The sequence below is a fragment of the Drosophila innubila genome (genome assembly GCF_004354385.1).
Source record: "Drosophila innubila isolate TH190305 chromosome 3R unlocalized genomic scaffold, UK_Dinn_1.0 2_E_3R, whole genome shotgun sequence".
NCBI classification, from domain to species: domain Eukaryota; kingdom Metazoa; phylum Arthropoda; class Insecta; order Diptera; family Drosophilidae; genus Drosophila; species Drosophila innubila.
In genome coordinates, this window is record NW_022995380.1 from 25,931,259 (window position 1) to 26,205,821 (window position 274,563).

General features: G+C 36.7%; 32 protein-coding genes and 1 long non-coding RNA gene across 57 annotated transcripts; 16 read left to right on the forward strand and 17 right to left on the reverse strand.

Moving 5' to 3' along the window:
* Positions 1–5,212: 5,212 nt before the first annotated feature.
* Positions 5,213–7,383, reverse strand: LOC117792375 (serine/arginine-rich splicing factor 1). 2 transcript variants are annotated; one of them, XM_034632495.1, is made up of 5 exons: positions 7,128–7,383; positions 6,642–7,011; positions 6,463–6,563; positions 6,270–6,353; positions 5,213–6,199 (listed from the first exon to the last, which is right to left on the reverse strand). In XM_034632495.1, the coding sequence occupies exons 1-5, from the start codon at positions 7,289–7,291 to the stop codon at positions 6,190–6,192; spliced, it is 729 nt and encodes a 242-aa protein (XP_034488386.1). In that variant the 5' UTR covers positions 7,292–7,383; the 3' UTR covers positions 5,213–6,189. The 2 variants fall into 2 exon arrangements, with proteins under 2 accessions (XP_034488386.1, XP_034488385.1); XM_034632494.1 differs by having other exon boundaries at positions 5,217–6,353; positions 7,128–7,380.
* Positions 7,384–7,876: 493 nt separating this feature from the next.
* Positions 7,877–12,540, forward strand: LOC117792374 (alpha-protein kinase 1). Its single transcript, XM_034632493.1, has 6 exons — positions 7,877–8,366; positions 8,435–8,832; positions 8,891–9,614; positions 10,035–11,377; positions 11,497–11,674; positions 11,740–12,540. Exons 1-6 carry the CDS (start codon positions 8,226–8,228, stop codon positions 11,995–11,997), a joined length of 3,042 nt encoding a protein of 1,013 aa, XP_034488384.1. The 5' UTR covers positions 7,877–8,225; the 3' UTR covers positions 11,998–12,540.
* Positions 12,534–15,925, reverse strand: LOC117792376. 5 transcript variants are annotated; one of them, XM_034632500.1, is made up of 4 exons: positions 15,386–15,923; positions 13,740–13,894; positions 13,448–13,661; positions 12,534–12,787 (listed from the first exon to the last, which is right to left on the reverse strand). In XM_034632500.1, the coding sequence occupies exons 1-3, from the start codon at positions 15,490–15,492 to the stop codon at positions 13,474–13,476; spliced, it is 450 nt and encodes a 149-aa protein (XP_034488391.1). In that variant the 5' UTR covers positions 15,493–15,923; the 3' UTR covers positions 12,534–12,787; positions 13,448–13,473. The 5 variants fall into 5 exon arrangements, with proteins under 5 accessions (XP_034488391.1, XP_034488390.1, XP_034488389.1 ...); XM_034632499.1 differs by having other exon boundaries at positions 12,534–12,672; positions 13,448–13,894; positions 15,386–15,925; XM_034632498.1 differs by having other exon boundaries at positions 12,534–12,696; positions 13,448–13,894; positions 15,386–15,925.
* LOC117792380 lies at positions 14,458–15,369 on the reverse strand. Its single transcript, XR_004618168.1, has 2 exons — positions 14,851–15,369; positions 14,458–14,795 (listed from the first exon to the last, which is right to left on the reverse strand). It is a non-coding gene; the product is annotated as an uncharacterized LOC117792380 (long non-coding RNA).
* Positions 15,926–16,921: 996 nt separating the features above from the next.
* LOC117792378 (mesencephalic astrocyte-derived neurotrophic factor homolog) lies at positions 16,922–17,940 on the forward strand. The gene is made up of 4 exons (XM_034632501.1): positions 16,922–17,094; positions 17,184–17,308; positions 17,376–17,517; positions 17,594–17,940. The coding sequence occupies exons 1-4, from the start codon at positions 17,007–17,009 to the stop codon at positions 17,758–17,760; spliced, it is 522 nt and encodes a 173-aa protein (XP_034488392.1). The 5' UTR covers positions 16,922–17,006; the 3' UTR covers positions 17,761–17,940.
* On the reverse strand, positions 17,868–26,231 carry LOC117792379. The gene is made up of 4 exons (XM_034632503.1): positions 26,047–26,231; positions 19,360–19,631; positions 19,135–19,288; positions 17,868–18,410 (listed from the first exon to the last, which is right to left on the reverse strand). Exons 2-4 carry the CDS (start codon positions 19,600–19,602, stop codon positions 18,310–18,312), a joined length of 498 nt encoding a protein of 165 aa, XP_034488394.1. The 5' UTR covers positions 19,603–19,631; positions 26,047–26,231; the 3' UTR covers positions 17,868–18,309.
* A 1,307-nt stretch (positions 26,232–27,538) lies between these two features.
* LOC117790582 (snRNA-activating protein complex subunit 1) lies at positions 27,539–29,055 on the reverse strand. The gene has a single exon (XM_034630064.1). It carries the CDS (start codon positions 29,026–29,028, stop codon positions 28,036–28,038), a length of 993 nt encoding a protein of 330 aa, XP_034485955.1. The 5' UTR covers positions 29,029–29,055; the 3' UTR covers positions 27,539–28,035.
* Positions 29,056–29,908: 853 nt separating this feature from the next.
* LOC117791367 (putative SERF-like protein) lies at positions 29,909–31,280 on the reverse strand. Its single transcript, XM_034631096.1, has 3 exons — positions 31,117–31,280; positions 30,453–30,558; positions 29,909–30,387 (listed from the first exon to the last, which is right to left on the reverse strand). The coding sequence occupies exons 1-3, from the start codon at positions 31,121–31,123 to the stop codon at positions 30,309–30,311; spliced, it is 192 nt and encodes a 63-aa protein (XP_034486987.1). The 5' UTR covers positions 31,124–31,280; the 3' UTR covers positions 29,909–30,308.
* A 569-nt stretch (positions 31,281–31,849) lies between these two features.
* On the forward strand, positions 31,850–37,540 carry LOC117792256 (probable ATP-dependent RNA helicase spindle-E). Its single transcript, XM_034632315.1, has 11 exons — positions 31,850–32,143; positions 32,221–32,472; positions 32,683–33,410; positions 33,471–34,123; positions 34,190–34,314; positions 34,380–34,969; positions 35,023–35,170; positions 35,438–36,571; positions 36,648–36,769; positions 36,829–37,041; positions 37,099–37,540. Exons 1-11 carry the CDS (start codon positions 31,946–31,948, stop codon positions 37,229–37,231), a joined length of 4,296 nt encoding a protein of 1,431 aa, XP_034488206.1. The 5' UTR covers positions 31,850–31,945; the 3' UTR covers positions 37,232–37,540.
* Positions 37,541–38,029: 489 nt separating this feature from the next.
* On the reverse strand, positions 38,030–49,645 carry LOC117792255. Its single transcript, XM_034632314.1, has 16 exons — positions 49,324–49,645; positions 48,731–48,930; positions 46,187–46,414; positions 45,808–46,118; positions 45,092–45,753; positions 44,647–45,034; positions 44,173–44,392; positions 43,881–44,115; positions 43,313–43,812; positions 43,138–43,253; positions 42,954–43,080; positions 42,673–42,891; positions 39,369–39,512; positions 39,131–39,310; positions 38,475–39,076; positions 38,030–38,417 (listed from the first exon to the last, which is right to left on the reverse strand). Exons 1-16 carry the CDS (start codon positions 49,352–49,354, stop codon positions 38,138–38,140), a joined length of 4,443 nt encoding a protein of 1,480 aa, XP_034488205.1. The 5' UTR covers positions 49,355–49,645; the 3' UTR covers positions 38,030–38,137.
* LOC117792258 (arginine kinase) lies at positions 40,757–42,606 on the forward strand. The gene is made up of 3 exons (XM_034632319.1): positions 40,757–40,975; positions 41,034–41,284; positions 41,343–42,606. Exons 1-3 carry the CDS (start codon positions 40,967–40,969, stop codon positions 42,451–42,453), a joined length of 1,371 nt encoding a protein of 456 aa, XP_034488210.1. The 5' UTR covers positions 40,757–40,966; the 3' UTR covers positions 42,454–42,606.
* A 263-nt stretch (positions 49,646–49,908) lies between the features above and the next one.
* On the reverse strand, positions 49,909–53,722 carry LOC117792257 (ATP-binding cassette sub-family B member 6, mitochondrial). Of its 2 annotated transcripts, XM_034632316.1 has the most exons (7): positions 53,646–53,722; positions 52,791–53,097; positions 52,531–52,730; positions 51,893–52,218; positions 51,424–51,828; positions 50,629–51,354; positions 49,909–50,559 (listed from the first exon to the last, which is right to left on the reverse strand). In XM_034632316.1, exons 2-7 carry the CDS (start codon positions 53,085–53,087, stop codon positions 49,922–49,924), a joined length of 2,592 nt encoding a protein of 863 aa, XP_034488207.1. In that variant the 5' UTR covers positions 53,088–53,097; positions 53,646–53,722; the 3' UTR covers positions 49,909–49,921. The 2 variants fall into 2 exon arrangements, with proteins under 2 accessions (XP_034488207.1, XP_034488209.1); XM_034632318.1 differs by lacking the exon at positions 53,646–53,722 and having other exon boundaries at positions 52,791–53,099.
* Positions 53,723–55,009: 1,287 nt separating this feature from the next.
* On the reverse strand, positions 55,010–104,242 carry LOC117792169 (atrial natriuretic peptide receptor 1-like). Of its 4 annotated transcripts, XM_034632189.1 has the most exons (12): positions 104,232–104,242; positions 100,041–100,046; positions 91,920–92,605; positions 91,678–91,861; positions 91,413–91,615; positions 65,383–65,497; positions 63,328–63,472; positions 59,772–60,198; positions 58,990–59,718; positions 58,760–58,924; positions 57,059–57,245; positions 55,010–56,885 (listed from the first exon to the last, which is right to left on the reverse strand). In XM_034632189.1, the coding sequence occupies exons 3-12, from the start codon at positions 92,509–92,511 to the stop codon at positions 55,160–55,162; spliced, it is 4,473 nt and encodes a 1,490-aa protein (XP_034488080.1). In that variant the 5' UTR covers positions 92,512–92,605; positions 100,041–100,046; positions 104,232–104,242; the 3' UTR covers positions 55,010–55,159. The 4 variants fall into 4 exon arrangements, with proteins under 4 accessions (XP_034488080.1, XP_034488081.1, XP_034488079.1 ...); XM_034632190.1 differs by lacking the exons at positions 100,041–100,046; positions 104,232–104,242 and adding an exon at positions 99,112–99,294; XM_034632188.1 differs by lacking the exons at positions 100,041–100,046; positions 104,232–104,242 and adding an exon at positions 98,865–99,294.
* On the forward strand, positions 57,306–58,170 carry LOC117792174. Its single transcript, XM_034632198.1, has 2 exons — positions 57,306–57,705; positions 57,767–58,170. Exons 1-2 carry the CDS (start codon positions 57,453–57,455, stop codon positions 58,096–58,098), a joined length of 585 nt encoding a protein of 194 aa, XP_034488089.1. The 5' UTR covers positions 57,306–57,452; the 3' UTR covers positions 58,099–58,170.
* On the reverse strand, positions 100,680–106,657 carry LOC117792176 (globin CTT-VI). 2 transcript variants are annotated; one of them, XM_034632200.1, is made up of 4 exons: positions 106,528–106,657; positions 101,383–101,617; positions 101,159–101,320; positions 100,680–101,083 (listed from the first exon to the last, which is right to left on the reverse strand). In XM_034632200.1, the coding sequence occupies exons 2-4, from the start codon at positions 101,539–101,541 to the stop codon at positions 100,943–100,945; spliced, it is 462 nt and encodes a 153-aa protein (XP_034488091.1). In that variant the 5' UTR covers positions 101,542–101,617; positions 106,528–106,657; the 3' UTR covers positions 100,680–100,942. The 2 variants fall into 2 exon arrangements, with proteins under 2 accessions (XP_034488091.1, XP_034488092.1); XM_034632201.1 differs by lacking the exon at positions 106,528–106,657 and adding an exon at positions 105,110–105,190.
* Positions 106,658–108,191: 1,534 nt separating this feature from the next.
* LOC117792173 (poly(U)-specific endoribonuclease homolog) lies at positions 108,192–110,041 on the forward strand. Its single transcript, XM_034632196.1, has 5 exons — positions 108,192–108,558; positions 108,629–108,788; positions 108,865–109,070; positions 109,495–109,727; positions 109,791–110,041. Exons 1-5 carry the CDS (start codon positions 108,420–108,422, stop codon positions 110,031–110,033), a joined length of 981 nt encoding a protein of 326 aa, XP_034488087.1. The 5' UTR covers positions 108,192–108,419; the 3' UTR covers positions 110,034–110,041.
* A 1,156-nt stretch (positions 110,042–111,197) lies between these two features.
* Positions 111,198–121,117, reverse strand: LOC117792170 (M protein, serotype 49). 2 transcript variants are annotated; one of them, XM_034632192.1, is made up of 9 exons: positions 120,858–121,117; positions 119,136–119,346; positions 118,208–119,065; positions 116,517–117,044; positions 116,369–116,453; positions 115,892–116,009; positions 113,096–113,220; positions 111,956–112,857; positions 111,198–111,897 (listed from the first exon to the last, which is right to left on the reverse strand). In XM_034632192.1, exons 1-9 carry the CDS (start codon positions 121,115–121,117, stop codon positions 111,382–111,384), a joined length of 3,603 nt encoding a protein of 1,200 aa, XP_034488083.1. In that variant the 3' UTR covers positions 111,198–111,381. The 2 variants fall into 2 exon arrangements, with proteins under 2 accessions (XP_034488083.1, XP_034488084.1); XM_034632193.1 differs by lacking the exons at positions 111,198–111,897; positions 111,956–112,857; positions 115,892–116,009; positions 120,858–121,117 and having other exon boundaries at positions 113,091–113,220; positions 119,136–119,336.
* Positions 121,118–127,836: 6,719 nt separating this feature from the next.
* LOC117792172 (F-box/LRR-repeat protein 7) lies at positions 127,837–143,953 on the forward strand. 2 transcript variants are annotated; one of them, XM_034632194.1, is made up of 5 exons: positions 127,837–127,974; positions 139,593–140,477; positions 142,076–142,891; positions 142,958–143,137; positions 143,200–143,735. In XM_034632194.1, exons 2-5 carry the CDS (start codon positions 139,649–139,651, stop codon positions 143,733–143,735), a joined length of 2,361 nt encoding a protein of 786 aa, XP_034488085.1. In that variant the 5' UTR covers positions 127,837–127,974; positions 139,593–139,648. The 2 variants fall into 2 exon arrangements, with proteins under 2 accessions (XP_034488085.1, XP_034488086.1); XM_034632195.1 differs by lacking the exon at positions 127,837–127,974 and having other exon boundaries at positions 139,649–140,477; positions 143,200–143,953.
* LOC117792177 (kappaPI-actitoxin-Avd3c) lies at positions 133,612–134,022 on the forward strand. Its single transcript, XM_034632202.1, has 2 exons — positions 133,612–133,720; positions 133,779–134,022. The coding sequence occupies exons 1-2, from the start codon at positions 133,654–133,656 to the stop codon at positions 133,946–133,948; spliced, it is 237 nt and encodes a 78-aa protein (XP_034488093.1). The 5' UTR covers positions 133,612–133,653; the 3' UTR covers positions 133,949–134,022.
* Positions 143,919–144,543, reverse strand: LOC117792175. The gene has a single exon (XM_034632199.1). It carries the CDS (start codon positions 144,531–144,533, stop codon positions 143,964–143,966), a length of 570 nt encoding a protein of 189 aa, XP_034488090.1. The 5' UTR covers positions 144,534–144,543; the 3' UTR covers positions 143,919–143,963.
* A 312-nt stretch (positions 144,544–144,855) lies between these two features.
* Positions 144,856–145,627, forward strand: LOC117789843 (mitochondrial import inner membrane translocase subunit Tim16). The gene is made up of 2 exons (XM_034628993.1): positions 144,856–145,147; positions 145,198–145,627. The coding sequence occupies exons 1-2, from the start codon at positions 144,985–144,987 to the stop codon at positions 145,458–145,460; spliced, it is 426 nt and encodes a 141-aa protein (XP_034484884.1). The 5' UTR covers positions 144,856–144,984; the 3' UTR covers positions 145,461–145,627.
* Positions 145,628–146,017: 390 nt separating this feature from the next.
* Positions 146,018–176,110, forward strand: LOC117789665 (synapse-associated protein of 47 kDa). Of its 4 annotated transcripts, none has more exons than XM_034628739.1 (11): positions 146,018–146,509; positions 146,752–147,472; positions 158,570–158,617; positions 166,996–167,229; positions 169,396–169,493; positions 169,872–169,972; positions 170,048–170,322; positions 170,394–170,512; positions 171,401–171,706; positions 175,310–175,508; positions 175,709–176,110. In XM_034628739.1, exons 2-11 carry the CDS (start codon positions 147,243–147,245, stop codon positions 175,749–175,751), a joined length of 1,653 nt encoding a protein of 550 aa, XP_034484630.1. In that variant the 5' UTR covers positions 146,018–146,509; positions 146,752–147,242; the 3' UTR covers positions 175,752–176,110. The 4 variants fall into 4 exon arrangements, with proteins under 4 accessions (XP_034484630.1, XP_034484631.1, XP_034484633.1 ...); XM_034628740.1 differs by having other exon boundaries at positions 169,396–169,472; XM_034628742.1 differs by having other exon boundaries at positions 175,310–176,110.
* LOC117789666 (tripartite motif-containing protein 40) lies at positions 165,706–166,066 on the reverse strand. Its single transcript, XM_034628744.1, has 2 exons — positions 165,863–166,066; positions 165,706–165,804 (listed from the first exon to the last, which is right to left on the reverse strand). Exons 1-2 carry the CDS (start codon positions 166,025–166,027, stop codon positions 165,763–165,765), a joined length of 207 nt encoding a protein of 68 aa, XP_034484635.1. The 5' UTR covers positions 166,028–166,066; the 3' UTR covers positions 165,706–165,762.
* A 2,081-nt stretch (positions 176,111–178,191) lies between the features above and the next one.
* LOC117790981 lies at positions 178,192–179,951 on the reverse strand. Of its 2 annotated transcripts, none has more exons than XM_034630609.1 (2): positions 179,696–179,951; positions 178,192–179,634 (listed from the first exon to the last, which is right to left on the reverse strand). In XM_034630609.1, the coding sequence occupies exon 2, from the start codon at positions 179,617–179,619 to the stop codon at positions 178,558–178,560; it is 1,062 nt and encodes a 353-aa protein (XP_034486500.1). In that variant the 5' UTR covers positions 179,620–179,634; positions 179,696–179,951; the 3' UTR covers positions 178,192–178,557. The 2 variants fall into 2 exon arrangements, with proteins under 2 accessions (XP_034486500.1, XP_034486499.1); XM_034630608.1 differs by having other exon boundaries at positions 179,690–179,951.
* Positions 179,952–180,410: 459 nt separating this feature from the next.
* LOC117790982 (zinc finger CCHC domain-containing protein 10) lies at positions 180,411–181,237 on the forward strand. Its single transcript, XM_034630610.1, has 2 exons — positions 180,411–180,571; positions 180,637–181,237. Exons 1-2 carry the CDS (start codon positions 180,525–180,527, stop codon positions 181,187–181,189), a joined length of 600 nt encoding a protein of 199 aa, XP_034486501.1. The 5' UTR covers positions 180,411–180,524; the 3' UTR covers positions 181,190–181,237.
* Positions 181,238–181,327: 90 nt separating this feature from the next.
* LOC117790983 lies at positions 181,328–181,830 on the reverse strand. The gene is made up of 2 exons (XM_034630611.1): positions 181,668–181,830; positions 181,328–181,612 (listed from the first exon to the last, which is right to left on the reverse strand). The coding sequence occupies exons 1-2, from the start codon at positions 181,776–181,778 to the stop codon at positions 181,412–181,414; spliced, it is 312 nt and encodes a 103-aa protein (XP_034486502.1). The 5' UTR covers positions 181,779–181,830; the 3' UTR covers positions 181,328–181,411.
* Positions 181,831–182,747: 917 nt separating this feature from the next.
* Positions 182,748–185,659, forward strand: LOC117789968 (retinoblastoma family protein). The gene is made up of 2 exons (XM_034629189.1): positions 182,748–182,857; positions 182,920–185,659. Exon 2 carries the CDS (start codon positions 182,927–182,929, stop codon positions 185,306–185,308), a length of 2,382 nt encoding a protein of 793 aa, XP_034485080.1. The 5' UTR covers positions 182,748–182,857; positions 182,920–182,926; the 3' UTR covers positions 185,309–185,659.
* Positions 185,648–191,855, reverse strand: LOC117789967 (SWI/SNF complex subunit SMARCC1). 2 transcript variants are annotated; one of them, XM_034629187.1, is made up of 8 exons: positions 191,620–191,855; positions 191,396–191,521; positions 190,212–191,139; positions 189,822–190,152; positions 188,914–189,688; positions 188,635–188,851; positions 186,128–187,171; positions 185,648–186,061 (listed from the first exon to the last, which is right to left on the reverse strand). In XM_034629187.1, the coding sequence occupies exons 1-8, from the start codon at positions 191,734–191,736 to the stop codon at positions 185,925–185,927; spliced, it is 3,675 nt and encodes a 1,224-aa protein (XP_034485078.1). In that variant the 5' UTR covers positions 191,737–191,855; the 3' UTR covers positions 185,648–185,924. The 2 variants fall into 2 exon arrangements, with proteins under 2 accessions (XP_034485078.1, XP_034485077.1); XM_034629186.1 differs by having other exon boundaries at positions 186,128–187,177.
* A 533-nt stretch (positions 191,856–192,388) lies between these two features.
* LOC117790571 (TATA-binding protein-associated factor 172) lies at positions 192,389–205,005 on the forward strand. The gene is made up of 7 exons (XM_034630053.1): positions 192,389–192,993; positions 197,929–198,010; positions 198,099–199,063; positions 199,662–201,808; positions 201,863–203,916; positions 203,975–204,215; positions 204,286–205,005. Exons 2-7 carry the CDS (start codon positions 198,000–198,002, stop codon positions 204,736–204,738), a joined length of 5,871 nt encoding a protein of 1,956 aa, XP_034485944.1. The 5' UTR covers positions 192,389–192,993; positions 197,929–197,999; the 3' UTR covers positions 204,739–205,005.
* Positions 205,006–206,665: 1,660 nt separating this feature from the next.
* LOC117792273 lies at positions 206,666–207,602 on the forward strand. Its single transcript, XM_034632333.1, has 3 exons — positions 206,666–206,842; positions 206,919–207,291; positions 207,350–207,602. The coding sequence occupies exons 1-3, from the start codon at positions 206,678–206,680 to the stop codon at positions 207,511–207,513; spliced, it is 702 nt and encodes a 233-aa protein (XP_034488224.1). The 5' UTR covers positions 206,666–206,677; the 3' UTR covers positions 207,514–207,602.
* Positions 207,603–211,480: 3,878 nt separating this feature from the next.
* LOC117792272 lies at positions 211,481–212,416 on the forward strand. Its single transcript, XM_034632332.1, has 3 exons — positions 211,481–211,656; positions 211,723–212,095; positions 212,158–212,416. The coding sequence occupies exons 1-3, from the start codon at positions 211,492–211,494 to the stop codon at positions 212,331–212,333; spliced, it is 714 nt and encodes a 237-aa protein (XP_034488223.1). The 5' UTR covers positions 211,481–211,491; the 3' UTR covers positions 212,334–212,416.
* A 3,090-nt stretch (positions 212,417–215,506) lies between these two features.
* LOC117792115 lies at positions 215,507–216,436 on the forward strand. Its single transcript, XM_034632105.1, has 3 exons — positions 215,507–215,689; positions 215,752–216,121; positions 216,184–216,436. Exons 1-3 carry the CDS (start codon positions 215,510–215,512, stop codon positions 216,357–216,359), a joined length of 726 nt encoding a protein of 241 aa, XP_034487996.1. The 5' UTR covers positions 215,507–215,509; the 3' UTR covers positions 216,360–216,436.
* A 3,458-nt stretch (positions 216,437–219,894) lies between these two features.
* LOC117792686 (putative transcription factor capicua) lies at positions 219,895–273,146 on the reverse strand. Of its 8 annotated transcripts, XM_034632915.1 has the most exons (19): positions 272,823–273,146; positions 271,757–272,004; positions 236,327–237,772; positions 235,147–235,284; positions 234,428–235,086; positions 233,186–233,395; positions 232,947–233,071; positions 229,757–230,593; positions 227,607–228,988; positions 227,332–227,542; positions 226,915–227,241; positions 224,126–224,277; positions 222,740–223,169; positions 222,338–222,686; positions 221,423–221,586; positions 221,252–221,344; positions 221,004–221,188; positions 220,758–220,935; positions 219,895–220,362 (listed from the first exon to the last, which is right to left on the reverse strand). In XM_034632915.1, exons 3-19 carry the CDS (start codon positions 237,554–237,556, stop codon positions 220,208–220,210), a joined length of 6,825 nt encoding a protein of 2,274 aa, XP_034488806.1. In that variant the 5' UTR covers positions 237,557–237,772; positions 271,757–272,004; positions 272,823–273,146; the 3' UTR covers positions 219,895–220,207. The 8 variants fall into 8 exon arrangements, with proteins under 8 accessions (XP_034488806.1, XP_034488805.1, XP_034488802.1 ...); XM_034632914.1 differs by having other exon boundaries at positions 219,895–220,335; positions 221,004–221,344; XM_034632911.1 differs by having other exon boundaries at positions 221,004–221,344.
* Between the last annotated feature and the right edge of the window lie 1,417 nt (positions 273,147–274,563).

A 274,563-nucleotide genomic window follows, 5' to 3' on the forward strand; every position in this document is an offset into this window, starting at 1 on the left:
TCATCATGCAGCTGGAATCCGCATCCGAATCCGCAGACTATGCACCTCAGCCTGAATCTCAGTCTTATTCTAAGCCTATATACTCGCAATCCGCTGCAGCTGGTGCGGTCATTCAGGTTAATGCCGCCTTTATTCACATTTCTAAGCGCATTATGCTGGTTGGTCTGCTCAAAATATTAGCAAAAATTATGTTAATCCCCCGTTGGCAACTAATCTTCCCTCCCCCATGATGGCGCGCCGGCGCAGACCCATTACCGCGACGAGTTGAATTATTTTAATAGCCACTGCAATTACGAGTATTTATATACATATATAATTATATACCAACCCCATCTCTGCACCACACACCACCAACCTCGCTCACTGCTGGACCTATTGTCCCTATTGTGCCGCGCGTAATCTTCATTAATGTGTTGCGCGATTTTTTGCCGCGTTTTAAAACGCGCCTACTGCCGTTGGGATAGCCAACAAAATTGCATGCAAAAAAGTGGGCTACAATTTGTTTCTTGGGGCACACGTCGATGGTATTGTTGCCATTATTACTGAGAACAATTTAAATGCTATTACTTAAGTGCACCATTTGTTAACTATACTTGCATTATTTACGATATATATAAGAACTTACAATCGATTTAAGCAGAGATCCGCTTTCATGAAATAAGGTTCAGCTAGGCATAAACAAAGTATTTAAATAAATTTCATTGTTGTGTTTGAATATGTTACTATTTATACATGTATGTGGGTGAAGAAGGCATCTCCGAGCCTATAAAGTATATATAATCTTAATCAGCAGCAACAGCCGAGTCGATATAACCATGTCTTTCAGTCCGTCTGTGTTAGCGCCTAGATATAGATCTTTAAATGTGATAAATACACTCCTCAGAGAAAATCAGCAAAGACTGTTACTTAAGAAGTTTCCACAATGTTGACATTAGGATCATAGGGTAAAAGTCCAACAGTGCCAAGCAATTTAAATATAACCAGATAGCGGTTGCCTTATCAAATGTGCGACAGACTGCGCAAAAATGGACGAGAACGAGTAAAATTGAAATTGATTTGAAGCTAATTAGTGGCTGTCAAGTCAAGCATCTAAAGTGTGTGTAAATATATGCAAGCATACATATGTTAATTAACACTTGCAATAAAAATATATAACAAGCTGGCTTCAATTAAATATTCATTCACAAAGTGTCACACAATACGAGTATTTTTGCAACCGGTTAAAGTCGCTCCAGAAACGCGCGCTGGTCGTGCAATTAAGCGGCGCCCAGAACGCGTCTTTTATGAGTGTATTTAAATGTCAGCAAGTCTGCATAATAAAACTCATATGAGTATTAGCTGTTATTGCTTAATGATTGCAGTTTAGTCAAACTGGGGATTGGCCAATAGGAAATGCAAATGTGAGGCGTCTGCTACGCTTGTTAGCCAATTAAGAGTTGGTTAAGGTGTGTGCAGTTTGAGTTTTGATGGATTGCCAGCTCAAACAGATTGTAGAAATCTTTTGTCGATAGTCGCATTCGTATTCACTCATCCATTAGCTTATTCAATCAGTTCTCGAAAGCTGATTGTGGTAAAAGTTCGAACGGTAGTAGGCCCCTAAATGTGAGACAGTCAGACAGTGTTACTCGCAGCTGGCCAAATTCTCAATTTCAGACAGAGTATGTTGAAGAAAAAAAAACCAGTTACAACGTTTTCAGGCACACCTCGTCTACCACGATAAGCACTATCCAAAAAAGGCCTAGAGAAATTTCTCCAGTCAAAACAATTAGACAGCCTGGCGGGTCTCTTACAACTTGTTGCCATTGCGACAGGCCGCAGACTAGCCGGAAAAGCTGTTGCCAGGCTCCTCTATGGGTCGGGCCTCGGTCTGGGTATGGGTATGGGTATGGCTTAGAGTCTGACTTCCCGACCACGGTTGAGTTACTTGCAGCGTGAAAAGTAAAAAGTGTGTAATTAAATACGTTGGTATTTACCCCTAAGGAAATGCGAGAGCGTAACAAAATTATATAAATAGTAATAAAGAAACCTAGCCGAAGTTTCTATGCGCTACAATTATATTAATAACTATACCTTTAATTCAATTAATAATAGCCTTATGAAATAAAGAACAAATATTCAAATTCTAAGGTAATAGAGATAGAATACAAATGTATTAAATTTCAAAAAAAGCTTTTAATAAGTTAGATAACAAAGTTTAGTCTTAACTAGTGCTTAAATGTACATTTATGCATTTGCAACGAACTTTGTAATAGTGCCAATGTACCCCGACTAGCTAAATGGTTAGTACAGAAGAGCAATTAACATAAATTGCGTACGCGCTGCGCTTCATTGCCTTCTAAAGGGGTTCTGCGGTCCGGGTCCGGGTTCGCATTTAGGACAGCTGCCCGTCAATCATTCGCACAAATGAACTCTGACATTTCAATGAACGAAGAGAGAGAGAAGAAGGGGAAGGGGGAGTAGGAGGAGGCAGCTCAGAGTAAGAGTCAAGGCGAAGCATTGCCGCATTGGCACAAAAGTTGTGTTATTTGGCCGAGGCCGAGGCAGAGACAGAGAGACGCACCTGTCGCAATGACAAACAGTTTAGCTGAGCTGGTAGAGACCTACAGCATGGGCGCGATAAGCATCTCATAACAACAAAAGATTAACACGCCGGAAAAGCACGGATCGCAGATGGACAAGTTAGATAAGGGACGGAACGGAGAAAGACGAGGCTACGAAAATGGCCACACACACAAATCGAAGCAGTAAAAGAGCAACACAGTGAGACAAAACGGAAGAGAGAGAGAGAGAGAGAGAGAGAGGGAGAAAGGGATCAGGTAAAATAAAGGCACTTGGTAGGTAGACATGCCGGCGATTGTGTTGATCTTGCAACAAGGATGCAACAACCGCATCCACAAGTCTCCCATATCGAGTTACAACCACACTCAAGACACCCAAGTGTCATTCTTAGAGTATTATTAATCGGTAGCCGCTAACAGATCTGACAGACAATTGTGAACCTAAAAAAAAAACAATACTCACTTTTTTTATCTTGCTTCCCAGTTGCTTTATTTCGGCCTTGTTGTATTTAAGTAAGTATTTGTTTTCATTCAGTTAGAGTGAATAACTCGTCTTCTTTGTGTTATTCACTGTGTCTTTAAAGACCACTTTTATTGATTTCTTAGAGTTTATTTATCTTAAAGCCTGAAATGTTAATGGAAATCATAAACTCAATTAACCCGTTGAATGGAGTAATAAAATACACGATCGAGCCATAAATCATTCAATCAATGAGCGAGTTTATAAAACAACAATGCCGCCTATGTTGATAAGGTCGGCAGCCAAAAAGGCAAATCAAACGATGATTCCCAAAGCGAAGATTCCACCTCCACTTCCAGTTTCAATCCCACTGCTCATCCGTTTCGAGTTGCCGGCCGCCCACACGCCGCGTCGCACCAATGCACTTTACGTTATTAATAACAAGTGGAATTTGAAAAGCCCGCGGCAATTGTGAATGCATTTATTTGGATAGCAAACGAGCATTGACAATTGTCAGTGGCCTGTTGTCCGCGTGGGCAAAATGACGGGCAATTTGTTAACCGATTTGCACACTAATCACTCGTATTTCTGTGTTTTGGCGCACTTTCTGCTACCTTATAGCACTCGTTGTTGTTGTTTTATGACCGCGGGAAGAAAACGTATTTATGTTTGGGCTCAACACGTTGCAAATGCCCGCGTCACAACCGCTATGTCCGATGTTTTGCTTTCGACTGCCCGCAATAAACACACACAGCAAAACAACAAAGGTATCTAACATTTTTCTGTTAATAACAGTGAGAACTACATTATTAACAACATAACATTAATTTAAATACGACAATTTTAAATATAATATTATTTTGAAATAATATGAATAACAATTCGATTTATTAAAGTTTATCAGCGACTATTGCTTAGATTTTATTTAATTAAATTGTCTTTTTTAAATGATAACAGAGCCATACGAGTATAACAGAATCCACTGTTTTAGCACTGTAATGTAGCTTGCAACTTTTGGGTACGTTTATTCACGGGGTTACAAACGAGTCCGCAGCGTTTTATCAAACTTTGCACTAATTGTGGTGCTTATCGCGTGCTAGTTAATATATTGAAAACATTTGGACTTTCGCGCCATTATTATCGATATATGCCCATGTTCTTAATTATATCGATAGCATCGATATCTTATGCATTCTGTTAACAGAGTACAAACTCTGTTAAGCATTTCTTTTCAAATTTGAATTAGTCGAACAAAATATAAATCTTATAGTCCGCAAGATTCTCTGCAAATTTTGTTTTATAAAGTTCTTGCATTCGAGGCCTGGTAGTTTTTTCCATTATCTTTATTGGCTTCAAAAGGCCTACAGAAGAATTTCCACCTCAAGAGTTAAAACAACATAACGCATTGTAGTTTTTGTGATTTATTAAGTTTCAAAAATATATGAATTTAAAACTATGAATGTGTATTTTATAGTTAGTTAAGGTATAAAATGTGAGCAAAGAGAACTTAGCATTTGTATCGAATTGATTTCACGGGCTCTTAATTTGTTTATGCCTTGTTCTCTGCGCTGATTATTTGAGAGTATACTATTTACTTTTATGTTTGGATAAAAATAAACCTCATGCAAAATGTTAAGGCTATATTTTGGGCTTGTGTTTCTAGTCAAAACATGGGCAAAATCAAACAAATACACATATGGCATATGGCAACAGTTTTCTGGCATTATCGTATATATAATACATACTTAAGTATATATATATAAAGCATGTGCCTAAATTAGTCGCCATAAGCAACACCAATTAAGACGACAAGTGTTAAATTTTCAAATATTTGGCTTATGTAAAACGTAAACTGGTAAATAAACTCAAAACAGTTGCTAGATCGCATAAATCGAACATACCACAAGGAGAGATAGAGGAAGATCACAAGGACCGGGCACTATCCAGCGTTGGGCGCAAGACAACGTTGGATGATGCGGAAATTCCATAGATATGGGCGCGAAGGCCACGAAATATGATGAGTTAATGTTATCCGAAGGGTAGTGAAATGCGAATTTAGTTCCTAATCCGATGTGAAACGAATGCTGAAGTGAAGCGCGAAGGGTTGTGTTTCCAAAAATCCTTGCAAATCCTGTCCAAGTGCACACGTTCATCATCCTCCACATTATCATCATTCACGATCTTTTTTTTATATTTTACCCACAAAATGACTTTAATCCGAATCGAAAACACACAAACCCAAAAGATGTAACGAAGCACCGAAGGGGTTCCGAATAGTAAGAGCAAAGGAGATTAGAATCAGAATCATGTCCTCCTCCGAGTGCCATGGGGAAACTGCATCCCACGTTGTCCTAGCGTTTAACATTTCATTCATGTAAAGATGAATGAAACTTCCTAATATCCAAATCCTTTTATGATTCCTAATATCCAAATCCTTTTGATTCCTGATAAGTTTTTTTTTTTTAAGACAATTATGCTTTGCAAATATCCTGCTACCACACTAATTTACTGCAAATCCACATAACACTCCACTTCACCATCATTATCAAAATTATCCTTCCTCTTCCTCCTCATCCTCATCCTTATCCTTCCTCCTTCTCCAACAATCCTCATTATACTCCAAACATAAACGCGCAAAAATGGGGAAGAGAAGAAAAATAAAATGAAATATTAATAATTTGTATAAATGTTCTTCACAGAAAATTGTGTTCATTTTTGTTTTTGTTTACATTTACATATATTTATTCTTAATAAATGTGGGTTTCTCTTGTTGTTAAGCTTGCAGGTATGTGAGATAAATTCTGATAAATTATGCTTTCTGAATGCAACCAAATGTTTAAAATAAGGAATGGCTAAGCAACCTTTCCTACCATTATAATTATATCGTTAAAAATTAATTTGTCAAATGTGTATTTGTATTTGTTTTTGAATGCATTAAATAATAATTTAAAAGAATATCTCTGCACTGAGAGTAAAGCAAGTGTTTGTTGTTGGTTTCTCTAATTTTTTGATTCGCATTTGGATTTCTCCAGTCTGGATTTAAAGTTTTCTTGATATTTCACTGATCGAGCGATCTTCTCACAATCAGTTTGTATGATTAAACAAACGGTAAGTATAAGTATTTTTTTAAATGGGGGCGGGGTTGTGTCTTGATAGTTTAGCTTGCTTTTCCTAATTTGTCCTGCTCGTAAGAAATATTAAGATTAATGGATAATGATTGTGTAATTTAGTAATTAGAGCGTGAGCGAGACCTGGAATAGGATTGACGACGCACCGGGGAATATGTTGGTGTGCCGCGGCGACGAGGTCGCGATGAGAACGACCTTGAACGTGACCTGTAAACAATAAGTTTGATTACTGATAATACAACATCTCAACTAAATATCTTTTATAATTAATTCAAAGGAAAGATAATGCTCCCTAATTGAAAGGACTTCGTCTTACCTATCGCGATAATCACGACTGCCACCGCCGCCGCCTCCTCCTCCACCTCCGCGTTCATTATCGCCGCTATCCTCACGCACCCGTATGTAGGCGACCTCGCCCTGAAAAAAAAAAACAGTAGACAAGGTTCAGTCATTGTTCTGAAAGCATTAATCATTCCATATCTCGGTAATACTGACCTCATGTGAACGGAAACGCGAGTCATCCAACTTCTTGATGGCATACTTCATGTCCTCGTGACGCAAGAACTCCACTACGCCAGAGCCATCCTTGTAAGTGTCAGCAAAGCACACATCGCCTGCCTCGCGCATGTGATCCTTAAGGTCCTGCCACGATCCGGATCCGGGTAAGCCCGTTACCATGACGCGGTACTGTGAGCGCTTAGCTGGTGGTCCACGGCCACCCATGCGTCCGCCGCCGTCGCGACTGCGATCGTTGCGATTGTTGCCGCGGTAGCTGCCCGGACCGCCACCTCGTGGAAACTCGACGCGAAGGCGATAACCGTCATAGTCGTAGCCATCACGAGCCTTAACCGCATCATCCGCATCGCTACATGCCGCCAATAATAAACTGTTTATTATCTTTGCTCCAAATGCGAGTGTATTGATGGGGGTGCTTTGTGTATACATGTATGTATGTGTACATTACAAGTTTTTATTACTCACCGCGCGTCTTCGAATTCGACAAATGCAAATGGCGGACCACGCCGATTCTTCAAATCGACAAATGTGACTTTGCCAAACTTGTGAAACAGATCCTGGATATCTTTGGTGCGAATATCTGGGGGTAAGTTTCCAACATAAATGCGACATTCGTTGCGAGAGCCCATCTTTTAATATTTCTAGCGCTTAAAATCAGAAATTAAAAATAATTTTATTTTTTTCAGAACTTCTGCCGTCACGCAATTACGCACACAAATGAACTACACATATACATAAATGTCTACCAGTGCTGCCAATTTCTTAGAAGTTGCCACCCAGTAAAAATTGTCAATATGTTTTCTTACCTAAAAAAATAGGTACATTACTGAATAAATGTACATTGAATAAATGTACCTTTCTTAAATTTTCTTAATTTTGAAGCTAGTTTTTTTAAAGCTTTTGCGGAGTGTTTGTTAGAATTTTCTCAAATTTTTTAAATTATTTTTAGAATTAAATTTCTTTTCCTGGGGTGGCAGCCCTTGAACCGTGTAGCAGCCTTTGGGCCACACCAGTGCTGCCAAGATTTTAGAGGGAGCAAAAGCTGTTTCTGGCGGGAAAGCATTTAAATTTGTTGTCGTGGGCACTTTTGCACAGTTTCATCAAAATTATTGATAACAAAAGTATATTTAAAATAGCTAGATTTCCAAATAATAGCAATTTTGAAATTTTTATAACTAGCGATTTCTGAAAACCGCCAGAACTAGCTATAAAATAGCTAAGTTGGCAACAGTGCTCATGGTACTGCGGCGTCTGATTTTACAAAACAACTTTTTGTTGCAAAATAAAAATGAAAATGTGCAAAGTTTTAGCTGGAGATAAGCGAAAAAGTTAACACAACAAGTGTGAAATTATGGACGTGATTAAAACTGTGCAATAGTTATTTAGGCGGGAGCTTCTAAAGTTTGTTGATTCTTTCAGCTAGCAGACAACAGCCTTGAACATTTGTGTGTGTTTGTTTGTGTGAGTCTTGTGTGTGTGTATATAAACAAAGTGCGAACGCGGGAATTGCAACTGTTAACAATTTTGTAAGTGAACTAAATTTATGCCCAGTGCTTGTCCAAAATGTCCAATGTGCGCTGCATTAACTTTTGGGATCTGTGCCGCATCTGCACGGCTAGCAGTGAGCAGAAGATTAACATTTATTCACCCGATGGTCGCGCCAAAAATCTCAGTCATAAAATTTCGGAGTGTCTTCCAGTGCAAGTGAGTATTGATTGCTAATTTCAATGCAATTATAAACCAAATTACCTACTTACATTGTAATTTCACAGATTGATGAGAAGGACCGTCTGCCCAAGGTAGTCTGTGCCCAGTGTGCCCACCAAGTGGAACAAATGTACGAGATGCGAAATATTTCGAAAAACTCGCAGACAATACTTAGCAATTGGCTCAATCATCGCACACTGCAGACCGAGGATAAAGTGTTCATCAAAGATGCGATCAATGACGCTGGCAAGAGTCTTAACGTGGTAGGCACTGCCACCCAAAGCAGCAACCAGCCCAACGATCTGCTGAGCAGCATCATCCAGGCAGTTGGCATGCAGGTTCAGCAGCAGCCTCTCCAGCAACAGCAGCAATACACAATTACTGTTGACAGTCACGTGCAGGCTCATCCGCAGCTTCCTCCCCCTCCACCTCCCCAGCAGGAAGTCAAGAGTGAGAAACAAAAGTAAGTGTTGCTCTTAATTTAATAAGTTTATTTACAAGTGTGAATTATCACTTTGCAGCACCCTGGAGGAGTTTATACGTCTCAAGCCCGACATAAAAATCACGCCGCTGGGGAAGAAGGACAACGTAAACAGCTCACCTGGTACGAGTTCTGTGACCAACGGCAAACAGCAGCAGCAACATCATCAACAGCAGCAGCAACAGCATCAGCCACAACAACAGCAACAGTTGTCGGCGCAAACATTAACAGCAGTGTCCGCTCCCGCAGCACAAATACAGTTGCAACCGCAACAGCTTAATGAGCTCAATGTATTGCTACAACAACAGGCGCTCTTGCAGCAGCTTCAACAGCTGCAGGCTCAGTCGCAGTCGCAGTTTACTAGTTGTGCCGATGACGGCATGGGATCCGCTGACAAGAAACCTAAACTGAACTTTGTGCTGTCGTCACCTGCGGCAGCTCCACAATTTGCTGGTAGTTTGCAACAGTTTGGCGGCATCAGTGGAGCACAGCCCCAAATTCAATTGCAACTTCTGCCTGGTGGTAGTGGAACTGCCAGTAATGCAACAGCTGTCCAGCAACCACAGCAGTTTAATGCTGCAGCTTTACTCTCCAGCCTGACTGGCACTCAGGTTGTCGGTGGCAATGGTGCATCCAATATGCTCTCGCCTAACAAATGCTTCTTACCAATTACCATTCGTGATGAGAACTCTGACCAGCAGATTGTGGCGCATATAGACACCAAGAATCTGGTACTGCCCACCACGTACCAAGTGCAAATGAAGGTGAGACTCAGTTATAATATATATTTAATTTTCAATATGTTAATAAGGATCTAGCAATGTAGATTGTGATACTCAAGAAAATAATTTATGATCTTGTCCATTTTATTTACGCTTTTGACTGTTAAAATTATAAATATTTGTATTATTATTTGTATTTGTATTATTATATCCTATAAGTTTGTTTGGTTTTGTTTTATTCATTTTAAAAGTCTAAATCAAATAATAAATAGTGACATGTAAGCTAACTTTATATATTTTAAAGTGCTCTTAATAAATTGTTGCAACTTTAAAACTCTTTTGGAATGCATACAATTTAAATATTGTTCAAACTTAACTAATAATTTATTATATCACAAAATATATTATATACTTGTTCATTTTTTTTTAACGATTCTCTTCTCATTTTTACACAATTTGCAGCTGCAGCCCCAATTAGCCACTGCGGATGGTCAGCCTATTATGCAACTAACGCCGACTTCCATTCCAGCTACTTTGCAGTTGACGCCACAGACTCTCGGCAATGCGACATCCTTTCAATCAGCGTCGACAATGCAACAAAATCAATTCCTTGTTCCACAGTCACAACTACAACAACAGCAGCAACCGCAACAACATCAACCACAACAACAGCAACATCAATCACCACAACAACAGCAACATCAATCACAACAACAGCAGCAACATCAACCACAACAGCAGCAACATCAGCAACATCAACCGCAACAATTGCCGCCTACTACAGCACAAGTGACTTCACAGCAAATCATTAGATCTCCGCGCTCAAATCCGATTAATTCCCAGTTGATCATTAGAAACGTTAGCTCCGAGCCGAGCACACCAACGAGCAGCAGCACAGATGCTTCGGTCAAGTTCAAGACACCTTCGCCGCGGCAGCAACCTCAGCAGCAGGTTAAATTTAAAGCCACACCGCCAAATGTTACTTCAATCGGTGCAGTAGCTGCTACTGCTGCTGCTTCCAATAACAATGCCAACACGGAGTACAACAAGCGAGTGGGGCTGGTGAAGCAGCCAACGGCAGCGTCAAACAATGTGGCTGCACTGCAACGGCTTTCATCCAACACAACTATCACTAAGCTGACCAAGCCACAGCAGTCTGGGACGAGCAATAAATTGCCGGTATTAAATAAACAAAATATTACCATCAGTCGCATCTCAGCGCAAGCACCGCCCAAACCGGAGCCTAAACCGCCACAAGTTGCAGCTCCTGCACAAATTCCATCAGCACCTAAGCCACAACCTCCACCACCGCCAGCTCTGGCAATGCAACAGCTGCCACAGCCAGTGGCAACGAATGTAGTCACAAGTATTGCAAACCAAAGAAAAATTAATCGCAAGCCGCCAGAGCAACCAGTGAATCAGAGATTAAAGACCGCACGTCCGCAGCAACAGATTCTGCCTGTGCCCTCGCAACAAACGACGACAACGCCTCAACAGCAGCAGCAGCTGCAACAACAGGAGACTAGCACTTTGGCCAGTGACACGCCCGCAGCGACACCAGCTAGTGCACTTACCTGTCCCACCTGCCGACGCGAGTTCAAGAAGAAGGAGCATCTCACACAACATGTGAAACTCCACGCAGGTCTCCGTCCCTTTAAATGTTCAGAAGAAGGCTGTGATAAGGCTTTCAGTCGCAAGGAGCACCTGTCTCGTCATCTGGTCTCTCACTCTGGCCAGAAAATGTTCACCTGCGAGGATTGCAAGAAGCCCTTTTCGCGCAAGGATAATCTCAACAAGCATAAACGGTAAGTGGAAATTATATGGATTCTTCCTGTTTCCGTTTCGCTTGCGGTACAGTTTATAAGTCTACGTTTTTATCAAGCCGAAACAAACTTTAATTTACAAACATTACTTCTTTTCTCAGCACACATAGCGCACAGCCTGGCGAGACTCGACTGCACAGCTGTGAAATTTGCAATAAAAACTTTGCATCCAAGCAGCATTATGAGAAGCATCGCGAGATGCACAAGAAATCACGTCTTGATAATGGAGCACCAACCACACAGCCAGCAGGAGGAAGTCATCAAACTGCCAAGGCACAAGTAATTTCAAACAAATTTATTTTTTAACTCGAACGACTTACATTTATTCTCTTTGTAATTTTTAGGATATATATGAGGTGAAGTCAGCAGAAACTGCAACTCCTCAAACTCAAACACAGCCTGCGCAGACACAAATGCAAATTCAACAACAACATCAGCCTCAAATAATGCACGTGGATCTGGATGGGAGCACCATAACAATTACTCAAGCATCCGATTCTACTATGCAATCATCTCTAGCAAACTTTGTTCAACTGGGTTTTTCACAATTTCAAAACTCCAGCGGTCCTGCAAACCAAATAGTTTGTAAACTTGAAAAGTAGACACTAAAATTAAGTTGAACTTAAAGCTCGAATCCTTTTCTAGTCTTTTTTTAGTTTCATTTTGATTCTCGTCCTTGCCAGTTTTGTTACAAACTCTCGTATTTTAATTAAATGTGTCTCAAAGACATAGAATTATTTCCTTTTTATGTTTTTGATATTTTTAATTATTAGTTGATTCACTTTCGTGTTTCAATTAGTTGCAATATTCGGTGTTCAATTTTAATTGGCTATTATACATACACAATTTATTTTATTCTTTAAAATTCTGTATTCCAAATCAATCTCCTTTTAATCGTCCATTTTCTGTTAATTCAACATGTATTAAATGTATCGCCAATATTAAAAGTATATATACTATATACTAAGCATGTACACCGATTAAGATTTGTATTTTATTAGCATACTTTATTGTAAATATTTATATAGAAGAACAATAGTTGTAAACGCATTTGTATTACAAAATAACGACCTGTTGGGATCGAATTGAAAAATTAAACCAAAAAATTAAATTTAAAATAAATGCGAGTGCGATGGTATAATTTATAGAATTGTACATTTATTTGTTTCGAGTGCTCAGTTTGTTACGATGTACAACAGATGGCAGGCAGGCCCCAATGTTTATCCAAAGTTTCGTGAGGCAACTATAAAGTGGTCGAGAAGAAAAACAGTTTGTTGCTATCCTTTTATTATTTTCTTTTCCTAGAATTATATCGAATGCATTAACATGTATACTTAGTATAGCAGCGATGCAATTTAAGCACGTTTCTCGGGAAAACGTATGCAAAACAATCTGAAAATTTTAATGAAACAAATTTGAGAGAAATTTGGCAATATAAATAACATTTAATGGAATTCGTATAGGATTGTAACATAAGCCGATGAATGCAGTTTCTGTATGCTTTTACTTAATACTTCAAATGGGATGTGGGATGTCAACATGTGGAAATTAAATGCTAATTTTTTTTTAACTAGTTCAGCAATGGGAAACAAAAATTAAAAATTCTTTGGCTTAACTTAACAAAATAAAAGTACATACATACATTAACTTAATACTATTAGTAACTATATTATTAAATACTACTTCAAGGCACCGGAAACGGTTTAATGATGCACATGCTTAACAGGAAAATTTTCGTCGACGAGTGCAAAAAAGCGTAGCATACGGTCAGGTCGATTTATACTTCAAAGTAAGCTGCAAACTGAATGATCGTGAAATTGAAGTTTTATTGAGGATCGTGAATCGTGCCAAGTAACTTAGTGCGAATACATTGTTAGATGAAGAGCAGAACAAATATAAATTAAAAAACAACGAATCTAAACCAAACCAAGCCAAACAGAACATGACAAATCGAACCAATCAACCAACCAAAAACCAATAAATCTACTTCTATAAAGAATAAAAAAACACCAGAAAGAAGAAACTTGCAGTGGAAAAGTAAGTAAGGCTAACCTTAAAACTGATTTTTGTATATCCAATCAATCGTAACTCAGGGAGAACTGGTTAATTTTCTTGACATCACCCCATACTTGAATCGACTGAATCTCTGAAAGGGAAAACAGGGTCTCATATTTGGTAACAAAGTTGTGACCATTTCCCCGCACTTGATATACGTCAATGGTTGAATTAGCGCGGTCTAATTGAAACATAAGTGAAAACGCCGTTTCTGTGGACGAATAGTTAAGTACGGCATCAATACCGTTTTTAATACTAGGGGTATCTGATATTTTTTTATCGGTATTACCATCGAATATATTCAAATATTTCTCTTGATGCGATGCGCTCCACTCGCCGTCGCTCTTGTAATTCTCGACAATCATTTGCTCGGGAATCTTGACTTTGAAATGATATGTTATATTGTCCGTGCAACTGGGACTGTTCACAAAATTAATGGAGAATCTGCAATAAAATGAATAAACAATTAATTAATAGCAATAAACATCAATAAAATGTTTATTCGAGTATTTTATGCGTGCAACGTTTAGGAGCAGGTGTGAAATATATTTTAAACTGCCGAGTCACTGGGAAGCTGGCACATGTCTGACCAAACCATTAATCGTGGGTGTGATAAGCGTGCAAACTTATATATTGTTTCTAACCGGTATTTATAATTTTCGAACGTGATTCATTGCTCAAACATTTGTGCTAATTGGTATTCAACGTTAGGAGTTGATCAATTGTTTCCGAAATATCTAAATTTAGCTTTTTTCATCTACGTGATCTTTGTAAGGGATATCCCCACAAGTCTATTAAGTTTACAATTACCACCGTAGATAATAAATTAAGTAGATGTACTAAGGAGAAATTGTTAACTAAATTCTTGGTAAAAATTGTGACTGCAATTGAATCTAAGATCCTCCAACTTGAAGTGGACAACAAAGTGCTGATAAAAAAAAATTTCTATAATTTTCAAATGAATCAGATGGACCTTTAGCTTTATCTTTTCCCGCGAATAATGTCTATTTGCTTACAATGTAAGTTATGTGGAAGATTGTTATCTATGGCAGTAGTTTAAGTAGATTGTTTGCAAATGTTAGTCATATATCTGAAGACCTTATCAATCCAACTGCATTGATACTCAACAATGGACTTTTCGCATGAGCTATTAATGTCTTGTTATTATCATGAAACGATAACGATATCAGTTTGGTCTTGTAAATAAATAAATTGAACGTGAAGTCTTACAGCACGAAGCCGGATCCGAATAATAGAAAATACACAAGCTTTGACCATTATTAAATTACCTAAGAAACTGAAAGAATTGTGATTTATTGACATCATTTGTTCAGTGACCATCCAGCTGAAGAATGGGCGAGATTAATTCTTGCTTATTTATTTACGACCTGTTGATTTACCATCTGTTCTGTTCGCATACTTTTCTCTTTTTATTTCTGTTTTGCATTTTTTTCTGTTTTTGTTATTGTCTCTCGGCGTCGCACTTGTCGGCAATTTAGCGGCATCTTCAACGCGTGTCTGTTGCTTTAATTTTGAGTTGATGATGTCATTGATGAAGGAAACTGATCTGATATAGAAATGCCAAAAGTGATTTTAAGTGTCTACGTTTCACCTGATTGCGATATCTTAATTGAATCCCAAATAAAACTGGCTGATAAGCCCAATTAAATTTTAAAATGCTACACTTATGATAAGGAAAACTTATACATATTCTTAAATTCTTAGTTTTTCCACTAAAAATTTTCAAGGCACACCCAGTTGTGTCTCATAATTCGTTTTCGCATAATTTTTTTTAAAAGCTTCTAAAAATTGTTGCACGCAAAATTCGTGTAAATAGCTTTCGTTTTCTAAGAAGCAAAGTAGCTGACATAGGGGCTTTAATGGCACATCATCGATTTTCTTAAACGTTTTTTATTCTTATGTTAGTTAACTTACTGCTGGGGCTCCTGAAGCAAGCTTCCATGTATCAGAAATTTCGTCATCCTGTCTGCATCGGCCTCAGGGTTTGTTGGAACCACCACCAGGAATTTTAAACCAGACATTTTATATTTTCGCTTCGAATATGTTTAAAAATAGACTGGCGAACACGTTTTAGCAGTTAGACCGACACAAATTTAAATAACACAAAATTCTTGCAATAAATTGCAAATTTCATTGAACAAATTGTAAACAATATTTTGCTTTGCTTTGGTTTCTCGATGTTCTTGTTGATGGGTTGCCCACGGTTACAATCTCCGAGCGGCAAATACCTTGAGAGAGTTCTTTACAGTTTGCTTGCGTGAATAATACTGTTCAATTGTAATCAAAATCCGACGTTCTTACTGTAAATTTCGTGTCAAAGATCACACAACTACGTCACGGATAAGGTACTTTGCGCTGGCAACGAAGTGCATACTCGTATTCGCGAATTGCTCTACGTACATGTATTTGTATAACCTGAATAAGGCGGCGAGACACAACCGAGCGCGTTGTTTCCGACAGTCTGAGTGACTCAATACTGGCGAGAACTTTTTCGGCTGTTCCCAAAGCAGCGCAGAAAGTCAAAACCATCAGCAGGCCGAATAATGCCTACTCTCTTTCCATGTACGCATTTACTTTTGAAACACATTGACCTTCTGCAAAAGTTTTTATTTTTCATTCAACATTTATTTTGAATTCTGCTCTTATTGACCCGACTGAATTTTTCTGCGTTTTCCTTAACCCTTATAAATCAAATAAAATGTTTTCAATAGTCATATCCCAGTCATATCCCCTTTTATTAACCTCAATTTACAATTATATATTTTTGAATTTAATGGTTGACTTTAAAATATATTACATTATTTAAAAAACGAATAGGTCAAAAAGTAAAATAAAGTTTAAATAATGAATTTCGCAGGGATCATTAACATTTGGTTAGCTTTTCGGGAAAGCTGTTTAAACATTTAAATTAAGCAAACATTATAATGTTGTCGAGAATTGCTTACCGAATATGAAATTTTTGGCGAAGCCCATAATTCAAATAACGTCTTTCAAAATTTGCTAAAAATTACAATTTTTCATCAATAAGTTTTCAGTTTTCAAAGTAGACCGGTAACCAGGATAGTATACATAAAATCTGTATGATAAAACAATTCAACAATTTTCTTTAATTTTGTAGTATACTTTCTGGCTCGTTAAAAAAATATTGATCAATCTTTGCAAATTTTTTTATGAATGCTGGGAGTTTGTTGTGTCTCAGGGGCCAAGCTGTGTAACTAAGTTAAATTTAATTAAATACGAAAAACTCTGCAAAAGTTTTCAAAATACTGCAAAATTTTTTCAACTCTGGATTTAAAATAATAGAAGTTGCTTGCAAGCCGTTTTTTTTTTTGCGACATGGCTATTAAAACAGGTTGGTAGCACTGCTACTACATTTGTAAATACAAAAAATCGAGCCAGATCGGGAAATTTTGCAGGGTGGCAACCTTTGGACCGGGTGGCAATCTGGTAGTTAACAAGTTGGCAAGCTACAAAACGTAGGCATTTTAAATAAAAAGTAAATTATTGAATTGAATTATATACAAAACTTGCAAGTATGAACACGTCATATATAGTACTCCTGGCCTGTATTATAGTCGGAGTGGCGCAGTCGGCGCTGGCGCTCAAAGAGGACGATTGCGAAGGTATGTAAAATTGGTATTAAAGTGCGCCGCTTGATGGCCACGTAAGTATAAAATGTTCTACAAGAAATTTACACTGAATGTAATTATAGTTTGTGTGAAGACTGTGAGGCGTTTTGGCGACTCACTGGACGATGCAACAAAGAAGGACTATAGGCTGATTGAGACGGCGTTTAAGAAGTTCTGCAAGACACAGAAAAACAAGGAACACAGATTTGTAAGTTATTCAAGGCCGTTTTGCCGGCAAATCAATGACAAACACATGTATTTCATTTTCCACGTAGTGCTACTACCTGGGCGGTCTTGAGGAGTCTGCCACAGGTATATTGAATGAATTAAGCAAGCCTATGAGTTGGTCAATGCCAGCGGAAAAAGTATGTGAGAAACTGAAGAAGAAGGACGCGCAAATTTGCGATCTACGATATGGTATGTCCTTTTACAACTAACGATTGAATATATTTCTATTATTCTAACTTGATGACGTGTATTTTCAACTTTGTAGAGAAACAAATAGATTTGAACAATGTGGATCTGAAAAAACTGAAGGTTCGCGACCTGAAAAAGATTCTTAACGACTGGGATGAGAGCTGTGACGGCTGCCTGGAGAAATCAGACTTCATAAAGCGTATCGAGGAGCTCAAGCCGAAATATTCTCGCAGTGAACTGTAAACAAATTATCTAGTAAATAAATAGCTATTTACGAGAAATATACATACACATACGCCCACTCACAAAAACGAAAACGCCCACATACATATATTATAGTTAATTTACAATTTTGATAGACTTTGAGAGAATAAATATCTATTTTGAAATAAATAATGTGAAAGAGCACACACAATAAACCCGTAATGACCTCGTACACTTTAGGCATTTAAAATTTGTTTTATTTTTTACGTGTTAGATATATTGTTATTTTTCATACAAAAATTACATTACAAATTACAACAAACATTTTGGACCGTGATAAATATTTAAATGTTAAAGTAATTCGATTGCACGATTGTCCTTATAAACATCATATACATATACTTAAATGTATGCACTTGAATATGCTAAACTGGTGACGCATTATTAAATAATTAAATTAAAATTATTAGTTAAACATATGAGCTAATTACGAACATAGCATTTTTAGTATTATCAACTAACATATACGAAGTGTACGGAGTATGATGATGTGATTGGATCATTGGGATCATCGGGGTCCCCATCTGATTAACGGCGATAAGGCTGCTTGTTGTAGCGTCCACGTTCACTCTCCTCGGCCAGATTTGCATACTCGCTGTAGACGACGCACCAACAATATGTGAGAACAGCTGAATGAAGATAAGCAAACATATTTATTGTTGATAGAATTTAAAGTTTCTGTAGTATTAATGGGCATGTGATATTTTTTTTCCTTCTTTTTTTTTTTAGATATTTAATTCAAATCTCATTAGCTTGGACTTCTTATAGAATCTAGATTCATTACTGACTTAACAGATTTATCATGAATCTTTAATATTTAATTCAATGCTTTAGTTATATATAAATGAATATATATTTACATCACTATACATTTTTAGTCAAAGTCGTTGCTCTTCGGAATTTTTGGAAATCAGTATTCGGAAGTTAAATTTTGAATAATTTAACTTTCTTATATAAAGTGTTAAGTTTAATATTTATTATATAGTTAGGCGTTAGTTAAGAATTTAACACAGTATCGTCGTTTTATAAGTTGTTCTTCATGAATTGCGAATTAGAATTGCCACTCATAATGTGCCTGATTTCCATTTGCGAGTGTTCACTGTTTTGTCTCACATGGCCATTTATTATTTTTGCCATTAGGCAGCGAAACTAATTGTGGGGCAAGCACTTCGCGCCTCATTTGTCCGTCGAGTGAGCTCCCCCGGGCACCATGCCGTCTCTAGCTTTCAGCATGCAGGTAATGACCGATCATAATTGACGCATGATAAATGCGTCGATATAGTATAAACGCCATCCGGTGCTAAAAACCGCACAAGGAGAAGCCACAATTACCCGGCGCCGGTTTTTACTTACCACTACAGATCAGACCGAAGATCAGCCATAGAACGCCCGTCAGCCAAAAGCCATCGATGAAAAAGACGACGCCGGTATAGATTACAGAAATCAGCAGTCCGATGGCAATCATAATTCCGAGAACCACCCAAGGTACCATACAATAATGATTGCGCTGTAAAACATATGTATACATATTCGCTCATGAGATTGATATCCTAATTTAAGTATAGAATATATACGCACCTTGAGGACGCCAACGATCATGAGCAGGGATATTAGAATAGTCATGCATAGATTTATCACGAGAATGATTTTTACCACATCATTTGACAGAAAGTCAAAGAAAATAGTTTTGAAATGCACACGTGTTGTGAATATTACAATTATTGAGATTATGGATAACACAATAGCCAAAATTCCGGATATAACAGAACCATTCCGTGTCGTTTGACACAAACAGCAGGAGTTTACGAGAGGTTTCGGCATTTTGGATGAGTTTTAGAGACGGCTTCCAACTAAAAGATAAAAAAGTAAAATTTAAGATAGTACGAATTATTAATTTTATTAAATGAAAAATATATTTGAAAAAATTCTTTTATTCCAACAAATAAATTTAAAATGTTCACACTTAATCATTTTATTGTTAACAGATTTTTAATCGTTGTTATATTAATGTTGATAACAAAACTCGCTTAACTGATTGCCAGAACCGTTCAAGCAATGAGGTAGTGTTGCAATTCTCAGATGCATTATAAATTTGTATTTTTAGGTAAGACTATCTAATCTGTTATACAAAAAAATAAGATAATAAATTATGACGATTGCTTGGTTATTCTTGATTCACATTGATTCCCCATGCTGACGAATTGTAGGAAATGGAGGGAGCTAGAAATTAATAACCTGTATCAAGTTTAATTTAGAAGTCTTTAAAACTGAGAGAGTGGGTATTAGTAATAATATTGAGTCAATGCTCCTCTCTTCGAGCAGCAATCTTCAAAGCTGACCTGGAATGACTGAGTTATCTCACAAGTACTCCGAGAACTCGCACATTCGCTGACGGAAGTATTTATGACGAGATCATTGTGGATACACCTTTACTTCTACCAAAGAGAAAAAAGCCAGAAACAAATATTGTTATGACGTCAAGCAACACTTTAACACTTTACTTTGCCAGCTACCCATTGGGCAGCGCAAGATTGTTTATAAAACAAATTTCATTTAAAATTAGAAACGGCACAATAACAAAAGAGCTTGAAATAATCAAATGTTGTTCCACCAAAAACACAATATACTATATATTCGTTTAAAATTTAAATATAGCAATGAAATAAATCAACGAATCATCGCTGAGAAGCGCTTTTAATATTTTCGTTGAAACTCGTTATGAATTGTTTACTAAATCAATTGCTGAGCGGCTATTTTGTTGGCAGGAGCTTAAAGAGCTGATATCATCCATCCAACCGTATGGGGCAAGTATAAGTTATGCCTCATCGAATGCAGCCTACGGGCATTGTCATTAAATTAATCAAACGCTTAACATGCAACGCCGACAACAGCAGCTCCAATTTGATGTTGGCACATGCAAATTCAACCCGTTATGTATTTGTATCTATTGGATGCATACGACTCGAATGTGCTGTCTAACAAGTTTTAGGCCTGCGGCCATATGACGCTGATGAGATAATCACAAGACAAAATCTCTTGTCGTACATGGAAACACTTTACAACAGTTTTCAATCGAAATTTGTTTACCTCAATTGGCAGTTGGCAGAGCAGCAGTTAAAGATACAAGTATCTTTTGTGGGGTCGTTGCATCGTAAAAATGAGAATTACCGCTGTGCTCATCACACAATTTAAAATTGTACAAATAAATGAAGAACAAATAGAAAAAGTTAAAGTCGGCAGACTTAAAGATACACTGTAATTAATTTAAGACTAAAAATAAAAAAAAAAACCCTTAAATTTTACAAATAATTATCTATTAATTAAATGCTTAGGGAATTAATTTAATTTACAAACATTTTTTACATTTCCATTTCTGAGATGTAGGCATATTTTTTGAGATACACTGCAATAATCGCATGCGATAAACGCTGACAAAGCAAACAGCTAAAAAGTTTACCCAAAGATGTGAGAAAATCTTAAAAGAGAGAAATAGAATGGCAACAAACACGCTAAGCAAATTACGCAATTAAAACGAGAAGGAAGGCAACAATAGACAGAATAGAATTAGAGAGCAGATCTCAAGCACGTTGAGCTATAGTTGGACATAGATATACTATACTACTCGTAAGGTCGGTGAGCTTGTTTGAATTAACCAGACATATGGCGCGTTAGTGACGCGTTTTCGCCGCGATTCGTACGCGTCTTTCAGCCTATACGTTTTGTTGTGTAAATAATGAATACATTTAAAATGTTGGGAACTAAATGCGCAGTTGCCACAGAATAGCTAGGGCTTCCATCTCCAGTTACACAACGCATAAGTTGCCTCTGTTTATTGTCATTAGATACAACTGATACAATGTGTGGCAAGAGTTTGGTCTGAGTCTGTGCTAGATACAAGATACTAGATACTTGACTGGAGCACTTAAAGCTCTTGATGGGGCCAATTAGCCGGACTGTGAGGCAACCCACATTTATTGCAGTGGAGGCATGTCAAGTACAATGTGCCATGTAGATATACTAAAGAGTGTAGGTGACTAAGTGCCCTCCAAAGATACACACAGACAATGCTCCAGCTATCAGTTGAGCAATGTAAGCCACATTGACCGGTTTTAGCCCAATGCGAATGTCATCTGTTAATAGCCAAAGTAATAATCATATTAATATATTATATTTAATGGTGACGCTAACTTCCGCTTGCAAACAGTTTAACTGTATGTAGTCATAAACAGCTCACAAACCTCACAGAGTCAAGTTCAAGCGAAATCGTGGGCGGACGAAAACGCGCGCGACACCAGCGCGGTTTTTCTAGCGTCTTTTCTCAAGAATTTCTGAGGCGACTGATGCTGAGGCTGCCGCTGTTGTCATTGTCAATGAATGTGTGGGTTTAAGCTGGAAAGTGCTTGACAAGTGCAACTTGCCACGTTTGTCATTGCAACGTGCTGTCTTGCTGCATTTCTGTTTGTGTGTGGGCTGCAAAGAAAACCTCGTTTAATTTCGAAAAATGTGAAAGGTTTCCAGATAAGAGTCTTGAATAAGTAATTGGATGCAAGTAGGGAAAAGTTTGTGGATTTAAAGATTATGTAGCTACCGAAATATTTAAGAAAATGAGAAGTCTTTAACAAATTATAGTTAAATTGATGCATTAATCAGTAATATTCTGTAACAGCTGAAATTATATATGATTAACATTTCACATTATCAGAATAGAGGCTTTGAAATTTGTAAATTTGGTTTAGCGTATATTTGTTTAAAGTTCAAAGAAAACGATTTTTTTAGAATTGATGAAATAATAAGGCCTCGAAAATAACACATAGTTTCACAGCAAAAACATTTTAGAAATACGATTAGATTATAATCATAGTCTCGCAAGACCACTTTGTAAACAAAACCCATTATGTCAAAGAAATAAAATGGAAATATTTTCATTATAAATCATTTCAATTGGACTGATTTTAAAATTCAGCGGGCATGAAAAACAACAAAAGCCAATTGCGAAGGCGTCGATATGGGTTAATCAAGTTCCTCTATTCGAATCCACATCCCCCATACTCCACTCCCCCTCCAGCATACAACTAACACAATTTGTGTGTGTAGTGAACGCGTGTCGAGCTTTTGTATCTTGCAGATACATGCTTGTATTTGCCATTTATCATTTAATCATTTATCGAGTGCCGCCAGCAAAGCGGGCGCCAATTATTTGTAGCTATTTGTTGTTGATTTTAACAATTCCGAACTTTTCGATGGCCCCAGGTCCGTTCATATAATTTGTTTGCGGTTCGACGCGTAATTAAGTTTGACATTTTTTGTGCTACTTTTTACGCGATACACACACAGATACAAAAGCATATTGTATCTGCAATTGAAGTGAGTTTCATTCTCTCTTTCAATTGCTCAATCTCTGGCTAGTGGGAGCAGACGATGACGTTGTGCCCTGCCAAACCGGTCAAAAATAGTTCTACCAAATATGACAAGTTAAAAGCACGCGTTGTTGTTTTGTTTTGTTTTTTTTTTTAGCCAAACTCAATTTTAAACTTGTCTTTAGGCAATGAAAAACTCTATGAATTGTTTGTTGGTCTTTCCGCATATTGGTATTGTTTTTGCCATGGCTTTCAATCACATGATTGGCAAATGCCACAAGTATAAATCAATTAAAGTTTTTGCAGCTGCAATACGAGTACTCGTACTCAATTGCCGCCTTTGAAGCTGCAGAGTGAACCGATGTTTTTATTTCCTTTCAATTAATAGTTTCGCATCGGTATTTTTTTCTTTAGCATGCGGTGCACTTGTATCTACGAGATACAATTTGTGCGCTGCATGTTTTTTTACTCTCTTCTAAATAGTCGCAGTCTGTTGTCAACATCGTCATGGTGATGAACAGACATTGAACGCGTTCAACAACTAACTTTAACATATAATCCTCTAAGATTTTGCTTTCGCATTGCGCTGTAGCGAAAGTGAGAAGAAAACATATAAAATTGCCGTAAAAATGATTCATTTTTGAAACAAGCTAAACACAAATACAAAGCGAATTATAAATAGTCCACAAGGTCTCGAGTGTTCTGCTCTCGGATCTAAAAATCTATATATTTTATGAAAAATAAAATGCTTTTAGTCGGCCTCAGTTCATTCAGGCTGACCGCCAGACCAGATGTGTAATTAATGGAAATTATTATACACAATGTGGCTTATTATTATTATTTAGCAATAGCTGTTACAAAAAAATAATCAAATTTTGGTAGATTATAGAACTTTGAATCGAATCTTCGACTACTTTATTTCCGTTACAAGACTTTTGTGTGCCACTGTGCCAAAGTCAACGCCTACATTAACGTAGGTGTGCTGCCTGCCTCATTTATGGCATTAGAACACTTTTCTAGAAATAGTCTACTGAATGTTTTCCATTTAGAATTCTGCTATTTTATCTTAATGTTTGCTTGATTGCCTTGTAAATTTTAACCTTCACGTTTTGTTGCTCTTTCTTTTTGGCATTTCGACAGGCATACCCTGTTCGTATAATGAATGAAATGGGTATATTCGTTTTCAAGCAAACTATCCATAAGATAAATGGAATAACGATGATAATATTCTTTGAGTAAATTTTGAATTTATTTTAATAAACTTAATATTTTGTAAGTACAAACAATAGAAATTTATTTATTTTTTTTGGAATTTATCATTTCAAAGCTATTAACAAGAGCGTATAAAGTGTTCAGACAAATTTGGTACTTTGGAGATATATTTTTTTTAATTTTGTTCATTTTTAGTGGTTGTGCGTCATTGAACTTTGCGAGGAGTCCGTTGAAGAGTTATAACTGCTGCACGATCTTTGACTTTTTAATTATATATACTGACTTGTTAGAAAAAAAAACGAGCTGGTAAGTTATTTATCTGAGTGTTTGTTTGACAAGTAACAGGTGTATGAAGGAATATTGTTGAAACAAAAATGATCGCAACATTATTCAAAGCTTGTCACTTCATTTCCAGCTTGAATGTGATTTTTATTGGACATAGCTGACTGGCATGCCTAAAAAGTAGCTCAACCCGTTGCCTCTATCATGTTTTTTTTGACAAAAAAAAATAACAAAATTTTGCAAATATAACGTATACGCCCACGCACACAAAAAAGCTTTGAGAGCAATTGGACGATTTCTGAAAGACAGAATATGTTTGCTTGGGTTTGTTTTGATAATTGGAATATTTTTTAATGCATTTGTTCCTTTCGCAAGTGCTTTCTTCACTTGGACATTTCGAGGTTGGCAACTTGGATGCCCAAAAATAAATTAAAGCATTACAGGTTGTCGTTGACTTTATTTTCAATGTCAACACGTTCTCATTGTGCCAGTGGGAGATGAGACTGACATCATACATACATATATGCGAATGGTAATGCAAGGAAATACATATCATGCATAATACTCGTATTTTTTTTAGATATATAAACATATTCGGGCAAAAGCCTGTCTATATAAAGCGTAGTTGCAAAACCAAAAATGAAAACAAACAAACTGTTTTGTTTTGCTCGTCATTTTTCATCAATGCCGTCAACAAATTGGGTCAACAGAATGCACGTCCGATCAGATCCCCAAACGGGAGTCAAAACAAACAGAAGCTGTTATAAGTTAAATATTTAGTCGGTTTTTTTTCCTTCAATATTTTCTTGCGTTTTGTTTAGCGTATTAATCATAATTTATCGGGTTGTTGTTGCAGGCGCTCAGAAAAAGCAGAGCTTTGAAATGCGATCGTTTCGAGTATGTGACGAAGTCAAAGTCAAGTGATCATGATCATTTGAATATTGAAATTGCTGGCGACGACTTCGACGACAGCGACAGCTAAATGAAATTGAATATAATTTGTATAAATAATAAAAATAACAAAAAACAACACACACACTCGACTGTGACTTCGACTCGCGACTGTCTACGGCAGACGATCGCCTCAGACTTTATTGGTTGGGTACGGGAGGAGGAGAGGCCTCCGGCAACTGGGCACTGGGGACGCGGTTAGCTGCTCCTCTGTCAACTAAATGCTGCACGCCTGTTATTTCAATTTCGTAGCGATCGTTTATCACTTGATTTGCATTTGGCGATCAATCGATCGATCGTTTGATGCCCAGGCGCATTCAAACATTGACTGCAATTTAAAATTCAGTTGCATTCGCTTGCCAACTGCCTGCTGATAATGTCAGACACTTGGCATTTGCATTAGCATTTCGATCAGTGATCAAATAAGTGCCAAAAATGTCGCCAAAGCGACAATTTCACTTACACTTTCTAATTTTGCCCAAATTCAACACTTTGGTAATGGGCTAACAATTAATAAATAGTAATAAATATATTTGTTTTTAGAATTTTTAATCGGTTCAATTTTGACGCGACTTTTGGCACGGTATTTGCGCGAGATTCCGTTGTGTTTGCGGCGAGTTTCACGTTGCGACTGAAATCGCGCGCAACGCTTGTGAGAGTCGCATAGAGAGGCGATCGCCAACAAACGGCAAACGCTCTCAACGTTGGGCTGCTGCGACGGTGACAGCGCCAGCGACAGCGACAGAGACGTCGACGTCAGCTACGTTTAAGTTGATTGAGTTTTTAGTGCGGCATACAAACGTTCTGAAACCTAAAGGTTGTTTTTAGCTATTGAAGCTTTCGTTGGGGAGCTTTCTCTGCTGTGGGTGCTAGTGAATCTTACAAACCTGTTCTTCCTATTGTCTTCTGTTATTTCCTCGACTCTTGCTTTTGCAGCATAGACTTATCAAACATGCAAACTTGACTAACAATGGGCCTTTGTTAGTTCTGCGATATCAGTTACAACGTTTTGCACTAGAAGACCAAACAAATCATTAAAAGCCGCTCATTACTTGGCCAGCAGCTCGTTGTTGTTGTCGTTACATTTCCAGGAACTCTGCTCCAAGCTGAGCGTCTTGCACGCGACTCCACTCACTTCAGACTCCAGATGTTGCAGTCTCTGTCTCAATCCTAGCTTTGGCATCCGTATCCCATGGAATGGCGACTGGTTATATAAGATACGCGCCATAGATATGATGCCAACACGCTTTGCTGTCGCCCATTTTTGGTTAGTGGTCGGCTTGCCGGTTAGTTGTTTCTACTTCTTATGTTTTTTTGTTTTTGGGCATTTCACCCATGCTCAAATGGTATATACAAGATTCTACTTATTGGCAGTTGGGTTCCTTTGGCTTTGGCGAGAGTTTGTGTCCAGTTTGCTACTTTCGTATTTATTCAATAATTTGTGTCGTTGATATCTCAAATTCAATGATCACATTATATCTTTTGTCTTTGGGTTAAAATAGTTATAATAGCTTTGATCTAACTAATATATCACTTAGGGGGTATCTAGAACTCTAGGAGCCATGTTAGATGCATCACTTTTATATGTACTGTATATTAAATTATAATTTTTTTTTTATTGTAATTTTCCAAAAGTCTTTTTGTGGGCTTAAAATATCGTAAGTTGAATATTTAATCCAAAGGCTATTTAAGAATATGAAACCATATGGCAAATCATATCAATTTGGAAAAATAGGGTATTTTTGTAGCAATCAGCATTTCCTGCTAGTACATAGTTTGACCTAAATATGATCCATTGTATGCAAATTTCTACTAAAGGTCGCAAAGCCACATCTCTTAGGAAGTTCACTGGGGAGCGCCGATCCTGAAATTTTTTTGTGTAAAAGGCATTTATAATTTTGACGTTAAATGGAAACATTATTGAACATTTATGACAAAATAATAATAATACCGGATTGCAAATTTACTTTTTTTTATTCCAAATAAATTTTATTACTTATCAAAAATAACGTTTGGTTGGTGATCACCATCTGGAATCACCATAAGAATGGTCTCGCGTGTGCTCTATTAAAGAGTTCTCTGCGAAATAACGATTCAATTGATCTTGTATGCCTTGTATGTATATTTGTTAAGCCTTCTGGACTTGCACTCTAATCTAATCTAATTCAAGGAACTCTTTAATTAGATCTTCCAGAAGATCATCCTAAAATTCCATAAGTATTCTGATTCCAAGCAAAACCTCAACAACATGTAGTTTTACCTTTATGATGGCTCAGTTGCTGATAGTTTGGATAAAATGCCAAAATATAATCTGTTGAGTCTTTCCATCCGCCCAATCCCTCTTGGAGTAGGCTTACGCTTAATTGCGAGGCATTCTTCTACTTCATTCTTACAACTTCGTGAGCGTCTGTTTAATTCCTTAGATATATCCATAGAAACCTAAAAAGTCCTATTAAGATTGCAAATTTTTCAGTACATCCTCTGGCAGTTTGGCTTCAAATACCGTCGCTGAGGACATGCGACGCTCGTGCAGAGTGATAGGTTTGGGCGACGGCTGCTCTGATTCCTCGTCGTCTGTGGACATTGCTTCAATGGCTTCTCCAAACATCGCTTTTTGCCGAACGCGTTTTCTCACATCCAGTTGATCATTTGCTTCACTGGTCGTGGCTGGTGGCTTGTTTCCCATCAGTTTATCGTTGGCTTCAGAGAATACATCCTGCAACTGACTGAAGATCTGCGTGGCAGCAAACGAGGAACGGTGGCGTACCATTTGCTTGTTGTACGCCTCCTGCAGCTGGCAGAGCGGCTTGGAAATGGAGGCCAGATCCGATAGACCATTCAGCTCCTCGTTAAGATAGACCTTGCTTGGTTTTAACTGCTGTTTTAATAGAGCGGAAGTGTGGTTATTCTGATGCTTTGCAATCGCAATGCTTTCCAAGTGGTCATAGGCGGCGAGTGCATCCAGTGCCTGGCAATAGTCCAGTGCCGTGTAGAGGAAGGCATTCTCTTGGACTAGTTTCCAAAAGATGTAACTGACTTGCTGCGTATCACGTCTTTCGCCGGTCTGAAGACGCAGCTGCTCTACGTAGCTGGTAAGTGACTCCCAAGTACGCGGTGAAACCTCAATTTTAACAAAGTGCTTCGTTGGCTGCTTATTATAGATGGCATAGAGCAAGTAGATGCCACCAATGCGTTGAGCACGCTTTGCCTCAAACATATCACCGTTTGTTTTGCGACCACATGCAACTCTTTTAGCTACGTGCAGTGCCGCCATCGTGGTCTCCATTACCTCGACGTGGTTGGTTTGCGCTGAGTAAATGTGTTGCATCTGCATCTCAAGCCAGCATTGGGAGAACAGCTCGAAATTTGCATCCTGCGACTCGTCGGCAGCACGTCCAAAACGCTGAATCAGCTGCCAACAGTCTACATACACACTTGGCTCCATGCAACCACTTTAAGTTTGTTATTGTTGATATTTTTAAGTTTTGCACTTCACCAATGTTGCCAACTTAGCTATTTTATAGCTGAAAACACTGCTTTGCGACTAAGGGCAGTGCTGTGAAAATATCTATCGATGTTACACTTTCAATTTATGTTGCACTAATTTGTCGCTAGATGCCGCATCATATTTGGAAGTCGAGAATTTTACCAATTTTTGCCGTGGCGCACAATTCAAGTGTGAACTTATTTTCAGTTCACTTACCAAATTATTGCAATAAATTAATAATTTGATAAACATTTTTTATTTGAAATTAGTTAAAATAAAGGAGATTAGTTTTATGAAGGTTGGAAGTTCGTCACCCGCTGCTACCCCCGCTATACAATTTAATTCTAAAAAATATCCGAATTTCGACAAAATACTTACAAAAAATCTGGAAAAATGTCAAACTTTGATATCGATGAAAAATAAGTTAAATTAGGAAGAATAATTAAAGTATCTCACACAGCTTTATCAATGTTAGAGCCAAAAGATTGCTTTTAAATTAATATTTAGCTTGCAAATTCAACGCTCTTATATTTCCGACTAAATTTCTCATTATCAGTTAATCAATCTTATTAACAGCCTTTAAGTCATGTATTAACGTTTATCTGTCTCCGACTGCAAAAGTGCCTAAATTGAAGACCAACAAAAAGTCGACCTAACATGCAAAAACAAAGCTAGAAATAAATTCGAATGGTTTATTAAGTGCGCACATTCGATCTATATATCTTCTTGTGACAGTGGACAATATAATTATAATCTTTTAATAGCTATTTTCTTATTAATAAATACATTTTGGTAAATAAAAAAATAATACATAATATGTAGCAAATATAACGTTTGGTTGTTTTGGCTGTATATTATGTTTTATTTGAAAATTTATATATTTTACAGTAAATAATTTAGTCAGGTATATAGAGAAAAATTATAATTGTTCAGCACTGATGCGTAACATTAAAGAAATTGAGCCTTTTGCCGAGTGTTTCTGCCTTGGGATACGTAGTTATTGCTAATTGATGGGTTTGTAGCTTATTAATTCACGATTGATGCGCAATTTAACCAATGAACTATCCTGGGGGATTAATTGCTGGCGCTGATCAAAGCTTCTGAATCGTGACTGTTTCTCTTGCTTTGCTTTGTTCTCTTGTTTCTGTTGATGCCTAATGAAGATTTTCGGACCTACGACGACGACAAGACTAAACAGCGCGCTGTTCCGGCTGAAACTGTATCTGTATTAACGTTATCTATTTGCTCTTGCCAGCAGCAGCGGCAGCCGCCTCCTCTTCCTTCCGCTTTTGTTTATCTCGCATAAGTTCAGCGTCCCTACATGTTGAATAAAGATTTTTAATTGCTGTACAGTCTATGTTATCACTTCACCCATCATTTACCTAGCTTTACGTTGCTCCACAGTCAAGCAATCAGTCCGTTTGCCTTTCGTCTGCTCAGCCTGCTTCTTCGCGTTCTTGGCGCGCGCCAGGTCTCGTTGGTTGCCGCCTGTATTATGCATAAAAATGTTGTTTTTGGTTTTTTATCAACTTAACATACTTCTTATGAGGGTATTCTTCATGATTGGGTTTTCTTTAGTCCCACATGCCAAGTCCTACCATAGGCAATATACATACATAGAGGTTAGAAGCATACACGGCAAGCGTGTGCTCACGTACAGTTAGTCAAGTTATTGTTCTGACATAGTTAAACCCAACGCTCTACATTATTTCTACTTTCAACTATTATTATTGGCAACAATAATAAATAGGAAAAAATATATGTATTTATTTGCAGACTCGAACGAACGTATTTTTATTTTGTCAAAACAATTAATCAACTAACTGTACATACTATATATACTCACACAAGTAGCAGTCGCTATTATATTTAATCGATTTTGCATTGGCAAAATGTGCAAATCCAAATTAACTGTTAGTGCATGCTTGTTGACTATTTTTATTTGTTTTTCATTTTGCATTTTTCATTGCGACCAATAAATCTTTTGCACAAGCCAGACTGGACAACAATAGAACGGCAACAGAAATTCTCGATTTGTCCACTTACGTGTCATTTTTTGTGCTACTTTTGGGCAGCTCCCTTTGCTGAACAATTTTGATCCAAGTGTTTTATGTAGCTATACTTTTGACTTGAAAAATTTATTACTTGCTTATTTTTTAATGTCAAATAAAATAAGAGCTCTGAATCGAACTGTCACGTTCACTGAATTTTTATGTTATGTTGTGGTTGACATCCAACACCTTAACATTATTCGGAACTGTTATTAACAGCATATGTTATATTCTATGCAAACGGACTATGTCATTTTATTTTTATTTTATATAATGATGCAATTTTGTAAACAATTAATTTCAAAATTATGCGACTGTTAGTCTAAAAATACAAAGCTCGTAGACTTCGAATTACATATAGAAATTCGGTCTACATTGTGGTTAAAGTTAAACTCAACAGCTGTTAACTGGCTTTTAATAACAGAGACAAGATTTTAATAACAGCATGGCAGTAACAGAGCCCGCTGATTTTATCGATTGCTGTGTGCGATATTTTTAATATTGTTGCTGTATTTAAATTTTGCAGGAGAATCAATTATTATTATTAGCACCAATATGTATTAGTATTTTCGTATATCCTGCCCAACTGTTTATTTGTAACTTTGTTGTGGTTGTTCACAAAAAAATTGTAAGGTGTTGGCTAATTAAAATTGCGATCGTCCTTAACATATATTAATATATCGATATAATTTGTATAATCTGAGCCTTAGATCAAATTTTTCATTTACCGTTCAACAGCTCAAGTGCGCACATCGTTTTCAGAAAGCAGTCGGCGAGAGGAATTTCTGAGAAGTGCTAGTCTTGCACTTTTTTGTTTTTACAACATGGATGGATCCGATTTGATGGACTTTTTCGACTTTTCGAAAGATTTTAAGCGTGGTCCAGTAGTTAAAGGCTGCATAACTGGCGATCCAAATATACTCGCTTTGGAAACTCAAGATTCCAAGCCCATTAAACGCGAGATTGTCGGTACAGATTATGTTAATGAAATCGTCGAAAAAGAGAAGGAACTTATGAACAAAGTAAGCATGCTAATGGGTCGCTATTTAATAAGTATGCTTTAAATTGGAGTTGCATGTTGTTTTTGTTATCTTAACAGCTAAGCAGCGATGGACCAAGTTCTAAGCGCAACAAAACACTCGATGATATTGAGAGCGACGATGACGACGATGAAATTGAGGAATTGCCCCGCGTACGCTCAGATGAAGAGTACTATGCAAAGTATCGTTTTGATTTGAATCGCAACAAGAATCTGCCAATTTATGCACAGCGCGAAGAGATTGTGGCAGCCATCAACGATAATCCCGTTGTTATATTGAAAGGAGAGACTGGCTGCGGCAAGACAACTCAGGTTTGCATTATTTATCACATTTTGTTTCTATTCGACTATTCTTATCTGTGAAATAGTACACATTTGGCTTCCAGTTAATTTTTGTTGTTGGCGCCATTTATTTCTTCTACCTTTGCTAAGAGCAGGGTTGTCATTTGAAATATGTGGCTATTTTATATATCGAAATAATAATTCACTTTATCGATTTTAATTGCACTTTTTTGCCGCTAGGTGCCGCAATATATTTTGGATGAAGCCTTCAAACGGCGCGAATTTTGTAATATAGTTGTAACACAGCCCCGTCGTATTGCTGCCATCTCGATTTGTAAGCGTGTTTGCCAAGAACGGCAATGGCAACCGGGAACTGTGTGCAACTATCAGGTTGGCCTGCATCGTTCGTCCAATTTGGAAGACACTCGACTGTTGTATTGCACCACAGGTGTATTATTGAACACTCTCATACACCAGAAGACACTCACCCATTACACTCACATTATTCTGGATGAGGTGCACGAACGAGATCAGGATATGGATTTTTTGCTGATTGTTGTACGTCGCCTGCTGGCGCTCAATTCCCGACATGTTAAAGTCATCCTGATGTCCGCCACAATTGATACGCGCGAGTTCTCAAAATATTTTGCTACCAGTACATCGTTTCCGCCCGTGGTAACCGCAAGTCACGGCCGAAAGTATCCGCTGGTGAAATTCTATCGCGATCAACTCCAAAATATTCATTGGATGGATGAACCGCCACAGAGAGAGCCCGGCATAACAGACGACGGCTATGATGATGCCGTTAAAATGCTCCTGATCATTGATAATATGGAACGCAAGGCGGCTGAAACATCACAGCAGTCCTATGAGGAGGCAATGCGCATTGGAGCAGTGCTCATATTTCTGCCTGGCATTCATGAGATTGATACCATGACAGATCATATTAACGCCGTCGTAGACAGAAAGTAAGTAAACAGTGACATAGTAAGTCTTTATTGTTTACTAATAATTAAAATCCCACACAGTCCCAGCATGAAAGTGACCATTGTGCGCTGTCACTCCTTGATGTCGCCAGATTCTCAGGAAGAAGTTTTCCAACCGCCACCAACTGGTCATCGCAAGATAATACTGACTACAAATATTTCCGAGAGCTCTATAACCGTACCAGATGTGTCCTATGTGATTGACTTTTGCTTGACGAAAGTTCTTTACACCGATTCGGCTACCAATTTCAGCAGCCTGCGCTTGGAATGGGCCTCTAAAGTAAACTGCCGCCAACGTGCTGGACGCGTTGGACGCCTACGAAGTGGACGTGTTTATCGCATGGTAACCAAAGATTTTTATATTAACGAAATGAAAGAATTTGGTGTGCCCGAAATGCTTCGTTCGCCTCTTCAAGCTTCCGTACTCAAAGCTAAGGAACTCGAAATGGGCATGCCAACGGAAATTTTAGCCTTGGCAATGTCGCCACCAAATCTATCGGACATACACAACACAGTGCTGATGTTAAAGGAAGTTGGAGCCCTTTACACTACAGTGGATGGCGTTTACGAGGATCTCGACGGCGATCTTACCTATTGGGGTACAATTATGTCCAAGCTACCTCTTGATGTGCATTTGAGTCGACTCATCATACTTGGCTATATCTTTAATTGCCTGGACGAGGTCATAATCATCGGTAAGAGAGACAATTCAATACAAAATGTTGCAAAAAACATATATATAATACTTGTTCCATTTGAAGCTGCTGGTATGAATGTACGGGGTTTGTTTCGATCCGGCAAACACTTGAATGATGCATTTTGGATGCATTACATATTTGCCGATGGTTCAGGCTCGGACTTAGTTGCCATTTATCGTGTGTATAGGGTGAGCAAGAGCAAAATAAAGCATTTAAGATTTTCCCTATAGTAAGTTCTGTTCATTTTTTGTAGATCTATCTGAGCATGTGTCAGGATCGAATGCTCACAGAGTCGGCACGGCAATGGGCTCGTCGATTTAATGTTAACCTACGCTCGCTCAAGGAGATGCATTTAATGGTACAGGAACTGCGCCAACGCTGCGTGCGTCTTAATCTACAGTCTATGCCCTTTGAAGCCTGCCAGCCGTGGAATGATCGCGAAAAGGCGATAGTCTTGAAGGTGATCATTGCCGGCGCATTCTATCCCAATTATTTTATGCGCACTAACAAAGTTAATGAGGATTACGATCGCGACATATACCACGCTATTTGTGGCAAGGATCCGTGTCGCACAGTCTTCTTTACAAATTTTGATCAACGCTACTTGGGTGAACTTTACACGCGTCGCATCAAGGAACTCTTTGCAGAGACAAAAATTAAACCGGACAAAATTGATGTCACTTTTCAACATGGATCGGAAAAGATATTTGTGACTTTCAAACAGGACGAAGATGAGAGTGAAACCGCAAATACAATTCAAGTACCAGGTCGTGTTATGACTGAGGTCTACAAAGCAGTTCGCATGCGTTTTCAAAATGTTAATCGTCGACTGCTTGTAATGGAGTGAGTTAATTAACATTAGTAATAGGCTTTAGTAATATCATTTCGATTTGCAGACAAGACTATGCCCTTAATTATGTGCGGCAACGTCAGATTGGTGTAGTCAATCACTGTGTCTGGGTTCCACCATCAAAGGAATGGAATGTGGAGCTCCTTACCTTGCCTTCTGTCTTTGATAAGACTCTCACAGGCAACATTTCGCATGTGAGTGTTCATATTTATCATATTTTTTCAGGCCATGTACTATCAAAAGTAAAGGCATGAGGTATTTACTATACAAGATTCAAATGTTTCTTGAGATATCTAAAGAACTAGTTTGGCTATAATCGGACTATTATTGCTGTCATTGAAATGATCAGTCGAAATTTGAATACAGGGTTCTGCAAGGGTATCAATTCTTCGACGTGACAAAGATAACCTTTCCGTCTTGTTAAATTTGCACAGAATAAGTAACAAATTTTCTTTTCGTAGATTGTGAACTGCGGAAAATTTTACTTCCAGCCATGTGTGATGACTGAGCGTATTAGAAGTATGACGGAGATATTTAATGACCCACAACATCTAAAATGTCTCGTGAAGAGAGCGAGCGTCATTACCAAAGGTCTAATGTTGCTGGGACAACGGGAGCACGTATTTCAGCGTGCAGTGGTAGTAAAAGTGGAGACTCAGACAAGAGAGGATCCGAAATTTCGTGTGCGTTTTATTGATTATGGCGATACTGCATTTTTATCCATGAATCAGCTACGTTTAATGCCAAATGAGCTAGAACATGAATTTCAGCAACTGCCACCACGAATGTTTGAATGCCGGCTCGCTTTGGTGCAGCCATCGTCGGTGTCAAGCGTCTATAATCGTTGGCCGGAGAAGGCTGATGAAATGTTACGCTCTCTGTCCAAATGCGGCTCCATCGAGTTGGAGATTTACTCATTGGTTGACAACGTGGCCGCTGTCATAATACATATGCGCGACGGCATTCTTAACGAGAAACTGGTGGAGCGTCAACTGGCTCGACGTGCTGACGAGGACTATATGTCTCGAAAGGATCACGATTTTCGTACACGCAAACAGGAAAGCAAGCGGTTTGTGACCTTTACAGAACAGCGGAACATTAATGAGCATTATTTGCGCTTCGCTCAACAACCAGTGGATGTGGACTTGGAACCACCGCCTCTGAATAAATGCAACCGAAATATATGCATTAAAGGTCCATTCAGTCCATTAGAGACAAGCTTAAGCTCCATGATACGCATTGGCATGTATAAGTCAGTCTCAATTGATCGAGATTCGGTTAATGCCGTGCTTTTGGATTCCGACCCACAAGACCGTCACGATCAGATTGTGGTGGCTGCTTCGGTGGCCGAGAGTGGTGGTGAACATTTGATTGCCCGGGGCACAACGTTGATGCCAAATATCCATGGCTTTGGTGCACTAATGACAATGCTTTTTTGCCCCACCATGCAAATCAAATGCAATAAAGAGCACTCGAAGTACGTTTGTCTGTTGGCCGGACTGGGGTACAATCCAAAAACTATGGAGCCATACTATGAAGAGCATGACATGATAGTCAATTTGGATGTCTGTATACTCAAGGATGACATTCGTATTGTAAGTATTTATTTGCGAAAAGATTCCAGACGTTGTAGCTTGAAAATTAATATATTTTTTAATCTTTTACATTTAGATAAACCAAATGCGTTATACTATGGATGGTTTTCTGTTTAACTATGATGCTAATGAATTGCCCTCAGCAGGAGTTCAAAATCGAGTTGTCTTCTTTAATAATCTGCGCTCTTTGCTTACAAGGTTAGTATAAAAGAACTAACAGAACAGTCAGTCACTTCTCATCATTTTTGTTTTTGCAGACTACTCAGCAAGGATCGAAGTTTTATTGAACGTCATGTATCGAGTTCTGAATACGTTTGGGAGAATATGGATGATATGGAGCCTCCCTCAGAACCATTTGGTAAGCGTGCCATTTTTCCGTTGCATTGCTCCCACTATCTGGGGAACGAAGACATGAGCAACTTGATGGCTTTAAAAGCAAATTGCAAGGAGCTTTATGATTGGCGACACTTGTAAGTATACAACGACCTTAAATGTTCATTTTATATACAATACTGACTTTATTTCAGTGATGGCACTATGACAACCAAGACTTGCAGATTGTGCAACCAAACTCTAGAGAGCGTCGACCAGTTGCGTTTACATTTGCTAACCCAGCTGCATCGCGATCGTGAGAAGCAAATTGGCTGGAAGGAGCAGTAAAATATCTATACATATATTCAGTTAATTTCCCTTTGAAGCCCAACATTACAATGAGCTTCACATTTAATCTTTTTTGAAATGGATTTCTTTAGTTTATGTGCTAGAATTTTCAAAAAATTAACTTAAACAAATCAAAGGACAAACAACGAAGAGAGAGACATTAAGTTATCTATTTTGAAAGTGATTTCTATAGTTTACATATTATGCCTTAATCGCAAAAATGTATATATAGTTGACATTGAATTAAGTTGAACAATTATTATTTATGCCAAAAATTTACTTGAAAATGCAAAGTACAAACAAACTAGATGCTTGACATTCTATTTTGCAATGATTTCTTAGAGAACTAAGGCTAGGAGTGCCAAAAAATATACTTAACCAAAGCAAAGGACGTAGAACGACGAACTTTTAATTTTATAATCTATGTTAAGAGAAATATCTTTCATTTAATTTTTACTTTTGCCAAACAACTTGGCATTGATTAATATATGATAATTTTGATTTCATTAGCTATATAATTATTATATATGGATAGTCCTGCCAAAAAAAGTACATGAATTATTGTTATTCTTTATTATTATTGTTATTTTTATTTGCAGTTAACTTTGAAAGAATATTTGGACTTTTTACATAATTTCTCTTAAATGGATTAAATAAACAAATGTATAAATAATTTCGCAAAATTTTGTATAAGAGTTTAATTGAATGAAACCCATAAGTATGCTACAAATATAAAAGTTTATCAGTTGAGTTTAAAAACGTAGATTGTCTTGGATTATTAGTATAATTAACTTATTGTTTTCGTTATTAATAATGATCGCTGAATTTGACATATATTTTAACTATGTTTTCGAGCTATTTTCGCTACAGCGTTCTCTTTACTTTAGTTACACGTTAATATCATTCTTATATTACAACTATTTCAGATACGTTATCCACAGTTGTCGTCGTTGTTGTCGTCGTCGTCACTGGCATTGGCGTCGTTGTCGTCGTAGTTGATCTTGTATCCAACTCACAGAGCGTGTAGTTCTGCATGCGGTTTAAGGGTTTGCTACACAATCCACACATTTGATGCTTGTAGACGCCAAAGATCTCGAAATTCAAGATATTGTACATGTCAAACTGAATGGTGGCACTTAGCTTGGTGCACTCGATGATCAACAGGTTTTGCTCGTTTAGCTCAACGCTAAAGCAGGAGAAGAGGATTATTTATGTGTTGAGCTGTAATTGTGAACGAACTTACCGGAATACATAGTCACTGTCATCAACCGGCCATTGGTATGGCTTTTGTCGTACATCATGTGGCGTCTGTGCCTGATTCAGATAGATAAATACAGGTGACTCATCCACCTGGCTGCTGTTGCCGGCGCGTGAATGAAAATTGAAGTAATTCTGCCCAATGTGCACACGTAGTCCATAGTTGCTGGCCAGGCTTCCGGCTTTGGGCGAGGGCGTAAGGAACACAGCCATTTTGGGAGCCGGCGAACAATCCGCTACAAGCAGAGTCAGACAATCCGGCTGGGTGACAAAATCGCCCAGATTAATCAGATAATCATCGAATGAATTGATCATGCCATTGATGACCGAGCAGGATCGCTTTAATCCTGAATCGAAGGCCAACTCGTGCGATGTATCGAACTTGGAGTCCAGCTTATACAGGAACGGTATATGATAGATACGCCAATTGACACCATTTACATCCACAGTCAGCCAGAAGTGATCGTGCGGCCTGTGCATCGTTATGTTAATATGTTGACTCATATGCAAGCTGTCCACCTTATGGTCAGACAGAGCGGACACCAAATGATCCAAACGCGTCGACCACAACTCAAACCAGGCGGGCATCTAAAACGAACGAAATTAATACCATATTCTTCGATCTTGCTAAGCTTTACACACATTATTAAATTTCAGATCCATATCATACTGCGCTATCGATGTGAAACTCTCAAAATTACTGCGTTTGCAGTACTTCGATGTGGGTATGGGTGAAAACTTGAGCACCTCCTTGGGACAGAAATCGGTGTCCGTTAGCGAGATTTTATCCGAGCGCAGAAAGGCTCGGGCATGCTCCGAGGGCTGCAATAAATATGATATACTCGCATTACTTGGTTAAGTCCCATATACAAATACTTACGCCTGCGCGTGCCGCGAATTGCACTTTGGATTCGCTCTCCGGGCATTCGCCGTCCTCGGCGGCCAGGCCAAAGACCACATATCCGTTGAGTGTGTGTGGACGTTTGGTGAAGACAAGCGGTTCATAGGTCAACTTGGAGCAGGCCTACAACAAAGAGAGAGCGAGAGAGAGAGAGAGAGAAAGAGAGCTTGGAAGTCAACAATGAATTCAAGTGGTGGCCTCTGCCACACGCGTCAAGTGCTCTTATCAGCCAACCAGCACCCTGTATATACTTGAGGCATGTACAATGCGAAGCACATAATTAGAAACACTATTTAAAAAATAGTAAACTTGATTTCTTGTTCACATACAGACTCTGTATAAAGTGTGCTAATTTATTTATTTATTATTTATTTATTTATTTATTTAAGTTGTTCACTATACCAAGGTTGCTATTTTTAATTTAAAATATTGATCAAAATTTTGATGTTTTTGATTGTTTTAAGTTTTCACAGTATAGTATAGAATAGTAATCAGTTAAAAAACATATATGTGAAAATCTATCTTTGAATTCTGAACGTTTAAAAGTTTTTATTCAGATGTTTTCTTAAAGAAATGCTTCTTTTATACACGAAAAAGTTTATGTAAATTTTATCTCATATTCAAAAATTTTTTTTTTTAATTGAAGTGTTTAAGAATGAAACAAATGTGAAAAATAATGTAGAACGTTATATCAACTGCATGGGAGAATAGAGGTTATTAAAATGTAATTATCAGTAAAGCTTGACCTTAATTAAGATTATTTAATTTATCAGTCTTAAATAGTTTACTTGTGTGGAAAAAGACTAAAAAAAATCAAATATCTATATTTATAGTAAACGGTAGTGCGATATAAAATCAAGAAAACATTTAGATTAGCATGATAATAATTTGTAATTTGAAACTATTTATATTCCAATATGCGTGAGTGTGTGTAATGTAGTTGCAGGTGAATTGTTTTCGGGTGGTTTGAGGGTTGCGAGGGTGGCTTAAATTACCATGACGAAACGTCAAGCACAACGACAACGGCAACCACAACAACTGCGGCAACGATTAGCCTACACATATCCTGGGTGGCTGTCGTCGGGTCTGTTACACTGTTACCCAGGCCAGGTTGTCTGTCTTCCGTCTGCGTGCCACTTTATTACACAAGAGGCAGGCATTGTGTGGCGCAGAAGGAGGAGGAATACCAGCAGGAGGAGCGGAAGAGCACCACTCACCCGCTCGCTGGTAGACACCACAATTGTTGTCCCACATTCGCATACACATTTGGTTTCGTTTGGTTTCGTTTCGGGTTTGGTGAACTGAGATGGCTTTGTGCTTCACGTCGTCAGTTTGATCAATATGTTTCGGTCATGTTACGGGATTAGAAGGCAGTCAGCTACGATTCGTTTCAGACGCATTTCTCCCATTGGAAATTCAGTAGAAAATTCATTTTTTAAAGCAAGTGTGTGAAAAATCTGATAGCACTAGTGTGTCAACCGTGTCACTTTAGGAATCTATCTGAGCATTACTTTAGTTTTTTTCTGTTATTAAATTAAATTTTGGTTTTTTCAATTTTGCATTAGCCGATTGAAAACATGACTTCGGTAAGTGGAAATCAACTGCTTTCCACAGATAGATAGTGAATCTATACTTTCGATTTAGATTGAATCCAAACGCGTGCAATATCGCAAGTACCTGGAACGTGCTGGAGTCATCGATGCACTTAGCAAGGCTCTAATTAAGCTCTACGAGGAACAGAACAAGCCCGAAGATGCCATACGATTTGTACGTAAATTCATGTGTGAAAGCTGCCCGGATGATGCCCAGTATGATGTGATGAAGAACGATCTGGATGAGGCCAAGACGACTATATCGCGCTTGGAGCAGGAACTGGAGCGTCTCCGTGGACAAATGTATATGCTGGTCTAGTATTATCCGAAAACCTATTTAATTGTCTTCTTTGCTTTGCAGCAAGAAATCACCAGAAGAGTACCAGGAGCTTACTATGGCTGGCTACAAATCCCTCATTGATGACGAGGAGAATGTCAGTTCTCTATTGCGTAAATACCTCACACCTGAACTGTTGGAGGAATACATGTTGGTAACGACGTCGCCCCCTGTGGAAGCTTATCTGTATGATTGTGCCGTTTCTGGTTTTGAGCATCATGACTCCCATGTGGGCATCTATGCGGCCGATCCTGAAAGTTATGACGTCTTCACAAAGCTTTTTGATCCGATCATCAAGGAGTACCATGGTCAGGAGGAGAACGAAAGCGATGTTCTCCAAAAGGACATCGACTGGGGCAATGTGGATGAAATTGAGAATCTTGATGCGGAACGCAAGTATATACTCTCCGCCCGTATTCGCATTGCCCGCAACATTGAGGGTTATCCCTTCTTCCCGAAACTGACCGAGAAGCAGCTGATCGAGGTGGAGGATAAGGTGCGTGCCGCCACAGAGACCATGGATGGGGAGCTAATTGGCACCTATCTGACATTGGCTGACATTGATACGGAGACCCAGCAGGAGATGGTCAAGCGTCACATACTCTTCCAGCGAGGAGATCGTTATCTGCAGACCGCTGGTTGCTTCCGCTTCTGGCCCACTGGTCGCGGTGTCTATCATAATCCTGCCGAGACATTTTTAATTTGGGTCAACGAGGAGGATCATCTGCGCATCATATCGATGGCGCAGTGCGGTGATTTGGGTGATGTCTATCAGCGTCTGGTCAACGGCATTACGGAGCTGGAGAAGAATCTAACCTTTGGTCGCCATCAAAGCTATGGCAATCTGAGTGCGTGTCCCACCAATTTGGGCACCACACTCCGTGCCTCGGTCCACATTCGCCTGCCGCTGTTGAGCAAGGACGAGGAGCGACTGAAGGCCATGGCAGAGGAACTGTCTCTGCAGATCCGAGGCACTGGAGGCGAGCACACAGCCATTGAGGATGGCGTCATGGACATCTCGAACAAGCGCCGTCTGGGCTTCACAGAGTTCGAGTTGGTGAAGTCCTTGCAGGATGGTATTGTGGCCCTAATCAACGCCGAGGAGGAGCTCGAGATAGCTGGACAGGAGGGCTAAAATCTCTGGTGGATTCCACCAGGAAACGCAAATGTGAATGGAAACTGAATGTGCGAGTGCTGAACGTGGATCTGGACAAGTCTAAACCAATTAAGATATAGTTAAAATTACACGAATATTTGATTAAATAAATTTGAGACCTCTTCAATAGTTTACACCAGGGATTAATAACCATTTGGAAACTAAAAAAAAAAACTGGGAAAACTTTTTACCACTTACCTTCCAGTCTTCCTCATCGTCCTTTGAGTTGCGCTGCACTTTTCCGGTTACCTTGAACCAACTTGACTTGGTTGAGGTCTGGACATCCAGGATGACATTCCATTTGTGCAAGGACTCCACATTCTGTGTCTCATCCGCATGCTCCAATGTGAAATCAATTTTCTTGCCCTTCAGCTCTGAAGTATTGAGCACATCTTCAACGCAGATGTTGCCGTCAATCTGGAGGCGGATTAAAGGAAATAGTAACTAATAATCATGAGGATGACTGATGACTGTCTCACCCGAGTTGCGTTCTCATTGTACATCAGCAGCGAGAAGTTTCGATCATGGCCCAGATGTATGGAGCTGAGTTGCGTGAAGCCGAAGACGTACATCAGTACACTTACGACCATGCTGCGAGAGAAGCCACTGCAAGGAGGGTTACAAATGAGTAAGGCAGTCGTAAAGGATCATCGATCGATCTACTTGTCTATTAACTCCGACTTGAACAGCATGCCACGGAATTTGATCAGCTCGTTGACATTCATATTGACCCTCAGTTTGACACCCAAGTCTGGGAGAGCATAGCTAAATGGCTGGAACTGTGGGAATTTTTGAATTGAAGAGTTACAATGTGTGAAACTTGAACTCAACTGCTTACCACTTCGATGCCCCGTTCCGGATACATGATCTCCTCGAACGGCGCAGCGGCTGTCTTGGTCACCTGTCCACGGGTGGAGGTCACCGCTCGAGATTTGAAGGACAGTCCACTGGTCAGGTTCTGTGGCCGTGTGAAGGAATAACGGGCACAACTGCCGCTCTCGTTAAAGATTAATTCACTGCTGAATGGGATGTAGATGAGGAAGCCCTGCTCCCGATTGATCTCATGGTCCAGATTGAGAAAGGGATTATAGCTTCGACTGCGCACTGAGGCGTACGACGAATAGCGAGCATCGATCTCCAGCGTATGCTTGGATCCAGGAGGTGTCCGATGCTCTGTGATATTGCCGCGCAGCGAGGTGAGAACTGTTGTCTGCAGGAGCACGTCCGAGGAAGTTCCCAACACCGTGGGCACCGAGTACTTATTCATAAATGGCCAACGCACCGTCTGCATGTTAATGTGGCTATCCGTGCGGATCAGCATTTGCAGGCGATCCAGAACTAACAAAAGAATATGCGAAAGATTAAGATGATGATAAAATTCCAGGTCAAAGACTGATCACACTCACTGTTGTCATAGGTCAGTTGCTGGAACATGCGCTGATTTAGATAATAGGAGAGCACAGTCTTTCCCTCCATTTGCAGAATGAACTCAAGGTGCAGGTTCTTTGATATGACAATAGGAGCCTTAAGCATGGTCAGCAATGTCTTGATGCTCCTCACGTTGAACGTATCGCTGCTATTCGACTTGGACTGCATTGTCTGCCATATGGTGTCGGGCAAACCTCTCGCCTTGATATAAAGCTGAGAATGAGAGTATGATTATGTTGGGAACATGACCAAATTTATTGAATTACACACCGCCAGTTGACCCGTGAATTTGCCCAGTGCTTCAGTGTCAAACTTAAAATAGGCCACCACAGGCATGTCCGACTTGGGATCGCCGACTAGGAAGGTTTGCAGCATGGCGCCAATGCCAAATTTGGAGTCACGATAGTCGAATATATAATTGCCAGTCACCCAATAACGTGGCTCCGGTTTTTGTGGCAAATGACGATGCATATAGGAGAGCAGACGACGACTTTAAAGAAATTGGATAAGATATCATTAAATTAAACAAGTCACTGATCACCGATCATAGAATATGGATCATGACTAACAAATTAAATATCATAGAAATCAGTCTATAAATCACAGACAAACTATCACATATTAGAGATCATTTATAACAGATCAGAGATCATAAACTATAACTCACAAATAAAACTTTATATAACAAAGATCATAGAGCAACGATCAATGATACAAAGGACACTGATTAGGAAGGATACTTACAGATGCTGATAGCAGGGATATGTTGTCTCCGATATGCTAGTGACGGTGGTGCGATAATAATTGATCAGATGTGGATCTGTTTCACTTTGTATAATGCGATGTATACTGATCAGTCGAGCCGCCGTTGGATTTGAGATCAACAGCAAAGTGACAGCAGCTACTCGAAGTTCCAGGCTGGCGTTACGTGACTCAAAGATGGGCCAATAAATCTCGTAGATGCGTTCAGCACGCTTATCGGCCAGCGCCAGGGTTGTCCAGGCAGCCATAAATCGAAGATCTTCATTGCCGGCATCGAGCACGATCGGCTCCAAATAACTGGCGACATTGCCAAGCTGCAAGTTACTCAATCCCTGAAGGTATAACATCTTCTGCTCATAGTCACGATCGTCTGGAAAAATAAAGGGGTTACCACCTTATGATATAGATCAGTTGTTTGGAAACTTACTCAAATAGAGATTAAAATACTTTTGAACATATTCCTCAAACTGATCCTTGTCAATGCCATGTGCCACGTAAACATTGTAGACCAGGGTGGCAAAGCTGAGAATTGCCGCTTGCCTCACATCGGGACGATCGGGTCCAATGGTTAGAAAGACCTCGCATTCCTTTACCAGCTCCGCGGACAGTTCGAATATGTGAAAAGGCATTGGAATGAGCAGTTGTACAGCAATGGGTGATTTGATTGACTTCTCCACGACCAGATGGCGAGTTAGAAATACTGAGGCTTTGGTGCCAATGCGAGGTATGATCTCGTGAAAGATGTTCCTTATGGTTTCCTGTCGATACGATGTACCAATGTCCACTTCCGTATACAGTTTTTTCAAAGACTCAAAATCCATTTCACTGAGCAGCTTTATCACATCCGACAATGTCGAATCGTAGGGCTCACTGAACTTGAAATCAGTGCTCTCCAGCGCTTCGGCCAGATTGTCCAGGAGTCCACCTGCAGCAGAGATGAGAGTCTCCTGTTGCTGAGGATTACGTCCGCCAGTGGGATCGTTTATTTCCAGTGGTTGCAGTTGTAAATTCGAAATCTCTGCCGCCATGGATGTTTCAATATCAATTGGATTATCGATCGGGGTTTCATTTTGAAAGTTCAGCAAGAGTCTAAAAAGAGAGACTGTTTAGTATCTGATCTTTCAAGAGAGTTTTGCAACTTACTCTGAGTTAATGAATTGAGCTTCACCCGTCGACTCAAAGGTGTGGATCAGCGTGGTTCCCTTTGCATGGGCCATGCTCAGGAAGTAGCCCGTTTCATTGTGCGGCATTAAGCCATAGATGGCCTCGTTGCCAATGATTACGCTCTTCTGGTGATCAAACTCACAGGTATTTGGTGGCACATTGCTGCGGGTGACATGCACCGCCTCCGAGTAGGGAACACAGGTCATCAGCTCGGGAGTTTTACGTATGGATATGTAGTTGGTTTTATTGGACACAAAGTACTCGGTCTGGCATTTTCCATGTATGCCCGTCTGAAATAAATTCGCTACAGCAGTGAAGATCATTTGGAAACTGCTGTATTCCGGCAAGGATCACTCACCTCATTCACAACAAAGGCTCCGCTGGATTTCATCTGGAATTGCAATGTGCTGGCAATGGCACGCTTGAAATTCATCGACCATATGGGATCACCCTCCTTGAACACCACATGGGATATTGTGCCCTCGTTGGTTAGCACAATTCTAAAGGGTTTATATGGCGGATACATTTCCTTGTTCTGAAGAAACTTCTCGCCCGAATTGTTCAACGTTACATCGTCAATGACAAGCTGAATTGCGAAAGAGATGAAGAGAATTGATAAGCGAGTACTCGCACTTTCATGTGTCGGGAAATCCCCTAACGCTGTAATCTTTAATCTTCAATCCTCTCACACATGCATTGAGACAGATCAGCTGTCTGAGCTGATAGACTCGCTTGAGTTTATCGTAAAGCAAATAATTAGTCAGGCCTCTGATCGCGGCAATAATAGAAATACATATTTACATATGTATATTATACATACGAGTACTAGCGTTACATATGGCAAACATATGTCGTCTATGTCTCTTGATAAGAATAGCGCCGCATTCAAATCCCTCATTCATTCCCGCAGTCAAAACAATCTAAACTGATTACGACGCGAATGTATGTATGTACATATGATTGTATTGTATATATGTACATACATACTTATTTTATATGCACATACAGTGAGCCACAAAAGGGTTTTGACAAACAAAAATTTTTTAAAATAATTAAATATTATTTTTTGGTTTTTTAACTTGGGTAAATATCTATTATACGGTTCTCATCTCAAAAAAAAAAAAAAAAACCACAAATAGGGGGTGATTTATGATGAATTTATCAGTAAAAATTAGATTGGGGACTCACTTGGTTTATTTTTAAAAAATCATTGAAATTTTAATACAAAATTAAATTTTGCATGGTTGTATTGTGCAATTTGTCACTACTTTGCCCGTTTACCAGCACTACTTTTGTAGGCGAATTTGGGTAAGTACCTAATTTTGACTCGCCCGATTTCTAGCCGTTTTCCAACACTATATATAACGGAATCGTGCAGAAAGCTTTAATTTTTATAAAATGTCGTGCACAGGTTGTGATGTTACTGCGAGACAGTTTCTTAGACTCATTAAAAGTGAGTTGTTAGACTTCTTGCGGAGTCACAACGTAATACTCAGTGAAAAGTTGAAGTTTAAACATGTCACGGATAGGATCCATGAGGGGTTTATGGCCATTGGAAGGCTTTACAACCCTTCCAAAGAGGTGGTCATAGATGAATATGTCCATTTAGATGAGCTGAGTTGATAAGGTGAGAAAAAAGCGCCGCAGGCAAAAATTTTTTTAAAAAAAATCGCGCGATTTTTTTTAAAAAAATTTTTGCTTACGGCCCATATATTTCACATCCTCATGGGAAAACGATGATGACGCTGATGACGCAGAAGCTGCAGATGGTCTATTTTAAAAAGAAATATGCGGTTAACTAATTAAATATTTTATTAATTTAAAGTTACGGCAACATTTAAACACCAGTTCGAAGTAGTGTTGGTAAACGGTTATAAATCGTGCGCGTCAAAATTAGTAACTTAACCAGATTTGGTTACAAAAGTAGTGTTGGTAAACGGACAAAGTAGTGACAAAATGCACAAAACAGCCATGCAAAATTTAATTTTGTATGAAAACTTCAAAGATTTTTTAAAAATAAACCAAGTGAGTCCCCAATCTAATTTTTACTGATAAATTCATCATAAATCACCCCCTATTTGTGGTTTTTTTTTTTTTTTTTGAGATGAGAACCGTATAATAGATAATTACCTTAACTTGTTCTAAAAAGCCAAAAATAATAACGTAAGTATTAAAATAGATATTTATAAAATATTTATAATTATTTTGTTCGTTTTGAAAGAGGAAATGTGTAAATTATTTGATTTTGTCAACACAATTTCTTGACTAGCTGTATGTATGTATGTGCACACTGGTAGCATCATATTATCTGTTGCGCTTTCAATGAAAGAAGTTCACAGCCGAGTTCAGTTCGTTGTGCACTGAGACTGTGAAAGGTTAAATTGTTTTTAATTCATCTGCGAATTCTTTTGCAGAGTCTCTGCAAAAAAAAAACTCTAACTGGGAGACTTCTCAGCATTTCTGGAAATAAACTGGGTCTCTTTGACAGCCTCACAGACAATGCTAACTTTCTTTATTAAATTGCTCAAATTGATCATGAAATCAATCAATGGTTTTCAATTGATTATTAATAAATGTGTATACATACATATAAAGTATGTACATTTTTCACGATGATGCAAACATAGTAAATAAGTTCATATTTACTATTTATTATGAAATAATTAATTTGGTGCCTTATCATATTAACATTTATTGTGTATTAAGAAATTAAAATATGTGTACGTGAGTATTTTTTAAGATGGTTTAAAAAATAGAGTTATAAAAATATTTATCTATACAGTTTTTTGATAATTAGGTAAATTCTGTAAAAAACATTTTTGACCCTTTTTGCACTAAATCAAACTATTTTAATTTTAGCAAGTCCCCTTTTTTTTTTTAAATTTCTAATTTGTTGACTCACCGCAGCGGCCATGATCAGTTCACTTTGTCGCTGAAGAGTTAATTTTCCGCGGACGATCCAACCAGTTGTTGGAGGTGATGGACGTCCTTCGTCCTGGGACTTGGAACCGACGAGAACATTGCCCACATATTCGTACAGCATTTGCTTATTAATGCCAATAAAGTTGAATGAATGGCCGACATCGATTATTAAAAATAAAACTGAAAATTTAAAATTATGTTCAGCGGTTGCATACAACAAGAACAAGAAGAAATGGAAGAAGTTGTGTGCGATGAAAGCCGAGGGCAACAGCATTTAAAAAACTTTATCAATTAAATAATTGTCCATATAAATACATGTACATATTTTTACTTATATACGTAGATTATTAATGTGGTCATCACAAAGCGAAAAACTTTTTAATCAATATTATTAAATAAATATATTTATGAATGTACATATTGCTTGTGGTTTTTTTGCTTTCTTTTTTATATTTATTTATTTTTTATTTTCATTTAATGTTATTCAATGAAACATTACGTCATGTTCTTGAATAAATGCTTGATATGGGTCCTTGGGTTTATCAATTAGGTTATTTTTTACTTTCTACGTACACACAAACACGGAACACTTCAGTCGCCGCATGATTTTCTGAATTATTAATCGTTTTAATAGCGATTTATTAACGATTTACACGCTAGATTCCGATCGCATGGAGTATATGTATATACTATATGTCTATACTGTGTATATACTACTATATACATAAATGTATATGTAATTGGAAAATTTTTGTCAAAGTAAACGCCGCTTTTCTTTATCACCAACGTGTACTGCAGAACACTTTTTGAATTCCACGTCTGCTTAGCTCGCGATCCGCTTTCGAACTGAAGCTGGCTCTGGAATGAAGCCGATGCTCTGGCCTTGCTGGAGGTTCTGACTGATAAGCAACGGTCTCAGCAAAGAGCATCTTGACTCTCTTGAGACAGTTGCTCTTACAATTAATAATTAAAAAGAGCTTTCGAAATAAAGAGCGTTAGACATGAACAATTTATAAAAATTAGAATTATATGTTTATTATTACAATAATATAGACAATAACTAGGACTCTGATAAGCTGCTCATGTACAAGAAGTACCATAAATCACACGTAACAAATATAATCGAAATAAGGCTTAAATATCTAAGTCTTTTTTTTATTTTTGCAATCCCTTAGCGTGCACCTCCGTGCGCATGACCCGCTCTAAACACTGCTCCACTAGCCGCTGTCGAGGGCCGTTCCCCTTTTCCATTTGCAGTTCCACCACCAGATGTAGACGCAGTTGATTCTCCGCCCTCAGATGGGCTCTGTTCAGCGTCTAGATTCTTAAGCTGCTGCTGCCACATGTCTGCATAGATGCTGTCTTCGCGCTGAACAAGTTGATCGTGTCTACCACGCTCCACAATGCTGCCCTCCTTTAGCACCAAAATCTCATCTGCGTGTATAACCGTGGACAGGCGATGTGCAACAATAATTGTGGTTCGATTGGCACAGACACGGGCCAATGCTGCTTGAATATTGCGCTCCGTATGCGTGTCCAGCGCAGAGGTAGCCTCGTCCAGCAGTACAATAATGGGTGACTTCAGAAGAGTTCTCGCGATAGCCACACGTTGTTTTTCACCGCCACTCAAACGCAATCCTCTCTCACCCACCTTAGTCTCATAGCTATCGGGGAATCCCAAGATTCTGTCGTGTATATCCGCTGAGCGCGCAGCCTCGTAAACGGCATCAGCTGTTGATCCTATTTTGGCATATTCAATATTATAGTAAATGGTGTTGTTGAATAGTACCGTGTCCTGAGGTACAACACCTGCAAAATTTTAAAAATATTTAATTTGTTAGACGTTGTCACAATTGAAACTGAATTTTTCTTTTTTACCAATTGCCTTTCGCAGACTTTGCTGTTGAACCAACTTGATGTTCTGTCCATCTATTGATATGGCTCCCATTTGCACGTCGTAGAAACGGAAGAGCAATCGCATAATCGTACTCTTGCCAGCGCCAGAGGGTCCCACAATGGCAACAGTCTTTCCTGCCGGTACCGAAAAACTGATATTGCGCAATACCGCCTTCTCTGGCGAATAACCAAATGTAACATTGGAGAATTCTATGCCACCGCCAGCTGTAAGCAACGGTGCACTGCCTGGCGCATCCACAATTTCCTCGTCCTCACGCAGCAATTCAAACATATTTTCCATGTCTACGAAATTCTTTTGTATAGCACGATAGTATGTGCCAAACCAATTCAACGGCATGTATAGATCCATGAGATACGTGGAAAAGAGCACAAAGTCACCGACAGTTAAGGTCTGATGATGCACCACCAAATAGACGCAGAGTAATGATCCCGCTAATAAACCCAGACAGAGAATAATATTCTGTGCCGTGTTTAGCAAGTTCAATGTGAGCATTGACAGAAACTCCTCCTTTTGGTACTTGAGTATAGCCTCCCTGTAACAATCAACTTCGTAGCCTTCGGCGCCATAGTATTTGACCGTCTCAAAGTTAAGCAACGAGTCTACACTTCGAGCACGCTGCTCATTATCCGCAAGATTCATTCGTCTTTGGTACTTTGTGCGCCATTCTGTTATGGCAATGGTGGATGCTGTGAATGAGATTGAGAAGAAATTACAATAATATAAGATAACCAAAAATATTCAGCTAGTTGACTTACCTATATACAAGAACATGGTTAAGAACACGATTAAACCGAACCACCAGTTAAAAGCGTAGATAAAGAAGACAACAGCCACAAGGAGATCGAGTATAGTTGGAGTTATTGAGAAGACAATATAGTTGAGAAGATTGTTTATAGAATCTGTGCCTCGATCCATGATACGCAGCACCTCGCCCGTCTTGCGTTGCAAATGCCAACGCAAAGACAACTGATGCAAATGTCGGAATAGATCAATCTCAATCTCCCGGGTTGTATACTGTTGTACGCGAATCCATAGGAAAGTACGCAGATTGTTAAACAGACCCATGGTGCCCGTACCGCCGCCTTGGAGAAACGATAACGCAACATAAATAAGCACAAAGTCCCAACGGAATTCGACTGGCTCAATGGTAAGGCTGTCCACTGCGGGGAAACGGGAGATAACATTATTAAGTTGCCTTTTCATTATTACGATAACATGACCTACCCAACAACTTGCGATAAATGGGCAGAAACAATTTAATGACGCGCCCGGCAATGAGTAGAATTATGCAAACGACAACAGCAAATTGTAGCATTGTATCCTTTTTGGGCCACAGATATGGAAATAGTGTTCGCAACTTGCGCCAACCATTTCGAAATGCAGACCCAGTTGGCACATCGCCCGTTAAGTTTTCTGATGACTCATTATCCATACGCTGATGCGGATTATAGGGCGCCATTATGCCTGGTGCCTTCAGTCCGAGTACAAATATGAGCAGCGAGCATAGAAAACGAGTGATAAACATGCCCATTTCAATTTCATCTTTGTTGCTGTATTGTAGAAATATATTATAATTAAAAAAAAATAATTACTTAATCAGAGAAATATAGGAATAAGTAAAAATAGGACCACTTCTGTACATGTTTCTGATTTTCCTTTGGAGCTTAATACATCAATGTAAAGGGTTTAAAAAAGTACTGATAATATTGATGATACGCCCCTAAATCAAAAACATGTCTCGAATATGATTACTGTTAAGTAAATCTCCTATAACATTGAAATTTCTCTACCTGCACAGTGTCACATTAAGAATTCCAAATAACGTAATATTAGTGAAACGCAAAAAGAGAAGGTAAACATACTTTTTTAAATGGAACCACCAGTCTTCATGGTCTAAGTTCACGATTGCCAGCGCTTCATTGATCAGTGCCAAAGTCCAAAAGAGCAACAAAATGAGGCCATGCCCGCGTGTTGGAACCGAAGGCAGTTGATAATGTCGCTCCTTGACTATGAGACAGATGCAAAATGGATACGAGAAACACACAACACATGTGTAAAATATCTGCCAATGGTAGTAAGAGTTAATCAAAGTTCTCAAAGTTAATTTAATTAACATACTCACCATATAACCATAGACCGCACTGTCCGTATAGATGCGAGCGTTTAGAAAGAATCGCAGTAGCGCCAGCACAGATACAAAAAGGAGCAGAAACATTTGCAGAGCATACAGACGGGATTTGGAGATCTGTGTAGGATCCTTGGGTGTGGCATATTTGCGATAAATCAAGAGTTGTATGCCGCCAAAGAGGAGTAGAAAACCACCACATACAGCTGGTCCCACTGTGTCCATAAAACAGTGTGAGATTCCATGATTGGTCCAAATCTCGCTCAACGTCACATTTGGCGGGCAGTACAACATTTTGAGTGCCCTGCAGTTGGTGAAATGCTCAAATTAGTTAAGTACATATCAGCTTATTGAGACCTTAAATGCCTTCCTCGAATTTGACATAAGATACGTGCGCAAAATGTGATAATTATATTTATTATATTACGATAACAGCTGCGTCGGGTGCAGACCGACAGTGTGATGAACTATATTTGTGTTGTGAGCAAAATGACTGACTACTTGTTTTCAAGATAAAATTCTATTAAATTATGTATAATTGTTAATATTTAACTACATAGTTATATAGTTTATAAGTAATTGCGACTCGTTTTCCGGCAACTTCACAATTTCAATTTAATGAACCACTATCAAAAATTAATGAAGTTATCAGCATAAATTAATTGATACCGAATATAATTTTGACTGTGTTTAAAAAGATTGTGTCCACTAAGTAAAAAAAACAAAACTTGCAAATCATTCAAAGTATTGTTATTGTGTTGCATTTATATTGTTATTATGCAATTACATTTCCATTGTTTTTGTTAATAAATAATCATGACTTATACACAATCCATTTTTGTTTCCTTTTACCTTTTCTTACGCTAAGCGTAATTTATTAGTAATATTGTGTAAAAGACACTTATCTTCAATTTAATGCAATTGTTTAAGAACGAGTTGTATCAAATCGTTCGGATTCTATTGAACTAAACCCTGAACTGAACGAACGAACTAACTCACTGATTGTAGGTCATTTAGTTCAGTGAATAGATCGCAAAACAGTTTGTTCAGGAACAATCCCAATCATTTCGTTGGTTGATTTGAATTTCCAACACATCTCGCCAGATTAATTATTAAAATTTAAATAAAAAACAAAACAATTTTCGTTTGATAAATATGAAATTCATAATTTTATCAAAAGTCAGTAAAATTATTGATAACAGATATAAAAATTAAAGCCTAAGCTAAATTCTGTTTCGTTCATCAAAAATTGAACCGCTACAATTGAACTACAGTTTGGTTCTAGAGTTGCCAGCTTTACCCTAGATTTAAATTTAGCAAAATAATTTATTACAAAAATCTAATCAAATATACTAAACAAATTTTATAAAATTCAAACTCGATACTTCGATTTTTACGAATCGCCACTTTTGTACTCCCTTTGCCACTGTTAAACTCAAAATGGCCCTGTAAACGTATACATATCGGAAAAGAATCGATAGATAATTATTTATTTGATTCGTTCAAATTTTCTTCTGCTTTTCCAAACTTTAACGGCTTTCTTTATTCAGAATGTAATTTTAGTCCAATTTCAATATGCAATATATTTTAAAATTCAAATAAGCAGTATTAAATTTCCTTTAATTGCATTAATCGTAAAGAATTTAATACTTGGAAAGTCTACATATATTTTGTAAATAAATATTTATTCTTGAAAGTAACAAAGTTCGTTTTTTGTTGATGTTTTTAATACTTCAAATAACATATTTATATTTTTAACTATCTTAAGTCAAAACTAAATTAAAAATCAGTTAAACGAGTTTCTGAGTTTTGTTGTTGTTGAATATTCTAAGTGCCAGGAACAATTCTATTGGAGTCAAAAACTACATTTGAACAACTCTTTAAAATCTTCAAACGATTATTATACAATCTTATTTACAATATATGAGGTTTAACCAGCCAGCTAAACAATTAATTACTTAAATTAGGAGTTTTAAAAACTACAAGCGCTATAATTTCAACTAATATACAATTTTCGAATTTGAATATTTCTCATTATCTATGGGTGCTGTTCCAGGTCTCAAAGTTATATTGATTTCTGAAGAAATCTCATTTTGAGAAAGAAATTTTGACACGCAAAATGAATTGTGGTAGATTCAAACAGTCGGAACCGTACATAGGTGTTTTATATGTACTATATACAAGCCACATATACATACATATAAATTTCAATTGGTTATATACTAAATTGTTCAACTTGGATTTAAATTATTATCACAAACAAGTACATTTAATATGCATCATTACGAGTAGGTACTAGAGGATGGTCATTGGACCGGAAATCTTAAGGTTGCCGTGCTGGGGCAATGAGTCTTAAATATTTACAGCTATGAATTAATTTTGGCCAACAGCGGCTGCGTCACGGCACTGTTTCCTGCCCCACGCGCCGAAACCGTTGGACGTGGACAATCTTCGGTTAATGAAAGGTCATGTCCGTGTCCGTGTCCATGGCCATGGCTATTCGAGACGGGTGCATTCTTGGACAACAGCTGCTTATAGTTCTTGACTAGATAGCCATAGGGGTTATCACTGCTGAGGCTTGGAATGTTTTGATTACTGCAACTGCTTCCGCTGCGCTCGAGACCAAGAGTTGTCACAGCTGTGGGCAACGCCGGTGCCTTGTTGTTAATCAGGGGAGTCTCATCACAGTCGGCAAACTTAATCCGTTGACCGCTGCCCATGCTGCCAGTTTCGGTGCCGGCGGCATTGCTGCGACTTGTCTTCAGCAGCGTTGAGATCGTGGGCGATGGCTTTAAGCGACTCCTTGTCTGCGGTGCTGGCTGCAAAATGCCACTCAGATTGGAATTGGAATTGGAGTTGGATTGTGTGTGATGGGCATGGGTAATGCTACTGGTGTGATTCTTGAGTGTGCCGCTGAGTGGCAGGCGAAAGTGGGCCAACTCCCAGCTATCATTAGCAGTTCCATCCACACCACTACCTTCTGTCTCTGCTTCGACGCTGCGGAGCGAGCGACTGCCATAGATATCACATGGATGCTGCGGCTGTCCAGCTTCCAAATGGTAACTATTGGCCTCAGTCTTTTGTTGCACATTGTGGTCAAAGCAGTTGCCATTCAACTTTGGCGAACTGGAGCTAATCTTGCGCTTAACTCGTAGATTGGGAGAGGTCTCCTTGTCCACTCCTGGCAGCGTTATCGCTGGCACTGGTGGTGCCAATGTGGCCACCACACCTAGCTCTGAGTATTGTTTGTAGAACATGTGCGGCTGACGTTGGGGTTGCTTGAGCGAGGAGCGTCTCGTTAGCATCAGCTTGCTGGGAGACATCAAAGCATCGGGCTTGGGCACCTCACCCTCTAGCCAGTATGTTAACATTTCCCCCTTGCCCTTCATGGGCACCAGTCCACGACGTGTCGTCACAAAGCTGCCAAATTCATCCAGGGCCAACTTGGTGGTCTCGCTAATGTGAATCTTGAGTGCCTCCCCATTGGATTCCATGCGAGAAGCTGTGTTCACAGTGTCCCCAAAGAGGCAGTATCGTGGCATCTTCTGGCCAACAACACCAGCCACACAGGGACCCGTGTGCAGGCCAATCCGAAGCTTCAGGCGATCATTGGGTCGGTGGTGTATCCTAAAATTGTGAACCGCCTCGAGCAGGGCAAGAGCAAGTCGTGCAATCTCCCGTGCATGATAATTCTCATTGCGAATTGGCAGTCCGGAGACTACCATGTAGGCATCTCCAATGGTCTCCACCTTATACACATCAAAGTTCTCCACAATCGAGTCGAAACAGGTATACAAATCGTTGAGGAACTGAACCACCTGCATGGGTGTGCTCTCCGCTGAGATCGCTGTGAATCCGACAATATCACTGAAGTATATGGTCACCTGATCAAAGGTCTCTGCCACAACCGGTTGTCCGCTGATCAGTTGAGCGGCAACGCTTTGGGGCAGCAATTGGTAGAGCAGTTTCTCGCATTTCTTCTTCTCCTCGAGATAATCTTGGGTGCGCTCCTCGACAAGTTCTTCCAGATTATTGGCATACATTTCCATGCGTTTCAGTAGATTGTCAACAATGTTTCCAGTCTCATTATCTCTATGGAAATAAACACATACAAATTATTATAAATATCGCATATAATTTAGTTAATTATCGTATTGAAAAAATTGAAATGACACAAAAACAATTTTATGTCTATGATTTAAGTTAAAAATTCAACTGAAGATAAACTATTATGAAAGCGAATTTAAATGGAAAAATTATCTTACTTGTTGAACTTGCGTATCATGGACTTTAAGGTATTAAAGTCGGGTCTTTCCAGAGGATCCTCAGCCCAACAGCGTCTAATGATGCCAATTACATCCGCCTTGGTATCACCGTACGGTTCCAGTTCTGGACGGAAGGGTTTACTCAACAATGCCTGCGGTTGATAGTTTTTAACCAACTCGATGATCTCTGAAAGTGAAGTAAATAGCTCTGCTTTAGTTTTCAATTCAATTGTGTGTGTTTGAAAAATTAGTAGTGAAATATTGTGTGCCTGTATGTTTTAATATTGCATCAAAATCAAAGTCCAAGGTCCAATGGATAACACTGAATACCATTTCTAATCGCATACACGCACAACACATTCATTCGCATTCAGTTACAGTTACAGCTACAATTATGTGCTCCAAGGAACATTATATGAAGTTCCTTTGGCCCTATCTGCTGCCCGAGAAACCGATCAAGCAATCGCTGATCGGTAAATCTTGTAATAGCGATACTGGCATCTGGTTCCATGATGTCAACAAATGTCTCCTGCTCACCTTTTATAATAATCGCGAGGCACAAGCCGAAATCAAGATTCTAAATTTGTTGATGCATCGCAGTCCGCGTGAAACTGGAGGCATTGAGACATTTACGTATCCACGAAAAGGTCAGTAATTGTTTATTATTGTCATAAATTGCATAATTTGCTGATCTTTGAGCATTGTTAGAGCCTACTGATGCTGAGATTGTATTTGGCAATTGCGATTGCGAAAAGCTGTTTTGCAATCGACGACCATTCAAAACCGGCTGGGATAAATCTCGCATCGATTGGCTGTGGGATTTGGAGCACTTAGAAACACAGCATCAATTGCATTATATTTTACGAGAGGACGACGGCCGCAAGAGGTTTTCAAAAAGAACATCATATATCCAACTGCTGAGACCTGTAGTGCAAGTGCAACCAAAGAAAATCGGATGCTGGAGTTGGTTACGACATAGTTGTGGCTATGTCTCTGATAGCGAAAGCATAGATGTTGACAAGAGCGCAATAAGTTTATGATTTGTGATTTTGAGTATTTGAACACTTTTCGAAAAAAAAACCACTTAAATAGAACTTCCTGTCTCAGCAGCACTCCCAACTGAAAACCGCATTCCAATTTCAAACCGCAATGTTTTTGGCCTAAATAGTGTACATATATAAGATATTCCTTAACAATTCTGCAACTCCCAGCTGACAGCTGGCAAAGAGGCAGTAGACAGTCAAGGAGTTAAATCAACTCGACGTATAATTTGATGAACTTGTCAAGTGGCTTGAAAGAGCTGCAATGACTTGGAAACTTGCGGACCAACTTTTCAAAAATTTAACTTCACTTTTATGAGCAAATCTCATTCTAGTTATTTTTATGAATGCTTTTGTACAAGTGCAGGAGCTTAAAAATAAAATCAGTGCATGCTTAATATACATACGCTAGGGAATGTTTAAACTATATAGAAATGAAAGGAAATTAAGATGAATTAAATATTTATGTCAGTTTTAACAAGTTATTCTCTTAGGACTCTGAGGTACGTTTGCTATTCTCTTTTTATTAAATAATAAATTGTAAATCGCACTTTAAATTTGACTAAATTAAAGTAATTATTTGAGCACTGACGAAAGAATCTCAAACTCAACCTGTGCAAAAATGAATTAAGTTCAAATGATGGAATTTTGTGTTGCATACCTTGGGGCGTCTTTTCGTGTACACATTTGCCCAAATAGAAGGGTCCTTGTCTTGTGGTTATCTCGTGCACGATGATGCCAAATGAATAGACATCACCCTTCTGGGTGCCCTCTGGAGCACGTTGATTTTCCATTCTCAAAAGTTCTGGGGCTGTCCACAAAAGTTCTGGTGCAAAATGAATGGGAATGGAAATGGAAATAAGGCAAATGTGAAAATTTGAGCCCACTTACTTTTCCAATACGCGTGACTGTTGCAATTCTCAATGTCACTTTCAATGTCGTGATTAGCTCTTCGCAGGCTGTGCAGCCCGAAGTCTGTAATCTTTAGAACGAATCGTGAATCCACAACGCAATTGGAGGACTTGAGATTGCCATGGGAGCGTATGTCGGAGCTGTGGAGAAACTGCATGCCACGGACAATGTCATGCATCAAGGACAGCTTGAACATCCAGTCCAGTTGGAACTGCTCGTTCTCTAGAATATCCTGCAGCGATCCCTTTGGACAGTATTCAGTGAGTAGGAAGCTTCGACGTTGATCCAGGCAGGCGCCATAGAACTTCACTAAATGATCATGCTGCAGATCCTTCATCCGCTTCAATTCCAGCATCAGGCTGCGTGACAGCACAGTATTCACATTGTCCAACTCTATGGACTTGATGGCCACCTTGCTCTTCTTGTACATGCCGACCGGTATGAAGATCTGGCGATCGCCATTGATGGACACCATGTCCTCCGACATGAGTGTAAGTTGGGAGCTCTGCTTGACCAGTGAGTGAAAGGAACCGCGCATGAAATGATCTGCGGCATCTCGGAACATCACATCCTCCAATGAGACTTTCCAGCTCATGGAATTGATCTCAGCCTCGGCTATATAATGGCGATATCCACAGAAAAAGCATACTGCCATTATGATTATCATAGTGCCCAGAACAATGGAAAGGATCGCATAACCAGGCAGTGCTATAAAGTTGGAATCATTAATAACTATTTTCTTCCCTATCAAATGTACTTACAATTGTCCGGACAGAGAGATCCATCGTATCCACAGATCGGACGATCAGGCGGCGCTTGATCTCGTCCACCTGCCCAATGGATTTCCTTTTCCGATTCAAATTCCAATCGATTATGCAGGAAATGTGCCACAATCTCAAAGCGACCCGTGCTGGGATTCATGTCCAGCAGGGAATAGGCCGAGATGCGATCACCATTCGAGTCGATTGTCACATTCCCCGTGATGCCAGTGAAGCTGCGATTCCACATGCGTCTCACAATGTCCGTACCATTGATCGGTCGAGTCAACATACTCGGATCCTCCCGGATGCTCTCATTGAGGGCATTCGCATAGAGCAGGACGCCATCGAAGAATGAGGTAACAAATGCGGAAATTGGCTCATTCTCGCTAAATGTGTAGTTGTATTTGGCCGATGCGATGTCTTTAATCTGCGAATGGTTTTAACCAAACATAAGTCAGTGACAGTGCTGCCAAATTTTCATACAAAAAAAGCCGTTTTTGACTGGAAGAACAGGCAAAAATAAGCTAAAGAAGTTAAGAAAAAAGCTTAAAATGAAGCGGTACTTATGGGCTCACAAATTTAATGTTTTTATGCCCTGTGCCCATTAAAAATGGGTCAAAAAGGGTATAATGTGTTTGGCATGGAATGTATCTAACAGGCAGAAGAAGGCAGGACAGACCCCATAAAGTATATATGTTCTTGATAAGGATCAAATCATGTATTAGTATTTTATTACTTTTTTGTTCTTTAAGATATTTTAAGCAATTCGATAGAATATGAACTTACTATAATTTGCTCCTAACAGTAGATTGTCTGGGCACAGCGAGCATGGGGCAAATATCGATACAAATAATAATGAAGCTGCACTTTTTCATACTTTACATGTCACATTTGGCTGCCGAAAAAAAGCCAAATACATTTCTAAAAAAACCAGAATTACCGCTTCCCACAATTTCCAATATTTTCATTTCAAAATAAGCCAGATTTGACGGGAAAATAGCGGTTTTGGCAGCACTGGTCGCTGACCACAACCTCCTTCAATTTCTGATATCTAAAACCCCATCTCCTGCTAAGAGTATCTGTGAAATTTGCGACTTAATTGCTTTGGCACCCGTGAAATTGAATTACAACGACGCAAGTTGCAAATCTCATCGACATCAACTTCAACAGCGGATACACGGCAACAGCAATGGCAACAGCAATGGCAACAGCAATGGCCATGTCAACGACGATTTGTGGCCAGAATCCGTGCTGAAGTTATTGCATGCCGCACATAGCCAGGTTTTGCGCGGACTGTCGAGTCTTGTCTGAAGTCTCAGCCCTAAGGGGCTTACGTGGGCAGTACTCCATCTGACGGTTCCTTTGACAGTCTGCGGCAGCACAGTTGCATTTGCAATGGCTGAGTGAATGTCAATGGGGTTTTTGAGAACGAAACCGCCGTTGGAAATATTCTCAACCGCAGCTATTCGCATAAATCATGGACAAGACAATACTTAAGTTAAGAGCCTTAGCCATGTCACATCAATACAAGATTTCGCTGACTTAAATAACATATTTTCATTTTAACAATCAATAAGTAATGTTTACTATAGATTCACTTTAACAACGACAAAAACTACCCTTTCCTTGGGTGATTAGTTTCTGATTTTATGGTGGTCCAACATATTTATTTTAAAAATATATATGCGAATTATAACGACTAGAGCTTACCATAGTTTGGATTAAATGTTTCTATGGTCAATTATTTGTAAATATTAAAGATTTAATGTAGCATAAGAAAGTGTTACTATCTTGTTCAATATTTAAAAGAATATCAAATATCTAAAAATAAAAGATTTTAGCTTTAATTTAATAAACTGTCTTCATTCTTTTGTGACTTCATTAGCGAATTTCTTGAATAACAACAACTGTCATAACTTGGTCAAATCTCAAGCAATTTCCTTGCGGAATGTCAATTTTATCATTATTTGGTCTCTAATTTAATGCTGCATCAAAATTAAAAAATTAATTTTTTTTTCTTCACTGTCCATTTTTTTTTTCCCATATTTTTTTCCCCCTCACAGTTTTTGATTGATCGACAACTTGATACTCTTGAACAACAACAATTACACTTCTGGTAATGAGTTTTTGATGTCCTGTCAAGTTCAAGTTTCAAGTTTCTACACTTATTGGCAATGCAGCTCTTGAGAGGCACAAAGTGTTAAGTGTCATTAGTTGCAGTCTGGACCCGGTCTACTTGCTTATCAGACCAGAAGCAGCTCAAACAAAAGACAAAGAACAACACAAACCATTACAGAAATCTCTTGCTTGTGTTGCCCGAGTCTTTCCAAGTTCAGGCTCTACAGAGTTGGCTAACAAATGCTTTTAGCTGGACTTATTTGCCTCGTTGTTTGCCATAGTTGCTGTTGTTGTTTGTCGTAAAATATATTTACGATTTCAGCGACACTGCATACATATATGTATGTACAATGTACTTACATACATTCATACGTACATTGTACATACATACATATGCAAAACAGGCTGGCCGTCGAGCACGTGCGCCAGCATTGAGTATGCATGAGAGCAGAAAAAAAACACGGTAGAGAGCTATCGTGAAGTGTGCTCGACTTCGAGATACCCAGCAACCAAATATGAATACCCTTCAATATCGCGATTCCCAAGCCGTAAAATTCCCTGCTCGAGGATTCCCTAACGAAAGTATGCAGATTACTTCATTCCTCGCCTCATAGAACATTACAGTAATACACTGATAAAAAAAAATGTTCTAAAATTAAGATTTTTTTTCAAAACTAAGAATTTTGGTCAAAAACATGCGTTGAAAACATAAAATTCTTAAAGTAAGAAAACATATATTGGTTTTAATAACATTTCAAATAAGACCAAGTTCTTGTTATAAGAATAAATATTTAAAAAAAAAAAGATTTTTAAATGCATAATTTTTGAATTTCTTTTAATATATATGCAACCATTTTATTCGTATTTGGTAAATTTTTTAAATGTTATTTTATTATTTTACTGTGCTTTTTTCCTCATTATGAGTAAGATTCGAACCCGTGCCGCGTCTCTAACCGGAGCGCTACGGTACCACTATAGTCTAATTATAAAATATGACATAAGGAATGAATAATCCTTAAAAATTTTAAATTTTTTGTCTTGCATTAAGAAATTCCAATTTTTAGAATAATATTTATAGAATTAGTAATAAGGTCTTCAAATTTTCTTATTTTAGGAATAAAATATTTAATATGAATGTGCCTGATATTACAAGTTGATCTTTTTTTAGTGTAGTTTCCTCGATTAGGGTTAAATCGACTGCTCATTTTACTTAAGGAAGAGAAAAGCTTTTTTTTGCGCATGTTGCATACATTTTCACTAAGCAAAAATACTCTATTTTGTGCATTTATTATAGCGCAGGGCTTATAAAGAAAGTAAGAAAGGCCACTACAGAAACTGGCCCAAAAAAGAGTCGTGAAGGAAATTGGAATTCCCGGCCACTTCAATTCCATTAGCATGCAAATTTGGAATGTCGCTTCCTTGCGGCACTGAAACTCACCTCATTGGATACCTTTGTGTAAGCATCGTCATTTGGCTGCTTCGGTGTGACTGTCAACATAGCTGTGTAGGCTTTTTTGGCGCGTTCATTATTGAAATCCGTATCATTCTTATCATACCAGGGCAGCGACGTCATATATGGCACACTGCAATCACATAATGGTTTACAAAGTTATTGATGTGGGAGTACGAGTATTCGTATATAGGAATGTACTCAATTCGAGTATCTTATCAATCAGCATCTTGCAATTGCAGTTTGTACTAGTCTTATCAATGCCGTTGCCGTTGTCGTTGCCTTTAATTTTTGCTTTAGCGCATTACATCTTTTATAAATAGAAAATGTAAATTGCAAAATAAAAATACTATTCCTAGCTTCATCTCTCTTTACCCCACTCGTTCCATCTGGGTATCTCTATGAAATTGACTTCCACCTTCCTGACGAGTCAATAGACGAAAGTATATGATACTGTTGATGTGAATGTAAAGCTATTTATTTTTAATCTTTTATTACACACTGTGTAAGTGCATGTACTTGTTATCAGCCAAAGTTTGTTTGTGTTATCAACTCAATGTCAGCTATTCTGTGCTAAATCAGCAATTGACATTACCCGCAAGTCGTATATGGATGGTGAACAGATTACTTTACCTCTGGGTAAGCAAAAATCAAATAACATAGTTCAGCATAGGATTGTGGAACAGGTAGGATTTAGAGCTTCTCTATCACTTATACTCTCTAAGTTTTAAGTTGAATTGAGTGCAATTTCAAGTTCAATTCTCTGAAGAAAGGTTTTGCATTTAAACATAACAAAAATTAGAAAAAAAAACTATTTATTTAACTTTAAAAAATATTTATTATGTACTTAGAAAATGTTCATTGATAACCAAATCAAATAGTTATCCTTGATAAAATATCTTCTTCTTTAAAATTTGGTTACAACTTTGTTCACATTAATAAATATATAAATAAATATAAGTTTTCTAATAATTCTACTTAAAAATGAATTTATATACCTTAAGCAAGTAAGAGTACAGCGCTCATTTATCGATCTTATCATTGTAATGGGGCTTTGCCTAACCATCAATTAAATGTAATGTTGAAAATTAAGTAGAGTTTTGAATTTATATCAGGAAATTCATTTGTTAATGCATTACAGACACTCGTATTCGAGTAGGTATAGCAAATTTCTTTATTCATTCGCATTAATTTACATTGATTACAAGGTTCATGTAGGTTATGCGATTAGAGAGCATTTACGAGCAATGCACATGCAAATAATTATTCGATTATTCACTCGCTCGCATATCGAGAAGAGAACAAACTTCAATCATCTTTTAATTGTAATTATTTGGATATATATTTATATCCAAAAATCTTTTTATTGATTAAAGTAATTAAATGCGTCAATATTATGAAATAGTAGCATTATGTTCTGTTTTATATTTAAACGATGAACCCAACAGCAGGATTAAAGGGCCCTATTAAATTTTAGTGTCGATAGATTGAGGTATAAGAAATCAGTCATATTCGATAGCATAAATCAATCTGTTGGCCTTGTGAAGGCGGCAAAGTTAATACAAAGGTAAGTACCCAAGCAAGTGTGGGTGTGAGGAAGCAATGACTCAGCTAATTTAGGGGCACCGTAGTGTCCATAATTACACAGCAGCTAAATGTCTACAATGGGATAGAAGAGTATCCGAGTGTCTCTATTTTTTTTGTTTGCCATTAGAGTTAATGATGGTCAAGTCAGACAAGTGTCGAAAATCGGAATTTCCTCGATTTATAAATAGATATTAATTGTTGACTGCGTCTACGTCGTCGTCTTGAAGTAGCTTTTAGCTATTTTTGTTGATAAATTTCATAATTTTAATAACCTTGGCTAATATGTGTTATGCGCACTTTGTAAAGAATATTCAAAGTGCGCGTGTTTGGCAAAGTGAAAGGCCACAAAGTGTAGCGATTGCTATAAATGATCAGTTTCTGTCTTTGTTGTTTTAATTGTATTTGTTGTGGCTTGCTGAGTAATTTATATATTTAATTTTTTGTACTTGTACTCACCGTGAAAATAATTCAATATTGATGAAAACATATTCACCGCTATCGATCATATTCAACTCTTCGGCTGTCAGCATAATTTGACGTATGGACTGCGGATCGGCGCACATAATGACAACTGTAAAATAAACAAAATAGTAAATAAATAATGATTATTGTGAAAAAATAGTACAGTGAATTGCGAATTTCAGTAAGCAGTTTCAGATACATAACTTTTTGAAGCTACTTTTGGTCCATTCTCAGGTCAGGCTTACAGTTTTTTGTTTACATATAAAAATAGAAGCAGTCATCTAGCTTTAAGCTTCTGAGCTCTTGTCATTAAAAATGTATTAATTTATTTTAGACTTGTACACTTTGTTAACGAAACAACAAAGGTGTCAGTTTTCTTGACGTCAGCAGATAATTTTGAAATGTTTCGTGTATTTCATCTGACTTAAGACGCTTCAGATTATGAAGTAGTTTATAAAGAACTGTGTCTTTTTTGACAGCAGCACTTGAAACTGTTTTGGATATGCCCTGATGGGTAAGTACACATTCAATTTCAATAGTTTATTAATTGAATAAACATAATAGAAGTTAATAAAAGGAACTGAATTTTTCATGTTTAGAAATTTAGTCAATATCATAAAATTTTCGAAAAAAAATAATAAATAAATAAATTTAACAAGGACTGGGTGCCAATTCCCTGCACACAAGCAGAACCACAAATGCCACAATTTGCAAATGTGTAAATAAAATCATGTTAATTATTTACATGTTCAATTAATTAGTGCGAAAATTGACACATGTGTTAATCCTTTTGCTAAGTTTCTTGTTTAATTTGGTACTAAAATGCGGGTGCAAATACTAAATTAAATCATGGTCTTTTATGCAGGCTTAAACTATTATTACATCACTTGAACACTTAAGCTGTCTTACTGTAATAAGCGAAATTTAATAAATATCTTTTTTTTTTTTTTAAATCTTTTGCTATTAATTATATTTTCCTAAAACTCAATTCCATAGTTGTTCATTAGAAACTTATTAATTTTTGTTCTACAAATTCTATTCCAACAATAGCTTTCGGACAATTCTTAGAAAATTGTCAAATGCATTTTCAGACTGAGACATCCACCCTTTTTTGTATATAATTGAAAACAGTAATTACTAAATAATCTTTGACAATTTACTTAATGCTATACCGTCCATGCCTCACGATGTCAGTGTTTGTATTTCCTTTTGGTGCCTTGAGACTGAGTAGAATCATTTAAAGGCCAGTAAATTTTGCATAGAATAGACAACAAATTAATTAAGAAAATGCAAATATGTAGCTGTTTGTACCCTGTCATAAAGTCTACGAATTGAAAAGGTATGGAAGTTAGATGAGATATGTATAGGAAAGGCATAGGATATAAACAACTTTTAAATGCAAGGTTTGATATAACGCTTGAATTTCTCACAAAAAAAACGATATATTTTTTTTTTGGGTGTAAATTTGTCAGCCAGCGAATTCCAAAATATCAGAGAATAGCACCGTAACCGGTATCGGAACCGTTAACCGAAACCAACAATTTCATTTTTCGTACCGGAACTGAAACCGTAACCGAAATGAATTCACTAAACTAAAACACTTGTACGGCTGCAGTAAAGTTGCTAAGAGTTGACACCCTTCAGACTGTCATAACTTGTAGAAAACTGACCCGATTTTCAATCCGAATACCATTTTGATCATGATTCGGTCTCTTAATTCATACTGCATTTAAATTTTTGGAATTTAGAAAATATTATTATTTTCGACCATCACAGTCATGGTTCCAAGGGGTCCCCCCTTTGAAATTTTGAAAATTCAAAATTTTAAATCTCAAGTTTTTACTTTAAATCAACTCCTTATATCATAATTAGTATAAAACGACACTTTAAACTTGATTCTGAGGACTTTCATTTTTTTTAAAAAAATCATGTCAAAATTAAGAAATATTTTGACTTGTAAAGTTGCTAGTTCAGAGGCTTGAGCACCTTCGAACTGTCATAATTTTGGCAAAACTTTACGGATTTTCAAGCGGAATGTCATTTTGAACATGTTTTGGCATCTTTAATTATTCTGCATTCAAAATAAATCAAATTATAAATAATTAAATTTGTTCAATTAAATTTATTCCTCTGGATCTAGATATTTACTTCGATGTCAGAATTATTTTAAAACGACACTTTATCATTTTAAAATCATTCAAAATTGATTTGGTGTACCGTTTTACCGAAATTGATGATTTGAAACGTACCGGAACCGAAACCGTAAACGTTATTGTTTTCGGTTTGGTTCCTTGCAAAATATGTATACCCATAGTATACCATTAGTGTACCAAGAAGAATATTATTATGAACGTATGAAATATGGTTTGTAAATAAATAAGGAGCATCTGCTAGTCGAGATCGCAAACATTCTCATGCTGTCAATGTCAATGTCAAGTTCAGTGCAAGCCTTTGACTTAATTATGCCAAAATCCGAAAATTAAATTCAAATGCAACGCACATATTATATATTTAAACGAGTCAGCGTGGAATACTTATAATTTTTACATGAACGAGTGCAGAAAAATTGTTCTCATGTTTGTTATTGTGGAAGATGTAAGCTGTAAATTAAGTCATATGTATATGCGATATCATATCTGTGTATTTGAAATTAAAGTGTCAAAATATTCGCATAAGTCAGTTATCAATAAAAAATGAAACTTTCTTATGTTAACAATTAATATTTGTTTTAATACCAAATGAGGTTCGTTGACTTTTAAACAATAAAAACGTCAAAATATCTTTATTTACAGCTTCTTGTTCAGTATTGTGAGAATTTATTTTTAAAAAGTATTAAATTAATTGCCACCTCAGTAATATTAATCAAACTGTATACAAATATATTAAAATCTTTTTTTTACCACTTTGGAGTTATACAAAATTTGCAATTGCTCATGTCAATTAAAAGTTCAAGTTCGAGGTCAAATCAAAAAATAAAGATGTTCTTAAGGTTAAGTAATTAAATGCATATGTTTGATCCGGTTCCTTATCAATTTAATAAAAAGGATTGAAATATAAGCTCGTAATTGACAAGTTAATACAATGTAAAATTTTTGAGCTTAAATCAACTATATAGTATTTCTACTAAGATAATTCTGTTTCCTTAAATCTGGGAAAAAGTTGGCTCATCGAATAAAGGACCGTTTGGTTATTATTTTATAATCTCTTTACTTAACTTATTTACTTGAATACCCGTCTGACCAGTCGACTGCCCTTGAACTTGATTCTATTATTAGGTTCTTTCCGACTGTTCAAAATATTTGTTTGTCATCAGTCGAATTTGCCGCCCGACCAATTTGAGATTCAAGTAAATTTGATTTCTATTGCACACAAAGCCTTTATTGTATTCTAATTAATACATTTAAATGCAAAAAAAATTTTAATTGCAGGTTAAAAATAGCTGTAATACGAGTATATGATGAAATATATTTATATGGATATACTTTTTAAATTGATATACTTTATATATAAAAATCATAAATATATATTCTTTATGCGATTGTGAAGCCATCACAAGTCATGAATATTAATTTCACATATTAAAAATCGATTAGCATACGTCGGTTTTTGTCTGTCTCAAATAGGCATAGGTTCTGGTTTTCAAAAATAATTTTATTTGTTGTTATTAATTGTCGATAAAAACAATTAAAAGCGATGTAATTAAGCGTTATGGGGCAATAGACCGCAGTTATATGATATCCATACCAAAAAATTATTTCAGTCATTGGCTTATTAATTTTTCATATTTAATCGGAAGCTGATTTGCACAGTTTAAAATCTTCTATTTTCATTAACGTGGAAAATATGAAAAATGTACTATCAAAATGCATGCAATTTAAGGCCATACTGTGCACGGGGTCATAGAGTTCAGGGTATTCTCGATGCGATGAAATCGCAAGTGTATGAAATAAATAGACAAAGTTATTTAAATAGTTTTCACTGCATTGAATAATGAGTAAATTTAATAATGAAAATAAGTAAGAGCAGAAATATTATGGATTCTCTTTAGTGTAAGTAGATTATTGACAATATTATGATATATTTTTTTTTGTAGTATAATTGGACTTATGCCAATATTATGACTTATTTCAGATATCCTATACCAAAGGGTTCCCCCTCAAACCACATTTAACACTTACTTCTTGTGCGCATGGCGACATTACGAAGCAGCCGTATTATATAAGCCTTGGTCCAGTGTGCAGTATCGAAACCTAGCTGATAAACCGATTCCTTCTCGATGGTGTCATGAATGGCTGCTAGGCAGAGGAAGCACACCGAATTGCCCTTGATTTTGGCATTCTCATTTTGATAGATTAATGCGGTGCGAGTCCAATTGTATGTGTTGAGAATAGCGCGTACAATGTTGCCAAGATTATTGACTTGGGCGCCTTTAAGGCGTGTCAGTGTTGAGTAACTCTCCGTCTTTTTGCTGAACTCTCCGGCATTTCCGCCAGTTGTAAGCAGGGGAATCTGCCAGACATCCGCATAGCGTGAAATGGGCGCCAAGACATATTCACAGGGCAATCCAAAGATGGCGTTCATTTCCGGCCACTGTGTGAAGATCTCGAAGAATCCAAGTGGCCCATAGGTGGAGGAGCAGAATGTGTCACGTGAGATCAGCGTTATATCAATCTGGACGCCTCCCACGAATCCTAGCCGTTGCACATGCGCAATGCCAAGCTCCAGCACTGGCAACACCTTGGGCATAATGCAGTCGTTCTTGTTGTCCGATTCAACTGATGGCAGCAGCGCCACAAACACCAGCTGACGTCGCACCAAATGGGAGCCATGTCGGTGGATGTTATGGCTGACGGTGCTGGGAAAGTATTGAACCAGCTGGGTTCGAGCCGATTTCTGGGAATTCCTTGTGTCGGGCACTTTGAAGCTGTGCACATCCGATATGGAACTGATGCTGGCCACACCCACATCACCGTCCACATTGTAGAACCAGGCGGAAGATGGCGCTGGTCCAGCTCTTTGAGTCGGCACCAGAACGAGCAGAAGCAACAGCAGCAGCTCTTGAAGTTGTTGTCGTTGTTTTGGTTTTTGTTTTTGTGGCTGCCGCACAATGTTGTTGGGCATTCTGCGACAGCTCGGTCGGATAACTTGCCTCGGACTTGTATTTGTTGGAGTATTCTTTTCACTTAATTGCAATTTTCTTTTATTTTCATTTATATTTGCTTTAATTTGTTTGTGGGTTGCGTGTTTCGTATTCATGCGTCTTACAAACGTTGCACTAATTCACTTTTTTCATGTCGATCTCATTATAATTATTTATGAACTTTTGTTGAATTTTGCATATTTACTCGTATTTTCGTTTAACGTGTTTCATATTTGCGACGCTGCCTGCAAAACAATAAGGCACATTTAGCACACAGTTCTTAATTAAAACCTGTGTAAATTTCAGTTATATTTAATTGTTGTTTTGTTTGACTTTTCGCTTTGCCTAGTCAGTAATTTTTAAATATTTATTGTAATTTGATATATTATTGAAAACATTTTATTGAGGTATGATTTTTATTAGGTTTAATTGAACTTAATAAAATTATTGCACTAAAAAAAGCGGTTTATTCGATTTATACTTTGTGTTATTATTTCTTAAAGATTTTTCTATTTTCGTCAGTATAGGATTTATAGCATGTCATATAAATATTTTAACCCTCTCGTTAGGGTATAAAATTGTGACATAATTCTTATACATAAAATTATGTGCAATGATCAACCTAATATAGCCACAGTTGTCGTTTTAAAAGACAAAAAAAATTTCAAAAATATTGATATAATGATTTTTTAAAAATAGATGTTAAATATAAAAACATCTGTCTTTAATAAAGAAAGCAATATTGAACTTATTTTTAGAAACAAAAATGTTTCTAAAACCGGCTTATCTTACAAATTTATTTCTTGAAATTAATTGAATTAAACCAATTGCCTATAAAAGTTAGACCAATAAACTTAAAATACAATCGTAACCATTAAAGAAAGAAAGCACAAAAGCAAAAATAATAATATGCGGGTTGAATTTGAGAAACTCAAAACAAAACGGCTAAAAATAATCATTTCTCGGTATTTATAATTCTATCGACCTTCACTTTTATTTTGTTGCTATCAAGTACAGACATTTATTTAATCGGCATAAAAATAAATTAAGCGGGGATATTTAATTCTCCTACTCATGCCAAAATTGATGAAATTCGGGGATTTTTTTCTTAATTTAAGTAAATTCGTTACGAATTTAATGGCAATTACCCAAGTCCATAAATGTGCAGAATTACAAGAAGAAAAGAAAATAAAATAAATTGGCAGTAAGCTTCTGTAGCGAAGCACTTGATAGACCACAAATTGACAGTAAAGAATAGCACTGTGTAGGTTTTTAGGTTAGGTTAGACCGGTTCTTAAAGACTCATAAATCGAACGGAGTAGTGAAGCTATAAGGTGACGTACTAGGTATTTAAAGATGTTGAAAAGAAGCCAATTTCTTAAATTATAATGACTTATAATTATAATTTACAATAAAATCATAAAAAAGCCATTGCTTATAATAACCGCACTCCAAAAAGCCTCAGGGCATTCAGGCTGACCACAATAGAAATAATACAATAAATACACGTATAAGGAAAAAGTTGCAACAAAAGATTGGCATCGAGATTTTAGATGATGCCTTTCGGCATTGAAGTTCATAAGTATATTCGGTGCTAACTAAAAAAAAAAAAAAAAAAAAAAAACAAAGAAAACTGTTTTTAAAAAGATTTTTTGCACAATTGCCCGGTCACAAGGGGTTATTGCTCGCGACCTCAACAGATGAACTATTTTTGGAATTTTTGGTAGTCCCAGAAATGTAAAATAATAACAAAAGTGAATATAGTATCAGGAAAGTATATTCTAGTGGACCTAAAGAGAGTTAAGAGTATCGATTATTCTGTATAGTTGTCAGTTGTTTAGCTACCAATTGGTAACCCAGATTCGTCTATTTTTAAATGGCAAAACACAAAATATGGGCCAAATCACTTGAGCCATTCCCAAACTTCAAATGAGCACATGCCATGCATTATGAGGAATGACAAAGTACAGCTAATGCTTTGTTGCCAATTTTTGTTGTTGTTCTTTTTTTTTCATGCCTATTTTCTGTGGTTATTGTTCAATTTCATACGGTCTCAGACTTTCTGAGTTTGGCTATTTTTTTTGCTCCATGGACCGCGGGAGATGTTAAGAGTTTACACGTGCCGTGGATTAACAGATCGATCGCCTGCCAACTTCACAGCGGGTGGACAACACAGGCAACGGCCAACAGCCAACATACAGCAGTTAACAAGACAACAAGACAACAGTCAACAGCCAACATTCAACAGTCACTAGCCAAGAGTCATTGGTGTTGGCTTGTTTGTGTGCCGTTAAATTTGCAGATAGTTATTGACAGCCGAGCTGCGTTATAATTGTTGTTCGCGCAAAGATTATTGTTATTATTTTTTTTCACAATTTTTTTTGGCTTTTGTGATCGTTTTGCTTTTGAATTGTGTACTTTAAACATATGATTCCCACCTGTCTATCCATCAACATTTAAATATGTGTACACGTAATTATTCATATTTTTAGACCATTTGTTTTCCTTTCTGTCTGACTAATGAAGTTCACACATTGTTTATCGCTTGCGTATTTTGTACTGACATTAACTGATTTTTCGCTCTAATTATGGACAAGCCCCCTTTTGTGACGAAATAGTCAATAAAAGTTGAATAGGTTTTGACTCATAAATGTGCAGCTGTTTTGTAAATTACACGGAGGTGTTAAGCTATCTTAAAGCTAGAGATCTTTAATCTCAGAGTAAATAAAAACAGTCGATAATTGCCCAAAGCCACTCGAAAACAAAACAAACTTGGCATGTCTATTAATATAAAACCCAGTTATTTCTAGCTCTTAGCTACTGATATATGATTTATGGATTCCGTTTTCACTAATTACAAATCTTAATTTCGAAGTCTTTACTGTTATTTGACTATGAGATGTTTTGAAATGAGGTTCTCATCTATTTATTTATTCTTCCATGACTAATGGACATTCGGATCGTATATTCTTTCAGTTACAGGGTAATAGCAAGTCGTTCACATTGTCACTCGTTTTATTTTTTTTAACAGTCATTACTATTGTCATTATTTGAGGCTAATATTATTGTTTTGGCTGGGTTTGCTGCTTAAGCAAATTGTTGCCGTTGTTGTTGTACTTTTCAACGAAATATACGCGTTTCATGTTTATTTTTTTTAAATTTTTTTTGAAGTAGTTGAAAATATTGTCGAGTGCAGCAATACGCGCAGTTAAGTAATCGAAGCAACAAATCAAAAGATCGATGGAATTTTATAGAATACTACGAAAATGTATTCCATAATAACACCTTCAAAAAGGCTTTAACTATACATTACTAGAAGAGATTTTGATATCTGAGTTGATTTTCCTACTCGTATGACTAAAGCAATTTGATACATAGATTACGAGATACGAAGTTCAATGACCATATAATACATATGAATGCCAATATAACATCAGAAGCTAATTTTTTTAATTCCCATCACATTTAACAGCAGCTCAAAATGCATTGCATGTTGACATTAAGTAATGCTTGTAGCTAATCGATATCCCAAAGAAAATAAAACCGGTATGGGAATTAAAATAAACGAAAATTAGGCTTAGCTAAATTAATACAAGCGTTTAAATATACTTGTAGTATAAATATAGTTGCAATAACTTATGAAGTGTCAGTAAATGGAAAACAATCCATTCAAAATTGACACAACGGAAAGTAAAATGATTAATTTCAGTATAAATATCATTAAAATTCGTTAAAGTTGATTAATAAACTATCATTGCATTTTATAAGTTTTTATTTTTAAACTAAGTTACGGATTTTGAAAATATTTATAATTTTTCCATTTTACTCATAAACTGATTTAGAATGATTTGAAAGATAAGGTGTAAAGAATATGACTTAAATAAACTTAGAAAATTAACAGTAAAGCATTATTTAAACAGACCAAAAGTTGCCACTTAATACATTTTATTATTTTTATACTCCTGTTAATTTATCACCCAATTAAGTTTACGGCTCAATTTAGAGCATCTAATTGATGTCTTCGAATAATAACAAATGTTAACGGGATGTTGACTAAATTCAAATTCAAAGTGAACGACTGAGAACTTCTTATAATTAATTTCTACTATTGCATTACAAAACATTTTGCTTGCTATTGGCAATCTTGTTTGTTTGAAATAAGTTTAATTGCAAAGTGTGCAATAAATTAAATTGAATCCGGAAAATCTGGGTAGCAGCTACAAAAAGCAACAACGAAATATTTGTGCTGTGAAGTCTAAAATGAAACTCAATTCAAGTTCGACCCGTCTGATTTTGCCGTAGAGACAAAGCGGCGCCCGTTAGCTGACTTGGGTCAGAGTTGTTCTCTTCTGACTTCCCCCCCTTACACTGACTAAACATAAAACACTTATTGAAATATACATTCAAAACAATTAAACGCAACCGATACGAAATTTAAATGGCTTAAAATGAGTAATAATAAAAAACGTTAGTAATTCCAAAGCAACTTGTTACTTTATCACTTTCTGTTTAAGAATTTCACTGAAAACTTTTTAATTTATTAATTTTTGAAATAAAGTCTAAATAAACTGTCCAAACTCCAAAAGATTATTTCTGTCTGCTGAATAAATTAACTTTATGAACAATTTATCAAGCAATTTATCATAAATGCACAGAAGCTGAACTTTATGTAAATCATTATTTAATATGCATTTGATTTAGGCCACACACAGCACAGTTATTGTTTGCACTTGAACAATTGTGGTATACTGAGTATATGTATATTGGAACTGCAGTAAATTGAGCAAATTGTATGTTGATCAAAATAATATTTGGTCTATTGGTCCAGAGAGGGGAAAAAGAAGGGGGACATAAATCAAGTTCACATTATAATCAATAACTTGAGTTTGTCGCCTGCAAAAAATACCAGGTGTTAATTGTATTAAAAAGCAGATCATAATGGGTTAATTTTACAGCAAACAAATAGATTTTGTAGAATTACACAGCTAATGATAAAAATATCTGGCAAATTGAACAAACTGTCTTCTAAGAAGATAAAAAATATGTGTATGTATAATGTACATATATAAGTTAAAATGTCAAGTACGCTCAACGCGATAAGAACCCAAACGCACTTGGGAATTTGAATTTATATTTAAATTTTATTGTAATTTCACTTTCTAGTTGGCACAAGTCAATGGCTATTTATAAATTACACTTAAAGATGTTTTTGTTACACTTTTTCCGATGTGTTTGTTTCATTTGTACTTAAAGTAATTTATTATTTTATGTGTGCACCGTTATCTTAGCACTGTCTGCGGCGTTTTGTAAACAATTAATATTGAATGTGTAGATATATTATGTGATCATAATTAAGTTGTTGTTTGGTTACATTCACTGTGCTCGGGCATTCCAAAGCCGTCGCATTTTTCAAATATTTATTTGTCGATGAGTTGAAAAACCCGCGTTTTGTTCGCCGTTGCGTCGAGTCTCGAGTCGAAAACCGAACTGAACGCACGAACCTTCCCACACCCGGCCAGACGCACCGACGCGTCGCCATCGACGACGCCATCGACGACGAAGCTGCAACGTAATAGTAAACGTAACGTAACGTAAACGTAAACGTTGGCAGCAGCGAGAGCAGCGACATGATCCGCGTTAAACGGAGAGCAGAACGCACAGGCAAAACGCAAACGTAAAACGTAAATGTAAAATGTAAAATGCAAAGTTAAGCAAACACAAACATGTAAATACACACACACATACGTACTCTTGATTTTTCAACTAACTATGGTGATTGTCACAAATCTTCGTGATTTTGTGGTTGGCGGTTTATTTCAACCAAACTTGGTTAACTAATCAGTGGACGGAATAATATCTTTGCAGCTACTTTTTTTGTGAGAGACACAATATACTTCTATTTATAGATTTGGATGTCGGATTCTTATGACCCAAAAGAACAATCTCTGACAAATGCGAATCCATTTCAAAATCAGTCAGTTATTAGGCCTTGTATTTTTGTTAAACAATATTCAATAATAGCTTATAGTTGTTGAAATATATTTATATTTAAATACTTTATCATCCGAACAGGAATAGTAATCTAATCTACTACTCGAACTTTCGAATGAATACCCTAGTCATTTCGATTGTAGTTTATAAAACAAAACTAATTATAAAATCTAAATTTAAATTTAATTAATTTAACGTCCCCGATGTCATCAGGATAACAAATCAGTAAACTTGAACTTGTTGGATCATTTGCACTTAACTACAGAATTTGTAATTGTGTTTTGTTGTTGTTGTTGTTGATGTTGGTACCATCTGTTTTGTACTGTGAAGTTGCTATTTGAATTTCAACTATGCAGACGATGTATGCTCGTTGGGAATCGTCGCAATGCTGCCTGGCGTTCATTTGCTTAGATTACTCAAAACACACAGATGCAGATATTACGCATACGCAGTGTATGGTAAGCATAAACCGTTGTGGTAGCATGTGTGTGCTTGCGTGAGCAAGTGTGAGTATAGCTGGCACAGGCTGGTGATTTAATTCCGTGCCTTTCACTTCCGACATGCACTCATTTTTCTTTTTTTTGTCTTGCACGACTCAGTTTAACTTAATAAATCATATGGATGAGATGCACATCGGCATGGGGTCTCATCTGGCACGTGCATTTTGTGTCTAAGTCGCACTTGTTGCCCATCACAATTCTCTCACTCATCCGTGGCCCGTTATATTCTACAGAATATGTCTCACTTTCGTTTGGGTGTTCGCTATGATGCGATAGAGTTTTGGTAATTGTTTGCCATCCATTTGAGCTGCGTTGGCAGCTTATGATTTTTTCGTTTTATTGCATTTTCACACTCACACACACACACACACACGCCGCCTGGGGCATGAAAATCAACAATTATTTGCTTGTGTGTGTTGCGATTTTGCTTGCTGATGATTGGGAACCAAACGAATAGACCATAAATTAGTTTTTTCCCGCTATTTGTTGGCTGCCTCGCATGAATTCAATGGCACCATTTTCCAATTTCCTGACACAAAACCGAATCATTGGGGTCCACAAACAGTGCCTGCCAACGTAGATGCGGATAACAGGTAGAACAGCTTCTAGAAATGAACAGCTTTCAATCAAACGGCAAAGAATATCTATCCATATTGATTGGGAAGTAGAAGACTGCATGTCAGATGTGAGCTGCAGCTCTTTATATTGATAGACTATTGTATTGTAACTATACAAATCGGAGTATAAATTACATTCAAGCACATTTTCTCAGAATGGTGGTTGAATCTGATTCGTTTAGTCAACTTCTTATTTATGTGAAAAGTAATTTGCCGTATTAAATTCCTAGATATTCTCTCTCTATTCATTCATCCGAATATTTAATATTCACAAGACCATTAGCATTAACGTTCCCTATTATGGGGCTATTACCACTTTGCACCCTTGCTGCAATTTATGCAGCCCAAATGAATTGTCAATAGGGCACAAATGAGTCAAATGCTTTGGCAAACAAATTGAATGTTCAAGCTAAAAATGTAAAGTAGTAAAGTTTTCTATCTCCTTCGTCCTTAACTTGATGGCTGGCTGACAAATGAAAATGGCGACAAATCGCTAAACACGACGACAAAACAAAAGCAAAAATGTCCCAGCTATGGAAAGGCGAATTAACCAATGGAAAGTGTACGACCTCGATAACAATTTGCTTTATACCTGGAGCACTTATCTAATTTATCATGTATTGACCCCTAGCAGGAAATGAATTCAATGAACTCTACAAGTTTGTTACTTATTCAAGTGCTATATGTTAACTGGGACCCCAAATGTACACTATCGTATATAAAAGGCACTTTAACTCGTAGACTGATTAGGAAATAATCATTCATGTCTTTTGGGGTTTTTCCCAGCATACACTAGTGGGCATGAGTATTTTGACAAAAGTATGAGAAAAATTTACTCATAATATGTACTTACTTAACTTACTAGGGCTTAAACCAAAAATGTTTTGATGCTAAAAGTTTCTCCAAGCATTTCTAATAGTGACTGCCAAAATTTGTTTTCAAAAATCTTTTCGCTTATATATTTTATAATTTTTTGAAAATTGCTCCTTTTAAATCATCCGAAATCCTCCCATGTTAGAATTGTTTGGAAAAGCTTTTTGCATCAAAACAAAGTCAAAAAAGGACTCTTTCACAAAAATTCTTAATTTTCAATGGGTACTTAATAGATTAAGAAAAGTTTTGTATCATTCAAACTTAATTTAAATGACCTTTCCATTAATGCCAAAATGTACATGAAGTAAGTTTAACTAATGGGTAAATTTTCCTCATACTTTTGTCAATATACTTATGCCCACTAGTGCAGTATATATACACATGTGATTAAAAAGTACGTGTGCTCTGGCCTTTGTCTTTGGTCTGAGAATGCTAGCTCGAAGCATATATCACTTAAAGATGTGTGTGCCATCCTTTAATCTGCATCCATTAAATGTTCGTTAAAATTTACTTCGAGTGCAGATAAAACTTTGAATGATAACAAAGAAGGTGAAACAAGTTTTTCTTGTTTGAAATTTGTCGGATGTTGGCATTTTAACAAGTGCTTAAATTCCAAATACCCAGCAATTAGAACATATACCATAAGAGTTGCTTTCTCTCCTTCGTCTTGTACACAGTTGCATCATGCTAATCCACCCAACAGTCAATGGAAGCTGGGTATAAATAGTAATTAAAGTGCTTGCACTTCAGAACTTTTAAATTTTGTCCACAGAGGTTACAATTGGATAACAGAATTTGTAAGGAAAGTTAAGTCAAAAAACATCTCTCGTATTAAAAATTTAATTATCCTCGCATACTTATTTAATGGCAACTATGAAATTTTAATTAAATGTGGCTACAATATTGGGCGAAAAAAAGTGTTGGTAAATTTGGCACAGCGTGGCAAATGAAAAGTTTAACTACCAGCCAGCTGGTGACGTAAATCTGCTGGACTAGCTGCTAAAATTGGCTTAGTTCCTGTACGCACTGTGGTCGCCTTGTGTTCAACCTTTGAATTTGCGGGTGTCAGTATAAGTAGCATGTATGTGTGAGAGTGTGAAAGTGTATGTGTGTGTTAGTGTGAGTGTGTGGGTATATGTTGACCGCTGCTTTGTGTCAGCTGCAAACCAATCCCAATTTGAGTATACCACCTGCCAAAATGAACTCGGCCAACGTATTAAAATACTCTGTCGATTTAGATTTTCAGTTCAAAGAAAATCGAGTTGCATGTGAGCTTTGAATTGATTTCAAACTAAAACAAATTACGGCAGTTTCAATATGTTTTTCATAAAATGAGGAAAATAATATATGCAAAGTCTGGATGTATTTAAAGATGACTAAAACTAAGTGAAATATTCTTGATAAATTAAAAAATGTCAATAATAATAAATGCATTTACTTGAATGTTAACTAAATTGTATCAAAATACTATTATTTCTTAAATATTTTTTAAATTAAAACCAATAAAGTTTTATTAATTTATTTATATTTACGGGAGAATTGTGTCACCTGTAATATATGAAAATGATAATTTATTTTACTCTACAAGATATTTTTTTTTAATTAAAGGTATATATATTGAATCAAAATTTTTACATTTTCTAACAATATAGTGATCTAGTTTATGGTACAATTATTTTTAATTTTGATAAAATTCAAATATGAGTACACCCAACCATTTGGAAGGGTATTTGACCTACAACATTCTCCAAGCTGAGTTGGTTCCATATTATTGAGTGAAAGGGGAATAAGTGATGGTCGTAGCTGTCACCGGAAATCTTATCGGATGCACAGTCAGATGCACAGTCAGATTGGTGGAATCGTTGACCACGTTTTGGTTGGCCACATGTCCGACAGGTTGATTGCCGATTTAAGGAGTGCTCTTTGGCTTATAGCACTTTAAGCAAATACGATGACTGGCAGGAATGCAACAATATAATTAAAAGGTATTTCTCGACTTTTCAGATAATTACTTTTGCAATGCAGATGCCACAAGATTTATCGATTGCGTCATGCAACTGTCCATTTTGGGCGTCGAATTGCCATTTATAAAGAAAATTTATCGATTTCAGCCTGACAGCAAAAATTTCCTTTAAAGCTTTGTCTGATTTGTTTAAGTAGAGCGAAAAATTACAATTTTGAGCGCCAATACATGACGTTGCCAAACCAATTTGCCAAAACGTATGCTATAGTTTTTCCTCTTTTTGCTGGCACTTGCACAAGGTACTATGTGGTAAAAAAAACTTTTTCTGAATAAATAATAAATAATATTTTCTTGTTCAAATGGTTCCGAAGCCCATCTGATGTTGAGCCAATCTAAAGCAATGATTAAAAACGATAATTCTATCCCCTGAAATATCTTCAGTCTAGTTTAACTTGTAATTTTTCATAATTTTAAGTTTTAATTTTTCTTTTAATTTGCCTGATTTCATTTTTAATTGCAAATTGGCCACATTGCCGTTCTGTAAGCGATGCACAAGTGTAACTTTTCCAATTGTTTCATGTTGTACTATTGTGTTAACATCCAATTATAAAATGTATTTGCCTTATTTGTTTTGCATTTGCAAATTGCTCAGTAAACGATGCACGAATTCAACCTGCAATTTGAACATTTGAATAAAGCAACGAAATTTTCTTTGAAAGGGTTATCAGCTGTAAAATTAAATAATTATTTCAAACATTTCAAAGTATATTTAAATATGCTTATTAAAAGAGTTGCCTTGTGTTTATGACTTATTAATTTATTTTCTAGTTAAAGTGTCTGTAATTAAAAATGCAGCCCTGCTGTTTGTATTGTAAATATATATTGTGACAATGAACTGTCCCTAAGTTCGTGGCACCATATTGATGGATTGCCAGCTGTTGTTGGTGCAATAGGTACATTGCACTACGAGGTGGCAATTGCATTTATTATATTTAATTGCATCAATTATTTCTTCATAGTTAATTTTGACAAGCTAACAAGATAGGGGATCCATGAGAAAGCGACATCGACGTTAACAACTGTTATTAAAGTATCCTATAATTGATATCTGGCCCAAAGCACAAAACCAGGGAATCAAATCGAAACAACTATTTAGAAATAGGTTATTTGTCCTTTCGCTATAAATTGAAGCTTATTATAATTTGTTCCTAAATGCCACAAGAGGTCAAAATCTATCTGAATTCTAAGAAACAAAGATATTCTTGTGTTAACATCTGATTAATTACACTAGACACATGTGCATTTACAAATATGATTACGAAAAATAAATTATCATATTAATTGGTCAAGCAGCGCAAAGAGGTCAAGCACAATACTGCATTTATCGTTTTTGACATTAATATCATTGTAAGCAGTGAATAACTCACACACACATGACACTTACACATCTCATTGCATAAATTCATGCTTAATGAATGTGTAAAATATCAATTCTATTGCATACACACAGGGACAATGCCCAAGTGACACATTTAGCTAAATTTCAGTAAACAGTGCACACTAAAGCTATACTATAGAGTGAACATTAGATTGGTAAATTCACATGCTGGCTTTTGTAGTTGATCTAAATTGCTTTTCATCCATACAATGGAATTTAGTCGTAATCCTTTTTTGTTAGAGCCAACATTTCACAGGGGAGGTGTAAATTGAGCAACATCAACAATGAACTCTCCTAGCTCCCAATGACCAGTTTTAGCTCATTGTTCCAGATATTTTATGACTTCATTTAAACTTTCCTCAAATTATCAAATTATCATCATACGGATGCAAGTAACATACAAACTAGCCCCTCAGTTCATATAGACAGAATATACTGATTTTATCTCTATTGTCGCTCCTATTGTTCTATTGTTATTTAAAATGACTGTGCGGATGGAATATGTGATCATGTTTAGGGCCGCTTTGTCACCCATTTGTCAAATCAAAATATTTAATTTAATTAATATTAAAATACACAAACACACTAACATGATATTGTCTCTTGAATGGAGGAGCTCATAAAAGTTTATTGTTATTGTACGCTAGAAAAATATTTTTATTTTGTGTACGTGCAATTATTATAGAAAGTCCACAAATTAATGAAAATACTTATACTTATTAAAAGATAATATGTGGAAGTTTATTTAAATTGCTATTTAAATAGTCAGCATTATTAAATTTCTTAAATTATTTTATACTTGTTTAGTCGAGTTCGAAATATAAAGACTTATTTAAGCAAATTTTATATATCTTCTACAAAGACAATAGAGCTACTCTAATGTATATGTAATATAGGTAGAAGCTTTGCACTTTTTAAATAATTTGAATCAGCTAACACCTATTGTTTGCAGCTATTCATTGAAATTTAGCCAATTAAATGAAACGGGATTTTCAGTATCGATGGCACAGTTAATCAGAGACGAACACAGTTTTCCCCTCAGCAAATATATTTGCATGAAAAACTTTTTACAATTTGGCGCTGTTGTGTGTGTCCCCAAGCGACCCTCAATACCTTTATTTTTGTTTATTATAAGAAATCAATAGAATAATAAGTTTTTCGCATTTTTGGCTTTGTGTTCTTTTGAGGAAATACAATTACAGAAAATATGTTCTCATTTAACGAGAGAATATGACACTGAGAAAAATTCTAAAAAGTATGTTTCCAATTAGTCTGTCTTTAAGATAAGCTATTCTTGCAGTAAATTCTTTTGATTTCTAACAATGGTAAATTAAATTAAGTTTAACTTGGAACTTGGTTTACAAGCATACTTTTTATTTTATTCCACAGAATACGTTTTGAAATAAGTTATCCTTTAAGCTAAATAATTGATTCGCCATTTGATGGCAACCGACAGGGGAAAAGTGTGCAAGAAAAACAAAACAGTGAGTAAAGCAAAAATTGTCATGCTAAATTGGAAACTCATCAACAAAACTGTCGCTTCATTTGAACAATGCTGAGAACAAATCTGAAAAGTTGACGACAGCATTGCAATTAGTTCTGCAGCAGCTGTGACTCTTGAGCTTTTTAACTGACTTCAATTAAAATTGTACGTTGTTTAATTGAGAAATGAAGCTTCTTTAAAACAGACGAGCATAAGCGGTAGAAGCTTAAATTGTCTAACAAAATAGGAGACATCAAATTTACAAATAATTGCATGCTAGTAAGAAATAGACAGTTAAGTTAACATAAGCAAATACTTAAAAACATTGTTGATAAAAGAAATTAAGAGTTAGTATGAGTTAGCAACAACAATTGGCTGCCAAATTCCAGATTCAACAGCAGACGCAAAGTAATAAATAACGTTCAACGCATTCTATTGCATACCCCCAGGCGCATTGTATTGCGTGTGTGTGTGTGTTTGTAGGCCAAGTCAAGAGCAACAGCAACTAAGGAAGCAGAAAAAGAACAACAAAAATATGAACAGATGCGGAAATATCGCTGGGACAAAAGCACATTTCGGGGCAGTTGAACTGAAAAATGCATTTAAGTGGCACATAAATTTCACACATTCCTCGCAAGAAGCAAACAAAAATAAATATGATAAAAGACACTGGCGCCAGAGACCAATGAAGGGCGCTGATAAGTGCAGTGTAATTTATATATAGTCGTAATTTAATAGCTAATAAAATATTAGAGTGGGTCTGCTCTAGAGAAGCACTGAACATGTCTTCCATGTTAATTAAGCTTGCTCGGCGAAGTAAATAGAAAGTACGGAACATGATAAAGTGGTTGTTGGACTGTTGGGCTTCTTTGTCCAGCAAAATTGCATAATGAAAACTGAAAAGTGGTAGCTGGAAAAGCAATTAAAAAAGAATTTGCATTCTTTAATATTAACAGGAAACTATGTTTTTGTATGTAACACTGTTGAATGTATTTCACAATATTTGTCGTCCTTAATTCTCACTTTGCAATTGTAAATAGGCCAATAGTAAACATTTGCATTTTAATTCGTAAGAATTTGAAACTGAAAATCTTTACTAAAGAATAATATGTTATTCGTTTCTATGGGAATTTTCCTATGATATGGTTTAAACTACTACTTTGAGAAGCAAAAAATAAATTTAGCTAATTAGCTTTATTGAAAAACTTTACGAAGAGACAATTTAAACCTGCCAGTCTATAAACGCCGCAATTTCATATACTAAATAAAAATAGAGTCAGCAAAATGATATATTTTTGTTTGTCCCATTTACTTCACTTTTATTTTTTCCTTTAATTTATATTTTTCTTTATAATTTTACATTTTTAATTTGAACTATATTTTTTTTTTTTAATTTCAGTTTTCATTTTTACTTTAAAGATATTTTCATAGTTTTAGTTTAACATAAGTCAACTGTTCTTAGTTGACACTTTAAACTGTTGCAAAATATGGGTTCAACAGAAATTTACTTTAATTGATTATTTGACTTTACGGACACTAGAAGGTTACATGGTGTTTAATCAAAAATGTTAAAAATGCTTAGATCAACTAAATATTTTGCTAGGTAGAGAGCCCAACAAAGGTGAATTTGTTATGCATCGCGGCTTGTGAGCCCATATTTTATGCATGAGGCTCTCCACAGTCTTCCTTCTTCCCATTCTTTGAAGAAGGCTGAGACAGAATGTGGCCTGGATAAAGGGTAGGTTGCTTTGTGCAATAGCCTGATTCAACCGGCAGGCAAAATGCTAACGACAGAGCTGCAAAGAGTTTAAATTTGTATACCATATAGCAAGAACAAACATTAACATGGGAAATACACATGGAATCATGTGGATAAACAACACGACCAGTGGTGGTAAACAAAATGGGGGAAATGGTGGAAAAAGCATACACCCACAATGCGTACGCTTCAGACAAAACGGGAACGGAAAGTAAACTTGAAGTCGAAAGCTTGTCGTCGCACTGTAATTGTTATATTTATCTAGCAAAAACTGTTAAAAGTGGTCTAATGCTTTAGACGGAAATTCGAAATGAAATGTTTAGTAAATAAAACTCAGTCACGTAACGAGTCAATGGACCCACAATGTAACGTTTGCTTTGTGCTATTGATTTAGTTTCGCCTCATTGGCGTATAATTAACGTTTTAGGGAGTTTAAGCTCAAAATTTTTTTCAAATTCTTACTGATTGGCTGATAAGTGACTGATTCTGGACAAATCGAAATCGAATCATTTGCCAAATTGAAACTCAATTGAAAATTACATTTGCTTCGGGCAACTTGGCGTATGCGTAATCCGCTGAACAACATTGCCAGTACTAATAAATTATACGGCAAACAGTTTGAGCTTCGTAACTTGTGCACATATATGTACTCAATGTATGACACACACACATACACACACACACACACACCATACATATGTACTACGCGATTTTCGTCGCGCAATATTGGTGATTTACTGTTGGTTTCACTTTTTATTTGTCAAAAATATGTATTTTCCCATTTTACTCGGTCATTACGCTTTTTTTGTGGCAGATATAACATACATAAATTACGCATACGCCATGTTATGGATACTTTTCAGACAGACTTGATTTATTCAGTTATTGCAGTATTCATTTTTAATTGTCGCTCTTTTAGCAATTTATAATCATTTAAATCCCAGTTGTATTTATTAAAGTTAAAAACCCACACTTAATATGTAAACACTTCTGTATACAAATAGAGATAAGGATGGTTATCATAAGCTACACACAGAACAGGTATCCATTTCAAAAGGGCCGACGTCACGCTCTTGTCGACACAAAATTCTTATGGGACCTAATTTGAATACAAAAGGCGTTAAGACCAAAACGAAACATGGCAAGGTACCTCAAGGTCAGTTTTAACAACAAAATGGCCAACGCAAATGGAAGAGGCAGCTGAATAATTGTGTTGGAAGCAAACAGCTTTCATCTTTGTGGCAACTTTAATTTATGTTTTTATGGTTACAATAAAATGCTTCAACAAAAAAAAAAAATTACATTCAATTAATTGTTATATGGGCAATATTTTATTAAAGTGTAAATATGTATTTGTAAGACACTAAAACAAGTTGTAGTTTCAAAGATTTATTTATTCAGTACATATTTTCAGCTTATGAGAAAATTCAAGCTGACTTATTTGTATAAAAAAATCATTTAATTCGTGCCAATTGAATTTGAATGTTTGCCAAAGATGAAAAAATGCTGCGCTTGTATTTTGAATTTTGTTGTAGCTTTCCTTAAAAGTTTCCTTTCACTTCTTCAGCCTGGCGTGGATTTATTGATGCCCAAATAGAAAACGCAGCCCAAATAGAAGCGGCATTTTACAGCAAACTGAAAACATTTACTAAACGGATTTTCCCTGAGCTTCCGATTGATATATAGTCGAATTACTACATACAAATTCTCCTGTCAGAATACATAAAATATTCTGTTTGATTGTCTGCATTTGAAGTAAAAACTTTTGTCCAACCGAATTAAAAACAACTTGAAGGATAAAAAAAAGGATACGTAAAATTTTCTGCAAACGTAGCAGATTGTCAAAATATCGTGCTATAACATTTTGGTTGCATCATTTCAGATTAGATCTGTGTTATGTCTATCGCGTGCTGACTATTGAAAATATCAGCTCAAATATGTACCTCTTAACAAAAAACTTTTTGATTTAAAAAATATATAGTTATATATTCACTTAAAAATATACTCTTTTAAATCAAAGAAAGTAGTTAATATAAATTTTTTTTAAATCTCATATCTATAACGATTCTGATGATACTGTTGCAAAGATATTAATAAGCTTTAAAATGTATTGGCTTAAAGTTATGGATCTGAAATGAGCCTGAAATCAAAATTAAGTAAGTAAACAATACAACTTAAAAAAAAATAGCTGGTAGACTTGCAAATTATTTTAACCCCACCAAGATACATAAATATTAGTTTATAGTTTAAGAGCTCCTTTTTGTTTTTTCATGATGAAAATCTTAACTTCTTGCTAGCAAAGAATTTTAATTGTGTACATTTTGGCTTAAGTGCGCTGTTAAGTAGGCAAAACAGTTTAGATCCAGTGCCCAAAAGATACAAGGGGATAATAAGTTTGTGGAAATGTATGAAAAGTAGAAAAAGGCATATTTAAGACTATAAAGAATATGGATAGTTAATCACAATCAAAATACGCGAACTGCGTTTCTATCAATTGAGTAAATTTTATTGAATCACTAATGAATAATATATGTGGAAATGATTATAGTAATTAAATACGAATGTTATAAATTTCGAATTGAGGTTGTCATATGGAATCTGATTTAACTATCTACAGATTGTCAGGTAAAATTAACAATGGTTCTGAGCAATATCAAAAGCAATTAGATGATCGCATGTGATTTAAAATTGGCGTGTTAGGTATAAAAACGTTTCGAAATTTTGATCTACCAACATTTATCTGGGTTCTCTTCTATCAGTATAATGAATTCACTATTGATTGCCTCGGGAATACTATTAAACCTTTGTGGGTTATGTACTGGATGGGTAAGTTGACTCAAACAGTATATCACATATTAATAATTATCCTTCAAATAGCGAACTTGGAACTATGAACTTCTTTTCGCGAGCGGTTCAACGTCGGATGAAAATTTAGCAAATGTCAGTGTGACACTTGAACGCGGGGAATTGGGGAAGCAAAAGTTTTCGGCAGTATTGGATTGGAAATTCGATGTTGATGAGAACACTATGGTGAGTAAGATACTCTTCAGAGAATTTTAATGTTTAATTTTGTAATTGAAAACAGACTAAAATAAAAATGTGGTCCAGCTATAACGGTAGGAAAGAGGACTATCATCCTATACCATATGGAATTCCAAAAATGCCATTTTACGATTTCGTCGATATATATTACATGAAATTTCTATATGCCGAATTCGCAAACTGCTCGAATTTGCAAGCAATCGATGTTCCATTTGTTCCACCGTGGAAAAAGACAACCTATATTTTTCATCAATGCTTTCCTTCGGCAGATGCTTATCCAGAACTTCTGCCACAAGGATACTATATAGTGTCATATCAAATTCTTGGCCAGGCTGAAATAACTATTAATATAACCCTAAAATTGTCGCCAAGATTTGTGTGACATGAATATCTTAAAAATTTGTGTTATTTGATATGAAAATATATCAATTATAAAGGAAAAATAAATAAAACATACAAGATTGTCAAAAATCTAGTCCTGTGTACGATACCCGCTTAAAAAGTTTTCGTACTTCTAATTTAATTTGCAATATTATTATTTTCATTTACAATTCATTTACTAACCCGTTTATATTGATGTCTTTTTTTGTTACGATTCAATCAAAAGGATGCAAAGATATGGGTACTGGGTTTCTAGTAGTCGAGCACATTAAACTGTAACGTTCTAACTTTTTTAATCCTATTAACACGTACTCAACTTGTAATTGGCTTTTATTTTATTAAAAATTTAAGCAAGTAATGGGTTTTTTTAGTTTCCTATGAACCTCTTGAAACTTTTAATTGAAAATACTTGCATCGCGGCAACAGCGAATAACAATAAAGAATATCGTAAATCTGCATTTAAATATAATTGTTGGCATCTTTAAAAAGTAAAATGGAGTGCTGAGAGTTGAATTTTGTCTTTCAAATTTTGTGACAACGATAGCAAGGCCCGAGTAGTAGTTTGTTTTTGGCTTAGTTTGCTAATTGTTTTGTTTGTTTTTTTTTTTGTTGTTAAATTTTGACTTGTCAGCAGAAAAACGTGCAGCGGCAATAACTTTTTGGCCATTTGCATTTAGCAGACTTTGTCTTCAGGGTCCTCTCGTAATTAAATCACTTTGAAAGTATTCTGGAAAACGTTTTCAGCAACAGAAAAGTTGGGAGCATGAAATACAAATTTGTAGAAGACATTTTAGAAGCTTCAAAAAAGGATGTGGCCGTAGGATAAAAGACAGTATATGTCGTACATTGAATACTTTTACCTTTGAACTCGAACTTGCCTTACATAACTGTCATTTGCAGCATGTTGAAAATATTTGTAATTATTTCAGATGTCTCAGGTATTCTCAGGATATCTGTGATCTTGATTCAATAAATGTTATTATGCGTATTATTATTATTTCTGTACAGTTGACCAGGTAAACAGTCTGGCTATTGATTATCCGAAATGTAATTTACATCAACATTTACAACAATTTTTTTAAACGGGTGTTAAGATTTTTACAAAGGAATTCAAAGACAAAAGACGACCTTCTGTATTAGAATTCAACTTAAAATTTTCATTCAAGATTAAGTAATAAACCATATGGTTCTTTGAAGAAGGCATACAATATATAATTAGTACACTGTCCCACTCAATACAGATTTACGAAAGTCGACTGCGATTTTGTTTCTTGCTTCTGTTGAATGCTTTAGACCTAACGGCTTTTATAATTCAAACCCTGTGTAAAAGTTTTTCGACAGAAATTTGAATAGAAAGTCCTTGTCCTTCCAACTTTTAATTGTAATTTTCTATTAAATTGTGAGCAGAAAAAGAAACTAAACCTATTAATTGGTTCTCTAGTAATGTATTTTAAATGATCACCTTTAATGCCGAAAAATTAATGGGAACATAATAGAAGAAAAAGATTACAACTTTTTCTAGTTTTCTTTCAAAAATAATTCTCAACAGATTATTATTGAACATTAAATAATATAAAATAAAAAATAAATAAAATATTTTTCACAAATGTATTTTGTATTTAATTTTATTAAGATTTTTGCAACAAGAGAAATGCGCTCGTTAATTTTTAAACATATTTTAAAGAGTTGATTCTTAAAGTAAAAGTTGTGTAAAATGGCAGTTAAATTGGAGACGATCAATGTGCTTAAAAAAAAATGTGAATGTGGTTGTCATTTCAGCAAAATACCGAAATCCGTGGACAAAATACGAATAATTCTCAAATGTGTCTGCATTTAACTAAATGCAAAGTGCATATAAGTGACAAAGCACAATAGCAAAAGAGAATAACAAACAAATACGAGGACAATATGGCTGCCGTCACCCGTTATTATTCTTTTTTTTTGTTTGTTGTTTATGTTTTCTTGTTGCAGTTGCTGTTGTTGACACGTCCGCATCATTTATCAGTTTGCAGCTTTATCCAGTGACAGTTGGTAACAGAGTTAAATGCACGAGCAATTTCCCGAATTGAATTTTAATTTACACTTTTTATTGTGATTAATTTATTTGATTTATCAAATAATTAAAATATTTAATCTCAATTATTGGATTAACTAATTTCCGTTGCAACTTCTCGTTAAATTTTGAATTGAAGCAACTTTGTGTTCCGGTTGCAATGGTCTGCACTGAACAGTTTATCACCGGTTTCTGGCGGCTCTAACAGCAAGCAGCTCCCACTGCGATGCCTTTTCGATATCGAAACTGATTGTGTATGCATGTGTGGGTGTGTGTGTGCGCGCGAATACGCAGCCGGCATTTTGCAAGTTGCATTGGTATTTGTAAACAGCTGCTTGATGCTCTTTTCGAAAAAGCATTGCATTTGCAGGTTCGTGTGGGTGGAAATTGGGTGGGCTTTGTTTATGTTTCTTTTACAGAAGGTCACACAATTTTAATCCTTCTTTATTTACTAGTGTACGAACTAGAGTTTTGAATAGCTGAGCTATAACTAATAGCATGAAAAGTTTAGAGTAAGCCAAGTATTATTCCCTGTTTTCATAACAAACTTTAAATTATGACTAATATAATTATGTATTGGGTTCAAGTAAACGTCAACGCTCAAAGTCACACAAAGTCCGATTTTGACACTTATATTTTGTTATCAGCTGAAGCGCTTTAAAAGCACATAAAGTGCAATTGGTTGTTGTCATGGCTAAATCAAAGGTGTTGTTGAAAATGTTATTAACAGTGCGCTGTTATTTGTAGAATTTTCGCAGTCTGTTAGTTGTTCACTTGTACTTACTTGAATGTTTATTGCCAATTTCACGGCGCATTTCTTCTGATCGGTTTGTGGTATTTGACTCAAGCGGATATTGGGCAAAAGTCATGTTCTCGTTGCGCATTTGCTTGCCGAGGGATTTCATCATAAGGAAACAGGTGTGTAAACCTGCCACACTCCGCTGACCATCGCGTTCATAGTAGAATATGGAATGCGTCCAGTTGTGCCTGGAATTTAAAGAAACTACAATGATTACGGAGTTATTAGAATTGGTACAATTTTTACATACTGTTTCATCACATTGATGGTTAACTCGGATATAGACTCAAAGCTTAACATTCCCGTGCGTAGTAGCATATAAAATTCATCGGCACAATCCGTTTTCTTCTGCTCAAAGTCATAGGTGGAGCCACCCACCGTGATAAGCGGTGTTCCCTGGCTATTGAAGTACTTGGTTATGCGACTGACAGCAGCTGAAAGTGTAGAATAATAATCAAATGCTTACACTGCTCGAAAAACTCGCACACTTACCTAGCGAATAGTCGCAGACAGGTCCAAAAATGACCTGGGCACATTGCTTGATGATGCCGTCCATGGCTCGGATCACTCCCAGCGAGGCATCGCACTTGGTGTCATGGGCCAGCCAGTGAAAGTCAATGTAGGATGGTATCAGGGCCGTGGCCCGTATCTGCTGTTCTGCCACCTTTAGAATGGGTAGAACACGCTGCAAAGATGCCTCGTATCCGTCATCATTGGGAAGCAGCACCAGAGCCCGTATGGAACAGTTTCCCCCAATTGCATCGCAAATAGCCTCACAATCACGCGCCGGCTCCTCACGACACTTGGCCTGACAGCTCGCCAGACAGAGCAGGCACAACACTAAAGATATTTGCCACCTCATGTCTGCATTATTTACACCTGGATAATGCCATGGCCATTCTCTGTGGTGCACTGTTTCAGCCGCAATAATTTCAAGAGATTGACAGATTTGCACTTGAGTAGCTGCTGCGTCATTTCCTAATTCCTTTTGCCTCTCTACTTTGACATGTTTCGTTTTCGTCCTTTTAATCCACGGCTTGAGCCCGACTCTTCTCCTGATTGGCCTTATGTTAGCCACTTTCATTTGTATTTGTGCAAAGCAGGCAACGACTAATTAAATTGCGTTGATTGCTCGGTTAATACTTGAAAACGTTAACAAGTTTGTTTGCATGATGTCCCTGAAAGCACAAACAGAAAGTCATTAGTGATTTGTGAAGTATAGAAGATCAAGCTGTAGACCATAAAGCATTTTGTTACCTTAAATACCTGTAAAAAAATCATAAGAATTTCACTTTCTATTAAAACACGCCTGTTTCAATAAATTATTGTCTTCTACAACTATTGCTGAAGTGAAGACAGTGCTATCTTTATAACCCAGCTTAATGTGTTATTACTTTTATTGTTTCTATAGTAAAAACAGCATGGCGACTTTAAAATAATACTAATTTAATACACGAAACTTATCGTTTGTTGAACCATAACGTAAATTGAAAAACATTGCATTAATATAAAAATACCTGTTGCTATTTTGATGTATTATTACCTTAACTAAAATTGCAAGTTATCAAAAATTTCGCCTCCATAAATTAAACGTTTAATATTGTTATTGTCAGTGGGCCACTTCATTTACCATTTACGATTGTCCATATTTCCTAGTTTTTCTATAAAAACATACTTATACTCATATGGCTGCATACATTCATTTATTGCTTACGTGACGTATATGATTTTATGGCCCTTTATTAATGTGAAAGATGATTCACGCTGGAAATGTTGTGTCAAAAAAGAACAACCACAATTTGATATGCTTTGTTGCATTTGCTGTGAAGTTCCCATAATCAACGATAAGAAAAATCCAATTGTTTACACAAATTTCGATGGAATTGTTTATATAGAATATTTATTGATAAGGTACCCGTGGAATCGAATATTTTCCATAAAAATGTAGTGAAGTTTTCGCTTATTTAAATGTGATCTAAAAATAAAAATACCCATTCGAAAGTATTTAAATACCCTTTAATTGCAATTAAAACAAGCTTACTAATTAATTAACTTCTTTTGTATTAAGTTTTTTTTTGGATACAAAAAAGTAAGCAATTTTGGAAGTAAACATTATTAATAATTGTCTACACTGATTTCTAAAATATTTGTATAATCCTTACACGTCAAAAGATATTCAAGACAAACGGGTAATAAAAATATAAATTGTTTTAGATAAAAAAAAATAAGACCATGTGAATTGGCTTGAAAGTGCTGAAACCATTTAGACACATTTATTTTTTGTGAAACTTATATTCGACCATAATTTTTGCAATTCCAATATCACAGTCAGAATATAGAATAAAATAGTTAGGCCTACATATAAAAACCAGAAGTGAGTTCAGGCGCACTTAGCAGAAGTGTCGCAGCCTAGGAGTAATTAATAAGAATTCATCACAGCCATTTGACAGTGCAAATATCGAAATAGTGGAAGAGGTTATTGCAATCTAAAAACCCAAATGCCAATGATACCAAATATTAAAACTGTTTGGGTCATGTGCTCCATTCATATCAGCACAACGGTTGAACGATTGAGTACCCTTCACAATGACATGGCAAACATCTACAATATTATAAGGCACCCAACATCAATCATATGAAAGCGTGTTATTTGCATTAACAATTCGCATTGTCAACTACGCAGAAGTGTTCTAGTGCTCAACTAGGAGATACCCAGTAATTTTCAGAAAGTAAAAACATTTTTAAAATAATTTTATTCTGTCTAGCTAGTTTAACTCTAAAATGATAGAATTTAATTGGAAATTCGCTTATAAATGATTTCACAAAAAAACACAAAAAATTTTATTTCTTCGAGTTTCAAAATTGTATTACAATTGAGTTTGTAAAAAGGTATAATTTCTTAAATACCGAACTTTGCTTTCTGATTACCAAGAACTGTAATACAAATAATTTTATATTTAGCTTAAAGCTCTTTTAAAATAAATGCTATATTTTAAAGTTGTATTCTCTTCCCTATCTGCCTGCACAAAAACGCTTGTACCCTTTGTACTCCTTCGCTTTGGAATTTACCAACAGAGTTAAAGCTATAAATAAAACATCGAGGTAGTCTCAATAAAAAAGTGAAAAATTGGAATCAAATAAATTAATAACAAATTGGCTGGAACATCGAAACGCTTATCAGTTGGCAAACGTCAATTTATTTTTAGGCCGTTAACAAAATTAAATAACTGCTGATTGATTAAGATCGGCAGAGGTGACAGTGGCCCACTCAGGCCACTTTGATTTCGACTCGCCGTACAAACTGCAGTCCGGTCGAATCAATCATGTTTACCCCTGGCTATATGAGTACACAGATACGACTATATATACATACGTACATACGTTTATAAATACATATTCATAGTGTGTACTTCAATTTTTGCCTGCCTTGCCATAAGCCAGCCAACCCAAAGCTGGCACTCAGACACCTGGACACATGTGCACAATTTCTGCGGTTGCTGGAGATATTTGTGTATGTATAAAAAAACAAAAAAAAAAAAAACAAAAACAAATAAAGTGGAATGCATTTAGCCTCGTGTTGTGCTCGTATTTACGGTGCTTTGTTGTACTTACTCATAATTTGTGTTTTTATCAAGTACTCAACGTGTATTCGTAATTCAAACAAATGCGATCTATGACAACTGCGAATTGGGAATTGACTTTTGGTATTTTGTGGATTTATTGAGGCTTAGACTGAAACATGTATTAAATTTATATACATTCTATTTAACAGTGAATAAAATGGAACTCCAATATTTTAGTTAGACACCAAGTCTAGGGCTTAGGTCAGGGTCCCTGGCCTTCAAGCACTTGAATATTGATTTCTAGTTCTATCGTCTATTTTTAAACTTGCCACTTAATTAATGGCACTGATAAAGTAAGTAGCACTTGTTACATAAAGTATTGAAGTGGAGAAGGAAAAAGCGTAGTTATTCATCGAATCTGAAAACCTTTGAGGCAATTCGTAAATATACGTTCAAAGACAAATTGTCTACTCTTAACTATTTATAGGCATTTGTTTATTTATAGTTTGCAATCAATGAGCCATGTCGGCTGATAAGATTATTAAAAGTCCACAAATTTGTGAGAGTGCATTGGGTAAACTCAAATATTAGATATCAAGTTTCGAGGGTTCAACACCGGTTGAAACTTATAGAAACCACAGTCTCATTAAGTATATGGTTTCCGTATAACTAATTGCTTTTAAATCCAATAATTTGCATGAAACTTAAATTTCCATTCATCATAAGCAAAATCAATAAATTCCGACACTGCCACTGCTAAAATTATATTATTTATGAATTTTTAATGCACGCATAATTTCACTTAAATATAAACTTGTTACTAACCAGCTAACCTATGTAGCTTTACACGATATTAAGTAAAGGACAAAAATGTGCACAAATTTATTTCCAGCCAATTTGTGGGAGTCCAAAAAAAGCGCAATATCAACTATAAAAGTGACAGTTTGAGAGTTGGCCTAAGATCAGAAATTTAAGATTTAAAAGAATATCTGCGAATAACGACAAGGTTTGATGCGAGGGCTGTTTAAAAGGTTGCAGTATTCATTGTCAATTGTTTACTTAACATATATTGGCAAGACATGTTCTGTTTAAATGCTTAAAGCATATATTAAAAATGTTTATAAGTTGTATTTTTATTGCCCCTTTCCAAGAATTTTAATTCATCCTGCCTCTGACAATCATTAAAAGACTTATTAAAAAAAAGGAATTGCGAAAATCCGCTGGAAATTATATGAAACTTGTTTAAATGTTAACAAAAAAGGGAAAATGCTTTACCCGAGAGTGTCGACTAGGAGATGCTCTGTTCTCCACCTATGGTATCTAGTTGTCGCTTCTCCAGTTTCACATACTATAAATAATCTCTTGATAATATTTGCTGGAGGATTTATAAAATAATGTTGCAATTCGTTCTTATATTTTTGTGACATATCGTTGAACAAAGTTAATATACATTTCTTTTTATTTGAGTATAATATAAAAGCATTAATAATATAATATAACTTGACAACTGGGAGCAGCATGCGTGACCGTTATTGCCGATTAAATAGCTCTACTTAAATTGGTTAGCATTAAATACTGCACGCAAAAAACCAACGCTGATTAAGCGCACTTTTACATAAATAAACTTTAAGCCTGTGTGTGTATAAGAATTGTGTTTATATTTTGTATACGTATAGCTGTAGGTATATCTGGCATAATATAGAGCTGCAAAATACATATGATAAGTTCGATTGAACACTTGAAAGCTAGTGCAATTATAGCTAAGCTCGGACAAATTATGAGAAAAATGGTTGGTTAATTAGGCAACTTAAGGCAAGGGTCCTTGCATTAATTTTTAATTAATTGCCTTGGATGATTTTCAGAAAAGAGCAGCAAATTTGAGTATATAGTTGGCCAACATTTATTTTGGATATTAAACGGGTAGAACTTTATGATTGTGTACAACAGAGTCTCGACAATTCTTGAGTTATATGTGTTAAATGACTCGAGCAATCCATATATAGCCAAAGGCATTACACAACTGCATGCAAACAGTGTTGAGGTTTCTAAAGTTTATCCATATGTTGCGGGTGGATTCATATATCTGTATCTTTGATAGGTGCTAAACCCCCAACATATTCATTGGCTTCCCCTTGCAAATATTTGTATTTGTTTTTGGCTATCGATACTGACAATTGTTTATTTTTATCTACGTGTTAGCTTGCAGTTTTATTAGACGAGAAGCTTTCTCGTAAGTCAAATATTTGATTAAATATACGACTCAACGATATGCAGATACTTTGCTTTTTGGTTGCGCTGTAAAGGCGTGTCGCTAAATAGATGTAGCAGTTGAATTAAACCCCCAATCATTTATTATGTTGCCAGAAGCAGAAAGTACTCTGGTCCAGCCAGTACAATGGGTTTCTTGCTTGCATAACAATGCATTGAAGCATTACGCATACGCACTGTGAGCCGAGTGAAAAGAGAGAGGCTTCTGTGCTTGAATAATATAGTGCATACTTCCGTGGGTTTTCTAAATGTCGCAACCCATTTCGTTGGCAAACAGAGTTTTAAATTGTGTGTTAAGCAGTTAAGTATAAAAAGCCAACGATAACTCAGAGTGACACTGTTGTGAAAACAGCAGCTCTCAACTGACCCTGACCCCATTGCACAAATTGAAAGTTGCTAGAGCAATTAATAGTCCGAGTAGATAATTGTTTTCAACTTAATTAAGTGATTGCAAGGAATCAAACCGAAACTAATAAAGGTTAAAGGTTCTATTTCATTTTTTTTCTTTCGATTTCAATTTCAGTACTGGTACGTAAAGGTGCACCAAATCAATTTTGAAACATTTTAAAATGATAAGGTTTCGTCTTATCATAATTATGACATCTAGATCCGAAGCAATAAAATTTTTTGAGTGGTTTAAATTAAATTTGAATGCAGAAACAATAAAGATGTCAAACCATGATTAAAATGACACTCCGCTTGAAAATCGGTAAAGTTTTGCCAAAGTTATGACAGTTCAAAATTCCTCAAGCCTCTGATCTAGCAACTTTACAGGTCAAAATATTTCTTAATTTTGACATGATATTTTATAAAAAAACGAAAGTCCTCAGAATCAAGTATAAAGTGTAGTTTTATACTAATTACGATATAAGGAGTTGATTAAAAATAAAAACTTGAAATTTAAAATTTTGAATTTTCAAAATTTCAAAGCGGGGACCCTTACCATTAACGTGGAACCATGGCTTCGATAGTCGAAAAATAATAAATTTTCTTAATAAATAAAATTTTAGTACAGAATGAATATAGAGGCTAAACCATGGTCAAAATGACATTCCGCTTGAAAATCGGCCTCTGACCTTAGCAACTTTACAAGTCAATAATTTGACATGATTTGACATGATTTTTTACAAAAAAACGAAAGTCCTCAGAATCAAGTATAAAGTGTAGTTTTATACTAATTACGATATAAGGAGTTGATTAAAAGTAAAAACTTGAGACTTAAAATTTTGAATTTTCAAAATTTCAAAGGGGGGACCCTTACCGTTAACGTGGAACCACGGCTATGATGGGCCAGCAAACTGATTTTGCATATTCTCTCACTCTAGGGAGGTCAGGATTGCTCCACAAGAGAATCGCAAGCTGGCTTATATTGAATTTATAGATAGCGTTTTCACAAGACTGAGTCTTGCAGCAATTTGCATTAATCAATTATGAGTCTTCAGAGGATATGATAGCTATTTTCAGTTTGCATAAATGCCTTCGAGTAAAATCAAAGAAAACAAGAATTTAATGCTCTGTCCAAGAATATTTTGAAATTTGTTTGGTCGACTATAAACTCTATTGACATGCCAATAATGTCTTTGAACGCTTTATAATAGAAGCTTACCTCTATGGCATAAGACGTTTGTGGTTTGATATTGGAATTGACTGCTTAGATTTTCTTTCATATGCAGTATATGACACTCTCTTAATTTCTCACTCGTACAATTTTGTAGCACTTGAATTTAAAACAATAATCTATTTTTATTGATGATTTAACAATCTGCAGTCCATTAACTAACTTATTGTGCCTCCTCAAGAGTTCATAAAACACAAATAAAACACTGATAAATACGCGTGCATTGAAATCATACCACAATAATTCTCACAATCTCGACTTCCCGAAACTTTTTTCGCGGCGCTTTCTTGTTGACAAATTTAGCGAACTTTCAACCGCGTTCTTTACCCGAAACGCGCGCCTTCCGTTAAACTGTTCTTTTTCGACTATTCTTGGCCAACTATTGAAAAGCTTAGCGACACTTTTACTAACCAACTACAGTTCACATTTCACCAACGCAAAGAACTCAACAATGGATCATGTTAGTGATAAGAAAGCACGATGATAACAGATAACAGTCAGCCGGTTGCTTTTGGTAGCTCTGTTAAATATTGCGCACTTAACAGGGCAGCTCTGTAAAGTGCTCAATTATTAACAGGGCAGCTCTGTAAAGTGCTCAATTATTAACAGAGCTGCTGTTAGTTCACTGTTGAGTTTGTGTTATCTGCCGGTCGCTAATAGGTTTAGTGTTGACTCCAGAAACGCCTACTGTCTTTAATTTTGAATATTTTTTATAATTTATATAACTATTTTTGTTATTATTAGTGTTAATTGTTATTTTAATAATTTTATAAAAGTTATTTAGCCTGTTTAAGAAATTGTTAAATATTGAAAATGTCCGCACTGTTTTGTTGTATACGTAATTTTAACAAACTCGTATTACACATACGCAGTGTATTGCTAGTCCAATTATAAAAATGTTAGTGCATGATGCGTCTCCATAAGCATTTTAACATCCACATGCGGTATTTTTCTCAATTTTTACTTCAGAAGATAAAAGCTCAGTCTATTATAAATTTGTTGTTGAGGATATTTATCGCTTTTATATCCTGTGTTGTTTGAATGCTAAGAATTGTAAAAATTACTAGTTAAAGAGTGTCTTTCAGTCATCTCATACCCATATTCTGTTTTACAAATTCTTGTCAATTTGTTTAGAATTTTCCAGGGTAAAATCTTTTTATGTACTTGTGTCTATTATGATTCTGGAAAGTGACAGGAAATGGTTTTCGAGTGCGGCTGTCACTTATTCATAATGTGCCTTTAAATGCTCCTCAGACATAAACACGCCAGCACGCATAAACGAGGTGTGTTCAAAAAGTATAGGGATTTTTCAAGCTCGCACAGCAAGATATTTATATTGTTTTGCTTGAATTATCTGAAACCATAGTACATTTTAATCTACGTTTTTATTTTTACCCACATCCAATCGAATTTTCTTATTTTTTTAAATTGCAATTGCTTAAAAAAAAGAAGATAGAGGTAGGTGTAGGACATTCTTTTAAAAGCGCATGTTATTTTGAATTGATTTTCATTTGTTATTAAATGTTTAATTATTCAGATTATTCATTGCATACTTTAAAGGGTCAGCAAGATTTAGTTGTACTTACTAATGCTTATCAAGAAGTCAAGCAAATAAAAATTTGTTTAACTCTTTTAAGCGGCCATTAATTATTAGATTTGCTTAAACTTTTGTTAGAGAGGCATATACATAAAAAGATGCCTAAAATAACCAATCTAATATACATTTTGTAGATATCCTTGTTGTCTATTGAGAATTATGCTTTTAAGCGACTACACATTAAATGTCAAACAAAAATACATTTATTTACGGCTACAAGCGATTTCTTTATTTTTTTTTATATTTTTTTTATTATTAAGTGCTTAAGGCTGACAATGGGTTAAAGCTTTACAGAGCAATGTGCGATTGTGTTAGTGTACTGTGTGTGTATGTGTGTGTCTGGACTTGTACTCATAAATATAAAATGAAAATAGCTAACATTTATCATTAATCATTTACTTAAAACTACATAAGCCGTGCCTTGCATTATGAGCTACATTCTCTGCTTCCCGTCTCTGTCTCAATCTCATTAGATGGAATCGCCGTCATCGTTAATGGCTTTAAAAATGATATCGTAGACATGATCAACCAGTTTGGCCCACGCTTGTGCTTGACTCTCGTTCAGACTGCAGGCGGCGGTGAGAACTTCCAGAATAACCTCCTTGAGTTGCTGTTAAAGAAATTGATTTGATATTTAGAATGAGAATGTTTTGAATATTGAAAAGATTCAGTTTGCGGCAATTACATTATACGACTCCTTGGATATTTTACGCGGTATGTGGCTGGTAGCCACCTTGGTCCAGATCTCATCCAGCTTCTCCAGATCACCATCTTGGCCCAGCACCTGAATGGACTCGTCGAACACGCGAATAATGCGACCGGCATGCGCCCGGAAACGTGAATTTGTCTGCAGATCAAATACGAGAATTTTATTTTAGGTAGCTGGACTTTAATTCTATTCAAACTTACGCCTAATTCGGCCAAGGGCACATCACGGAATGAAAATTTCTCCAAGTTGGACGGATAGCGATTGAAGAATGTGGTCAATATTGCAGCACCCGAATCGGTTGGTGTCGCCACGGGTATTTCCCAGGTCTTCTTGATCACTTGCACCTCATCGCTGTTCATGTTTTCGGCTAAAATACTCGTCTGCTTCTGCTGCTTAGCTGCTCTTCAAAATGTAGCCTCAGTTTTGGGTCTTAAGCTGCAAAATATAGAATTTTAAAGATATTAAATTTTATATATATTAGATTGTCGCTCTCTCTTAATAACTCTTCCTCTTCGTCCCTCTCTCTGTCTGTCTGTCACTCTGAAGCAGACAATTGAGATTGACAGTTTTACATTGCAATTGTCAGATGCGATTCGCATTGTTGCTGAGCCCGGCAAACAATGAGCGCTCACTCGAGAGCAGCGCTGACAACAATTGAAAATCAAAACAACAATAAGAGGCACAAGAACAGTGGGTTATATAAATATCCGCACACCACGTGCTAAAAGTCAATGCCTTCGCTATGACAACAACAACATTTGCAGCTCCAATTAACATTTACTAGTGTACTCATGTATGTGCATGTGTATGTCAATCGCCTGAACGCCCAGGTGAAACCACCCCAACCCCTTTAGCGGCAATCGTCCATAACAGCATCATCTTAATCCGCTTAAAACATGGTTGCATGATTGTACTGAGAGTGTGTGGAACTAAACGAATACAATCACATAACTTCTTATGCTATAATACTCTCATTATATGGATTTTGTATTATAGTAGCCAAGAATAGATTATAATAATATGAAGTATTACGAGTCACATTTTTGTAACACAAACACAATAAGTTTTTAATTAAATTTGTTCATAATTCCAATCTATATTTTAAGGTTAATGCCACAGTTTTAAATAGATTTTGTTTAAATTTTTAGACATTTTTAAATTTATTAAAGATTTCTAAAGAATATTTATTATTAGTTTATTTTCTACATCAAATAAATGAATATTAAATAAATTGAATATAAATATGAAGAAATGTAATCAGAATATTTAAAAAGGTTCAAGTCCATCCTAAGTCTAATACACACATTTGAGTTTATGAACAGCCAACGCTATGGATCAGTCCCTCCCTCTTCCCCACCCTATTTATGGTCGTTCATCTCAGTAAGTAATTGTTGTAGTTCACTCTCGTTTACACAAATGTTGGGTGCCACTTGTCCATCATTGTGGACAATTCTCATTCTCCGCGAGAATATTAGGTAGAGAGTAGAGATTAACACAGAGAGCTGAGCAATGAAATCTCATCCGGAAAACGGAAATGTAAACAGCAAGAGCAAAAATAAGCGTGTTGCAAGCTCGCCGAAAATGAGAGCAAACAAATGTGATGTGTTTACCCATTTATTATAAATGATTGTAGGGTATGATTGTAAAACAATTGGGCTATGAGAAAGAACTATAAGCAAAACAAAGATAGACTAAGTTAAATTAAGCAAAGGTACGAAATTAGAATTAAATTAATACTTCAATTCTCATTTAAATGCAAATAATAATCATTATTCAATTCTATTGAATACATTATTATTTAGGAAAAACTTTTGACGAGAATTTTATGAATAATAATAGGAAACTGCAGAAAAAGCGTTTTAGGAAAGCATAACGACATAGGATTTTGCCTTCTCGTTTCTTGATTTAATGACAAAAGCACTTAAGCAACAACAACAGCTACAATCGCAAAAGAAACAAAAAAATGTAAAACGGCTACAGCAAAAGTGAACTGAAAGTTTATTAAAAATTTACAAGCTGACAAACCAACCGCAGGCAACACAACACACCCACACACACACACACAGACATACACTGAGAGAAAGAGGGAGCGAGTGAGATAAGAAAAAAATAACAAACAGATAGCATAACAGTGAAATGAACTCAAGTGCAGCCGCAGCAGGTGGCCGCAATGTTATTGTTGCTAGAACGGGCGGGTTAAGTGGGGTAAGACAGTCTGGAGTATACCGAGTATAACACGACTTTGACATATCCTAAGTATTAAATATTCATTTATCGAATTTAAACTTTTGTCAGCGAATCAGTTAAAAAAATGTACTAATTATTAGTATGATTTTATTATGCTGGCAAACATTTAATATACCCGCTAATGTGCATTTCAAGCGCAGGGTATTTAAAATTTGCCATCACTCGGTAACCTTGTCTCGTTGGCCCCTTCAGGGCACAAACGTTAAAGCAACCATCATCATCAACCACGACAACAACAACAACATCAACAGCAAGAAGAAGAACAGCAGCAGCTCTCACTATACAGACAAACATACATAATATCTTTCATGTGAGAATGTCCTGTGGCTTTTGTAGTTGATGTCGTTACAGGCCGGTCTGTGCCCCAGTATATACATTTTTCTCTGTAAGTGTATGTGTGTGTGTGTGTTGCAGTCAAGAGTAAAAAAGCAGCAACAAATCAAGCGTTGCCTTGCGTGTGTTTGTCTATGTGTCTATGTGTGTGTGTCTGTAAGGACATTGAGCGCTTAATTAAATTAAGGCTGCTTGATGGACAGCTACTAGACAACGAGACGCAGGCAGCAGGCAGCAAGCAGCAGGCCTGACAGGTCCAACCACCATCCATCCGCTCTCTTGGCCACGCTAAAGCCAACCAATCAGCCAGGTGTTGCCAAAGTGCCGTTCTAGCCTTGCCAATAGTATATGTGTATGTATTTATGTACAATAGTGTGTATGTCGGTGTGAGTTCAGTTTGTGTGCTGCCACTCAAATGTAGCTGAACATTTTGTTGCAATTTCCTACAAAAATATCTCAAAGCATCTACGTTTGTTGCCAAGTGGTTTCCAGTCGAAGCTGCCGAAAGCTTGTGTTATTAAAGTACTTTAAATAAAATATCAATATGGTACAATTTTTTTGCTAAGCAATATAAATACTATTTTATTTTCATTTCAATTTTATATTTTTTTAGATTAAGAAATTCGAACAGGATAGATATCAAAGTGAATCAATGTAATAAAAATTTTAGTAAGGATCTTAGAATTTTAAAAAATTGTAGACAACAACTATTTTTTCAACATAAACTAAATAAACATATAAATAAAAATTCTGATTATTCGCATACTTCAGAGTTAAGCAAGAAAAATAAAATTTTTCAAAAATTTATATATATTTTAAAGAGAACATTTTAACATTAATAATGTATTTGATTACGGCAAATCGAAGTTCTTGCCTTTCCATTTAATTAGATTAATAATACATGAGTAAATAAATATCCGGAATAAAGTGAGAGCCTTAAAGAGCTCTCAAAGTTGTGCAAGTCTACGCTTAAAGCTTGACTGTTGGATTCACACACTTAATCAAGCACGCACACACACTAATACCCAGAGACGCACACATACATAGACATATGTACATTTGCTCATCGGAAACATTAACGGTAATGACAACAACAACATTGGAACGACACTTGTTTGCAAGGACAACCGAGAAATCCATAAATTTAAAGCATGCTTTTGCGCTTTCTCTTTTTTTTTGCGTCTTTTAACTGGGAGGGTAAAAGGAAAAGTAAGAAAAACATATATGTATAAAATGGAAAAATCAACAGCAATCGTAGAAAAATTTAAATCAGCTGCAGCCTGTTGAGCGAGCGCGGCATTTTGAAACGACTATCAAAAGTATTTGACACTTCAATTGTGCACTTGCCATTGAATTCACAGTTGACTGCGAGTATTGCGAATCATTTGATATTCAGAGTAACTTTATTCACCCAATTCTTTCATAATTACACCAGCGATTTTCCTAAGCGCTTACTATAGCGTTACGACTTAAGAATTTAACTACTTTTACTTCTATTTTATAATTTGTTTATTTTTGCTTTCTTATTTTCTTTGATTATTTATTCTCAGCTCGTTAACTGGCGTCTTTGTCGTCGTCGCTCTCGTCGCCGTTTGCTGTGAACCAACCGCACGCGTTGCGTTCGAATCAAACACTGAGCGCAAACAAAATGATTCGGTTCCAGCGAAAGCAAGCAGAGAGCACACACACTCAGCCGGCAAGTACAGATTTGCACGGTTGTTGTTGTCTCCGCGCCAAAAACGTGCCAACGCTGTGGTGAGAGAGCGACAGCACAGTGGCGTCGCTCAGCAGGGTGAGCTCTCTCCCAATGACGCTGGGCAGCTCTCTCTAATGGCTTCTAATTACGCATTGTGCATTTTATTGCTCGCTAATTTATTACGTGCACAGATTGTACACATATTGCTGCCTTTTGTGTATATGCTAATAAACATTTGCACCTGCACCCGAATGTGACTTGGCCTACATACAAACATAGCCTAGGGCCACCTGTAGACAACGTAAAGAAAACTTTTGGGAGAGCCAACGAGCTTTACAACTCGTATACACTCAAACTCTCTCAAAGTTGAGAGTCGAGCTTTAGTGCCTGTTGACAACAACAACTGTTGCCTTTCTTTCCAAAGCAATTGAATTTGAATACTTAAAAGTATTCACTTTTAACATTTGACTTGTAATTAATTTTATAACACTCTTTATGGTTATACATTTATAAAAACTATTAATAATGTTGTTATATAAAACCGAAATTGCAGTGTGCTGTTTAAACTCAGCTTCTATATAATTAGCAGGACAATTTCCAAAAATTATAATGAATATTAAATTATAAATAATTTCCTAATTTAAAAATACACAAATTTCAATCTGTATATTTTTAAAAACAATTTTTTGTTTTTAATCCTCAAACACCTTTGACTCTTTTGAGTGGCAACGTTGTTGCTGCAAGCGCACTTATCTATGAAATTATTGTGTTATTTCTAGATTTTCATTTGTTATCAGCATGCAGTATGACGCCTATTAGACTACTAAAAGGGGAACAGGGGAAAAATACGCCACCAGCTTGTCGATAACTTGGCAACAACAAGACGTTTATTCAATTAAAAAAAAAAGGAAAAAACTTAACTTTAAATTAGTCCAAGTCGATAAAGTAGCAGAATTAAAATCACAAAACACTAATCACAATTTTTTAAATGTACTTATATATTTGTTATATAATCAACGATAGATATGTATGATCAATAATGTTTATGCCAACATTATTCAGAACTCACACTTGTCAACAAGGCAACCGCTCACAATGCCGTTAAAATTCAAACTGAGCAGCATCGCTGACCCGCCCGACTATTTAAGTGTTTGCCGAACCGCACGAACACATTTATGATATGAATTATGAACAAAAAAAAAGAAAGAAATAACAAAATTAAACTACGACAAAAACGAAGAAGAGAATGTGAGAACAACAAACGGTGTTGTGCTCGTCGACACTATTATCATTCATATTGTTAAGGCGGGGGGTTATCGAAACTGAGCAGTCTAACATTTCCACAGATCAAGCGTTTATTGCGTGTTCCCTGAAAAACTTCGACCACATGCAAATTAAGGTCGACTGGAGCCGACTGGGAGACACCCTGTATTCAGCTCTTATCTTATGTCTACAATTAGTGCTCTCTGGAACATTTAAATTGAACAGTGCGTTTTGGACTAGAGCCGAATTGCGAATGCTGATGAAATTCTGCTTATGTAAATCGGGATAGTATACAAATTTAATTAATTTTAATTAATTTATTTACATATTATCTTTCACAAGCATAACTGAAAATTAACATACCATATTGTACTATTTTGGGTTTGTTTTATTGTTTTATAACTCGAATTAAATGGTCGTTCTTCACATTCACTTGACCTTTCAAGTATATGCATAGCTAATAATTAATTTTGGACTGTTATAAGAAATAAACAAGAGTTATAATTTACATTTTGCGTGTTCTCAACGTAGTTTCGATGTAAAAAAAATGACAAATACTTGACTAAAATAGATGACTTCATATTCAGCTAATCATTGACAAACTCGAAAAAGCTTACCGATTTTGCAATATGCTTTACTGCCATATATCCGTTAGATCCTTTGGGTACTTATTCAATAAAATTTATGTTATGAAAAATCTCAGTCTTTAAAAAGAGTATTTACAAGCAACATACAAAAATGTTTACTTTCATTATTGCTAATTATTCGTCTAATTCAATTAACATGCATAGAATCTATTATGAAATTGTCTGAATAATTCAGAAGGCAAACAAAAAAAATTATTGTAATGTTTTTATAGGCACATCAAACTTTTGTCACGTCATCGTTTCCTTTGGTTTATGGAGCCAATTGTTTATGACAAAATTGGCGGTTATTATAACCCGGTCGAGACCCAAATACTAATGATAGTTCTTTAAAACAAATTCTACAAAATAAATTGTACATCGAGTTTTCTAATTGTATGAATGGATTTAGTTTTGTTTGCTAAATAAATATGTAAATTGCGTCGCCATACGTTGCTTGTCACGTTGAGCAGTCCGGAATTCAGGAATCGTCAAAATACATACTCGTATACAAAGATAAACATTTTATTATTTATTGTGCTTGCATTGTTGTTTGCACTTGACTCTCGTCCAGTCGCTAGAGGCGCCACTGCATGGCAGGCATTTCGTATTGCAAATACAAACAATTGAAAACAAGCTCACACATTATGGGCAACATACCACCTGTTATTTGTTATTGTTAATGATTAAGTTTGTTGGAAATATTATTATTTTATAAGCAAGCGCAACACACAACACTAAAACGGAGACCGAAACTGCAAATGAAATGAACAAAACACAAAACTGACAGATGAATGCTCCCCAGAGAGTGAGAGGCAGCGCGCTGAATCCCAAAGAGAGGGAGAGAGAGGCTATCAGATATGGGAGCGAGCTGTATCCAAATTTCAGTCATATTCAGCGCGAGAGCCAGATCGCAACTGAAGCGGAGAATAGCTGCCTCTCTCACTGTTCGCCGTTTTGACAGTTGTCTTTGGCGCGTTGGGTGAGCAAGATAAAACACAGATGTACTAAGAGCAATCACAACAAAGAAAACAAGAAAAGTGTGGATAAAACAAACATATGTAATTAGATAATAATGAACATAGAACAGCAACAGCAACAGCACCAAACGAGCAACAGCAACAAATGCGACAGCGACAAATGTCAAAAGGTTAAAAGATTTGTGATCATCGCACTGCTGATCACCATTGGAATTTTAAGCTGGCATTTCTATGGTGTGTATGGAGCGTCGTTTGACCTTCACTCTCTGGCAAGCTAACCAACAACGCTTTGTCACAATTATAGAGTATTTCCATAGCAAGCCACTGCCCAAGACGCCAGACGATGTGCTGTCATTATCCCAGGCCCTCTTCGCCGAGGAATCCGCGGCCAGTGAGTACCTCTTCAAGGTGAATTTACAGGGTAAAACCAGTTCTGGCGCACGTGATGATCGCGCAGCACAACCGTAAGTACAAAAACAAAACAAGCGTTAGGAAATATATTTGATAGTTTTTTAATTCGTTCTAATAAAAAAAAACTAGTCTCTTTGAACTGCACAACGATCTGCTGGCCAGAAATGGCAACTCCACAACGGCGCTCTTGCAACGCCTCTTTAACAACTACGAGCTGGATGTGGGCGTGGCAGAACAGATTACGGCCGATCATGAACAGGAGCAACTGGACTTTCTCCGTGCTGTGATGAACACGCGCGTCATGAAACTCTCTATGCGCTTTCTTGAGCGTAAGGGTAAGCACTCGAGTTACCCCTCAATTTATTTGATTTCTGTTCGATTTTTTTTTTAATAATCACAAAACAGTCAAGAGTCAATACTAATTAGCAAGCAACAATATATATATTAATATCTACATTTTGATGATAAAACTCGTATGTTTACTAGATAAGTTGTGAGATAACGTCAGAGTTTTAAATAGATAGCAAGTAAGAGCATCTGTGTTTATTATACGATCCTAATCTGGTTAGATAAACAGCCGGATCATAAAGCTAATGGAGAGCTGGACAAATACAAATCTATATATTTTAATGAAATTAACAATAATGTCTTATCTTGATAAACCATTTTTTGTTTATTCAAATGTTTACTATATATATTTTATTTGTAATTAAGTATTTATCAATCATATTAGATTAAGTTGTTATCATTTAATTGTAGATATTGTCAGTGGCGACTATGATGATCAGCTGAAGTTACTTCAGGATCTTTGGTTCACACCTTATTCCCGTGGAAAAGGTATTGTAGGCAGCTCCAGTTTTGAGCATGTTTTCCTGGCGGAACTTCGAGAACATTCAGTGCTTGGTCTACACAATTGGTTGTACTTTGCCGAGCAAGAGCAGCAGGGTCACGTGGACTACAAGGGTTGGATAAAGCGCGCTGACACGGGCAGGGTATGTAAATCTAGTAGATTAACTTTTCCGTAAATTCTAATTGCAAATCACTTTCATTTGCAGCCTAATCAATATGCGCTAACGATTCGGTTCAGTTTATTTGGTATACAAAAGCCTTATGGTGGATTTTTGGTTGGCACATCGCCAGAGCTGGATATGAGTCTATTTACGGTGTGCTTTTTAGTCACCCCCGAAAAGGAGCCCTGCGAAATACAGTTGGGCACCGCGAAATTGTCAGTTGTTTCGCATGTGTGGAACTGGAATAACAAGCGACTTATAGCTTCCGCCTATGTCGAAATTCCTTAAGGCCAATCGCATGCCGAGTGTGTGCAAAAACCATTTTTCAAAAAAAAAAGGGGTGTGTTCAATGATAATAGTTTAATTTTTCTAACTTAAAAAATACTTACTTAAATTACTAGTTCAGGGATTCATAAATTAAAAAGTTGGTTGTTTTTCTTAACCGTCCGTAGATCCAGTCAATAGGATTTTGTGAATGTATATGTATATTTAAAGTATTACGAGCTATAATGAACTTCTGAGCAGTGAGTACTGAAGTGCGTGCCACCGTCAATTTGTTGGCCTGTCAGTCTCCAGTCAGTTTCAGCCAACAGTTTGGTTGAGTTGTTTTGACAGCTTTGCATGGGATTAAGACGTTTGCTGTTACAATATTCCTTCAAGTTTTGTTTTATTAGTTTTAACGTTTATGTTTATGGATTGCTAGCAGAAGTGTATTTTGACCTCTAACTTGACACTTGACATTGAAAGTACACACGAAATAGAAGCGATAAGGATCATATAATCAAACACAAGTTATTTACAATTTATAGTCTAAATGAAACAATTTGTGAATAATTATTTATTACATAAAGAATGTCATGACCTGCTCGTTGTTTTGCAAATATTGTAAATATTCATTTTTGAATAACTTACTATGTCTTTAAAGATACTCTGCATTATATGTACATTCTGCTTCTGTTTCAATTTATATAATAAGTAAATTATAATTTATTACAGATGAGACACAAATCTACACATGTAATAATAATTGATTTGAAAATTTGTTTGCCTTTTCATTGAATCTATTTCTTCTGTTGCAAAAATAATAATAGCACATTTATATTTTTCTCGGTTGATTTGTGACTGTCGACAACATCTTAAAGCCAGAATTCATCATTAAATTGTCAATTTTGGCATAGTTTCAATAGGTAAACCAAATTCTTACCAAGGAAGCTTTTTAACGTTTTTTTTAGAAGAGACCACATACATATGTAAACCTAAATATTTTTGATAACTTTCAATCATTTTTTCAAAAACCTTGAGCTATTATATAGTATATATATATTAAAGCATAGTTAAATTTAAAGAATTATAAATTCATTCCTTAACAAAAAAGAAGAAGTAAAGATCCTAGATATCAATTAAGATTAAATCAGTCTGAATTGATTTTTGAGTAATTGAAACACCAAATTGTTGTAGTTAAAGTAATTATCGTTCAGTTTATATTAATTGCATTTGGAGTTTACAAATTTAATTACAAATATTAATATCAAATATTGTTGATTTGTAAAAGCCAATCCGAAACATATGAGTTTATGAGTAGAATAATGATGGAAGTCTCCCTAAGTGGAGTAAGTTGGAAAACTAGTGCTTACAACTACAATGCACGATAGTCACGCTCAATGATTACCGTTTCATTGACAATATCAGTGTGATTCTCCTCCTGCTCCTTCTGCCCTTGTTGCACCAACGCTGGCGCACTCGACCGTCGCACGGTGACAATTGTGGTGTGTGCTGGCGATAAACTGGCATCGGAGTCGGCTGCCTGCAGCACAAAGGTTTCACTTAGGTCGGCACAGGATTCATCGTCGGGATTGGAGGTGTCTGTGGAGCGCATTAGACTGGGACTGCTTATACTGAACTCTAATTGCAGCGGATCAATTGGCGTGAGGTCGGTCGACTCGGGACTCCAGCTACTTCTTGCCGGCGGCTGGCGCGGCAGACTGTTGTGGCACAGCGGATCTGCTGCCGCCGACGGCTCCAGCTGCAGCTGCTGGCCCCACAGTTCCGCTGCCCGGGCGCGATTGTGTGCGGCCCGCTGCTGGGCTGGGCACGGCACCGCTGCCGGAGACGCCACCGCCAACAGTTGCTGAGTTGGTTGGGGGTGTGGCAGCTGCCGGCGTCGTCGTCGACGGTGACGATCGGCTGTAATCAGCTGCAGCTCCTGCTGCTGGTTGATACTGTGGCTGTGACTGTGACTGTGACTGGTTGGCTGTGGTTGCTTCTGGCGCGGCATCATATTGGTAACCGGACTGCCCATAGTCGGCGGCGCTGTAGTCATAGCCGGCATTGGCATCGTAGCCATATTGCTGGGCATCGTAGGGCTGCTGGGCATAGGCGCTGGGATCGTAGGCACTGGCATCGTATTGCTGCTGATCGTAGGCACTGTAGTCGGTATTGTAGGCGGCCAGATTGGCGCTGCCGGCATTCGAGACGCTGGCATCGCCGAGCTGTTGCTGCTGTGGCTGTTGTGGTTGCTGTTGCTGTTGCTGTGGTTGCTGCTCAGCATTGCTGTAGCGTCGATTGAGCTGCGTCTGCTGCTGCTCGGTTTGTTCACGTTCTCGTTCCCGTTCACGCTTTTCACGTTGCTCCCGCAGCTGTTGTAGCTCCCGATCTCGTTCCTCGCGTTCACGTTCCCGTTGTCGCTCGCGTTGTTGCTCCAGTTCCTGCTGCTGTTGCTGCTGCTGCTTTTCGCCCATGCCAAGGTTGTCCTTGAGATTTTCGTCATCGTTATCGTTGAGTCCATAACTGTGGCTGCTGTCGGACAGGATATTGGCGCTGCCGTTGCTGATGCTGCTCTTGCGCGTTGCTGCAGCTGCGCCAGCAATTGTGTTGCTGTTGCCATTGTTGGCGCCTCCAATGATATCTGCTGCTGCTGCTGATGTTGTTGCTGCAGCTGCGGTTGCTGCTGTTGGTGTTGCTGTTGCTGTTGCTGCTGGTGTTGCTGTTGCGTCGTAACCATAGGAGCTGCTTGGCTTGCTGTAGTCGTCGTCAACGTTGTTGTGTAGTTGTGTCGTGCTTTGTATGGGTTCAATTGTTGTGCCATATGTGGACGGCTGGTAATCGTATGCGGCTGTAGTCACAAAAATTTTGATTAGTGTTGCAAGCCAATTAAATGCAAGAACCTAGTGTTAAACAAGTGTAGATATATGTATGTATATGTGTATGTGACTGATTAACTAAACTGTCGCTTGAAGCTGTTGCTGTAGTTATTAGATGCAATTAGTTGCAATTCTTTCTATTGTATAACAGTGTATATTTGTATGTAACTGTTGTTGGACTGCCAGTGTGGGTCAAAGTTCAAAATTTACCTTTGCCTGCGCCTAAGCTAGTATAATCATGTGGTGTGGTATCTAATTTACTCATATGCTCTTCATTGCTTAACATGCGATTAGATAAATACTCTAGATTCGATTGTAAAGCAGATATTTCCTCTCTGCAGTTGATAGTTGGAAAATAGAAGAAAAGGCAGATACAAAAAAAAAAAAACAAAGAGAGAGAGAGAGAGAGAGAGAGAGATAGAAATAGAAATAGAAAAAGAGAGAAATACAGATTAGTCAAATACATATTCGCAATTAACAATTACCTGTAAGGGCTCTAAGTTGTGCATTATGGGTGAGAAAATGCGTTCATCATTTGCTGTTGTCTCCTCAGAGCTCAGTTCATTAACACTATTGCCATTGTTAACTAATTGTGACTTGTATTTCGACCAAATTTGCCTAAGACGCGCCATTAGCTGTTCATTTGTAGCACGAAGTTGTAGCTTTTCTTCACTGGGAAAATCAACAACAAATTAACGAATTTCAATACAAACTTAAAATGTAAATTCAATTAATGAAGATTGTAAAGCACAATGATAAAAATCCTACAATTGCAACAGCATTATATAGTAAATCTGTTCTCAATTTTTAAGATAAATTAAAATATATTAAATGTACAGAATACCTCGTAAAAATTGGCACTTTTTAGCCTTAATAAAAGTTTAAGTTAACTACTCTTATAAATATTATTTAAATTAAATTTTATATTAACTATCGCTTCCTTCTGCTTGCTGAAATTGTTAAAAATACTTGTAAGATCATACTTTATATCAACACATTTAATTAATGATAGTTTTGTCAATTAATGATCTAAATTTTAGATGAACACTTCTGTCGCCCAAAGTCATTGAACGTCAAAAAGTGAGGGAAAATCAACTGAGCTTCAATATAAAGGTGCTAAAATAAATCACACTTTTGTATCTAATTATTTTCTGAGTTTCGTAACTTATTCATAACTCTATAAGAAACGAAATAAACTTTTATATTTTCTACGAAATTGTCAAATAAATGTTGAAAGGTGTTTTCTAAATGTTGTGTTTGGTTTATCTTGGGATATTAACATTATCATTATCAAAGTTTGGTCGCCTGCTCCTGGCCATCGTCATCAACAACCGCATTCTCAAATTGCGCCAGCTGCTCATCGATTTCCGCCAATTCGGGGGAGTTGTCCTTCACAAAAGTCTCGTTTAGGGCATGGGCCATTTCATCCAGTTCTTTGACAAATGTCTCATTCAGTACACTGACTTTTGGCTTGGACTGTTTGGGCACCAGGCGCACATTCACATCAACTTTGACAGGTGGGCGTGGCTTCTTGTGGCAGCCATCGCGTTGCAATAGTTGCTCAAAATAATGTTTCGGTTTGATGCTGGCGCTTAATGCATTGCTGTTGCGACCTTTGCACGCTGTTGCTGTTGTCGCTGATGTTGCTGTTGCAGTTGCTGCTGTGTCAGCAGCCACCGTCAAATGCGATGTTTGACATGGGGGCTGACAGCTATTGGCACTGCTAATGGTCTGATTCAAAACCAGATGCTGTTGCAGCCAAGGCAACAGCTCCGTTTTGTATGGATGACAGCAGGTTGTCGTTGTAGTTGTCGCTGTTGTTGCTGTTGTTGCTGGTGCAGTGTGGTGTTGCAGTTGCTGTTGCTGTTGTCGGTGCTCGTGGTGCGTGTCTATGGTGAATTCATGCGCGTGACAATGCATGCTCTTGCTATGTGTGGTTTGTGTACGCGCTAACTTTCCGCTGCGACAGCGACTGTTGCTGTTGCTGTTGCTGTTGCTGCTGTTGCCACAACATGTTGCGCTAATTTCACTTCGGTGTCGCATTGCTGGCGTTGCATGGACGTGTTCATGCTCGTGCTTGTGCCTCATAAAACTGGGACAAAAACATTTCGGCTTGGCGCCCATTGTTGATGTTGTTGCCTCTGGTCTGTTGTTGTTGCTGCTGCTGCTGCTGTTGTTGTTTGTGTTGCTGTTGTGCGCTCTGTGCTTTTTGTAGCTTGTCAGCTTTGGCAATGGCGGCATTTTGGCCAATTCCAGAGACAAACGCTCGTTGCTTTTAATTATGTTCTTTAATATCTCATCTCCATTATCGAGAAGATCATCATCATTATCGACAACAACAACAGCGTCAGGCTCTACCATGGGCTTAATATCATCTAGAATTTCCAAATCAGGCGGCAAAGTGTACACGTTTGCGTTTTCGTTTGCAATTGTTGTTGGTGTTGTTGGTGTTGCTGCTGTGATTGTTGTTGTCATTGGCATTGCGCTTATTGTTGTTGATGACGTGGCAGCTGTTGCTGGTGTTGATGTTGTTATTGTTGGCATCACATGATCGCACAGTGGTTCTACGATACGATAAGTATAACAATTTGCACAGTGACGCATTCAGGCAGGCAGCACAAAAGAAGTTTGAAGAAGTACAGCGTGTTAATCCAGTGTCAAGCTCTGGTTGAGTTTGTTGTTGGTGGAATCTCAAAAATAATATAAAATTGCAATGCGTGTGGGCCAAATGTGTTGTACTTATATTCTATGGTTGGCCATGAATTTCATATTGCGTTGCCTTCAATTCTCAGTACATTTTCAAACTTAAATATGTGCTAACAATTTCACATAAAACTGCCCAAAATGTATTTAATTTTATTATAGGTCGAGTTACTTAAGAACAGCCTTAAAAGTCATCTCTGACAAGAATTTCAAATGGTTTTCAGCTTAAAAGGTTCAGTATTTCCCAAGTTACATGAGGTCAATTGCAGTTTTATGATTTGAAGTTAAGAAATAGATAATTACTTGTGCTTATAGCTTGTATCCTCTAATTTTCCGGTTAACGTTTTACACTCATTCGTCAGTTTATCCATGAGTTGCTTCTGAGACGTTATCATTTCTTCGAGCTCATTCACCGTTTCCGCTACAAAAAGTAGACAGACAGACAAAATTGTTGGAGGATTATTAATGGATACAGGTGTGAGTACAATAATATCATTTATGAAATGGACAAACTCATGGATAAACTATTGACGTTGTAAATCGAATTAGAAGGATTTCTCGGATTTAGTTTCAGAATATTCTCAATTTTATACATCAAGTCAGACACTTTTTGGACATGCACACAATATGAAAATCAATAGCTTAACCAGAGTTTATAGAATAGAATAAAGTGATAGAGAGAAAGTGCAAGAAGTGATAGAAAGTTGAATCATTTAAAGCCATTTCTAAAAAGTGTGTGCTCTAGAATAAATGATAAGAATAGAACTGCTGGAGACATACCATGTTTATCCTGCATTTCGGAAATTCTTTTGTCCAAGTCCTTTTTGGTGGGTCGTATTTCGTTCTTCAGCTCCCCATAAGCAAGCTGAAAGTGCAATTACACAATATGAAAGTCACAAATTATGATAGTTAGTTGAATGTTAAAGACCTCCTTCTCCAGATTTGCAATCTCATCGTTCAAACGCAAAACCTCTCGCTTCGAATGCAGCAGATCAGCATCTCCTCGATCCAGACGCTGACGCAGCGAATTGATCTCCGCATTTAGACGAGCTGCCTCCGTCTTGTTCTCACGTGCCGCCCGATCCAACTGTAGACGCAACGAGGTGATCTCCTGCTCCAGCGATTGTTTCTCCGCATTGACCTGGGCCATGTCAGCCAGAAAAGTGGTGCGATTTGCACGCAATTCCATTTTCAGCTCCTCGATTTGAGAATTACGATTGGTTACATCACGTTTCAGATCGGTTTCGTAGCGCTTCTGGCGTTCCAGCTCCAACTGCAACTTTGCCACCTGCTCCCACTGGCTGCTCAGATCCCCGCCCAGCTGATCCACCTGACTATTATAACGTCTCTCCGCGTTTGCTCGCTCGTCGGCCAAACGTCGGGCCATCTCGTGTTGCAGTTCCCGCACACGCTCGTGCTGTCTGTCCAGCTCATCCCGAAGATGACGAACCTCCAGCTAAAAAATGTTATTAAAAAGTTTAAATTATTTACTCGACAAGCCAACGAAGGTTGATTCAAATAACGAATTTATAATATTTTAAATATTCTATTCTGATAGTGTTGAATTTTGTTCGATTATATGATTAACAGATACATAATAAGATCTTTTTTCTTTACTATATTTTTCTGTTGCAAAAACTTCAATGAGCTCCAAAAATTGCAATTATCGATCAATTTTGTTAATATTATGAGCACGCTACATGCTACTTAAAGCATGTTAACATGACAGGGTTCGAACCCAGTTATTTTAAAACTGTAATTCTAGTTATGTGAAAGGTCGGCGACTCTAACAGCTAAAAATATATAATATATAATAAAAAAAATAATATCGATAACCAAGGCTGCAAACCGGTTCTGAACCGAACCTCGTAAAACCGGTTCGGCTTGGGTTTTTAGGCAGCCTGAACCAGATCATGAACAGAACCCTTGAAATTATTTACTATACGAACCCGAACCTAAGCCGAACCGCTTTCTAAAGTAAAAGTTTTGGTTCGAAAAAAAAAATATTTACATAGATTTTATGGTTTTCTAATATTACGTAATTATTTGAGACTTCGGATTAAAATAAGTCATATTTCAATCTTCAAATAAATTTAAATTATCATCAAAATTTGATTTTCTAAAAATAAAAAAATTAATTAGTTTAAAATGAAGAGAAAAATTTATAAAAATAACAATTTTTTTTGTGTGAAATTGAACCAAGGTTCGAACCCAAACCTTGGGTTGAGGGGGTATATAAACCGATTCGCGAACCGAACCGATGTCTTGCTCTATGGAGCCGAACCGAACCTTTAACAACATTTTGGAGGTTTGCAGCCTTGTCAATAACACACAGCAAAAGCTATGCTTCGAGTCGAGACGCTGAACACAAATTATTTAAGAGCCTGCTCGCACAACTCTTGAGGAATTTTGTTTTAGAACAGTGCATGTAATAAAAGAATATTCTTGATCGCACATCATGGCGAGAATTATCAAATTTGATAAGTATTTATATAAAATATAAAATGAGTCAAATTTAAATGTGGAATGCCTTACAAATCTCTGCAAAATCTTTAACTATTTAAAAACAGTATAATCTAGTTTTAAAAATTTATTGAACTATGTAGTGAGTGATCTTACCTCTGCCTGGGAGCGTTCCATTTGGACGAGATCGCTAATGTAACGCTTGGAGCTGGCGCTGTTGTGATGCTGGGACTTGGCCTCGTCCAGCATGCGTTGCAGTTGACGCACAGACTCTTCAAGAGCTGATTTATCCTGCTGCATCATTTCCAGCTGTTTGCGATGAGTCTCACAGTTGTTGCTGCCCAGAGTGGCGACGGCGCTTAGGGGATCCGTGTGAGCCAACTTTCGCTTGAGCTCCTCATTTTCGGTTCTGACGCGTTTCAGATCGATGTTGGCCTGCATTAGCTCGGCCTCCAATTCGCTGATACGTGCCTCATAGACAATGTTCGGTGCACTGGCATAGCGTGGCGATTGGACCTTCAAATTGCTCTTACGTGGTGTGCTTGGAGTCTTGCGGCCGGCATAGAGCAAGTGCTCATCGCTATCCGAGGAGGGACTGGTGGTAATTGCGGCCGGTTGCGACAATGGCTTGGACGTGCCACTTCCCATTGCCGCCAGCTCAGTACGTGCATTCTCCGTTAGATGTTCGTTCTCATTGATCACATCCTTGACCTTGCCCAGCAAATTGGTCAACTCGTTGCGACAGTACTTGGACTCCTTCTCCAGCTGTTCAATATAGTCCTCTTGCTTCTCAATGAAATTAAAGATCTCCAGCGGCGCTTGAACGCTATCCGTGGGAAGAGTTGTCACCGGCACACTGCTGGGATAGAGAGTTGGTGTGCTGGCCAGATTCTCCTTGGATGCAGAGAGATAGCCAGTTGTATAACTCTTTTTCGGACGATACGTGCTCATCCGCGACTTCTGACTGGGCGACAGATACTTGGAAATGTCCGAGAAGACGGGTCTTTCGATGACCTAGAAATGTGCAAACGAACCTTAGCAAGCTAAGTATCTTTTTTTGTTATCAACATTTTCCTTTACCTACCGATAAATTATCCGAGAAATTATCGCCTGAGTCCTCATTGAAGTTGCGCAGATAGGCGGCGGCACTGTTGACCATTTTGGGCGTGGCCACGTACGAATTGTCGGCCAGCATTACCTTGAGGCGACCCACCGCCTCATTATACGCATAATTGGTATAATCCATGGTCTTGCTCTTCTTGCTGATGCCCTTCGAGGACTTCATCGAGAAGTTCCTAAAGTTGTGTATGGAAATACCCAAGAGTTTAACACTTTACATCCATTTAAGATCACATCCTATACAATTTTTATTATTTTTCCTGCTAAGTTTGAAAAATGTGTCTAGTATGCGAGTTGGCCAGAAACTAAAACTGAGGCTGCCTTTTCATTTGGGGTGACAAATGCCGCACTTGTGCCACTAACTTCGGTTTGGTTGCCGGGACAACAAGTTGGCCAAAATACAAATGTGTTCAGTCCTTTAACCCTGCCAACGTTAGAGTATACACATACGAACATATACTCGTAGTTGTGTACAATGTATATGCGTCATGGTTCAGTAAGCTCCCATACTTTTTCTCTTTCATTCTTTCTTTTTTTGTCAGTATTCACCAGAGGGGTTGCTAAATCTATGCAATGCTAGAAGGTACATAACTTGCATACTTAGTGTCTACATAGCTAGTTGTTTTTAATTAGGTTGTAACAGACGCAAAGCCTCCAAGCGGACTATATACATATTTATATTAATTTCATTTAAATAGGTTAAACGGTCGTCATAAAAATTAAAGCTACTTTTAATTAGGCTCTTAAGACCAAGCAAGATTTGTAAATTTATACTAATATTTATAGAAAAAAAAATATAAATTTTCAATAATAATTAAATTAGTAAAACACTCTATGATACCCTTACAATAATAGCTTGCAGTGCAAATATGATGCAGTATTTAGTCAATTTTATATCACTTATTTTCCAAAAATTAATTCCCATTAAATTACGCTCACATTTCTATTTACCAATATTTTTAACTCTTAAAAATCCTTAAATAATTGTACACATAAATATTATTTTAATAAAATTTTCGTACCACAGAAAAAAAATTGTTATAAAAAACTAATATCAGTTTTTAAATTTTTATTCATGTACTGAAATTTTAAAATGGTAATTAATTCATTCCAATGTTAATATAAGCCAATACCATAATATTATTTTTTTTTTGCATATTTAAATATCCGTTGTAATAATTTCTTAGACTTTCAAGTTGGCATACAAAAATTATTTTAAAATAATTTAGCACTTATTTTAAAATTTATTTTTAAAACAATAAGTCACATGCCCTCAAATTTTAAAAATTTATATTATTAATTCATAAGTTAATATAAATATAAGCGAATACTTTTCAAATTTTTTGTTTGGAATTCCGTTGTAATATTTAATTAATCTTTCAATAGAAAATAGTTCAAAATAAATATGTATCTGTTTTTAAAATTCTTTTTGAATTAATATCATTTTATAAGTAAATATAAGCGAATACTTTTCAAATTTTTTGTTTGGAAATCCGTTGTAATACTTATTAAATTAGACTTTCAAGTTGGCATACAAAATAATTCAAAATAAATATGTATCTAATATTTTAATTCTTTTTGAAATAATATCATTTCTTAAGTGAATACTTGCAAACAAATCTGTTGTTATATTTAATTAGACTTTCAGGCTGGCAGACAAAATTGTTAGTGCATATTCTGGGATTACCTTGATCGGCGTTTAATCCTGCCCGCGGCGCTGCTGACGCTGCAGATGCTCTCCCTATCGGAATAACCGGATCCGCGGTTTTGCGTCAGATTACGCAAATTCTCGCTTGTCAACAACGATGTCAAATTGCTAAGGTTGCTGTTGCCGTTGATGTTGCTGTTGCTGTTGCCGACACTCTGCGGTTGGGTTTGTGAATGAGCGCGAGTACTTTTCAAGTTGTACAAAGGGGCGCCGTACTTGAAGAAATTTTCAGTTTTCATTTTACACAAACGGCGACGAGGCCAACATAGGGGTACAAAGAAGCACAGTAACAACAACAACAACAACAACAACAACTAGGTCTTGTAGCACAAGCAGAAGGCGAGTCTTGAAAACTTTGTTGCGATTTTGTTCTGCAATTTGAGTGGCATGCAACGTTAAGTAGGGAAAGCACTTGTGGTATGCACTTCCTTCCGCTTTGCGGTTATGTTTTAATTGTTTCTTTGAGTAAACCTCAGGATGCGCTCTTAAAACGTGACGACGACACAACGACAAACGACAGGACGACAGGACGTTGAAACGCGTTGAAGTTTAACTGAAACGGTTGCGTTCAGAAGTCAAAGCTTTTATAGACTCGGTTTTTCAACAAAATCCTTCCAACATGACAGGGCTGGCAACCAGCAGCTAGATGGAGAAAGTTGTGCGGGGTGTGTTTTTATGTATACAAGTAGTTTAGTGTGCTTTTAATGTGTTTGGTGCCATGACGTGCCCAGTCAGAAATTCCACAGCATAATGTTAACATTTGGTCTGCAGACGATTTGCAATGCATTCACTGCCAGGGGCGCAACACCAAGGGGGCCACAGGGTCACAGCACAGGGATCCTTGTACTGAGACGCCACTGGGCGACAATTTCGCGGTGCGTCTGTTTGATCGATAGCTCAAAATGGTCGACGTTTGTCGCCACCAATGTATTGAAAGCACGCTCAGACATTTGTGCCAATATTTCCTGGTATCTCCCTTCAGTCCCGCCCCCTCTTACACTTTATCCCGGTTGTTCAACTTGCAACTGAAATGAGGCCAAAAACGTTTTTCCTAAAAAAATAAATAAAAAACAAGAAAAAATACTGCATATTTTTAGGGTTTCGGTTTCCGCGAGCAGTTTGTAAATACACAAGAGTTGCTATTGACAGTTACACTGGGCTCTGTCTACTTTACTTTGTATAATCAACATATTGACAGGCTTGCAAGGGAATCCGTTGCTAAATGCTCACAAATTAGTGCCTTCAACTAGGTTTATGTTTATATTTATGCCCTGCCCAATCAACGTTGGAGAATCTGGCATGCAAAAATAAAACTCAAGACATAACAAGGTCAAATGGCATATTAACCTTTAGCAAGCACCGACCGCATAAGAACTTGACATCAATTAACGTTATTAAAAGTAAGGAAAATAATAGATAAAAATAAAAAATTTGAACCAATTTTTAAATAGAAGCAAAGGAAATGTTCCTACAAATGAAATTTATCAAGTATTCCAAATTAAACTAATTTTAAACGTAAACCTTATACTTTTTAAAGTTATATTAAAAAATCCTTAAATATTATAAATATTAAAATATATTTAAAAACTTTTTTTTCTCAAAACCAATATCGAAATCTACGATAAAATCATAACAATTATTTTCGACCGATCGATATGATAGTGAACTGGCTCAAAACAAATTCGATCCGATCCAAATCGGCACCCAGACTACAAATAGGTAATTCTCTTAGCTTCCGCCAATATTATTTTCTTATTTAAAGTCCTGACCTGTTTTTTATGACACTGTCGTCACTGAGCCTTTGTAAATTACTTGCTTAATAAGTTGGTATAAGTTCAACGCAATTACGTGTACAATTTTATTTTGCCCTTTTTAAAAAAATTCACATGTGCGCCTCAGTACCAAGCAATGGGAATTTTAATGTGCTGTCGAAATTCGTGACGCATTGAAGATGGCTTTCCAACCTCATTTACAGTCTCGGTCTGGACAACGGGCTGATTCCATTTCTCTGAGCATCTACAAACTAGTCAAACTAGTTACAATTTTAGGCAATTATGTCTTTTATTGTTATAGTCATACTTATTGTATGCTGGAAACGGTGAGAAAGTGAACCCCAAACAAAACAAGCTAATTACACACTTTTCGGTACACTTACACAGTTTTTCCAATAATAAAATGTATAACTACATTTGCAATAGTATAGAAAATTCTGTAACACTTTTTTTAAGAAACAATTCTTAACTGGGACAGTAAATAATGATTTTCTTGTGTTTTTTTTTTTCAATTGAAAAAAATTATTAACTTCTAGTAACTGTAAAAGAACGTGAAATAATACATACCAAAATTTCACCACGATCTTAAAATTTATGATTTTTATTACTTTTCTCATGAAATAATCATTATTTTTAACAAAAAACAAAATTTAAGAAATAATCATTATTTTCGAGCAAAAAAACTCATAGCATAATGATTATATTTGAGTTTTATTTTTTTGAATCAAAAATAAATTTCAAGGCGTTATTTTGTCTTTTTTATAAGGAATATATGGACAAAATTTATATACATTCCTATTCAGTGAAACATTTTAAAATTTAAAAAAAATTCAAAAAATGTTTATATTATTTTTCCAATAATGTAATAATTTCATTTTAATTTTTTTATGTATAAAAAATTGTATCTTGAATTTTATTTTTGATTTGAGAAAGTTAAAACTCAAGAAATAATTATAAATCTATAAGTTTTTTTTTGCTCAAAAATAATGATTATTCCACAGTTTTATTTGTTGCTCAAATAATAAGTAAAATAATAAAACTCATAGCATAATGATTATTTCTTGTGTTTTATATTTTGAAATCAAAAATAAAACTCAAACTTTTTTATAAGGAATTTATTGACAACATTTCTATACATTCATAGTCAGCCATTTTTAAATTTAAATAAAATAAAAAAAAAAATTTTTAATTATTTTTCAATGACACGTGTATAATTATTTCATTAAATTTTTTTTTTATATGAGTTTTATATTTGATTAAATAATGATTCATAGAAAAATGATTATTTCTTGAGTCTTATAATAAACTTATAATGTCTACAGTCCCTGATTCTAAATGCTATTCTAAGTAGTATTGAATTTGAGCAATACCTTTGTTCAGTATTCATGGAATTGGGAGGCGCAGTGAGCACAATAACCACGGGGGCACAGACACATGTGGCAGCCACTGGGCTGCCAACAATTGATCTGAAGATCGCATACAGTAACTTATGAGCAAATCACAGACATTTAATAGCTCAAATAACTCAAGATGCAGAGTTGGCTACCAACAGGGCAAGTGGCATGCAATGGAGTCGATTCAGCCAAGTTGAAAGCTGGCCAAGGCGCGCACACACAATCAATCAATGCAATCTCTGTTATCATGAATAATTTCCTAGAGGCATATTTGGGCTCTGTAATTGTTGTGAGTGAGTGAGTGTGTGGAGTGAAGAGACCCTTTTGCTGTTGCCCGAATACGCCCGTGTCGTATCATTATCAGTTTCTTGCGATTTAATTACCAAGGCCACAATGCCGGGGTCTAGAAAATATATTAAACCTCTAAGATAAACGCATAATGCCGTACACCGATGTGAAAAATCTGCAATACAATTCATAAACATAAACAGTGACTAGCATATATGAGTGTACATGTGTGTGTGTGTGTGTGTAAGTGTTATCGATCGTGGTCAATGTTGTTGGCAACAGCAAAAGGCCCGTACTCAAGAGCTGGTCAGATCCAGATCCAGGCCCAGCTCAAGTCCAAGTGGAAGCCCTCGGGGCGCTCTCAGCAATTTTCATTGCTGCCGCTGCCGCTGCTGCCGTTGTCTTGGCCATGGCTCTGGCTCTGTCTCTGGCTTGGACTCTTGCTCTGGCTTTGGCTTTGGCTCTGCTTTCAGTGCTCTGATCGTTGTCGCGATCTGTGCTGCCTTGGCTGACTCTGGCTCTGTGCGTTGCTCTGATTCCGCGTCCAAGCCAAAGACAACAATGTTGACGTCGCCGTTGCAGCAGCTATTTACAACACTGCATTCCTGCGTCGCAGTCATTCAAGAAGCTAAAGCCACAGACTGAGGCAGAGACCGAGGCAGAGACAGCGGCAGAGACAGCGGCAGAGCCATAGCAGCAGCAGCAGCGCTGAACTTGTTTCATGCCACTTTGGCTTATACTCGTATGTGTGCGGTTGAGCGCGCGCTCCTTCAACAAATGCTGCCTGCCTCATAAATGCTGTAATAAGCCAACAACAAAAGCAACAACAATTACAGCAACAACAACAGCAACAACAACGTTAAATGTGCGCTCGAAACATGTTTATGAAAAGAAAGAAATTCCATTGCAAACAAAAGAGGCTAACACCGATCGGTGGGAGAGGCGTACGCATGTAATCCGACTCACACAGCTCTCTAACACATACAGATACATTTACAGTCACAGTCACAGCTCAAGATACAGATACAGATACATATTGATTGTGCTCTTTAAACTCTTTTTCCTTTTTATTTGTTATGAGTATTTGCTTACACCTTCATTCGCTCATTCCGTTTTACCCTCTTCTCTCTCTCTCTCTCTCTCTCTCTCACTTTCTGCTTCTCTCTTTTCTCAACCAGCTGCTTCTCTTTGAGCACGTTCGTTTGACCAGTGGGCATATTTATTTATGCTATGGTGAAATGTCTTGGCCAACATAAATACTGCAAAAGTAGCACAAAATTTTCACCAAACAGTCCACCAATAGAAGGATGCAAATCATAAATATTTAAATAACTGCTAAAAACTTTAATTTTCAACAAAAATGATTTCATTTACAATTGCGAGTTCCAAGAACATTTAGGTAAAATACATAAGATATATAAAATGATTTGTCTTCATATTTAATGATGAATGTTTAATAGTCCACCAAAAATTAAATGCCTGCCTTTCTTTCGTTATTTACATTATCTTTTACATTATTAATAACAAATATTTTTTAAATATTCATTTGTACACATTATAAATTACAACTAAGCACTTTCTTGCCTTTTTAATAAATTTGCATAATAGATAAAATAATATTTTGAACCGTTGAATCTTTTTAAGCATGAAAACTCAATTTTATGTAAGCATACCTTTGCAGGAAATATACGGCATTTTAATAACTGTAACTTATTAGCTGTTTTAGTTTCATAAACCATAGCTAAATATATTAAGCATGGGCCTCAGCTGTACTCCTATTAAAGTCAAAATCGTCTGTACTATTATTGCTAGAGGTTTCGCAGACTAGGTTGGACATGGCAAACTCCATTAAAGTTTATCTACTCATTTGTGGTATGTGGCATTTATTTAGATAAGATAAACCCTTTTGATTATTTTGCTTAATTTTTCGCTTTTTACAGTAGTGCTGGTGTATCTTCTTCCACTGAGCGAGAGCTCTGAGGAAGAAGGAGAACTTGATGAACTTACTAAGGCATTCTCCGAACTTATCGAACAAGGTGGCAAAACAGCCGAGTCTTTAACAGGTCTTTTCAAAGCTAAAATCGATATGTTTGAAGCACTTCAGAAAATATTTAGAACAGAACCTGGAAACGAAACGATGCCAATTGTTGAAACTGCAACTTTGTAATAGGTTATAGCTTACATTGTTCACCAACAAGCTAACACTTACCTAAAAATAAATAAAGTTTTAGCAGCACGTTTTTATAGTTCGATTAATTTTAAGCTGATAGATGCATATTACTAAATTTGTCTTTCATTTATAATAACTTTCAATATATTAACTGAGACCTTAGCTAGACATTCAAGAAATTGTCCCAAGTACACCAAATTTCGTGGTTTTCAATCGTTTCCCAGTCCTTATTACAAACAGACATTCGTACTTATTAAGCATTAGGTTTTTTTTTACAGTTCAAATATACCGAAACGGTTACGGTATTAACAAATTCATCATTATTTATGGTGATTACATCAAAGTGAAATTTGTAGAATAGAAAATAGTAAAATTTATTGTATAACGTGCAATAAACAATTTAAAGTTTATCTGTTAGCTATTGGTATTTCACATGTATTGAGATATTTATTCTATTATTTATTATTGGCATTTATAAGCAGACAGTGACAAAATAAGTTATTTTTAAAAAAAAAAAAAAAACTTTTATACACTTGCAATCTTTAAGTGCTTCAGGTAAAGATCAGAAGGAATGATGGCGATGTTAATCTATCTTAATAAGTTTATAATTACATTATATAAATTAATAGTTAATTAAACTAAGCTTTCATGTTCGTTTTATGTACTTAAAATGATGATTGGATGGTTGGTAAGTAAAAAAGTAATGTTAAATAAATACGTTAAGAAAATAAATTTTTTTTTTTGTATTAAATTAGTCTCTGAAATAAATCAATAATTCTTAAATGGATATAATATTCAAATAATATCCAAAGCCATATAATACTGCAAGTTTGTTGCTTAAGTCTTTTATTGAAACTGGCAATGCTGCTTAGTTAAGAGTACAAAGCGTTGAGTTAAAGAGAAAATGTTCTCTCACCCGCAAGCATACACACACAACAGCAACTTACACAGACACAGACACATGCTGACTGTAGTCGTTGCAAGACTGAGGAACTGAGCGCTGATCGCACATTCAGTTGCCATTTACCTGTTGCCGTGCGCTGTAATTCGTCCAGTGTCGTAGCGGATGAAAATAATACTTCAGGCGCCGCATTACGTTGCGTGCCTGTCAGCCTGAGCGTGTGTGTGAGAGTGTAAGAGTGTGCGTGAGCGTGTAGTGGTGTAGTGGTGTTAGTGTGCAAAGCAAAGGCAGCAAAAAAGATAACATAAAGCAAAGTAAAAGAGCCATAGTGAAAGATCAGCGTACACATACACACTCGTTGTGTGTATGTATGCACACACACACAAGCCCGACTTGCAATGAAAATAAAGTAGAGAAAAGTTGTGTGAAATAAAATAACAAAAGTTTATTCAAAATACATGCATACAAGTATTTAAAACGGAATTCAATGAAGCTGCAAAAACTGCCAAATACTAAATGGAAAGTGCGATGCATAAATGAAAACTAAACGTGTGACGTGTATTAAAAAAAGGTAGCAGTCTGCTATTTATTAAATTGCAATTTAAAATCTCGTTTTAACCTCTCTCTCTCACCCTGTCTCTTTCATTCTCTGGCTGACTATCGCTCATTCGCTGTGTATCGGTTTTGCCTTGTTTTTGTGTGGCTTCAGCAAATGCAAAAATATTCCGTGAGTTTTTTCTTTTCTTGTTTTTGTTTTTGTTTGGTTCGTGTTCGTGCATGCTCGTAAAACTGCAAAGGAATAATTGTACCATACGGATATCCTAGACTCTGTCTTTAGCTGGGTAAATTATTACGCATCTTCCCCACAGCATTGGCAGAGACTGTGCACAGAGTTGCAAACCAGTTGCAAAGTTGTCACATTAAAATCACACCTTCGAAGAAATATTTATTGTGGTTGTTGTTGTGGTTTCTATATATGCACCATTTTGCCCATAACTCGTTCGCGCTCTCACAGATACATGAGAGTATAAACACACACACTCACACACATACACAGAGACAGATACACCCTCTCTGGTTGCCTGGCAAATTTGCAAGCAAATTATACGTAAAGGAAGTCAGACAGCCTCAGTGGTTGCTGCTGTTGTGGTTGCTGCAACTGGTTGATCTGCATAGACGCCCATTACAAGTAACATGCGGAATTCTGTACGCTGCACGCTGCGTGCTGCCTCCTGTCGTTTTTGCTTTCATAACTGGTATAAAATTGGCGAAATAGTTATAAACATTAACGCAGTTGCCAACAAATGCTAGTTAGTTGCTCATTATGCGCCATTTAAGACAGACTGGGAAAGTCATGCAACGGATATGCTCATTGCCATATCATTTCATTTTATAGCACACATTTGCAATGTGACCAGAGCAGCACAAATATAAATTATGCATGCTAATCGGGGCAGTGACTTTCAGTTTTATACGATTTCTAGGAAATGCCGTTGTCGTTATTTATACACACTTCTCAGATTTCTTCTGTTCCATCTGCTAAACATGTGTGGCAAATCTTTTCAATTCTATCTAAAAGCGTACACTGTCACATGCATACATATGTATATCATTAATTTAGTACCTTGGGGGGTATCCGCAGCAACACGGAAAACATGTGGCAACTTTGTCATAGTTTTTGCTGTTTTCCTGTTGCTTGTCTGTTTGGTTTGGCTTAAAAAGGTTAAATGTTTATAAATTGTTAATTTGATATCTGTCAAAGATTTCGACATAACGTTATGACATTTGAACAAAGCACTTTTCATCCCCTCCACATTGTAGCAACATGTCCCCCTGTCATCAACAACTCCAACTCGAATTTAAGCAACAACAAATGCTGCCTGCCAATTGTTGCTTCGCTTTCCAAATGTCCGTGGTAAAACAAAAGACTTAGGCGACAAACTTGATCGACTCGCAAAAATATCATAGGCCAAAAGTTTTGACCGCCTGGCGCAGCCATTTTATGCATTTACAAACAACTTAAAGTATTTTTGTTAAAAAAAAAAAAAATGTCAACATATGCGCAATGCAATGACAAGCCAGCAGCCGGCCTGGCCAACAGACCAACTCGGTCCAGTCCATTCCAGTCCAGTCAGCCATGGCCCGCAGCTTCAGCGCGCTGGCAATCAAAGCCAAAAAGCTTTCAAGCCAAAAGCAGCCGACAACATCGTCAACGACGCCGCCACAGACATGGAAAAGCCGCGCGTCGATTTCAAGCGATTTCCAACAAAAATGTTAAATACCCTAGAAGGGTATAATAACTTTGACGTGCTGTTTTGGCAACAACTGAACGACTAAATGAATGAAACATTAATATGAGCATTCAGTTAAATTAGCAACTGTGTTTTTAGTTTCAAATTTCATAAATGGCTTCAAATTAAAACACTTTGTTAATAATAGGTTGATTTGATACTATCTCGTTTATTATTAATCAAAGCATACCTTATAATTTTTATATTGTATTATTAATTAAATATTTAATATGTCTTATATTTTCATTATTTTATTAAACAAACAAAAATTTTATTAATTTATTGCATAATTGTGTGGAAATATGTATATGTTCTTAAGTTTTCGGCATGCAATTAAATCGAATGTACTTTTTTGTTTCGACTAAGTATGTTCCTTAAAATTATACAATTAAATTTTACATACTTCATAGTAGTTATTAAACTTTACCAACTAATAAATTACATTTTATTTTATAAAAAAACCAAATAAATATTTTTGAAGCGTGTTGAACTTACAGAGTAATATAATCTTCGTTGTGCGTCGTCTGTGGAATTTTCTTTCTTGTCTACAATTTTTGTTGTATGGCTTTTCTTATACTTATATATGAATTCATAGCGTTTGCAACGGCGCAATAAGCAATACTAAAATGCAATGCAATGGATTTTTTATTATTATTTATATATTTTTGTTGTTGTCTGCATTGGTCGGAGACGGAGATTGTGCCACAGTCCGAGTCAGAGACAGAGACTGAGACTGAGACAGAAACAAATACAGATGCAGAGAAAGAGACAGAGACAGACACAAATACAGACACGTTCACAGAGAGTTGCAGTGCAGTTTTGCAGCTCTCACGGCCACAAGCGACAGTTTTGTATTAGAAACGGCAACTTGTGGCTGCAGCTAGTTACGGGCTTGATGACTACCGGAATACGGGGAGGGGGCAAGTGGGCAGTCGAAGGTAGCTGGAATGTTGTCGCTGCTAGTTGGCAATGTTGCCAAGTGGCTGACATAGTTGTTGTTGCTATTGGAGGCTGTTCTTGTTGTTCTTGTTCTTGCACAGCAATTGCAGGGCAACTTTAGCCTGAACTTTAAAATTTAATTTGTTGTACAATTTATGTGTGGCATATTAGAAGAAAGAGTTGCGTTCTAGGCAAACCAAGAAACGTCAACCTATGCGGGTGTTTTAACATGCGGGCAATGCCAGCAGCAGCCTGCAGATACAAAGATACAGATAACCTGTTGCTGTCGTTGCTGCGACTGTATCTCAGTGTGTGTATACGCGTGTGTGTGTGTGTGTAACAGAAATCAGACAAAACGGTGCTTTACATTCGTTTTTTTTTCTCTGTTTTCTCTTCAGTTGCTCATCAGGCAGCCAGATCAACTAGCTGGCAGGCATCTTTCTCTCTGTCCCGCTTTAATGAAATGTAATTTGAAAAATTGCGCGCGGCAAATTGTTGACTTGTTGCTGCAGCTCGTTGTTGCCGTCGTCATAGTCAGAATTTCAAATATTTTGTCTTAATTAAAATTTAGCTGCCAAGCTGCTCTGATATGTTATTGTTGTCTTTGTCTAACATCATCGCATGTTGGACAAAAGTCGGTTAAATCTTTTAAATAAATTAGCGCTGTCTCGTTCGTCAAGCATTTGTCGCGTTTGCATTTAGTCGACATTTTTATTGGATTAAGTTTGGCCTGGATTAATGCGCTGTCTTGGATTAGATGCGCCATCATTCACGTTTGCAGTTGTTGTTGCTGTTGTTGTTGTTTTCGCTCTCGTTATTGTTGTTGTTGTTTTGGTGGCTATCGCACAGCATGTAATTTGCGGTAAGTTGGCTTTTTGTTTTTTTTTTTTTGTTTCTTTGGGCTTGTTGTGATTTATTTTGCTTTGTTGGACAGTACATTTTAGGTTAAGTGGCGTTTATGCACAGTTGACTGTTGCGCTTGTCGCCGCATTGAAATGTGGGTCATAAAACAAAAGACTTAAGCTACGAACTGGTTCGTCTTCTTTGGCATTGCTTTGAAATTTGAATTATTCCTAAAAGAAGCAACAACTGAGAGAAAGGAAGAGAGAGCAAAAGAACCTTAGCTATTTCCCATTGATTAATGACAGGTAATTTTCATCCATTGGTTTCGGTTAGGGGGAACCAAAGGGAGGCTTTAGTTGCAAAGGGCATTCGCCTCGTCTTCATGGTTCATTATATAAGCTTTGCTTTAATTAGTTTGGCTAAAATTTTTTGCGTATTTTAATGAATTTGGCGGCACAAAGTGAAATTTAAGTAAAGTTAATGATAAAATCGTACAGAATCATTAAAGATATGTTCACAATTTTTACTCAAATCTAGGGCATTACTAATTTGACTGAAATTTTAATTATATTGACCAGCATGCATTTTAGAATCTTAGTGGACAAATGTATATGCTACATTTCTAAACATGATCTTATTTAAACATATTAAGTCTATCATGGACACTTAACTGAACTCAGAGTCACTTTCGACCATACTTTCTACAATAATATTGTTTATTTATTCCACAAACTGCTCAAAAATTAGCCATCCACAAGCTAACCATGCTATAAATCAGTATATATAAATATTTTTAAAACTGTGCCTATGCATATTTATTAGTCCATTTCACACATTCCAAATTCGCCTTCAAGTTAATTTTTGCACACATTTTAAGTCATTAAGTGTGTCAGAGATTCGACAACTTTCAATTCTTTTGTTCCCATTTACATAAATTCTCGTATGAGACAAGCAAAATATACAGTTAAGAAACATAAATCTTACATTAAGTGATGGCTATTTCAAAAATTCAGAAAAGATTTGGTTCGACGGCTGGAATCATAAGGAAAGTCATATACAATTGTGTATACTGTAGTATTTTAAGAGTCTAAAGGAAGCAGAACAACTTTATTTCTCTAGTTTTAATCGTTGAACATGGAATTTTTTTTTACGAAATAAGTAAATAACACAAAAATATGTTTTTGAAATATATATTATTTGTTTTATAATACATTCGAGTTAATTAAAGAAAACAGCTTTATTAATTTAAATATGTACACTTTAGGTTATTTTTATATTTCGGACTTACAATTGTCTATATAAGCACCTTCTCGGTAGCTAAGACCCGTTGTGATACTGACATGTTGTTAAAGACGACAAGCTTGTTGTTAATCGTGTTAGTGCTCTTTGTGCACCACAACAATGCTTGTAAGTTCAATTGACAATAATTTCTATATATATAATAATAATATGATACAATTTTTCTTAGTGAATCCCATTTGCTCGCTGCCGAAATGTGTAGGTCCCTGCAAAGCAAGAATTGATCGTTGGTATTACAACAGTGCAACAAATAAATGTGAGCAGTTTCAATACGGCGGCTGCCAAGGCAATGATAATAATTTCGAAAGATATGAAGACTGTCTGGCAGTTTGCACTTGAATAAAAGTAGTTCATATGTGAACAAGTGTAGTTTTAATATTAACAGATGAATAACCCATACAAAGTAAATAAACAATTGCGCTATTTACCAAGAAGAAAATTTAATAATGCTTTCATAAAAAACATTTTAAATTTTTTTGAATAGTAAATATTAAACTCAAATGAGTGCTGTTATTTAAGTAAGGCATAAATTATACAAAAGATTATTATCATTATTAAATGCGTCTATAATAGGCTTAAATTAATTCACTTTAATTGTATTGTACATTGTTATAATAGTAATTAATGGGAGAAATGCGAATTTTATGATGCAATTACATGTACTTGAATACAAAACGATTTAATAAAAATGCAATAATATAAAAGGAGCTCATAATTATAGTAATTGGTGTAAAACAGCTTTATTCATTTCAGTAAATGTTTACTTGAAGCTTTTGTTCTACACACAAAAGATAACCTGTTTAATTTATGGGCTCAGAATAGCTATATATAAGCCCTTAAGAAGTAGATTCATTACACTGAAGTTCTGATACAGAATCATGTTGTTAAAGACGACAAGTTTGTTGCTAATCGTGTTGCTGCTACTGACGGACCAGGGCAATGCTTGTAAGAGAATTATAATTAATTGTAATAATTATAATATTGATCTTAAATCTTTATTTAGTGGACGCCAGATGCTTGCAGCCCGTAGAAGTGGGTCCTTGCAGAGCTAGAATAATTCGTTGGTACTACAACAAGAACACAAAAACTTGTGAACAGTTCGGATTCGGCGGCTGTCATGGAAACCAAAATAATTTCATGACATTGCGTAGTTGCCGAAAGGTCTGTTCTTAAAAGAAGTCAATGCAATGTGTACATTAAATGTATTTAAATAAATACGTACATTCACATATTTGAAGAAGTATGAATATCACAGACCTTTACTTATAGGTGAATGGGTTTTTTCATATGATAAAGTTTTTTACTGATACAATGTACATTTTATTGTACTTTCAAAAGAAGTCATTTTCTATAGTACAATGTCTTCTTAATAATTACTTCGCTTAATACAAAATAAGAAACTTAAAGAAATTTAAAAGGAATTTGCAACAAAGCAAATTCATTATAATTGGAGGATACCCTTTTATATATTTTAATATATGAATACATAACTGAATTCTATAATCGTAAGCTTTCAACAAAATGAAGAATTTCTGACTTTTGAATTTGTATATAAATATAAGATTCGCAACCGTTGATTATTTAAAGAATAATTTTCACTTAAGCATATATCAGATATATAGTCATGTTGCTGAAAACGATAAGCTCGATTTTAATCGTTTTATTGCTCTTTGTGCACCAGAGCAATGCTTGTAAGTGCTAATGGAATAATATAATAAGATTTGTATAATATTTAAGCTTTACCCAGTGGATAGCATTTGTTTGCTGCCCAAAGTTAGAGGTCCTTGTAAGGCGATCATAGATCGTTGGTATTACAACAAAGATGCAAGAAGATGTGAAGAGTTTAAATACGGCGGCTGTCAAGGAAATAAGAATAATTTTGAAACATTGCAAAACTGCAGAAGAGCCTGTTCCTAATAAAAGAAACTTTTTACCAAGTAAATATAATAAAATTGATTTCAACTGAAAATATCTTACGTGATTTTATCAAGAAAAGATAGACGCAGTTGATGCTTCAGGAATCTTAATAAGTTTATGACATTGCAAGATTTCAAATGGGCTTGTTGTTAAGTTATATATTTATAATAAAACAAATAGCATTTCATGTCAAGTTTAATGGAATAGTACTTAAGATTAAACAAGAATATAAAGAAACAAATTTACTTTGAGCAGCTGCACCCACTTTTTGTTGGGCTGCAGCAAATATTTCTTGTTTTTCAAATAAAAAAAAAACTTGTCAGCGCCACCCACTTTATGTCCACTGCAGCTGTTTGTGTGTGTATTTGTGTTACTCTCTGTTTGTGTGTGTGTAGGAGTCGAAATATTTGCCTGGGAATATAACGGGCGGGGCGCTGACAGCACGATGTATTCGAAGTCGCGCCGCAAAAGCGGCAACTGCAACATTTTGCTAAATCAAAATTGACACTATGCAAAAAGCCAACCCACGGAGCGCAAATTGCAACACGGTAGCTACACACACTAATATGTACTCAAATATACACACACACACACACCACACACACACAGAGGGTCTTCTACACACATAGTTGATTGTCGGGGTAGACTGGAACCAGGCGCTCAGCGTGCCGTGCCACAGAGGCCAAAAGGTGCACGTTGTCCGGCTCTCTAGTCATACATGTACATATGTATGTGTGTATGTTGTTGCTGTTGCTGTTGCTGTGTTGTTATTGGTGTGGCTGTTGTTGTTGTTGATGTAGTATAGTTGTGTGGCGCCAAGTAATTTCTGTGTTAGCGTTAGATTTCATCCATGTGCAGACAACGAACGCCACACAAATAACAAGCAGCGCAGTTATTAGTTTTATACTCCGCACAGTGGTGCAAACTGTGAATGGAATGCACGCAAATATTGATAAACTATTAGAATACACGAATATTAATCAACTTGAAAGGTATTCACATAATGTAGTAAATTTATAGTAAATAATATATTGTGTGCTTGTGTAAATTTAGTAAAGAAAAAATTGCACAGCCATTTTGAAAGTGTAAAGATAAAGATTCTTTGCAAAAGTTATGATTTTTAAAATTAAATAATATTTTCAGATCGCTTATCGACAAACGTTTCAAACAAACTCTGCTGGTGCCAAAAAAAAAAAAAAATAGAATAACATATCATTAAAAAATACCATATATGCCAAATATCGAATAAAATATTGTATATGACATCTGTTTAATTTTAGACTTTTTCCGAAGTCAGGGGTTTGGGTTTGGAATTGCTGTTATTTGAATACTCTATATATATTTTTTGAAAAGTTTATTTGTATAGTCAATACATTAATATCTAAAATTAGATAATTTAAATGTATATAATATTTTTTCGGAATTCAACGTTTCTTTAAAAAAAAAGTGTTTAAAAAAAATTTTCTGTCAAATGCGACGCATGTCTTTGAAAATATTTGCATTCAATAAAATAATTTTTTGATCAAGTAACTGTCTCGTTGAGCCACTGTGCAATGGTGTCAGCATGAATGTGAATCACTCCGGTGGCTGCACTGTGGCCACCACCGTGGTGACATTTGCTCATTAAGCATATTAAATAATTAGTACTTGTTGTTGTCATATTTTATATGCTCAATGCTTGTTCGGCCCGCTGAGAGGCTTGGCATGTGAACAGCTTGGCCATAGACAAGGACCAGTTTTCAATAGCCAACACAAGTGGTGGCCTTTTGGCTTTGGTTGAATTGTAAAATACAAAAATATATGCAGTTTAATTGAATAGATATTGACTTGGCCTACTGAAAAGGCTTTGTTACTTTTAAGCCTCGGGGCTTACTGTAGACAAACTTTTTTGTGGACTAATTTTGTATGGAAGATGTTATAGCTTGAGGAGCTTTTGTAAAATACTTATGAAAACAAAATAAAGAGAAGAATTGGCAGACAGAAATGTGGCCAGCTTTAAGCAACAAATGGATTAATCAGTGTGTGTAAATAATTAAAACTCAAAAACGTATCATATGATTCTTAAATATCATCCTGAAATAGGGAATCTCTTTGATTTAACTTAATTATTTAATGTTGATTTTTTGTTGTTATTATTCAGTATTATCGCCATATTGTTACTCACAAAAATATGATTTTAGTTCAAGATATATAGTAAAAGAATAATATGATCAAATATTAACAGAGTAATTGGATTAAAGATCTGACAGACTCGAAAGTAGATAACAGAGCTGGAATATTGTAATATATATGGTTATATTGTTGTAACTGACAAATAAATTCGAGATGTAAATTTATGCAAATTGCATGCTGTGTTGCCCAATGAGCCATTTGACACTTTTGGTGGACACGCAGCAGATATTTGTTATTAATTATTTATTGTCTAAGTATTGTTAATTATGGCAAACAAATACCAAAATAGATATCTTTCTCTCTCTCTGTCTGTCTCTGTCTCTATCTCTCTTTTCTCAACTCGAGTGTCGACTGTGGGCCTTTGGGCCTTTTCCTTTTCTTTTTCAAACCGAATCGAACCAGTTGAGCGACATTCCATTTGAGGCGCGACAGGCGGCGTTCGTTTCGGAGATGCTAAGATTAATCAGCTGCCATAAGCCAAATGACAAGACATATTTTTTTTGGACTTGCCGTCTCGGCTGCCCATGTTGTTGCCTTTCAAATGCGGCCTGGTCTGGTGTTATTATTGTTATTATGTTTATTTATGGCATAGCTAGAAAAAAAATTAATTTCAAATTTGATTACAATAAAAATAAAGCCACACAGAGACACACGGCCATCTCAGTTTCAAATTCGAGACACTTGTAAGCAGCATTTGATTTACGCGATCCAAAGTGTGCCCAAATTTCGTCTAGGTAGGCAAATGAAATACCCATCAAAGTTCCCGCATCTCCACAGCTTCTTCTGTAGGTGTGTGTGTGTACCGTGACGGCCCAACCCAAAAAAGCCAAACAATACTGAAGAAGACTTCAGCATGTCTTAACGAATATCAAATAAATTTATTGTTTTCTATTTAGATAAATACATGTGTAGTGAGTAAATTATGCAAAGCCGCCTCTAAACAAATATTATGGATGAGCGCGACTAAAGAGGCGCATGTCTGTTCCCTTGTTCTATTTGCCGAATTGGGTTACTTTCAACATAATTTGAGGTCTTAGGTTACACCAACAACAACAACAACAGAAGCAATCAATGCTGCTGGCAGCAACAATCGACTTTCTGGCCAAGCTACAGATGGCCACGAACTAACATTAGAACAGCCCACGCCTGCCTTTGGCTTATGATTAGAGTTTCCAATGCTCAAAGAGTCACTCCAAACTGGTTATATTGCCAAAACAAAACAACAACAAAAACAAATAGAAATAAGCTTTTGGCCAATGAATGGAGATGGAGCTGGAGCTGAAGTCGGAGCTGAAGCCGGAGCTGTGCTTCAATGATCGTTGATGGCAATGGAAATATGACAGCATACGTGTGTCTACAAAAATTAAAAAAAAAAACAAACTACAACAACAAAATATCAAACAAATAATTGGTAGACCCGTGGGTGTGCTGCTTAATACTTAGTTGTTAAATTGTTAAAAAATATTATTAAAATTTATATACATTCATACTTATAATTGGCGCCGAATTTCCATAGCTAATCAAGCTGACAAAATCTTTGTAGACTCGCGTGGGCTTAACAAAATTTCTGCACAACTTGCCCAGAATTTAGTTATGAATTCTCTCAAAGGTCAAATGCACTTCAATAAGAGGTGTGGCCCAACCAATAAATACAGGCTCATATATATATATATTTTGTATGTGAGTACATTTGTACGCATTCAGATTGGCAACTGGAGTCGTCGGAAATCTACTTGGTGCTGCCCACACTCCAATCCCATGACCATTGAGGCTTAATAGTTGTTAGGCGCAGGCTACAGACAATTTATAGAAATTTTCATTTATTTTACTTTGCTTGGCGACGACCATCGATGACCCAAATTCCATTGTGCGATTGCTCATCCACACAGGCACTCCACTTGGTTTGTTTCAACATGTATTAGCTAGAGTTGGGAACGTGATGTGTTTCCCCTCGTGACACGAGCATGCACACATCAACAGGGCTGCAACATTGCCATCTTTATGTTCTTTTATTTAACTCATTTATTATTTAAATCAATTTATTTCATTTAATTTTTTATTGTTTTTTTATACACATAAATTAAAGCAATGTTCATAATATTTTCAGCAATCTTATAAGCCAAAAATATTTGGTGTTGATTTGCATTCAATTTAAATAACACATATGTACATTTTACTAATAGTCCTATCAAGGCTGCAAACCATAACAATTTTGTTAAAAGTTTAAGCAAGACTTAAGTTCAGTTCACGAGCCAGTTTATGTACCAGATGAACCCAAAGTTTGATTTCGAATCTTGGTGCAATTTAATACAAATAAATTGACTGTCTTAATTTTTTTTTGCTTTTAATTTAACTGATTTAAAATTTTGATTTAAGAAAGTTTGAACTTCGATAATAATCTAAATTTATTTAAAGATTTTAATATGACTTATTTTCATCACAAGTCTTAAATAGTTGAGTAATATTGGATAAGCATAAAATTAATGTAATTTCAATTATCACCTTGGTCAAGAGCAAAACCTTATTTTAGGCAAGGCAAATTTTGTTTATTATACAGAATTTGTATGATAAATCTCACAATTTGTACACTGTAATTACTAAAATTTTGTTTTAGCTTGATTTGTAAACTGTATAAAATGCCATTATCTTAAAATTATTATGAATCTTTTAGACTATTCTGTCCTTTTATATATAAAATGATTTTAATATTTATTGTTTGTTTTTTCAGACTTCTGGCTTGAAAGGTCGCTGCTTAATATAAAATAGGATTAAATCGAAGCGAACATGTCACACAAGACGAGCAGTAGACGGGCAACAGATCTGGAATGTCCGCTGGCATCGCTTGGCCGGAATAGCAATGCCGTGCGGGATCAATTGGCGGCGGCGCATTACCATCATCCGCATCCATTGAGCTCCAGTCCGCTGGATCCGCAGGCTTACAAAATGTCACGAAAGTCGCCAAATCTGAGCCTTAATGTGAACGATACCGTTGTCAGCGGAGAGCTCTATCCACTTGACTCCCGCAGCTCCACGCCGCACAGTGAGCAGCAGACGCCGTCGACTGCGGCAGCGGCGGCGGCAGCGACAACGGCAGCTGTGTTGCATATGGTGCAGCAGAAGGCTGCCACATTCGAGCTGCGTGGACGGCACACACGGCACGAGCAGTCCATCTACGGCGCACACTCGACCGCATCTGTGGGTCGCCATGTCCAATCAAAGAAATCACCCGAACTACAGACGCTGCCGGCACCGGCGACCAGGACCACGGTGCCAGTGCCACAGCCACGTAACTTTCTAACATTGGACTGGTTGCATGGCAACAGTGCCGACACCGAAGATTCCAGTGATAACAATGCTGGCGGAGGCGGAAACGGAGGCGGAGGCGCCGCCAATGGCAGGCGACGAGCTCAAGTCCAAAGTGGACGCTGCAGTGTGCCCACGGTGCTCGGCAATGGCAACAGTGCTCAGTATCTGCTCGACAAGAAGATGGAGTCACTGTATCTGGGCAATGCGTTGCGTGCTCTGCCACTTGGAGCCGAAGCGAGCCAGTACCAGAACGAGCGTTACTACCTGGAGGATTACAGCAGCGGCAGTGGCAACGAACGTCTACCAGGTGAGCATAATATGCACATAGCAAGTACTTAAAGAAGTGTAAATATATTTAAATAAAGTGTAAATAAATCAATTTATAAAGTGTAAATATATTTAGCTATAGCTGTGCTAAAGTATCGCTACGAACAAATATGACAGCTCCTAAAGAACTCTTATCTAAAATATCAGAAATTGTAAAATAATTTTTAAGGAATCAAGCCGAAACATATATCGGTTCTAGTTCTATTTCGGGGTTTTCCTTTCGATTCCAGTATCAGTAACGCAAATTGAAAATTTTGATTTTCAAAATTCCCATATCCCCTTTCTTTGGATTACAATTAAAACATAGGTCTAAAGCCAAAAATTTTTCTTAACGAAATTAATAAAAATTTGAATGCAGTGTAAATTTAGAGGCCAAACCATGATTAAAATAACATTCCGCTTCAAAATCGGTTCAGTTTTGCTTAAGTTTTGAAAGTATGAAGTTGATCAAACCTTAAACTTAGCAACTTTACAAGCCAAAACTTTTGTTTAATTTGGCATGATTTTTTACAAGAAAATTAAACATATCCAACTCAAATTTAAACTTTTGTTTTACACTAATAAAGATATAAGGAGTTGATTCAAAGTGAAAACTTGAGATTTTAAATTTTGAATTTTTGAAATTTCAAATGGGGGACCCTTACCATCAACATAGAGCCATAGCTTGAAAAGTCGAAAAATAACAAAATTTTCTAAATGAAGAAAATTTGAATACAGAATGAATAAAGAGGCCAAACCATGATCAAAATGACATTCCGCTTGAAAATCCGTAAAGTTTTGCCAAAGTTATTACAGTTCGAAGTTGCTCAAGCCTGTGACCTAGCAACTTTACAAGTCAAAATATTTCTTAATTTTGACATGATTTTTTACAAAAAAATAAAAGGCCTCAGAATCAAGTTTAATGTATTGTTTTATACTAATTACGATATAAGGAGTTGATTTGAAGTGAAAACTTGAGATTTTAAATTTTCATTTTTCAAAATTTCAAAGGGGGGACCCTATGGTATTAAAATCTAAGCCCATATCTAGAAGGAAATTTTATTTTTACGAAATTAATTATATTTTAATGCAGAATGAATTAAGAGGTCAAACCATGATCAAAATGACATTCCGCTTTAAAATCGGTTTTGTTTTTACAAAGATATAAAAGTTTTAAGATGGTCAAATCTTTGACTTAGCAACTTTACAAGTCAAAATTTTTGTCCGATTTACCATGATTTTTTACAAAAAAGTGATGGTTTATATTAATTATAACATAAGAAGTTGATTAAAATTTCAAAGTTGAGATTTAAAATATTGTTATCATAAGCCAATGTTGTATTTTTGTTTTAAAGTTGAACGAGTAATTAGTTACTTGCTGATAATTGAAGTGTTTACTTACCATTTAATACAATTACTTCAGTAATTAGATAATATCTGCAATTAGAATTGTATAATTAAACAGATTGCAATTGAAATAAAATGAAATTACTGAAGTAATTGTAATGGTAATTCAAAGTGCAAATGTGTTGAGGATTGTGTTGCTGTTGTCTTCTTAAATAATTTCAATCTCTTTCTTTTTCACTTTAACTTTAACAGAGCGTCTGCATCATCCGCGTAACTCCAGTCCGAGCGAGACGAGTGGCTCGGATCGGTACTTGTTGAATCGCAGCACCAACTCGCCCGCCAATGCCTTCCAGCTGGATCATCACCACACCAAAGTGCAAAGCCTCTCCGATGGCCTGTGCAATATGGGTCGCTTTTCCCCCAGCTTGGACCAGGGTTACGCCACGCTGGTGTCGCCATCGCCAACTGGTCATCACTCCAGCAGCACGGGCGGAATGGTGGTGACCAGCAGCAGCAACAAGAATACCAACTCCGGCGTTGTCGTGGCCAGTAGTACACCCGCCACGACACCTCGTCGGGGATTAACCAACAATGCCAGCGTCACCGCCACCGCCATTGGACCACCGCCCTGGAATCGCAAGGGTCCTTACCGCTGCGGACCGTACTTTGAGCGCCTGCCCGACGAAGCCGTCGTACGCATCTTCAGTTGGCTGGACAGCTGTGAGCTGTGCAACGTGGCGCGCGTCTGTCGCCGGTTCGAGCAACTGGCCTGGCGACCCGTCCTCTGGAAGTGCATCACGCTGCGGGGCGAGCATCTGAATGGCGACAAGACGCTCAAGATGATATTCCGGCAGCTGTGCGGTCAGAGCTGCAATGGCGCCTGCCCGGAGGTGGAGCGTGTCATGCTCGCCGATGGCTGTCGCATCTCTGACAAGGGACTCCAGCTGCTCACGCGTCGCTGTCCTGAGCTGACGCATCTGCAGCTGCAGACTTGTGTGGATGTGTCCAATCAGGCGCTGGTCGAGGCGCTTACCAAGTGCAGTAATCTGCAGCATCTGGATGTAACTGGTAAGTAATCATCACAAGCAACAATGATAATTCTAATCTCACTCTCTCTCTCTGTCGCTCTCACAGGTTGCAGCCAGGTGAGCAGCATAAGTCCAAATCCACATATGGAGCCACCGCGTCGTTTGTTACTGCAATATCTCGACCTGACCGATTGCATGGCCATTGATGACATGGGCCTCAAGATTGTGGTCAAGAACTGTCCACAGCTGGTGTATTTGTATCTGCGACGCTGCATACAAATTACTGGTAAGCTAATTCCCAATCACAACTTTCATCATCGTTACTCATAATTTTTTGTTGGATTGCAGATGCGGGTCTAAAGTTCGTGCCCAGCTTTTGTGTGTCGCTCAAGGAGCTAAGCGTCTCGGATTGCGTCAACATCACCGACTTTGGCCTCTACGAGTTGGCCAAATTGGGCGCCGCGTTGCGTTATCTCTCCGTTGCCAAATGCGAGCGAGTCTCGGATGCGGGTCTCAAGGTCATTGCCCGACGCTGCTACAAGCTGCGGTATCTAAACGCGCGTGGCTGCGAGGCAGTTAGCGATGATTCCATCACAGTCCTGGCACGCTCCTGTCCCCGATTGCGTGCCCTGGACATCGGCAAGTGCGATGTGAGCGATGCGGGTCTTCGTGCTCTGGCCGAAAGCTGTCCGAATCTGAAGAAGCTCAGCCTGCGCAATTGTGATATGATTACGGATCGAGGCGTTCAGTGCATTGCCTACTACTGTCGTGGCCTCCAGCAGCTGAATATTCAGGACTGCCAGATATCCATTGAGGGCTATAGGGCGGTGAAAAAGTACTGCAAACGCTGCATTATCGAGCACACAAATCCGGGATTCTGTTGAGACGTCAATCGATCGATTTAAGCAAAGAGGCAGGCCATACGATATGAGCAAAGATGTTCTAAACAATACACATACTTCACTTGTACATAATTACTTACTTAAGCAGCTTGTAAATATTGTTAAGCATAGGTAGCATATAGAGCATTTGATAGAACCTAAGTAGTGCGCCTTCTAGACTAATTCTTGCTTAATAAATTATTTCTTATAACCCCACGTAATCTTCAATATTTACGCATCTAGATAATGATACATATCAGGCACCAAGTCCTTCTTATGGTCCAATTTTAGTATAAAACTCATATCAGGAATATTGGGTTTGGTCTTTCGGACTGACCAATTCACTCGTTTCAATAATGATAACTCTCTGGCTTTTGAAAAGCCCGCCCTTTTCACATACTCGATGTAGGAATGCAGATCGTGTATATGACTTATGAGCAACATCATCTCGTCATCAATGGCCTTCAGTTTCTTTACATTGCGTTCAAACCTTCCTATTAGCTGGTTCAAATGTTTTCCATTCCAATTGCCGTGATAATCTTCGGGCTCTTGAAAGTTGAACAGCTCCGTTATTTCCATCAATTTGATGCGATCAGATAAAGTATCGTTGGGTAATCGTTTCTTTATTTTGAGCAGCTGTGCTTTCTTTTTCGGTGATAGTTTTCCTTGATTTCCATGCAAGTAATCATTTATCCATCTGCGCAAATTTTCCATCATTTCCAATTTGTCGACATACTTTTGACCTTCCTTAGCCACATCGAAATTCATATGCTTGTGCGTTATTAAAAGCCATTGTATCATTCTTGTTATACGTCTTACTTGAAGCTGGTCCATAAAATGGTCCATGGAAAGACGATCGAAAGTTTGTCGCCAACTTTTTTTCTTTGCCTTAACCATTTTTTAAATTTTTAAATTTTGAATAAATGCTCAAAACGAATATCAAAAATTTAAATTTACGTTAGTCTCGACTTTGTTATCAACCGACCACCACAATATATCGATTATAGGGGTTCGATTCATACGAAGAGTGGTCACATTGTATTGCAGTTCTAGTTGGGTAGCACTTGGCTGCAACATGAAACAGTGCTACCCATCAATATCCAAACAGCTGATGCCGCTTGCTTTATACACTGTGTCTTGTAGGTTAGGTACGTTGTATAATGACAAATTCGTAAACTAACATCTAAGCTTACTTAGCAAAACAAAATTAACGTACGAATTTGGACAATAAATTAGTGTAACCGCTGGAGATATGGCAAAGTACATTGCTCAAATTATTGTGCTCGGCGGTCAAGCAATAGGACGTGCATTTGCCAAGGCGCTCAAACAAGAAATTGCCGCATCACAAGAAGCTGCAAAGCGGGCGGGAGGCGGCAGACAAGGAGATCAGAGTGCTGAGTCCAACCTGCGAACTGGTAAGTTTACGAATTAACTGGGTGTTCAAAAACTACAGTGTTATTTTCAGGCATGACACTGGAGGAGGCCAAACAAATTCTGAACGTGGAGGACGCGAAAAACGTGGATAGCATTATCAAGAACTACGAGCATCTGTTTAACGTTAATGAGCGCAGCAAAGGTGGCTCATTTTATATACAATCTAAAGTCTTTCGGGCAAAGGAGCGATTGGATTATGAGGTGAAAGCGCAGCAACAAAACCAGAAATCAAAAGACGAGCCCGAGCAACAAGCAGAGGAAGCGCCACAAAGCAGAGCAAGACAACGACGCTAAGCGATCGATTATTATGCTTTCTACCTCTAAACGAAACTAGCTTTAGTTCTTAATTAATTAAAATAACTGTTAAGTAGAAAAGCACATAGAGTTTGTATAAACAAGTTATTATTTTATCATATTTCCACAACATTTGTGGTATTGCCAATAAAATCATATGTTCGGTGTATAACATCCCTGTCATGTTACTAAGCAAAGTTGGCAGCTCCATCAGCTGTTGTTGGGCAGCACTTTAACAAAAACTGAAAACGGAGCGCAATTTAAATTTTTTGTTTGTTTTAAATTTGACAAAAAAATTAAAAATTTGGTCAAAATCTAATGGTGAATTTTTTATGAATGCTGAGTTCGTTATGCCACATTTGGAAAAGTTGTGTAACAAAGTTTTATTCAGATTAACCCAAAAATTTGAACATGTATTTTCAAAAATTTTTTCATTAAAATTACAAAAGTTGTAGACTTTGGATACATTTTGAAAATTGATCAGAATACGAAAATGGGCTGCCAACCCGTTTGGCGTTGCGATATAACTATTGAGACAAGTTGGCAGCACATACAGTTGTAGAATCAGCTGTGCCGTCTCGATCTCACTGGAAAGAAAGACAGGGTCAAAGCGGTTTATAGCTACGCAGCTATTGTTATTGTTGTTAAATATACATTTGATTTGTGTACAATCAGACGTGTCAATTGTTTGTTTAATTCTGGCATTGCAGCCACCATTAACGTTAACGGCGCAAAACAGCTGGCACATGCGCGAACAAAAATATAGAAATTCCAGCACAAAGCAAACGTTGAAAACAACCACTAAAGTCAACGTCGTCAACTTTCCAAAGAGCTCTCAGCTTTTGACTTGGAGCTCTGGCTTTTCCTTGGGAGAGAACGCACCACCAAACGGTATTTGAGCAAAGAAAATTCCGCTGCTCATTCAGTTTTCAGAGGACCTTCGACACAGGCAGCCGAAAATTCAAGTTTTGCTCGTTTTAACTGGCAGACCAGAAACCAATAAGTCAACAAAAAAATTCAAAAAAAAAAAAGAAACTCCAACTCAAGTGGTAAATTACAACGTTACGTTAGATATCTAGTATACTAGGAGTCGGAGACGGAGGCGGAGAAGTGCAAGAAAAGCAAGCGTGGCGAAATATCGATTAAACGCGACATTTTTCACTGTGCGAATTATTTTGACAGTTAACTCTAGTGTAATTGAAATAATTCGAATTAATTTGCCTATATATTGATTTTCTTTTCCATTCGCATTGCAATAAATTTTTATTGTTTTTCCATATTCAATTTACAGCGTGCAAATCATAATTAACAGTAACAAATAAAAATAAAATACGCAGAAATTTACATAACTTGCTCGTTGAAAGTGAAACTACATTTGCAGTGCAAAAGAAAAACCTATTACAAAATTCCTGCCAAGTGTAATAAAGTTACTCGTCAGCGAAGGAGGGAGACGTAGTAGCAGCAGCAGCAGCAGCAGCGACGTTTGCAGAACACACGACAAGAGAGTCATTCGCAGAGAGCGTGCTCAGAGCGTGAGAGAGACGGACTGAGAGCAAGACGGACGCCGAGAGAGCAAGCGATTAAAAGCATCAACACCCCAAAAAAAAAAAAAACGCAAGCGCCTCCTCCGTGCACACGTTTCCTACTCGAGGCTTTCGTCGCATCGACTACAACTTCGTTTTCGTATAGCAATCGTTTTGTGTATTCACAACGAGGCCAGGCTAATCCTTTCGAGCACTGCAATAAGGACGGACACACACACACATAAAAGAATAGCCAAACATGTTTTCGGGTCTTACAAATCAATTCACCTCGCTGGTGGGTGCAGTCAAGGGCGGCGCTGGCGATGAGGATGTGCCAGTGCCCCCAGGCGGTGAGACTGCCGCTGGAGCAGCGACCACATCTGCAGCCGAGCCAGTGGCTACATCAGCGGAACAGGATGCTGCTGCCGCCGCCGCAGCCGCCGCTGCTGCTGGGGAGCAGGGTCTCGAAGGCGAGGACGGTGCCAAAAGGTAAGACTCATTCTCATACTCTCAATCTCCATCAAATTGACGTATCTGTCTCTCGGTTTCATTTCAAGCCAGATAAGCGTTATGTTTATTTGTCATTTTACCAGCTGCCGTTCAAGGCCAACAACTTCTGTTATCTACTTGCTGGGTTCCCTAACCCATTGGCATTTGAAAACACGAGTACAACTCGCTTTGTTATTCTTTGTCTCCGTCTGGGATTCATTGGCGTGTTCCTGGTCATAGCGTGCCAATCTGACCTTGCAATTTGTACCTTTTAGCATTTCGCCAACCCTTTTAAGCCTTTTCAGTTTGCCCCGCTTTTAGCCATGTTTTGTAGTTCTGCATATTTGAATGCAATTCTCGTTTCGTGACTTAACATAATTGCTACAACTGCAGTCGAATAGGTGATAAATTTGTAATATTACTTAGGTTCATTTATTGCGTTGTACTACCAGAATTTATTGACTGCTCTAAATAGCTAATATCAATTGCTTTCCACACCAATTCAAGATATCTAAAATTATAATAGACATATGCTTTCCAAATTCTAAAATTAGACTCACAATATGCTCTGTCATAAATTATTCTTATACTTAAATTCCTAACTTTATTAATTGTGGTTTCAACTAACTCTGCTTTTATTATTCTAAAACGATTTAGTGCACTGAAAGTGAAAGCTATAATAGGTTAATTGTTATCTATATATATATATATATCGCTTCATTAACACTTAAAATTATTGTAGTTGAATCAATTTTGTTAAAATGTAATTATTTTACTTTGGCTTAGATGTAATGACAACTTAAGGCCAACTGACGGGCTTTTAATGCCACAAGTAGCTGCATAATCCTTTAGACACGCGAAAAGCGTCAACCCCCCACCCCCACCCCCGTCACTTACTCACATCATTAAATAGCATTTTTCACTTAATTTGGCACATTAATATTTAATTGTGTGTGTGTGTAGAAAGCCAATTCTGGGCACGTTTCGCTGCCATCCTTTGCCAGCTGCCAACAGCTGCTAGCAGACTTTGAAGTTTCCCTACCCTACATAATATCGGGTAGCTACTCCTGCACCTGCTGCTGCTTCTCCTGCTACTATTGCCACTCCTGTTTCTCGTCGTTTTTTTTTCTGACTGCTGATGCCTTTCACTATCAACTGGCATTGACAAGTTGGGCGAGTGAGTCGCGACTCGCGAGCATCGTATTCTTTTCTGCTTTTGTTTCGCTTTTCACAAATTGCACGTGTACGTGGCTATGCATAACCGCAAAATGTTGAGTCATGCCCTCCCATCCGCCCACACAGCCACATGCGCCGCACCGCGCCGTTTCCATTCAGTATTTTGGCCACTTTTGTCGGAAAAAGAGCTGTCAGCAATGTCAGAGGCATTTGCTCCACGCTCAGTAAATATACAGGACATAATTCTGGTGGTTGCTTTCCAGTTTCCAGTTGACTTTTGCTCGTTTTGCGGATCGATACCAAAGAGGCAGTGAGAGAGAGAGAGAGAGAGAGAGAGAGAGAGAGTACACGAGAGAGAGTCACACATTCTCTTTGTTTCTTTCTGTTGTTCCTGCAAAACAACGAAATGTGCACATGTGATGTGCCCACACCATTAAAGGACGTTATCGACGCCATCGCCTGTGCTTCTCCAAGAGTTCTTGTTGTTGTACTTTTGCCAGCCTATTTAATAATTGTGCATTCAGTAAACGTGGCCTGGCATCTGAGAATCTAACGCCCCCTTAACAGCAATCAACGTTAAATCTCTATAATTTTCTTTGAATTAATTTATTTAATTTTGGCTGTCATGCATAAATGTGGCTCATTAAACTAACAAATGTTGGCAATATTGCCACCCAAGAACATAATAAACGTTATGAATTTTCTTCCCATTTTCAGTAAACTTATAGTTATGACACCTAGTTTAGTTAAGCATAGCTTTTGGCTTTAAATTGACCTCAATTCAATAAGATAAAATATACAATTTTGGCCAGAAAATATGTATGATAGTAAATTAAATATTAAATACAAATACAAATACAAATATATTAAAGCATGTATGATTATTATGAAAATAATCACTAATGTACTTAAAGTATTCCGCATAATGGTGGCAATGTTGGCCCCAATTTTTGTCCTGCAGAACCTTCACCTGTATGTGCGTTTTGGCCAGGGCCAAAACATGTTGGCTTTGCCATTTGCGCGCTTTCAAGGACATTTACACTATTTGCAGTTGCTCTCTTTGACTTTGTGTGTGTGTGTGTGTGTATGAGTGTGTGTGAACGCCCTTGCATTTGTTGTTGACTGCGTAGTTCTTGAATTGTGCTAAAAGAAAAATATAAAATAAATAAACAACTGAAAACAAAACATTCTCTCTAATTGCTCAACAAATAATCCTAAAAATTGTAAATTCTCTTTGTGACAAACTTATAATGATATATAAGCGAATAGTCTAGAAAACTTTTTGATAATCTCGAAAGCAAAACTTTACAGCTTATTTGGAGCTCTCCTTTTTTTCAATGTTAAACTCACAAATATTTGCATTGGAATCAATTTAAAATTGGTTCCAATTGTTTGCCAATCAGATGCCTTTGTGGGAAATGCGTAGGCCTTGCACAAAGATATTTGACGAATAGCAATTTCATTATACAAACAACAAAGGAATACACAGGCAGAACATTTCATATTTGATATTGAATATGCATCAACAATTTGTATATAATTGAACAGAATATTGATTGAATACCTCAAAATTAACTTTTCTTCTAAGGAATTTAATGTTTGTCAAATACTAATCAAAAGTTTTTTATATTTTCAAAAGATGGAAATGTTCTTTAAAAGAAAACTTATGTAAATGTTAAGTTGTGTTTTTGAATTTCACTTTCACTATTCAATGAATAAAGCATGCTTTTATATCCATCTCAAGACCCAATTAATGTTTCATTTTTTAAGAACATCTAAAAATTAAAAACTACTTATTAAATGCATTTCACATTAATCAGCAAAATATGCAAACAAATTACTGATTACAAAATTGTATGACCAAGGTCTTTATTTAAATCCAATTAAGCTTTAAAATCTTCCCAAAGAGACAGAAATTTGTGTCTTAACTGACAGTCAGCTACATTTTAATCCGTCAAGGACTTCAAGTTTTGCACTAACTTTTCATTGCCTACATTTCTGCGCTCTTCTTTGCATACCATATAAATCCAAGTTGTGGTCTTTTTCTACCTGCGGCAGCTGTGTGTATGGCAACACAGCACACGGCAACACAATCAAATCAAAGCGATGGCCTCAAAATAAATATAAATAAATAAATAGAGCAAAGGCAAGACTGAGAAAATTTATCGTCGGTCCGCAAAAAGACAGTTGGCTGGCAAATAAAAATAAAATGTTGTGCTGAATTGAAACGTTGCCAAATCAAACGCAAAGGCCACCAACAACTTGAGGCTATTTAAATTTAAGCACGATATTAAAATTTTATGCCATGCAGAGAAGCAAATCAGCAGGACACTGGACATTGAACATGTCCACTGTCGGCGTGGGTGCTAACGACGCGACGGGTCCGGTATTTGGTATTTCAGGCAAATTAACGCAGTGAGGACGACAACGACAACGACTGGCGGACATACCGATGAGGCCAATATTTTCTGTGTGGAGCCAAAAAAACGTCACACAATTTGGTTTTTATATCCATTCCGGTGTCGCCTCCCTCGCTTAATTGCCAATGCAGGAGAAGCCCCAGAGTGTGCAGTATAAATAATGAATACGAATTCCCCTGAATTTGTGATATATTTGGTATCAGGTTGTTCGTTTAATTCAATTAAATTTGACTCCTTTTGCATGCTAGTATTAACTTACTTAATTCGAACATTCAATATTTTTTTGCATCAAATAAAACTTGTTTTGGCCAAAATTATCAATTCATATAAATATAAATTTAATGTAGTAAAACAATTCATGTGCAAATCCTTATGCGATTACCTTTGGATCTTGGGAATAAAATAACTTAATTTAGGTTTGACCACAATTCACAAATTTAATAAGTTAAATTATGCGTTATTTCTTTGTCTGAACTATGAAAAAACATGTAAATTTAGTAGATAAATAATGGAGATTTTAATTTTAACTATGTCAAGTGGAACAAAGATAAAATTATAACTTTTGCTAAGCTTCGAGCCTGAAAACTGAATTACATGTTAGTCAACTAAAATCAATACTCTATCTCTGGTTGCCGTAACCTAAAGTTTCAGCTCACTAAAGTCATTTCAGGATAATTTACAGTACTCAGTACTCAATTTTATGGTTTTTAATTTTATAGCCACAATTTTCCGTACACTTTTGACCTGCAGTTAGCCTACTTTTGATTGGAAAGCAACTTTACAGCTTTGCCAAGTCAATTGGCGGTCAGTTACGCCGCAACAAGAAAAATCAAAGCAATGAAAACTGTTTTTGGCAGCTGCCACTTATAGCCAATTTTAATTTGCCAATACCCAACACTCTGATTAGGTTTTAAACCATGCAATATAGGGTAATATGTATAAATGCTGAGTTTTCACTGATTCGATTCGAGTATATAAACGAAACTAGACAGATCTCAGCATATGGACGAAGCTGGTGGAACATATGCTTACATTTTCCGTGCTGCTTTAAGTCTGGGAAAAAATAATAAGATAAATGAATTGAGTAGCACAAAGGGCAAAGTGCACGGAAGTAGTGAAGAAGTAAAGGAAACGGAAAAACAGGCAAAAGTTACGCTTTTCATAAAGTTGGGCAGCCCTGAGAGAACGATACAACTAAACAGACTGAAGCGTATCAAGACATAAATATTAACGCACGGCGGAAGTGACAGCCAAAGTAATGCTAACAAATGATGTGAAAGTAAAAAGAATAGCACTGACGTGGTGTGGGAGTGTGTGTGTGTGTGTGTGCGTGTGCGTGTATGTGTGTCTCAGTTTTGGTGTTGAGACAATGCACGCACACACATAAAAACTGTTATATCGCTCTGGCAGCCAAAATGCTACAAAGTAGCAAATTACGCCGTATCGTAAAAGTACAACGTGTTTTGTTTGGTTTTGTTCCCAATTTTTGGTGCTGTTGTCAGACCACGACAAGCCTAAGGCAAGGCGACACTTTATTTACGCTGCGAGTTGAGATACTATCCAAGAAGTTCGAAAGTAATGTGCCTGAAACTGACACGGAAATAGGTCGCGAAAAGAGAGCAAGGCAACATAATAACTTAATTTCGATTATGATATTCAATTTAAGCAATCAAATTGATATTAAAGATATAATCGATTTTTTAAAGAAACTTGTAATTGTATTTGTCTTGTGCGATATCATAATCTAGATCTAGATAATCCGTTTGAAAATTAGTTACATTTTAATAGAGTTATGAATGTTTGAAGTTCGTCAGAAGGTTCTTCAAAAAGAATTCGTTTCTGTCAAAAGTCTTTACTTCAACTTTAGATCGAGCTCTATATTGATATAAAAATCGCCAAAAATAAGTAGCGAGTTGTCGATATATCGGAAAATTGTAGATCGAGCTGCAAATATCGAGATTACTCAAAAAAAAATTTTGTAATCACAAAAATTACACATCTTATTTGTCTAGTATAGTTTTAATGCCAAATTTAAACTTGGACAGTTTTTTAGATCATTTATTATAATCTTTCATTACAATTTGGAACGATCAAACCTAATTCTGAAAATTAACTACGAAGAACAAGACCCAATGAATTGTTGATTTTTCTTGGAAATCGTTTTAATCAACTCGTTACATCGTTAAAAAAAATGATCGAGTTAAAGTACTCGATAATCGCTTTCGTGAAAATCGAGTTGTCGATATTTCGATGTATTTTTACATCACTAACTTCAACAATTTATTCATCATTAAGTTCTGTTCTGTTTAGAATAATAGTTGCCAGGCATTGTTGTAAAAGCCTTTTGCAAATAGTACAACAAACCTCACACCAGCAAATTCAGCACAACAAGACACAGCCAACAAACCACTTGTCAAACGAGGCAAACGGAATACTTAAAAAAAGAATTAACATAAAGCTCGCACGCTCTATAAAATGCCAAATTGCTTTTGATAAGCGCGCACTCACTAAAATTTTAAAATTATTATTCAGAAAAGGGGTTGAGATGGGGTAGGTTTAGGATTTGGGACTGTTAGGGTTCTATTTGCATAGCGTTAATGGCTGTTCACTGCCCCTAAAAGTCAGCAAATGATTCTCCTGCTCATGTGTGTCTGGAAGAGCGAGAGAGAGAGGTTAGCATAAAAAGGTCAACCCGTCTGTAAAGCTTAAAGCCTAAAGCAAAAACGTTGGTCATTTCATATTTGGCAGCTGTGTGTATAGAAAAATTATTTAACACACAGAATGTGCTTTTCTTTATCGTTTCCAACAGATAAACTAAAATAAACTTAAAAATTTCGGAACAATTTAACGCTTTAACCAAATTTCACTGGATTCTTTACGGTTAAGACCTTGCTTGTAGCTTACCATATTTGTTGAGAGCCTTTTGCATTTCTTTGTGGTTGGTCGTAATGCAATTTTGTGGCTACAACTACGCATCGTCTATTGGCGTTGCAAATGTGTTTACGGTTGGAATGAAAAACACGCCTAACTCAATTCCAGTTTTAGGTGCCGTCGGCAAGAAAGACGACCAAGAAGAAGAAGAAAATCAACAGGGCGATGCTGTTTTCTGTTTTCTGTGCTTCTGCTCTGACTTCAGTTCCTGCTGCCATCACATCGTTTGCAATTTAATTTTGTGTTCCTCGACCGTCGCTAACGTGCGCAATTAATTCCGTCAACAAGAGGCAGCCAAAGGAACAGTACAACACCTTCTGGCTATATCGGCATGTTCTTCTCTTTTCCCCCTTCCCTTTTCCGACAAACAATTTACAATTTTATGTTACCACCGAATACAACGCAATTCTCTGTGTGGCAACTCTTCTATTATTCTTTGGTTCTTTCTTCTGCCTGACACTTAATCTAATTGTTATGTTTTCGATAAAATTTTTGGTGACCTTTTCAGTTGTGGGTCGCATAACTTTTAATGACATCGACTTCTGTATCCCTCTTATCTTTAAATGGTAATCAGGGTTTAGCTCAAATTGAAAGGCGAAACAAAACATTTTTCACAAGAGTTCTTCACTCAAGATTCTATTTAAATTTTATTTAAACCGGTCCGAGTCCGAAATTTGGTAAATTCCTAAGCAATTGAAAAATATTGAAATTGATCTAATATAGCAACGCTTTTCTTACAAACGATTGATCTTTGACACCGAATTTGAACCACTTGCAGGTCGATTCATCTATATATATATATAAAAAGATAAATATTTGTAAATGTTATTCTGTTGCATTATTTAATTCGCAACTAAGAGAATCTCGCAAGTTAGGCTGTGGGCACCGACCAAATCATCTGAGTCTCGTTACCTGTGCTTATGTCCACAACAAACTTCAACGACCTAATGGGCAAGTTCTTGAATTATTAGGGGCAAAGTCATCTTGGGTGCTTTTCTTGCTTGACTTGAGTGCAGTTGGCAGGCAATTAGGAAACTGCAAAACCTTTGTCGATATTTTCTCAAGAAACTTATTAAATTTTCATGCTGTCCGAAATGCTTAAGGGCATCTCCTGTGCCTGTGCGTCAGAAACAAAACGAGATCTTCCATGACATTTGACTCTATCTAAAAATAAACACACACAATTACGCATGGTAACTCCTTAATTCCATGTACACGCTCATGTCTGAGCCACTGAAGCCACCAAACATTTTATGGCCAATACAATTTCCGCCTCGTGCAACTTCCTGCTGGCTTATGACAGACTTGGGTGCCATTTGCGTTGCCAAACAAAGCCCCCATGGCTGCCATTTCCGTTTTGGCCGCACACCCAGTACTTCATTCGTGACAGGGGAGCGGCTAAGATTTTGACTCATAAACAAGTTGACAAGATGATAATATCAAATACAAAATGTATTCAAAAAAAAAGCATGCAGGTAATAAAACCATAACCGGTATCGTAACCGTTAACTGAAACTAACTGTTTCATTTTTAGTACCGGAACTATAACCGTAACTGAAATTAATTCACTTTCAAGAACCGAAAACCAAAACGTTTGTACCGGTACGATTGTGATAAAGTTGCTAGGTCAAAGAGTTAACAAACTTCAAACTGTCATAACTTAAAGAAAACTGACCCGATTTTCAATCGGTTTGTCATTTTAATCATGATTTGGTCTCTTAATTCATACTGCATTTAAATTTTTTGCATTAAGAACATTTTTTTATTTTTCGACCATCATAGCCATGGTTCCACGTTAATGGTAAGGGTCCCCCCTTTGAAATTATGAAAATTCAAAATTTTTAATCTCAAGTTTTTACTTTTAATCAACTCCTTATATCGTAATTAGTATAAAACGACACTTTAAACTTGATTCTGAGGACTTTCATATTTTTGTAAAAAATCATGTCAAAATTAAGAAATATTTTGACTTGTAAATTTGCTAGATCAGAGGCTTGGGCAACTTCGAACTGTCATAACTTTGGAAAAACTGTACCGATTTTCAAGCGGAATGTAATTTTGATCATGGTTTGGCATCTTAATTTACTCTGCATTTAAATTTGATTAAATTTGTTCAAAAAATTTTATTCCTCTGGATCTAGATATTTACTTCGATGTCATAATTATTATAAAACGACACCTTATCATTTCAAAATGGTTAAAAAAATGTTTTCAAGCATTTCTTGCCCATCATCTTTTTAAATATATTAATAATAATTAAATAATATTGTATTTTTGTTCACATTGACTTAAATTGAGGCCTTTAAATGAAGAATCCTTCCTGATAGAACGTCAATTAAAAAACATTTCTTAATTAAATAACTCGTCGCATCAAAGCCAAGTCATTGCGACCAATCAATTGAATAGCAATATTCCAGGAATTGCATCTTTCATTAAGATGATTTTCTGATGTCGTGCACAAGAGGTGGAATATTCGCAGGTGCATGCAACGTTTCATGCCCCTCTTTTCATTCCTTGATTATCCTCAGTCATGTCATGGCCTGCCACTACGACCTTAGGTGAATGCCTGTCTGTCTGACTTTGTTGTGATGTTTTCCACTTGCTCGTTAATTGAAAATTGCAAGCGGCAGCTGCTTTAGCATCTGCCAACTGTTTGCTTTGTAATTGACTAATGAAATATGCGCCCCACACACAGCGCCGAGGACCCCGATGGTAAAGCTGCCACCATCTTCTCTTCCAGGAAGTGGCATACAGAAACTCGCAAAGGTCAAGGGGGCTGCAGCTTTGAAACTGAATCAGAACTGCTTTTTCACCATATATTCTCTGAAGTTTTCCTGAAGTACAGTATTTGGAATTTTAAATTTCCATATGTTTTCAAGTTATTTGAAAGATATTTTACACAAATTATATATAGAAAAGATTTCTATTTGTAAGACCAAGATTTTATGTTGTTGATCCAACTGATTGAATTGATTGTTGTGCTTTCTTTATTCTCTAATCCTGTGCATTATTCTCATTTGGCCAAACAACTTGGTAACTTGACAGACTAATCCAATCTTCATTATTACGTAAACGCTGTCACTTCCATATGTTTACCATATAAGAATACTTAAGTCAATATCAATGAAATTACACTGACCATTGTAAAGAAAATCCGTATTAAAAATACTTCTTGGAAATAGTGTGGTGGTGTATGCATGGCGTATACTTAATTAGCTAAATACCGAACGCCATCGTTATGTCTTGTTGCTGTTGTTGTGGTTGTTGCTGTGGCTTCAACAAGTTGAAATCCCGCGTCCTTCGTAAACGTGTGATATTGTAGAAGGAGGGAAGAATGAAGGAGGGATTGAGTTAAGGGCGAAACTTAATGAAGTAATATTTTCTAGTGTTTTGTTGTAAATTGTACAAGTCCTTGCATTTTTTTTTGCGCTATTTGTCGAAGCCTTGAGTCAACATAGAATTTAATTTGCTTTGCTTTGTTGTTGCTGTTTGTCTTTATTGTTGTCTACCCTTTGGTTGCAGTCATTCGTGTTGTGTTTCAATGCTTTATCACAGAAGGTCTAAGGACTCCAGGCATCAGACATGGCGCATGCATTGAGGTCAAGGTCAGCGTGATTTACATTTCAATTTCCAGCTCGACTGCAATTTTATTCCTTTTTTCTCTATTTGCACCTATCACTGTGTGTTGGTTTCATTCTGTTATTCCTGTCAATTGATTGTGCAAACTGAGTGAAAAGTTACAATGTAGATGTCCTTGCAGACATATTGATGCAATAAATTGACAGAATTTCTGATATAGACAATTTAAAAGCTTATTATTATTTTATTTCATCACACTCTTACATTTATTTTGATTTATGTATTTTGTCCTGAAGAAAGATTTATGTGTTGTCCGGTTTTGGACCTGGAACCATATCACACTTTTCTTGCGATGCGTGTGAACTGTGAACTTTTGCTGTTGAATTGCAAAAACAATCAAGTTCCGTTCACTCGCTTTCATGTTGAGCTGCCGTTTAACAACATTTCGCTTTTGTAATCATATCTCTAGACTTAATTAAAAGGCATTCATTCAGCTGGTCAAATGTGGGGGAGGGGGGAGGGCGGTCCGGTCATTAGGCAATCCTTTCCTGGTCCAAAATGGCCGCCTTCTCAACGTTAAATGTCTAATTAATTTCTTAACATTTCCATCGCATACGATATAAATCTTCATTAATTCAAAACTTTTGCTCTTTGCAGGTAAATACGATGGCCTAACTCGATACGTTTCTTACTGTGTAAACTTAAAGGTCAAAGTGTAAGAATGTTTAAGGATATGGTATATGTTTGGTATAAGGTACATGTGCTCTAAGTCTGTTTATCATATGCAAATCCAATTGTTTAACATAATTTATATTATTTTTTATTCAATTTAATGAATCACTAAATTGCATTGTGGTCGCGTCTGTGTACTGTAATTAATTTAATCATTTATTTTAAAGATCTATACACCTATTTTTTGAATATCATGTTTACTATGATTTTATATTTATATTATTTTTTTATTTGATTTTCTTTTCATATTTAATTTTAGCATACCCAAATCCAGTTCCTTGGTAGATTCATTTGTTAGTGAAGCCACGTAAGTTTTTCATATTATTTTTTATTTAATACGGCATATTATTATTTATTATAAATTATTTAAACGAATTATTTGCAAAAGTTTAAAATAATTGCGTTCTCGCTCACTAAAAGTCGCCGCTAAATAATTTTTAAGTTTCTATACACTTGCAAATAAATGTAAATAATTCTTTTAACATGATGTTGTCTAAATAGCACTCAAAAGAGCTTAGAACTTTCAACTTGTTGATGTCTACTCGTTAAACGAACTCCAACGCAATGAATTGCACAACAAACCGAACTATCAAGCAATTTGTGGAAAAACTCCAACACATAAAACCAACAACCAACAACCGACCACGCCCCACGCCCATGCGCCCGCGGACAGGGCACTTAAGCCGTTAAATGGCAAAAGGCAGAAAAACGTTCGGCGCTATAATTGTTGGAAAAGTCAAATAAAAACCTGCAGCTAAGGGACCTGCGTCCCGAAGGTTTTTTGTAACTTTAATTGCGCCAAAGTGCTTGTGAGTGTAACTAGCACGTCCACACACACACACACACACACACACACACGTACACACGTACACACATGACAGATATAAAAAAAACTTGGCGCAACTTAATCGCTTGCCTTGTGGCAAGAGGACCGCGTTGTATGCAACAAGATTTTGTAATGACACTTTGGTCGCTGGATCGCCCTTTGGGTGTTGTGTAACTTACGGCAGGACTTTGCCAAGGACATGCCAGCAAAGCCCTCGCAGGGTCAGACGTGAAAGCAGAAATGGAAATACAAGTGATTTCAGTACAGCCGGCAGTCAAGACTCACGCTCCCACGTGTTGGGCATTATATTACCATGGCCATTGGCATTTGCCAACTTTTTGTGGATGCGCAAATTCATCGGCTATTCATTTCAAGATAATTCATCTCAATCAGCCTAAATATTTCATTTTAATTTATTTATATATTTATTTTTTTTTTTTGCTTTTTGAGTTTGCCTTTTGTCCTGATTCGGTCTTTAATTAATGCGCATAAAATTCCAGGTATTTTGCGCCTTTTGCTCCTTTTTATTGCACGCAAACTCGTCCTTTTTCTGGCCCTAGTCTTGATTGAGTATCCTGCCATAGCAACAGTACTGATTGTTTATCAAGCAAATATTTGTCATCGTCAAATTCACTTTCATGTCAGGCATAAAAGGCACATTACCTTGTCCTAATATTTACAGCTGAGATAGTTATCACTCAAAGTGATTGAATCACATTCAAAGGAGATATACTTTCTTTATCAGTTTATTTTCCACCTTTGCGTAACTGCTAATAAACTGTACATAATGAAAATAAATTCGGCTCGGTTTGAACTTTGGATTAATTCAGAAAAAGTTTTATAATTTATTTTTTTCTTATCAAAAAATTATAAATAGTAAAATAAACTATATGTTATTATGAACAAAGGGTATCAATCACTTTCGACTAGAGTCTTTTTATTTTTCTGCCAATAATATTGGCCTTTGAAACCGAAGACAATGAACTCACCTGCCGTCAGTCTGACATATTACACCAACACACGCACAACAAATCACAATGGGTATCAACTGTTGTTAATGCGATTTATTTGTTGCTGTGTGTGTATGAGTTAGGCTTAGTTTATGGCACATCATTACAGTGCAGAAAGAGATCAAAATAAAATTAAATACACCATCCATATTATGTAGAGTCAGTCTTTGAGTATGTTGTTATTTAATCTATGTTGTGTGTGCGCGTGTCCCGGTAAATGTCAGAAGTTTTAAGCCATAATAACAAAACACACAGGCTCAGGCACATTACAGTTACAAATCAGGGCAATAGTCAAAGGACCTTTCTGGCAAGGACCTGTTTTGTCGCCTGTCATTGACACGCAACTTTTTCAGTTGGCTTTTGATATTTTTAGACATTTGTGCAAATTTCAGTTGTTCATGCCAACATCCTTTTCATAATTATATTTTGAGCTTCCAAACTCGTTGTCCTTGCTAAGGATATTGTTATGTTCGTTTGGCTAATGTGCCATCTCAGCCACAGTCGCAGTCGCGACTGACGTTAAGCAATCACATTAAGTGGATTGTGGGGGAAACCTTAGAGACAAAGAGAGAACGAAGAAGATATGAGGCAGATGAGGGAGTTGATGTGCACACTTCAATTATATCACCTGCCCAAGTTGCCAGGTGGCAGAGTGTCGTTAACAGTTATGCACAGGATTTTGATCCATAAAAAGCTTAACAGTTGTTGAATGATTACGACCACCTTGGGTTACAGCTAAATGACTTGTATATGGCTCGGAGACACGGTTAAGATGTTTTAAACTAGCTTGCAGCATGTAGGTCAGAACCGTTATGAACCTGTCTCTGCCTAATGAGTATAAAGATGGCAGGATTAAAAGGTCGCCATTAAAATGTTTAGTCGTGTCAGGAATTGTGTGGATAAACAGACATAAAGACCATATCGATTCTTTCATTTTGACGAAATTGTAACTTCTATTTATAAATCGATATTTAGAGCACAAGTTCTATGCAGTATTCTTGCATAACTTGAGTAGTGATTAATAAATATCGATAAAATTTTATGAACAATTTATAATAAAATATATTGACGAACTACGTACAGAAAAACCATTCATAAAACAAATTTTCGTACTTGTGACATGTGCTGAATTTACACAATTACTGCTCCAGTTATTTTTCCCAGCTGACCCTCAACATATATAGGTCCTATAATTGGCGCAGCTATAAAAAAAATTCCTTTCGAGCACGCGTAAATTTGTGGTAAAAAAGCTTTCCAAATTGGGCTCGCACATTTTCGCAAAATTCTCTTGAGATAAATAATGGCTGCTATTTTGGCTTTGCTTAGATTCTAAAAAATATATATATTTTATTGCCTGCTTTTAGGCGGCGGCACATAAAAGAAAGATAATTGAAAATAACTAGGTCGGAACACTCTGACACAATAAATGACTTAACAACGCTGTAAAATATCTAAAATAAAATAAAAAAATTATAAATAATGACTGGATAAAAAATGATTAGCAGTAAATAAATTATACTGATTGAAAAAAGGCATCAACAAGCGCTGAAAAGTCAAATGTCATACGTGTTTGACTAGCAAAATGGCATTATTCCTCATTACCTATTTGCTCATTGGTTTTCGTCTATATATAATTTATATATTATATGACTGGTCGCAAAATATATACACTGGTACATACATTTGTTGACAGACTCGTCCTTTTTAGCAAAGCGCTTGTGGCTTCTGCACAGTTTACTTTGGACTTGGATAATTCGAGAGATCTTGGTTTCCTTCCCTGTCCAACACCGCCCTACATCACTGTCTTTTCAGCAGCTGTTTAGCTGCTTACTGGTAATTTGTCAAATGTGGATTTTTCCATTCTTTTTCATTTCTTTGACAGACTGTTGCTTTGCTTTTGTAAGCTTAAGCGCATGACATACGAGGGCAGTTTGAAAAGGTCTGTAAATGTCGTACAAAAAGAATTTGTATAAGGAAAAGGAAAGACAACTTTCGCTGTTCTTGTTGCATTTAAATAAAAACATTATGTTTGTTTATTTAATTTTAATAAAAGTGCACAAATTAAATTTGAAATTCATTCATTTATTTATTAAAGTATATCAAGAGTTAATGGTTTGTTGACATTTGAAATACATTTATGTGTCAGTCAATTTGTTAACAAAATCTTTAGAGATTTGTGAAACAATCTTGGCATTTGTGCTGAAAATAAAATGCAAAAATGTAGAAACTTTTCAGTATTCCGAATACCTAATAGACTCCATTTCCATTGTGTTGGTTACTTTTGTTTTCTGACTCGTAGCTCCAGCAAATGGAAGGAACGCCTGCTGAGACCACCCACCTGTCCGCCAAGCTGCCCGACTGCCTGTATGCGTGTTATTTTTCTGCTTTATTTACGCATTTAGCGTTATTTTTCTACGTAAACGTAATAAATTTCCTTGAACGTTATCTTAAATATGTTGGATGGGCTGTGTTTTGTGTGTGTATTTGTTTGTTCATGTGCATACGAATACATCAGAGGCTTAACGTGGCAACAGGGGGTCAAGGCGTTGTTAAAGATGGTTGGATTTCTCTTTAAAATTAAAGATTTTACTTTAAAAGTGCGTGTCTTGATGCCTTCTGAAATGGCAACGTTTCGAGCTAAATCTCAGCTCGCCAATGCAATCCAATTAAAAAAAAAACCAGCTCATGCGTGCCTCTCGACGCAGACTCAATTAAAACGTACACTTTCAACCATTGATATAAACTCCATGACACCATGCATTCCCTATTTGTTTTATTTTCCTGCAGCGAGAAGCCATAAAATTGCGATAAGCAATCAGCCAGATCGTCTGCAAAAAAAAAAAACCCATCTAACCATTTTCGTTGTCGTTGTCGTTACAATGCAATTTGCGCATCAGTGCATACAAGGGACCTGCCGGGGGAGGGGGCTGGGAGCAGGCAGAATGTAATAGCGGAGTCATCCCATGCCAAAATTCACCACACTTTTACACAATTGCATTTTACTCCAGACTGCAATTCCATTGACTTTATTTTCAGAAAAGCACAAGTTTCTATTTATTTTGAAATGGTAAATCAATTCTGAAGAGCCATCAAATCAAAATTTAAAATTCAATAATACAGTCCATATATTTTGAAAATAAATATTCTGTTCAACTGAACACATATGGGTTTATTTGCTATATCATATTATCGTTATCGTTATCGTTAGCATCTGCATTTCAATGGTTATGCAGATATTCGTGTCATTGGAAACGAGTCCATTGGCTGCATCTGCATCGAGATATCATTGTGCAGTTGGCAGTCCGTTAATGATTGTTGTCATTTCTTTTGTCTTGAAAGGAGAATACAAAGAGGCCATAATTAATTTTTCTTTGTTTACTCTTTAGATTGAGGACGGTTTAATTATGCAACATTATGTTGCCAATACAATAAGAACAATGTATACATCTTCAATTTATATAAATTCTTTGTCGCACTGACTGATTGACCATAAACGCAAACATAGCAAACTGCATTTATATTAAAAAATAATCCTATTAAAAATTAAACCAACAACTTGAAATGTGTAATATATAGTTTAAAAAATACAAAAAAAATTATATTATAGACTCGTACACAAAAAAGTATGTACTTGAACCCATTAAGATGTTCAGTCTGTAAATCGTATGTCTTAATTTTCCAGCCACTGCGCATTTGTGCCGTTTTTCCCCTCTCTTTGGCTTAAAGTAAACTCATTTGGCATTATTGTCTAAGTGCCATGTTTGGTTATACGCGTGTATCTGTGAGTTGGTTTCATTTTTTTTTACTCTTGCGGCATATGTCTTATTTCTCTGTTCGTTTGCCTTCAATGTTTTCCGCAAAACGTCGAGCCAAACTTTTATAATTAAAACTTTTGACTGCAATACGAAATGAGAAAAAAAATGCTTTCGATATGAATTGTTGAACAGAATATGCGTGATATTTCCCCTGCACAAAGAATATCTAATAACACAGAAAGCCAAAATTCCTGTTTAGCCCACGGGAAATTTTGTCAGGTTTTCGCGGCGGCAAACAATAAAGTGGTGAAAAGAAATATACAGGAAAATAGATGAAAAGATTGAAATTTATCGTCAAATGTTGAGAATTTAAGGTGTTTTTCAAGGGCATATAAATTAAATAAATATAATTATCGTATAGCGTATATACAAAAGTGTCAATTTCTTTGCTGAATAACGTGCTGTAGCCTGTTTTATGTGCTCACATTCTCTCTGTCCCCGGATACAGGGCGACTCTTGACGCTAAGTGCAACGCAGTCAGGGGATGTCTTTAAGTATGCCACTTATCAGGCTCTGTCCAGAGCTATGCGAATGCTGGATAGTCCTACGCGGCCCATAAATAAACATTGTGGCCGGCTGTCAGGCGAACAAAATTGCGTAAAAGCGTTCGTAGACTTTCTCCCAAAACGCATAAATCACATCAAAACTAAGAAGGCGAAGCATTTCGCTTGGGATGAGCTGGAAAATGCTAATCATAGTTATAAGGCTGCCTAATCAGCCGGGGCTACAAAGTTTTAATCAGCCTTGATTGGATTTCCAACAGCTCACTAATTGGGAGCAACATGGCGGATACGTAATGTGCGCAGCATATGCTGCATTTGATTTTATTAATAATTAAGTTTACTGAAGGCCATCAGAGCGGTATTAACATATAAAGAGCGCTTAATTCAATAAAAAGTGCAATGAAATCAAATCAGGTTTGCATCAATTTTGCGTTCGAGTTCAGTCCTTGCTTTGCCGCTCCACTGAGCGCTAGTCGCATCTGTCTGACGGGGCGTATGCGTTATATAGTGTTTTATTATGCAAGTCTTCCCCTTGTAATAATGCAACCCTGGCCTTAACCTTGCCCTGTCAATTCGCCAATAGAGCACCATAAAATAGAACGTCAGCTAGGCTGCAATTCTGCAAAAAAGAAAATATCCTTGCTTGTCAATTTTATTTCGTTTCCACTTCCCTTCGATTAGATATACGTGAGCTCGTGCCTCATTTCATTTCACATGCAGTTTCAGGGCAGTGTGGTGGGCGTTGGCATAGTCAATTCTTTTCCTTTGAATTGCCGCCAGCCAAACACTCAATATTTCAATAGCATGTGCCCAGAATGCAATCGCATCGATTGTATTATTGTTGTTGTCCGCTTTGAATTGGTTATGAGGTGGCCAGAGCAAAGCGGAGGCATTAATCAAAGGATTTGCAGAAAGTTTAGTTGATCACCATTAATAACACTAAGTGCTGTCAATTTGGTTGGCTCCACTTATTTTTACTATAGTACATTGTCATTATTGTATTACCGCATTTATCAATTGAACGTTTTTGCCAAGAGCTCAAAAAACTATCTAAAATCCTAAAAACATAAGTAGATTCAAATTTATTGTGTGTTTATTTTTATTGCAGTTTTCTTATATTTATTCTAATAATATTTATGTTGGGTCAAGATGTGCAATTGATGATAACATACATATAATAAACATTTTTAAACAAAAGTCAACCAAATTTGATAAAAATAAAAGCTAACACAAAAAAACAGAAACATTAAGATTTAATAAACTAAACAGCTAAATTATCCAGATTAACTGAAAGTTGCCTATGCCAAAAATACAATTTTTACGGTCGATTGACGTTCACGCTGTGTATGAGGCAAATGACAGTGATTAAAATTGACCACCTTTATAAAATCTACTTACAATATAATACTCGAAGGGGGCACGGCACAAGGGGCACGTCTTGGATGTGCAATCGTTGTAGACCTTCTTGAGACAGTGCTTGCAGAATGTATGCTTACACGGAGTGCTCACAATGCGACGCTTGCGGCACAAGCAGATTGCACAGAAATCCTCCGAATTATCCATTTTGCAGTTATATATATTCAAATTTTTAATAATCTTTAAGGTCCTATACTAAGTATTTAGTTTTTTCAAATGTTTCAAGTCGATAAATTCAACTCTAAAGTATATTGCAAAGCCATATACGTTGTTAGGTGTTGAGCTTCACATTTCGACGGTTTTCATGCTCCCTGTTGCACGTACATAGCACGCATATTACGCATACGCCACGTATTACATGAGCTTGTCTGTGACATTTTATTTATGACAGCGAGCGCGTTAGAAAAGAAACGACTGCAAAAATGGCAGGACCAATAAATTGCAGACCTATCAACCCAAGAAAATTGCACAGTCACACACCAGTCTTAATATAGGGTGTCATATTACCAAAGTGACCCAATTATTCTATTGTAATTAAATCCATTTTTTGTCTTACATAAGTTAATTACCCTTTTTTAAATCACATATCTTAAATGCAACTCAAAGAAGTTGTCTTTATTATAAAAACATTCTTTAACGGATTATGTAGAAGAAAAATTATAAATACTCGCATTGTACATAAATACAAGACTATTATTATTTTTATTTTAAATTTAAGATACTGAAATTTTAATACACATTTGACTTTAAGCTATATGACGTTCAAGTGTTTTGCGCATTCTTCTTGTGAATTACTTGAATGCTTCAATGTTGTGGCACCCTGTCAATAAGTAAATAAGTACTTTGTGCTTGTGTGAAGAGGGCGTTTGTCAAGTTGACACGACTGTTCATTGTTTGACATAATACATAATATAAAATACATAATACATGCTACATAGATATTTATTATCAGTTAGGTCGGTTTGTGACCAGCAAGGCAATGAATATTGTCAAATTACTGCAAAGATTGATTGTCAGTCTGTCAGTTAGACAGTGTGATTATTGCGCAATGTGACAGGATTTTGGCTACTTTATCAACTAACTTATTTCTTTTCGTTTTTCTCTATCTATTACAGTGGCTGGCTTGGTAGTGCCAAAGGCTGGTTAGGCAATGCTTCGATGCCATCGATGCCAGCCATGGCAATGCCATCGATGCCCTCGATGCCAGCGATGCCATCGATACCATCGATTCCTGGACTACGGAAGAGCGGCGCTGCCGAGGGAGCTGAGGGTGCCGAGGGCGCTGCAGATGCCAGTGCTGCAGGTGCTGTGAGTGGTGGCGAAGATGACGACAAGTCGAGGTATATTAGGTATGGGCCTCTGCTTAAGAATGACGGAATTATATACATTTCAAACGGTTACAGTGAAACTAAAAACCTTAAGAGATCGCGTTTGTCTTATAGTTTCTTTTCTTTTCTTGTCTTTTCATTTCATTTACGTTTTTTGTTTAACAAAAAGTTTTTGTTAAACTTTATATGGCAGTTGGGAAAGCCCTTTGTTTTATTTCGAGAAACCTCTCAACTTTCATTTGCTTGGCAGTGCCTTTTGTTTGTAATTATTAAATTACGCCACAAAAAATAAGAGCAACCTTTTAAAAACAAAGAAAATACAAGTTTTTATACATATCTTGGTAACCCTTGCCTTTACATATTAATATACAACTAATAATACTCTATATAAATATATATATTACACACAAGTTAAATATACCTTTAATATATTCTATATCTACTGCCTTACTTTTTTTAAATTTCTCTTAAATATTAATTTCAGCCGTTAACAAATAGCTATATTTTACTGATTTTACCTTTACTCAATTTCTTACACACTTCTCGTGTTAATTAAAGTTTCACTTTTTAATATCTTTGCCCTCTAAAACTGTACAAACAAATACAAATACTTAATTACAAAATCACATCCAACTTCCCTTTAAGTTTTTGTATGTAAGCAAGAAACATTGAATTCTAAAATTAAAAGAAAAAAACCACAACACATTTGCAATTGATCAAATCAATAAAATTGTGTCCGTTTGCAATAATTAAAAATTTTAAATCGATATTTTGTTAAATGTTATCTTAATTAACACCTTAAAAATGTAAGGTTGGTTTTTTGAATTCTGTAAATGGACAGAATTTTGGTGTGCACTGTAAAACATATTTGATAATCAAGTTAAACTCATAGCCAAACACAATCATTAACTTATGTTAAATTCATGCTCTGCCAACATATGATTCCCATGCCACATTTACCATACAACAACACATACAAACCCCATCAATATTTAATTTCACATTTTGATTCAATTCATATGTTTATTTTGTAACGCAACGCGTTTTATTATTTAGTTTACAGAAGAGATAGAAAATGTTGTCCAACTTAAATAAGTTATCAAGTATCAGATTCCATCATTATTGAGCGGCCCATCAAACAACCTCAAGGAATTAATCAAAACCACACAAATCTGGAACTATTTTGTGGCTACGCAGTAGATAAAACAAAAACTAACTGTTGTTACTAGTTGTTTTAATTTCATTATGCTGATTATTTGATAAGGAATCATCGTTTTTTTTCAATTTAATTTAATTTCTCTGTGTTGTTGTTTAGCTCTTCCTGTGCCAGTCTATCTTTTGCTTTTCTTTATCAACCCCTTGCCTTTGAGTATGTAGCGACTATATCCTTTCTTGTCAACTCTTCGGCAACTATCCTTTCCAAAATGCTCTCTAAGTGTGCGCTCTTTAAGAGTAAGGACTCTAGACAAACTTAAGACAACAATTAACTAAATAAAAGTATTATTGGTGCATGTCCTAGTGCGTTCTTTTTATTTTTTTTTGCCGTATTTAATTTCTGTTTCATGCATTTTATATGATTTTTCCAGTCGTCAAACATTCATTTAAAATTTATCAGAATTTGCATTTGCACCACAATCATCATGAATAATTTTCATTGTAATTGCCCTTCAACTGAATTGAATTGCGAAGCTATAAAAACGTGTAAATAAACATAAGCGTTAATTGAACTACATAAGCAATTAAAATTACAAAGATACGTTTTAATTATAGACCAGCTTAATAGCTAACCTAAATAGACAGTTAATACAAAAAAAAAAATAAAAATAATGAGGTCTATGTTAAAACTAAGTATTATCTGAAATTTATTTTTAACGTCTATGCTAGGCTTAGTATTATCTAAAGTTTATTTTCAACGCATGCACATTGAATCACTCTTTGAATTCTCGGAATGCCTCTATGAGAATAGAACCCAAGTTTATTGGGATTTTGATTTTGTTGTTGCATGCTGCATTCTGCATGCTAAGAACTACAAGTGCAAAGTTCACATCAGATATTCAATATGTATTTTAAACAAGTTTGCTACTCTTAAAATAACACAATCCTATTTTGCTCTCTTTCTTTTTTCCTATTTCCATTTCTCTCGATTCTTCTTTCTCGTCTGCACGCTGACGCAATTTCTAATTACAGTGCCACTGAGGGCGCCGATTCGCATCCAGCATCTGGCGGCGGCACGCCCACTGGCGACGAGGGTCAAATTGGACAGGGTAAGGGCGATGAAGTGAAAAGTACGTGTCACAGTTTAATTGGTAACAAAAACAGCATTATAAATGTCGATTCAATGTCAACTGAAACTCAAAACTTGATTTGCAATTTGCCAAAGCCAAAATAAAAAAAAAATAAATATCAAAACAATAAATATGTGAAAATTATAAAAAGCGGTGACAGGTTACTAAAAATACCCGTAGTTTTTATAATCCCATTATATAAACTTATCTTAAATATTTTATTTAGTCACTTAGTTAGTTTATCCACACCTTCAAACATATTTACTTTGTAGTCTTGCAATTTTGGTTGACTGCATTAGTTAGTTGCATTAACTTCAATTAATAATAGACGTGGAATTTCTGTGATTTAACTAATTCAAATCCTATTTGTGTTGACAGTTACCACAAAAGTAACTCAACAGGCTAAACACTTTGGATCTTTCTTGTCATCGGCCATTAGCAAGGCTGGCAGCAAGATCAAGGAAACAGTCAAGGATAATGTGAGTAATTGGAAGTTAGCAATTCTAGCAACAAAAATCTTATATTAATATTAATTATAATTTGTATATATGCAGACCATTCTGGACTCATTCAACAAGGAACAGGAGGCATTCATTAAGGGTCAAGGCGGCGCTGGCAATGGCGCTGCTCCCTGGATTGGACATGCCAACGAGTCGAAGATTAAGGAGGAGATTTTGGGCTTGTCACAGGATCGTCGCAACTTTGTCCGTGCTCCGCCAGCCGGCGTGGACTTTGATTTTAGTTACGATACCGCATATCCCACTGCCATAGCCATTATGGCCGAGGATAAGGCGCTCGAAACGATGCGCTTCGAATTGGTGCCCAAGATGTGAGGACGTTGCTTAACAATTAACAATTGTAATTGAATTTAATGAAATGAATCTTTCAACGATTGCACAGCATTACTGAGGAGAACTTCTGGCGGAATTATTTCTATCGCGTCTCACTGATCATTCAGGCCGCCGAGCTAGGCACTTTGGGCGCTGATGGTGTTGGCCAGGCTTCCAGCGGTGAAGACGGTAAGTTCATTGCAATTGATTGAACTCAGCCCCTCAGCTGCAGCAGTTTTCACAGCTTTCACACCGAAGACCCAATAAACAGTCCATAATTTAAGCGCATTGGTGCGAAAGCGGCCAAGTTTATGATTTCCTTCAGTATTTTTCTCTGTAAACAGTCTAGCTCTTTCGCTCTTTCTCTCTCTCTTTCAATCTCAATCTCAATCTCAATTTCTCTCTCCTATCTCTAACATACAAACACCCGCTACTCGCGCGCTCTTTAATTAAACTATCTCTCAATCTCTATGAAACTCTCTAAGTCTAAGTTTTCATTTATGATTTCGTTTCTGTTTCTTTTCACACACGCGCCTGTTCTCTTATGATTTATGATTCTCAACTAGTTTTACTTTCACACACGCATAAGTAACTTTTAGTTATGTCCTTTAACTATCTTTCGGCTAACGTCTTTACTACACCGCCTTAAAGTAAATGCTCTGAGCCTTAAGTTTCTGTTCGTCTTCCTTTCAGTTCCTTTCAGTTTGTTATGAATTAAATTTGTGATTGTCCTTCAGCTGCACCGGCTTCTGTAGCCTAAGCCAAAGATCCAATTTCTAATTTCGTTTAGTCTCGATTCGTTCCTCATTTCACTTTTCACCTCGTCGCGTATTCAGGCTCCTTTTTATATCGATCAAAACAAAAATCAATTCAATTTCTCTCTATTCGCCCCTCAAGCGCCGTTCACTTCGTAAACGTCAGTTCTTTTTTTTATCTAAAAATTCCTTTTTTTTTATTTCATTTTTATTTTCTTTTCTTTTCATGTTTTTTATTATTTTATACACAAAAAAAAAATGAAAATCTAAACAAAACTCAAACTTAAACTCAACTTTGTCGAATTAAATTGCGATAAATCAGACAAAAAACAGCCAGATAAGGAACATATTGATAAAAATATGTGTCCAGTCAAAAGTGAGACAAATACTGAGAACCAAGCAAAAAAAGGAGCTGTCTTTAACCAACCGAAGCCTGTCATTGATAAAAAGGCTGCCGAAGAGCTTAAAGAGAGTGATAAGAAAATGATCACAACAAAAATCTCCGAGTCTGAGTTCGTCTCGGATGAATTTCAAACATCGAATGAAACCGATTTGGCTGAAATAAAAGATGGTATGCGCAAGTTGGGCATTGATAGTATGACCCAACAGGCGCTTCCCGGCAACGATGGTAAGAGGTCTTAGTTTTGCAAATTCTATATAATTTTCTTAAGTAAATTATAAAAATTATTTGGTTCAGTTAATTATTTTTTAAGTTCTAATAACTTTTAATTTTTAATTTTACCCTATGCCTCAACACAATCATAATAAAATTATATGAAATTCGAATAACTCTTTCTATATTGAGGTACAGGGTATTTTAATGTCTAATCAGGGCATGTCTAATCTTATAATTTTGCTTATTAAATATCGACATTTTGTACATACATTTTGGGTTCCATGCACTCGCTCTGAAATTTGTCTTACTTATTCATTAAGCTGCAAATTCCATTGAGGCTGCATCCAACCTATCGACATCGTACATACATACACATACGTACACATTTATTGATTTTCATTGCATCGTGCCCTAATTGAGTGCGATATTTTAATGAAGAGCCCTTTACTTGAAATAAAGTTGACTTAAAGTTATTCATATGTTGTAGGTTAGTAGCTCGTGAGATGCACAGATTATAGTTGCAAAATGGCACATATATCATGGGTATATCACTTTGAGAAGCTTATAAAGCTCTTAAGTATATTCCATATAAATTTCAGAAATCCATGAGCAGGAAGTGCGGGTCCTGAGGGCAAACATTTCATTAAGTTTTGTCTCGCATAATTAGTTCAAACATAACATGCTTCATTGAGTCATGTCTCATAAGAACTTACATCAAGTAGAACTTTTATCTATCATATCAGTAGCAGGATTTTTTCCTTTTGCCATTTGTCTTTTGCTCTTTGCCACATTTCAACTGTGTTTGGCTGTGTAAGAGTTTAAGTTTAATTAATTGCCATTCATAGAGCCCACTTAATGCTTATTTTTTATTGCTCAAATCTTATCTTTCAAGTAACTACTTAATTACATATATTTAAATCACAAACAGAAAAAAAAAACAATGACAACTCTTTACAAAAATGTGTGTACAAAACAAAGTGTAAAAACCAAACAATTCTCTTTTTTCTCCTCTGCTCTGTTTCTTTCTTTTGTGTATATTACATTTTTGTCAAATCGTTTTCTTTATTGTCGAAATACTAACAATACAATCCAAAGCTCTGGCATTTAATTACTAAATAAAAAATATCAATTGAAATGAAAGCAACAACAAACCCATAAAAAAGAATATACAGACCTATGGCAACTTATGGATAATAAACTATTATAAATAAAATATATAAAAATTTATACTATAGATAATAATTACAAGCAGACACCTAAAGTCTGGTCTAAACTGTTGTTGCCATTCTTTTCTAACTAGCATACAAAATATTAAAACAAATATAAACAAAATAAATACTATAATTTCCACTTAAGTATCTATGACCTACTTCTACTTATAAAAATGTAAAGATAAAAAATTAATATCAATTAACTCGTGCACTAGCCACAATTCAATTTTGAAAAAGTTGAGTATAAAAAAACTGAAACAAATTCTTATTATTGATCAAACTCTTTACAATTTCGTGCTTTTTTAATTCAATTGCATATCCAATTTAATTTCAATAATTCGCTATTAAATTTTTAATAATTATAAAAAATCCAATATTTATATTATTATTATTTTCCTTAACATATTCTTTCATACTAAGCATTCTCCCAACTATTTCGGCCAGATTTAAATTAAATTAACTCCAACCAAGTCGCGTTTTTCCTCGATAACACAATTACCACATCAATTGCTCCCAAACACACGGAACACTAACAACAAAAAAATACAACAGCAAAATTCTTTATAAATATTAGTCACAATATAAATTGTTCTATTCAAAACATTTAACAAACATTTTTTTCATGTATTTCTTAATTTATTCTTAAATCATGATGCAGAAGATTGAATGGATAAACGCTAAATTCAAAACAAAATCTTAAACTAACAAAATAAAACCCAAACGCAAGCAAATTGCCCACATAAGACAAAAGAAAAAAACCATTAAAAAAGAAAACGTTAAGCGATATACAAAAACAAAAACGAAATGCAACAAACCAAATTATATATACATATAAAATATTCACTTGACAAAAATTTAAACAAAACGCATTATTTATATAAACCGAAAACAAAACAAACCAAAAATGTTACTTAAAAAAATACTGAGACAAAATTTTGTGTGGTAAGTTAGAAATTGTTGGTTAAACAAACAAATTTTCACTTATATTAAAATTTAAAAAATAAAAACCAAATAAAATGTTTCAATGTTCTGTTGTTGATTTTCAATTGTTCTGCAAAATAGTTGTCGAAAATATCCATATTATTTCCTATCGCTGTTGTCAATGTCCGTTAATGTACGTTATAATGTCGTTGTGTCTATATGTTTGTTGCTATACGTATTGGTATTCAATTTATCTTTTCAAAAAATAATATTTAACTAGAATTTATGTATGTAGTGATTTGGTTTCTATAAGTAAATGCAAGCGTACATTTTTTTTTAATTTATTGTTTAGTTTTTATTTAAAACCATACTTAAAGATGAAACTATTTTTAAAATTTAAATTCAAAATATTCCCAATTCTTTAACTTGAAGAACTGCTTTTTTAACTGCACTAGTACAACTTTTCCAATTCGTAAGATCCGAAATATGAATTTTTTATACCTATATATATTATATATATATATACACATCAACTCACCACACAAAATCAAAAGAAAGAAATTTTAAATGTTAAATCTTCCCCTCTCCTACAACGTAAGTCAGTCTGTCCATATACGATGAAACACATTAACAATTTTAATTGTTGTACAAAAATGATTTTATTATTATTTACTTCAATAATTTTTGCAATTTTTAAATAGCTTCCAGCTAAGTTCATATATTTGGCGTGCTTCGTATAAATTCTATTAAATATATAGAATATACATACATTTATTTAGCTTGCTTTTAATTTATGTGTTACATATGCTGTAAATACACACCAAATATTTATTTCATAATATTTTCTTAATTAATTTTATATGTATTTACGGTGCGACTGATGAGATTTTGGCACTTGATTTGGTGGTAGGACAACAAGCAAGTCATGGATGATTATAACTGAATGTAACCTATTGTTTATGAACATACTCTATCACTCTATATACAAATTTGGTGCGTTGGTTTTGCACGCTAATCCTCAATCGGGAATCTAAGAGAGAAATATTCAATTGGCCTCTGTTGTCGAGTACTTACCGTATTTTAAAAAAATTTCCAACTTTTGTAGACGATTACTTTTCATTCACGGTGAGAATACCAAAGCGAATAACAGTCTGTGAAAATCTATGCCTTAGTTATATGAGTATGCCACGCGATTAGTTTTCAAGGTAATGAATTTTGAGAAACCATGTACTTGCTTCGAAGGTCATCACTAAATTAAAAAAAAAAAAAAACAACTACAAATGCTTGCTTAATAATACTTACTTATGATATGATGATATGCCATCTATACATATATTTTAATGGAGCAACAATTTATATACTTATATATGCATACTAAACATTTAACTTATGTAGTGTATATAGTATATAACCTGTTCTAAACATAAGTCTATAAGTGTAAGCCACACAGTTAGTAATTGTAAGTTTGAAAAATCTTCCCCAGAGGAACAATGGGAAAAGGATTTGGAAGCTGAACTCAAGGACTACGAGGTTGTCGACGAAGGAGGCACTGGTGGCGGTCACAATAAACATGGCGATGGGGGGGAGGACGAGGAGCCAACAATATCGAATTTGCGCACACGTTCGTCTAACAACGATTGGGAGGAGTATGCCGATTTAATTGAGGATACCGATGATTTAAAGTAATTAAGAGCTTATATCGTAGTTTCTTCTAAGTTGGCTCTAAGTTTATAACTTAACTTTTCTTTCCATTCCTTTCTACTCCTTTGTTTCTTTTATACTACTTACTTAACTCTTTTGTATTACTTACTGTCCTTATTCGGTATGTATTCTTACCTATCAACAACCAACAAATGACCGCATCCAACAATAATCAACACAGAACTTTGAAGTGCTTAAAACGCACAATGTTGGGCTATCAATGAGACGAGGCTTTCTTTACGCTCTTCTAATGTTGGCGTAAAAGATTCATAAATGTAAATAGAATTTGCCTCGGGTCCTATTGGAAAAGTTGGTTGAGATTTGTTCCAAAAGCAATGAATTTTATTTAGTTACCTTTAAAGATGATATAAGACACAAACCCAAACATACATACTATATATGTATACCTTATGTATTAATTCAAATTATTGGCAATTCAAATCAATCAATCAATCCGAATGTAAAGATTTATCTTTTCTTTTGTCACCTTACGATGGGGTGACGAGTGGCCCAGAGTATCGGAAACTTTCGCCAATTGTTCAGCACACGAAAAATGGCAAATAGTTAACTATAAATAAACAAATAAAAGAACACAAATTCCAAGCTAGAAACAACAACAGAGAAAATTGGATAACTATAATTAAAATGCGTATAATTCGTTTTTAAATATAGTAAAGAAACAACATTCAATGAAATAATATTTTATGAAAATGGTACATAAAAATGCTTAAAAGGGAAAGATTTTGTTATTTATATTTATAAATAAATTATATATACAAATATATACATATACATTTAAATTAATGCATTTGAATTTAATGTGTAAAAAATAATTATTATAAATATATAGATATATAAATATATATATATACTATATGTACTATGTAAAGATATTAATATAAAATACTTAATAAAAAAATATATAAAAAACCAAACGATTGACATAAACCCATTTTTTTTATTAATATATTTTTTCTGTTTCAAATACCAAATAACAAGTTTTATTTTGTTAAAATTGAATAAATTTGTGTTTACGATTGAGAAATTGTATTGCAAAACTTTGGCACGCTTGAGTAAAATTCTTATCATTTTATCCAGTTCTACGTATATTTTTGCCACTAATATATTCAGAAAATGACACAAACGTATTCCTTTAAATATAAATGCCAAAAACAATAAAAATTCAAATCTGAACATCACGTTCAAGAAAATGAAATGAATACGCAATTAAGAAATAATACAAATAACAAAATCGCAATTATAAACAATAAGCAGTTCAAAACCTTAAAAAAATATATATATTTACATATATATTTCACTAGACAAATTTTTATGCATAAACACTAAAGCAAAAAAATATGAAATAATAATAAAAGAATGAATGAAAGAAAGAAGGAAAAACAAAATGAAAACAATCTATATTATCAATGTTTTTGCTCTAAATGTCTAACTAATTGTTAAAAAGCTAATTATTTTCAGCAGACAAGGACATGTTAAATGAAATATGCTATAAATGTGGAATTATTTGTTAGCGAATGATATTTGAAAGTAAAGGTCAAAGTAAATAACACGTTATGACATTTAACTGAAGCTGTATGTATATTATAAATTTTACTTTTAAACAAATGCAAAGTATTTACAACAATAACAAGCAAGTGTTAAATCACACATATTTTAAATTTATATTTACTTTGTGCGTTTTTAAACAAGTTGGCAAATAAAATTAAAACTTAAATGATTATAAATATAAAGCAAGTAAAAAGTTATAATAATTAAATTAATAAATATTAACAAGGGATGACAAATAATGTAATGTTGACAACGTGTTTTACAGTATATCAAATTCAAATAAAATCCAAGCATTAACACATATTTTAATGTCTGCATACAATTTACATGCATATTATTAAAACAAAGAGTTAAATAAAAGAAAAGTTGGTTGAATCATTTGCATACGAGAGTAAAAATATAAACTTAATAACACACGCAGTAATTTCCATAAATATACAATAACATTGCAAAATAATAAACAAGAACAAAATTTGAAAACCAAACACTATATATGTATGTTTATGTACTAATTAAATTATATCACAAAAAAAATATATAATTTAGTTGACTAATAATAAAAACAGAAATTATTAATTATACAGTGACACTTAGACAGAATAACTGGCGTTCTAATTAAGTTGACAAACAATATTCGCAAAGTTTAACACAATGAATGATACACAAACCCATTTAATGCCATAGAAAATTAAAAGTCAAGTTATACATAGAGCTGAAACATATATATGGAGCTCCGGTACACAAGCCCCATTTCAAAGTTTGATAAACAAGACAGCCCAAAACAAAACTAAACACAGTAAGATCATTTGTGTAAAATTTAGAGACAAACCGACAAATTATACTAGTATACATATATAGATACATAAATATATATGACAAAAATTTAATGAGAATAACATCAAGTAAAGTAATAAAATGAAAGTGTATAACTATTAAAACTAACAAAAAAAAATACAAATTTCATTTCTATTATTACAACCAGACTTTCTCCTGTTAATGGTTAACACGTAAGGTTTGTATCTTATTATTATCACAGGACATGCAGATTGTTCTTTTTCTTCTGGGTTCAAGTTGAATAAAAACAATTAGTTTGAATTATTTTTTTTAACATTTTTATTGCCAACAATTTTATATAATTCACTAGACATTACTCTACAAATTTTAAAAATGATTATCTAAACAATACACGTACACTTAACACATGGAATTAATAAGTGCGCGATTGTTCAAAGTACAAAAATATTTAAATAGCTCCACATTTCGCGAAATATTGAAATTTGCCAAAGGTTTGCGGTGCAAACACTAGCGAAATCCAAGGGACTGAAGGACATTTTTTTGTTTAAGGCTAGTAACACAATTTGAAAAGGAAATCGTTGCCCCGTAACCTACACTAGTGACTAAATGCTGATGTAGTATTACTAAACAATTTTGACAACGTACCTAGTTGTAAATATAGCTGGACTACTGATAATTTTGTGATCCGTAGCGCGAACTGCGTCGATGCGACTCGGTATGTTCGTATGTGAGACTCTTGAAACGATTGCTGGCTTCCAGCGCGGGTCTGGGAACAGATCCGCCACGATTTACCACTAAATCCTTCCATATCATCGTGAGTAAAATGAAAAATGCGCCAACTATCTTATTGACGAACTCAATCAGCTTAAAAACGATTGGGGTCGCGGTGTGTGTAAAGCGGCTAATCTCAAAGAGAAAGCGTACCGCGAATATGCCCATGAAACGGAGTGCAACAGCAGCACCGCTAATGATGGAAAAGATGAGCAGACCCAGAAAGCGAATGGTGCCCATTATATTGCGCTTGTTCACATCGTTGGCCATAAATTCGTATATTGTCGTGATAACTGATTGTCGCCATTGCTGTAAGACAGTTACAAAATCTGCAACGCCAATTGTCGGCATTTGATTCTCGGTGACAATGTCTGCAGCATTTGCAACTGTCGGTTCAGCGCTATCGCCAGCGGTTATGGCGGATACTCTGCTGGGGCTACACTTTTTCATTGATATGGAACGTCTTGGGGTTGGCAATGTTTCTGGCTCAACTGCACGGACCATTTTGAGTTTTAGTTGCACTTCCTGAGCACGAAAGCGTAGAGTCTTTATGCTGAACCAGTATTCTCCAAATGCCATATCATTGAGCTCCGTCCAAACACAGGTATCCAGCTGTGCAGGATGTGGTGTGTGCTTGTAGTTACCTATACTACCCTTCGTGATGCCCACCCACATGTTGGGCACGAAACTTTGGTAGAACACTTGTAACTGGGCTGCACTGCTCAGCAACTGTTTCTCTAGGTCACGTTCACTGCACTGCAGAGAAACAACATCACGATAGCCACCAACCTGCTCCACAAAGCAACGCTCAAGGTAAATCCCTCGAAACAATCGTGCTTTCAAAAACTGTTTGGTAAGCGATTGCATGGCCAGCTCCTCAGGCGGCATAAAGCGAGTGCCACCTGCTTGCATATTGCTCGTCCTTGCCGTGCTGACAACTGAGTCCGTTACGCTCATTTCGAAGAAGTGTTCCTAGATACGATATCTGTTGGTCAGCGATATGAAATACACAAGCAGTGAAGTATACTTTTACCTGTATCTGTGCAAATGTCTTTGGACTTCAGCTCTCGCGTCTTAGTCACCAAAAGGCTTTGTTATTGTTTTGGGTACGATTGAACAAATCGCCACTTAAAAGACAATTATAGTGTCTCGATTATTGATATACGCGCAATAAAAACGAGTTTCAATTATTAACTAGTACTACATATAATAATGCATATTTGCACACAAATAAAAACTACAATTTAAGCATTTTCCAAACTTATCCCCTAAATTAACTAATCGAGTTGTGTTCACTAGGGATGTCGAAATATCATCGATATATCGATACATCGATAGATATTTTTTGGTAATGATATATTTTTTGGCAATATTTTTTTCTGGCGATAGTATCAATATCGATATAAATATTTGATATTATTTAGCGACATTTTTAGCCGTTGCTATTGCCGTATTCACCAATTTTTTTTTTGTGAAACATGAAAGCAATGTCATACTTTGTCAAAATGGATAACACTGCATCCAAGCGCAAACCGTGGAATGAAATATGAAAATTAGTGGAAACACCACTAATTTTAAGTGAAAACACGGCATATTTTAGGTTGCTCCCAGATATTTATATCATCGATATTATCGATATTTTTTAATCAAAAATATCAAATATAAATATTTTTAAAAATATCAATATCAAAAATATTTCGATATATCGATATATCGATGATATTTCGACATCCCTACTAATCACTAAAGTGAACACCAAATGTGACAACAAAACAAACGTTTTATACATTTTTTATAAAAGATTTTAACAAGCCAAAGTCAAAATTGGCTCCAAACACAAACTCAGAGATTATTACATAAGGATGACTTTGGTGGGGTTAGCGGCGCGAAAGCTGGCTCAAAAGCAGCGGTAAGTGGAAGTGTAAACGCACAAACAACAAACCAATAAACCGAAATTACAATTTGTATAAACAGGTCTGCCAAACTAGCCGCAGCATTTCCAAATGGCATTCGGTGTCAAAAGTGCCTGAATTTTGGACATTGGAGCTATGAATGCAAGGAGAAACGAAAGTATGTTCATCGCAGTTCGCGCACAAAGCAGTTAAGTAAGCATCTGGCAGAGAAAAGTGCAAATGCCGCCGAGTCTGCGGCGGCCAACGAGTCGCGTGCTTTGGAAGCCGGTGCTGAAGTGCGCAACGATCGCGAGAAGCGTACCAAGCGTAAAAGGAAACGCAGCAATAGTTCGAATAGTTCGTCGAGTTCATCAGACAGCTCAAATAGCAGTTCGGAGTCATCCAACTCGGATTCAAGCAGCAGCGACGATTCAGACAGCTCCAGCTCTGACGATGATGACAGCTCATCAGATGGTGAATCAGGTTCCTCCAGCGTAAGCGAGAGCGATGCGTCCAGTTCCAGCAGCAAGAGCAGTGACAGCGCATATGAACGGGACAGCTCAGCAGCACCCAAGAAGAAAAAGCGACGTGATAGCACTGGTGAATCGTCAGATGGCGCCACTCAAGATGATTAATGCGGCCCGAATATCCATAATAAAATACATACATACATAGCTTTAGTAGTTTAGTTTACTTTTATTTCAGTTGCTTGCTATAACCAAAATTACACAAATTGGCATTTTAAAACTGATTTCAATAATTTAACGATTCCCTTTATACATAAATCTTATCTTGTTTATTTTGTCAAGCATTCGAAATTAGCTTAATGTGGATCAATAAATGACATTAAAATAATACTAATCTGAATCGTTTTCTACATCAAACTGTTGCAACTTGCTTACAAACAAGTCCAAGTCAATCTCCTGATGATTTGCTTGATCTTGATCGTGTGGAGCAGGAATGTGTTGTGATGGCGCAGCGCTTACATTTAAAATAGATGGATCCACTTGGGATAGCTTCTGATTTACCAACTGCGATTTTAAATGCAACTCCTCCACCTAGAAAAGATGGTCTGTTATTTATATGAGGCTCGTCGTAGCCTTGAGATCTCACCTTAAGTGAATTCAACGCTTCCTGGATTTTAGGCAGGTTCTGAACCAGTTTTTTCTCCAAGGCATATAAATCGGCTTGTTCCTTTTGGAGCGCTTGATTGGATTGAAACATATTTTACCAGTTTATTTTATTTAAACATAGTCTTTGGACTTCAGCTCTCGCTTCTTAGTTATTTTTTTGGGTACGATTGAACAAATCTTCCCAAAACTAAACTAATCCTAACACCGAGGGTTGCCCATACAGTAAAAGTTTCCGATCTGGCTCGATTTTTTGTACTTAAGGAAAACAATTACATTTCCGAAATTGGGATTTTTAATTTTTTACTTAATTTCGGATTTTTATTTTTTATTTTCTAGAATTTTTTAAATTTTTTCATAATTTTTTTTAGAATTTTCTTGATTTTTCGATATAATTTTTTTTTTTAGAATTAAATTAGACAACTTCTTTTCCCGACGGCTGAAAACCTTCAAACCTTTTTTAAAATGTTAAGCTTAATTTTGTCTAATTTTTATTAAATTTATTAATTTTTTATTGAGTTTTTTGCATTTTAAAATTTGAACATAACATGAACTTAACAGAGTGCTGTTAAAATTAGTTGGTTTTATGTTACCAGAATTTCATTAACATTATGTTATCCAAGGCAGTCGATTTCGTGTCATTTGGTCACACCTGGCTCAAATAAATAATAGAGGTGGAGGGAGTTTGCTTCCATCGATGTTTTCGATGTTTTTGCATCAGAACTTTGATGCTTACCGATGTTTTTCGTAAAAATGCTTTATTTAATGCAGTGGTGACCAAAACGTTATTTTGCTGTGAAAAAGTATTCTATAGTGTACGTGAATGAAAAACTCCACATAAAAAAAAACCAGTACCAGTACATCGATGCATAGATGTTTTCATCGGTGTTTCTCCACCTCTAATAAATACTAAACCGCGTAACTTTGCGAGCCTCAAATTATTTATCGACACTGTACTTAATTTTTTGAATGTAATAAAAAAAAATACATAAATTGTTTCGTAGGATATAATGAGTACAACATTTAATTAGTGTTAGCACAAACTTGGATGCCAGTCGACAAACAAAAAGTACAGTGTGACCAACATTGGTTTACTGCGCTGCGTCGCATTTTAATATTCGCGCCGATAAAAATATAGATAAAAATATTATTTGCACAATTATTAAAATTAAGGTAAAGAAATGGAGCCGTCGCAACTTGTCTCAGTAGTTTGTTTAACCGAGTTTTTGTTGCAGCTGGCAAATGATGGAGCGAGAGGCAAACGGTGTGATCCTTAATCGCTTTGTCGCTAATTGTCGCGCATTGCGAATCGACACAGAAATCAAGCAAAATGCGATCAAAACATTCCATAGTTTGAATGTAGATGGAGTGCTATCCAATGATGCGGACGACTGGCTGTGCTGCGCGGTGTACAGTGAACTCCAGAAGAACAAAATGAAGGACATGCGACAAGACGAAGAGCATTCCAAAACCAAAGACTTGGAATCGTGGGACAAGAAGGCACGCTTCCACAGCTGGAACATTTCGGTGACAGAGGTGCTGCGCATCTTTAAGATCAACATTAAGAAATTCTTGAAACGAATGGAGCATTGGAATTGGATGGCACAGAATCCAGATGTTTTCCAACAGGAGATATGTGACCTGGATCGTCGTTTGGGAATTACATTGCTCCTTGCGCATCACTACAAGCGCATCTTTAACCAGCTGTATGTGTTGCCAGTGTCCAAAGAGAGTCAATCGCATTACCACATGATCTATGAATTTGGCTGGCTGCTATTCCTAGTGATCCGCAACGAGCTGCCCAACTTTGCTACTACCAACATCATCAATGGTTGTCAGGTGCTCATCTGTGCCATCGAATTGGTTTTCCTAAATGCGCTTGAGGTTCACAAATCGCATATAATCAACACAGACTTTAAGGGTGTGCCCCCCAAGTGGTGTACCAGTCACTTTGACACTAACCGATTGGACAAGTACAGTGCCATTGAAGCTATATGCCAACTTATACCAGAGCTACCGGAAAAAGGTGTTTGCATTATGAAGAGTTCCTTCTTCCACGAGGCTGTGATGGGATTGTTTATGGATCAGCGTCTGCTGGGCAACGATCGCGTCAAGCGCGAATTGATTAAAGATGGCATTCTAGAGGTGAACTTGACTTCTCTAAATCGCTGCTACGCTATTCATGTCTCCGACATTAGTGAAATGGACGAGCGTGTTCTATTGAAGTACGATGCTCAGTCTCCGACAAATAAAGCAAGAGATACAAAGTTGTCAAATGGAAAGGAAGACACTGCATTTGCATTTGCAGATCAGCTGGTGGACGACACACAACGCGACAATCTGCGGCAGCTGGTGTGGCAAGAATTGCCCAAATCTCTACCAGTCTATATTAGCAATGTCCTCGGAAAAAGCGATTCCAGTTTGCTGCAAAACTCTTTGCGCGACATGTGCCTCAAGTTTGAGGTTGCTGCGAATCTGAACCAGGATGCAGCTGAGTGCCGCTTTAAGCTGGTTAGTGGCTTGTATTACATGCTGCTGGACAAGATTACGGAGGCCGAGCTGCGTCGCAGGCCAACAATCAAACTGGGACAGATGCTGATGCAGCTGCAGAGCACCTTTAATGCCACCCTCATTGCCTGCTGCTTGCAACTGGTGTTGCACATCTTTGAGACGCAGGAGACGTCGCTGCAGTTTCCTTGGCTGCTCGACTGCTTTGACATCGATGCCTTCGAGTTTCAGAAGATACTCGAGCTGGTTGTGCGTCATGAAAGCGGCTTGCTTACACGTGACCTCATCAAACATTTGCGGGAAGTGGAGGCCCAATGCATCACCTCGCTAATCTGGCGCAAGAACTCACAGTTGTGGCGTATATATGCCGGAGCAGGTCTGCCCACCTACCAGAGCGTACAGTCGAGCTCGGGTCAGGAGAATTCCAAGGTGACTCAAGGCTCAATCGTTATTTGCCTGCGCAAGTTTTATCACCTGGCCAACCAGCGACTAAGCTACCTCTGTAAGGGATTATCGCTGCTCGCCAGATACACGCAAATCTGGCACATTGTGGAGCACTCCATTGTAGTGCTCGGCACCGAACTGCTGCAGCAACGTCATCTGGACCAGCTGCTCATGTGTGCTGTGTATCTTTGTGCGCGCACGGCGCGACTGCGCATCAGTTTTAGTGACATCATTCAGCAGTACCGTCGTCAGCCACTTGCCCGGAGTGACATCTATCGCGCCGTACACCTGACGGACGGCCAAGCAGCCACAGACATCATCAGCTTTTATAATCAAGTGTATGTTAAACGTATGGCCGACTACGCGCGAGAACTGCAATGTGAGCAGTTCTCGGATTCGAATTCGGATTCGATTCCAACTTCATCTGTCATTCGACCACTGCAGAATATCAGCAACAAAATGTGTCTCAAGAGCAACGGCCATAAAACCAACGTCTTTGTCTCTCCGGAGGCCATGCCTCCCATATGCATGTACAACAGATGCAAGGCCAAAATCATCACTCAGTTGGCGACTCCGGTGAATCTGAAACGCGCTCACTCCACTAACGAGCTGGGTGAACCCACATCCACTAAGCGTCCCAATATACTTTCCCGTCGCACTACCTTTCAATAATTCGTGGATGTGGCATGAAGAACCTAGAACTATAATGTGGCATTGTTGTCTGAATAGATCTCCGCAGTTATGATAACATTTTCGTAGTGTATAGATTATGCTACTTATAATTGTACATTACAAATTTATTATTTGCATGAATATATTTCATATTTAATTTGAAGATAAAAGGGGATTAGTTTCTGGTCCCAAAATAAAACTAAAGCACATCCTCCACATTTTGAAGAAAATAGATATCCTTGCAGAACATTGTAGTTTAGACAAATTCCAAAACAACTGCTCTTATAATTTGCAAAAAAATAATGAAAACTTGACTTACACTTAAATAAAACATTGATATTTTCATACATATGAATAGACTTTATTTTAATGCGGGTTTTGGGTTTGAAACTTGGTTCAAAATTGTGTAAATATTGAAAGGGCGCCCAATGGTAACATACATGATATACATACATACATTAGGCGCCACTAAGGGACTACAACATAATACATAAGTACACTAAATAAGGGATTTGAAGCGGGAGCTGACAATAAGGTTACAGGAGAGAAGAGTATACAGTACGTAATGAGAGCGTGCAACTTATAGCTAAGGTTATTCTCATGTCTACACATAGCTTTAAGTTGAAGGAGGAGGTGCAGCAGCTGCAACAACGGCGACCGCTGGAATGCTAGGAGCAGGCGCAGCATTTGGTGCGACTGCTGCAACGCTGGCGGCTTCGGCAGCAGGTGGTGCAGTAGCTGGCGGTGTAGTGTCTAAAATGTATAAAAAAAACATTAATTGTTATGGTTCATTTAATAAAGTAGACAATGTTTACTTACCCATTGGCGTGGGCGTTTGGGATGGGACCACAGGTGCGGGTTGCTCACTTGCCGTTGCTGGCGGCACTGGGACCACAGGAGCGACAACTGGCGGTGCGGCAAAGGGTGCACCATTGGGCGGTGCACCGGCCGCAGCTATATGCGGTGGCAACGGTTGATGCTGCGCCGCAGGTGCTGCCAGCTGCTGGGGCTGCGGCTGTGGCTGGTGCTGATGCGGTGGCGCCGGTTGCTGATGATGATGCGGTGGCGGCGGCGGTAGTGGTTGTTGTTGCTGCTGCTGTTGGGGTGGCAATATTATAGAACCAGCGGCAGCGGCCGCCTGTCCCTGTTGCTGCAGCTCCTGCTGCAGACGATGATGCGCCTGCTGGCGTGCTCGAAACTCGGCCGCCTTCAACTGCTCCAGATGGAATTGCTGACGCTCCGTAATGAGCTGTTGTCGCTGATATTCAAGGCCTTCGCGCTCACGCTCCATGGTGGCCTCCAGTTCCTCAAAGTGTCGCAACTTGATTTCCAGTTTCTTCATCTGTGTCTCCACCAGCAATGCCACCAGCGACTTGATCTTGCGCTCCTCCAGCGCCGCCAAATGTTTCGCCTTAACAGCTGCCGAGGCAAGTGCCGCTGCTGCCGCCGATTGCATATTGTTCTCGCTGAAGGCTCCCTCCTTGGTGGAAAGAGCTCCGCTGCTCGCATCGTTGCTGCCATCCTTTGTCTCGCCATCGCCACTGTTGTCATCCGTTTTGATCTCCACATCGCTGCCGGTTCCAGTGCCGGTGACGGTGCCAGTCTCTGTGGGTGAGGAGTTGGAAGCCGTTTTGTTTGAGGCATTGCTGGATTTGTCAGTTTTGTTGGCTTTGTCGCCGCCGGACAACGACGACAACGATTCTTTAGATTTTTTATCAGTGTTATTGGTAATGGGCGTTGTTGTTGTTGTTGCTGATGTTATTGTTGTTGTTGTTGTTGTCGTTGATGATGTTGATGTGGAACTTGAGTCTGTGTTTGTGTTGAGCTTATCCGATTTCGTTTTGTCTTTGGACTTTGCCTCGTCTGTGGCTTTTAACCCAATAACCCAATACAATACAATAGGCCAAATAATCGTCATCGTAATTGGTTCATAATTTTTTAAATAAAAGAAAATAATTAATGAAAGCATAAAACATATTGGTAAACACAACTAACAAGTTGTTAACAACAGGGAATCAAGCCGAAAGAAATATAGGTTACGGTCTCGGTTCCGGTACGTAACGGTACAACAAATCAATTTTGAAACATTTTAAAATGTTAAGATGGCGCTTTATAATAAATATGACAACGAAATAAATAGCTAGACCTAAAGCAAAAGAAAATGTTTGAGCTAATTGAAAAGTACTTGAATGCAGAATGAATTTAGAGGTCAAATCATGATTAAAATGACATTCCGCTTGAAAATCGGTTTAGTTTTGATCAAGTTATGACAGTTTGAAGTTGGTCACACTGCGGATTTAGCCATTTTACAAGTCAAAATTTTTGTTCAAATTCACATGATTTTTTACAAAAAAATGAAAGGTCTCAGAATCAAGTTTAAAGTGTAGTTTTATACTAATTACGATATAAGGAGTTAATTAAAAGTGAAAACTTTAGATTAAAATTTTTTAATTTTCAAAATTTCAAAGGGGGGACCCTTACCATCGAAATCAATATCTAGTAGAATCTAGAGGAAAATATTATTTTTGAAGAATTTAATAAAATTTTAATGCAGAATGCATTTAGAGGTCAAATCATGATTAAAATGACATTCCGCTTGAAAATCGGTTTAGTTTTGATAAAGTTATGAAAGTTTGAAGTTGGTTAGACTGCGGACCTATCCACTTTACAAGTCAAAATTTTTGTTCAATTTCACTTGATTTCTTACAAAAAAATGAAAGGGCTCAGAATCAAGTTTAAAGTGTTGATTTATACTAATTACGATAAAAGGAATTGATTAAAAGTGAAAACTTGAGATTTAAAATTTTGAATTTTCAAAATTTCAAAGGGGGGACCCTTAGCATCGAAATCGAATCTTGGTCGAAAATAATTAAATTTGCTAAATAAACTAAAATTGAATACAGAATGAATTTAGAGGCCAAATCATAATTAAAATGACATTCTGTTTGAAAATCTATTCAGTTTTGATCAAGTTATGACAGTTGGAAGTTGGACAACTCTTTGACCTAGCATCTAAGCCACAACCGTAGCGGTACAAACGTTTCGGTATTCGGTTCTTGACAGAGGAATTTCATTCGGTTACGGTTTTAGTTTCAGTACTAAAAATTAAACGGTTAGTTTCGGATAACGGTTCCGGTACCGGTTCCGGTGTTATTCCCCGGTTAACAATAAAAACAATTGCAACTAGACATGTATTAAACTTAAAAGATTTTAACCTGTTTAACGACTTAAATAAATAAATGACGGAACTATGTGTTAAGCCAGATCTTTCCAATTTGATCAACTCGAGTTTCAACTCAGTTGTTTCTAATTTATAATTTACTTACCGTCTTTCTTGTTTGCATCCTTGGATTCCTCATCGTTAGCAGCCGTTGTGGAGCTGCTGCTATTGTTGCCTTCCTTTGATTCGTCATCATCTTTATCGTTGCCGGTGCCGGCAATGCCACTGTTGGCCAGACCAAAGTTCGGATTGAATTTGCCGCCAGCTGAGGCCTTCTCCACGTTCTTCATATGATTATCCATAATAGTGGCTGGCACCTCATCCTATAATGAATATGATTCATAACTAAAGCTTAGATTCCTTTTTTATTCTTTCTGGAATTTACCTTAATAGCTGCAAATTCCTCCATGGCGGCCTTGGCTGCTGCAGCGGCGACTCGTGGATCAACAACTGATGCAAGAAATGCCACCGTCGACATAATTGGATTGCCAGATTTGCTAAATGGAATGGGCTGACATCCAAGTGGCCCCAAAAAGCCACCATCATCTTCAAGGTACGGATCCTCGATGGGCAAACGCAAAAAGTGAAGAATGCACTCGTCCTGGGTGCGAGTTCCTACATGCTCGCACACCTTGTTCCAGTCATCCTTGTGCATCTCCAGACCCTCGAGCAGCAGCAGCGTCTCCTGGTCGGTCCACTCGCGCGACATGCTCGCCGCTGTACGATTCTTCATGGCAGCCGGCTTTTTGGCATACTGATCGAGTTTAAGGCCAAACTGACTGACGCCAGAAGCCAAGCCGCCAGCCGCGCCATTCTCAAGCGTTTCGGTCTTTATTCCCATTCCGCCCGCACTCTTATCGCACTCGACGCCACCTTCCTTGCCCAGTGGCTTCTTGTCAAGATCAAGTAGCGTTTTCGCTGCCGAAGGTTGTTGTGTCTTTTGGGGATTGATCGCCTGCAAACCCGACGGCGTATCCGATAATATATGAAAGTGAGAAGTGGGCGGCGGTCCCATAGGCGTCGGACGCAAATCGGCATCGATCTGATAGTTAATCAGGCCCCACTGCTCCAAAAAGGCGTGAACGCGCATTATGGCGCACACATCGCCAGCCAAATTACGGCGACATGCCGTGCTGGTCAAGTACTCCGTGGGATTTAGCCTGCAAACAAGATAAAATTCAGAGATAAGTGTTAGTTGATTGCAAAAAATATATTATTAATAAAGGTTATATTTCTTGATTTTATATTTGTACTCTGTTTAATCGTGCCAACAACACTTGTTGTAAAACTCACCTGTAGGTATCAATCATAAAGTTGCGATAGGCCATGTAAATCTCTGGTGTCTTGGACTTGTTCTTGCTGTTGAAGAACTCGGGCATAGCGCGCTTTTCAATGACATGAATGGAATTGTAGTCGAACCAGGCCGAATATGAGGGAACAATTATGTGATGCGTCTGCTCGGTCACGTTGTCCTCCATGTCCTCCTTGGCCGACGATGAGAACTCCTGGGTGTTGCTGTTGTCGCTGGTCTTGCCCGTTTGCGAATTGTCGCCATCGCCGGTAGACATTGCTTGGGCGGCACTGCCGCCAGTCATTTCATCATCCAGATCGGTCATGGTGCCACCTGGAGAGCACAAATTGATATTAATACAGTTCGACAGTTTAGGCATATGGAATACTCACCTTTAATGGGCATCATATCGTTGTCAGCTCTCGATTTGCCACCTGGTGCTGGGCTGGCTGTCGATTGCAGTGCTGAATGCGTTGCCTTGTGCACCTCTTGGATGTTGGGCTCAGCCGGCGGATCGTCAAGATCCCGAGTGAGATCCTCATCGTCGTCGTCGTTGCGCGATTTCTTATGTATAACGGCCGGAGAGCGCTTCCGTTTGCCCGGCTTCGATGTGGACGTAGAGGTAGTGGGTGAAGGCGAGCGGCGGCGCTTCTGTTTGCCGGTGCCACTGCTGGTGGTGGGCTTCTTTTTGTCATCGCCGAAGGACATAATGTCATCAATGGACATGCGTTGTTTGTGCGTCTTCTTTTTGCCCAGCTCATCGACCTCGTAGTCCTCCTCTGCCATCCACTCGTTGTACTGCTCCAGGTCCAAAATCCAAGAGGCAGCAACTCGCCAACGTTCCGCTGGCGATTCCGGATTCTCGGGTATATTTTCCGGCAAATCGAAGCTATTTAGTGTCCACGAATCATAGGACTCCGGAAAATAGTACCAGTGCAACATTACATGATTACCACGCTTAAATATTGGTCGAGCATATTCATCTGGATGTGGATCCACCACTGGATAAACAATGTGAGTGGCATCCTCCTCATCGGTGACAATTTCCACCCGCCGATTGTCAAGAATTTCACGCAGTCGCGATTCAAATGCTTTCTCAATTTCTGGCCTAATGTAAATGTAGGGAATACGATAGAGATCTGCTTCCACAAGCGCCTGTTCGATCTCAATAAGTAGCTGGATATTGGGATCCTTCCGTGTGGGATTCTTGCCAATTGAAAAGTCGAATTTCTTGCCACGTTGCTCGGCTCGAAAACGGAACATGGTTGAGAAAATGATGCACAGACCCCCACCCTGTTTAAAGTCCAGGAAACAACGCATCTGCAACGACAGATTTACATTTAATTAGTTTACTTGGAAATGGTCAATTGTGCCAGCCAGCACTATAATTTTATCTTAGCTCAGCATGCGATGTTTCAATTATATATTTTTTTCTATTTTCAATTTTATACGAATTCAAAATTTGAATTCTTATGTCGTTTCTTAATATTTTTCACGCTCACATCTCTAGCGCGCGTGTACATACAAAACATCTTGCACACTTAAAACACCCTGTTCCCCTTACACACACACTTACCGGGATTCTCGTAGCCGGCGGTTCAGCCGAGTTTTTGCCCAACTTCGCCTCCACATATTGCAGAAAGAGTATAAGCAATTGTGCAAGTGATTCCTTTGTTATCGGCTCCGAACTGTGCGCCAAATACTGCAACAATAATTCAAAAGATATATATTATGTTTTCTATTTGTGTAGAGCGCCATTTTTGTTTTCGCTTACGCAGGCGGCGCTGGCGTTGTACTCACCTTTTTACAATTCTTTTGTAGCCATTGGCGTATCGATTCAAAACCTTGCAGTGTCTCTGGCGATTGGAAAAAGTCAATATTAGGACTTCCGTCCTTTTTAGGACCTAGCGTGTTCATTGTGCAACAATTTTTTTCTGTTTTTAATTTATTTGGTGCACTGTTTTACGGTGAAAACGAATATTGAAAATACAGCAGCCGCAATAGACGCACACAATTGGGGTGACGACCAGTGTTGCCAACTTTTTAGAGAAAATAGGGCCAGAAAAAATTTACCGATAGTTTGAAAGTCTGGCAGCATACAGCAATAAACAGCTTTATGTGGTGGACTCTGCCACTAAGCAAATAGTGACTCTGCCTAATAAAATGTAATACCGTCCATCTCATTAAATATACAAAACATTAATTTATAATTTTAAAATTGTTTGTGTCTGTTTATCAAAACACTTTGCCATCCATTCTTAGTTGAAATATATTATTTTTACCAGTTCACAAGGACTAGTTCAATGTGCAGCTTCCCATCTCTATACATGAGTAGTATTGTCTAGTATCTTGAAGTAAACAAGTTATGGAATTAATACCTCAATAACCATAGTTTGACCCATTTATTTTTAATTTGTTAAATGTTCTTTAAGCTAAAATAAATTGCCAAATTTTTTGACAAACTAAAATTTTATCTTCTGAATGTATTTTGCAAAAGAGCAACGATCAACTGATCGGTGGCAACTCTGTTTGAATTTTATTTCATGCGCCAATCGAGCACCGCACAGTATAAATGTGACTTGAACAGCGCGAGCATGGCTTTCCCTGGTAATATAAATATCCGAAAATTTGAGAATATAGGGCGAACTGAGTGTATTTGTGTCTGTGTTAAACCAAATGTTAAATTAAAACATTAATTTTTGTGGCTGAACGACATTTGCGACATAAAATCGACTCAGTTTACGGTATTCACCACTCCCCGGTGTGTGTGCGTGAATAATCTATTGACCGAATTGGTTACGCGTGCGAGTGAATAAGAACAAATTTGTGACGCTTGCAAAAAAAAGAAAAAATAGTGAACGCGTAGCAGAGCTGCGCTGTAGCAGAGCCCCAACACACACGCACACAAGCTAGCAAAAGTGAACTCTACAATTTAATTGCAATAAACAAATCAATAAATAGAATTTTTTTTGCATAAATCATTAGCTGGTGGTGAAGAGTGGATAAAAATGCATCAGTTTAACACAACGCGCATGAGTTGAAGTGCCAGCAAGCAGTCGCAGCGCTGCTTCAGCAGCAGACATCGACGCTGACGCCGCCATAGGTATGCTGCAGTAAGCAGAGCAGCACGCCGCGACAGCGACATCGCCAGCAGAAACGTAACGTTTGCCAAAGGTAAAGTAACTTATAATGTGTTAATAATTATAGCTAGAGAAGTGTACATCACAAATGAATGTACATACATATGTACATCCCAATTAATTACGTTAGTCTCGAGCATTTTATAGAGCGAAGCAACCCTCGTCTGCTTATCGTTTTGCCGACTGCGCAGCTTTCCTTGACGCTGTCGACGCGTCTTCCGTTGCAATTTTCCATGTGTGAGTGTGTGATTGTGCTGCTTCTGATACGTTATTTGCTGCGTCAGCGCCGAGCAAGGTGGAGGGAGCAACGGGGGCATGCTAAGCTGTGATAAGCGTACATTTATGAAATTGTATGTGTATTATGTCGTTTTCTGATGTACATATACATATTCACATATATATTTTTGTATGTACAGACATATTTGGGCAATATATACACATTTATGTATATCTGAGGGCATGTGTAGAATCATACGATGTCCAAATCCTTTGCTTATGAAAAACATATGTAATTAGTCTGATTACATTTCTTTTTTGGTTATTTGGGCTGTGGAGTATTTGTTTGTTGATTTGATGATTCTTGGCAGTACCCAAACGATAGAAATTCCCTCGTCATAGTATTTTTAGTCTTGGCGATTGCTTAATACACTTTTGAGTTGTTGTTTTTGGCAATTTGGCTTGTTTTTCGGGCTTTTGTTATGTATTTGTGTCTAGTCGGTGTGCTGCCTTTTGCCATTCATTCATTTACTTTATGGGCGGCTGATGCGCGCGCCCAACGAACCAATTGATATAACAGCACATTGTGTACGTAAGTATGTATGTAAGTTGAATGCGAAAAAATACTTTACGTTCAAGTGCCTTCGTTTGTCGTTGGCGTTGTCGTTGTCGCTGTCGCATTCGAACTCACAGTCTACATGTGTTGTCCACGTTGACGACGCGTCGGCAGAGCAGCAGCAGCAGTAGCGACAGCAGACGCAGCAACAGCAAGCGGCATTTGTATTTATTTATGGTCTGCTACCGTAATCGAAATTGTCGACTGATTCACTTGCTCCTCAGCTTGTCTCTCTCTTTTTTTCTCTCTCTTCATATATATACGTACTTACTTGTGTATGTGTGCGCCTCTTAGTGGGGTAGGGCACTTGAACTAGTTTTAGCCTAAAATGCTTAAATATGTTAATATGTGCATTCAAACATTCGTTTATAACTCTAGCGATGAGTTTGTCATATTATTAGTTACTCGTATTTATTATTATTTGCATATTTAGCAGCTCGCTATAATTTTGCGTCTACTTAAAAATCTACCGATTTATTTGACATGGTTATTGTCGATATTATTTTAGACAATAAGTTATTAAATAAGAATTCTATATTGCTTAAACGGGATCACTAGAAAGTGAATAGTTTGAGAGTGAATATATATATTTTAAGTATTTTAGCTAATCAGTTTTATTTTATGTCTTTAAAAACAAGTTTCCAGTACACATTTGTTCTCAGTGTATGCAGCTAAAATGAAACTTTTAAATACGTTTGTATGCGTGTACCGAATATCAATAAGAGCGCATAATTCTGTCTTCATCTTTTCTTATTTTAAACGCGCAATGTGCAATGAAATATGCAAAAGCAGCTGTTAAAATATTTGCCAAATGTTGTTAGCATTGTGTCTTTGTAAACATCGAACTGTTTAATATTCAAACACACATGTATTTGCATTTGTGCAAAATTCTTAAACATGAAATCGAGCACACAACCTTTGAAAAGTTCGTTCCGATGTCATCGATGTTTTTTATAGCCTATTTCCACAACAGCACATTTGGCACATTCGACGCCATTTTCATCATTCGGCCCGAATGTTGACTTCATTTCAGTACAAAATCCGAATGATCATTTTGGCTCATTCATAACTAATGTTAAGATTTTTTCAGTGTGTCTCTAGCGAGATGAAATGCGATTCGAATCAACCAACGAAGTGCATTGTGATCTATTCACTGAACGATTTGTTTTGGGTCTATTCACTGAACGAACTATATTGAGATGACCTATAATCAGGGATTTAGTTCGTTCGTTCACTTTAGGGATTAGTTCAATAGGTCTTAGTCCGAACTATTCGATACAACTCTAATTGTAACTAATCGTAGTCAGTAGACATGATGCTTATCGCAAGTTAATTATCGATAATATGACCGCCATTAGGGCACTTGGCTAATCTAGAATCAATCAAACTCGGTGACTAATGTAAAAGGGGAGGAAAGTTGCTGGGTTATTAACAGACGCGTTTTAAAGGGCAACGTGGCATCCAACAATTGGTGAGCATTTCATTATATGAATATGCTTCTTTATTTTATCCATTTGCTAACTATTTCTTTCATTTCACGAATCACGAAAAAATGAATAAGCACATGTATTAAAATGAGGATAAAGTACACTAGAACAAACCAATTTTTGTTTGATCGAAAATGATAGTAGCAATTTAATATCTATACACGCTTCTCCCTTCTTTAATAAACAAGCAAGGTTGTTGACAAACCGAGATATATTCATAATTACATAAGTATGTTATGTAGATAAGTATGTACATATGGTTGTTATTGTTGTTGTTGTTGGCGGTTTATATTTTATTTATAGCTGACAATTGATTATTCTCATGTCATACAAATGTTTTCATTATTGCTTTTACGATAACAATTATCTATGTATGTAATCTTGAGATTCTATTTTATTGCATTTTGTTAGGCGTTTCCATGGATAATTTACACGAGTGACGTGTTAAGTAAGTTTCATAGTTTTTATTTTTTTGGGTTCAGTAACCCTTCGTATGAGAACATACCTAGTTATCTGTGTGTACATATGTAGATGTACAAATGTTTAGTTATTGTTTGTAATCTTTTTTGAACTATTTGGACGCACAACTCTCAATTCTTATCTTTCTATTTTTTAATGTGTGCTCACACAACATTCACTAGATAAGCTAAGAGAGAAAGTCGCAGTGAAATGTTCAATAATGTGGAGAAAAAAAATATAGAGCATTATTGATATGCACTTACGTAGTTGTACAATGTACATAAACTATACTTTGTTGTTTTTTTCACAAAATTCTTTCGTGTTCTTTTTTATTTGTTTCCAATTTTATAAAAATCACGTTCAATTCTGGAAGATTGCAATTTCTATTCATCTTTTAAATAATGTTGAAATTGCTTATGAATCATCTTTTACTATTTTATATTGCTTACGAATAGCAAAATGCTTTATATTATACAAGTTTAAGTAGATTAATTCAATTTAATACTCTATGAATATTTAAACTCAACTGAAGCACAAATTACATTTATGGGAATTACTTTGCAATTTAATATACCTATTAACGCGAGAAAATTAGAATTGATTTACAACTTGAAGAAAGTCTTACGAGTTTCCTTATATAAAGTAAATGTTACTTAATTAACAATGAAAATTATTGTTTTGTTAGTCTTTCGTTGAAATGTTCGACTTGCTAAAGATTTTATGAATAATCTCGAAATTATTCTCATACTGCATGTACAATGTACATATGTCGTTTATTGTTGTGATTCTAAATATATGTAATCAAAATTCCGCAAGCTATGTCATTATCAGTACAGTTCAGTCAACACTCCCCAATCCCAATATCCTCCCACAATAAAATCATATATATAGTGTGCAGCCTGTTATCACACTGAAAAACTTCTTTATATTGCTTGCTTGTTTGTTTGTGTGTTCACTTGTTTTCTTTGTTGATTCCTTACGTGTTTTACGAACTCGATCTAAAAATTGTATGTCACAAAATCGTAGTACTCAATTTTTTTTGTTCGCTTCCAACGCGTTTGCTATAAAGCATAACAAACAAATATAGCAAAAACGAGCGGGAAAGGCTAAAGTCGAGATGCCGACCATAGGATACCCGTTACATATTGCAATACATATTAAAGTACTTAATAGAAATTACTACCTTATAAAAACTACTGCATACTTTTATGTGATTGTATTGAATTAATTTGGTTAGCTATTACTGCCGTTCTATTTGTCCGATCTTGCTGCGGTTAAGTGAGCTAACAGAAAATATTAATAGATAATATTATTTTTCATAAAAAACGTATTATCTTGAAAACTGTGGGTGTGGTGGTTTTTTTGCAATTTGTGGGGGCGGAGGGGGGCGTGGCAAAAAATTGAAACAAATTTAACCTGCTCCAACGCATCTGTCTATCTCTTATAATCTCTATGGAACATGGCTATATCGTCTCGACTGTTGATGTTGATCAAGAATATAAATACTTTATGGGGACATACCTCCTTCTATCTGTTACATACATTCCAACAAACACAATATACCCTTTTAGTTATTTTTAAGTAACGGGTATAATAACACAGATATGGACATACATACATGGTTATACAAATACTTGATTAATATTCAAGGTTGCCATAGCGCTTGAGCTTCCTTATAAATACAAGAAAAATACAAATAAAGCAAAAATGAAAGAAACAATTCAACGAAACAAATAGATTTGTTGAACTCGCCACAACACAAGTTTTGCAATCGTTTCAGTTTTATTGCCGTTGCCGGGTCGGAGAGCAGCTATATGTGTATGCTAATACATTTATATTTGTAGATATGTACATAGAGACATAAGTCAGAGGGTTCCTGTCGAGCTCAGAGTTGTTCCAATAACTTGCTAACCTAATTTTGTCATTTTGTTTAAAATTTATTTATACAATTTGCAACTAGTAGAGCATGCTCGACTAAAATATACTCTAAGCTACTTACACGACTTACAGAACTGTTTCTCAAATAACTTCTTTGTTGAATGTTCGATGAATTTTTAAAATTAAGTTCAAGGTTTTAACTATGACTTCCCATTAGAAACATTTTGACTTTTGAATACATTGGTTTCTTGTTTTCGAAATCACTGACAACTTATTCAACTGAATAACTAATTAAATTTGTTTTTTCTTGCAGATTAGTTACATTAGTTACATAGAGTTCGATTGCACAATCAAACAAAGAGTATCATAAATCTCAACTACAGAATGACATCCCGGTAAGTGTTGTTTTAGAAATACGCGATTTTTAAAAATCACTTTTGAAGTAAAAAGTTTAATATTTTGCTTTTTGTTATGCTGTTGCAGACTCGATCGTCTTTTCATATTACTCGAGTCCGGCTCCACGGCTGCCACACGACATGCGGCTGCCAAGCAGATTGGAGAGGTGCAAAAACTATATCCACATGAACTGCACGCACTGCTCAACCGGCTCGTGGGTTATTTGCACAGTGCCTCGTGGGAGACGCGTATTGCGGCCGCACAGTCGGTGGAGGCGATCCTGAAGCAGGTGCCGCCCTGGCAGCCGGAACTGCAAATGAATCTAAAGAAGGAGCGCCAAGCGAGCGATGCCACCGAGGAGGACAGCTGCCAATCGAATGCATCATCGTCCACAACAACAACGCCGTGCAGCGAGCGTCTGCTCAGCTTTGATGAGTTTGATCTACAGCAGATTCTGTTGAAGGGCGCACGTCTAATTGGCTCTGAGGGCAACGAGTTTGATGTACAAGAGGAGCAACCGGCCAGCGGTGGCGGCGAAGAGGATCAAAATGTTGCGGCTCGTTTGATTCGCCAGCGTGCACTCCTCAATGACAAACTGGGACTGACCACCGCCGCCAAGCTGGGCGTCAATCTGACTGACATGATAACCGACGAGGATGTGGCTTTGACTCGCAGTGGCACCAGCTACAATGTCAATGCCGAGAAGATGCCTGTGGAGCACATACTGAACATTAAGTCGGCAAATGGTGGTGGAGTAGGAGGAAGTACCGCTGTTACTGCCATAGGTCAAAAGCTCAGCTGCCGTGAAATGAATCGGGCCAAACGCAAAGCACGTCAAGGCAGCTCCACTGGCGCCGCCTCCACAGTCACGCCCACCTGCAGTCGACGCAACTCAACAGCTGGCGTCACCGTCAGCGCCGGCGCCGGCAGCAACAGCAGCGGCAGCAGCTGCAGCAACAACAGCAACGGCGCAAGCGCAGCCGATGAGCCGGAGAAGAAGAAACTGAAGGCGAACATGGCAGACAGACATGAAATATTCTACTGTTTAAATGGTGCGTGGGCCGTGACTTGGATATATTTGTTATTTACGACTTAGTCTTAACTGACGCACAGTTTATTTTTAGTTTTAGGCATGTCGATTAGATAAATCTGATGTTTTTGTGATTATTTCATATATGCTAATTTCATAATACTCGGTAATTGATCGTCAGACTGTTAAAGTGTAAGATTTATTTCCACTTTTGATATAGGACATTCTTATAAGAAATATTTTACGACTAGTAAATAACTTTAAAGCTGACAAGCGAAATTTCAATGACAGCTAAACTTAAATAATATTTAATTATAGTTTTACAACTTAATTTTTTTTCTGAATTACTCGAGTTGTCATATAGTTTTTTCGATTTTAGTAGTTTACATTGTATTGAAAGTCATGTTGTATAAAATTAATTTGAAGATCCTGATAACCGATTATTATTAATTATAACAGAAATTTTGACGTGATTTTCTCTAATTAAGTTTTGTCAAATGAAGTCAAGCGTAAACACTGTCAATTAAGTTCACTGTAAATCAGTGTGCGTCTGAGGATTAAGTTAATTAAGACATCCGTTAATTGCGTATTTAATTAACAATTAATTTTGCTATTTGCAGCCGCTGTGCCGGATGCGACGGGCTCATGGGTCGACGCCGTCTCCTGGCCACTGGAAAACTTTTGTGCGCGTCTTTTTATTGATCTCTTTCATGCCAAGTGGGAGGTGCGTCATGGAGCGGCCACCGCGCTGCGTGAGCTCATCAATCAGCATGGCAAGGGGGCGGGAAAGTGTGCACATCAGAGCCCGGAGCAAATGCACGAGGCGCACAGTCGATGGCTGGAGGATGCAGCGCTTCGATTGCTCTGTGTACTGTGCCTGGATCGATTTGGTGACTTTGTTTCCGATCAGGTTGTGGCACCGGTGAGGGAGACTTGTGCCCAAGTGCTTGGCACCCTCGTCAAGGCCATCGATGAGCCCAAAGTGCATCGCATCGTGGACATTTTGCTGCAGCTCATACGCCATAAGAACGAGTGGGAAGTGCGTCATGGTGGTCTGCTGGGACTCAAGTATGTGTTCGTGGTACGTGAAGAACTGCTGCCCATTTACCTGCCCAAATCCATATCGGACATATTGCTCGGTCTGCTGGATGCCGTCGATGATGTGGGTGCTGTGGCGGCAGCCACATTGATACCAGTGGCCATGTGGCTGCCAAAACTACTCAATGCCACGCAGGTATCGTCAATTGTGAAAATGCTGTGGGACTTGCTGTTGGATCAGGATGAACTAACCTCGGCCTGCAACAGCTTCATGGGTCTATTGGCGGCTATACTCTGCCTGCCCAAAGCTGCCAGCTGGATACAAATGGAGCCCATTGGTACATTAGTGCCACGCCTGTTCCCATTTCTGTCACATAGCACCAGCTCGGTGCGTCGCTCCACGCTGAAAACGCTGCTCACCCTGACGGGCAGTGGAGACACCACTGTGATCAAGCGGGAGGCAGGCGAGGTTAAGCCGGAGCTGGAGAAATCGATAGCCAATGGCAAGGAGGAAACACTGAAGATCAACTTTGGGGTCGTTGACTGGAATTGGCAGCTGTTGCAGCAGGCTCTGCGTCACATCTATCAACGTTTGCTGGTGGAACCGCAGGCGGACATACAGACGCTGGCCCATCAGGTGTGGTCCAATGTTATCCAATATGCGGACTTGGGTGCGCTTTTACATGCCGCCTGTCCGCATGTCTCATCCTGGATATGTCTGGCCATGCAACCGCCACGACTGGCCTTTGACCCAGCTGTCCTTATCAGAGCTGTCGGCGGCAACGATGCGGCATCAACGGCATCCAGTACGCGTCGTCGTACGTCGCGAATTGGCGATGATTTGGGCGGTGCGGCATTGGCCCACTCGAATGCCATGCTGAAGTTATATTTGGGCGGCAGTGAGGCGACGCCACTGGAGCTGCGAGAGGCGAACTTTATGCGTGCCCGCATCACAGCCTCGAGAGCGTTGGGCGCACTCTCACACTACCTGGTGCAGCCGGCACCGGGCGTGCTATATACGCCACAAATGGAGAGTCCCACGGATTGCTATACAAAGGTGTTGCTGGGACACTTGAATGCCCGTTCGGCGGTTCAGCGCATCGTGTGTGGTCTGATAATTGCCTTTTGGGCGCTCGATGATGAGCCTGTGCGACCGGGTCCGCCTAATCTGCAGGAGAAGCTGCATCAGTGCGTGTCGGAGTATTTTTACTACGACGAAGTGGCCATGTCGCTAACTCGCCTGCTGCAGGAGGCACAGGACTTTATAGCGACGCTAAAGCAAAACAAAATACCCATCAATGATTTCAATAATGCCAAGATCCTCACGCTCGATCAGATCGAGGCGGTGGCCACCACACTCAGTGACAATCTGCGTAGCTATGCGCTCAAACCCAAGGTGATGGACATGCTGCTGGAGCGAAGACGCAGCCTGCAGGCTTCCTATCAGCAGACAACCAGTGAACAGGGTGCCTACCACGTCAGCGCCCAGGCTGCATTGGCCGGTGCCATCTGTGCCCTCCACTGTCTGCCTGACAAGCTGAATCCCGTTGTGAAGCCACTCATGGAGTCGATCAAGAGGGAACAGTGCGTTCCTCTGCAGCAGCTGTCCGCTGAGTTTCTGGTGCATCTCATGGACCAAGTTTGTGATAGAAATCCTAGTCCAAATAACAAAATCTTGAACAATCTGTGCACGTTGCTGCGCAGTGACACGGAGCACACGCCCAAGCTCGTAAGTTTATTCAAATAATTATTAAACTATGATTAAATTAAAAAATATTTACAGAATATACCGTTGCAAACATTGCTGGAAACACGTCCCAGCGCCAACATTTGTGACTACTACGGGATTCTCACGCTCACGCAGCAACAACAGGCGGTAGGCAGCGTGTCGAGCAACAGCAGCAGCGCCAACAGTGGACGAGCTGGAGCTACGCCATCGGCGACCGCACCACGTGGACCGGGAAGACCGCCGGCCAGTGAAGTTTTGGCCGCTGCGGCGGCAGCTGCGGCCAACAACGAGATCAGCACTCAACAGGCTAAGGAAGCGGAAGCACGTCAGTGTCGGATACAACGTTTGGGAGCCTCTAGTGCCATAGCCAAACTCTGCAGCACGTTTGGCGAACGCATTGTGGAAAAGGTGCCCATCTTTCAGCAGCTGATGTTCGGCAAGCTGGAGCAGTTTGTGTCCAGTGTGGATGCAGATACTTTGATCAGCACGTTGCCAGAGCTGACGGCATGCAATGAGCTGATCAGCTCGATGCAACTCATCGAAACGGCATCGCCGCATTTGCATGAAGCGCTGCATTCGCAATTGTTTGCGCTGCTGCCACAGCTGGGATTCATTGTGCGGCATCCGCTGAAGGTGCTGCGTCACATGGCCGCCCGTTGCATTGCTGCTCTGGCGGACATTGATGCATGCCGCACCATGCAGTTTGTGGTTACAGAGCTGCTGGAGCTATTGCTCAAGATTGAGCGACCCATTGAACGCCAAGGTGCTGTGGAGGCAATCGAACGTGTGGTGAATCGATTGCAAATTCGTGTTGTGCCATATATTGTGCTGCTGGTGGTGCCCCTGCTGGGCGCCATGAGCGATCCGGATGAATCTGTGCGACTGCTGGCCACGCACTCCTTTGCCACACTTATTCAACTGATGCCTCTGGACAGCAGCAGTGGTGAGAATGCCAAGACTGCATCATCACATCTCAAAAGCGAACCGTTGCTGGAGCGCAAGACACGTGATCGTGAATTCCTTGATTATTTATTTGCGCCCAAAACCATACCGGACTATCAGGTGCCCGTGTCGTTAAGTGTGGAGCTGCGAAGCTATCAGCAGGCGGGCATCAATTGGCTGTGGTTCCTCAACAAGTACAACCTGCACGGCATACTCTGTGACGACATGGGTCTGGGCAAGACGTTGCAGACCATCTGCATATTGGCCGGCGACCATGTGCAGCGCCAGGAGAAACAGCTGGCCTCGTTGCCCAGCCTGGTCATCTGTCCGCCAACGCTGACTGGTCATTGGGTCTACGAGGTGGAAAAGTTTCTGTCTCAGTCGCCGGTGCTGCGACCTCTTCACTATTTTGGCTTTCCCGTTGGACGCGAAAAGCTGCGCAGTCAAATTGGCAGCAGTTGCAATCTTGTGGTCGCCTCATACGACACCATACGCAAGGACATTGACTACTTTAGTGGCATTCACTTCAACTACTGTGTACTGGACGAGGGACACATCATTAAGAATGGCAAGACAAAGAGCTCGAAGGCCATCAAACAGCTAAAGGCAAATCATAGGCTAATCCTTTCAGGCACTCCCATACAGAACAATGTTTTGGAATTGTGGTCACTGTTTGATTTTCTGATGCCCGGATTTCTGGGCACCGAGAAGCAGTTCATTCAGCGCTATTCTCGCCCTATTTTGGCATCCCGCGATGCCAAAAGCTCCCCCAAGGAACAGGAAGCTGGTGTACTGGCCATGGAGGCGCTACATCGCCAAGTGTTGCCATTCCTGTTGCGTCGCGTCAAGGAGGATGTGCTCACCGATTTGCCGCCGAAAATCACGCAAGATCTGCTCTGTGAATTAAGTCCACTGCAACTGCGACTCTACGAAGACTTTAGCAATAAACATTTGAAAGACTGTTTGGATAAGTTGGACGATACGGAGAATCTCGGCACCAAAACGCACATATTCCAGGCTCTGCGCTATCTGCAGAACGTGTGCAATCATCCCAAACTGGTGCTACGCCAATCCAACGATGAGCGCAGTAATATTGCCGCTCAGCTCGCCCTTAGCCATAGTTCCCTGGACGACATTGAGCATTCGGCGAAGCTGCCTGCTTTAAAGTAAGTTCATCTCGCTTATAACCTAATTCCTTTGTAATCGTATAACTGTCTGTTACAGACAACTGTTGTTGGATTGTGGCATTGGTGTACAGACTGAGTCTGTCAGTCAGCATCGTGCACTCATCTTTTGCCAGCTGAAGGCCATGTTGGATATCGTGGAGCACGATTTGTTGCGCAAGCATTTGCCCAGTGTTACCTACCTACGTCTGGATGGCAGCGTGCCAGCCTCAATGCGCCAGGATATCGTTAACAACTTTAACAGTGATCCCAGCATCGATGTCTTGCTGTTGACCACACTGGTAAGTTCACCCCCCTAAGCTTTATTTTCCAATTAGTGCAGCTTGATTAAATGTTTGTTTTGGTTTGCAGGTTGGCGGCTTGGGTCTGAACCTCACAGGAGCTGATACAGTCATTTTTGTAGAGCACGACTGGAATCCAATGAAGGATCTGCAGGCCATGGATCGTGCGCATCGCATTGGCCAAAAGAAGGTTGTCAATGTGTATCGTCTGATCACACGCAATTCGCTCGAGGAGAAGATCATGAGCCTGCAAAAGTTTAAAATACTCACCGCCAATACGGTAGTGAGTGCTGAGAATGCTTCGCTTCAGACTATGGGCACGTCGCAGATTTTCGATCTGTTCCAACAACAACAAGGCAACAACAAAGCCCAGGGCAGCAACAGTGGAGCAGCGGCAACAGCTGCTGGCAGCGGTGGCATGTCCATGAACACCATCATTGAGAACTTGCCGGAACTTTGGTCGGAGCATCAGTATGAGGAGGAATACGACCTGGGCAACTTTGTGCAGGCGCTGAAGAAGTAAAGCCGCTAAAGTTTTGTCCTCAACTAAGACTTGGCACCCACACATACAAACTCACAAACAAATACACAAAAACAAACACATACACATTCAGTTACACAATGCATTCACATTCAGCTGATGACGATGATGATAAAGAGTTGAGTTTTATTTTTAGTTTTTTAAGCACATTCTTCATTTTTTTGGAATGTTTTCTTTTGTTCCTTTGTAGTAGTTGCAAGCGAAATGCGTCGAAATTCATAATAAAACAACATTTGAAGTAAAATTGAGTTGCTCTGGCTGTTTTATTGGGGGTCTCCAAAGGATTATGTAAATGAATATGTGAATCCACAGCAAGTCAGTCTTTGGAACGCATTTGGGTTTACGGCATTACTGCGGTTGATCAATATCGTATATATACCTAAATTGATAGTTAATCTGAACGACATGTTGTTTCAACAAGACGATGCCACGTTCCGTACAACCTGTGGACATGCTACAATTACTGAATTTTCTGGTCGTGCTATCATTATTGTCCGCCGAGGCCGTATAACTTAACACCAAGTCTTGTATTGTTTTTAATAAAACGTTTAATTGGTGTTTGAAAGTAAAGAAATAAATCAAACAATAAGCATATTTTTTGTATTAAATTGAACAATGATTCGAATCCGAACCTTGGATTTATGGGGTATATAAGCTGGTTCGCTAACCGAACGTAAGTTATGGTTCGAGCCGAACTTCTACCGAAATTTAGGTGGCTTGCAGCGTTGATTTTAAACTAACCTTTTAGGATATCAATATCATGTAATTCTTATATTTTGAACCTGCCGCAGTTCGGTATGAAATCTGCAATAAATGCGAGCATTCTTTTCATAACCATTCGAGCTAAAATTTTATGAATTTTTTTCAGGTCAAACGATATAAATTCTACTGCGTGCTTTTAGGAGCTGGTATTGCATTACATTTCAACGAGCACAATATACCCTTTTACATATTATTCAAGTAATTGTTGTTTTAAAGATATATCAATATTATATTAAAATTTTACTGTGAATGTATTATTTCAAAGAAAAAAATTATAAAGTCAATAAAACTTCAAGAATATAGTAAATATAAAAATAGCATTTTAAGAAACACCAGATTATAACTTGAGTATTGAAATTAAAAATAACTTTATCGTTTGTAAATATTTATTATTAACATAATTCATTAATAAATAGATAACAACTGTGTTTCAGAACTTCTTTGATGAACTTATTCATAAAATCGATTCAAGTGCGGCTTGTTATCAATACGGGAAATTTTTAAAATCAGATAATTATTATTAATAATGGTGATAACTATGAGTAAATAAACATATGTACAAGTAGGTAGATTATGAATGTGCTGACGATAATACAAAGATCCAAGGGCGTAGGTAGAGGGTCATTTTAACCCCCATATGCGTAGCTTAACATTTATCAATATGATTAAATGAATAAAAATATTAGTATTAAAGATTTTGATAATTATTTCTATAGAAAAAACTGACTACGCCCCTGAAAAGAATTATTGATCGCATAAAAGTTGCTTTGCACTTTCGATTTCAATAACTTTGGCGGATTTGTGTATTACTTTAAATAGCTATGGTCTAAATTTTGTACTTGCCGTTTGCATTTCGGTGACAGTTTTATGGTAATTTTTAGTGTGCCACTTAGAGATGTTTATCCAGGGTCCCTGAAGAGTTGGACTTCCACAGGCGCACGAGCTCTCTATATCTATAGGAGATGATAATATTATTATTTATTCACGTTCGCAATGTATGTTGCCCTCAAATTGATAACATTCGGTGGCAGTTGAATGGACATCATAAAACTCTTCAGGCGATAATCGAATCAAAGATAATGTTGGGGCTAAAGGAATATAAAGCCCGTGCTGGCTCAGAGCCAGACAAATTGAAAGTGAAAGTGAAATTGGTAGCATTATGAAGTACCTGCTCAGTGTGGTTCTCCTTCTGGCCATTGGCCTGCATCAGATCGATGCTCACGGCATGATGCTGAATCCGCCAAGTCGTTCCTCCCGTTGGCGTTTCGATGGCTCTGCCCCTACCAACTATAACGACAATGAGCTCTTCTGTGGCGGTATGAATGTAGGTCTTCAGAATCAAAATCTACTGTGGTTTCCAAAATTAGCATTCAAAATTTGATCACCATTGAATCATTTAGACTCAGGCCAATAACGGTGGAAAGTGTGGATTGTGTGGCGACAACTATTTGGCTGCCCAGCCCCGTGCCAATGAAATTGGTGGCCACATCGGCGGATCAGGTGTCATCACCAAAAACTATGCTGCCTCCAATGCCATCAAGGTGGGCGTTAAAATCACCACCAATCATCTGGGTCACTTTGAGTTCAACCTGTGCAACTTGGATGCCTTCGGCCGCGAGTCCGAGGAGTGCTTCAATCAGAATCGCCTGCGATTCCCCGATGGTAGCGACAGACTGAACATTGGTAGCCAGAGTGGAGAGTTCGATGTGACCGTTCTTCTGCCTCAGGGACTTACTTGCAATCATTGCGTTCTTCGCTGGACCTATGTCGGAGGTAAGACTGTTTGTTTCCTAAGAATTTAAAGATTTACTCTACTCAAACACTTTTACAGCCAACAACTGGGGAATGTGTGGAAATGGCAGCGGAGCCCTGGGCTGTGGTCCACAAGAGACCTTCAAGAACTGTGCCGATGTGCGTATCTCCTGGGGTCGCAACTTGATTGAGGAGTTGGCTAATCCAGTTGCTCCCGTAGAGGTTGATTCGATCGAGGCTTAAATGACGCTTAAATACCTCAATATTTTGTACTGAATTGAAACCAAATGAATTTTTAATAAAATACGAGCATTTATAATATAAAATTGTAATTTTTTAAACTTTTCTTTGAATAACTACGGTTGTGTGGTCCCGTGGCTCAGCTGAATGTATAGCTTGATTTCGGGAAGGATTAAAATAAATAAAATATTTGATTAAAATATATCAAATATTAATAAGAAAATACAAACATAAAGACTTTGGATTGGCCGTAGATGGAAAACAATTAGTTGTACCCGCAATTGTACAAGATTATGTGGTTTATTATGAAAAGATTTGTTACAAGATTTGTATTAAAAATTTACAAACAAATTTTTCACAGTATTTAAGTTTATTTGCATTTAAATAGCGGGTCGTTCAAATTAAGCAGGGAATTAACTTATTTCGTTATTTTTTTCCAATCTATTAAATTCAAAAAGTTATATGTAAGTGCTTTAAAAATATAAAATATTGTAAGAAGCTAGAAAATTTGGATTAATGAACATAATACGCTTCTTACATTTGTATTGATCAATTTAGAACATAGTAATTGCAAAGCAGGGAATAAAACCGGAACCGTTAATCGAAACTAACCGTTTCATTTTTACTGTCGGAACTAAAACCGTTTCCGAAATAAAATCTCTGTCAAGAACCGAATACCGAAAGGTTTGTACTGGTTCGGTTGTGGTAAAGTTGCTAGCTCAAATAGTTGACCAACTTCCAACAGTCATAACTTGTTCAAAACTGATCCGATTTTCAAGCGGAATGTCATTTTGATCACGATTTCGCCTCTTAATTAATTCTGCATTTAAATTTCTATCATTTAGAAAATTTGATATTTTTTGATACTAAGCCATCTATCATTCAATTTTCCATACTTACCTCTTGACATTTTTTCAACAACTTTGATCTCACATAACTTCATCAAAACTTGTCCGATTTTCAAGTGGAATAGCATTTTGATCTGAATTTGGCCTCTAAATTAATTCTGCATTTAAATTTTTATCATCTTGAAAATTTGATATTTTTTCGATATTAAGCCATCTATCATTCAATTTTCCATACTTCCCCCTTGACATTTTTTCAATAACTTTGATCTCTCATAACTTCATCAAAAATTATCCGATTTTCAAGCGGAATGTCATTTTGATCATGATTTGGCCTCTAAATTAACTCTGCATTTAAATTTCTATCATCTAGAAAATTTGATATTTTTTCGATATTAAGCCATCTATCATTCAATTTTCCATACTTCCCCCTTGACATTTTTTCAATAACTTTGATCTCTCATAACTTCATCAAAAATTAACCGATTTTCAAGCGGAATGTCATTTTGATCATGATTTGGCCTCTAAATTAACTCTGCATTTAAATTTCTATCATCTAGAAAATTTGATATTTTTTCGATACTAAGCCATCTAACATTCAATTTTCCATACTTACCCCTTGACATTTTTTCAATAACTTTGATCTCTCATAACTTCATCAAAAATTATCCGATTTTCAAGCGGAATGTCATTTTGATCATGATTTGGCCTCTAAATTAACTCTGCATTTAAATTTCTATCATCTAGAAAATTTGATATTTTTTCGATATTAAGCCATCTATCATTCAATTTTCCATACTTCCCCCTTGACATTTTTTCAATAACTTTGATCTCTCATAACTTCATCAAAAATTAACCGATTTTCAAGCGGAATGTCGTTTTGATCATTGTTTGGCCTATGAATTAATTCTGCATTTAAATTTCTATCATCTAGAAAATTTGATATTTTTTCGATACTAAGCCATCTAACATTCAATTTTCCATACTTACCCCTTGACATTTTTTCAATAACTTTGATCTCTCATAACTTCATCAAAAATTATCCGATTTTCAAGCGGAATGTCATTTTGATCATGATTTGGCCTCTAAATTAATTCTGCATTTAAATTTCTATCATCTAGAAAATTTGATATTTTTTCGATACTAAGCCATCTAACATTCAATTTTCCATACTTACCCCTTGACATTTTTTCAATAACTTTGATCTCTCATAACTTCATCAAAAATTAACCGATTTTCAAGCGGAATGTCGTTTTGATCATTGTTTGGCCTATGAATTTATTCTGCATTTAAATTTCTATTATCTAAAAAATTTGATATTTTTTCGATACTAAGCCATCTATCATTCAATTTTCCATACTTACCCCTTGACATTTTTTCAATAACTTTGATCTCTCATAACTTCATCAAAAATTATCCGATTTTCAAGCGGAATGTCATTTTGATCATGATTTGGCCTCTAAATTAACTCTGCATTTAAATTTCTATCATCTAGGAAATTTGATATTTTTTCGATACTAAGCCATCTAACATTCAATTTTCCATACTTACCCCTTGACATTTTTTCAATAACTTTGATCTCTCATAACTTCATCAAAAATTAACCGATTTTCAAGCGGAATGTCATTTTGATCATGATTTGGCCTCTTAATTAACTCTGCATTTAAATTTCTATCATCTAGAAAATTTGATATTTTTTCGATACTAAGCCATCTAACATTAAATTTTCCATACTTACCCCTTGACATTTTTTCAATAACTTTGATCACTCATAACTTCATCAAAAATTAACCGATTTTCAAGCGGAATGTCATTTTGATCATGATTTGGCCTCTTAATTTATTCTGCATTTAAATTTGTATCATCTAGAAAAATTTATATTTCTTCGATACTAAGCCATCTATCATTCAATTTTCCATACTTACCCCTTGACATTTTTTCAATAACTTTGATCTCTCATAACTTCATCAAAAATTAACCGATTTTCAAGCGGAATATCATTTTGATCATGATTTCGCCTCTTAATTAATTCTGCATTTAAATTTGTATCATCTAGAAAAATTTATATTTCTTCGATACTAAGCCATCTATCATTCAATTTTCCATACTTACCCCTTGACATTTTTTCAATAACTTTGATCTCTCATAACTTCATCAAAAATTAACCGATTTTCAAGCGGAATGTCATTTTGATCATGATTTGGCCTCTTAATTTATTCTGCATTTAAATTTGTATCATCTAGAAAAATTTATATTTTTTCGATACTAAGCCATTTATCATCCAATTTTCCATACTTACCCCTTGACATTTTTTCAATAACTTTGATCACTCATAACTTCATCAAAAATTAACCGATTTTCAAGCGGAATGTCATTTTGATCATGATTTGGCCTTTAAATTGATTCTGCATTTAAGTTTGTATCATCTAGAAAAATTGATATTTTTAGACCTCTAGGTAGTATTTTGAACTGAAAAATGACACATTCGATTTCTTCCAAAGATTCGTTTACTGTTATGTGATTATTTTGTTATGACGTCTATTTAACTAAAATAAATAAATCCGTCATATAATCAATTTAATTTATTTTGATAGCTTATTAATAAATACAAAAATAGCTTCTTCGATGGGTCTCTTCACAAAATCTAATTCTTTGTGTAATCAGGTAATTATTATTAATAATGCTGATAAGAATAGGTAAACAAACAAATGTAGAATGAATGAATGTACTGACTTGTGATAAGCTGTACAAAGATCTATGGAACCCCTACAAATTGCTTTGCACTTTCGATTCCGGTAGATTTGGGAAATTTGAATATATGTATCTATAAATAAGTATGATTTAAATTTTTTCGCATTCCGATTGCATTTCGGTGACAGTTTTATGGTAATGTTTAGTGAGCCTCATTGAGATGGTTATCCGTAGTCCCTGAAGTACTCCAAGTATATCTGTAAGAGATGATATTGGTATTTATTCACGTGCATAATGTATGATTGATAAATAAACTGTTGAATGGGCATTGTAAAACTCTTCAGGCGATAATCGGATCCCAGATTATGTTGGAGTTTAAGGAATATAAAGCCTGTGCTGGCTCAGAGCCAGACAAATTGAAAGTGAAAGTGAAATTGGTAGCATTATGAAGTACCTGCTTAGTGTGGTTCTCCTTCTGGCCATTGGCCTGCATCAGATCGATGCTCACGGCATGATGCTGAGTCCTCCAAGTCGTTCCTCCCGTTGGCGTTTCGATAGCTCTGCGCCCGCCAACTATGGCGACAATGAGCTCTTCTGTGGTGGATTGAGTGTAAGTATTTTGAATTTCAATCGACTGTGGCTTCCAAAGTTAACATTCACTATTTTACCCATTTAGACTATGACAAATAACGGTGGAAAGTGTGGATTGTGTGGCGACAACTATGCGACGGCCCCACCTCGTCCCAATGAGCTTGGTGGTCAGTATGGCGGATCAGGTGTTATTACTAGAAGCTATGCCGCCGGCAATTCTATTAAAGTGGGTATTCGACTCTCCGCTAACCACCTGGGTCACTTTGAGTTCCACCTATGCAACTTGGATGCCTTTGGCCGCGAGTCCGAGGAGTGCTTCAACCAGAATCGCCTGCGATTCCCCGATGGTAGCGACAGACTGAATATTGGTAGCCAGAGAGGCGACTTCGATGTGACCATTCTTCTGCCTCAGGGACTTACTTGCAATCGTTGCGTCCTTCGTTGGACCTATATCGGAGGTATAATTGTTTGTTTGTTGCCAATTAAAAAAATGATTCTACAATCGAAAACTCTTTTACAGGCAACAATTGGGGATACTGCTCCAATGGCAGCGGAGCTTTGGGCTGTGGTCCCCAAGAAACCTTCAAGAACTGTGCCGATGTGCGTGTCTCCTGGGGCCGCAATATGGAAAACGAGTTGGCTAACGATGCCGCTAATCCAGTTGTGCCTGTAGAGGTTGATTCCGTCGAGGCTTAATTAAAAAGTTAATACATTAACATTTTGTACTGAATTTAAACCAAATGAAAATTTAATAAAATACGAGCATTTTGCATAAACAATTGTGTGTATTGAAATAATTCATTGATCAACCTCAGCGCATTAAAGTATTTAAAAGTGTTCTATTGCAATTGCAATTTGTTATTTCAATTGCCAAATGAAACTGCTTACTCGGTGCAATTGAACTGCTTGTGCAAATTACGAGCCAAGCTGTTTGTTGCTTTGATAATTTGAACTGCTTTATACTTTATTACTCTCAGTTCGTCTGTGAAAATCGGTATCTGACATTCAAATTTAACTGATTGTAAAAATTAATACAGGATAATTTTCTGTACGTTAGTCAGTAAATATGCGGCGGAGCCAAAGAGATGTCATAGTTGGGCCCCTTTCTAAACTTCTGTTGAGGGTGAATGTCTGGCTTTTCGGGTCTTATGTCTTTATTGTGAATTGGTGATACTTGCGAGAGTCCAACTAGTTGGTTGCAAAGTCACCAAGTAAAAATTAATTTGACAATCCCAAAAGCCACGCAGACTAACAAAGCTTTCTGTTAATAGCCAATCTCTTATAGAGAAGAATAATTGTAAATTAAATAATCGTTCGGGCATGGATCACTTTAAGACCAGACTGTTATGTCGTCGACATTTCCTTCGACTGGAATCGAATCTTTCTAATCTTCCAGGATTGCTGCCAAAAACTTTATGCAATTCTGAAAGCAACAATTAAAATTTGGAGGTTATTCAAAAACACAAAATAAAAATTCAATTTGTTATATTTTCAATCTTTTAAATAGTTTTGTGTGCTTAATATATGTATTTTAATGTTAATATTCTAAATTTTATTTTCATATGAATTAAATGTTCATGAGGAAATATTTAATGAATTTATAACGACTGGATTCCAGAACTCTTTCAAAAGCTAATCAAAATCAATACTAAGTGCTAAGAAATATTTAAAATCAGATAATCATGATTATTAATGCTGGTAAGTGTGATTAAATGAAGAATTCTAAAAGTAGGTAGATTGTATATTTTCAACCTGATGATAAGCTAAGACGACGATCTATTGAGCCCCCACAAATTGCTTTGTACTTTTTATTTTGGCTCGAATTTGGAACAAATCTATAAATAAGTGCATCTTAAATTCTTCACACGCCGATAGCCATTTCGCTGACAATTTAATGGTCAATTTTATTGTGCCTCTTAGAGATGGTTATCCGAGGTTCCTGATGATTCAACTTACACAGGCGCACGAGTACTCAAAGTATATCTTTAACAGATGATACATCTTATTAACTTTTCACGTTCATGATGTATGATTGATAACATTAAGTGGCAGTTGAATGGACATCGTAAAACTCTTCAGGCGATAATCGAATCAAAGATAATGTTGGGACTAAAGGAATATAAAGCCTGTGCTGGCTCAGTAGAAGGCAAAGTGAAAGTGAAAGTAAAATTGGTAGCATTATGAAGTACCTGCTCAGTGTGGTTCTCCTTCTGGCCATTGGCCTGCATCAGATCGATGCTCACGGCATGATGATGAATCCTCCAAGTCGTTCCTCCCGTTGGCGTTTCGATAGCTCTGCGCCTCCCAACTGGAATGACGGTGAGCTCTACTGTGGCGGTATAAGCGTGAGTGTTTAGAAACCAACTAACATGTACGGCCTGAAATTAATATTAATCATTCGACCCATTTAGAATATGGTCAATAACGGTGGAAAGTGTGGATTGTGTGGCGACAACTACTCGACAGCACCACCTCGTCCCAATGAAATTGGTGGTCAGTATGGTGGAATCGGTGTCATTACCAAGAGCTATGCCGCCGCCAATGCTATTAAAGTAGGCATTAAGCTTTCCGCTAACCACCTGGGTCACTTTGAGTTCCACCTTTGCAACTTGGATGCCTTTGGCCGCGAGTCCGAGGAGTGCTTCAATCAGAATCGCCTGCGATTCCCCGATGGTAGCGACAGACTGAATATTGGTAGCCAGAGAGACGACTTCGATGTGACCGTCCTTCTGCCTCAGGGACTCACTTGCAATCATTGCGTTCTTCGCTGGACCTATGTCGGAGGTAAGACTGTTTGCTTGATAAGAATTTTAAGAGTTATTTGAATAAAATACTTTTATAGGCAACAACTGGGGAATGTGTGAAAATGGCAGCGGAGCTCTGGGCTGCGGTCCACAAGAGACCTTCAAGAACTGTGCCGATGTTCGTATCTCCTGGGGTCGCAATTTGGTTAAGGAGTTGGCTAACGGTGCTAATCCAGTTGTTCCCGAAGAGGTTGATTCGATTGAGGCTTAAATTGTAATTTAATGCCTAACAATTTTGTACTGAATCGAAACCAAATTTAAATTTAATAAAAAATGAGCATTTTGTTTTAAATATTGTGAGAACTTAATTTCTTTGATTAACTGTGTACTTTTAATTTCTTCGTTGTTTTAAATGGTAATTTACACTGCTTGCCATGAGCATTGCACTGCTTTATTTTCTTTAAAACCAAGGTGTGCTCGTAGTTGGAAATGATCACTGCTTATCATGGGCATATGCACTGCTTGTGTATTTTGAAGACACGCGGTTCTCTTACTTGGTAGTTTGAACTGCTTTGTACCCAACTTTCCGTTAACGGAATAATTAATAATTATTAAGATAAGTTACAACAAATAATTAAAATAAGTAAAACAAGTGGCTACACGATTGTACGATAATGATTAACACAGTTACCGTATTTGTATCCAAAAAGTGTAAGACACTGTAAAATGTAAGATAGATTTGCTTTTATTAATAACTTATATCATAATTCTTATGATAATTATACAATTAATTTTATATTTTAATGACTTAATGTTGCTGAAAGCGGCACCAATCTGTGGGTTATTAGCGTGTGTCATAGTTGTTTTGGCCAATAAAGATCGGGCCAATTCTTGGAGTGATATAACGATTCCCCAAAATTTCTACCCCATAAAAGTAAAGTTGTTGTAGAAGAAACTGATAAGAATCCTATAAATTTTATATGAGAACGCTTTGCATTGTCATAATAATTCGAAAATTCAAAACCTGCCCTAATAATGTTAGCTGATAATGATAAGGCTAACAATGTATATAAGCCTTGGCTAAGAAGAGTTGGAGCTCAGTGAAAGAACTAGAAAGTGCAAAGCAAAATGAAATACCTCAACCTGATCAGTATTACCACTTTGGTGTTGACAGTATGTTGTTTTATTTGGCAGATTGATGCTCATGGCATGATGTTGAGTCCAGTGGGTCGATCTTCCCGTTGGCGTTACGATTCCACGGCGCCCAAAAACTTCGATGACAGTGGACTCTACTGCGGTGGCTTTTGGGTATGTGCTAAGTCTTTTCTGCTGCCAAGGACTCTATCTATAGACAGAGATCTATTTTATAGAAACAAACTGAAAACGATGGTCAATGTGGTCTGTGTGGTGATGATTATAGTCTAAGCCAACCGAGACCTAACGAGCTCGGTGGCACTTACGGCAAGGGTGTTATAGTCAAGACCTATATTGGGGTTAGATCGATTGAGGTCAATGTGCTCATTACTGCCAATCATCTGGGATACTTCACATTCGACCTATGCAACTTGGATGAAGCTGGCACTGAGTCGGAGGAATGCTTCAATAAGTATCCTCTCAATTTTATCGATGGCAACAGAAAGCTCCATATTGGCACCCTCACGGGCAGCACAAATCAGACCTTGGAACTGCCCAGCGGCATCACCTGCAAGCATTGCGTTCTTCGTTGGACATACACGGCTGGTAAGTCAAACAATCAACTCGTAGTCCCAACCAGCCTTACATACACTTTCATCCCCTTATAGGCAATAACTGGGGCGTCTGCGAGGATGGCTCTGGTGCCATGGGCTGTGGTGCCCAAGAGAACTTTAAGAATTGCGCTGACGTGAGCATTTTGGACTCCGCCCGTGACATTATTGAAGATTCCCTAAAGGCAGAGGTGCCTGTAGTTGTGCCTGTACCCGATGAACCTGTCGTATAGACGCTAATGTTTATTAACTTTAGGCGAACAAATTTAGAAAGGAACTGAAAGTATTAAAAACATTTCTGTTTTATGAATGCATTTTTCTTTTTATTCAATAAATTTATTATAATTTATGTATGTATTTTGTATAAACTTTGTTGCATGTTTTCCTTCTGGTTCACGTGGCAGGTATGTGTGTGTGTGTGTGTGTGTTTGTATGTGTGTCCATGTGGGGGTGTGTTGCTGGTGTGAGCATGTGCATCTAATGATTGGAGCCGTGTCCATAAAAAATGCAAATATCCTGCTGCAAATTTAGTTGTATATGAAATCTGTGTGAACGCAATTTGAAAGCATTTTCCCGAAAAATATGCAACGGTCAGCACACATCTGTAATAAATATTTTTGTTTATGCTAATGTATATATATATATATATTTATATGTGTGTATATACTAAATATGTATGTATGCAATTTTTGTAATTTGTTTGTTGGCTTAAAAATATGTTCACAATATCTGCTTAGTAATAAGATTCACAAATTAATTTCATTGTTAATTTTAATATTAATTTCATACAAAGCGTTCAGGTTGTTGGCAAATTATAATCAATTAATTCATTTGTTAATTTCCCTTCTTGTGCTCAACTTAAATGGCTTAATTTTCGAATTGTGCAATTAAATACTCAATATAAGCACAATTCAATACATGCTAAGTTTAGTAAGTATATTTGTTCAACAATTAAACAAACAAATCGCAAACAACACTGTAACGTTTTTGGTTTTTCTCTATATCGTTATTTTCATTATGTTTTTTGTATGTTGTTTTAAGGATTGCCACTACAATTTTCATCAAGTTTTTTAAGTTTTATGATAATCTAATTATTTTTATATTTAGAACTCTCGTAACCTCGAACTACTTGAGTAAATTTTCCAATTAAAAACTATAAAAACATCTTGACTCAGTTTCTTTACTGTGCGAATCATTTACGACTCGATTGTTGTTATATTTCAATTTCAAGTATTTTTCTTAAAAGCTTTTAAAATACAGTTCTTCTCATTTTCATTCTTTTTTTTTTTTTGGAAAAATATATAGTTCATACATATGCTTTATACCGTTCAAAATGTGGTTTCTACAATAATTTGTGAAAGCACCATGTAAATTTTATACAAGCTTCTGCAAAGATTACTTACTTGTTCCATATTTATCGCTTTTTTTTACATTTTTATATGGTTTTTTTTTTTTTTATAAATAGCTTAATATTTCATTTTGCTTTCCAAAAATGTAACATTATACAACACTATATGTTTTTAATACCTGAATTTTAGAATTTTGTATCCGAAACGCCATTTTTGGTTTGAGTATGTGTGTGTCTTCGAGTTTGTTTCATTTTCTGGTAGTTTGTTCCAGTATAAAATTTTGTTGGGTCGAAATTGTTTGTTGCCAAAAGATTTTTTTCTTGTTTTTGTATACCATTTGTATTGTAAGTATAAGTTCTCTAGTTATGGTTACTAAGTATTTCAAAAGTTTTTCTGCGTTGATTTATACATTGCAATTTACCACTTACGATTTGCCAAAAATTTTAGCGGCCTGCACTTATCTTAATTGACTAATTTGAATGCCAACAGAGTTCTGGAAGGATGTTGATTGGATTATCCGTTTTGGTGTTAAGTTTTGCTTCAGATTGGGATTGGGTCTATTATACTAGCTTGTATTTTACGTATTAAGTTTAAATAGATTTATATTCATTGGCACAAATTCGCTATCTGAGTTCCTGTCTACCATGTCGAGTTTCTTATCTATAGTACAGTATAGCTTAGTGTTAAATGAGTTTGAACCGAACATGCAAAGACATTCTACTTTGAACAAGCAACAAAAGTTAACAAACATTTTATTGTGCTCATCTGTTCATGTTCTTTTTTTTTTTTTTGTTTAATCATTTTGCTGCTTAATTTGATGATGCATTTTTGCAAGAAATTCATACGAATGAGTTTTGCTTATAAACTTTGTTTTATTCTTTTTTTAATTTACATTAACACGCTAAAATGTACTTTCGTTTTTATTATATAAAATGTTGTTTCGACTATACATAGAAACATAAAAGCTAAAAGAATTACATGTAAATTATAAGTAAGTGCGGCTTTAAAAAGTTGTAATAAATTTCTTTAATAACTAACTATTACACGAATTAAGTGTGTGTAGGTGTGTGTGTCTGCTTGCTTTGTTTTTTATTATAACTATAATTTCAAAATTCTGCATCAGACCGTTAACTATGGCAAACTGAACTAAGAAACCGAGCAAAAAAACATTTTTATCCATTGGGAGATTATTGTGACAGTTGTAAAGAGAGGGAAACATTTAAATCATTCGAGAAATCGAAATTAGATTGTAAATAAACAATACATTTGCACGACGAACAGACACATCACTTCAAGTTATACACACATAATAATACAAAGTTTCTGGCATTCATTATTTCAAAGTAAACGAGAAGAACGCCATTGAATATGCTTGTCAATGCTTTGAAATTTGTTTAAAGCTTGTTTAATAACTAATTGTACAGACTAATATAATAATATTATGTTTGAAAGCCAAAAGGTATTTATTTAATTTAAAATTAAACGCAGTCACACACTCTATTTATACAATTAAATAAGCAAAGCTACACAGAAAACTACGTAATTAAAATTAATTGTGTAATAATAATAAAAACAATTAAAATATTAATAATTCATGTATTGCAGCAACAGTGGAAGACAGCTTTGTGTTTAATCATTTTCTTTCTTTCTTTTACAAATTGCAAATGTTTCGATCAACTTTTTGTTTATTGCTATTGTTCTTGTTCTTCGATTGACAGAGTTTTGCATTTTTTACAATTATACAATTTCATGTTCGAATATAAACAAAACAACCGTCTAACAACCGTATAAAAATTTGTAATTATATAAATAAAATTTGTTTATTCAAATTAAATAGACAACAGTATAAAAAAAAGCCAGAATAGTATAAGGGCTATAATAATAAAAGTAATGTACATACAAATTAAAAAAATCTTTTTCTTTTTTCCGATACATTTTTTTTTTCAAAGAAAAAAGTTGACAATTTAAAAGCATTTTCGTGCAGTTTCTTTTCATTCAAAAACCGTTATGACTAATTATACAATACAACTACAATTTCCTCCATACATTTTACAATGTTCGTTAACGATTTCTTTTGTTTTACTATTTTTTCTAATCTTTTTGTTTTATACAATTGTTTGCATTTATACTTGTGCTAAATACACTTTAAAATAATGTGCAATTTAAGTTAAGTTTAAAGCTTATGAGCTATTCTTTTGTTTTATGGTATTCATTGTGGTTGCTTTTTTGTTGTTTGTTGGTTTGCCTGTAAATTAATAACTAAATCGTTATACAATCGTTTCCATTATGTGTGTACTTCATATATATGCTTCATAAAGTTCTACCTTCTAACTGGAAACTCAATCTTTCACTTTCTATCTTTATTAAGCTGCTTAATAAATTCATTCCCACTCTCTCTCTCTTTTTCTTTTTATTAATATTTCTGTCTCTGTTATATGTGTAGTACATTGTAATTAAAATTGGTTAATTTTTTTTATCTGTTCGATTTTGTGTTTGCTTTTTTTCTTTTAAATATAAACTATTTCTGTTGTTGCCCATATGCATCTGATGCATGTGCTGTATCTATGTGTGTCTGTCTGTGTGTGTGTGTGTGTGTGTATGTGTGTGTGTGCGTTGCTGCAATTATTGTTGTTTGCTTAATTCTTTTACTAGTTTTAAGTAATTTGTCACTCGCAGCTAATCAAATTCGTTCACGTCCTGATCCTGTAATCCATTAAAACGATAATCCATCATTATCGTTTGTTTTGCTTGGATGATTCGTCTGTGGCAAAGTGTTGTTGTTGTTGCTGCTGCTGCTGGTGTTGTTGTTGTTGTTCAGCGAATTGTTGTTGCTGCTGCTGTTGATGTTGTTGGTGCATACCTGCCGTATAGTAATATGGAAAAACATCTATACAATGTTTTAACAAAAGAAAAAAATCAAATTAAAAGTTGATAAAAATAAACTTCTCACATGCAACAAAGCATGTAGAATATGAAATAAATATACAACAACTTAATACACTAACAGAGCTGCGAAAGCGAAACCTACCAAAAATCTCTCAAATCTCCATATATTTTTGGAAGACTTTCGGTTGGTTTCGATTTCTGTGGCATCCCTTTATAAATAGATTCTTCATTATTTACATCTCTGCTGATTTTAAAAACAATTGCAACAAAACTATTTATTATTGATAAAAAATTATTCAGTAAACTTTTTTCTTTTGTTAAATTTAAAATTAAAATTTAGAAAAATCGTTCAAATAATATAATTGATTCGACCTAACCATAAATCCGTATAGTTACCTGACGATGCTGCATTCAGATTGGCGCTCAGAGTGGCCGATGAGGAGTTGGAGTCGGAAGGCGTATTAGGACCGGCCGAATGGGGTGTATAGGCTGGATGTCCAAGCGCCTTCTGGCGTACCTCGCGTATCTTCAGCTGCAGATCTTGTTTGCGTGGAAAGACATCAATGTGTTTGGTCTATGACAGGGATAATTATTTGTATTAGGACCATAATTTTGAGATAAATGACGCGAGCAATTACGAACCTGGAAGGCAATGGTGGCCTGTGCGGTTGGAAACATGCCATGCTCGTTGAACAGTTGCATAACTAAATTGCGGCGTGTCTCCAGCACTTTGCGGTGTCCCTTCTCGCTGGCATCGGAGCGTGCGCTCTGCAACGGCGTTTTGGGTGTCCGGGGGGAGCGTCCCGTTTGATCGCCGGTCTCAAGTTCTGCAGCAAATTGAAGATTAGTTCCTGATCGGCTATCGCAAATATGTGGGCTATGTGCTTTACCTCTCAGATCATTGTTAAAGTCTGCACCAAAGAAACGCTGTGTGGTTGTCGGCGGCGCCGAAGCGGGCTCATCAATCGAATCATCCTCGCCCACTGTATAAAGAACTGGTTAATAATTGATTTGCCACAGTTTGGATATGCATAGTGGATTCTATAGTGATGTCAACATACTCAGCTTCTGCACTGGCGGCGGTACTGCATTCTTTTTGCGATAGTTGGTGCCATAGACGCGCGGCGAGGAGGGCACAGCAATGGCGCTGGGCGATTGGCAATCCTCCGGCTTGAACTGAGGTAGAGCCTTGTACTTCTTCTCAAAGTCCACTTGCTTGAGCACGCTAAAAGAAGAAATGTAATAGGAATTAGCACGTGAATCATGTGGATCTGGCTCAGTGATGCCAATTTGGCCTTTTTTCGTATAGATTTGTCCTATTTTTAACTCCTTTAGCCGTTAAAAATCTTCAACATCCTCTAGCCGAAAATCTGTACTTTATTTAGATCGTGTTCTTCGAACCCAAAAATATTCTATTCTGTCAATTTTGGGAATATGTCAGATCGGAAACGTCATTAAAATGAAAACAGATTCTCAATACGCAAATATTCACCTAATAAAATGGCAGAATGTTGAAAATACGCCAAAGTTTTAGACCGAAGCTAAAAAATATCAAGACTCGGCAGGCAATAACTATTTTTTGGAACTACTCACTTATGCTATGAGTTAATTTAGTAAAAAAAAAAATTAAGCAACCGTCTTGACGTTAAATGCTATTTTAACCATAAGATCAATGTGTATATTATATAATTATTCATATATATGTATATTTTATCTTCTGAAAATTGGGATTGCGTCGGCTCGAGTCTTGTTGACATCTTCGTCAATTACCTAACAAGCACCTAAGAGAAAAGGCCGCGGAGAAAATAATCGAGGATGCCCTCAAACTATTAAATTTATTTAAAAAACTATTTGTCCTATTTTCTGTCGTATTTTTGATTTTTTTCAGCCTTTTTCCCCTGTTTTGTTTGGTCGTTTTGTCCTATTTTTCCGAAAAATAGTTGTCATCACTGGTCTGGCTGTAATTTCAAGCTTACTTGTTTACTTCATCGCTCTTCTTCTTGTGAGCAACCACTGCAGGCGCAGAAGCAGGCACATTTCTCAGCGGCGACTTGGACTGGCCACTTGAGTTGTTGCCCATGTTGCCCATGTTGCTTATGGCTGTCGGCGTCAGAGGCAGTTGCTCATCGCTGTTGGGCGTGGTGGTCGATGAGGTTGGCGTTGGCAGTGCCGAGCTGAGGCTGCTACTATTCACATGGCCAATAATTGGCGATGAGGTGGCCACATCCATCATCGTGGGCGAGTGCAGCTTGCGTCCAATGTGCTGACCATTGTTGACTCCATATCCGCCACTGGCGTTCACATTGTTGTCCGATTTACTTTGAGCTACATGGAATTAATTAGAAAGATCCTTGCTAGATCTACTGACATATACATACATAGATTCTTGCGACGCTGCAGCGGTGCACGTCCCAGTTGTGCCGGCGTCGGCGCCAGGACAAACGGATGACCATCGGCATCCACATCCACATCAACATCGGTATCCTCGGCAGCGATGGCATCGCAGCTGCGTTTACCCGCCGAATCGGGCGGTGCACTCAGATGATAAGACGCCGACTTGGGTGTGGAGGGCATTGACTTGTACGATGGCGAGCTTGCCGGCTGCTGATCCTGGCTGTGTTGGCTGCTGGGCGCATAACCATGCAACAGCATGGTCGTCTGTCCGCTAACCTGCGGCAGAGGAGGTGCCCCTTGCACTCCGAGACCACCGTTGTGCTTCTTGAAGAGGTAGCTAGGTGCAAAAGCCTCCAGCTGCAGGTGCTCCAGGCTGGAAGTGCTCTGCTGATGAGAACGCGGCAGCAGTGGATACTATAATAAGTAAATATTTAATTATTACAAATATTACAAATCACGAATTTATATCACACAACGGGTATGAACATTGAAAGCAGCATGAATTAAGAGCCCAAAATAGTATTTCGCTTGAAAATCGATTGAGTTTTAATAAAGTTATGATAGTTTCAACATTTTTATCCAATTTGGCATGAGTTTTTACAAGAAAATGAAAGGTCTGAGAATCAAATTTAAGATGTTGTTTGATACTAAATACGATATAAAAAGTCAATTTCAGGCTAAAAATTTTAAATTCTTAAAATTCTAAAGGGGGGAAACCTTAGCATCTACTTAAAACCATGGCTTCGATAGTCGAAAAATAATAAAATTTTCTAAATGAACTAAACTTGAATACAGAATGAATAAAGAGGCCAAACCATGATCAAAATGACATTCCACTTGAAAATCGGTGCAGTTTTGCCAAAGTTATGACAGCTCGAAGTTGCTCATGCCCTTGATCTAGCAACTTTACAAGTCAAAATATTTCTTAATTTTGACATGATTTTTTACAAAAAAATGAAAGGTCTCAGAAACAAGTTTCAAGTGTTGTTTTATACCAATTACGATATAAGGAGTTGATTAAAAGTAAAAACTTGAGATTTAAAATTTTGAATTTTCAAAATTTCAAAGGGGGGACCCTTACCATTAAGACAGAACCATGGCTATGATGGTCGAAAAATAATAAAATTTTGTAAAATTTAAATGCAGTATGAATTAAGAGACCATATCATGTTCAAAATGACATTCCGATTGAGAATCGGGTCAGTTTTCTTCAAGTTATGACAGTTGGAAGTTTGACAACTCTTTGACCTAGCAACTTTACCAAAGAAAATTTATTTATATTGCATTGTAAAAGGGTGTTTTTTTTTTTTATTTGCTTTTCCACGCATTGCAGATGTGTTAGATATATTGATTTTAAGGTATTTACTTACGGGATGACCCATGGCAAAGAACATTTTCTGAGGAGGTGTTGGACCCGCTGGACCCAAAATTTGCGCCGGCGCCGATGCGGGCGGTGTGGCAATGCTGGCCGCATGCCCCAGACTGACTGCCGCCGGGGAGTTGGGCACACAGGCCTGGTGAGCTGCGGATGAGTTTGAGTTTGAGTTGATCATAAGAATGGTGGTCGCATCGTTGTTAATGTTGCTGTTGCTCTTTATGTTATTGCTATTGTTGTTGCTGTTATTGTTATTGCCACAATTTGTGGCCGAATTGACAGTGGCCGTTATGGTTAGTTCTTGGGCTTTATTAGTACTATGATTTGTTGTTGTTGCTGCTGGCGCCATCGCCTTGGTTAGCACGGTAAGTGCGGGCGTTGTTGTTGTTGACGTTGTTGTCAGAATGCGTGTGTTGGCCGGCAGCGTGATTTTGTTGCAAGCATTGATGCTGATGAACGACAATGGACGCAGTGTTGCACCTGCACTTGAGGCAGCAACATGTTGCTGATTGTAACTGTTCACATCGGTAATGAGCAACATTGTTGCCGGTTGTTGCACAGTTGTTGCTGTCGACACGTTCATTTGCTGCTGCTGTTGCTGCTGCTGTTTCTGCTGCTTCTGTTGTTGTTGCTGTTGTTGCTGTGTTGCATTTGCAATTTCCGCTATATCGCTGTGGTTGTCATCGTCATCGTCATTGCCATGCAACGTGTCCAGCACCAATGCATCATACAAAATGGCGGCACGTCCGGTTGCTTTACTCGCATCTTGCAGTGTCAACAATTTACGTATTATGGACGTTTTCGTTGTTGTTGTTGATGTTGTTGTTGAGGATGGGTTGGTGTTAGTATTGTTTGTAGTTGTTGTTGATGTTGTTGTTGCAGCAGAGTTATTGAAATTATTGGAAAATTTAATAAGTTGCTCGTTACTGTGACTGATTGTTGTTGTAGTGTTGGTGTTTGTGGTAGTGGTTGTTGTTGTCATTGTAGTTGCTGTTGTTGTTGTGCTTGATGATGTTAATGTTGTTGATGTCTGAGCTTTTGAGCTTTTGAAAAACAATGGCGGCGGTGTGTTGTGATGATGATGTTGGTGTTGTTGTTGTTGATGTTGTTGATGTTGATGTTGCTGATGTCGTTGTAATTGTGGTTGTTGTCGTTGCAATTGTAGTTGGGATTGTAAATGTTGTGGTGTTGTTGCATGTTGTGTGCGTATAATAGTGAAATGATTGCGCGGCAACGTTGCAAACGTGGACGTCGCTGTCGCTGTCGACGTCTGCGTCTGCGTCAACGTCGGCGTCGGCGTTGGGACGCGTGTGATGACTGTTGGCGGCGTTTCGACGCGTCGCTGATGCAGATGCTTCAACTGTTGGTGTGGTGAGTTTGCCGGCTGCAGCGGCGTCAGTGAGCGCACTATGGTGAATTGTTTGCGCTTCAAAGGCGGCGCCTGACTGACACTGACATTTGAGGGCGTGGTCGTCGTAACGGTAACCGTGGGCATCGGAGTTGCTGGCTTGGCAATCGTATATTGGGCAATGCCATCAAAATCTTTTGTCACACGTGCCAGCTCATCCATAAACTGTTCGTCATCATCATCGTCGTCGTCGTCGTCGTCATCGTTATCGTTATCCTCGTCATCGTCATCGTTATCCTCGTCGTCGTCTTCATCGATATCCTCTTCGTCTACAGCCTCGTCTTGGTTATCGTTGTCTTTATCGTGCTCGTCCTTTACTTGTTTTTGCTTTTGTTCAAGTTCTTTAGCTTTTTTTTTTTTGATCGGTTTTGTTGTGAGTTGTGATTGAAGCGCAAGTGAGAGAGATATAGAAATGGACAAAGGTAAAAGCGAGGGCGAGAGAATTGATCGATTGCAGGGTGAAGTGAGGTGAGATAAGGTGAGGTGAGGTAAGGTGAGGTGAGTAGGTTGTGTAAGTATAAAGAGAAAGATGTTATATGCAGAAAATGGTTTGTTAAAAAAAAAAATATAAAAACAAAACACACATTCGAGATGAGCTTCTGATGTACATTTTCCAAATGGGTGCCAGGTGAGAGGGCGGGGGTGTGGGCGTGGGCGTGGTCAGATTGTCTTAATTTTGTCTTTGGTGTACAAAATATTACATAACTGTGCAACACAACAAAATCATATGTCATACTCAACAAATCATAGTAAAAATAATGCCAATTTTATTTAATTTAACTAAACATAGAAACAACATAAGAGCGACAACTGAAAATTAAAGATATTCAACTGAAATACTCCAAACTTTGTTGCTTTGAGCTAGCCAGAATATAGAGTCTACAAGTCTATCCTGCTGTCTAACAAATTCTTATAGCATTTAATTTTTATTTTTTTTTTTAAATTGAAACAGCATTTTCAATTGTTGTTAAAAAGAGACCAATTAAAATAAGAATTAAGTTATCTGTACTTTCGTTTTTAATAGTTTCAACTAAATAGTTAGTTAATAGGACAAATTCTAAACACAACCATTAAAAATTTTGAAGTCCCTATAAATTCTTCTTTTACTATTTCAAAAAATTAAATCAAAAAGTTGAACTAAATTTTAATAGTTTTCCAAAAAATGAAGATCAGTTTGTAGTTGAATTCCACAAAACTAGTTAAAAAATTTAGCTAGCTAAATCAAATTATGGAAAATAAATGGAAAAAGGCCTGTAACTGAATTTATTTTCAAATTAAATGGAATAATTCCCTGTCTAGCTCAAAGCGACAAAGTCATCAAAAGAGAGAAACTAAAATAAAAGAATTTCTGAATAAATTAGTGGCTGTAAACTCACCTCTGACATCTGTGGGACTGCATAGAGCATGATGCATGGGATAGTGATATTGCTTCTGGCTGAGAGCCGTTGCAGTTGGCACATTGAAATTGAAGATGGCACCAACGGCACTGGTGGGCGGTGGGGCACTGATCACTCCACCGGTGGGCGGGCCAGCGTTGAGACTGACAGCAGCAACACTGTTGCCATTGAGCTTATAGGGCGATGGTGGCTCCTGTTTGATGTCCTCCTGTTTGATGTGTGCCTGCAGCTGTTGTTCATCCGATTTGCAACCGGAGGAACTGCTGCTGCCTTTGGGACTGATGGGCATCGACTTGAAGGCGCCGCCTGTACATGATAGATGTGAAAAAACAAAACAAAAAATAACAATGAGCAACTGTTGCATTTGTTAAGCATATGGATTTAGTGCTTGCTCGCCTGTGGGTTGGAATGGTGTTACACCGATTGGATTCTTGGGACTAGTGTAGTGCGTATACATGGGCATCTGTGGATACGGCAGCATGGTGCTCTCCAGCCCCGGATGAGCTTTAATGGCCTTCGGTTTCAGCGTTATCTCACGCTCACTTCCAGACGCTGGAGCCGACATCGCCTGTCCATTGCAGGCACTTGCATGATCCTCCTGCGGACGCTGCAAATGCACAAAAAATAGATGAGCATTAAATATTAAGTGATTGGTCACTCAGAAGACTTACTTGATCCGTTTCCTGCTGTTGCTTGCGATAATCGTAGGGCGATTCATCCATCTCCAAGTCGTTGACACGCTCACGACATTGCAGATCCAGTTTATTCGGCGGCTGCTCATCTTCCACCACCAACATATGCTCATCCTCATCGGACTGCAGCTCATTCTTTGGCTGCTTGGCTTTGCAGTTGCCCTGTGCCTGGCCAGCAATGGTTGTGGGCGTCTCATCGCAGGCAATGTTATAATTGTCAATGGTCAGTGGAATGATGTCGCCCTGCAGTTCCACGGCTTGGGCGCCACCGCTGCCACTGCCACCGGGTGTTGATGGGCACATGTCATCCTCCAGCGAATCGGAGCCATCAACAGAGACCAGACGCTGCTTGCCATCACCTGTGGCATTGGCAGCGGCCGCAGCGCCGCCTTTGCCCGATGTGGAGGACTTGCGACGATCCTTGGAGCACCATTTCCAATCCGGATGCAGCTGAAAGTGTGCATCCTTCACAGATTTGGCCAGATCATGATACTGCGCCTTCTGCTCCGGCTTCAGGGCGTACCACCATTCGCCAAGAATCTTGCTGACCGTACGATTGTCCTGATTTGGATGCTTCTTGTGCACCATCTTGCGATGCTTCTTCGAGAAGATCATGAAAGCGTTCATCGGACGTCGCACCTTCTTATCAGCTGCCTTTGCAGTCGACTGTTGTTGCTGTTGCTGTTGTTGTTGCTGCTGCTGCTGTTGTTGCTGCTGCTGCTGTTGGAGTGCACTAAGCGATTGACTGCGTCGCTTGGCTGCCGAGGTTGTTGGCACACCTGCCACACCATCGCTGGCATCGTGACATTCATCCAGCTTGCGTATGTTGCTGTTGTAGGTGGGCAAGCGCATTGCTGCCGTCGTTGCCTTCTTGCCATTCGATGTGGATGCCACAGTGGGCGTTGTGGGCTCAAACACATCATCGTCCAGCTGCTCCTCAGGCTCATCTGGCTCATCCGCAGTGCTGGTTGCAGTTGAAGTTGCTGCTGCTGCTGCTGCTGCCGCCGCCGCTGCTGCTGCCGCTGCCTTAGCGTCATTCATCGAACAGTTGAGGGGCTTCCCCGGCGATGAAAGCGGTGCGGGCACAATCAAATGATTGTTGTTGTGATTGAGCGACGGTTGCTGTTGTGCTGCCGTTGTTGCCGGCAATTGTGGCGTTTGTTGCGGCGACAGCTGTTGTTGCTGCTGGTGCTGGTGGTGTTGCTGATGCTGCTGATGTTGCTGATGTTGGTGCTGCATCATTGCCAGGCTGTAATTGCTGTTCGTTGTTGTCGTTGTCACCGCTGTTGCTGGCGGTGCTTTGGTCATGGCCGGCATTTGCGGCAGTAGCTTGTGCCACGCATAGCTAGCCGCATTGTAGCCTGTAAGGATCATAAAACATATAAAGGAGCTAATTAATTTATTGCTTACAACTTTCAATATCATATTATCAATTTTATATAACTAAAAATTTGTATTTACATTAATATTTATTGGCTTAAATCTATTAGTATTTATTTATTTTATTTATTTAATTAAAAAGATTTATTAAAATTAATGCTTAAGTTTATTGATATTAATAAACCTTCATTTAATTAAAAAGATTTATTAAAATGAATACTTAAGTTTATTAATATTATTTCATTGACCGCAATTGTAATGAACTGCTGATAAGTTATCGATATCACATGATCGATTTAGTATTAATAAAAAATAAATATTGATTAATATTCATTTAATGTAAGGAAATACCGATAACTTGATGACATCACCTTATCGATTTAGTTTTAGCCAACGCTTAAAAAAATTTAATAGTAATTTTTAAAAGGCATATATTTCATTAAATTTTTTAATACTGTTTAATTGTCAGTAATTGTAATGAATTACCGATAACTTAAAGTCGGTAAGTCACTTTAGTTAAATATATTTAAATCACATAATAAATATTATTAAATCGACTTTTTATTAAACTAATACCAAAGAAACTATTATTAATACTAATAAATATTTCTTTAAATTTGTTAAGCACTTTTTATCGATGTATTTTAAGCACTATCGATTTAGTATTAAATTTTTATTGTGAATTTTGGATTTTGCGATTCATTTAACTGACAAACGAAATACGAGTTGCCACAATTTGTGGCACTTACCGTTTTTTGGCAACGCCTTGTCCTGTGCCACGGCAACGGATGTGGGCGTGGTTGGCGGATGTGGATGAAACGAAACCGAAGTGGGCGGCAGTTGTTGTTGCTGCTGTTGTTGTTGTTGCTGTTGGGCAACGGAAACGGGCAATGAATTCTGAATCTGCGACAACTGCGTGGCATTCACAATGACGGGATGAAAGCTCTGAAGACCAGCAGTGGATACCACAACATGCTGCTGTTGTTGGTGTTGCTGCTGTTGAGTTGGCGCTGGTTGTTGCAATTGTTGTTGTTGCTGCTGCTGTTGGCTGCTTGAGATGCGTATTACGCTGGTCGCATGGCCGCTAGGTGGCGCTGGCAGCGCATTGAGATGAGCGGCAGGTGGTTGTTGTTGTTGCAGTTGTTGTTGCTGTTGTGGTGGTGGTGCATGCATCACCAAAGATACAGCCGTTGTTTGTGGCGGTGGCGGCGGCTGTTGATGATGTTGCTGTTGCTGCTGCACTGTTTGACTGCTCTCCCAGCCATTGTTGTTGTTGCTGCTGCTGCTGTTACTATTGTTGTTGTTGTTGTTGCTATTTGTGTTGTACAACACCGGACTGGGTGTTGTCTTCCATTTGCTGTCCAGCGGCACGGCAGCAACAGTGTTCACATGTTGCTGCTGAGGTTGTTGTTGTTGTTGCTGCTGCTGCTGCTGCGACTGATTTGCAATGGGCGTAAAAAAGTTTTGCCTGTTGTTGGACACATTGACCGGAGAGTGAGCGTTGATGGCGTTGAGCGGCGAGGCGCCGGCATGATTCACGGGTGATGTATACGATGGCGTTGCAGAGCGTGAACTGCTCAGTGACACTGTAGATCGTAGGAAACAAAGAGAGAAACAGCGAAATAGAAGGGGTTAATATAACAAAAGGAACATTCGATATATTTGCAAGTTCATATTTTCAATTGTTTGCATTTGCAATTCATTACATAAGCACTGTAAATACAATTTAGCGCCCAGCTCAAAGTCCTGGAACGCGTTCATATCGCTGCGCTGCTTGGCTGCCCCCTTCTCACACTCCTCGCACTCCGCGCACACTCCTCACAGCAATACTTTGATTGGCATCACTTTCTGCACATATTTTCGTATTTAATTTGGTTGAAAACTCTTTTTTTTTGTCGTCGTTGTCACAATCGTTTTGTCTGTTGCATTCGCATTGGTATTCACTTTAGTTTCTTTATTTTTCTTTTGCTTTTGCGCCGCGTTCTGTTCTGTCTTCTTGCCTTGCCTTTGACAGTTTTCAACATAAAATGCGACGACGACGCGACGTCAAAAGAACGGCCAGCAATCCAACTGAGCGAGCATAAACTGAGCGCCGCCGCTCTCACGCTCGTCAGTTGCTGGCGTTGCTCTTTTGCGTTCGCTCTCTCGACGTCCATGTTTGTTTACCTGTTGTGGCTGTGTAACTGTTTGACTGTGTGGGTGCTGATTGCTCTCTCTCTCTCTCTCTGTGTCTTTCTCTCAGTGTGTGCATGTGCATGTGTGAGCGTGTGAGTAAACGCGCTCTCTCAAGTGCATTTTTGTTTAGGTAAAAACGAATCAAAGGCAGGGCAAATAACAAGAAAAGAAGAATCTGTTGCGCTTCGCACGCAGCTCGCTTTTGTTTCGCCTGCGCTGCATTGTTCGTTTCAAGTGGCGGCGTCGACGCGACGCAACGCGTCGCTGCTGCGATCGTTTGCAGGTGCATTGGAATGCGTGTGCGTCGCTGCGAACGCCGACGTCGCCGTCGCTGCGTCTGCCTATGCCTTTGCGTTTAAATCACACTGCGGTCACACTTTCAAGTGGATAGCTAACGTTGCTGTTGTTGTTGTTGCCGTTATTATTATTGTTGCTGCTGCTGATGCAGCACGCACTCGTCAAACAATAGCACCCCTCATCGGCCACGGCCCCGAAAACCTTAACAAAACCAACGACCTTTGTCCAAAGGTGTGCGTACGTGTGTGCCTGTGTCTTTGTGTGTGTGAGAGTGTGTGTGTGAAATGGTCAGCAGTCGCTCTGCCACAATAAAACTTTATGATATGCATTTTTATAGAGAATTGAAAATGCATTCGAGGCAATGTGAAAGTCTCAGCTGCATCGATCGTGTGAATGCGCTACAAGCAATCTGTATACTATTTATAAATGAAACTTTTTTCAACGTGGTTTAATGTTAGAGGTAAATACGAATTTATTTGATTAATCTAGTGTATTAATTTAAATGAGCATTTTGGTAGATAAAATAAATGAAATACAGTCTTATGTGTTTAACTGCATAAATACTCATGGTTTAAAATAATTAACCACTTATGTATAATTTATAGTATAACATTTATACTGAAGAAATTCTACTTTTTATGAAAAATTATATTTTTAGTAATAAAGCCAATTGCTCCTTAAAACTTTTGCATTATTACATAATATTATTATAAAAGACAGAAAGAAGTACAAAAAGGATTTAGGGGACCAAAAAATATGGCCCAAAAATCATATATGTACAAGGGTAACCGAAACCAACCGAAAATCTCACAAAAATGTATGGAGATTTTTGAGATTTTCGGATGGTTTCGTTATCTGTGGTACCTATAATAAATGGATATTATCGCAGATGACGCTTTATTGATGACCAATTACTTATTTGTACTGTTCTTTTTTCTAAAAATGTATTTGCAGAATATCTTGAAATTTACAGTATCAATTGTTTTTTTTTTTTTTTTTTTTGAAGAATCTATACAAGTCTTATAGATAAAAATTGTAATTGATTTTGGTAAAAAGAAAAAAAAGGAAGCGCACTTAACAGTTAGCTAGGCCAACACAAAACGCATATTTGTAGAAGCGCCGTGAATAACAAGGCTGAACAGCCCAGATTCAGTTAAGAGTCGGCGCTGCACTCTTGACCATGTGTAACTGTGTGGGTAATTGCGTGAACAAAGATGGATTAACAGGTAAAGCTGGCGCTCATTTGGCCATTTGAGTTCGAGTTCGAGAAACTCAATTCAGTTCAGTTGAGTTCGGAGCTGGCTGGAAAAGCCAGCCTTGAAAATGAATTGAAACGAACTATGAATAAATTTCAAACCAAATTTCTTGCTTTTATGATCGGAGTGAGAAGCGAAGAGAGCGAGAAGAGAGGAGCGAAAATCGACGGTGTCATAAAAAGTCAAGAGGTGTGAGTGGAGTTGCACGTACCTAACATGGCGGCCACATCGGCCTCCTCCTGATCATAGCGACCCGTGACACGATAGTTGGGCGATGTTTCCGAGTCGCGTGACGTGTCCTCATCGTTTTGCGTCTTGCTGCTCGATCGGCTATCACTGCGAGCACAGAGAGAGCACCAATCAAAAGAGACAAAAAAAAAATTAATAAAAAATAAAAAGAGAGCGTTAGAGCAGTGAGATAGAGAGAGAGAGTGGATGTCTTATATTCACCTGAGAAAACGACCTGGCCCCGTTGATGAGGGCAGCGCATTGTTGCCCTTCTGATTCAAATGCCTGGAACAAAAGCCGCGCCGCTGAGATTCTTTCATGCACAGCGTGCAGAGACGTCGCCATTGCTTTCCATTGTACTTCTTGCGCACTCCGGACTCCGATTCCACAATGTCGCCCTTCTTGAAGCGATGCGGCGTCGTTGCCTGAGATCTGTCAACGAAAGTACATACTTCAAAATCCCCACAAATACACACAGATACAGATACAGATACATACATATGTACTATATGTAATTATAATTAATGGATTGAGTTTATGTCAATTCTGCTTAACAAAAAAAAAAGTACGACCAAATCAAAACTGTTGACGCCAGCTTCAGCAGCGACAGAAAGAGAGAGAGAGAGAGCACAAAATTGCAGAAAGCATAAGCTAAACTTATTATTTATGTTACGTGCAAGTACAAATTAGAATATGACCCTGGAGACTTTAACTAATAACTACTCTAAACTTGAAAGCAGTTGAATTTTATTTTGTGGGAAATTTTCTTAAATCTCTTTCCATTATTAGAATTATAATCAGGGACTGTAAGTTATATTATAAAAATTACTTGGTAATGATTTTATTTAAATTTTTAATGTTTTTCAGCAAGGAAAATCATTAGTTTTGAGTTATTTAATAAAACTTACACCATAATAATTATTTTTGATAAAAAAAAAAATCAAAATCAAAAGTAATCATTATATTGATTAAAAAAAAAAAAAAAATCGGAACAGATTTTAAAACTATAAAGATTTTGCTGCGATTAATTTTCTTCTAGTAGAATTTTAAGTGGGTGTTTATTTTATTTTAAAAAAAATTATTATTTACGGTCCCTGATTATAATTGCTATGCTTTTATGACAGCACTGTATGAAAAAACTACTTAAATCTCTTTCAATTTTCGAATTTAAATTGCATACTGTATTATCCTTAAAATCTTTTGTCATTGTGGCAATATAAATTGCTTTCAGTAATATTGAATACACATATTAGCACTTGGTCCATTTTTTGATGACACCACTGTATGAAAAATTGTTAATGAATTTGGAACAGCACTGTATTCTTCTAACAATCACTGTGTTAATGAATTTGGAACAGCACTGTATTCTTCTAACAATCATTTTGTAGTAAATATTGCAAATTATTAATAAAAACTACACCCGAAACTCGTGTGTGGGACACCAGTGTAACTAGAGTAAAGTACCTTGGAGTTGCCGGATGAGATCGTGGTGTCAGCCTCTGATCGAGTAAGCTGGATGTGCTGCCGCGACTCTGCATGCTGCTGCGTTTGCTGCAGGCGCTCATCTTCTCGGCATCCACATCGCCAGCGGCCGGTGAGTAACCGATTCCGACCCGTTTCAGCTCATCATCCGAGTCGTAGTCGTCGTAGCTTCTCGGCTGCTGTTGTTGTTGTTGCTGCTGCTGCTGCGCTGGCGATGGCACGTGCATTTTCAGATGATGATGTTGCTGCTGTCCATTGCTACCAGGCGAGATCACAATATCAGGCAGACCATTGGTCTGCTGTTGTTGTTGCTGCTGCTCCACATGGGCCAACAGTGGCGGCGGTGGCACCACGCCGCCCTGGAATGGCGATGTGGCAGCCGCACGATAATACTCATGTTTTTGCTGCTGCTGCTGCTGTTGCTGTGCACCCGAAGATGTGCTCGTGGGCAGCTTGCCATCGTAGCCCGTGGCCACAAACGCCTTGGGATAAACACCAGCTGCACCAGCTGCACCAGCTGCACCAGCGGTTGACGGTTCCGGCTTTCGCTTGGCGGCCGTAGGCGTCAGCTCATTGAGCTCGTCCCACCAGGGCGGCAACAGGAGACGCAAATCGGCGCGACGTACAACCTTCGTATTGGGCTGAAAATAATATGCAAATTAAGGTATTTTGTTTGTTTAAGATGTATAGATTGTACTTACAACGTCGTCATTGGCCAATTGCACGGTATATTGCTTGGTGCCCTGATTGATGTCCATCAGGATGCCCTCCACATAGACGCATCCCACGTTGCGACCCTCCACACGTTGACGCACACAAACGCGCGCCTCCAGCGTGATCTGTTTTTAAGGGAGAGATGGCATTAAATTTTAGTTGGATTTAACTATACATTTTAATAATTTCAGAAATCTCCGACATCTCCTGTGGAAGGCAGTAAATACCACAATAACATTACATATTGGAATGATCCGTTGAAGACTAAACTCTGTCATGAAAATCTTTTTTATTTTAATTATCCCTTTAAAACTCACAAATTTTGATATTTAATAAATTATAATAATATGAAGAAATTTATTCGAAAGATAACTTTATCTATCCTAGGAACAATCAATAACATATTTAATTATTGTATAGTCTTTTTTTTTGGTTTTAAAAATATCATTTTCGAAAATCTCCTGTGGAAGGCAGTATTACAATAACACTATATATTGGATTGATATATATATTGGATTAAAGACGGAACTCTGTCATGAAAAACTTTTATTTTTTGTTTTTAATTAAAGCTTTAAAACTCACAAATTTTGTTATATAATACATTATGAAGGAATTTAATCGAAAGAGGACTTGATCGACCCTAAATAGGAACAATCAATAACAAATTTAATTACTGTATAGTCTTTTTTTTTTGGTTTTAAAAATATCAACTACGAAGATCTCCTGTGAAAGGCAGTATATATCACATTAACACTACATATAGGAATGATCTGTTGAAAACTGAACTCTGCCATAAAAAACTTATATTTTTTTAAATGATTGCTTTAAAACTCACAAATTTTGATCTATTATGAAGGAAAGAGAACTTCATCATTCCTAGGAACAATCATAACAAATTTAGTTGATGTATAAAGGCTTTTTTTTTGTTTTAAAAATACTATATCTCTTTAACCTAACAAGATGTGAGTTTAAAATTGATTAACATATTCCTAACAAATTTAGTCAAGTTCCGATTACTATTTTTATTATTCATGCTAAGGTAAGTGAATAAATTAATTATGATCATAGTCAATTTGTTATTTAGTTATTTTTTTATACGATTTTTATAAGTTTTTAGGGATATAGAAGGGAGAAAGGGAGTAGATGGAAGAGAGTGAGGGAACTTACATCAGCCATGGGCGGACTGGCATCGAGTATCACATTGTAGCGTCCCAGCTGCAATACATCCTGATACAGCTGTTGGCCAAATTCGGCGGCATCGAATTCCACGAGTATTGAGTGGGGCGTATTGGCTGTAACTGTGGGCGTGGCCGCTGTGGTTGCCTCATGCACTTGTCGTATGATGCCGGGTGCATAAAATTTACCAACTTTGGCCAGGACACGCGTATTTGTCCATTCGCTGAGATCGAGTAAAGCAACAGGCTCGTGTTGTTGTTGCTGCTGCTGCTGTTGTTGTTGTTGCGGCTGCTGCTGCTGTTGTTGCTGTTGTTCCTGTACATGTTGCTGATTGTTGTGTGATATAAAGCTAAAACGTGGTTGTTGCTGCTGTTGTTGTTGTTGATAGTAGACGGGAGTGTGTGTACGCGAATGATGATTGATTGCTGCATGACTACTGTTGTTGCTTGCAACATGCTGCTTGCTATTTGCACTTGTCGCATGTTGCAGTGGCGATGTGATTATAATACGTTGCAGTTGCTGCTGCCTGATATCGCTGCTGTTGCTGTTGCTGGCGCCTGCACCTGCACCTGCACAATTTATTGTTGCTGGCGAGCCGACAATCATGCTGCGCAACGCCAATGCATGTTGCTGCACGGCAGCAACATTGCCATTGGACATCGCATCGCTGTTGCCATTTGTATCGGCGGGTTTCTGTTGCTTATGCAACGTATGCTGTTGTTGCTGCTGCGGCTGATGTTGTTGTTGCTGCTGTTGTTGTGGCTGCTGGTGTTGATGCTGATGTTGCTGTTGCTGTTGCTCGGCTTTGTCCAGCTCAGCTGGATCAAATTTGCGCTTCTTGGGATGCTGTCGCGGCTGCGACGGCTGTTGCTGCTGTTGCTGAGGTGTTGCTGCTGTTTGTAACTGTAATTGTGGCTGAAACAACACATGTTGCTGCTGCTGCTGTTGCTGTTGGGGCTGTGCTGTCTCAACTCCTGCTGCCGCTGCTGCTGTGGTTGTTGTTGTTGTTGTTGCTGTTGGTATACCGGCGACTGCTGCTGCTGTTGCTGGTATAACCATTGTGTTGGCGGCAACAACAAAATGTTGCTGTTGTTGTTGTTGCTGCGCGTGTTGCTGTTGTTGATGGTGGTGTTTATTTGTTATCACATAAGTTTCGCCAGCGGCAACTGCTGCAGTGTGTGTTGCTGTTGCTGCTGCTGTTGCATTGGCAGCGCTAAGCATCGTTGTTGCTGTTGCTCTCCTCGTTGTTCTCGTTTCAATTGTAGCAGCAACATGTGTCTGGCTTATTTCCTGCTTGTTGCCGCTGTTGTTGTGTTGGTGTTGCTTTCAATGTTGGCTAGTGTTGCAGCAGCTGTAGTGGCAATTGCTGTTGTTGTTGTTGTTGTTGTGCAACGACATCGCCCCCAACATTGGCAACATCATCATTAGGATCGCCGCCTGCAAAATGAAAATTACGAGTTTACATTAATCAAGTTGACAACAGAAAACCATTTAAAATCGCTAAAATGTCATTTCATAATTAGTGCAATTCGCATCCTGACAATTCTGACATCCTGGCGCTGCGACCTCGCCAACTTTCGCCAGTTGCCAGTTGCCGGGGCAATAAAATTCAATCTCGGACCAAAAATTCATACATACATACATACATAACTCGTTATGTCTGTTTGTCTGTCTGTCTGTCCGTCTGTCTGTCTGTCCGTCTGTCTGCCTGTCCGTCTGTTGGTCTGTCTCTGACGACGGAAGCATTTTAATTTACATAGCAGTCGAGGCGTGGTCGAGCTCTAGGATCCTCCTGGCGTAGGAGGTGCCATTTTACCCAGAGTACAAATGAAATACATACTCGTATGAATGATACTTGAAACATTTAATGCCAAAGCCGCCAACGCCAACACACTCACACACACAATGTATATACTTCATACATATATAAAACTCAGTACAGTTGCATACAAAAATGAAATGCATCTGGCAACGCTGACGCTGGCTAACGGTTAACAGCCCAACAACATGCCAGACACGCTGACGTCGAAGGCATACTGAGAGCACAGTGGTCCAATTTAGAATATTTTTAAATAAATCTTGATGTAAGGAAACAATGTTAGACACCATATTTTCATTACTATTTAAATTATATAACTTCTTAAATCGTTTAAAATTGTTCGAATTTAAGGTATGACTTTTAAAATGTCACAATAATTTTTAGATATTTTTTTAAATAAAAATTTAGCCCCACCATAACTCCAAAAAAAAAGAAGAAAGTAAAACAAAGTCAGTCATTAGGTGCAGTATAATGTATGAGATAAATCAAAAGTGAGCCAAGCTTTACAGTACATAAACTTTAATGCTATCAAAATAATTGTAACAATAATTTAATTCTCTAATTAATTTTAATTTATAGTTCTGCATTTTCTTGAAATTTGAAATTCCCCTTGCTATTTCAATACGCTAATGTGTCTTTCAGACACTGTGCACGGCCGTTGTAGCCTCGACTTTGGGTAACTTGTGCGTCAGAGCCTTGACAAGCCCTTTTCCCCCCATCCTAGGTCTGTTTGGAGGCCAGCTCACATTTAGATTGCACGCCTGCAAAGCTCTGAGTCTATTATGGCGCATAGTTACCAATGGAGACCCTGTTATACGAGTCGTATATGTCATGTTTTGACGTTCGAGGTGAAATTCAGATAAACGGGTTGGAAATTTTCAGACTAAAAGTCAAGCTCTGATAAGAAAATAATTATGTGGAAATGGCAAATTACCAACAATAAAGACAGTTATTTTTTCTTCAAATCGATGCACTAAGAATTTAACTGAGAATAAAACACAAAGTGTATATTTTTTAAAGACAAATTACAAATTTATTTTCAGAAAAGTTTAGTTTTGAAAATTCAAGAATTTAAAACATATAACACAGTTGCATACTCTACAAACCGTATCGAAATCACTTTTAGCACACGTCAATTCCCACCAAAAAATTGATAGTTCGTCCTTCCTCCTTTTTCCCCTCTTGCTCTTTCTCCTTCTCTTTCACATTCGCCCCGCACAATTCAATCAAAGCTGGCATAGTGCAATGCGGTTCCACAAAAAAAACTGTAGCATACTCCCAGGCATCACAAAAATATTTCCTTGTGCAGGTAAATGTGTGCATGTATATGTGTCTGTGTGTGTGTGTGTAGTGAGTAAGCTGCAGTGTTGCCATATTTCTTCAAACCACTGCAATTCGACTTATCATTTCACACAAAACATCATCATCATCTTTATCATAATTATCATTATCAACTCGTTGGTTCTCTTCGTCTATGACGCTTCGTTGTGTGTAGGCGTAATTGCGGGAAATGACTGCCACGCCCATTGTGGGCCACACGGCAAAATAACATCAAATACAAAATAAAAATAGAAAATTGAAGCAACATAGCAACAGGAATAAAACCTCATTCATGATGCTGCTGCTGCTGCTGCTGCTGTTGTTGTTGTTGTTGTTGTTACTGCTGCTGTGTGCGGAACAAGTGCAATGATTGCTTTATTTTCATTTTATTTTTTTGCTTTTTGCTTTCTACAATTCTGCTTTTCATTTGGGTTAGTTGCTAGGCTCAAAAGCTTTGCAATTTTGTGGGAGCTTTAGAGTAGTTCTCTTTCTCTCTCTCTCTCTCTCTCTCACTCTCTCACTCTGTCTGTCTTTTTATCATAGTTGTTGTGTCATTAGCAACAGTCAGAAGCTTCTGTGATTTGTTGGTCAAATGCACATAGTTATTTAGAGTTTAAGCAAATTACAGCAATATCTTTTTATTTTATATGTATGTATGTGTTTTTATAAAAAATGCGTGCTGAACTAAAGGACACCTATTCCACCTTTATTACCAGTGAGTCTGCCAATCAGTTTGCGCTTAAGCTCTCTACATTCATTCTACATCTACAAAAATACAGTGGAGGCCATTAAAGTGCTGCTCGTGCTGTTTTTGCAAATATTTGAGAACACTCATTTAATAACTTTTAATATTAATAGGAAATTAAAAATTTTTATCAATAAAAAGTTAAAAAAAATAAATGAGAATACATTTATGCATAAAGTATTTGATGTGCCCATTAGATTCTAAAATTGTCAATTACATTTGTACAGCTTTTATTTTGCCACTACTGTAGCATGTAGTTGTGGTAATGGGAGTGGACAGTTTTACAGTGTGGTATTCATTTCAAGTTTGACTTTAGACCAAAGAGTGGTAATGTTTGTGTGTGCATTATTACAGTTATCTATTTATTGTAGTCGCCGCTATGTCCAAAACCTGTGTTTCAGTTTTAGTCATCTGAATTGTCATTATTGTTGTTGGTGTTGTCGTTATTGCTGATGCTCATTATTATGTGGTTGAAAACTGCAGTTGGCAAGCTTCTCAATTGCTGCAGTTTTTGTGTTGTCTACATGCAAACATACAACTTTAACCCATTGCAATTGTCCGATCGCTCTCAATGCAGTCATGATAAATTCTAGTAAGTGAAACATATGTACAATAAGACGAGAAAGTGTTTTGACCAAAAAGGTTACTCTCGCAAAAAAATATTTATTATTTGTTTCTTTTTATTTTCTATTTTACATATTTTTAAAAATAAAAAACAAATATGGGAAATATTTTATTTGGCAAAGTACTTTCTTAACCAACTTTATGTCTATATGCATGTCGTATTAATTTGTTATGATATGACCGAATGCATCGTAATTAGACTAGAGAGTTCTTTGAACCTTAACGGCAATTGGTTTTCATATAGTGTTTTGGCGCCAAACATTAACGAAAGCAAAGTGAGGAAGCAAAAGTGTAAAATGCACACAGCCACAGATGCAGAAGCTGTGCAAAGAAGAGCGAAGCAAAGACAAAAACGCAAGACTCAAATTGAACGCAGACCTTACGACGCGTCGTCGTCGTCGTCGCTTCGCTGCTATCGTTCCTTGCAATTACTCACTTTGCATTCGCTGCTAACTGAAACTGCGCTGCCCGCACGCACTTACATTGACATGCAGGCATGCATACACTAATACACACATACAAAAGCAACGGTAGCAGTCTGACGCTGCCTGGCTGCTGCAAAGTCAGTAACCCCACTCGTTGACAGCAGCAGCAGCAACAACAACAATGATGGCAGTGGGAGCAGCACTAGTTGAGAGAGAGAGAGCACAAGAGTGGGGTAAACAATGGCGAAGCAGGAGAGAGAGAGAGAGAGAGAGAGAGTGAGCGCGTTCGCTCAGTTAGCAGGCGAATTTGTATGCTGTGATTTGTATGTTGTTGCCAACTCGTCAGAAGTCCTCCCATTCTCCATAATATCAACAACAACAAATCTCTTAGTCATTGAAAGCATTGCAAAATGTTAAAAACTGCAGCGCAGCAGCGTCAAGTGAGAGTGAGTTGTGTGCAAACGTTTGGCGGTCAGGAAGGGGATCTCCTGTGGTTGCCGGCACCCTCCCAATACACACACACACACAACCCACACTATTGCAGGGCACCCCACCCTTGAAGATATAACAAAAAGAAAAAAAAAAGAATAAATAAAAACGACAACAGCGACGTCGCTCATTTGCGTAGAGTAAATGCAAACAAGTCGTGCGTTGTTCGTCCCGTACGAGAGCAGCTTTACACATGCATATACACACACGCACATACTCACACACACACGTGCACGCATGAATGCAATTCGCGCCAGCGGCAGAGAGAAAGAAGTTACATTGGCGCGCGTAACAGTGCTGGTCATAAAAATTAGCATACTTTTATTTATTAAGTTAAGCAGATTTTTACAGTTACAGTATTTTCAAATGTAATTAAGATAAAAAATAATAGATAATATTATTAAACATAATATCTTAGTATAAAAAAAATTGTTTTGCATTCACAAAACACTTTAATAAAGATATTTAAATTTGATTAATTTATGCATTTATAATTCACGTGCATTAATATTTTGTCATCGAATTACTTGTGTACATATTAAACTAGCCACGACTGTAGGTCAACTCTTTGCAGTTGTTGTTGCTGCTACTGCTGCCGCTGCAGCAGCCTTTACTCATTTTTAGCTTTTTGCCTTTGCATGGCGTAAATTATTCGTATGCACTGTGGCTCAGCTTATGTTGTTGTTGTCGTTGTTGTTGCCAAGTGCGGCGCTGCACACTAGTATAAAGTAAAATAAAATGAGAAAAAAAAGGAACGCAGTGTAGAAGAATGAAAAGACTATTGCCGAGGGCGGGGGTGCATTAGGGGAGTAGATTGGGGGTCGCAGTGCAGCGTCTGTCGTGCTGCGATGCTGTTGAGTTGTAAAGACGACTGCACACTAAGTGAGTGAGCATGACTGTATGCGTGTTTGTGTGTGTGTGTGTCTGTGTGTATTTTTGTGTAAGTTACATATGTATGTCTGCGTGTGTGTGTTTGTGTGTTGAGTTTGCTGACTGCTGTCTCTGCCTAGCAACGCGAAACGCGAGAAAATGTTGAGCAAAAATTCGACGACAAGGAATTTGGTTGTAGGAATACATACATATGTACGAGATGTACGAGATATGGAACAGGCGAGGGCTGTGTGGGGACAAGGGGTCAACGGGGGCTTGTGATGATGTCGCTAGGTGTCCTGGGCACGTTTTCTGATTGCAATGGCCAAAGATGAGATGACGAAGCGAAAAAATTTAAAAGGAATAACAGAAATAGCAAGGCCTGAGATACACTTAGCCAAGAAAGTGTTTTGACAAAATCAAAAATGTACACAATTTTTATGAATTTTTATTTTAATTCATATATGTATCTTATATGTAATTCTTGGCTATGTTTTTTTAGGAAAAGTTCAAAATTTTACGTTTTTAGAAATCAAAAATCAAATATGTTTATATGTTAATTTGTATTTTTTCAAAACACTTTGTTGACTAGCTTTACATATGTATTTGGGGACTGTAGAGCAGAATGGACAGAGCAGCGACGTCAGTTCTCAACGTCGACTGCAGCTTGATTACAATTACAACAATTACAAAAACAACAACAGCAACTTTCTTGGAATGGCGCCGACATCTTCTAGATGATGCTCCGAGACTGGCATTTTAGTTGTTGCCCCTGCTGTTGTAGTCGCCGTTGTTCTAATTGGCTTTAATGCACTGCGATTAATTTGCGCTGATGTTGCACAAATTGAGGCGCACACACTAATTAAAATTTTTGTCCTAGCGCGAAAAGAATACAAAACTCATTTGAACTCACAATCTTGTCCCAATCCCATTCCCCTTTCCATCGTTCATTCAGGCTAATTACAGGCAGTGCCATTTGCTCAATAAAATCTCAAACAGCACTTAAGCTGTGCACTTGAATGGTTGCAACTTGGCTATGGATCAGTTACATTCTCAGAGCGGTTTAAGTTCATGATATAGTAGTTAATTTCATGATCATTGTATGCATTATTATTACACCATGTTTTCATCCGATCAAAAATGTTTTAGCGATTTGTAACTTTTATATTTTACAAAAGTAAAAAAAATTTAAAGCTTGAATTGAAAAACAACTCGATTTTCTCGATATATTGAATTTACATCAGGAAATAACACCGTAACCGGAATCAAAACCGTTAATCGAAACTAACTGTTTAATTTTTAGTACTGAAACTGAAACCATAACTAAAATTAATTATGTTTCAAGAACCGAAAACCGAAACGGTTGCACCGGTAAAGTTGCTAGGTCAAAGAGTTGACAAGCTTCAAACTGTCATAACTTTAAGAAAACTGACGCGATTTTCAATCGGAATGCCATTTTGATCATGATTCGCTCTCTTAATTCATTCTGTATTTAAATTTTTTGCATTAAGAAAATTTTATTTTTTTTTGACCATCATAGCCATGGTTCCACGTTAATGGTAAGGGTCCCCTTTGAAATTTTGAAAATTCAAAATTTTAAATCTCATGTTTTTACTTTTAATCAACTCCTTATATCGTTATTAGTATAAAACGACACTTTAAACTTGATTCTGAGGTCTTTCATTTTTTTGTAAAAAATCATGTCAAAATTAGGAAAAATTTTGACTTGTAAAGTTGCTAGATCAGAGGCTTGAGTAACTTCGAGCTGTCATAACTTTGGCAAAACTATACCGATTTTTAAGCGGAATGTCATTTTGATCATGGTTTGGCATCTTAATTTTTTCTGCATTTAAATTTTACTAAATTCGTTCAAAAAATTGTATTTCTTTGGATCCAGAAAACTGAAATAGAACCTCTTACCGAAATAGTTGCTTCGTTAAAAATGTAGTTAATTGGGCCCATCTTTGGAAATAGTATCAATTATTGTATTGATTCGTTATGATATGGTATTCCCGTATCGGGAGCCTTCTGAGCACTTTAATTACGCAAACAGAAGCCGAACCATCAGAATAATTCGAAACCGTTGCAAAATGTATTAAAATGTTGCCAAAGACAGCGACAACAATACTGCTGACAATCGTTGATGATGGCGATGAGGCGCAAAGGCAAAAAGCAACAGCAGCAACAGCAACAACAACAGCAATCAAAGAACGTTGCCATGCAAAAAAATATGGCGCATAAAATTTGCATTAAATCATTTCAATTCAGTTTTTTTTTTCTCATGCCTCCTTTGCCTCAACTAAAACGTCAAACGGTAGCCAAAGAACCCAACAAAGTGGAATGTGTTGCAAATTTCAATGCAATATGCCCACAACGACGATGAGTTGAAAGAGAAAATGCGAAAGAGTGAAGCAGTAAAGTATAAAAATAAACAAAACAAAATGAGCTCGACAAGAATAAACAGAGTTGAGGTTTGCCGTTTCTGTCGCTGTTGCTGTCGCTGCCTGGGCTACTGTTCTGGATGCTGCTGTCGCTGTTGTTGCTGCCGAAGTCGGCGTCGGCGTCGACGTCAGCGTCAGCGTCAATAACTGCTCCTAAAGTTGAGCTTCAGTCAAACACAGACTTTTGCTTGTGTGCAAAAGCGGCAACAAAGTTGCGAGCAAACGTTGCTGTTGTTGTTGCTTTTCTGCTGATGAAATTGATTTGAAATAAGATCCAGCTAAGATTAATAATCCATCGCCCAGAGTGCAACAGCGAACCACCTGCTAATCGAAAAGTATTTTCTCTATTTGATAAGTTGTGTAATCATCATTTAAAAACTAGTAGAAATGGTTTCATTTGAGAGACCCCGACTGTAAGAAACCCTGTACCTAACCTGGTCTGAATCGGGATTATGATACTTTATCAAGTCTATATCTGAAATTTGTAATTTATAATTGCTTATCTTTCAATTTTTATATTCTTTTTAATTTTTTATTTTTCCAAATTTTAGAGCTTTTTTTTTTAACAAAATTAGTAGACTCTTTATTCTTTTTATGTACAGGGTGTTTAAATACACTCCCTGATACAGCGAAAATTATATATTATAAATATATGGCTAATAGGTTTGTCCAGTTCTTCTATTAACTAAATTACAGTACAGGAAAGTGAATTTTTAATGCAAATTGTTTGTTACCACAGGCTAACAGCTAAATGATTTTGCAAGGTGTTGGCAATTGAGAATATTCCCATTAGAATTAAGCAAGTCACTTTAATAAATTGTAGAAAATTGAATATATATTCACAACACTTACTACTTAAACTGAGTAATATTGAGTTCATTTAAACCGTGGAAATAGATAATTTAAAAATGGTATATATAGTTATCAAAAGATTGCAGCGTTTTTTAGACGTTAACAAATGTAGATAAGAAGATGAGAAAAGTGACTTTTTGAAGTTAATGCTTGAAAATTGACAGTTTGATAGACCCTTTACAATAAACAGTAACAATTAGATTGATGCTTAAACCATAAGTTGACATACATATATAATTTTAAAAAGATAACAAATGACGATGACAGCCCTGAATACATACAGTGTTGCATTTCAGAGCGCTTAGGTAATGCAAATCTAATAAATATTTATGAAATACAAAGAAAATATCAAAGAGAGACAACACAGAGAAACACAGACATTTGGTAAAGTAAGTAAAAAATGCGTTTTGTATGTTTTCTGTTTTCTGTTCTCTGTTTTCTTTATTTCTTGGTTTTTTTACGACATGCAAATTGCATTTGATTGAGCTTTAAATGCAAATTTCTTGAGCTGCTGTGTTTTGATTTCATTGTTATAAACGCATGTGGTTTAAATGAATGTGCAGCATGCGGGTATTTATTTAGTTCTCTATTCTTTTTTATTTTTAATGTTTTTTTTTTTCTTTCTTATTTTACTCCTGCCTCTTCAATAGTTTTAAATGTGGCAATTTGAAATGGGCCACGGTATCGTTGTGTGTGTGTGTGTGCGGTTTGATGAATAGACAGGCGGATGGATGGATGATGCCATATGGATGACTAAACGAGTACGAGAAGTACTCGTATTTATTGTGCAAATTGATTGAAACGCAATTGAAATGCAAACTGCAACTGCAAACAGCAAATGAAATGGGAATAACGAGTATATCTCTAATAATCTGAGATTGTTTAATTGAACGATAACTACATTTATATAATTTTCTATATACATTTTATTTTAAGTTACTTAATAAACATATATATTAAATTTAATTAACAAACGCAAAGTTCTCAATTTATAATATTTTTGACTTTTACCAGATGGCAAAAATAATTTGCATAATTGATTTTTTCTTTCTTGAATAAACTGGCTTCGAACAGGACTCACTCCCACTCCCTTGGGTAGAAAAAGTCGACAGCTGTCTGCCTGGCTTAAGAGCTTCTTGTATTGTTAGCTGTGTTTTATTGCGTAGCTTGAAGTTTGTTGAATAACATTTTATAATTGAATTGAGTCATTAAATTGTGGTACAATAATCTCAGGGGCCTTTAGATTCTCCACCGAGTCGCCCACTGACCAGTTTATTGGGACTGCATATGTCTGTCAATTTGCGCTCAATGAAAAATCAATAAACTCCACAGACCACAAATCGGGAACAAATCCAAGTTACAGTCGCCCCCACATTAAGTTACGGTTTAACTTTATTATCAACTTTGACTAACAATGCTAATGAGGTTCGGGTTCATGTAAAAGTTATTTTCAAAACTTTCAAATTATCGGAGGCGTACAGATGTGTGTGGGGGAGTGTGTATGTGTGAGTGCTTAGTTGCCCGCAAAGCCAGTAAAATGATAAAAGTTACTGCTCTGAAAATTGTTTGTTGGCCAACACATAATACAATGGAATCGGAAAATGGAAATGGCCATAACGCAACGTATTAGCTCATAGTTTTTTACATTTGTAATATTTTGTACTACAATAAAAACTCTCACAGTTACATTCACAATTCCACTTTATAAAAATTATTCATTCAAATTAATAAAAAAAGAGGATTACATTACAATTATTAATTTCAAATAAAGTGGTTAGAAACACTGCTCTTTAATTTTCATTTTAGTTACAGTGAAAATCTCATGATTCAATGATATGAAAATTTTATTGCGTATCTTTTGTTGATAGTAAGTTAGTAGTAAGATAAAGTAGTTAGAATACTGCTCTTTAATTTTAATTTTAGTTGCAGTGAAAATTTCACGATTCAATGATATGAATATTTGTTGGGAATATTTAAAAGGGAACTAAATAAAATTAAACAGCACCAGCTTGGCTACATTTTAAAAAACATTCCATATTATTAATGCAAATAAAGCTAATAAATAATTATTTATAAAAAAAAAAATATTATTATATAGTTCAATTTTAATTACCCCATAAATAATAATCTTTTAATTTTATAAAATTTGTCACAGACAGCAAAGCGTAATGAAAAATAGACAACAACGATTTGCCAAAAGGACTTTCCTTACCCCAATTTAAAAGATATTTATTTTCGTTAGACCTTTAAAAAAAAAAAGGAATGCGCAATAACCTTAAATATAAATCAAACCCCTCTCATCATCTAAAGGCAGCGAACCAGATAAAAAGTGTGAAAACCTCCAAGAACTCACCACAACATCAAATAACACAACACACACACACACCAAAAATACGCTCTCTTATACATACATACCGATATGAAATTCATGCATTCAAAGCATTTTATAAGGTCTATATAAAAAAGAAAAAATATATAAAAATATTAAACGTTATGTGTACATAACAAAATTGTTGTTGGGGTAGCTTTGAAATCCAAAGAGAGAGAGAGAGAGAGAGAGGTGGAGAGAGAGAAAAATATATGGAAAAGCGGCATTTCAATCGGTAAGAACAACAAAACCCACGAGCCAAAGTGGACGAGGATAAAAAGGTATATTTAGAATTTTCCTTAAGTAACCGCATAAAACGCTTACACAGCAGCTGGATGAGGGCGAATAACTGTGAAGGGGCGACAGGGGTGGTAAAGGGAAGAATATAAGAGACCTATGCGGAATGATCTGGGGTCCTATTGCTGCTGCTGGGGCGTTGAGCAAAACTATTATGACCACAAGTGTCAAAGGCAGGCGACAGTCATCGCATTGGGGGAATGAACTGTGAACTACTTTGCAGTCTGTTAGCATCATGAAGCTCAATTGATTTACTCAAACCCATCATTTCATAAAAGAAAATATGATACAAGTGTGGCAGAGACTGTTAAGGGGCCGTTTTCACTAACATAGCTGGCAGGGAATGACTTCAAGATATCCATCAGAAGCAGAAAAGTAAGCACAAAATTCAAATACAACTAGGTCAAGAATATCTACAAAGGCAGAACCAAATATACAAGAAACATACAAAACTAGAGGGATAACTGCAGGTTCTCATAAGTAAGGAGCAAAAAAGGAAACTTCAATTCAAGTATGTGTGAGTCGAGGGAGCAGTTAAGATTTAATGACGTGGAGGCTGTGGCCATTCCCAAATAATCCTCCTTTTGTCGTCTGTGTACGTGAGCTGAACTCCAATGCTCGATGCCAGATGCTGCTGGCTCAAGTGGCCAACATTCTCGGATACACATACACGGATACAACAACGATTCGATCCAGGACGATTTGCTTGTTAGCGCATTGTGTGTGCTTCTTAGCCGGATATTTGAGCCTGACCAGCTTGGAGCAACATTAACTGGCTGAGAACAAAAGGTAAGTGTCTATGCAAACAAAGTTAAGGCTATTATTGCCATAAGGCTTATAAAACGTCCTTGCCAATTAACAAAGCACACCACACGCGAAGCATCCAGAGACTTAATGAGCTTTATTTAAATACTATGTATACAACTAATAAGCAATTATGTAGAACGGTCAATGGAAGATCTTTGCCATGAGACGCTAAAGGGCGCTTCAAGTGACAGATGCCCCTAAGTAGGTCAGCAGGATAATTTCATTAAGCTTTTGATGTAATTGGCAAGCTTTTAAGTGAACATAAAATTCAGGAAGAATTAATGCGTTAAGAAAGATTTATATATTTATGCAAATAACCAAGAAATTCTCTGTTACCTCAAAAAAAGTCAATTTTGTTACTTGATAGGAGAATTCGATTAATTAAAAATATAAAAATGTCTCATTTGCCAAATTTTGTTGTTATTTAAAATGATTTTTCTAAATTAATTAGTTTGTACGCATAAAAGATGTTCTTCGTTTGTAGTTAATCCATAACAACTTAAGAGACTTTGGGAAATCTACTTCACCGCCCGATATGTATTAAAATGATTATTAAAGTATTTATGAAGGATTTTAATTGTTTTAAATGTAACAAAAAATATATGTTTAAAAACATAAATATTCCATACAATAATATATTGTATATATGGAAAACTGTGGATCATTTTTAAGATTTGGTGGGATCTGATACGCAAAGTTTTAAATGTAATATAAAATATATGCGTAAAAACATAAATTTGACATACAATAATAAATATAAGTATTACTACCAAAATTTAGAGACATAACATTTAAGTATTGTGACTATTTTCAACAATTTGACAAACTTAGAAAACTGTGGATCATTTTAAAGATTTGGTGGGATCTGATATGCAAAAGCAGTTGGAAAGCTGCATGAAAACGACACTCAAAAGTCTAAGTGTGTAAAGGTAAATAGAAAATCGAAATATAATACCATGTAAATATTTAACACCACTTAGCAAATGCGTGTGCGTATTTTGTTGGTCTTTTATTTTATTTATTTATTTTTATTTTTATTTTTTTCAGATGTGACCTATGCGCTATCTAGCGTAGATATTTACATGTATTCGTAAAGCTGCGCGAAATGACAAGAAAAACATAAACACAAATAAACACAAATGTACATAGAAATGTGTGAGAGTGTGTCTCAATGTGTGTTGCTGTTATTGTTGTTATTGTGGTTCTAACTTTGCCAGCTAGAGTTTTTGGGATTTGTAGACACGATGTGTTTCAACCGTGGGGCTTGTCAGTAAGTCTATATATCTATGTCTGACCCAACAATATTGGGTTAGGAGGAGGGTGGGCAATTGTTTTCCTCTATTAAAGTGCCTCGTCTTCGTTGTTGCTGTTTATGTTTACACAGTCACTAATTGATTGTGGCTTATCTTAAATTTCAGATCGCAGCACGAGGCACAAAAAAAAAAATAAAAAGAGTCGAGCCACAAAATAATAAATACAAAATAGAACAAAAATTTGTTTCAGTAATAAAAACTTTGGGCTAAAGCATATTTGATAAAAAAAAGTACAATTTCTTAAGTGATTTTCAAAAGCTTTTTAAGGTATGCAGTACAAATCAAAAAAGAGACGCAATAAGGTCAAAGGTTGTATATTTCTAATTATACATTATGGGATTTGATTCGAGTCATCTTATTCGTCGATTGGTCAAAAGACCTCTTGTGACATCCCATTGAAAACTTGCCTAACGTGTGGGTGAGTCAGAGGGTCAGGTAGACTCAGCCATTAATTGTAAAACCTCAGAGGTATAATCTTTGTATCGATTTCACAATTGTTGGAAATTAAGAAGTCGTTTAAATTGAGTGGGTTTTGATGAAATGATTTGATTGACTGTAGATACGGCTAAACTGTAATCAAATTTGTAGACGTTTCTTTTTTAGATAAACATTATCATATACGCTACAAATGACAATTAGAAATAGTAAAAATAATCTATAATAAATAATTTTAATTTAAATATCATTAAGTATAGCATATTCAGCAATATTTGTAAATAGTTTGAGCAGAGTCAGCTATTAAGGATTATTAAACCTTGATTTGATATGCAATACAACATTAAAATTGGCTAAGTAAGGCCCGAAGATTGCTCGAATTTGATGGAGATTCTGTGACCTAGTTAATGGTTTAACATTTTAAGGTTTATCCTATGCAAATCGGCTAATTTTCAATAATAAAACCCAAGCAACTCCCACATACCGACAGAGTCTGACAAAGTAAATAAATAAATAAATGAGCTACTGCTGCTTGGAGACGCATTGCGGCGCCTGTTTGGAGCCAACGCTTAAACCAAACAAAGCATTAATTAATTTCATTGAATTTAATTTCTTGTGCTCTCTCATGGCATTGTGTTAATAGCATAGATGACTCCCCTGCACTCCCCTGCACTTCTCCCCTGCTCTCCACCCTTTATGTCCCATTGTGGCAGGCGACTCGTGTCAAAGTAACAACTCTGTGTGTGTAGGTTGCACAGGCGCGCCTTAACTTAAGTTTAGCTCAGCTCTGGTTCGGGTTTGGGTTTGGGTCTGGCTCTTGGTCTGACTCTGGTTTGCTAGCCGTTCATGTGCATGCGTGGGCCGGCCGGTTTATATACATGTATATGCACATATTTATATATAAATATAACCATATCTGTATACTATATACTTGTAGATTGTGCATGTGGCATGTGTGCATACTACAAACCAAACGTAGTAAATTAAAAGTGCAATCACGAAACCCAAGCACGCCGCTGGCAATGCTATTGTAACTGATTAGCTGGGTAAAAAATGTGCATGCGAAATATAAAAAAAACAAACCCCAAAACAAAATATTGTTGATGCATGTGAAAAATACAAAAAAAAAAAAAATAATAAAAATATGACCGAAAAGCAAAAAATGAAAAAGAGTCAACTAAATGTGCATGGAAAATCAAGGTTGCACTTGAGCCACATAAGGAACGTGCCCATATAATGCTCCAGAGTTCACATACCCAAAGTCAAAGTGTCTACAAACACATACACTTCTGTACACCCTGTAAAACTGTTGTCCTCTATGTAATTGACTAAAGCAGACTGCATCCTATGACTTTTCTTATAAATATCACAAAAACAACATCTATATTCTATACTAGTGCTTAGCAACAGTGCTGCAGGGTATCTCTACTGAACAGAATACTTTTATTTATTCACATTATAGATTAGCACATACTAGTGTGCATGTGAAAGTGTATTATTCTCATTGTGATACTTATAAATGAACTCAGGTCTACATACTAGACTAATAATTGATTACTGAGCGTTTGATTTAGTTCACGTTTTTCTTTAATTGATATTTTTAAAACATCAGCAAACAACTCATACGACTTGCGGGCATTAAAAAATAAGCATGGCTCTTCAAAAAACAATTAAGTCGTCAGTTAAACATATGACATGTGTATGTTCGAGTATAAACATATTTACTCACATAAAAAGAAGAGCTCTGTTTGTGCAATTACATTTATATAGGCTTTAAATGTATTCCAAGTTAAAAAACTGGATTGCACTGCCAAAAAATTTCAGATTTAAATACACAGTTGCTAAAATTGCTAAATGTTCAATTTAACTTCAAATCTGAACAAAGTTAACTTAATATATCAATTCATCGAATAGTATAAAAAAATCTATATCCTTCTATATTTGATTATAAATATAAATTAAATTGTATTTTTTTATTATATATTTATTAGCTGAATATTCAGCTAACCCTTTACTATGATATACAACGAATACTTAAATTACATACCATAATATAAATATATTTTAAAATAATTTAATCTGTAAATTTTATAAACAAAAAACTTTAAAGCCTCAGTTTATTATACCAAGATATTATCGCCTACGTATTCAATAGTTTTATTAAGAAAGAATTTTATGTTTCTATTATAATATTCTCTTCTCTAATCACATATTAATTTAATGCTCTTAGTGCTAGAATTTACCATTATATATATTAATATATTCAAGTCAGAATAGTAAAACGTACCTGAAAAAGAGAAAAAATAAATTTATTAGTTACTTTGTAATGCATTGGAATTAAGCTTCATTGAAATTGCGTATACCTTCACTTTCTTTTGCTGTTTTAAATATAGAAAATAATCAGAAAACCAAGAAACTTGGAAATGTTTCCATTGGTGACAGTCTGACGGCAATAATAACTTAAGAGCCGGCAATTAAAAACAAACCGCAAAATACCTTTTAAGGCATTATTTCGTTTCTTTTGATTTTGCTTAAGTATTTCCAAGAAATTTGGTAAATAAGTTTTGCAGGTTATAATTACAGGCTATGCTGAATTTGATTCGAGTCTCTAGAGTCTTTATTTATATGCATAAAAAAGTATTAAAATGAGGAAGACAACGAGCAGCAGCTGTGGCGGCATATCGCAATATGTGTGAAACTTAACACAACTGAATTTGGTCAAAAAGCATTCAGCGGGTACAACAAAAACAACAATGATAAAAGCATACACATTCTGGTATAGGCGTGTGTCTCTCTTTCTCTCTATCTGTGTGTGTGTATGTATCTATGTGTAGATATACATATTTTGTGTATAATTTATGCACACACATTCACAGATAAACATGTAAATCAAACAAGAACTTTGACTGATGGCGACAAAACGTTGTCTTCTCGTATTTGTTGTAGTTTCCGTCATTGTTCTTGTTGTTTTTGTAGTCTAATTGAGTGGCGCCAACAAGGGGGACAACAAATTATTATGGGGCCTGTTACCCCTCACCTCCCCAAACCTTTCCACATGTTCTAAAAACCAATATTTTATTATGTGTGCGAACTTTTATTGTTTGCATATCGAGTGAAAAATTAAAAATCAAAAACGAAACAACACGCAATTGAAATGCAAACAGAACATTAAAATTTTATTAGAAGCAAAGCCTAATGGAATAAAACTATATAGTCGAACTACATTACATGAATACTCAAATTCGATATTTAAGTATAAACAAGATTTTTTACTTTACAAAATACTCTTTAGCTTTAAGTACTCTTAGTTCTTAGCCAATGTAATATATTAATTATATATTTTTATATTGCATCATTTGTAGAGTCAACTGCAAAGTTTCAGAAAATATTGTTTAATTTTCAACTGGTTTTGCATTAATACTCTCATTAAGATCTTTAAAAATCTTAATAGGTTTTTTTTCATTATAGAGGCTTACGATTTCTGGCAAAAAGTAAAACAAAAATCCATATTTGTTGAGATAAATATTACAGCATTCACAAAAGACAAAATAAAATACTATAACACAAAATGTTTTAACTATTTTAATGTTTTGTATCTATTACACTTCTAGTAAACCAATGTGCAGAACACACAAATTTCCACCGAGGCATTTTTCCGGTATTTGAAAATGTTGGCTTTGGTACAAAAACAAAATAAAAAAAGAAACGAAAACGAAACAAAACAAAATGAAAATATTTATGTATTAATTAATTTATTTTCTGTTCTGTTCGTTTTTTTTCTGTTTTTTTTTGTTATTTTTAGATTGTTAAATTTGAATTTAGCGTAACATTGCGAGGGCACGCGGTCGCGGCAATTGATTCGCAATTTTTACGCAGCATTAAAATGTATTAAAAATTTTGAAAAATATTTGGCCCCAGGTGGGTGGGCAGTTAGTTCTGTGGCATCGATGGGGAGTGGGAAAGGGGGGTAATCCATGTGTGTGTTGACGCGTGTGGAGCGTACTAAAAACAGACGTCAAAAGAAGGCAAAGTGTGTAAATATTCGTATATATTTATACAAGTACATATACTCATATCGGCTGTTGTATTTTTATTATTTATATGTATGTATGCCAAGATATTGAAATGTGTTGTGTGTGTGTGTGTTTGTGTGTGTGTGGGCATTCAACGATTAGCGCATGAATGAAAAAATCACACGACCATTGCTCGAGTATTGAGTGCGAGTATTTCGGGTTCGTTTCTGCTTTTGCTTCGGTTTCTGTTATGCAGTCTTATCGCATCCATCTTGTAGACAAAAATTTGTTTTATAAATTGCACGATTATTTGTCTGGCGTAAAAATAAAATGAATATATAAAGTTAAACATATATATATATATAGAAAATTATTGCAGATAAAATGCATTTATTTGTTGGTATTTTATTTGCCAAATTTATAGATAGAAATACGGCCGACTGGCGTAGATACTTTTACACATATAGTCATTGAGGGTGTGTATGGGAAGCAATATGTCTGTATATATGCTTTTCAGCTACATATATGGCGATCGACCGACAAGACGCAACTCGTATAAAAAGACATACATATCTCTAGATATGTATTTATATTTATTGTTTAATTTTTCACATCTGCATTTTTCATTTCATCTTATATTGAACAAAATTTAATGAATTAAAAGTTAACTCGTTGTGTTGTATTTGAAATTCTTTACATTCAAATAATATTTAAACAGATTTATGTTAACTTGATTATGATTTCTTTTCCACTTATTGAAATTAATCGTTGCGATAAAATTTTTTTTATAGATATTATTAAAATGTTAATCACTAATTACATAATATATATAAACTTTATCAATTGCTTAGAAACAAATAAATTTTTTTTTAGATATGATGTATTGCTTTTAAATTACATCAGAAAAGTAGACAATTTAATTATATTAATAACGTTAATATAATTAACATTAATTAGTAACTATCTTTCATAATTCAATTTATAGAATCACGAATTTTTTTTTTTTACTTGTTTTTAAAACTAATTATACATTTTTGGAGTAGACCTATGTTTATGTAAAGACTCGTAATTTATTATAGAATTTTTTTAAATTTTAATTAATAGAATCTAATGCCTATTTCAGTTTATGCACTTAAATCGAGTCATTTCATTAGAAAGCAACTAAAAGCAGAGAAAAACAAGTTCATAAGATGTACACAATTGTTGGTAATAAGAACTACTTTTATATAAGTTTTAAAATAACTATCTCTGGGTGTGTGAGTTGATGTGTGTGTGTGTATTGTTATTCCCTCACTCGCTTTACTTTTACACAGCACACATCTCGTTACTGTGTTATGTGCTTTTCAGGTTTGTTTTTACGTTTTTACGCGCGCTCCTCTACAAGAATTTTTACGCATTCGACGATGGTGATGACGATGATGGCTACAACAGATCCCAGTGCCAGTCCAGAGTCGTGAAGCTTCTCCACATTGCCACCACGCTTCTGCCCCTCCTGTGGCAAAGTGAGGCAATGGAGACGCGCATGTATCTAGATAAGCAGACAGGGCAGCGTGCCACAATAACAACCGCGAAAACAACGAGAAGTCAAATGAGTAATCGACTTACAGTTACCCTGTGTTCAGTATAATTTAATATCTTCAAGCATATATTTATTTATATAAAAAATAAATAAATAATCCATCAATTTTCGTTATTTCTTTAACAGCACTCAATTAATTTCTTGATCTTTAATTCAGATTCGTTAGTTCAACACATAACTATAATTTAAAAAATAGGGATTTCTGTAATGCAAACAAGAAATTAATAAATCAATCAATCAAAACTAACTGAAAGTATAAACTTATATGCTACATTTGCATATTCGTACTACAGGGTATCAACAGAGACAACGGGTAGCTCGAGTCCACCAAATACTAACGATACCTTCTTGTTTTTGTTTCATTAATATTTTTTTCCTCCTTTATTGTCTCCTTTTTTGTTCGTTCGCTTCATTCTTTGCAGGCAACCAATTTTTGCTGGCCGTGTGTGATTTTTACGCGCATTTGTTTACTACAGATACACAACAAACAGAGAAATACAACGCACACACACACACATCGTACACATGGCCAGTATTATATACTCAAATGGCTAAAGTTTTCAGCGTTCTACAGAAAATACGTCTGCAACTGTATCTGTATTTGTATTTGTATCTGTATCTATATATCTTAAAGAATACCAAAAATAAATAATGAAGGAGCAAGTAACAACAACAACACAAATAAGAATATTTGTATTTTCTATATGCTATGCGTAAGTTGAACAAAAATTGTATCTACAAATGCTGCACTTGTTCCTTAGTAGATACTTAAGAGTGTTTACTGCCGCATTTAAGTGAATTTTGTGGCCATTACATAAAACCGAAAGTTAAAGGGCAACTACGATTGTAGCCAAGACAGAGAGAGAGAGAGAGAGAGATAGAAAGAGAAAAAGGTTGTATAAGGGAGAGATTGCTACCGTTTGGAGAAACCTACACACGATTGCATTTTGTGCTGGTTTGGGCTGTGTGGCAGCTACACGAGTTTATTTGCTTTTCGAGTTGAACTTTGGGAAGGGGGGGGGGTTAACCAGACATATGGCATGCTATCTGTTAATCTCCGTCTGTGTGAGTGTGTGTAATTTGGTAGTGCGTTCTGCCAAGTGGGCCTCTTGCGCATTGTTTACTTTCCGACTTAACAGGTAGCCCCAAGCATTAAATTGTGTGCGTTGCCCCACCTAACGGGTTCTTGCTAAGGAACTTGAGCTCCTACCCTAATTGGATGTCTAAACCTTTCGGCATACGTTGGTGAACGCACATAAAAAAGGCCTAGAATAATCGAAACAGGCTCTAAGTGCTCTAAATGGAATTGCCATCATTCAGGAAGAGTTGATTTGGTCAGCCAATAGATACTTTTACTCGCAAGTCCACAGAGAGGGAAAACATTTGAATCTGTTAAAGTTTCAGCGAGTCGATAAGTTATCTGACATTAAAATAAAGTTAGGACATTTTAAATTGTATTTACTTATTGACATTAACTTTCAACTGACTTTTGCAACTTTTAGGCATTATCTTTTATTAAAAAAAACAACCTGTCTAACTTCTCAGCCACATCGCAACCTGTCGAAATACTTTGACATTAGACAGAAATTTTAATATATATACTTCTGTTTTGGTTACGCAGCTATTTGCTAGTTACCTATAGTTTCATTGATTGATAAACGCAAAAAGAAGTCAAATAGGCACATTCTTGTTAATATTCGTGTTTAGGTTAAAGTTGACAACACTTTGTCTTGATAATAAGTAATTTATTGTATGATTTATTGGCTGCTTGATTGATGAAGTCGTTTCGAGTTGATTGCACGATAATTTTATTGTTCGCTTCATGCGTTTGTTGTTCTATGAATTGCTTCAAGCCACAACAGAGAACAGTCTACATCGTCAAGCCCAACACACACTAGTTCCGCACACCTGCCAGTGATTAATATTTGATGATTAGTTAAAATCAGCGTGAAATAATCGAGAGCAGAGAAATGGTAAACAAATGCGCTGGACTTTTAAGAGAAGAGAAAAAATAGTAAGCAAGAGAGAGAGAGAGAATAGGAATAGCAATACATCACAGATGAAATTCCCTTTACCTTTAGGCATATACAATACGTTATTATTAATTTTTTAAATATAGCAGTGATTAAGTTTATTAAACTGCTATAGTTATTCAATTAATCGCAAGACACTTATATAATTATTTTAAGATAGAGAACCGTTTTTTCGACATCTGGTTTCTTTAAATCAATTGCAGATAAATTTAAGCACAATTTAGAAACACTCTCTTCAAACATAAAATAATTAAAAGATAAGCAAGGAAATTTATTCCAGAACCTTCTTTATTTTCGTCCATAACTATTAAATTTTTTTTATAGTTTGTTAAACTACTATTATATATAAATGAAAAAAGCAAGTGCTTACAACAGAATAGTTTATAAATGTTAAACTAGAACAAGTGATAAAAATACTGGATTGAATGAACATTGCATATTTATAATATTAATTGTAATCGTTTGCTATTTTTAGATTTATGCATTTGTCACTATGCCATAATCATTCAATTGAAATGTTGTTGTAGTGCAACAACTGAGAACAAGTCTAAAGTCTTGCCACGATAATAGACATGTATATATTTTGAAATATGAATTTGGTGTGATATTTGTACATTTTTAACTAATATAATGATATACAATTTGCACAAGTTAGTTTATATTCAATAGTTTTGTCATCGAACAAGAGATGCTTGTGTTATAAATGGTCGTATGCATATACTTTATGCACTCACTGTACGACAGTTGACATCTAAACAACTTATTAATGAATAACTGGCTGCTCAACTCGACTACAGCTACAGTTTAAAGCTTATTATCGAGCAAAATATACAACTACCGCCGGCACTATAATGGCTTTTATATATGTGTGTGTATTTTGTGTACATACATACATATGCCATATGTGTACATATGTGAGTGTGCATAGCACTTGAAACGGCAAATGAATGACACTGCTGCGTACAAATGAGCGACCAACTGACTGAATGACTGACTGACTGAGAGGCAAACGGAACGACTGACCGACCGACGGACTGACCGACGGACAAGTTAAGACTAATCAGGCCCCCACGCCATATATGTATTATAAATACTATGATATGGCAAGGCAACAAAAGTAACAATAATGGTTTAAATGCCATATCAGCAAAGAGTAATGCTGACTACAAATTATACACTTACCGAGGGTCTCTCAACAACTTATCGAGACTATATGGATAGAAAGCTTTCGTCAGTTAATTTGAATTTGAGCATAGAACAAATTTTTAATTTATCTGGCCATGTTATTTTGCTAATGAAATTTATTAATTTCGGAAAAGTTTGTAGATACTTTTAATACGTTGTAAATATGAGCCGGAAAAAGTTGACTATATTTTATACAATTTTTTTTTCAAAGTTGTAGCACAGAAACAGAATTAATTAAATAATAATTTAGTATCTATCTCCCTTTTTTGATTTTAATAAACTTAGAATACAAACATATTGAAAACATTTCCGATCATTTGATTCACAACTAAATAATCAAACCATGCTCTGCATATGTGTGTGTACTCTCTATCACACACACGCACACACACACACACAGCTACATATTAAACCGCACTTTTATAGATAAAGTAACAGGCGATTCTCGACAGCACACAAATACACACACAGATACACACACACACACACACACACAATCGCACAACGATAATCAAGCAAAGTTGTTGTCAACAAGTTTACGAGGCAAAACCGACAGAGTTGAGACTCTCAACTGAATTAGCCACCTCCCCCGCCCAAATCGACCAACAATCCCATAATACCATAACCATGTGCGAGTTTCTTTTGCTTTTTAAGCATATCTTAATTTCGAGTTATCGTTGGCTTCGCTGCTTGTATTTAGTTTTCGTTTTGTATTCTTTTTTTTTTATTCGTATTCGTATTCATATAAGTGTTGTGTGTGTGTGTGTGTTGTGCGAGTATTTTAATATTTTATTTATATTTGTTGTGACGTGCCGTGAGTAATAACTATAGATATCGCGTTATGCTCATATACAAGTATATATTAAATATATGTTTGTGAACCTGTATAAAACGTGTAGAAACCCGTATATAACTTTTTGGCACTGTGGCGCTTTAAAGCACGCACAACTCGGCCGAGACGATAAAATAGTCAAGGAAATCGCTTAAGCTCTCTTTATATTATAAACCAACATACATATTTCGACATTTGTATGCACAGAATTGATGATCAGTCACTAAACGAGTATGACTGTAACCATTATAACGACCGTCTTTAATCATTGAGGTTACCGTTGGATTGCTTTATTTAAGGTCTTTGCATGGCTAATGATCGGTTTCGCTTAAGAATTTTAATTCTTTTGAATGGGTTCCAATCCATTGAAATTACACACATTTTGAACAGCAATTGATTAAAACTTTATTTATTAGCCACGAGCTTTATAAATAAAAATGCACACAAACTATGGGAGTTCTAAAGAAAACTAGTATTTTCTTGAAATTTTTTAATATTTTATAAAGTTAAGAAAAAAACAGAAACTTTAAAATAAAAAAACACTTTCGATTATTTGTAAATAATATTTCAATTTAATTATCTTATTGTTATACACAAATTATTAATTCATTTTAATAGTTTGGGAAAAGATGTACATATAAAATAATGAGAGAAAATAAATATCATAAGTCAAAACATTACACTCATGTTCTAACTTGCGTTTTTATCGTCTAGATTCATAACAGTTTCAATTCTAAATAATTGTTTATAACTAGAGCACATATAGACACGTTTCAAAGTTTACAAGTATTTATAAGACTAAATATTTAGACGATAGCTTGAAAATGTATTCAATTTTCCGCCTGCCTAAAGCTGAAAAACTACTGAAAGCAATAAATTTTATGACCCAAGCGCCTTTCATTCATTCGCCACAAAGCAGATAAAACTTTATAATAATAAATATATACAAATGTATACACACTGAGTGTGTGTGTGTGTGAGTGTGTGTATAAGTGACTGAATGTTTTGCTTTTTTGTTAAGAATGAATTCAGTGTGTATTTACAAATACACAAATGCATACATACTAGGTATCTAGATACAAAGCTAAATAAGTATCTGACTGACCATATGCAGTTGGTACGAGTATCTGCTACTAGAATTTTATTTAACGTTCTACAAATCAGACAGATTGGTATAGTATACGTACATATATAAATGTACTGCAAACATTTGTCGAAAATGTTGAAAATGTAGACTACAGTGTTATTGAACTACCCAAATCAGTATCAGATACTTTCCTTAAGGTTGTATCTTTTACAACAACTCATAGCCGTATCTGTAGCTGCAGCTGTATATGTATCGGTATTGGTATTGCATCTGTGCTGCCAAGGCCTAAAGATAGGCACTATAGTCAACTTGTTTAATGAAGCAACCAAAAACACACATTAATATGAAAGTATTTAAGCCAGACAAACTGATAGCGACACCCAATAGACCGACAGACAGACTGACAGTATTAACTTGTTTCTTTTTTTTTTTTTGTATTTCAGAGTGTACCTACATACATACACCACGCGTTGATTGTTATATACATACATACATACTCATACCTTAACCATATACTCGCACACCTATGAATGCCTCGTTTAAAGTATTTGTGTACCGGCTTATCATTATTAAATACAAATTTAAATTACATATGACTTATCAGCGTATTTGATTGTTGTTATTGTCCTCTCTATATAAGTACATATATATGTATGCATGTATATATTTCTTTCACCTCTTCCTTTCGATTTTGTATTCACAAAACATTTGTATGAATGTATTTGTCGACTATTTTCTCTGCCTTTTTTAAGTTTAACAATTTATTCTCAACTTATGTATTGGCAATTTGCTCTGTCTACGACAGACAGAAACTCTGTAATCTTAGAATAAGATCTTTTAAGTATTTCCTACAGCTAGCAGCGCATTTGTTTGTCGTACGCTTTTGCTGTATTTCAATAGTTTATTTAATTTATGTATGTTACTTAATACTTTTCCAATCAAAAAGATAATAGATTTTGAACACATGTAGCTTCCGATTGATCTTTGGTTTGTGTTTTAAATTGATTATGAAATTGATTGAGTTTGAGTATAAATTGGGTTTCATATCTATCTGTTATCTGGGTTAATAACGTTTTTAATCATGAGAAATGTTTCCGATCAATATGTCTTATTCAGAATATGTACTCCTTATCCGATAATATCCATGACTCCGTTATTAAAACATGCAACTTAAATTATCATTATCTACAAAATTTCATCACAATTGGGTAGCAAAAACAACATTCAACTATACAGACAATATTATAAACTTTGATATCTTATATAATACTGAGTGTTGAATATATACTGTTAAATCTTATACTATTCTTTGTTATTTTTATTACTTTATGAACTATATTCTTTGCTGATTTGAGTATTATAAGTAAATCAGCTAGTATATACTCATACGTATGTTTAAGTTCTGTTCTTATTTTAAATTATAGCCTTATCAATTTCGTTTATTCGAAATGACGCTTCGGAAATTTACATTCCGTAGAAGCCTACAATATTTTCTTTTATCACACAAATATTTGATCAACACTTTGCCCCCTTTCACGGTCCCGCATAACATTTGCATATGAATACGAATGTACATAGGTATAGGTTAGATACATATTTATATACTAAATGAAATAAATATGAAAAGTAAAAGCAAAAACAAAAAACAAAAAATAAGCTGCTAGCAATGAAAAAAAAAATAACATCTGGTTAGATCTGGTTTGGGTCTTGATTTGCTGGCAACTAGAACTGGGAATGAGTTCAGAATGGGTTTCAAACATGATTTGATAGACAGTATCAAAAATTAATTTCCTTTCAGGGCATACATATTTAGATAAATCCATTTTTTTTGGTTGTGTGGTTGGATTCAAAAAATTTGTATTAACAAATCATAACTTCATAATCTTCTAGCTGATTTGATTTCTTGTTTGTTTGTGGATTTTTATTACAGCATATTTGCCGCAGACCGGTTTTTTATATTTATATTTATGAAATTTTTTCTTTCGAAATACAAAACTCCTAAATTTATAGATATACAGCTGACAAAAATTAAAAGTTTATTTAAGCCGGCATTTGGAACTAGTTTTCTGTTTTGATTTTTGGATATAATGGAAACTCGAATTGAAATTTGAAATTTTTGTGAAGGAGCCGGCAATAAGTACAATAAACACATACATACTCATATGAATGTCGTATGTCTCTCTTTTAACGGGGAAACAAGTTTCCACCGGCTTATCGGCAATAAGAAAAGTGTAGGGGCTTTTGAGAGTTTGTGAATAATGTTCCAATGCTAATGAGGGCGTGCGCTTACTCATCTTTGCGTAGGGAATGAAGGGGAGGGGGGGGAGATGCAAGATTGTCGAGGAGACTGTGGGCAGCTGGTCGGGGAATGGGGAATGAGGGAGGTAGGTCAGCAACGAATGAAAGGAGAGTATAAATAGGCACAACGCATGCTTAAAATATGTATGCGTACGATATAAGAACATACATGCCACAAAGGCAGCAACAGCCGCAACAACAGTGGCAGTGGCTCAATATGATTGTAGATAAAAAAAAAATAATAATAAAAAAAATAAAAATAAATGAAATTCAGAGTCTGGAACAGAGATGAATATGGAGACGAAGATGGCGACCAGCTCCGAGTTCCAGTTTGAGTTCGAGTTTGAGTTCGACTATATACTCGAGTTTCAGTTCGTTTACGCAGCAGCAGACAAAGAGCAGCCTTTGTGTAAACACAGAGATTCTAATACGAGCTCGACTCGATCGCATTAGAAAAAAGCAGAGACACAGTTGGACCCCGACGACCGACAGACTGACGGACTGACAGACAGCCACGACAATGGAGAGCGGGCGTAACAGGCCTGTCCTCTCAGTTAGTGAGTGCCAACTTCTTGTTTCCTTCTTGAATAAATCCGGTTATGCCTGCCTATGAGATGCACATACACTGATCAAAAAAATGTTCTAAAATCAAGATTTTGGTCTCAGAACTAAGATTTTTGGTCTAAAAAATGCGTCGAGAACATAAAATTAAGAGAACATATCTTGATTTTAAGAACACTTTAAATAAGACCAAGTTCTTATTTGAAGAATAAATCTTCTTAAAATTAAAATAAATAAAAATTATTTTTTTATATTTATAATTTTTAAGTTTTAATTTTAATTTACTTATATTTTATTCTGTTTTAGTAATTTTATAAACGTTATTTTAATTTGTTACGAGTGGGATTCGAACCGCCGAAATAGTACCTATTTATACTTTTCTAACAATTTATGATTTTTATTCTTATAAGAAGATTTTAAGATTTTTTAGATTAATAATCTTAATTATTTTATTTTAAGAACAATATATTTAAGATTAATGTTCTTGATATTAGAAGTTGGTCTTTTTTTTCAGTGTACACGCCAGATCGACAAAGAAAGAATTATAGAAAGAGAGAGAGAGAGAGAGAGAGAGAGAGAGAGAGAGAGAGAGACGGAGAGGAGCAAACACACATACACACACACACACACACAGATACATATCGAGTGACAGAATGAAATAGAGACCGAGACCGAGACTGAGACGGAGCCAGACGTAATTAATGATCCCGAAAACGCTGACAGCAACTCGAGTTGAGATTGTTGGAGACCACGGAACGCATGTTTTTGGCCATGTTGAGTTGGAGTTGCTGTCGTTGAAATACCAAATGAAATACAGGTGCGGATTAGGGTCAGTCAGCATGACTGAGAGGAAAAGCCATAAATTGTCAGATTGAAACTGAAAACAGTTGAGGACTTGAAGTCCAAAAATGAAAACAATCAAATGGTTTTATTGTACAAATCTATCTGTATTTTAAATGCTAATACCAACTTATAAAATTTACATATTTACTATATTATTATACATTACTTAACTTTCTATAAGCAATCACTTTCGGTTTTATTTTTTTCTTTGATCCTTTAATAAATAATTGCATTCTTAGTATATTATAATAATCATAGTGATATTTAATTCAGGGAAATATTATGAATTGATTTAAAAACCAAGAATTTAATGTATTGGACGTAAAACAAGGTCAATGAATGGAATAAACTGAAACAATTACTAACATTGCGGTCTGACTGAATCAGCAAATACATTTGTACAAAGTGTAAAGATACGAATAGTGTTGATTCATCAATGCAAATAAAAAATATTGCTTAAGCATTTCAAAATCACATCTGATATAAGGCTTTGTACGAGTATAATGCTATATAGCACATTACACGAGACGAGGAATAATTATAGATTCATTTTTATTAAATTGTGTAATTTGTATATAAACATTGATTCTTCATCCTATAATTTTATTAAATTTGTAGATCGAATCCGGTTAGCTTTAAATGTAACTCAAGTCATCTATACATCATCCTGACGCATGTGAAAAAATTCAATGTATCTCAAATAGCTGAAGATACAAAGGTATCTGAATACATATTTATATTGAATGTGATTGGACGTTATTGTATCTGCAAAAGGCACAAATGGGATATTCCAGCATTTCGCTTAGCCCCGAAAAATTGTAAAAAGCCAACTTCTAACACACACTCATACACACACGCACACACGTGCAAGCATGCATACATACATACATACATGCATATATATTTAACAGATTCTTTGGCTGAGATGGTAAACGAAGTTGTATTACAACTGGTTGCTGTAGTATTTGTAGAATGCTGTGGCAAGTCTGAACGAACGAGGCAACAACAAGCAAACGTATCGACAAGTTACACGTACTACAAAAACAATAACAACAACAAGAAGAAGAACGCCAGGAGCGACAGAAACGAACAACTAACGCAACTTGGAACCGGTTCAAATTTACACACAAGCATATTCAGTCACAGTCAGCGTGTGTGTGTGTGTGTGTGTGTGCTGCACACACAAATCCAAACAAAATGACCAAAAGCCAACAAGAAGACGAGACAGCAACAACAACAGCACGAGGAAGAAAAAGCACCAAGAAAAAGAAGTGCGAGAGACAGCGGCGGCCTATACAAAGTACATACATACATATATAAGTATATATATATGTATGTAATCACTGCCAGCGTCACAAATATACACACACTCACACACGCATGCATGTGTGTATATATAAACATACAAGTACACAGAGAGCATGCGTTGGCAACATCATACATATAATCGGCTTCCTTTTTTTTTTCTTTCGTTTAGTTCATTTTACGCGTTTTGCTTTTCATATTCTTGAACTTCAAAAAAAAAAAAAAACGATCGAACAAAAAGCCACCATAAAATAAATAAAAAACGAAAAAAAATCAACAACAGCAGCAGCAGCAACAACAACAACGACGAGACGTTGTCGGCAGCCAAGCTGTCAGACAGCTACTGGTGTTAAACGTAGTACGTACTATAGTATGTAGTGAAACAACAACAACTACAATGGCACATACTCACAGACACAACACACAAAACACAACACACATGCTTCTATGAGTCTGTGTGTGCTTGTGTGTGTGTGTGTGTGTGTACGCTGCGTATACGCGACGCGACGTTGCTTATCGACTCTTTTAATTTTTTTGCTGTTGCTGCTTTTGTTGCTGTCGGTGTGTTTTATTGCTGTTGCTGTTGTTGCCATCCGCATAATGCAGCTAATGCTCAAGAGTGCTCCGATCTTGTGATGATTGCTCATGAGATCTCTGCAGACTGCAGCCTTTCGGCCCCCAAAGTGCTGCCAGTGGCAACGATGCCAAAAGATCTTCTTCATTTCGTTTTAGCACAGACATTACAAATGATATTCATGCCTAGTGTTGGCAAACACATAAACATCGCAGCTTTTAATGCCCTATTTTTTTAAAACATTATTATTTAAAATAAAATATAAAAATCAATTTCTATATAATTGTGAGATATGATAATATTATAAATTTAATTTTTTAAATTTAATAAAAATTTCAAAGTCTTAGATACATTTTTTTTAAAGTATACTAATAATAAATTCTTTTTGAAAAATGTATTACAAAATTTTTCAAGTTAAATTAAAATTCAAGTCCTGAAATAAATAAATAAATGCATTTATACATAAATTAAAATATAGCAATAATATTTAATTAGTACAATAATTATTGCAAAATAAACATTTTATGAATTTAATTTTTAAAATCAGCACAAAATAATTGCATTTAAACATTAAAGCAACTACTGTAAAAACTAGCGATAGTTGAGAATATCGATAGTTTTTTTACACAGGCAACTCTGCACTAAGTAAAGTTGCCAACTTAATGCTATATATAGTATATTATACCCCTTTTCTTTTGGTTGCCTAAGAATGCATCATTTAGTTGATTTACTGTCTGTTGTTGCCGTCTGTTCTCTTGCGTCTTCTTCGCATCAATCTCCGCTGTAGTTGTTGCTTTTGTTGTTGTTGTTGTTGTTGTTGCTGTTGTTGTTGTTGCCTGTTGGCCATATGATGCCATGGGCATTTGGACACGAGCATGGAGTTTTCGTAGCCACTACAAAGCCCATATACACATAAGACCATTACAAATGCTTTTCTTTTCATTTTGTGTTTATATTTCAGATCTTGGCATCGCATTTTTTCCTCCTTCCTCTACTTCTTCTTTTTTTTTGTCTTCTTCTGTTCATCTGTCTGGGCTGGCAAGTTTTGTTTGAGCATTTAATGCTCCACATGATCTTGTTTTACCTCGGATTTAGGCAATTTCGAGTTTTTTTTTCCTATTTTGTTTTTTGATGGATTGATATTGGAGTTAGGTGTGTGTTTGTTTTTTTTTGTAGTCACTGTAGCTTTTACACTTTAATGATCTCATGTTGGCAATGTAAACAATGAACTGATGCAGCAGATTATACGAGACATTATGAACTAGATGTATACGAGTATGTAAGCCTAAGAAGACAGCTTCAAGGCTATTAAAGCATTTGGACAATAATCTTCGGCTTTGTAGAATCACAATCTTGAGCTTCAACTGTCAAGAAATACGGAAATAATCATAAAGTATCTTTAATAATTTGTTTTTAAATAGGCATACAATTATTTATCCACAATTACGCTTAGTCTATTTGTATTCTACGTTGGAAAGTTTCAAATACAATTGACATTAATCGAAGATTTCTATCTATTTGATTTCAAATCATTGATTTGCTTTATTTCAGTGTAGTTGAGAAACTTGCAGCAGGCCATAAGAAACGCACTTGTCCTACCATAAAAGGTCCCAATACCAGAAAAAGAATAAAAAGAGAAAAACTAGAAAAACGTGAGCAGCATAATAAAGCTAATCAAAACATTTTGCCACTAACTATAATATAAAACAACAAAAACTGAGGGAGAGAGAGAGAGAGAGGGAGAAAAGAGTATAAATAAAATACACTTATAAACCATCAACGTAGTTTCAATGTGGACTTTTTTCTTCTGTAGTTCACCCCCTCCTCTCACCACAAGTGTAAATAAATGTAAGTAAATATTGTGAATGTGTTTTATAGATATTTATGGTTTTTTTTTTTTATTTATTCATTCTAGTTTTTATTTCATTTGATTTTGTTTTTGTTTTTGTTTTGTAACGACGATATCGGCGATTGCGCTGAGTGTCGCTGTCGTGTCTGACAATTGTTTCATGTGTTATCTGTGTGTGTGTGTGTGTGAGTGTGTGCCAATTGTGTTTATGTGAAACAAACTTTTTTTTTGCGGGCTTCATTAAAATTCCTAGAAACTCGACCACTGAGAATGTTCTCTAATTACAAACAATTTCAATGCAGCAGCGTTCGCAACTGGCAAATTGTTGCTATTGTTTTTGTTTTCATTTTTGTTTATTTGATTTTCATGTATTTCGCTTTTTATTGTTTTTTTTTTTTTTGGAATTTTTGCATTGTCAAACAAAAGCTGCACCCAAACACACACATACAAACAATTGTCACAAGGCAGCGTAAATAATAAAAGAGAGTCAATCAGAATAATTACAGCAACAACAAATAATTGCATAGCAAGCGAGTGAGACCAAAAACTCAAATAATAATAAATGTCAATTGAGCACGCGCTCAGTTCTACATATGTTTGTTCATTTATTCATATAGTAAATATACATACGTATATATAAGTATATCAAAGCACTTTCGACAGTCACTGTCAGTGCCTGTGTTGTTGTTGCTAAGTGCGTTTAGTAATTTGCTGGTAATTATCACTCACGCACAATCGAATGCAAATTGGGAAGCTCACAGATACAGACAGACTGATATAGAAAGAGAGTGAGCGAGACAAAGGCAAAGTTGCTGCAACTTGCAGCTTACAGAGTGAGTGCTAATTATACAAGCACTTGCACTCACACTCGGACACACACACACACACATAAATGTAGAAAAGAGTAGAGATGAGTGCGTGTAACACGTCGCTAACACGAATCAGAAACAGGTCAAAAAACTAAAAATTAAATTACACTATTTTATTATACAACAAGATACTTAAAGTTAGTGATGTCAAAATACATCGAAATATCTAAAATTCTATTTTTAACTTTAATTTTTTTTTTTAATATCTATCGAATTCATTAAATAAATTTTCACAATAAATCGAAAAATCAATCCTGTTTGTCCATTGTCATGTAAGCGAACTAACTTTTCAAATTAAAATTAATTCTTTTTAGAGAAAGCTCGTAATGTATAGCTCGTAGTATTATTTTTTGATATATCTAAAACTCGCTTCAGAGCTTGGATTTGCCAAATTACTTAAAATACAAGACTATACAACTAAAAGATACATATTTTTTTGTAAATTTTTTTTTTATATTGTAACGCACGACAACTTATATTTTGACATCGTTTGCTCGTGTCACGAACTAAACGCACTTCAACACTACTAAAAAGTGAGCAAGTCGCAATTGAATGCACTGCACAGTGGTGCGTGGGTTTATGTGTACAAAGGAGAATTACACACTGACAGGAAATGCAATTGCTATGACTTTTAATTGCGTTGAATAGTGGCACTTGATTCTGATGTTTATCGCAACTAATTGTGAGCTCAATGACATTAAATTATTAATAAAATTGTTAGAAATCTTATGAAAATTTCAAAAATAATACAATTTGTCTCTGTATGCTTCAAAACATAATCAATTTTAATTGAAACATATTTTTAGCAAATATTTTAAATATAATCGTATGATTATTATGAATAATTTCGGTAGCTGTTGCCAAAATGCAAATTTAAAATTTAACCTTTTACATTTAGCATATGACTGAATCTGTGTTGATTTGAATGTAGATAATCTGTATACTGTTTAGATGTTTTATGTATTTCTGTTGTTGTTGTTTTTGATGTCAAGTTGTCAAGCTTCTGTGGCTTTTGTTTTATGAACAATATTATGTGAAAATTGTAAAAAGAAAATATAATAATAGGAGACAACAACAAAGGAACAAAAATTAGTAATGTCGGTATAATTTGTATGGTAATATTGTTGTGAGCAGCAACCCAGCAACAGCAACAACTACAACAACAACAACAACAATAGCAAAGTTTGAATAGCAACAGAGCTCAGTTAAGTTCCTTTTGGCCTGACCAGCTTCAACACAAAGCAGATGCACTATGGTCACTCTATTTTAGCCAGCATGAGTAAACAGGCGAGCGCGAGAGAGCCAGAGAGTACCACTATTTACGCGTGCCTATATACGCGAGAGAATGATGTGTGCGTGTGTGTGTGTGTCACAATGTAGAGATGAATGAAGCGAGCGAACGCCGCTGTCGCTGTCGACGTAAGAGCAAGTGTAAGTTCGTATGTATGTGTAAGTAAGAATATATTCGCATGTTGAAAAACAAAGAATCAAGAAATTTTCCAATTGGCAAACACACAACAAGAACATGCCACAGGGGCGGCGGACACAGAGAGCGAGAGAGCAAGTGGAATAGAGAGAGAGTGCTTACCGTTTTGCTTATTGACGTAGGCGTCCGTCTGCTGCTGCTTCAGCTGCTGGCTGCGTATACGATTTGTAAGTCTGTCTGAGTGTGTGTGTGTGCTTTTTATTTTATTTTTTTTTGTTTTGTCACTCGTGTTATTATATTTGCCCAGGGGCTGCTTGCGTTGTGGGTTTTGTTATGCAAAATGCCAAAGAATTATTTCTTTTCACACACGCCACACAAATACACAAAAAATGATTTAACACACGAACGCACTGCTGTGAGTGTAATATACATATACATATTCATAAATAAGTAAGTGTGCATGTGTCTGTGTGCTTATAATATTTAACAATTAGTAACAGCTACTATACTAGCAATAACTTTTTATTTGTTCGACTGCGCTGCTGCTGCTCGCGTAAACGGCAAAACAACACGACTGCGACTGCGACTGCGACTGACGCAGCGAACACTTTATCGTGAAAAATTTTCATTCATTGAGGAAAATTGAAATGAGCGAGCGGCCAAACAAGCGACAGAGAGAGAGCGAGAGAGAGCGACCGACCGACCGAGCGCCGATGACGACTACGGAACGCAGCTTGAGTGCATGTGACTGTGTTTGTATGTGTGCGTGTGGGTGCATGTGTATGAGTGTGTTAGCGCTCTTTCACAGTGTTGCCAACTCAGCAGCGGTTACAGAATGCTCCCAAAATGAGAAAAGCATTAAATATGCAATTCGTTTCAAATTTAAATGTTATTTTCGCCTGCACACCATTTTATTATCTTCATTTGATTATTGAACAGGTCCTCTGCCTGCACACACACACTTGCATACACATGAATTGAGAGTCTCTCTCACAAACAGACGGCGCGGCGCGGCGCGTCGACGTTGGCAGCGGCACGTGTGTGTGCTGTGTATGTATGTATGCATGTGTATGTGTTACTGTGTGTGTTTGTCGTTTGCATGAATTTCTTAGCTCTCTCGCTCTCTCACACGCGCATTTCGTTTTTTTTTTGCTGGCTCGATTCGATTTTCTTATTGTTGTTGTTATTATTATTATAATTACTTATTAATTCAAAATTTAGAAATTACCCACTGCACTTAAAATCTCGTGGTTTGTTGTTTTTGCCCGCTTAGAGCGTTCTCACACACAAATAAATATAAATACATGCACAACCGTAAATTACATTTTTTTGTTGCTACATTTTTCACTTGTTTTTCATGATTGGTTTTGTCGTTTTACTCTAGCGACTCGACCGCTAATTTTGTTGCTTATTTACACTGCATCTGCATATGTTTCTATGTATGTATTATATACATATGTATTTTGAGTTGCCAAGTGTTTAGCACAAAATTAAATTGTTGCTAATTTCAACATACAAACGTATGTTCACACCACGAATGTCTCTAGCAAACTGAACCGCAGTGGCAACTCTAAGACACCGTCACGTTAAAAACACCAGCTAGATTGAAAATACCAAAAACGCGTAAAAAAATACTAGTGTTGTTTTATGCCGAAGCCCTGAGTTGTTTTCGTACATCGATTATCTTAATTATTTACAACAAAATGTATATCAAATCTAAAAATATTAAAGTCATTTAATAAATACTAATCTGAGCCACTTTTAACAATAATTTAAATCGAAAATAATTTAAAAGAAAGAATGCTTTAAATTGCCGCATGTGGCAACGCTGTCAATACAAAGTACTTTGGCGGGTCCTTTGAATTATACAATAAATATCTTAAAAATGACACTTGACTTGACACTTATTTATAATAAAATAAAATTACTTACTGCACTGTTGGCTTTCTGTTCACTTTCATTTCCTGATAATAGTTTTTTATTTTTTATAATATATTGTTGCACATTTGTCTGTTTTGTATATCAACTAACCTGCAAGAGATCTGGTCACCCCAACTTGCCAAGATTGGCTAAGTGTGCCCGTTTTGTAAAAGCTCACTTTTATAAAGCTTTTATCGAATATTTGAATATTTTCCGTTTGATATTCAAAATAAGGAATAATTACACAAATAAAAACATGTACCCAGTTTCCCTTGTTGCTTTTTAAAATTTTAATGGTCTATAAATAATCATAAAAATTCGAGTGCCCGATGAAATAAATAGGGATCATTCTGAAATACTTAGGCTAAATGCAACGTAAAAAATATATATATTATAAAATGACATAAAATAAGAAGAGTAAGCGGAACAGGCCAGGCTACAGAGAATCGATAATTTTGAGCACATACCCACGCTTACATTTAAATCGTTTTAATCTTCTTACATCAAGAATTCAATTCAATTAACATTTATTCTTACACATGGCTCCCGAATAGTAACACAAAGTCCCATAATCATAAAAAATATATATAGAGGCATTCATCAAATTTGTGCAAAAGTTTAGAAACATAAAAGAGCTTATGTGACCCACACACCTGCTGCCAAGTCAATTTTCCTTTTTTGCGCAGGATAAACACCCATGACATAAATTACGCATACGTCATGTAAGCCGTGATGTAGTAAACAATTTTACACCTTCTGTTGTTGCTGTTTTAGAAGTTTTTGATACTGTTGTTGTTTTTGCTATTTGCTCCAACTTTTGACTTTTATGACCAATTCTGGTCTATTTAAAAAGATGCTATTAGGTTTTAGGTTCCTGAATTTAATGAGTCGCAAAGAGTAAATTGAACGTAAGAAGTTGTGAAATATGTAAGGTATAATTATTAATGCTAAATTAGGTTGGTCTGGAAAATTAAGAAATTTGAAATGAAGAAAATACAAAGACTTTTCTGTCCATTATAAAGGTAAATTTTCTCCCGACTTTTCTTTTT

What these genes read in the sequence shown, in the direction of transcription:
- LOC117789967 (XM_034629186.1), bottom strand. Translation starts at nt 191,736, where the DNA reads ATGAACACGCTAGGTCCTAAAAAGGACGGAAGTCCTAATATTGACTTT. An exon ending in CGATATGATGCCCATTAAAG is followed by an intron (nt 190,153 to 190,211) that starts GTGAGTATTCCA and finishes TGTGCTCTCCAG; the next exon opens with GTGGCACCATGACCGATCTG. An exon ending in CCAAACGCCCACGCCAATGG is followed by an intron (nt 186,062 to 186,127) that starts GTAAGTAAACAT and finishes TATACATTTTAG; the next exon opens with ACACTACACCGCCAGCTACT.
- LOC117789666 (XM_034628744.1), bottom strand. Translation starts at nt 166,027, where the DNA reads ATGGATAATTCGGAGGATTTCTGTGCAATCTGCTTGTGCCGCAAGCGT. An exon ending in CCCCCTTCGAGTATTATATT is followed by an intron (nt 165,805 to 165,862) that starts GTAAGTAGATTT and finishes CCTCATACACAG; the next exon opens with CGTGAACGTCAATCGACCGT.
- LOC117792258 (XM_034632319.1), top strand. An exon ending in GAGCGTCTCCGTGGACAAAT is followed by an intron (nt 41,285 to 41,342) that starts GTATATGCTGGT and finishes TTTGCTTTGCAG; the next exon opens with CAAGAAATCACCAGAAGAGT.
- LOC117792115 (XM_034632105.1), top strand. Translation starts at nt 215,510, where the DNA reads ATGAAATACCTCAACCTGATCAGTATTACCACTTTGGTGTTGACAGTA. An exon ending in TCTACTGCGGTGGCTTTTGG is followed by an intron (nt 215,690 to 215,751) that starts GTATGTGCTAAG and finishes TCTATTTTATAG; the next exon opens with AAACAAACTGAAAACGATGG. An exon ending in TCGTTGGACATACACGGCTG is followed by an intron (nt 216,122 to 216,183) that starts GTAAGTCAAACA and finishes ATCCCCTTATAG; the next exon opens with GCAATAACTGGGGCGTCTGC.
- LOC117792255 (XM_034632314.1), bottom strand. Translation starts at nt 49,354, where the DNA reads ATGCGGCGACTGAAGTGTTCCGTGTTTGTGT. An exon ending in CGGAACGGGGCATCGAAGTG is followed by an intron (nt 43,254 to 43,312) that starts GTAAGCAGTTGA and finishes AAATTCCCACAG; the next exon opens with TTCCAGCCATTTAGCTATGC. An exon ending in ACAATGAGAACGCAACTCGG is followed by an intron (nt 42,892 to 42,953) that starts GTGAGACAGTCA and finishes ATCCGCCTCCAG; the next exon opens with ATTGACGGCAACATCTGCGT.
- LOC117792176 (XM_034632200.1), bottom strand. Translation starts at nt 101,541, where the DNA reads ATGAACAGCGATGAGGTGCAAGTGATCAAGAAGACCTGGGAAATACCC. An exon ending in TGCCCTTGGCCGAATTAGGC is followed by an intron (nt 101,321 to 101,382) that starts GTAAGTTTGAAT and finishes TTTGATCTGCAG; the next exon opens with ACAAATTCACGTTTCCGGGC. An exon ending in TATCCAAGGAGTCGTATAAT is followed by an intron (nt 101,084 to 101,158) that starts GTAATTGCCGCA and finishes TTTCTTTAACAG; the next exon opens with CAACTCAAGGAGGTTATTCT.
- LOC117792256 (XM_034632315.1), top strand. Translation starts at nt 31,946, where the DNA reads ATGGATGGATCCGATTTGATGGACTTTTTCGACTTTTCGAAAGATTTT. An exon ending in CTGCGCTCTTTGCTTACAAG is followed by an intron (nt 36,770 to 36,828) that starts GTTAGTATAAAA and finishes TTGTTTTTGCAG; the next exon opens with ACTACTCAGCAAGGATCGAA. An exon ending in CTTTATGATTGGCGACACTT is followed by an intron (nt 37,042 to 37,098) that starts GTAAGTATACAA and finishes ACTTTATTTCAG; the next exon opens with TGATGGCACTATGACAACCA.
- LOC117792177 (XM_034632202.1), top strand. Translation starts at nt 133,654, where the DNA reads ATGTTGTTAAAGACGACAAGTTTGTTGCTAATCGTGTTGCTGCTACTG. An exon ending in GACGGACCAGGGCAATGCTT is followed by an intron (nt 133,721 to 133,778) that starts GTAAGAGAATTA and finishes ATCTTTATTTAG; the next exon opens with TGGACGCCAGATGCTTGCAG.
- LOC117789665 (XM_034628739.1), top strand. Translation starts at nt 147,243, where the DNA reads ATGTTTTCGGGTCTTACAAATCAATTCACCTCGCTGGTGGGTGCAGTC. An exon ending in GGCGAGGACGGTGCCAAAAG is followed by an intron (nt 147,473 to 158,569) that starts GTAAGACTCATT and finishes ATTTAATTTTAG; the next exon opens with CATACCCAAATCCAGTTCCT. An exon ending in GACAAGTCGAGGTATATTAG is followed by an intron (nt 167,230 to 169,395) that starts GTATGGGCCTCT and finishes TTCTAATTACAG; the next exon opens with TGCCACTGAGGGCGCCGATT.
- LOC117792374 (XM_034632493.1), top strand. Translation starts at nt 8,226, where the DNA reads ATGTCCAATGTGCGCTGCATTAACTTTTGGGATCTGTGCCGCATCTGC. An exon ending in CGTACCAAGTGCAAATGAAG is followed by an intron (nt 9,615 to 10,034) that starts GTGAGACTCAGT and finishes CACAATTTGCAG; the next exon opens with CTGCAGCCCCAATTAGCCAC. An exon ending in ATCAAACTGCCAAGGCACAA is followed by an intron (nt 11,675 to 11,739) that starts GTAATTTCAAAC and finishes TGTAATTTTTAG; the next exon opens with GATATATATGAGGTGAAGTC.
- LOC117790571 (XM_034630053.1), top strand. An exon ending in CGGAGCACACGCCCAAGCTC is followed by an intron (nt 201,809 to 201,862) that starts GTAAGTTTATTC and finishes AAATATTTACAG; the next exon opens with AATATACCGTTGCAAACATT. An exon ending in TCTTGCTGTTGACCACACTG is followed by an intron (nt 204,216 to 204,285) that starts GTAAGTTCACCC and finishes TTTGGTTTGCAG; the next exon opens with GTTGGCGGCTTGGGTCTGAA.
- LOC117792273 (XM_034632333.1), top strand. Translation starts at nt 206,678, where the DNA reads ATGAAGTACCTGCTCAGTGTGGTTCTCCTTCTGGCCATTGGCCTGCAT. An exon ending in TCTTCTGTGGCGGTATGAAT is followed by an intron (nt 206,843 to 206,918) that starts GTAGGTCTTCAG and finishes TGAATCATTTAG; the next exon opens with ACTCAGGCCAATAACGGTGG. An exon ending in TCGCTGGACCTATGTCGGAG is followed by an intron (nt 207,292 to 207,349) that starts GTAAGACTGTTT and finishes ACACTTTTACAG; the next exon opens with CCAACAACTGGGGAATGTGT.
- LOC117792169 (XM_034632189.1), bottom strand. Translation starts at nt 92,511, where the DNA reads ATGAAAGTGGCTAACATAAGGCCAATCAGGAGAAGAGTCGGGCTCAAG. An exon ending in TGTCTGCGACTATTCGCTAG is followed by an intron (nt 91,862 to 91,919) that starts GTAAGTGTGCGA and finishes CTACACTTTCAG; the next exon opens with CTGCTGTCAGTCGCATAACC. An exon ending in ACACAAAGGTATCCAATGAG is followed by an intron (nt 60,199 to 63,327) that starts GTGAGTTTCAGT and finishes AACCATTCGCAG; the next exon opens with ATTAAAGACATCGCATCGGC.
- LOC117790981 (XM_034630609.1), bottom strand. Translation starts at nt 179,619, where the DNA reads ATGAGCGTAACGGACTCAGTTGTCAGCACGGCAAGGACGAGCAATATG.
- LOC117789843 (XM_034628993.1), top strand. Translation starts at nt 144,985, where the DNA reads ATGGCAAAGTACATTGCTCAAATTATTGTGCTCGGCGGTCAAGCAATA. An exon ending in TGAGTCCAACCTGCGAACTG is followed by an intron (nt 145,148 to 145,197) that starts GTAAGTTTACGA and finishes TGTTATTTTCAG; the next exon opens with GCATGACACTGGAGGAGGCC.
- LOC117792376 (XM_034632499.1), bottom strand. Translation starts at nt 15,492, where the DNA reads ATGTCTGGTTTAAAATTCCTGGTGGTGGTTCCAACAAACCCTGAGGCC. An exon ending in TTGCTTCAGGAGCCCCAGCA is followed by an intron (nt 13,895 to 15,385) that starts GTAAGTTAACTA and finishes ATTTTATTGCAG; the next exon opens with ATTCTCCATTAATTTTGTGA.
- LOC117792257 (XM_034632316.1), bottom strand. Translation starts at nt 53,087, where the DNA reads ATGTTGTACTGCCCGCCAAATGTGACGTTGAGCGAGATTTGGACCAAT. An exon ending in TGGTGGTTCCATTTAAAAAA is followed by an intron (nt 52,219 to 52,530) that starts GTATGTTTACCT and finishes TCTACAATACAG; the next exon opens with CAACAAAGATGAAATTGAAA. An exon ending in AAGTCTGCGAAAGGCAATTG is followed by an intron (nt 50,560 to 50,628) that starts GTAAAAAAGAAA and finishes AAAATTTTGCAG; the next exon opens with GTGTTGTACCTCAGGACACG.
- LOC117792174 (XM_034632198.1), top strand. Translation starts at nt 57,453, where the DNA reads ATGTGCTCCAAGGAACATTATATGAAGTTCCTTTGGCCCTATCTGCTG. An exon ending in ATTTACGTATCCACGAAAAG is followed by an intron (nt 57,706 to 57,766) that starts GTCAGTAATTGT and finishes GAGCATTGTTAG; the next exon opens with AGCCTACTGATGCTGAGATT.
- LOC117792170 (XM_034632192.1), bottom strand. Translation starts at nt 121,117, where the DNA reads ATGAAAACTGAAAATTTCTTCAAGTACGGCGCCCCTTTGTACAACTTG. An exon ending in AGGATTAAACGCCGATCAAG is followed by an intron (nt 119,347 to 120,857) that starts GTAATCCCAGAA and finishes ACACAACTTTAG; the next exon opens with GAACTTCTCGATGAAGTCCT. An exon ending in TAGCTTAGGCGCAGGCAAAG is followed by an intron (nt 112,858 to 113,095) that starts GTAAATTTTGAA and finishes TTGTGACTACAG; the next exon opens with CCGCATACGATTACCAGCCG.
- LOC117792379 (XM_034632503.1), bottom strand. Translation starts at nt 19,602, where the DNA reads ATGCCGAAACCTCTCGTAAACTCCTGCTGTTTGTGTCAAACGACACGG. An exon ending in TGATCGTTGGCGTCCTCAAG is followed by an intron (nt 19,289 to 19,359) that starts GTGCGTATATAT and finishes TATGTTTTACAG; the next exon opens with CGCAATCATTATTGTATGGT. An exon ending in CTTCGGTCTGATCTGTAGTG is followed by an intron (nt 18,411 to 19,134) that starts GTAAGTAAAAAC and finishes ATCTTCATTCAG; the next exon opens with CTGTTCTCACATATTGTTGG.
- LOC117790582 (XM_034630064.1), bottom strand. Translation starts at nt 29,028, where the DNA reads ATGGAGCCAAGTGTGTATGTAGACTGTTGGCAGCTGATTCAGCGTTTT.
- LOC117792378 (XM_034632501.1), top strand. Translation starts at nt 17,007, where the DNA reads ATGAACACGTCATATATAGTACTCCTGGCCTGTATTATAGTCGGAGTG. An exon ending in CAAAGAGGACGATTGCGAAG is followed by an intron (nt 17,095 to 17,183) that starts GTATGTAAAATT and finishes ATGTAATTATAG; the next exon opens with TTTGTGTGAAGACTGTGAGG. An exon ending in AATTTGCGATCTACGATATG is followed by an intron (nt 17,518 to 17,593) that starts GTATGTCCTTTT and finishes TCAACTTTGTAG; the next exon opens with AGAAACAAATAGATTTGAAC.
- LOC117792173 (XM_034632196.1), top strand. Translation starts at nt 108,420, where the DNA reads ATGAACATAGAACAGCAACAGCAACAGCACCAAACGAGCAACAGCAAC. An exon ending in TTTAAGCTGGCATTTCTATG is followed by an intron (nt 108,559 to 108,628) that starts GTGTGTATGGAG and finishes TCACAATTATAG; the next exon opens with AGTATTTCCATAGCAAGCCA. An exon ending in AGCGCGCTGACACGGGCAGG is followed by an intron (nt 109,728 to 109,790) that starts GTATGTAAATCT and finishes TTTCATTTGCAG; the next exon opens with CCTAATCAATATGCGCTAAC.
- LOC117792272 (XM_034632332.1), top strand. Translation starts at nt 211,492, where the DNA reads ATGAAGTACCTGCTTAGTGTGGTTCTCCTTCTGGCCATTGGCCTGCAT. An exon ending in TCTTCTGTGGTGGATTGAGT is followed by an intron (nt 211,657 to 211,722) that starts GTAAGTATTTTG and finishes TTACCCATTTAG; the next exon opens with ACTATGACAAATAACGGTGG. An exon ending in TCGTTGGACCTATATCGGAG is followed by an intron (nt 212,096 to 212,157) that starts GTATAATTGTTT and finishes ACTCTTTTACAG; the next exon opens with GCAACAATTGGGGATACTGC.
- LOC117790982 (XM_034630610.1), top strand. Translation starts at nt 180,525, where the DNA reads ATGACTTTGGTGGGGTTAGCGGCGCGAAAGCTGGCTCAAAAGCAGCG. An exon ending in AAGCTGGCTCAAAAGCAGCG is followed by an intron (nt 180,572 to 180,636) that starts GTAAGTGGAAGT and finishes TTGTATAAACAG; the next exon opens with GTCTGCCAAACTAGCCGCAG.
- LOC117789968 (XM_034629189.1), top strand. Translation starts at nt 182,927, where the DNA reads ATGATGGAGCGAGAGGCAAACGGTGTGATCCTTAATCGCTTTGTCGCT.
- LOC117792686 (XM_034632911.1), bottom strand. Translation starts at nt 237,556, where the DNA reads ATGCTTAGCGCTGCCAATGCAACAGCAGCAGCAACAGCAACACACACT. An exon ending in CGATGTGGCCGCCATGTTAG is followed by an intron (nt 230,594 to 232,946) that starts GTACGTGCAACT and finishes TACGATCTACAG; the next exon opens with TGTCACTGAGCAGTTCACGC. An exon ending in AACACCATTCCAACCCACAG is followed by an intron (nt 227,242 to 227,331) that starts GCGAGCAAGCAC and finishes TATCATGTACAG; the next exon opens with GCGGCGCCTTCAAGTCGATG.
- LOC117791367 (XM_034631096.1), bottom strand. An exon ending in GTGGAGCAACGTAAAGCTAG is followed by an intron (nt 30,388 to 30,452) that starts GTAAATGATGGG and finishes TTCAACATGTAG; the next exon opens with GGACGCTGAACTTATGCGAG.
- LOC117792175 (XM_034632199.1), bottom strand. Translation starts at nt 144,533, where the DNA reads ATGATACAATGGCTTTTAATAACGCACAAGCATATGAATTTCGATGTG.
- LOC117790983 (XM_034630611.1), bottom strand. Translation starts at nt 181,778, where the DNA reads ATGTTTCAATCCAATCAAGCGCTCCAAAAGGAACAAGCCGATTTATAT. An exon ending in AAGCGTTGAATTCACTTAAG is followed by an intron (nt 181,613 to 181,667) that starts GTGAGATCTCAA and finishes CATCTTTTCTAG; the next exon opens with GTGGAGGAGTTGCATTTAAA.
- LOC117792375 (XM_034632494.1), bottom strand. Translation starts at nt 7,291, where the DNA reads ATGGGCTCTCGCAACGAATGTCGCATTTATGTTGGAAACTTACCCCCA. An exon ending in GTCGAATTCGAAGACGCGCG is followed by an intron (nt 7,012 to 7,127) that starts GTGAGTAATAAA and finishes GGCGGCATGTAG; the next exon opens with CGATGCGGATGATGCGGTTA. An exon ending in CGCGTTTCCGTTCACATGAG is followed by an intron (nt 6,564 to 6,641) that starts GTCAGTATTACC and finishes TTTTTTTTTCAG; the next exon opens with GGCGAGGTCGCCTACATACG.
- LOC117792172 (XM_034632194.1), top strand. Translation starts at nt 139,649, where the DNA reads ATGTCACACAAGACGAGCAGTAGACGGGCAACAGATCTGGAATGTCCG. An exon ending in GCAGCATCTGGATGTAACTG is followed by an intron (nt 142,892 to 142,957) that starts GTAAGTAATCAT and finishes TCGCTCTCACAG; the next exon opens with GTTGCAGCCAGGTGAGCAGC. An exon ending in ACGCTGCATACAAATTACTG is followed by an intron (nt 143,138 to 143,199) that starts GTAAGCTAATTC and finishes GTTGGATTGCAG; the next exon opens with ATGCGGGTCTAAAGTTCGTG.